The sequence below is a fragment of the Meriones unguiculatus genome, chromosome 1 (assembly GCF_030254825.1).
Source record: "Meriones unguiculatus strain TT.TT164.6M chromosome 1, Bangor_MerUng_6.1, whole genome shotgun sequence".
Classification (NCBI taxonomy): Eukaryota; Metazoa; Chordata; class Mammalia; order Rodentia; family Muridae; genus Meriones; species Meriones unguiculatus.
The window spans coordinates 160,243,634-160,502,520 of NC_083349.1; the positions used below are offsets into that span (position 1 = coordinate 160,243,634).

Sequence of the window (258,887 nt, forward strand, 5' to 3'; positions counted from 1 at the left end):
AGAGCACGTTCTCACACAAACCTATCCTTGTTGTGTAAACTGGCCTAAGTCATTTTATCTGCTTGGTTGATTAAACAGCCTATGCCTGGGCAGGGCTGAAGGGGGTAGGCATGGCTAAGGTTCCCACGCTTGGAGAGAGGACAGGAGAATCACAGGAGACAGATGGAAGGGAAGAGAGGAGGAATGCCACAATTAGTGTGGAGAAAAAACCACATGGGTCAAAAGGAAGGACTCCAGTAATGGCATGAAAAGGCCCAGGTGGAAAATACAAGCAGGAACCATGGGATTATGGAAGGAAGGTAGAGCAAATGAGGCATTGGATGGGGGCTGGGAGATGGGTGGTGAGGTGATTGAGACAGAGCAGGTGAAATATCTGCCCGGCTCAAGGTAATAAGGCATTATAAAACCCAGCAGGTGGCTGTGTCCTATGATTGGTGATAGCTGGTGAAATAATACCACCACAATAATCTTAGGGCAAATAATAAACATTACATAGCTCAACATAACTTCTTTATTTACTACAACACCCACCTCACAAACATTTGTAAAAATTTAATCTTCTTACATTTGTTTATTTATTCATTTATTGTTGTTTGGTGGAGTGTGATGGAGCACATTGGTTGTAAAAACAGAATTCCTTCTTTCGTGGGGGGTGGGGTGGGGTGTCGGGGGGGGAGGTGGCACACGCCTTTAATCCCAGCACTCGAAGAGCTCTGAGGCCAAGGCCTGCCTGATCTATAGAGCTAGTTCCAGGACAGCCAGGGCTACACAGAGAAACCCTGTCTTGAGAAACCAAAACAACAAGACAGAATTCCTATGAAGTTGCAGCTGGCCTTGCTCAACCGCTTTCAGTCAGCCCAGAGAGGACTGTCTGCTGAGACCTCCTGTCTCCCAAGACCGTCGGTCTTACCTTGAGCAAACTGAGGAATGAGAGACAGCAGGCCCACACATAGCTGCGTTAACCTCCTCAGTTCTCCCCCCCCACCTGCCCCTGCCTCGATACAACCAGCTTTGCAGGCCTGCAGGACCTCCATCCTGCGGGAGAGGGCCTACCCTTCTGTCCTTCCATGTTTGAAATGAACGGTCTGATCTGTTGAGGTCGGATCTGGCCTCTCCTCTCTGTGACCCCCACCTCCATTTAACAAAGTGAAAAGTAGCCAAGCGGGAGATGTGTTCATTTTGCATACGGGTGTTGGACTGAATGTTTGTCTGTGCGCTGTGTGTGCCTGGTGCCCTCGGAGGTCAGAGACGGCAGCAGATCCCTTGGGACGGGAGTTCCCGAAGGTTGTGAGTTACCAAGTGGACGCTGGGAATCAAACCCAGGTCCTCTGCAAGAGCAGCCAGTGTTCCTAACCGCTGAGCCATCTCCCCAGCCCCCTGTGTTGTGGATTTTAAAGAAGTTTTTAAAGGCTAACAATTGAGATCCTGCCCCAAAAGAACAAAAACCAAAGGCAGAGAGAAAAAGAAAGGGCCAGCAAGATGGCTCAGTGGGTACTTAAGTCTGACCCCCAGGCCCCATATGATGTAAAGAGAGAAGTGACGCCTGAAAGTTGTCCCCTGACCGTTAGAGGCACCCCATGGCGCAGGAGCGCACACACATACACACGTCTACATAAATACAAATACATGAAACCTTTACAAAGAACAGTACACACTTAGTGATTGTAAGGCTTTGTGTCCGCTCTCAGCTACACAGGAATAAATCAACAGGATGAGAGAGAGCAAGAGAATGAAGCCATTTGTCAGAGATTATAGAAATGAACATAGAGCAGGACTCACACAAAGACCGGGAAAAGAGGAGAAGATGGCGTGACTCACCCCCTAGGGAAGGGGCCATCCAGCCAGTGAGAAGTGCCTGGAGCCTGTGGCAGGCCAGTGGCCAGCATGGGGAGGGGCATAAGGAGTGAGTGAAGGGCTGAGGGTTAGAGAGGCCATGAGTCCATTCACGTGGGCACGGCTGGGACCCTGACATTTATCGCCATGGATTTGTAATTATTTGTTATTAGGGCAGGAGCCATGGAAGGTTCTGGGCAGAGGGGGGCTGTGCCCCTGCCCAGGTGTTTATAGGTGCTCCCAGCTGCTGTGGGGAGGACAGAGCCCAGGTGTGTACAGGTGCTTCCAGCTGCTGTAGGGAGGACAGAGCCCAGGTGTGTACAGGTGCTCTCAGCAGCTGTGGGGAGGACAGAGCTCAGGTGTGTACAGGTGCTCCCAGCTGCCATGGGGAGGACAGAGCTCAGGTGTGTACAGGTGCTTCCAGCTGCTGTGGGGAAGACAGAGCCCAGGTGTGTACAGGTGCTCTCAGCAGCTGTGGGGAGGACAGAGCTCAGGTGTGTACAGGTGCTCCCAGCTGCCATGGGGAGGACAGAGCTCAGGTGTGTATAGGTGCTCCCAGCTGCTGTGGGAAGACAGGTTTTTGTTTTGTTTTGTTTACATTAGTTATTTGTATGTGTGAACGTATCTATATGGTCATGCATGTGGAGATCAGAGTCTTAGAAATAAGTGTGGGGTCACAAAAAAAGAGACCACCATTCCAACTGACGTGTCCGGACAGGAAAAATTTTACTCTTTGGGGTTTTGTTGTTATTTTGTTTTTATGGGGATGAGGTCTCTCTCTCTGGCTGTCCTAGAACTCGCTCTGTAAGACGAGGCTGGCCTTGAGCTCACAGAGACGCTCCCATCTCTGCTTCCTGAGTGCTGGGGGTAAGCGTGTGCTCCATTAGGCCAGGCACAGACTTTCCTCTTTGGATCAGAGGATGTTGCCAGCAGAGAGAACACACAGAAAACAGACGTGCCTTGTTTTTCATTCTAACTCAGAAGGTAACTGTCTTTTCCCATAGGCTGAGGTCCTACCTCACAAGTTTGCTTGTTTTGTTTTTTCGAGACAGGGTTTCTTTGTGTAGCCTTGGCTGTCCTGGACTCGATTTGTAGACCAGGCTATCCTACAGGTGTGCACCACCTCTCCTGGCTCATAGTTGATATTTCTTACAAATTCCCCTTAAACATTCTTTTCTTCAAACTTACTGAGATGTTGGCCTTTTTTTTTTTTTTTTTTTTTTTGTCCTATCTTGGAGTAAGAAACTGCAATCTGCAATATCAAGGGAGTTCCTGTCTAGTAATCATCATCTCAATGAGCTGTTAGGTTTCCCTGGTACAAACATTAATTATTCCATTTTTTTTTGGGGGGGGGGGAGTTGTTTGTTTTTCAAGACAGGGTTTCTCTGTGTAGCCTTGGTTGTCCTGGACTCACTTTGTAGACCTCGAACTCACAGAGATCTGCCTGCCTCTGCCTCCCTGAGGGCTGGGATGACAGGCACGCACCCCCAAGCTGGCTCCTATTTCATCTATTTCATTAGCATGGTTGAAGGTTAGCCCAGCTCCTTGGCTAGGAGCTGACCTGGCCCCTTTGGAATAAGGTCTGCGCCCAGGCCAGAGACGCTACTTACTCTCTTGACAAGGTTTTTCTCTTCACAAAATCGCCGCTTTAACTTCTGCCTCCCTACGGAGGATCATTTAGGAAACAGAGCAGAGCTCAGAGCTCCCAAAGCACGCTTGGCATCTTTGGCCTCTGCCGAGGCTGAAGCCGCTGTTGTGTGGGGCCCACCACAACAGAGAATGCTTGGAGATGGGTTCAGGCCAATAGACAGTCTTTATTAGCCAGCCAGCGACTACACTGGGTGTTCTGGATCCCCGTGCAGCCCTGAGCCTCTTTCAGGGTGAGCTTTCAAGCAAAAAAGCGTGTTCTGGGCTGACATACTTCAGTTAGCAGGAACAGCCAGAAGCAGAACTACAGAAGCCAAAATGCAAGGTTAGTACATTGAGAGACATCCCCAGAACTTTGGATTTTGACGGATTAGGTCTTTGTTTTCATCTTGGCTGGTGGTGCTGCCTAAGTGCTGAGTTTTATGGCCTGAGTGGTACTTCCATCTGGAGTCAGTTATATTGCCAAGTATCCAAAGGACATTTCTGGCTTTTACTCGAGAAAGAAACTGGCCAACTTTTCTCTGGGGATTTTTAAAAAAGGTTTTCTTTATTTTCACTTTATGTGCATTGGTGTTTTGCCTGCAGGTATGTCTGTGTGTGGGTGTCAGATCCCCAGGAACTGGAGTTACAGACAGTTGTGAGCTGACATGTGGGTGCTGAGAATCGAACCCAGGTGCTCTGGAAGAGCAGCCAGTGATCTTAACCGCTGAGCCATCTCACCAGTCCCTTTGGGGATCTTTTTACCCTAAACTTCCTAGCCAGTTTCTGCCTCCTGTTCGTATCATCCCTCCCTCCTCTGAAGAGAGAAACTGATCTACCTTGCTCAGACAATTAGAGCTGTATGTTTTGTGCTCCTCCACCCATGCCCTCCCCCCTCCCAGAGTCTGGCTCTCACCGTGGCTGTCCTGGAACTCTATCTGTAGACCAGCCTGGCCTTGAATTCACAGAAATCTGTCTGCTTCTGCCTCTCACGTGCTGGGATTGAAGGTGTGAGCCACCATCTGCTCCCATGAGAATCTCCTGATTGGCTCACAAGAGCCCCTGTCTGCGGGGCTCCTTGTTTTAACTTGGCCTCCAGGGTTGGTCTCCATGATGAAGAACTAAATTTGCTTCCACATCCTTTGACAGCTGATGTATCAGCTAGAAGTCACCGTGACTCCCTTCTCACAAGGTAGCTAACCTCAGGTTAATTTTTAGATTATAAACAGAGCAGGCTCGTCTCCCTTGGCTCCAGGCAGGTGCTCCAGTGAGCCAACGCCTGAAGCCTTACATGCGGGCAACACCTTTTTATCAAGAAGAAGATGTTAGGGAGATACAGTGGTCTAAATTACACCTCCCGTAGACTTAAGTCTGGTGTCTGGGAGTGTGTTCCCGTGGATCGTTAACAGTTCTCTTAGTCATTGCTGTATGTCTCTGGTGTAAATCACTTGGGCTCTGTGCTCTGAAACCAGCTTCAGTAGCTCCTGAAGGGCTGCCCTGGCCAAGGAACCGCCAATTCAGCCTCTTGGAGACCACAGCCGGAGTAATAAGTTCTAGCTGGGAACTTCCATACATTGTCTGTCTGTTGTCTGTGGCTGTGTCAAACAGGGCCAGGTTGCTGAGCTTGTCTTGAACTTTACCTTGGGGCTGCTTCTTCTTTTTGGCCTTGCCACAAGACTTACTGGGTCTTTGTCTATTTTGGCTGACTTTCTGGCATCCTTCTTCTTCTTGTTGTCCTTGGGTGGCATCGTGAAGCTCAGAGAGTGGAGACGGCCAGGGCAGCCTCACTAAGATGTCCTTGTGTAGTGTTTTAACAGACATTTCTAAATAAACTTTGATTAGACATACATTTTAGACAGATACATTTAGATCTTTGACCTTAGGAATGAACTTTCTCTATCTCTCTCTCTCTCTCTCTCTCTCTCTTTCTCTCTCTCTCCCTCTCTCTCTGTTCTTTTGTTCTTTATTTATTTTGAGACAAGCTCTCTCTATGTAGCCCTGGCTGTCCTAGAATTCACAGAGATTCTCCAGCTCATTAGAATCTTTAATACCATATACATTATATTTTAAAAAAAGATTTATTTATTTACTATGTATACAGTGTCCTGCCTGCATGTGTGCCTGCACACCAGAAGAGGGCACCAGATCTCATTACAGATGGTTATGAGCCACCATGTGGTTGCTGGGAATTGAACTCAAGTCTGGTGGGAAAGCCAAAAAGAAGAAGCAGCCCAAAAGTAAAGTTCCGGACACTCTCCACAATCTAGTCCTATTTGACAAAGCCGCATGGAAGAGCAGCCAGTGCTCTTAACCTCTGAGCCATCTCTCCAGCCCCCATATACACCATCATTAATCTCACCCTTTACATGCTTTAACTAACTCAGAACATCATAGTGTGCATAATCTTTCTAGTTTTCCATTCTGAAAAAATCTGTCTTAATATTTTTTTACATAAATCCTTCTTTACTAAAACAAGTTCCATGTTTACATCCTTCAAAAAAAATTTTTTTAGGCCAAGTGTGGTGGTACATACCTTTAATCCCAAGTACTCAGGAGGCAGAGGCAGGTGAATCTCTATGAGTTTGAGGCCAGACTAATCTACAAAGCGTTAAGGACAGCCAGGGCTACAGAGAGAAACCCTGTCTCAAAAAGCAAACAAATATATGTGTGTGTGTGTGTGTTTGCGCGCGCACATATATGCATACACATATATATACACACATGCACAGATAAAATTTTCTTTAAAATCCCAGTTTCCTGCCGAGTGGGGTGGCACACGCCTGTGATCCCCGCAGAGCCCTCACCGGCTTACTCATGGAAGGAAAGGCATTACTGGGGAATAGGTATCTACTTTAACTCCTCTGTGACTGGGATACAGAAGCAAAGGGGTCTGTGCCTTCCTGAACTGAGGAATAGCTCATTGCCTATAATTCCCTCTCCTAAACTGCTCACCCTCCCCCAAAAGAGACGCCTATTGGACCGTGGGGACCAACAGAGCGGTCACAACATTTGTCTAACACATGGTTCCCTGAGGGTTCACCAACCACTGATGGAAAGCGACAGCCTGTGACCAGGGAACGGAGTGGCCAATGCTGAGGAAGGAACCACAGAACCAGCACTGTTAGCTGGGAGACAAGCAGCTAGGAAAGCAAAAGGAAAGTCTCCATCTTCTCCAACTCATACTGCCTGTGCAATGGCATAGCTATATCGGCATCAAGATGTAAACCCACTAACTGGCAGATAAACGGCAAAGACAACCGGCCACAGGAGGCATGAATGGAAAGACCTAGGAAACCTTACCAAAGTCATCAAGTTTTGTGTAGCTCATACAGGCAAGACAGAAAAAAATGTCTGAAAATAACAAAGAATATTAAATTTGCTAGGGAACAAACTTAGAATAAGTCAGCAAGAATGATAGATTACACACCCAAAGAAAAAAAAACTTGAAAATTCACCCCAATACTTAAATGTAAGGGGAAATGGAGAACGAAATTAAGCCAGGACAACTCTGTGAGAAAAACCGTTCTAAGGAATCCATAGCCAGGCAGTGGCTCATACCTTTAATCGCAGCACTTAGGAGGCAGAGGCAGACACATAAGGGTTACAGTGATTCACATTTAAAAGTCACTTGCAAAAGGCAGGCTGAAGCTGGCACAGTGGCGAATGCCTGTAATCCCAGCACTTGAGGAGGCAGAGGCAGGCAGAGCTCTGTGAGTTCAAGGCCAGCCTGGTCTCTAAACCAAGTTCAGGACAACCAAGGCTACACACACAAAAAAAACCCTGTCTTAAAAAAAGAAAGAAAGAAAGAAAGAAAGAAAAGAAGGGCAAGCTGAAATTCAAAGTGAATATCTTTTGTGATCTAACAATAAATAAATTCAGTTAAACTTTGAATTTATATATAAAGAGAAATGGGAATATAGGTATATATATCCACACACACTAAAATATCTTTGGTTTCAAAATTTCAATAGCATTTTAAAAATTTCAATTGGAAGATAATTCTTTTTCTGTTTCCAATATATAGATAGATATATATTTGCCCTAGGAAAGATATAACCTGACAAAAAAGGAACCCCCTAGAGTTAGGGTTGGGGCGGGGTTTTGTGTTTATTTTTCCAGGCGAATAAAAGCATCCAACTATGGAATCCAGAGACCACAGAACAAGTGAAACATCTGAAGAAAAAGGACAGATCATCAAGGGGAAAATGTCCCAAGAAAAAGTAAATTAGCAAAGTAAATCGCCAACCTCCAGCTGACTGGGCTGAAATCCCAGCTCAGAGCCCTGAACTGGTGCTAGCACCCATGCCACCATCGTGCCCCAGCGGTGGCCCCTTCTCGCCACAGCCCAGGCAAGCGCTCCCTTCTTCCCAACAAGAGGCTGGCCAGCCGGGCAGATTCCCAAATGCTTGTCTCTGCTGCCCTCTACCGACATAAGTGGCAAGCGGTCTTTCTGTGGTCCCAATTCAATTAAAAATTAAAGCTGGCTTTGGGGTTGGTGCGTGGCTCGCTCCTTCTCTAAACCCATGCATCCAAAATTTTTGCCTCATATCAGAAGAGCCACCTGGTATAGGACAGAGGAAAACAAAAATAAGGGATTCTTCTGTTGCCACTAATTTCATAGTCTTTTTGTTTTCATTTGATTCTCTTAAACTTTTTTAAGGTATAGATATTATCTAAAAGTCTCTAAGATTACTAAGTATATATAAACTTTCTGTCATGATACTAGTAGTCACGAAGAGTACTAACTAAACCTAGAGGAAAGCTTCTTCTAGCTTCCTGTAGTGTTCTCAGGTGTGAGTCTGAAGCAAGTAGCTAGGACCAAAGTTTGTGTACCTCGGACATACTTACTAGATTGTGGTCCTCAAACCTTTCAGGGATCTGCTGAATATGGCATTTAAAAATGTTTAAGTTCTCTGCAAGAAGCCATTCCTAATGGTAACTTCTGAGGTCTCCAGGAAGGTGATGGACCCTGAAATGACAAATCTGCCTGGACCAAACTGCCCCATGCCTCTTCTGCCGCCCAAAGCTCTGCACAGACAGTAGACACCTTTGGGTAGACAGCTGCATTTTACCTAGCCAGAACTGCCACCAATCTGACAAACACCACCTAAAAATCAGCCTCGGACTAGGAACTGCTCTGCTCAGGACACTGGAATTGCTGTCATAGGACACAGACATGAACATGTTACAGAACTTTGAACTCAGAAATACTTAATCCAAAAATGCTTAATCCTAAAACAGTCAAATACAACCAAGCTGAGCATCGTGGGAAGCTTAGCAGGAGTCGCTTCGTTATTGTAAATAGCTAGGCTGTGTTAGAGCTAAAAGTTCCCTTTTTGTTTAGACAGAGGGGGAAATGTTGCAGGATATTTGATCACACTTGGAACCCTGAGATTGTGTCGTCTCCCGGAAAAACCTGTTTCTGGCTGTGGTGTGGCTCAGCCCTAGCACACATCTTTTATCCAAGAGCTTTCTGCTTGAATGTTTTAAACAGAATTAAATAAGTCAATCATAGGTCACGAGGTAGAGCAAGAAACCAGTTGTCAGGAAGTGAACATAGGATTATTAAGAAAAAAATATTATAGAGAGGAAAGGAAGTCAGGAAGACGATAGAGAGACTCACAGGAAGGAGAAGGGAGAAAGATTCGGTCTGAGTGGTTTTTGAGACAGTGTAGGGGAGGGAGGGGTTGCTTCTGGGAGGTCAGCCGAGAAGGAAGGTCAGCTGAGTGCTTTCTCTGCCTCTCTGAGCTAGCCAGCTTTCACCCCGCACCTGGCTCCTGAGTATTCATTGCTAACATTTAGCAATTGATATTTTGGTAAAATTTTGAAGGGTGACCCTTCAAAAAGAGGGTTCTGTCTGGTATCTGACTCAGGTTTCTCTCTCTTGTTAATCCTCGTTCCCAGTACACAGCTCAACAGGTAGATTAAGACTTATCTGGTCCAATTCATGTCGGTTATAAGACAAACAGGCGCTTCGGTTCAGCGCTGTCCCTGGACTCCACAGCGCGTCTCTTGTCCATTGCGAGCCAATGAGTTCAGTTTGAATAAAGGAACATACTTTTGTGTAGTATAATTTGTCTTGTGATGTAAAGATTTCTGTAGTAAAATGGCTAGTGGGATGTTCATCCATGTCATCCATGGAGAGGACAGGGAGGACCTCTGTAAAAGGTCTCCCAACAGTAACTTTTTTTTGGGGGGGGGGTCGAGGGAGGAGGTTCAAGACAGGGTTCCTCTGTGTAGCCCCGGCTGTCCTGTAACTCACCTGGAGAACAGGCCGGCCTTATATTTAGAGATCCGCCCGCCTCTGCCTCTTGAGTGCTGGGGTCACTGGTGTGTGTCACCACTGCTTGGCTCCGACAGTAACAGGGATTTTTTTTTAGCTGAGTTTTGATGGATGCTGTGAGCGAGCGTCAGTTTGATGGTGCTTTGCTATGTGTCTGTTGCATCTTTGTGTCTGCTACCTGCACATTCAAAACCAAAAGCATAGTTTGCTAGGGCTCCATGCACTGTATGAAGACTGTCCTGTGTTTTCTATAAGATTTACCTAGGAACTTTCAAAGCCTCGTGGTTTAGCAGTGTATACACAGGTAATATTTAGTATATTATCTTTTATCTTTCTTCCTTCTTTTTGTTTGTTTGTCTTGTTTTTCAAGACAGTATTTCTCTGTGTAGCCCTGGCCGTCCTAGAACACACACTCTGTAGACCAGGCTGGCCTGGAACTCAGAGACCCACCTGCCTCTGCCTCTCCAGTGCTGGAGAGGTGTGCGCTGATAGTACTGCCCTGATAGTACATTGTCTTATGCATGTAGTTTCTGCCCAGCTATCTTTTTTTTTTTTTTTAAGATTTATTTATTATCTATACAATATTCTGTCTGCATATATAGCTACATGCCAGAAGAGGGCACCAGATCTCATTATAGATGGTTGTGAGCCACCATGTGGGTGCTGGGAATTGAACTCGGGACCTCTGGAAGAGCAGCCAGTACTCCTAACCTTTGAGCCATCTCTCCAGCCCTGCCCAGCTATCTTTTATTAACGTTGTGTTGTGCCAGCTATGGTGGTGCACACCTTTAATTTCAGCACTTGGTATGTAGAGGCAGCTGGCTCTCTGTGAGTTTGAGGCCAGCCTGGTCTATGCTGGGCTTCGGGTGGAAGCTGAGAAAACTCACTTCAGGTACAGAAGCTTAAAATGAAGCTCAGGGAGGTGGTGAGTTTGGGATCTGAACCACGTCCTTGAGATGAGGCTGTATGGCACATTTAAAGGGTGAAAAGCACAGTTAGCTCACCTGGGGGTGGAGGTGTAGGGGCACAGCGGAACAGGGTAGTCATCTCTGACTCAAGTTATTTTTGATCTCTGGACAAGCAGGTCTAGCTGACCTTGATCCCAAGTAAAGTTTATGTTCAGGGACAGCTTCCTTTACGGTTGGGAAACTTCTGGGAACAAGGCCACAGAGTACGCTGAACATAAACATAGTTTTTGGTCAACCTGACCTTGTACCGAGATTCTTTTTTCTATATCAGCAACAAGCTGAGACGATATGGCTGTTAGGCCCGAAACAGAAATGGCTAGTTATGCCACCCAAAAGGAGCAGGCCTCATCAGTCTGTATACACCGTGAGTTCCAGGACAGCCAGGACCACATAGAGAAACCCTGTCTTAAAACGACAACAACAACAATAATAGTAACAATAACAATAATAATAATAATAGTTAAGTAGTATACCACTATCCCAAACAACTGCTATCTCCCTAAGGTCAGTTATGCTGCTTACAAAAGATGACCACTGCCATGTTCATTGACTGTTGATGTTCCTTCAAAGAAGGAGGAGGTGCAGAGGGTCTTGGACCCTCGTTCTGAGTATCCAGCCTCACTCCCAGCCAGCTTACCCAACTCTTGCCCTAAGCACATGGGGCCTCGTGATTTGGGGAAGAGGTTGAGTATTTAGACCAGGATAATCTAGGGAGAGGCGAGGCTCCACTGTGTGGCACAAACTGGGGGAGAACTCTACAGCGTGGCGCTTCAGGTACCCACGTTCCTGTAAGGACCCCTCATTCATGCTCAGTAAGACAAATAATCTCATTGATCTCTCAGGATGAACACTGAGGAAATGGATCTTTGGTTTGTCATTGGGACCCTACAAGCCCAGGAAGAACATTCTCACAACAGATGAACATTAATTTGTTGACATTATTATGTCTCATAGTATAATGAAAGGGAACTGGTAAAAAAATTTTTTTTGGGGGGACAGGGTTTCTCTGTGTAGCCTTGGCTGTCCTGGACTCACTTTGTAGACCAGGCTGGCCTCAAACTCACAGAGATCTGCCTGCGTCTGCCTCCTGAGTGCTAGGATTAAAAGCTAGCACCACCATGCCCAGCTCCAATTAAAACTTTTTATAAACTGACATCTCTTGCTTTGGGGATATTTGTTGTTAATCTTTCCCAAAAAAAGTACTGCAATCTCTTTGCCAGTGTTCATTTTCTGCCCATAATAAGGCAATTTCAGCATTAGTAAAGAGTACCACAATTTCTGCTGACTCTATTCTTGTTAATTGATGAAGTCCCATTTTTCAGAGACTTTCAGAATCAATTCAGAAACCTTTTCTACATAGGTCTTTAATTTTTTACTCTGTTTGTGTACTAAAAATACCCATTCTAAGATATTATCTTCTCTCTGCCTAAGACTTCCCTGTGGGAGAATGAGTAGAATGCAAAATAACTATAATAAAATCCAGCTTTGGCTCCAAAGCTTGGGCAGTCCCCATGCACATCCTGTAATCGCTTTTCTAACAGAGCCAATTCTCTCAGCCTCAGCAGACAATTTTCTCGGACTATTTAAGTTCTTATCACCTTGTAGGGTTTGAAATAAATTACTTAGCTCTTGGGTAATTAATCCCATGGTGGGCCAGAGCCAATTAATATCTCCCAGCAATTTTTGAAAATCATTAAGAGTTTGTAGTTGAGCTCTCCTGATTTATACTTTCTTTGGTCGAATTTTCTGTAAGGCTGTTATGTCCTATATAATTGATAGAATCTCCTCTTTGTAGTTTTTTTTTTTTTTTTTTTTTTTTTTTTTTTTTTTTTTTTCAGGAACAATCGGTAATCCCCAGCAAGGCAAAATACTCTTTACTTCATCAAACATTTTTTTAAGGTATCTGTACAGAATCATCCAGTAAGAAACATTGACACAGTGTTGGACTATTTATCAGTCCTTTTGGAAGAAATTTCATTGATACTTTTAACAGGTTGAGCAGTGTTGTAAGTAGGCACTAGGAAGGAAAATTTTTCTTTATCCTGCTCTTGTAAAGGTATGGTTAAAAAAAAAAAAAGCAGTCTTTTAAATCAATCTCTATATACACCAGCCCTTAGGTAATAAAGAAGGTAAGGGAATTCTAGGCTGTAAGGAGCCAATTGCGTAATCACCTTATTCTCTCAAATCTGTTAACATTCTCCATTTTCCACATTTCTTTTTAATGACAAATATAGGAGAATTCCAAGAACTGGTTGATTCTTCAGTATATTGAACAGTTAGTTGCTCCTGTCCCAGCTGTCTTTAGTCTGTAATTTTTCTGTTGTCAAAGGCCATTGTTCCACCCAGACAGGTTTGTCATTTTAAAGATAGGGCAGTTGGTACCTTTGAAAAGCCAACAGCTGGGGTGTCCTGCTTGTGTACAAGCTGTATGGTCTGTGGCTGAATGGTCTGTGGCTGTATGGTCTGTGGCTGAATGGTCTGTGGCTGAATGGTCTGTGGCTGAATGGTCTGTGATTCTTGATAACACCCTTTAATAGTTTCCTCAGAAGCATCCTTTATCTCATGGCTCGTTTCTGAGATTGGATGAAAGTTAAGCTGTGTTTTCCATTGCTACAACAAATTGTGTCCCCATGAAATCATGGCTGTGTTAGCCACATGTGGCCTTAATTCTCCTATTTGTTCTACTGGACCTACACATGTGACCCATCCTGCACTTGGTTTTACCTGAAATAAAGTTCCAGTCCCTAGAAGCTGAGTGTTTGCCTCCTGAAGAGCCCAATCTGGATGCAAAGATTTTGGTGAAATTATTGTTACATCTGCTTCTGTGTCTACTAAATCTTCAATTCCAATGCCATTTATTTGTATTTTTAGCTTTGGTCTCTTGGTTATTTATAGTAGTTTGCCAAAATACTTGTTTTCTGGTCTCGCCTGAATTTTTTGTCTTATCTACTGAAGCTGTTCTGCCCTTGATTACACCCAGAGCAGCATTGCTTTTTAATTACTCTATGGATGGGTTTCTCCAATGCCGACAGGGAACGACTGAATCGAATTTGATATTGGGGCCTGAGGGGGCCCCTAGGGTATTTCCCTGACGGCAAGGGCTCCCTTGCCTGTCCCTTGTTGATCTGCACTGGTTAATCCAAAGCCGACCCTTGCCACACTTTCTGTGTACTCCAGAACACTGAGGCCTTCCTTTTGGATTATCTCCAGGAAAAAAAAGCCAAACATTATTTCTAGGAATGTCTTGCCTATAATCCCTTTTCAAATGACCTTGCTTAACACAACTGAAATGTCTGACATTTTGATTTTTCTTAAAACTTTTAGAGTAGCATTATAAATGTGAACTCCAATATGAGCCATATTGCGAATCCATTTCTCTACTGATGTCTCTCTGCCTTAAAGCCTAATCACCCCTTTGCATTCTGAATTTGCTTTTTTTTAGAAAAGGTTTCTCTGTGTAGTTTTGGCTGTCCTGCACTCGCTTTGTAGACCAGGCTGGCCTCAACTTCAGAGGTCTGCCTGCCTCTGCCTCCCGAGTGCAGGGATTACATGCTCAACTTTGTGCTACAGTGCTCAACCCTGAATTAGCATTTTCAAAACCCAAAGATCAGATTAATATTTGACTGACTTCTGAATCTGATATTGTTGTAACCTGCTTAAACTTTTTACCTAACTCTACTCCTGTTGAGACCTACTTTAGCTCTTAGCATTACTGTAGCTCCTCTGTTAACACCTGCTTTCGCCTTTAGCATATAAGAAGCCATTTTGCCTGCAAGTCTCCATTTTGATCATAAGGTGAAATTAAGTTCAAGTTCTCAGGCCCGTTCCAGAATACAATTCAGTAGTTCAATATTTGCTGCTTAGACTAAAGCAATCGATGATAAATGCATGTTCTGCTTGAGGTAAAGATAAGTGTGTGTTTAGTTAGAGTCAAAGATCGTAACATCCTGCTATGTTCCTTTCTCCCAGAAAGCTGGAAAGCCCTAAGAGCTCTCCTATCCTAAATTCCAGTCAGTCAGCTTAAAAAGCTTTGTCTGGCTACTAGATACAACATACTTGGAACAAAGTCAGTCCCTCTCAGGTTTTGCTCATCCAAACGATGTAATGCTGCCCTCCCCTTGCTTCCCACCTGGTTGCCTGGCTGCTACCTGGTTACGGTTTTTCTTATAAAAGACCTACCTTAGAAACAGTCCGGCATCACAGTCTGGTTCCCAAATCCAGGCTGTGTCCCTGACCGGTCAGTTTTTGTTCGGCGTTCAGTGAACACCGGATAACCTGAGTCTGGTGTTGGAGTGGTCGGTGTGCAGCTGTACCAGAACCCACAACAACAGTATCCTAGTTACAGCTGAAGTCAATCTTTGTGGAAAAGAATCAGTAAAGGCTTCTTTTGGCCCTTGTATAATTTTAGAAAATGACTCAGACCTTTCCTGAGTTTTCAACCTTATTCCAAGCGTTTAAAGCTGTTAGACGATACAGTATCAAAAGGTGATCATCAGATTCAAGCTGCCTTTGTAATCCAGCATATTGACCTTCCCCTAAGAAACTAATCTGGAGAAACATTAATACCCCTAGTCCTATTTCACCATTCTATGGCCCTCACTTCCTCTGGCCACCATATTCACAACTGTAACTGAGGACTAGCTTCCAATATTGCTGTTGCCAAATCCTTCCGGTCTTTGGGTATAATTCTGTTCTGAATGCACACCACATGAAATGAGCACTTCCTTAAATCACCTCAAATCTGTTATCTCTAATGGAGCCCACTTAACTTCTCCGTGTCCTTGTGGGTGCCTATCGTCTGCTGAAAGTTCTTGTATGGTAGCTGGATAAACTAAAGTTGGTTTGTGCTTCACCACGCCTGGCTTAAGGCTGGTTTTCTAACAACCTTGGGTTGTTCCCCCTTCAATTTCATCATGCTGTGTTGTGGTAGGTTTTTGTCTAAATTCTTCTGTGTCTGAGTATTTTTATTATTTTCACTTATAAGTCTTTCTAAGGCTTGTATCTTATCAATCCACTTTTCATCTTTGGCACCAAAAAAAAAAACAAAAAAAACCCCACTATGGACATTTAGGACAAAATATGAATTACCAGACGGATAGCAATTATAATCAGTATTATGTTAATCTCAATCATTACCTTTCATTTTCTGCTTCTGTTTTCAAGCCATCTAAATTAGTACTGCTACACAGGGTCCTAATGCCCTGTATTATGTTTTCTATCCTTAATGTGGAAAAGATTTTTCCTTTTAATATTACTTAACTCTCTCCTTGAGGACTTCACAGGTGTTTTACCAAATCTGATGGCTTCTCAGTTTGTCCTCAGCTGGCATTTCTCAGTCTGTGTGGACTGTTGGAGCACCAAATGCTCCTTTTTACCCATACAGACTCAGGAGCCAGATGCTGGGGTAAAAGCTTGCTACTCAGAGAGGCAAAGAAAGCACCCAGCTGACCTTCCTCCTCATCTGATCTCCCAGAAGCAATCCGTCCTTCCCCTACACTGTCTCAAAAACCCCTCAACCTGAATCTTTCTCCCTTATACTTCCTCTGTATTTCTCTATCCATCCTCCTCTGTTTTTTTTTTCTTTAATAATCCTATGTTTACTTCCTGTCAACTGGTTGCTTGCTCTACTTCTTGACCTATGATTGATTTAATTCTGTTTACAGCATTCAAGCAGAAAGCTCTTGGATTGAAGGTGTGTGCTAGGGCTGAGTCACACCACATCTAGAAATGGTTTTTTCCAGTAAACAACACAATCTCGGGGTTCACAGTGTGATCAAATGTCCTGCAACAAGCTCAAGGAGGATCAAACCAATGTAATCATCTGCCTCCATGAATATCAATAAACTTGGGGTGACCAATTCCCATGGTCAGTTTGGCTATAACTGCAAACGGAGGCAAACAACCTGAAAAGCTAAGTGTCTACCCTCCTATGAAGTGATCAAGTTGTAGAACAACCTGAGTCTGTTATTTTTCTGTAAAAGCCATCTTTCATCCTCAAGTTCACATTTAAGCCAGGACTGTGTACAGAAAAACATCAGACATTTCCTTTCTTTTCTTTTCTTTTTGTTTGTTTTGTTTTGTTTTTTTGAGACAGGGTCTATGTTGCCTTGGCTGTGCTAGAACTCGCTGTGTATGCCAGGCTGGCCTTGAACTCACAGAGATCCAGTTGCCTACGCCTTTTGAGTGCTGGAATTAAAGGCCTGTGCCACCAGCTGGCCTCCTTGTTCTTTTGTTTTTGATATCTTATTTACGTGTATGAATGTTCCACCTGTATATATATGTGTATGCACTATGGATGCGCCTGATGCCTGTGGAGAGCAGAAGAGGGCGGCAGATCCCCAGAACTGGAGTTATGGATGGTTGTAGTCACCGCATAGGTGCTAAAAAATGAACTTGGGTCCTCTGCAAGAGCAACAAATGCTCTTAGTTGCTGCACCATCTCTCCAGCTGTGTTTGCTTTTACAGAGGACGTGGGTTCAAGTCCCAGTACCCATGTCATCTCACAACCATCCATAACTCCAGTTCCAGGGCTTCCGAATGCCCTCTTCTGACCTCTGTGGGCACTAGGCTTGCACATCATACATGGAAGCAGAACAATCATAAGCATAAACTAAAACATCTTTCAGAAAGGGTTTTATACATTTATGTTTGGGGTGTGATGGGCAAATGTAACCACAACACGTATGTGGAGGTCGGAGGTGTCCTGGGTAGTGTTATGTTAACTTGACACAAACCAGAATCATCTGAGAGGGAACGGCAACTGAGAAGAGGCCTCCAGAAGATCCAGTTCAAATGCATTTTCTTAATTAGTGAATGATGAGGTGGGCCCAGCGCACTGTGGGTGGAGCCATCCTGGGCTGGTGGTTCCGGGTTTTATAAGAAAGCAGGATGAGCAAGCCGTGGGGAGCAAGCTCTTGCATCAGCCCTGACTCCAGGTTCCTGCCCTGTTTGAGCTCCTGCCTTGACTTCCTTCAAAGATGGAGGTGTAAGCCAAATAAACCCTCTCCTCCCCACTTGCTTTTTGGTCACGGTGTTCCATGGCAACAATAGAAATCCTTAGACACGAGGACATCTTGTAAGAATATGACTTCCACTGTGTGGATCCCAGGAATCAAATTTGGGTCACCAGACTTGGAGGCAAATACCACTGAGCTATATCTAAAGCTGTATCAAAGCAAAACTTTCTAGACCCAGTGGTCGGGGCCTGGCTAGAATCAGCCACAGACCTGGTGAGGGCGCTTCGCACCACAGCCAACCATCAGCTCTACAGAGAACTTTTGCAAAATATACACAGACAAAACAGCTGCCTTTATTGCCACATTGGAAAAAGTACACTTTTTTTTTTTTTTTCTGGACTGGGCATCAACTCTGGAGGACAGGGACAGCCAGACCAGAGTTGATTGGTGTTGTTTCAGAATTGCCACAGGAGAGCCAGGAGCAGAATCACCCCTTGGAAATAGCCCAGTTGGCAGAGTGCTTGCTTTGCATGCAGGAAGTCCTGGGCTCCATCCCAGCTCTGCATCAAACAGGGTATGGTGGTGTGGCCTAGCATCCCACCATGAAGCAGGAAGGAAAGTCAGCTGGGCACAGTGGCGCACGCCTCTAATCCCAGCACTGGGGAGGCAGAGGCAGGTGGATCTCTGTGAGTTCCAGGCCAGCCTGGGCTATGACATGAGACCCACAAACATGAAGAACAAGAAGAACCAAGACCCAAACCTAAAAGTCCCAGACCATTAGACCACTGCAGTCATGGCCTTTGCTCCCTGGGAGGACATGGGGGATAAGGGATAAGATGCCAGAGGCTGGGCACCCCTGGGCATTCTCCTGCAGCACAGAAGTAAGTCTCCCCAGGTCTTCAGCAGAGTTTCTATCTATAAACTCGATAGGCTCCCCTCCCCCTTGGCCATCTGTACAGAAGGCAGCCTCTGTTTGCCAGTGACCCCATCACCCATCCTTAGAATAATAATTAAAAAAAAAAAAAACTCCTGGAAGAAGTTATCACCCTTAATTGGAGGAAGAAATGGCGCATTGTTCAATTAAAAAAAAAGTTCTTGTTTTCTTACGTTGACTGTGTGCACCCATGCTCACCAGGACACGTGCGGAGGTCGGAGGGTGACTCAAAGGGATCGGTTCTCTTCTACCACCTCCTGAATCCCAGGATCTAACTCGGGTCACCAGGCTCGGTGGCGAGTGACTCAGGTGAGCCATCCCGCCAGCCAAATGCCCACTTGTAAGAAAACCGCAAGGTAGTTTCCTCTGTTGCTACAGGGGAGCCTCTTATGTCAACAGGAAGCGGAGCCCAAGTCCAAGAGCCAGTGAGAGGTGATTTTGTGGACGGGAAATGACAGGAATGGCCTTGGCTAAGGACTGGCTGCTCACCACTATGCAGGAAACTAGCTCAGGAACAATGGACTGTTCAAGACAATCTTTGACAGGCTTTTCATGTATGAGACAGTCTCATAGGTCCAGGCTGGCCTCGAAGCACCTGGATAGTCATCAGAGGTGACCCCAAACTTCCTGATCCTCCTGCTTCTGCTAGGATGACATCCCTGAGCCGCACGCATAGTTTCTGTGAAATCCCTGTTTCTGGGATTTCAACCCAGGACCCTCTGCAACACACCAGGGCAACACCAGCAACAGAGCTAGCTCCAGACACTGCCGGATTCTTTGTTGGTGTTTTGAGACAGGGTTTCTGTGTGGAGACCAGCTGTCCTGGAAGGCTGTAAACCAGACTGGCCTCTAACTCAAGAGACCCTGCCCAGCGCTGGGGTCAAAAGTGTGTGCCACCATACCCAGGAGGTTGTTGAATCTTAATTTCAGCTGTTTGGACAATTTAATGATAAAGCAACATTTAAAAAAAAAAAAAAACCAAAACTGACTCTCCTCCAAGTGCTCAGACTCCCTCACTTTGCTAGCATGATTTACCCACTCCCCTTCACCCACTTTGTACAAACACAGCTTCATCCTGACGCCCAAGGACAGCCGCTGGCAGGTGAGAAATGCATTTGAACCTGACCCAGACACTGTGGTTCACCTCTGGGTGGATGCTGATCATCTGGTGTCATCGGAATCATGAGATGTCAGAGTTTGGTTGCTGAGGAGGAAGGACCTCCTAGCTGGAGAGAATCCTAGGAGCTAAGTCCCAAGCTTTGCAGAGACATCAGTCACAACCTGCAGTCCATCCCAATTCACAGGAGGGCCAGTCGCTCCCACGAGGTACAAGCAAAAGCACTGGGTTGCCCACTGGCGCCTCCTCCCCGTCTTCTCCCTGAACCCCGGCGTCCCGGGGCCCACTGATGAGGGGATGATACAGACACCAGGTCTACACAAGAGTCCTCAGATGGAGAAACCCAAATCCTGCTGTCAGAAACTGAGCAGCAAGGACACACCCGCTGCGAGTTGGTTTCTCCACTTCCTTCTCCACACAGGATGTGAGATTTGTAAAGCTCTTGCTTAAAACACCACCAGGCAGACAGACGGGGGCCTGGGCGGGTAGCTCGGTCCCCTGGCTGTGAGATGAACTGACAGAAAGCTCCATTGCTAAGGGTGGGGCAACTCCTATCCTGGGGTAGGGCCTGGAATGTTCTACATTTAATTCTGGGAGTGGATTGACCCACGCTGGGTGATGCGGATTCGGGGGAAGCTTGGAAGGCACTTCGGAGAGACTCCAGTGCCAGGGTGCTCTGACTCTGGCCCTTGTATAGCCAGGAATCAGGCTTTCTGGTAGATGCCTGGGAACCAGAGAGCGGAAACGGCAGACCTGCCACCTTGGCTGGCCGTCAGTTCGCAGGCAAGTTTTAAGGCCAAGCGGGTGGACCTGAGCTATAGAGGTTGCTGGGTCTGAGCTGGATAGCCACCCACACCGGTGACATTCTTCAGTGGACCACACACATGAGAAATGGTTCTGAGGCGGAAGGCACGGAGTGGCCCCTCCCTCACCCCCGAAAGGCACCTGCATGGGTGTCCCAGGCCCTCAGACAGTGCTGAGCAGAGCCCTGCCGTTTGTGGGCTCTGACCAGGACTGTCTGAGCATATGAGCCTGGAGAGAAGTGGAGGTGAAGCTGTACCAGAGGAGGCGGAAGGGGACCAGATGGAAGTGCCCTGAGCTTGGAGATGGCCCCCAAAGCTCCCACCTTGGCTGCAGGCCTTGAAGAGGCAGGAGGGGCCGGGTGTGGGGAGGTCAAGGGCCACACTTAACAGCCGCAGCTGCTGGGCTGGGGGGGTGGGGTATCCCCAGGGGTCGGGCCTTTTCCGTTGCTGCCTGGGCTGGCGCTGGGTTCCAGGGACTCATTCATCTTCTCACAGATGATGTCCACCAGGCGCTCGAACACCTGCTTCACGTTGATACTCTCCTTGGCGCTGGCCTCAAAGAACTCAAAGCCTGGGTGGGCAGAAGGTGCGGAGAGTTGCTACAGTCGTGTGAGTCCCAAGGGGCTGGACCTCGAGGGTACAATGGTTCATACCTGTATTCTCACTCCTGCCTGACCTGCTGTGTGTGTGGGGGGGTGCATGTGTGTGGCTGTGTTGTCCCACAGCTGCCATCGCCTTTTTTTTTTTTGTCTGACACACGATCTCTCAGTGACTTAAGTCATCAGGCTAGCCCATGAGCCCCTTGGGATGACAAGTGGCCACTGCCATGTCTGATGGTTCGAATGGAGATTCTAGGGTCCTTTACAGCCTTCTGCGACCTTTCTGAAGTCCCGAGGCAAAGCCTCACTGAGTAGCAATGTTGAAATGATTCATGCAGCCTCCAACTCAGCAAGCCTCCTGCCTCAGCTATCAGAGCGCAGTGATTACAGGCTATGCCACTGTGCCTAGCCAAGTGTCTTCAGGAGACAGAGAGACGGCTCGGTGGTAAAGGTGCTTGTTGCCAGGTTTGATGGTTTAAATCTACAAGACCCAAGGATAGACCTCCACAGATGTGTGCATGTGCATGAGCGTGTGTCACACACAGACACTAAATAGCAGGACTAGAGAGATGGCTCAGTGCTTAAGAGCACTGGCTGTTCTTCCAGAGGAACTGGGTTCGATTCCCAGCACCCACATGGCAGCTCACAACTGCCTATAACTCCAGCTTCAGGGGATCTGACTCCCCTCTGGCCTCCACAGCACACAAGGTGCAGACACGTGCAAAGCGATGCATGCCTTTAATCCTAGCCCTCGGGAGGCTGAGGCAGGCAGATCTCTGTGAGTTCAAACCCAGCCTAGTCTACAGAGTTCAAGGACAGCCAGGGCTACACAGAGAAACCCTGTCTCTAAACCTGGCCCCCAATCCCTAAAAAATAAAAATAAAAATACAGTGTAATTTAAAACAGTGTAATGGGGGCTACGGAGATGATAGCCAGATGGAAAAGTGCTTGCCCTGTAAGAATGAGGACCTGGGTTCAGATTCCAGTCCCCTCCCCCACTCTCCTTCACACGCTTGCAATCCCAGGCCTGCGGAAGTGGAGGCTGATGGATCTTGCTGGCCAGCCAGCCTAGGCCCCTTGTGGAGCTCCAGACCAGTGTGCCAACCTGTCTCAGAGAAAGGGTGACACCCAACGTCCTCCTGTCTGCACCTGTATGCGCATGCACACACGAACCTAATAAAATTAGGGCACGGTCGCGCACCTGTAATCCCTGCACGGGGGAGGCCAAGCAGGAAGGCTGCTGATTTCAGAGTCAGCCTAAGCTACAAACTTAGACCCTCTATCAAATAAAAAATTCAAGTGCAACAGGAGACATGCATAAGGCCCTGGGTTTGATTCCCAGCACCGAGTCCAAGCAAGGGAGGGAGTCAGTGAGCGCTCAGCCTGCAAAAGCACATGCTGTTCAGGCCTGACTGACCTGAGATCAAGCCCTGGGACACACAGTGGAGGGCAAACACCTACTCCTGAGGTTCCCTCTGACCTCCACATGTGCACTGAGGCACACACTTGGTAATGAATAATTTTAAAGGGACATAAAAGTCAAATACATAAATAAAAATCTTTTTTGGTTTCTTTTTTAAACTTAAAAAAAAAAAGATGTATTTATATAGTATTCTGCCTGCATGTACACATGCAGGCCAGAAGACACGCATGTGTGCATCACCATGCATCAGATCTCACCATAGATGGTTACGTGGTTGCTGGGAACTGAACTCGGGACCTTTGGAAGGCATCTGGTGCTCTTAACCTCTGAGCCATCTCTCCAGCCCTTTGTTTGTTTGTTTGAGACAAGGTTTCCTGGAACTCACTTTGTAGACCAGGCTGGTCTCAAACTCACAGAAATCTGACTACCTCTGCCTCCTGAGTGTTGGGATTAAAGGCATGCACCACCACAACTGATGCCAGAAAGTATTCTCAACTGCTGAGCCATCTCTCTAGCCCTTGTCTATTTAAGAGTGTCTGTTCCCTAGGGGAGGCCAACCTCCAGCTCATGGAAATTCTGCTGCAAGTTCCTGCACCATTTAGGCATGCTTTAGGATTTAGGTGTGAGCGCTGCTGGGCTTGAATCTTTACAGGTCAATGTGGGTTGCAGAGTCTTCCCCACAGAATGAAAACTCAGTCCCTACAACAAATCAATACCCTGAATGAAAAGGAGAGCCTGCGGTTCCAGCAACTTGGGAAGTTAAGACAGAAGGATCTTGGGTTCGAAGTTCAGCCTCGGTGACACAGTGAGACTGTCCCCAAAACTAAAAAACTAAAGCCTACGGTGGTAGTGTTGCTCAGTAGTAGACTGCCTGCTTCATGTGCAGACAGCCCACGGTGCTGGAGTTCCAGGCATGAAGGGGTGTGTGTGTGCTATGTATACAGGTGTGGTCATGTCTGGCCTTTTATGCGGGTGCAGGGGACTCGAACTCAGAGCCTAATGCCTGCACAACAAGAGCATCTCACTCACTCACCCAAAAGCATCTCTCTAGCCCTAACACATGGGTGTTTTTCTTTCTCCCCGCACCAGACCCTCTTTTAACCACTGTGGGAATGGGGTTTAAGGGTGAGGATGAGGGTTTGGAGCTGGGAGACACGACCTGTGGCCGTGGTTGGGCACTAACCGAGATCATCAGCGAGCCTCTGGCCATCCTCAGCAGGCACCACCCGCTCGTCCTCCAAGTCGGACTTGTTCCCCACAAGGATGACCTGGGCGTTGTCCCAGGAATAGGTTTTTATCTGTGTAGCCCTGTGGAGTTGTAGACATGGCGAGGGAGGTTAGAGATGGGGAAGGGGCAGAACAGAGGCCCACGGCATGTCAGTCGCCAGTCAGTACTCACCAGTCCTGCACGGCGGTGAAGGACTCCTGGTTGGCGATGTCATACATGAGCAGGAAGCCCATGGCTCCTCGGTAGTAGGCCGTGGTGATGGTCCGGTAGCGCTCCTGGCCTGCTGTGTCCTGGGCAAACAGCAGTGAGTCAGCCAGGGGCCGCCTGCTCCCCACCTGACTCTGCAGGACCCTGAGAGGGACACAGGTCTACTCTTGTGAGCCCAGTCTGATGGGAGAAGAGTGGTGTTACCTTTGCAGGCCCCGTGTAATGGGGAGCCATGGTCCTGCCCTCAATCCCAGCCTAATGGGAGACACTATAGGCACGCACCAGTTCCCAAGCTGAGAACTCCGTTCACTGACTGAGCTCTGCCCTGGACGGGCACCGGTGAGCAGGGCTGCCTCCCATTTCTGAGCCTCCCTAACCTCGTTTCCAAGAACCAATGTTCTAGTGGCCTCAGGCCACCATCTCCATCTGCCACCCTAGCCCCCTTGTCACCACGATGATATCAACAGCTGGGCTGGGAGCAGGACGTGGCTCTGAGCCAGGCAGCCTCCGTGGGAATCCGAGATGGTCCCCAGCGTCTCCCTCACAGTTATCACTGCTTCCAACAGGCATCTTCTGTCCACCATGTCCCTCCACAGGCCACCCAGGGCAGGGATGCTCCCTTACCCTGCTGGCTTTAGCTCAGAGCTGAAAGACACCTTCCTGCCCCAAGCTGCCCTATCTCTGCTGGGAACTCTTCCTTCCCCACTGCCCTCCCGGTTCCCGGCACGGCTCCTCAGCCCACCCAGATCTGCAGCTTGATCCTCTTGTCGTGTCGATAGACTGTCTTGACCTTGAAGTCGATGCCCACTGTGCTCACGAAGGCAGGGGTGAAGGAGTCGTCGGCGTAGCGGAACAGGAAGGACGTCTTGCCCACACTGCTGTTCCCGATCAAGAGCAGTTTGAACATGTAGTCAAAGTTCTGGTCGGCAGCATCCCTCGGGCTGGCAGGGGGCTCGCTAGCGGATGCCATCTTGGTGGGATCTGCTCGGAGGAGAAACGTCCCGATGTGAAAGAGGGGAAGCATGAAAGGGGTAGTGCCAACAACTGAGCCTGTGGGCCCATTTGGGCTCAGGAATTGGTTCTTCCAGCATGTGGCTCTGGGATTACACTCAGGTCCTCAGGCTGGGCCGCAGCTGCCTTTTCCTGCAAAACCATCCCTAGTCCTAGTTTTACGTGTTTGTTTCTCTATCTATTTATTTATTTTAAGAGGCAAGGTCTCACTGTGGAGCCTAGTCTGGTCTCCCACTCCTGCCTCTACAGCCAAGTGTAAGGGGTTGACAGGTATGTAGCTGCACCTTGGGGCTGCGGTTATAGGTGGCCTGCCTGACCCGGGCTCTAAGAATCTAAGCCAGGTCCTCTGAAAAAGCTGCTCTTAACAGCTAAGCCATCACCCCACAACTCCTCTTCTTTTTCATTCTTTTAGAGAAGGTCTCATGCCGCTCAGGCTAGCCTCAAGCGCTCCATGTGGTGGAGGAGGACCCAACACTTCTGGTCCCTGCCTCTGGAGCTGGGCTTACAGGTGTGCATCGCTAGGCTCTTCTTAGCGATTGCTGTTATGTTCTGCTGAGCCCTTCTCCACACCGGCGCTGGCCTCTGAAGAGACACAGCTGTGCCCAACACAAACACTCACATTTTCAGGGGAGCCGCTGTGGAAGGGCTGTGGCTGCTGCTTAATCTTTACACCAAGGTGAAGCTGAGGGCTGGGATGACTTAGGAGGGCCTGCTCACCTTGAAGTTCCAGCCCCAGCACTCAGTAAACCTGGTGTGGTGTGCACACCTGCAACTCCAGCGCCAGGGAGCAGAGACAGAAGCATCAGGAGTTCAGGCTCATCCTGTGCTACACTGGAGGTTTGGTATCAAACTGGGCTACCTTAAGAACCTGCCTCAAAAAAAAAAAAAAAAAAAAAAAAAAAGGCAAAAGTGAGCCTTTATAGTGAAAGGTTCTCATCTCCTGCCTTGAGGCGCAGAAGCCAGGTAACAGGTGAAAATTCAGGGCCAGTTGCGGGTGTGTGTGTGTGTGTGTGTGTGTGTGTGTGTGTGGAAGTCGCATGGGCTGCAGGCTGGACTTTGCCCAGCGCAAGCAGCTGGTATGGCCAGGTGTGAGCTGGAGGGGGGGTGACTGCCAGCTAGACAGAGCCCCCTCCATCAGGGCCTGGGTGTTGACTTTAGCTGGTGCCTGCCCCTGGGGTGCCTGTCCTCTCCCCTCCAAGTCCACTTAACCCTTTCCCCGTCCCCCAGGGTAAGGGGAATTTCTATAAACACAGCATGGTTTAAAAGGTCCAGATAGGTTCCCAAGTGGGTACCTGCCGTTTTATTTGTCAAAGGGGCCGGGCCTGGCTCCCTCTTGGCCAAAGCTGACTCACCCAAGCCATGGCCCACACAGACAGGAATGGACGTCATCAAATCCAAGGGAACTATCCTAGCCACTAAATGATCACAAATCCCACCACCCTATGGCCTGCTGTTCCTATCTGCCCACACACCAGCATGCTTCTTCATCCTAATCTAGGCTGCCTTTCCAAGCTCCCCTGGGTTCAGCTTCTCCAGCTGTCTAGAGTCGCTCTCTGAAGCCCAAGCAAAACTATTTCTCAACGGCTTTCGGTGTTTTCTGTTTCTCTGCCCCGTGCATTTCCAAGGAGAACGCAGCCAACCCCACCCTGTGTTCCGGGAGAACGGGTTTGAGGAGGGACCGCAACGCGTCCTTCGGGCAGGGCCTCCAGGCTGGCCCCCGCCCCACCACCGCCCCTCTTCAGGGCCGTCTAGGGGTCCCCAGCCCTCAAGGCTGGCATCCGAGCTGTCACTGCATCGCCTGCACCAGCAGGTGCCTCCCCCATCACCATATGGCACCCTCGCTCGCCCGCGGCTGGGCTCCTCGCCCACCCCGCCACCGCTCGCGGAACCAGCCGGGGGCGGGGAACCCAGAGGAGCCAGGAGTGCCGATTGGGGTGCGGGACCCAGTCTCGCGCGGACCCCAGCTCAACCCTGTCATAGCGCACGCGCGAACCGGCGGGCTGGCCGGCGCGCTCGCTCCTGGGCTCACCTCGGGTCCCGCCTCGCACACAAGGATCCGCCCACGAAGTCGCTGCGGTCCCCACTCGGCCGCGACCCCCCGCCCCGCAGCTGCGGCCGCCAGCACCGACACCCGGATCCAGCGCCGGCTCCGCCCAGGCGGAGGGCGAGGCCGCAGCGAGAGTAGCAGCGAGGCGTGGGTGGGGCTAGGAGGGGCGGGGCCGTCCTGAGAGTCGGCGTCGGAGGTGGGCGTGGTCCTGCGGGCGGCGCACCGCCAGGGGGCCAGGAGTGGGCGTGGCCTGTCGGGCCCGGACGCCGCGGAGTCCCAGCGGAGTGGGCGGGGCCTTGCAGGTGGGGTGGGGCGGGACTACCCCAAGGGGTGAGGGGGTGGGCGGGGAATCGTGGGGGTGGGGCCTGGTGGTGGAGGGTCCCGGGCGGGAGGGGAGATGGGAGTCGAGCGAGGGGCCAGGCTGAGCAGTGGGCGGGGCATATATGTGGAAGGGCTGTCCCCGAAGGTGGAGCCTCGCCGTAGAGGGAGAGATCCAGAGCCAGTCGGTGGAGCACGCGGTGGGCGGGCATAAGAGACGGGGTGGGGAGGGTGTCTGGGGGTGGGCTTGACAGGAGAAGGAGCTGGAGCCCAGAGGAGCGGAAAGCGGCATTAAATCCCACTATAGCCTCTGTGGTCATCAGGAGCACTTCGGCAGCTGAGCCCTAGTCCCACCTCCCCTTTCTAGGACTGCGACATATTTAACCTCTCTGCCGCGTGGTTCTTAACAAGATTTGTGTAACCATGTTTTGTTTTTATTTATTATTTGGGGTTGGGGGACCGACAGTGGTAGAAGGACCAATTTCCACAAGTTGTCTTCTGTACCTCCACATACACACACACACACTAAATAAATAAATGTAAAAGAAACCAAACAGGGGCTGGAGAGATGGCTTAGAGATTAAGAGCACTGGCTATTCTTCCAAAGGTCCTGAATTCAATTCCCGGCAACTGCACGGTGGCTCATAACCATCCATAATGAGATCTGCTGCCCTCTTCTGGCCTTCTGGCTCACACTCAGGAAGAATACTGTATAAATAATAAATAAATTTTTTAAATGATTTATTTATTTATTATGTATATAGTGTTCTGCCTGCAGGCCAGAAGGAGGAACCAGATCTCATTATAGATGGTTGTGAGCCACCATGTAGGTGCTGGGAATTGAACTCAGGTCCTCTGAAAGAGCAGTCAGTGCTCTTAACCTCCGAGCCATCTCTCCAGCCCCATAAATAAAAAAAAAAAAAAAAAAGAAAAACCAAACATATCTTTTGTCACGGTGGCTTACACGTGTAACCCTAGTCTTTGGGAGATAGAGGAAGGCAGAGGATCAGGAGTTCAAGGTCATTCTCAGGTAAGTAGGAAATTCAAGACCAGCCTGGGCTATATTAGACCTCAAAAGGGGCATGTGTGTGCGCGTGCGTGTGCGTGTGTGCTTGCATGTGTGTGTGCACCCCCACGCGCACACAAACACATGCACAGGTGAGATGGTGTGCACCTATACTTGGGAAGCTGAGGCAGGAGGACTGCCATGAATCTGAGGCTGGCCTGGGTCACATAGCAGGTTTCAAGTCAGACTGGCTAAGTATTAAGGACCTGTCACAAAACAAAAATATACAGAGATTGCTGTGGTGGCTCCCATCTGTAATCTTAGCACGTGAAAGGCAGAGGCAGGAGATTGTCATGAGTTTCAGGTCAACTTGGGCCACAGAATTCCAGGTCAGCCTGAGCTAGAGACCTTGCCTCAAAACAAACACACACACACACACACACACACACACACAGCAACCAAAACTTCTCTACTCTCCCAGATACCCCAAGGGAACAGCTGCCTCCAAAGCGCCAGCATACATGAATTGTGCAGGAGTGCATTAGTTAGGAATAGCCCAGTCATCCTCAGAAACAAGCAGCCGCATAGTCCAGATCATTCACCTAGGCGCCTGTGTCGGGAAGGATGCTACAAACTAAGGAGAGATGAAGCCAGCTCTGTCCGGTAAACACTTCCGGTAAAGACATGCCGCTTCTGCTCACATCTCATCAGCCAAAGCTGATGCCCCTTCCCGCTGTGTCAGTAGGATAAGAAACAGGACTGTGCCTGAGGCGGGACTCTGCTGTTGCCATAGCGACACATAGTAAGGGCAGTGGTTAGAACCAAGCCAGGCATTGGGCAGGAACTCAGTAAATGGTCATCGCTGCAATAGCTCACACTCCCATCTGTCATGCCCCAGGAACGGGGAACCTTGCGGCTGAGTGCCATAGTAGCACGCACATCCGTCCATACATGTGCATGTACACACACATACATCTGGCCTTTCCTGGGGTGGAAAAAATGACCACAACCATCTCTAAAGAAGCATTTATTGCCACATAGGGCCTGTGTTAGAGGCTCTTGAGTCCCAGGGCAAGGCTAGCAAGGCAGAACCCATTGCTCAGCAGGCAGCCCAGGTTGCAGAGGGAAGACAGGCCGTGGTAGTGGAAGAATTTCTGGCGGAGAGCGCTGTACTTGGGGTCCTTCTCCCGAAGCTGGCGGTAGGGATCGGGGCCCTGGTGTCTGCCGGGCACCTCTGACCCTAGGCCTCGCTCTTTCTCCACGGTCTGCAGGGCCCACATGACGGCAGTGGTGCGCGGCTCCAGCCAGCGGGCATTGATGGTGGCCAGCGTGAGGCTCAGGAGCAGTAGGGCAAGCTGAGGATAGTGACAGGAAGGCAAGGTGAGGGGCCTGAAGGGCTGGTGGGAGGGACCCAGGAGAGCAGGTGCCTGCCTCCTCACAGCCTAGAGAACTCCCTGCAAACAGCCGTCCTTGGGAAAGTACCCACCCACAGTTTTCTCTTCAGCTCCCTGGGCCCCAGGCACCCTCTACTCTCCTACAACTCCCCAAACACCAAAACCTCTTCTTTTTGTAGTAATGAGAATTGATCGTTGGGTCTCAGTCGCAACATAAGTATCCTACCATGGAGCTATATACCCAGCCCTCTTTTCACTTTTGTGCATATGTGGTATTAGTACTTGTTCATATATGTGCACATGTGCTTGCATGTGTATGTGTGTTTTTGTGGAGACCAGAAGCCGCTTTTCTTTGGGCTTTCAACCTCCTCCTCCTCAATTTATTGAATTGACTTATTTGTGTGTGTGTGTAGCATGCCGTATAGTGTGTATGTGCAGACTGGAGTATAACTCGAGGGAATCATGTCTCATCTACCATGGGAGACCCTCAGGGATCCAACTCAGACTGTCATCAGGCTTGGCAAGAGCCTCTGCTTGCTAAACCATCCACCTGAGGTTTTGAGAGCGGCTCTCCCTGATCCCGGAACTCCCTCACTCAGCCAGGCTGGCTGGCTGACGCCCACCCCTCCCCGTGTAGGGTAACACCTCTGTGTCTGATGCTTGAGTGGCTCCTGGAGATTCCAGCTCAGGTCCTGGTGTCTGCACAGCAGGTGTTCTGCCCAAGTCATCCCCGGCCTCTGCTCTTTTCACTTGGAGCCAAGGTCTCACTACGTTGCCTGCGCTGGAGTAGAACGCACTATACAGCCAAGACTGGCCTTACGCTGGCAATCCTCCAGCTCAGGCTTCCCAAACAGCTAGAATGACAGGCTTGCCCATCTTCTCTCCCCGAAATCAAGACAGAGAGCATTAGCTGTTCCTTCATTCTCCCTGCCCAAAAGCACACAGCCTAACACAGGGCCCATCTCTTCTGGGGTCCTACCTCAGACCCAAGGAGCTGATACTAGGCCAACAGGAAATTAATTAGACACCCGGGGAATACCGGTTACCCGTGCAACCCTCTCTGATCTCTAAGATTATTCTTTTGGAGGAAGCATGTTAGACAGGATCTCTGTAGCTCGGGCTGGTGTCAAATTCCCTATGTAACTAACCTTGGCCATGAACTCCTGACCCTCCCAAGCAGAGGTAGAGGTATCACCACTATATCAACCTTAGTTTTTTAATTTAAATTTTTACTTTTAATTAATTGGTTTTTAAAAAAATTTTGTTTTGTCTTGAGACAGGGTCTCTGTAGCCCTGGCTGTTCTCTATGTAGAACAGGCAGGCCATGAACTCACAAATTCTTCTTTCTTTGCCTCAAGAATGCTGGGACTAAAGGTCCTAACCACTATACCTGGCTTGTTTTTATTTGATACAGTCTTACTATGTGGCCCAGGCTAGCCCAGAACTTGTGCAATCTCCTTGGCTCGTCCTCCCACATCCTGGGGTGACGGGTGTGTGTGTGTGTGTGTGTACACGCACACACACGCACCACCACACTGGGCTGAGAGGTTCCTCTTGAAACACCTGCGAGGTCTCACCTGCCCACTTCTGAAAACTTGAAGAGCAGAGGGAGGGAAGGGAGGGGAAATCTGAGCCGAAAGGATTGCTCTCTACCTGCGGCTGAGGGGATTTGTAGGTAGGAGAGGGAAAACCTAAATTCCCAGTTTGTCTGGTTTTTAAGCGGTTAACTGAGGTCGGCGCCTCCACTCAGCTGAGTCACTGCAGTTTGGCAGGGGCCCAGCTATTGGGCAGAGAGGAAATAGGAGCCAACAGGGAAGATAAGGCTGGAGGGAGGGGGCTGCCGGGGGCACCTGAGCAACGTTCAAGGATACCCAGTGACCAGCTGCGTCTCCACTGGGAATAAGAGGTGTGTCTTTGTCCCTCGAGCTGGCTAGGGGGACACAGAGCAGTAGGACATCCTGAGGTGGAAGCAGGAGAATCACAAGTTTGGGCTAGCCTGAGCTATACCTTGGGGGATGTAGAGATGGCTCAGCAGTTAAGGCAGCATACTGCTCTTGCAGAGGAGTGAGTTCAGTTCCTAGCACCCACTTTGGGCAGCTCACAGCTGCCTGTAACTACAGTTCTAGGGGGGTTGTTACCTCTGGCCTCTGAGGGCACCCACACATATATGCACACGCCTACACACACAGACTTGAATAAAGATGATAAAAGCCAAGCAATGGCGGCGCACGCCTTTGATCCCAGCACTGGGGAGGCAGAGGCAGGCCGATCTCTGAGTGACAGCCAAGGATACAGAAAGAAACCCCGTTTCAAAGAAAATAACAAAAATAAATCTTATAAAAAATGTTTCACTGGAGGGTAGCTGAGTTGGTAGGGTACCTGTCGGGCATATGCAGAGCCTTGGGCTTGATTTCCAACACTTCATAAAACTAGGTGTGGTAGAACATGCCTGTGACTTCAGGAGGCAGGAGGATCGAAAGTTCAAACTCATCTTCCACAAAGACCCTGTCTCAAAACAATGACAGGACAGGACTATCCATGTAGGCCAGGAAGACATGCCTGTGGAGCACACGCCATGCGTGTGCAAGGCCCTAGGTCTCTCCCCCTGCACTATGAAAAACAGCATCAAATAAGGGAAGATGTAGTCAGTAAAGGGTTTGCTATGCAAGCACGAGGACCGGAGATCAATCCCTCGACACCCATGTCTAAAAGCTGGCATGGTGGCTCAGGCTCACTGAGTGGGTAATCTCACTGCTGGGGAGACAAAGAGAAAAGGATCCCGGGAGATTGGCAGTCAGCTTGTCTGACCAAATCCGTGAGCTTCAGGTCCAATGAGAGACCTGTCACCAAAAGAATAAATAAGCCAGGGGAGGTGGTGCATGCCTTTAATCCCAGCAGTTGGCAGGCAGAGAGGCAGGTGGACCTCTGTGAGTCTGAGGCCAGCCTGGTCTATACAGTTCAGAACAGCCAGGGCTGTATAGAGAGACCCTGTCTCAAAAGAACAAAAATAAATAAATAAGCCCCCAATATATGGGGGCTGGAGAGAGGGCTCAGTGGTTAAGAGCACTGGCTGCTCTCCCAAAAGACTGGGGGGTTAAATTCCCAGCACCCACAGGGCAGCTAACAACTGTAACTCCAGTTCCAGGGAGTCTGACATGCTCACACACACACGCACACACAAGCAGGCAGAACGCCAATGTACATGAACACAACATATGTGCATATGTATGTTTGTGTGTGTTCGAGGAGGATGCCTGACATCAACCCCTGGTCTCTACACCTGACTGTGCACATGTGCACGTTTGTACACATCCAAACACACACACACACACACACCTAAAACGAAGTCTCCGTAAGTGCTCACTGGAGTCTTGGGGACAAATCAGAAGTGTGACCCTCAAGTCTCATACCTGACTGATTTCCCAAAGCGTGAGATGGATCCAGGCTCGCTGTGGAGCCAAGATGCAGAGGTTGACGAAGGCACACCCCAAGGAGACATGAAAGTAGATCGGGAAGAGGGTGCTCTGCACGAGCCCAAAGGTGTGCCGAGGCAGGCTCCGGAAAAGCAGGAAGCCTGGGAGACGGAGGGCCACAAACACCAGTTAGGACACTTTCAGATGCCCCCCCCCCATTCAGGGCTCACCCTAACAACAGGCAGGAGGGTCCCTACCTGAGGCAAAGGTCACCCACATCTGCATGCCCCAGGCACCAGACAAGACCAGCAAGTGGACCACTTTAATCAGGCTTCCTGGATCCCCACCTTTCTCCATCCTGTGTCCCTGGAGAGGAGGCAGCAGTGATTCAGCTTAACCTTCAACCTTTGCCCCCTAGCTGGAGGCCCTGGTGGAGAGTGCTTTGGGCCAGCCTCACACTAGTGCAAAGATGAGAGAAAACAGTCTGGAAACAGCAGTTGGAAGACTAAAGCAGCCTCTGGACAGGCTCAGCCTCGGGGCTGGAATTGTGGCTTTGAGGTCGGGGACTTGGTTGGTGTGGGCCTCACATCCCGTAAACATACTTGCAAAACAACAGTTAAGAGCAATATCATAAATAAATAATCTCAGCCCAGTGTGGAGGCTCCTTCCTGTAAATCCCCAGCACTTGGAAGACTGAGACAGGGGGATTGCCACTTTCCTAGCTCAAGGCTAGAAACAGACTCCTCCATTCCAAAAAGCACTTAAAAACATAGAGACTGGCCCGGTGTAATCCCAACGTACAGAAGATGCAGGAAAATCACTGAGTTAGAGGACAGCCTGAGCGCCAGCGAGACTATCTCAAAATAAACAAATAAACCTCTTCTCAGGCTCCAGCCGGGGTAGTGGCTCAGCAGGCATAGCACCTGCCTCACGTGCAGGAGGCCCTGAGTTCCACGGCTAGCTCTGCAAAGACAGCCCTCATTCCAGCACTGAAGTACAGACAGGAGGGTCAGGATTTGCAGGACAACCTGAGATATACGAGGCCTTGGTCTCAAAAGCAAACAAACTAATCTCTAGAGCAAAAAGATCTCAGGCCCCCTCTAGACCCCAATATCCATTGCACCTTATAGAACCCCAAAAGCCTGTGTCCCAATAGGGCAAGTTCGGATCCCTAGGTCTTCAGGGATTACCCTGGCTCTGCAGACTGCCAAGAGCCCTCATCCGTAAACCAGAGATATACCAGGGACATTCCTAAGCACCCCCGCGCCCCCCCTCTGACCCCACCGTTGGAGCACCGGAGGTCAGGCGTCCGGACCACGAACCCGAAGCCGGGCACCTCCTGCGCGGCTCCCGCTCGCCTGAGACCTCCCAGGTTTTCTTCCGCCCCGCAGGCCTCGCCCCACCTCCCAGACAGCCGAAGCCAATAGGATCACAGATCTAGCTCCTCTGGCCTCGCCCCCTTAGGGATTGCCCAGTTGGCTTGCAGAACTCATCTTGCCGCCCCGCCTCTCCGAACTTCATCCAGTCACACCGAAGATGCCCAGGAGCCAATGAGCTCCGTTCCTGCAGGGGAGTGAGCGGGCGTGGCTTAGGGGAAGACCACGCCCTTCTCTGTGACTCCACCTTCGGCCTCTCCTGTGTTTTCCAGTGATGGTGTCCTCAGGGCATCAGAACTTCGCGTCACAGCTGGGGTCTGGCTTCGAGGTCCTTGATGGGAGAGCATGAACAGGTGGTATGTGGTAGGTAGGGTTGGAAAAGGGGGTCGGGAGACTGGCGGAGATTGACAGATCGAGGGGCGGGGCTAATAGCGATGGTCACGCCCCCTCGGTAGGGGCAATCTCCCGAGAAGGGGACGTCAGAAGATTGAATCGAGGTCGTGGGAGGGCAGGCACGGTTGGTGATCTCCCTGCAGTGGAGCTCTGAAATGACTGTCTCCTTTCTCCCTGTAATCTTCCAGGGCATCTGTGGTCCTCAGGTAACATCCTAGAACAAATTCTCGTTTACCGAGTAGTGGACTAAGTCTGTGTAATCAGGAGGGCCTAATAAAGTGGATATGATTTTTTTTCCCCCCAGATTCTTACTGTGTAGCCCTGGTTGGTCTGGAACTAGCTGTGTAGACCAGGCTGGCCTGAAATTCAGGGATCCCTGAGTGCTTGGGATTAAAAGGGGTGAACCCCCCACCCTGCCCTTTATGTGGTTTTGTTGTTGTTGTTTCAGATTTTAGAATTTTGTTTTATGCATATTCATGTTTTGCCTGTATGTATGACTGTGCGCTGCTTTCATGCCCTGTGCCCGCAGAGGTCAGAAGAGGGCATCAGACCCTGTGGGACTGGAGTTACAGAAGGCTGTGAGCCGCCACATAGGTGCTGGGTACTATGGAAGATCAGCAGCTAAACCAAGTCTGAAGCAGCCTGGCCTCCAGCTCCTGGGGACCTGGCTGCGGCTGCCTCCGGAGCGCTGGGATTAAAGGCGTGGGGCTGCTTCACGAGTTCCCTTGTTAAGATAAAACTTTCTTTGTTCTTGTGTGTGCATGAGGTATTTCTTAGTGTGCACGTGTCGTGGCGCACATGCGTGGAGTTGGTTCTCTCCGCCCACTTTTAAGTTGGTTCCTGGGGACCCAATTCATGTCGTCGGGCTCGGCAGCAAGCACTTCACTCAGGGAGCCCTCTGTCCGGCCCTTCAAGTCCTTAATGCCTGGTTCTCATAACCCAGCCCCACCTCTGTGTTTGGATTGATCTCTCATCTGGCTCCCGCTTCCGCCAGCACTGAGAAGACTCCTGGGCGACACCATCTCTGAGGGGTCTCTTTGGGGATACTTGCAGAGGGTTAGGAGGCTGGGGCTGGTTCTCAGCTGGTGGAGCACGTTCCTAGCTTGCAGCTGGTTTCCATCCCCCTGTATAAACCGGATGTGGTGACACACACCTGTCATCCTAGTCCTAGGGAGGTAGAAGCTGGAGGATCAGGAGTTCGAGGTCATCCTTGGCTACGTCATCTGGTCTACATGAGACACTGTCTCAAAATAATTAACAACTGAAAATGAAGGGTTTGGGACTTAGGGACTGGTCTCAGAGCCCTTCCCATCCCCCTGTCTGCAGTGACCCTCTTTTGGCCGGCCTACCCCGAGACCCTGACTACTGTGTATCTCACTTCTGCCTACATCCCTCACTGTCTGTCACATGTTGGCCTGACAACGAGCAGGAGCAGGGCAAGTACTGGTGTTCTTGGAGGGCTCGGTAGACAGGCGGAGGGCTGGGAGGGGCTGGCCGCTGCAAGCCTGCTGTCACTTGTCCCTGAAGGAAAGCTTCTTGCCCCTAGGGTCCTCCTCAGAGAAGGCTTTGGACTGTATGACCCACTTCTCCAGGAGCTTGGAATCTGAGGGTGTGAGCACTGCTTCGGAACAGGCAGCAAGGAGGAGTGTGGGCTGGTCGGCGGAGTGGGACTCAGAACCTCAGCCTCATGAGGGCCCAGCCTGCCCCAACTCAGACCAGCACAAGGAGCATTGTCATGACCAAGACCTTGTGAGGAGGAGTCACAACCCAGCCAAGGTTGCCTCCCTTAGGGCACCCTCACTGAGCTAGGAATGCACTTGCTGTGTGTATCCCTGTGGAGTTCAGGGAAGGGTCCCCTGCACTCCGTGTGTGTGTGTGTGTGTGTGTGTGTGTGTGTGTGTGTGTGTGTGTGTACACGCACCTCCTCATATATAGACATGTGTGTACATATGGGTATGCACATTAGTGCACGATGTCTATGGAGGACAGAAGAGGGCATCAGATCCCCGGAGCTGGAGTTTTAAGTGGTTGTGGGCCACCCAGCCTGGATGCTGGGAGCCAGACTTCTCTGCAAGGGCAGTGCAGCGATCCCTCTCTTCACACCTGAGATGTCTGACTTTGCGAGCTGTTTGCTTGGTGCTCGTTGTTTCCGTGTCTCTGTGGTGTCTGATTGGGAGTGTGAGATCATACTTGCGTCTAAAATTGTGTGTCTATTGACAGCAGCATGTGGCTGGGCGGTACTGGCGGTCACCTTTAATCCCAGCACTCAGGAGGCAGGGGCAGCTAGATCTCTGTGAGTTCAAAGCTAGCCTGGTCTACAGAACAAGTCTGGGGACAGCCAGGACTACACAAAGAAACCCTGCCTTGAAACAAAACAGCACCAGCAAGCACAGGTCCTGGTGGGGTGTCCGCCATAGACAGCACGTCATTGGTGTCCTGTGCTCCCAAGGAGAAAGGTCAAATGAGGGACAGCCTGGCAGCTGCTTCCTCTCAGGGCCAATCCAGAGGCCCACAGACGTGAGATGAGGCACCTAAGTGTACTTCTCAGCATGTGCAGATGAGCACCAGGAGGGTAGGGGCAGGACACAGCTTTGTATGATTTGGGATAGCCAGAACTCAGGAGAACCACCTCCGCCCTACCCTCTGAGCTGTGGTAAGGCAAACAATCCAGGAATAAATTATCACTCTCCTCTCCTCTCGCCCAGAAGTGTCTGGAGCCCTGCTCTTCTAAAGTAAAAGGTGAGCGCCTTCTTCCCAGGGACACTGGGAAGGGAAGACGTTTGGGTGTCTGTCATTTATTTATTTATTCATTCATTCACTTCCCGTGCCAGTGTGTGTACGTGCTGAGCACACATTTGAAGGTCAGAGGACAACTAGCCAGAGTTGGTTCTCTCCTACCCTGCAGGTCCCTGGGATTAGACTCAGGTCTTTAGACTTGACGGCAAATGCCATTAGCAACAGAGACGCCTCGCAGGCCCACTTTCCACAGTCTTCTCCAGTATCCAGGCCCGTGCTCATGAAATGCCTCAAGGGGGTCCCCTGCTCTATACCTGCTTCCCCTTCCCTGACCCCCCCATCTCTGCCCTGACCCTACCGCAGCTGTGGCCCACTCTGCCTCTGCCCACAGTTAAGAACAACATGCTTATCCCTGACTCTCAGAAGCTCTTGCGGTGTGAACTGGACTCTCTCAGGTCCCAGCTGCAGGCTCAGACTAAGGTGAGCACCCCCCGTGCCACCTTCTGCACCCCTGTTGGCACCATCCTCCCCACTCCAGGGCCTCACCTCCTGCCCCTCCAGGCTTTCGAGTTCCTGAACCACTCTGTGACCATGCTGGAGAAGGAGAGCTGCCTACAACAGATCAAGATCCAGCAGCTTGAAGGTAAGGACTGGATGGAGGCCTAGCTCTGAGTAAGATTTCGGGGGAGTGAAAGTGAGGTCAAAGGTCAAAACAGGGTCAGGGAAGGCTGCAGTCCAAACTAGCCTCAGGCCCACATCCATTTCCCACCTTTTGGGGCTGGGCTTCCATTGGTAGAGCACTTGCCTAGCATGAATGAAGTCCTGGGTTCCAGCTTCAGCCTGGAATATAACTGGACCAGGTGATGCATGCCTGTGATCTCAGTGCTAGGGAGATAGAAGCAAGAGGAGTGTTCAAAGTTATCATCTAATTAGGGAGTTGAAAGTCAGCCTAGGCTAGAGATTCTGTCTGGAAGATAAAAGATAAAAACAAGGCCCTGGGGCTGAAGGATGGCCTGTCAGTTTAGAGCACCTGCTGCCTGTGCAAAGGACCCAGGTTCTGTTCCCAGCACCCACATGGTGGTTCACAACCATGAATCCTCATGCTTCCAGGGGATAGGACACCCTCTTCTGGCCTCCATGGGCACCAGGCAAAACAAAAACAAAAACAAAACAAAACAAAAAACATAAAACAAAACAAAAGCCACGGCCAGGCTGGTGTCTTACACCTTTAATCCTAGCAGAGGCAGGGGTTCTCTGTGAGTTCAGCCTGGTCTACAAAGGGAGTCCAGGACAGCCAAGGCTACCCAGAGAAACCTCGAAATATAATAATAATAATAAAGGTTAAAATGTTCCAGGGCTGGGGACATAGCTCTTTTATTAAAATGCTTGCCATTCATCTACAGAACTCAGATTTAAACAAACAAACAAACAAACAAACAAAAACCCCAAACTGGATTCAGTGGGGCACCTTTAATCCCAGCTCTGTCGGGGTGGGGATAGGAATCCTGGGCTCTCTGGCCAGCCCGGCTACCCTAACCTGCGAGCTTCGGGGTCAGGGAGAGACCCTGTCTCAAAAGATAAGGTGGATAAGAACTGAGGATGAGATGCAGTGTTGACCTTGGGCCTCCCTGCCCCTCCACACATCCATGTGCCTGTATACCTGTGCACACACCGATGCAAACGCGTGAACTTGTACATACACCCAAGACCCCCGCCCCACACAGAAATAAAACCAAGCGTGTCCTGCTCACTCTGCAGAAGCGCTGAGGCCCCTGAGCCGCCAGGGAGAGAAGGGGAGCTGTAAGTGGAGCAAGGAACAATGTCGGCAGCAGGATCTGTACGGGGTCCTGGCCCAGGGGCTGCAGGGGCTGCAGAAGACAATGAAGGAAGGTGAGGAGCTGCAACAGGCCCGGACCACTCGCTGCCTGCAGCTGTTGGCCCAGGAGATCCGGGACAGGTGGGTGTGGGCAGGAGGGCAGTGTGGAGGTTGCAAGCAAGCGGGCCACCACTGAAGGAATTTAACGGAGCTGGGAGTGGAAGATTTGGGGGACACAACATTAGGAGCAGGACGCTCAGAGGGGACGAGTGGCTAGAAGCTTTAGGGAAACTGCAAGCTGAAGGTGGGCTGGGAAGGAGGCAGGGGCTCAGAAGACTGAGCGGGGCGGAGAGGCTGGAGAGTGAAAATCACGAGGAGTTGACACGGCTAGGAAGATCCTGGTAGGAAGAAAGTAGACTGGAAGGTGAGAGGATGGAGTCGGGGGCTGTGGGCGGAGTCTGGGACTGGGTGGAGCCTCGGGCTGAGGACTGATTCCTAGGCTGTAGGCGGAGGGTCAGGTAGTGGGGGTGGGGACAGGGGAAGGCCATAGAGGCCTAGGGAATGGGCTAGGAATGTGGGTCTAGGCTCCTCTCTTCCCTTAGCAAGAAGTTCCTGTGGGAGGAACTGGAGCTGGTGCGGGAGGAGGTGACTTTCATCTATCAGAAGCTCCGTGAGTGCCTGGAGGCCCGCAGCCGGGAAGGGGTGGGGCTCCGCTGAGCCCCAGGTTCGCTGAGCACTCTCCCCCAACAGAAGCCCAGGAGGATGAGATCTCAGAGAACCTCTTGCATATCCAGAAGATGCAGAAAACACAGGTGAAGTGCCGCAAGGTGAGTGGAGAAAACGAGAACACAAATCCCAGCTCTGCCACTTAATGCCGTGTTATCAAGGGCCTATCACTTTGCCCCTCTGGACCTCGATTTGCCTCTCCCTCCGTATTATGGGTGTAATACCTCCCTGATCAGAGAGGTGGTTCACTGAGGGCTCCATGCTGTCAGGACATCCTGCAAGAGAAGTTCCACATCACGATTACTTTTTTCCATGGTTATTACTGTGTATCTAATCGCTTGCTCCCCCAACACCCCTCCTGAACCTCAGGTGCTGACCAAGATGAAGCAGCAGGTGTATGAGCCGTCTCCGTGGCCAGAGAGTGAGGAGGTGCTGGCAGAAGGCAGTGGCTGCTGGAGGGAGGAGCTACAGAAGGAGCTGAGAGACATATGGTGAGGCCAGCTTTCAGGGTGACCTCTGACCCTTCACCTCCTCTAAGCCGCCTCTCCACCCACTGTGTCTGGAAGCCACTTGGTTCTTAACCTTCCTATTTCTCCTAGGAATCACCCTCTCCGCAGCCTCCCTTGCACTAGCTTGAATTCCGGGGTACCCCGGAGACCTCAGCATCTCTTGGGGCCCCTGTCTCTGTCTCCCCACAGGTCTGCTGTCCACAGCCTGCAGAACTCTATTGACAGTCTTGCCTTGTCCATGGGTACCAGCCCCAGAGCCTCCAGCGTCAGGGGTGAGTGTACTGGGGGAGCCTACCTTCAGAGGTACTTCCGAGGCTCAGATAGGCTGGCGTCTTGTTCCAGGGCTGGGTAGCTGAGAGAGACTGGCTGAGATTTTGAAGGCCTGTAATTGCAGAAATTAGGGGGTAGATGAGAGAGGCCCTCAAGGGCAAGACCAGCCTGGGTGTTTCATGCGTGAGCCACTTGAAATCACATTTAGGATCTGTGAGGTATTTTTGAGATATAATCTCACATAGCTCAGATTAACTTAAACTCACTATTTAGTCAATAATGGTCCTCCTGCCTCCGCTTCTGGGATTACAGATGTGTACTACCGTTTCTGAGCCTATGAGTTTTTTGTTTGTTTTGGTTTTTAAGATTTATCTTATGTTTGTGGGTGTTTTGCATATATCTGTGCACGACCTGCATCGTGCTGCCTCAGAGGCCAGAAAAAGGCATCAGGTCCTCTGAAACTGGAGTTAACAGAGTATTGGGAGCCACCGGCTGTGTGCTAGGAATTGAACCTGGGTCCTGGGAGAGCTGCCAGCAGTACTTCTAACCCCTGAGCCCCCTCTCCAGGCCCCTGAGGGGATCATTTAAAGGGTCATTGATATAATTTGGTATTACTTTGGGTCATAAATCTCAAGGGATGCAGAGTCCAAACTCTGAGGTTGCTGGAGGGCCATGTTCAGGATCTGAAGGGCCAGGATGGCATGTCTCTCTCATAGGCCGCAAGGGACAACAGTGCATGAGTTCTCAGTGGCCCTCCTGGGACTCTGATTCTGACTGGGAGAGACCTTTCAGCAAGATTGGATCCTATGCTCCCGGTACACACCCTCCTCAGCCCCTCTCCATCCCTTACCTGGCCCGGCCTGCTTGAGATTCCCACTAGGCCTCGAGGCTGACCCTCTGCCTGGGTATCTGGTCCCTGGCTGGTAACCCTGAGTTCTCCTGGTTCAAACCAGACCGTGACTACCTTCTCTCCCCACAGCTTGAGCAGCTGGGACTGCTTGCCCTGAAGACCCCTCCAGAGAGAAAATAAACTAGCAGAGACCTTCCTCCACTCTGGACTTTTGCATCTGCTGGTTCAGGAGTCTGTGGTCCTCCCCACGCCTCCCCCAGATAACTCCTGGGTGTCTCAGAGGGCTCAGAGACTCAGCACTTTTGAGGATATGTGGGTCTAGATAGGACAGTGAGACAAGACTTAGGGTGTGTTAGTTGGGCATACGATCCCAGCGCTTGGGAGGCAGGTGGGAGCAGGCATGCCAGTTCACAGTTAACAAAGCAAGTATGAGACCAGCCCGGCGGACCAACTAAATGGCTCAGTGGGTAACAGCATTTGCCACCAAGTCTAAAGACCTGAGTCTGATGTCAGGAACCCTCATGGTGGTAAAGAACCAATTCATGTTGGTTGTCTTCCAACCTATAAATGCATATAAAACATTTCACACACCCCAATAAATGTAATTTTAAAGAATTTTTTTTGGGGGGGGCTGGAGAGATGGCTCAGCGGATGAGAGCACTGTCTGTTCCTCCAGAGGTCCTGAGTTCAATTCCCAGCAACCACAGGGTGGCTCACAACCATACTGGGATCTGATGCCTTCTTCTGGCCTGCAGGCATACATGCAGATAGAACACTCATACATACATAAATAAATTTTTAAAATAAAATAAAAAAAGTATTTTTCAAGACAGGGTTTCTCTAGCCCTGGCTGTCATGGAACTCTATCTGTAGACCAGGCTGGCACTGGATATACAGAGATCTGCCTCTGCCTCTGCCTCCCAAGCACTGGGATTAAAGGCATGTGCCACTGCTGCCCAGCAAATAAGTGTAATTTTAAAAACACAAAATCAGGACAGTGTTTGCCTAGCATGCAGGAAGCCTTGGGTTCCAAGCCCAGGATCTTACAAACCTGATGTGGTGGAACAGGCCTGAAAATGCAGCCCTCAAGGAGATGGAAGCAAGAGGATCCAGAGCTCAAGGCCAGCCTTGACTACAAAGAGGACTGAAGACCAGCTTGGGCTGCATGAGACCCTGTGTCAAACACAAAAATAGAACTGGTTGTCCAGTTAGAATCTTCCTTTCTGGATCACGATGCCCAAAGGGGGGAGAGGTGTAACGCGGGGTGTCCTTCGAAGAGGCTGAGCTCCCCTCTTCCCTCAGCCTATCCTACCCAGCCCTTCCTCTATCTCCATTCTTTTCCCTTCCAGTCTCTTCCAGTCCTGCCCGGTCTCCTTGAGTTATGCAAATGACCGTTCTATAGCTCCGGCGTGACACGCTGACAACTCCCCGCCCCACCGTGTTATGCAAATGAAGACCCCAAGTGGCCCCGCCTGCCTGGCTCTGTAGACCCGCCCTTCTCTGGTTATGCAAATGATGCCCTGTGCCCCCCGCCCCTCTGGGTTATGCAAATAAGGAGCTCTGTGGCTCCACCCCTGCCTTGGCCACGGAGTCTGCGCGCAGCGACAAGCCCGGCGGTCCAGACTTCATCTCGTTGTCCGCCTGCCTGACCAGCCGTCTGTCTGACTGTTCTGCGGCACCGCGATCATCTAGACGGAGCGAGGGTTCAGGCGGCGGCGGCCTAGACAGGGTGAGGGAGGAGCGTGGGCGCCCATCTTCCCAGCCCGGGGGCTGCTCGATCCGGATACGCAGGTCCAGACCGGGGACATGGGTCCTTCCCATCCGTTCCCTGCGGGTCCATTGCAGGGGGTGGGGGGAAGGGGATAGCCAGGGGGAGGGGAGGCGGCGATCTCGGGCTTTAGATGGGGATGGGGGAGGGGACAACCCCCCACCCGGGGCCTCAAGAGCCTGGCCACATGCGAGGGTGGCTGTGGGTGAATGGCGGTGTGGCTGCCCCGGGTTAGTGTGTGATTGATTGTGTAACTGGTTGTGTGGCTGTCTGGCTGTGATGGGTTCGGTGGGCTCGGGTGTGTCCGCAGATGTGTGTGTGTGTGTGTGTGTGTGTGTGTGTGTGTGTGTGTGGCAGAGAGAGAGGAGAGAGAAGAACACCAGCAAGCTCACTAGCTTCTTTGGAGTGTGACTGCTTGCGCTGTGTGTGTCTGTCTGTCTGTCGACTGTCTAGGTATCTGGTTGTGTGATCTGATCTGTCATTTTGTGGTTATTGGCGGTGCATGGCTGTTTTGCCGCCCGGCAGGTGTGTGATCTTCCGTGCCTTCTGTATGCGTGTGGTCACAAGTCCGTGTCACGTATATCCCTGCCTGACCATGTGGCTGAAATTGTGGGTGGCACACTGTCTCTCCTATGACTGTGGAGAGGGTGTTCATGTGTGTGACTGTCGCTGAGTGCCTTGTAGCTGGGGGTGTGACTCTGTGACCCGTTCTGTGACTCTCATTGTGTGGCGTGACTCTGCTGTGACTCTGAGTGTGTTGGCAACCTTGAGTCTGTGGCGGTGACTGTACCAGGGTAAGGGTTTGTGGGGGGCTGGGTTGTCTCTCTGACTGGTGTTTGAGGGGGTATGTTCCATCCGTGTGGGTGTTTATGACAGGCCGTATGCAAACTGTGTGTGTGTGTGTGTGTGTGTGTGTGTGTGTGTGTTTAGTACTGGGGATTTGTGTGAATGATCAAATCTGGCTTGTTTGGCATGAAGCAGGCACCCCACACAGTGTGCCTGGATTTTGCTGTGGAATGGATGGATGTCATGCTCTGAGGTGTCCCTGCATGTGGGGTTTGGGATGGAAGCCATGGCTGGGTTTTGTCTTGTGGGAGAACCCGTGCAGGTACTTCTGCACAGCTGGACACTGGTGCCCTCACTCCAACACGCCACTCTGTGGAGCAGGTCTCAATGGAGCCCTGGATGCACAGTGCCTACCCTCATCTGCCTGGGCCTCAGTTTCCACATCCATGCAATGGAGATGAGTGTTCTTGCCCTGCTGGCCTCCGGGAGCAGCTGTGAGTTGGTGCCGGGCGAGGTGGATGCCAGTAGGAAGCCCTAGGGTGCTCTCACAGGTGAGACCAGGTGTGGTTGTGGGCAAAGCTGGCTTGGCTGTATTGGCTACCAATGCCTGGGGGGTTGAAGTTAGATTTAGGGAGGAGCCTGGGGGGGTGGGGGGCAGCTGGCCTGGGAGATGGGGTGGAGGCAAGGCCCGCTGGGGGAGGGGCAGCATCTGACTGTTAGCCTACACCAGATCCAGAAGCCAGGAGGTGGAGGTCATAATGGAAGAGACTGGAGGAGTGAGAGGGCAAGAAACATGGGATCTCCTGGGAAAAGAAGATGAAATTCCCTAAAATATGACAGAACTCGGTACCAAGAAGAGAGGTACTCTTCTCTAAAGACTAGTTGCAGGACCCCATAAACGGCATGGGACCCACAGAATTTCTTTAATAGAAGGTAGAGAGAAGAGACCACTACAGAATCTTTTGAGAGAACCAACTCCCGCAGGTTGCCCTCTGACCTCCACACGAACTATGTGGCACACATGTACAAACACACACATACACACGTGCACACACAAATGGTAAATGTGAGTGAAAGAAAGAAGCCTGAGGTCTCTGGTAGAAGCCGGAGCCCCGGTGTAAGAAGAGGCAGGGATGTTCAGTGAGCAGGGCCAGCAGCGTGGGAAGTAGATTGCAGAGCGTGGCCAGATCAGCGAGCAGACTCAGAGTCCCAGGATGCTCCTCTACTCAGTGGCGTGCCCTGGAGAGCCCACTCCCTGTCCCTCCACAGGCCCGGCCTTCACCATGGCTGGAGGGAGGCCTCACCTGAAGCGGAGCCTCTCCATCATCCCCTGCTTTGTCTTTGTGGAGGTGAGGACCTCTAGCTGCTCTGAGAAAGTACTCCTGGTTTCCATTTCCTCCCTCTGTTCTGCCCACCCTGTCTTCCTGCTCCTGGCCCAGTCCTCTCCTACCATTTCTCTCTGACCTCCTGCACCCCATTTCCTCACAACCTCTGCTCCTGCTCTGTTTCTCTTGAGATGTGGTGACACGATTGGGCTCCGAAGCATTCCTCACTGGATTCCGGCCCCGTTCTTCCCTGATCCATCACACTTTGGGACTTTGCATGCCTGAGCCTCAGTTTCATCTCTAAAGAGGCATGGTGACACGTATGTGTAGCCTCAGGATTTGAGAGCCTGAAGGAAGAAGGATTTCAGGGAAGTCAAGCGCTACATGAGACTGGGTCTCAAAAAGAGATAAAGACAGAAAGAGACAAAAACAAAACAAAACAAAACAAAAAAAACCACCTGTAATCCTAACATCTAGGAGACAGAGGCAGAGGCAGGAGACTGTCTGCGAACGCAAGGTCGGTCCATATGCTTGGTCAGGCCACCTAAGACTACAGAGGGAGATCCTGTCTCCAAACAAACAAGCCAGGTGTGGTCGCACACACCTTTAATCACAGCACTTGGGAGGCAAAAAGCATGTGTATTCTAGTGACTTCGATGCCGGCCTGGTCTACATAGTGAGCTCCAGGCCAGCAAGGGAAACCTTGTCTCAAAACAAGGAAGTACTGTCATGATTTCCACGACAGCCTGAGATACATAATGAGACCATCTAAAAAAATAATAGATAAATATAAAACAAACCAGGGGTGAGGGTGTGAGACTTGCCTAGCTTGAACAAACCCTGGGTTCTGTCCCCAGCACTGAATAATTGACCCACAACTGTCACCTCAGTACTGGGAGATGGAGTCTGGGAGATCAGGAGTCACCCCAATAATGAGTTCTAAGCTATCCTGGCGTACATGAGGCCTTGTCTCAAGAAATGCCAAAACAAAAGCCCACCAGAAACTAGAAAACAGCACCAGCTACAGTTGCTGGAAAGGTTGCACTGTCGTAACTCCTTCCTTCCCTCCTCTCCTTTTGTCTCAGTCTTCCTCCATCTTCCAGTTTCTCTCTCCCTTATCTCTGTCTCTGTCGGACCTCACGGCCTCTGACCTCCTCCTGTTTCTTTCTGCTTCTCTCTGGCCCTGACCGGCTGCAGTCTGTATTGCTGGGCATCGTGGTCCTGCTTGCCTACCGCCTGGAGTTCACGGACACCTTCCCTGTGCACACCCAGGGCTTCTTCTGCTATGACAGCGCATATGCCAAGCCGTACCCCGGGCCTGAGGCTGCTAGCCGGGCGCCCCCTGCCCTCATCTATGCCCTGGTCACTGCTGGGCCCACCTTTACGGTGAGACAGTGTGGGTCACCCAGGTTGGATACCAGGGAGTCGAATCTCCCAGAAGACAAGAAGGCCAGGTTGGGGCTGGTGGAGCCCTGGCCTTGAAGGCCAGGAAGACCCCATCTTGGTCTTGTCCACAGATCCTGCTGGGGGAGCTGGCACGTGCCTTCTTCCCTGCCCCACCGTCCAGCCGTCCTGTCAGCGGGGAGAGCACCATTGTGTCAGGGGCCTGCTGCCGCTTCAGCCCCCCACTGCGGAGGCTGGTCCGTTTCCTGGGTGAGAGATGAGGCCGGGGTCAGGGCAGTGGTCTTGGGGAGGGAGGTGAGTTCAGGCACAAAGGAACATGGACCAGTTCCGCCTTAAAAAGAATCTCAGGCCAGGGAATCGGAAAGGCTCAGCGGGTACAGGTGCTTGCCACCAAGCGTCACCTGAGTGTGAATATCCAGATCCACGTGGTCAAAGCAGAGGAACAATTCTAGAGCTGTTCTCTGACTACACTCAAGGTGTCACACACACACACACACACACACACACACACGAGTACTACACGCATGCGCACACAGACACAGAGACACAGGCATGCACACACATGCATGCACATAGATGCATTCACATAAACATATACATAGCTCCATGCATGTACCTACACATAGAAACAAGCATGCACACAATCATACACAAACACAATACAACACAGACACAGGCGTGCACACGCACACACATGAATGAAAGAAAATCTCTTTTAGAAGCCAGAGATGCCACACATCTGTTGTTCCAGAGACGGTAAGAGGGGAAGTGGAGACAGGTGGACTCACAGAGGCTGTGGGCCACCCAGTCCGGCCTACTTTGCAAAACTTCAGGCCTGTGAGAAGCTCAGTCTTAAAATGTGAAGGTGTCAGAAGAACAACAGCTGCAGTTGTCCCCTGACCTCCATCACAAGCATATACGCTTGCACACACGAAGAATTCGAGCCTGAGTGCTGGGGCACATCTGTAATCCCAGGCCTTGGAAGGCTGTTGTAGGAAGATCTGAAGTTTGGAAGCCAGCCTGAGCTACCAATAGCGTTAAAAAAGACAAAAGAAAGAAAGAAAAAGAAAAAAAAAGCAAGCTGTGTGGGTTGGCACATTCCCTTACTCTAAATACTCAAAGGTTAGGTCGGGGGCTGAAAGGATGGCTCAGTGGTTGGGTGTGCTTTTTGCTCTGGGTTTAGATCCTAGCATTCACATCTGACATCTCCCAGCCCCCTGGGCCTCAACTGCCAGGGGATTGAGACCCTCCGTCCTCCAGGGGCTCCTGTGCCATGTGATGTGCCTAATTTCACAGGGGCACACATGCACATATTTTTTTTTTTTTTTTTTTTTTTAAAGTTCAGGGTAGGCTGAACGTTCTAGGCCAGTCTGGTCTATATATCCATTGTAAGGCCAGTCAGGGCTACATAGCTAGACTCTGCCTGTGGGGTAGGGGTCTGGGAAAAGGGACATGCCAGTCACAGGATTCAGTTGGTAAAGGCACTGTGTCTGCTACCAAGCCTGACGATTTGAAAGTTCAATCCCTAGGACCCTTATGCTAGAAGGACAGACGTGACCTCTGTCACAAGCTGTCCTCTGACCTCCAACACACGTAAGCATACACAAATACATGTAATTCTTAAAAGATCTGTAAGAGGAAGAGAAGGGGAAGGAGAGGAGGAACTCCAGAAATTCCAGGAAGGTCTTTCTAGTTGGTCCCAAGTTCCTGACGCAATGGTGTGGAGGGGTCCCTGTGGTGTGATGGAGTCAGGGAGGGCCTGCCCTCACATGGTACACTTAGAGACAGATTGTAAATACACACTGTAATGAGGGTCCTGCGGTGGCACTGAGTGTACGGCTACTTCACCCAGTTATCACAGGCCCCAGGTCGGCTTTCGTGGCGACCCTAGAAAGAGCGAGACGACTGAGACCAGGGACTGGTCTAAAGGAATTTATGGCCAAGCCTGACAACCTCAGTTCAGCTTCCAGAACCTGTGTGGAAGGAGAAAAGAACTAGATCCCTTAGGCTGTCCTCTGACCTCCACACAAAGCTCAATAGTGCCCACACAGATAGATACACCCCAAATAAATATTTTTAAAATCACCCTTTTTTTGAGAGGGTTTCTCTGGGTTGCCCTGACTGTTCTAAGAACTCTCTCTGTAGACTTGGCCAGTCTAGAACTCAGGTCCTCCTGCCTCCCGAGTGCCACCAACATGCTACTTTTAAAATATATATATATATTTGAAAGAGACAGACAGGGGCCTTAATGGAACCGTGCGGGGCGCTTGGGAGGGGTCCAGTGAAAGCGACTTGATCTCTCTCCTCACCACCGCCAGGCGTGTACTCTTTTGGCCTCTTCACCACGACCATCTTTGCAAATGCGGGACAGGTGGTGACCGGTAACCCCACACCTCACTTCCTGTCGGTGTGTCGCCCCAACTACACGGCCCTGGGCTGCCCACCACCGTCCCCCGACCGACCAGGGCCTGACCGCTTCGTCACGGACCAGAGCGCCTGTGCAGGCAGCCCCAGCTTGGTGGCCGCCGCCCGTCGCGCCTTCCCCTGCAAGGACGCGGCCCTGTGCGCCTACGCGGTCACCTACACTGCGGTGAGGCCCCCGGGGGAGCTGCCAGGGGTCTGGAGTGTGTGTGTGTGTGGTGGTGGGGTCTGCTAACCCGAGGGAGGTCTGGGAAGGAGGCTGTCCCCGCTGAGCTGCATCCTTAGGTTCACCCCACGTCCCTGAAGCCACACCCTCGTGCATCCCAGCCCTAGCGCCCTGACTTCTCCCCTATTGTCCTGTCTTTTGGGATCCCGCCCCTTGGAGCTGCTGGCTAGCTGGCTAGCAGGCTAGGCTTGTGGGCTCTGGCTCCGCCTCCTGCAGCTCTCGCCCCGCCCCTTGGTTGGGCCCCGCCCCTCCGGTGCGTTGCCTTTATTCCTGCGCTCTGTTTGATGTCTTTCCTTTTACTGGCCTCTGGAGTGACTGGCTGATATGCCCCCCCCCCCGCCACCTCCTACCACTCCTGTGGCCCCATGAGGTTCCCGAGCCACCTCTGGAGCTCCCGGACCTGCCCCCTTGACCCTGACTCGGCTCCCTAGGGAGGTCTGTGGTCACGTTTCAATGCGGCGAGCATCCTCGTCCGGTGGAACCCGGTTCCATGAGTCTTCACCCGTCCTTTTTGGCGCTCTGGCCACATCTTCACCTCTGCGGGGACCCGCCGAGGGTCCCCTGCCCCATTCCTGGAGCCCCCTGGCCGTCCCCTCACCCGTTTGGGTTCCGCAGATGTACGTGACCCTCGTGTTCCGCGTGAAGGGCTCCCGCCTGGTGAAACCTTCCCTTTGCCTGGCCCTGCTGTGCCCCGCCTTCCTGGTGGGCGTGGTCCGCGTGGCCGAGTACCGCAACCACTGGTCAGACGTGCTGGCTGGCTTTCTCACGGGAGCGGCCATCGCCACCTTTCTGGTGAGTCCCCTCCCACCCGCCTCCGTGTGTAAGACCTCTCAGCAGGCCCCTGAACCAGGAGCGAGGCCGAAGGGTGTAGATGCTGGGTGACCCGAGGAGAGCCGGTGTCCTCTCCTCTGGCCCTGACTGCTTGCCTGTCGTCATCTGTGAAATGGGTTCGACAGGGTCTTACCACGGAGGGATGCCACAGCACACTGCGGTTGAGATAAATATAAATACTGTTTATTTTAAGTGGAGGATGAGGGCCCGGTGGTTGGTAAAGCGCTTGCATTTCAAGCGTGAGGATCTGAGTTCAGAACTCCACCGGAAGTGGCGTACCCATCACCGCAGCCCGGGGTAGGCAGAAGCAGGACGGTTCCTGGGGGTCACCAGCCAGCCAGTCTAGATTAATCTGGGAGCTCCAGGCCAGTGAGTGGCTGTGTCTCAAAAAGCAAGGTGGAACACTCCTGAGGAATGATGCCACAGGCTGACCTTCCACACGCGCCGACCTGTGCCCTCCACAAACACAGACACACCAGCCTGCGCACTGCACGCCCACAAACACGCATCGCCCTCCCACACATTTAAAGGTATACGTATATTTTTAAAGGTGTGTTTAGTTTTAATTTTGTGTGTTTTGCCTGCATTAAGTGTGTGTGTGTGTGTGTGTGTGTGTGTTGTGCCTGAACAGGCAAGTGTGCTGAGATGGAGTTACAGATGGCCGATCCACCACGTGGGTGCTGGAAACAGAACCCCGGGCCTCTGCAAGAGTAGCCAGTGCTCTTGACCACTGAGCCACCTTCCCAGACCTCTAAATATGTTTTTTAAGGTATGTTTTGGCCAGTCATGGTGGCACTGCCCTCACTGTGCAGCCCTGACTGTCTTGGAATGCGATGTGTAAACCAGTTAGCCTTGAATTCACAGAGATCTGTCTACTGCTGCCTCCCAAGTGCCGGGACTAAAGCTGTGCACTGCCACTCCCGGCAAGACTGGTTTTTTTGTTTGTTTTTTAAGACTCTTTTTGAGACAGGCTCTCTTGTAGTTCCTGGGACTGGCTGTCCAGCAAAGCACAACTTTGTTCCTCTGATCCTCCTGCCTCACCTCCCTAGTGCTGGGATCACAGACCTGCCTCACCAAGGCCCTGTACTGGTGGGAATGGGGATGGGGATGGAGCTCAGGGCTTCGGGAATGCTGGGCAAGCGTTCTAGGCAGCGAGCCGTAACTCAGCCCCTCCTAAGACATCCGGGGAAAGGTTGGCGAGAAAGCTCAGCTGGTAAAAGCAATCTCCAGGGACTGGAGAGGTGGCTCAGAGGTTAAGAGCACTGGCTGCTCTTCCAGAGGTCCTGAGTTCAATCCCCAGCACCCACACAGTGGCTCACAACCATCTATAGTGAGATCTGGTGCCCTCTGGTGTGTGTGGGCATACATGCAGACAGAACACTGTATAAATAATAAAAAAAAAATCTCTTTTTAGAATTACATCGGAGGCTGGAGAGACAGCTCAGCATTGAAGAGCACTGGTCCTCTTGCAGAGGACTTAGATTCAGTTCCCAGCACCTACGTGGTGGCTCACAGCCATAACTCCAGTTCCAGGGGATCTAATTTCCTCTTCTGGGCCTCCTTGCCTAAGCATACATGCAAAACACTCACAGAAAATAAAAATCAGCTGGGTGCGGTGGCACATACCTGTAATCCTGGCACTCAGGGAGGCAGGGGCAGGGCTTGTCCCTGTGAGCTTGAGGCCAGCCTGGTCCACAAACTGAGTCCAGGACAGCCAAAGCTGCACAGAGAAACCCTGTCTCGAAAAACAAAAAAAAAAAAAAGTCAATATTCAAAAGGTCAAACAAACGCAGTCAGTGGTGGGGCACGCCTCGCCTCTAATCCCAGCACCTGGGGGTGGGGGTGGAGTGCAGATTTGCATTCAGGGTCAGCTGGAAACAAAAAGAGTTCCAGAGCAGCCATAGAGAGACCTTGTCTCAAAATATCACTCGATACGTAAAAAGTAAAATTGCAAAGAAAGGTTATCTGCGTCCGTAAATTCGAGCTTCAGTTTCTCTCTGGAAACCGGGCGGATGTTTTCAGAATTCTCGCGCTGGTGATCTCGAGCCTCAATCTGCCCCCGTCCCCCCGTCCTAGGTCACCTGTGTTGTGCACAACTTTCAGAGCCGACCCCCCTCTGGCCGAAGGCTCTCCCCCTGGGAGGACCTGAGCCAGGCCCCCACCATGGACAGCCCCCTCGAAAAGTTAAGTGTGGCCCAGGTAAGGGGGCCCAGGAGCTACTCCGGGCTGGAGAGGGTGGCGGGTGGAGGGGGGCCGTGGAGGTAGGAGATGAGGGGAGAGGGGGTAGCCACCCAGCCCAGGGGATGAAGTCCTGGGAAGAAAACAGCCTCAGTGAACGGAAGGCGACACTGCCCTCTCCCTCCGGAGACCCCTGTTGCGTTTTTCCATGGGGCCATCTGTCGACCGTGAGTTGTGGGGTCCCGGGATCCTCTAGCCCCTCCCCTCTTACTGTTTGTCTCAGGAACCCGAGACCTGCAGGCCGCATTCGACACCGGCGCGGCTCACCCCATCCAGTAAGCGCTGGGTAAAGTGGGGGGCCGGGGAGGTGGGCGGAGGACCCACCTGGGCTCCTCTGCCACCCTCCCGGCTTTACTAACTTCTCCATCCCTGACTGTCTTCCCCAGAGCCGCAGAACTGTGCCCGCCGTGGCCACCTGATCCCCAGCTGCGTGTCCTCCCGGGCCCCAGCGATGTGCTCCTCGCCCCGTGTGCCCCGCCCTCGACTGAGGTCTGAGCCAACACCCCTGCCTCTGCCGCTGCCCCTGCCCGCACCGACTCCCAGCCAGGGTCCCTCGCCCTCCTCCCCCGGCCCCGGGGGCCCGGGCGGGGGAGGTGGGCGCGGCCGGAAGCTGCTGCTGCCCACGCCCCTGCTGCGGGACCTGTACACCCTCAGTGGACTCCACCCCTCCCCCTTCCACCGCGACAACTTCAGCCCCTACCTGTTTGCCAGCCGCGACCACCTGCTGTGAGATCCACCACCTCCGACCTACCCAGTGTCCCCCTCCCACCCCCCAGCCACGCGTGCGTGTGCCACGTGAGTGCTAACGGCCCCTGCCCTCCAAACCAGCCAGGCCAGCTGTCAAAAGATGGCTGGAAGGACACCTCGAGGGGGGGAATCTCTTGGCTGCTCTTTGGCCTTCTGGGACGTCCGGGTCGGCAGACAACCAGGTGGTCCCATGTCCCTAGGATTACCCTTTACAGTGGCTGATGCTTGGCCCAACCGGCCGTGGCCTAGCCAACGAGAGCTCCGAGTTCTCAGAATTCAACCCAAAAGTTTACAAAAATGTATGGGAGCCTCTTACTTCTTAGCCTCCTCAAGCAAGATGAGGCAGCTCTGGCCAGTGTTCAGCCAATAGGAGCCCTTGGCTTTTGGAAATGCGGATGGAGGGTGGGAATGATTCCAGTCAATGGCGGACCGCCCGTGACAAGCCAAGGAGGGCTAGCATCCAGACTCTCCCCAGGATCCCGGAGTCCAGCTGGAGGGTGGGGGGCAGGCTCCCCCATAGCAGCGTCCTGCAGCACCCCCTCCCCTCTCCCCAGATGCACCACCTCACACCCTCCGACTCCCTACTTAAGGAGGGCTGGCCCCAGTTCACAGGTTTTGGAGCTCCGGGTGCTGTCCCCCTTGGCTGTGCCCAGGGCACCCCCAAACCTTCTATTATTTATTAGGGCTGTGGAAAAAAAAAAGACTTTATTTTTTTGGGCCCTGTCCTCCTCCTTCACACTGCCCCCTATGCCTCAGCCTCACTGCAGTTGTGCCATTTTGGGGGGCGCGGGTAGAGCAGAAGGGGGTTACCCTACCCTGAGCAGCCAAAGGCAGTGGGCAGACGAGACACTGTCCCCCTTCCCTGCCCTCCTCCTCATCTTTAATAAAGACCTGTTTGTAACAGAAGTTTGGCCGCCTGCCCGCCTCCCCCGAGTGCTGGGAGATGGGGGGACGGGCTCTAGATGGCTGAGAATATGGGTGTGGGTGGGCTGTCACAGTGTATCTAAGGACAGACGTGGGGGGCAGCGTGGCCACGCGGCCAGGGGCATGGGTCAACATCCGGGGTCAGGCTCGGGGTGTGAGGCAGTTGACAGGGCGCTTGCCTGGCTAGCAGACACCCCCAGCACCCCACAGACCGGGTGCAGCGCACACACCTGTGGTCCAGGCACTGGGGCGAGCGGGAGGCAGAGGGACCTGGAGTTCAACATTGTCTTTGGCCACGAAAGTTAGTTTGGTTTACCTGAGACCCTCAACTCTGAAGCTCTGTGAACCTGAAAACTCTAGGCTCCATGACTTAGGTAAGCTCTTAAGATGTCTATCTGCTGTACAGACTGGGGCTCACTATGTGGCCCGCGGCCGCCAGCCCTCAGCTCCCTGCATCCGGGGACTACAGAGGGACTCTCAGTACCTGGCTTTACAGCTCTCGTGTGTTAGCTCTCGGTATTTGAGCGGTAGAAGACAGCTCAGGGAAGATGAGCCAAGGACTGTGGGGTGGGAGCCGGTGAGACGGCTCAGCAGGTGAAAGCTGCCGGCAGCCTGAGGCCCATTCCTAGAACCCAGGGCAGGAGGACGGGCCAAACTGTGGAGACCTTCACGTGACATGGCACATCCTCCCTGTCTGCTTGTCTTTCCAAAATGATGATGATGGTGGTGGTGGTGATGATGATGTTGATGGTGGTGGTGATGATGATGTTGATGGTGGTGGTGGTGGTGGTGGTGGTGGTGGTGATGGTGGTGGTGGTGGTGATGGTGGTGATGGTGGTGGTGGTGGTGGTAGTGATGGTGGTGGTGGTGGTGATGGTGGTGGTGATGGTGGTGATGATGGTGGTGGTGATGGTGGTGGTGATGGTGGTGATGGTGGTGGTGATGATGATGGTGGTGATGGTGGTGATGATGATGGTGGAGGCCTTTTGTTTAAAGAGGGCCTGGAAACATGGCTGAGTGAAGCTCTGTTCCCAGGGCTCCTGTAGGATGGCTCACACTGGCTTGTGAGTGCAGCTCAAAGGGATCTGGTGCTGATCTGGTGCTCTCTTCTGCGCTCCAGGGTACCTATACTCACATGGAATGTATACACAAGAGAAAAACGTGTTTTTAAGGTTAAGAAAATTGGGGGCTGAAAAGATGGCTCTGGGTAAAGGTGCTTGCCGCTTGACCTGTGTTTGTTGCCCCGGCACCACAGGGTAGGAAGAGAGAACCAGCTCATGCAAGTTGTCCTCTGACCACAGCATGGCGTCTCTTCCTGTTCACTAAGAAAATAGAGGCAATGAAACAGCCAGGCGTGGTGCCACCCGCATGTGATCCCAGCACTCGGGAGGCAGAGGCAGACAGTTTTCTGTGAGTTCGAGGCCAGCCTGGTCTACAAGGCAAGTCCAGAACAGCCAAAGCTACACAGAGAAACCTTGTCTTGAAAAAATATATATAGAAGTAAATAAATAAATGTAAAAATGAGACATTTTTAGAGTGGGTGAGTGGGGCGCATGTATGTGCTCTCAGTACTGGAAGGTGGGTGAGCAAGAAGATGAGGAACCCACAGTTGTCCTTGGCCACACACTGAGTTGGAAGCCAGCCTGGGCTACATCAGCAGGAAAGGAGTAAGACAGACAGACAGACAGATAGATAATTTTTCCTTGAGTTTTCTGGAGTCCGCTGAGAAGAAAAAAGCACAAGCACGGGTGAGATGTGGGGAAGGGGGTCACGTGACTATCCGGAAAGCGTGTGTAGGTGTGTGGCAGTAAGATGCCCAGGTAAACAAGGAGCCAGGGCAAAGGTTCTGAGGTGAGGCCCCTGCCTGATGGCTCCGGGAAAGAACAGGGATGTCTGCGTGGCTCGTTGAATGAAGGGCAGATGGAGGAGGTGGAGGAGGAGGAAGAGGCAGTCCGGGAGGTGGAGGAGCGGTCCGGGAGGTGGAGGGATCAGCCATGCAGCCCTGAGAAGGCTCTCCTGAGGTCGTAGGTGTCTTGACCGACCAGGGCGGGCTGCTTGGAAAGCTCCTGCTCCTCCGTTGTGGGGCTGCCAGGGAGGGGGCCCAGTCTCAGGGCCGAGGACAGCCCGGCTGCCCCGTCCTTGGTGCTGAGTCGGCGGGATGGCGGGACAGAGGACTGGGCTGCTGCGGAGGGTTTCGGCTCGTCCCTGTTCAGACACCCATCAGGAAGGGATGGCCGCAGGTGGAAGGCGCAGCTTGTTCTTCTCCGGCCCTCCAGTGCTGGGAGCTCGGCTCGGGGCAGGCCGTGTGCCTGGTGTGCAAGAGGCTGAATCCCATCCCAGGATATGATGTTTGTGCCTGGGCACGCGAGGCACGCTTGTAACCCACGCTCCCGGGAGAGGAGGGCGGCAGGATCAAAACTCAAGGCTATCCTCAGTGATGCAGCGAGTTGGAGGCCAGCCTGGGCTGCCTGAGACAAAGCTGGGCAGCTACGGGCTGCAAAGACGGGAGTTTGGTCTCCCGAACACAGGTCAAGTGGAAGGAAGAGAACGAGATAGACAAGGTTCTCCTCTGGCCTCCACATGCTTGCCATGTGGCTCCCCAATCACACACACACACACACACACACACACACACACACACAAGCACACACACAAACTTAATGAACCAGTGGGGGCAGACGAGAGCTCAGCAGATCAAACGGCCTGCCACCAAGCCTGCATGACAGCCTGAGTTCAAATCTCAGGGCCCACATGGTAGAAGGAGGGCTCTGACTCCCGCAGACCCTCCTCTGTCTCTTGTGCGCCATTACAGTGCCCACAGGCACCCGCAGGAACCCATAAAAACGAATAGGAAAGATTCTAGAGAGATGGCTGCTTTAGAGGACCCAGGTCCAATCCAAGCACCCACGGAACAGCTCACAACTGGAACTGCAGTTCCTGGGGACCCGACTCTGCTGGTGTCTTGTCTGCAGGTAGCAGGCACACGTATGAACAGGCATGCAGGTAAGACAGCCGTAAGCAGAACATACAGATAAGCAATGAGTGTCGGGGCCTGGAGAGAGGGCCCTCAGAAGGGACTAGCACTGGCTGCTCTTCCAGGGGACCTGGGTTTGATTCCCAGCACCCACACAGTGGCTCACAACCATCTGTAACTCCAGTTCCAGGGGCTCTGATGCTCTCTTCTGGCCTCCATGCACATTTGTGCTGCACAAACCTACAGGTGGACAAAATACTCATACACATAAAAAATTTTCACACACACACACACACACACATGAAAAACAAATGGCGGCCAGGCCTAGTGCTGCAGCCTGTAACCCCAGCGGCTTATGAGATTGAGACAGATGGGTCATGAGTTCGAGGCTTGCCTAGGTCAAGTTCAAGGCCAGCCTAGGCACCTTAAGGAAGGAGATGAACGTCTCAGTTTAAAAAGTCAAAATGTTGCAGGCGGCCGCAGCGGCAGTGGCAGTGGTTGGTGTGCATCTTTGTTCCCATCATTCACTTGGGAAGCAGAAGTGGGCAAAATCTCTCTGAGTTTGAGGCCAGCCTGGCCTACAGAGAGTTTCAGGAGAGCCAGGGCTACACAGAGGAACCTTGTCTTGGAAAATGAAATAAAATAAAAATTTAAAAAGTAAAATAAGCACTTTTAAGTGGGAGGGAGTTTGGAGAAGCAGATCAGGCGTTAAGAGTGCGCACTGCTTTCGTGGAGGACCTGGACGCAGTCCCCAGCCACCAGTCACACAATGGATGTCCCAGTTCCGACTTCTGAGGGCACCGGGCTTATGTGGTGCACACACCACACGCAGGCGAACACGTACAGCCATAAAATAAAAATAAGCAGATAAAACATTGAAGTGGGGAAAGGCAAAGAGGGCCAGGGTGTATGCAGCCCGGTGTTAGGATGCTTGGCTTCCTGAGCATGCGTGGGGCCTTGTGCTTAGTCCTCGGTGCTGAGGAGAAGGGAGGAAGGAAGAGCCCAAATCCGCAAACAGCCAGACAGACAGAGCAGAGCCAGACGGAGCCCTCAGAGCCAAGTCTTCTGGGCAAGGAGGAAGAAGTGCAAAGGCCTTGTGCTCAGCGTGCTCCTGTGAGCGGGGGTGGGGGGGTGGGGGGGTGGGGGGGTGGGGGGGTGGGTTGTGTGCTTTCAGCTGTGCAGCGTCGGGCTGTGTGTCTGGGTCGGGGGCTGAAGCAGCCTGCTTCCCAGACCAGTGTAAGCGTACTGAAGACGGTTGGACACTTGTGTGGAAAGGGTCAGTCACAGCAATCATCTCAAGATGTGCCCGTGCGTGTGCGTGTGTGTGTGTGTGTGTGTGTGTGTGTGTGTGTGCACGCGCACGTGTGTGCAAGGAACGCTGTGGACTGTGAATGTGGGGCTACTGTAGGGAAGGCTTTGTGTCAGGGCTGGGCTGTGTGTGTTAACAGAAATCTGAAAAAGGAATATATGCAGAGTGCCATCGTGTGTGTGTGCAGGGTGTAGGGGTGCCCAGCTGTGTGTGTGGGTGTCCTGGGGGACGTCGTGGAGCTGTTTTCTGTCCCCAGAGGGAGAGAGTAAGCCCAGGAAATCACAGTTCCGCCCTGTCCCTGGGTCTCCAGGCAACAGCTACCACTTTGAAGTTACTAGGAGACAAGGTTTCCAGGGAAACGCAAGCTTAAGTGACAGCTCCAGAGCCAAGTCTGGGTGAAGAGACTGGCTGAGCAAGTGGGGTCGCTCCTCTCGGTGCCCATCGCTCTTCCCTCCTCCATTCAAAGATTTAACAAGAGCCGCAGTTCCCCAGTGTGGTCTGCAGACTCTCAAGGATGAAGCAACCAAGGCCCTCATTCTCTCTCTCTCTCTCTACACACACACACACACACACACACACACACACACAATGTTCTCTCTCACCTCAGCACAGGCAAGCATTAAGAAGGCCCCAGAGAAAGTCAGATGACAGCCCTCTTCTAGAGTCCTCATGCAGGGGAGAGGGCTCAGTATGTGAAGTGCTGGATGTACAGGAATGAGCGAGCACCCAAGCAGAGGCCAGACAGGAACAGGACTGGGGAGAAAATGGGTGCTCCCGGCTGCCGGCAGCTGCTCGAGCAGATCAAAAGAAAGTCAATGGCTATCCTCCGAGAGTTCCAGGAAATGCGAAAGGTCTAGGACCCTATTTCAAAACAAAAAAGCCTGTGAGTCCCATAGCCCGTATAGAAGACCATCTGTGAACCTGTAGCCCATAAAAACACAACCCCATATTCAAGCACGCAAAGAAAAGCAAAGAGCTATCCCTGCCCATCTGTAACTGTCCTTCTGTGCCATTAGCAAATATCCACATCAACACATGGCAGTGACCACAGCAATCAGAACACACGTTTTGCAGCTGGGCAAGCTGAGGCTAGAAGTCTGGTTTTTATTTTCTTTTAACACAGGTGCTCACGTAGCCCAGGCTCACATAACTAGGGTTGACCTACATCTTTTTTTTTTTTCTTTCTAAAGATTTATTTAGGGGCTGGAGAGATGGCTCATAGGTTAAGAGCACTGGCTTTTCTTCCAGAGGTCCTGAGTTCAATTCCCAGGAACCACGTGGTGGCTCACAACCATCTAGAATGAGATCTGGTGTCCTCTTCTGATGTCTAGGCACATATACAGGCAGAATACTGTATAAATAATAATAAGTCTTTTTTTTTTAATGTCCTCACGTACACCTACATGCCAGGAGAGGGCATCAGATCCCGGTGTAGATGGCTGTGAGCCACCATGTGGTTGCTAGGAATTGAACACAGGACCTCTAGAAGAGCGGAGCAACTGCTGAGCCATCTCTCCAGCCTTTTTTTTTTTTTTTAAGATTAATTTTTACGTGTGTGTGCGCGAGCGCGCCATGTATATAAGTGTGCCATTGCCCGTGGGGGCCAGAAGAGGGCGTCGAATTCCCTGAAACTGGAGTAATGGATGAGTCACTTAGTGGGTGGCGGGAACTGAACTCGGGTCTTCTGGAAAAGCGGCCCGTGCTCTTATCCGCTGGGCCACTCTCTCTAGCTCCGCCCTCGAGGCTGGGCGTCCCTGCGGAGCGCGTCTGGACCCTCGGCCTTCCTTTCAATCTGCTCGCGCGGCCTCCGGCAGCAGATTCTCTCCAGCACCCATCCTCTCCCCACTCCGTGTTTTGAGCATTTGCCCACACCTCCAGCGACCGCCGGCGTCGCTACGAACGATAGCCAATCAGGCCTCGGCGTAGGCGGGCCCAAGATGACCTCGCACCCCTGATTGGCCAGCGGCGCTCGGCAAATGGCGGAGGCGCTGCGGCGGGTGCTGAACGCCGGGCGCGGGGAGGACGGCGGCGCGGGGCCGCCACTGCTGCTGCTGGGCGCCCCGCGCTCCGCGCAGACGTCGCTGCTGTTCGCGGCCGCTCTCGAGGCGGCAGGGGAAGGCCGCGGGCCCGTGCTCTTCCTGACACGGCGGCCGCTCCAGAGCCTGCCGCTCAGCACACCCGCGGCGCGGGACCACTGGCGGCTCCAGGTACCCGGAGGGCTGGACTTGGCGGTGTGTCAAGCAATGGCGGAAGAGTCTGTGCGTGAGTGACAGGTCGGCTGGCCAATGGCGGCGCGGACCGTAGATTTACGCGGAGATCGTTGTACAGCCTCTGTGGAAGAGGCGGAGTAGCCACGCGGGTTAGCCGCCCGTGCGGTTTAGTTAAGATTGAATGAGAGACCGTCTGTGGTCGGGCTTGTTAGCGAGCACGGGCGCCAACAAAACACACCACCACCACCACAAACAACAACAACAACAACACAAAAGACGGGCTGGGGCTCAATAGAGCGCGCACCCAACCTGTGCGAAGCCCTGGGTTCCATTCCTTTAACCGGGCTTCATAGTAACGCCCGGGATGCGAGTCTCAGGAGGTCAGTGGATCATCCTGGGCAACAAAACGAGTTTGCAGTCATCCTGGTTTATATGAGACCCTGTATCAAAGAAGAAAAATAATAATTTTTCCTTAAATAATTTTGATGAGTGCTGGAAAGGGGCAGGGGACAAGGGTGAAGGATATTTGAGCCGCTGTTTCATTCTGGAACTTTACGTACGGATGGAGCATGAGAGCCTCAGCCTGGAAAATACGGAAAAAGCGAGGCAGCCGTAATAGGGAGTCTTGGCCTCCTGTATTAAATCTGGCCTCTTTCTGTCTTCTAGAAGGTTCGATTCCAGTACCCGTCCTCACTTCAAGAGCTGCTCCAGCTGCTAGCCTCTGCCCACGAGGCCCCAGGGCACTCTCCGTCCCTTGTGCTGCTGGATGGCCTGGAAGAGTACCTAACAGAGGGTCCGGGTGTCCAGGAAGTCGCCTACCTGGCTGCATTGCTTCTAGACACTGCCGCGTACTTCAGCCACCGTCTTGGAGGGTGTGGCGGCTGCGGGCTGGTGGTAGCTCTTGAGACCCAAAGAGAAGCAGATGGTGACGCCCCTCATCTCACCTTACTTCAGCGGTATTTTCCTGCACAGTGCTGGCTGCAGCCTGATGCCCTAGGCTCCGGACAGCACCGCTGCCTTCGGGCCAGCCTGGATTTGGACAAGCTGAGCCCCAGGATAGAGTGGTCAGTGACCTTCTTACCCGGCGGAGAGATGAAGATCGCCCCATTGCCAGCGCAGGCGTCTAAGCCCAGCTCGGATGTGAAGGGTCCGACCACTGATGGGTGACAGTCCCTTGGATGGAATACGTCCTTCAGAGACAGGTGCAGACTCAGAGACCTGAAAGATGCAGGTTTTCCGGTTGTCAGCTAGCATCGGCAGTGGCTGAGGGGCATTGGCGACAAGCATAATGACGTCACCTTGATTCCTGGGACCAACGTGGTAGAAAGTTGGAACTGATTGCTTCAAGTTGCCTTCTGACTTCCACATTTGGGTAGAAGCATATGCCCTCCACACTAATAAGTAAATAACAAAACTTTAAACATAAATAAATTAAATCCTCTCAGGCTTTCTTTGCCTACTCACCATTGTGAATGAGATCTAGCCATGTTTCCTACTTCATTTCCTTCTACCTGCTGCATTTTTTTCCCCAAATAGGATCTCTTGTAGCACAGGCTAGCCTCGAGGTAGAAACTTAGCTGAGGATGTTCTTGAACTCCTCATCCTCCAGGCTCATCTCTTGAGGGCAGGGCCTGTGGAGTGTGCTCCCATTCTTGGCTCCTCTTGCATATCCCATGGGTGTCTGTGTCCCAGTTACATCAGTGTGTTGACTTACATCCTGTTGGGGGGGCTCTAAGTCACGTGACCTTGCACCTGTGCGTACAGCCGGGAGTGGAATCACTCCATACAGAGTGTGCATATGTTTAGCTGTCTTAGGACATCCATTTTTTAAAGTCATTAAACTGAAGCTGAGTGTGCTGATGTGCAAAATGGTAAGGCCAGTTTGGGGAGGTAGAGGTCGGAGGTCACAAGTGCAAGGTTGTCCTTGGCTACATCAGGTTTTAGAAGTCACTGTGGCTTACAGTAGACCCTGTCTCAAAAAACCAAGATGGGCCAGGTGTGGTGGCACAGGACTTTAATCCTAGACAGAGGCAGGTGGATCTGTGTGGATATGTTTAAGGCCAGCCTGATCTACATGGCAAGTTCCAGGGCTACTTAGTGAGACCCTGTCTTGACAAACAAAAAACTAGGGAGCTGGAGAGAAGGCTCAGCGGATAAGAGAGATCACAGGACCTGGGTTCCCAGCACCCACCTCAGACACAAGCATTGTAGCTACAGCTCCTGGGGATCTGGCTACCCACTTTTGGCTTCCTAGAGCCACCAGACATGAAGTGGTGGACATGCATACATATAAACAGAACACACATACACATGAAATATAAGTACATATATCTGAAAAAACAAAACAGACCAAAGATGGTGTGAAGGGAGATAGACACCTCATCCTGCAATGAAAGCTCCTTAAGCTCAGGGTGTAAACAACTCAAAGACTTCAGGAAGTCCCTGAAACTCATAAGTGAGCTGAGCTGCTTGGAACGGAAGCTCTAACCTGCTGAGCTGCTCAGGCTGTGCTCTGAGCTCGGGGTTCCCAGCTTTGTGAACTGTCAGCCATGCTGAGGTGGGCTTTGGTTATGTAGCTATTTGGGTCACTTCTACTCCCATATTCCCGTACAGAACCCTAGTAAAACTCATTGATTCACCAAACTGGATTTTCGTGGTATGCACCCCAGGGTGTGTTACAGGTTTTTTGTCTGGCAGGTTGATGTTTGTTCATGTCACAGATGGGGAATGAGGCACTAAGTTTCGGAGCAGCCAGTGAAATGTACCCTGACCATTGTAGTCTTCACATGGCCAGATCCAAAATTTCAGTCTTAGCTCAAAGACTTTAGCTGTTTGTTTCCATAGTCTGGATCCAGGGAGAGGTTAAGTCTGAGGCTATGGCAGAAGACGTGCTGTAGCTGAGTAGGCAGAATGCCTGCCTAACGTGTAAAAAGTTTACTGCCCGGTACCCGCTAAGCTGGGTGTGGTAGAGTGTGCCCGAAGTCCCGGCCCTTGGGGGAGTAGAGGCAGGAGCATCAGGAGGTCAAGGTCACCTTCGGCTTCCTGTCTCAAACAACTACTGTAGGTGCTAGCCAGAGACCTGTGAGGGAGAAAGCATTTCCCATGCAAACCTAAGGACATGGTTACTCATGAGAAAAAAAAAAAAAAAAAGCAAACGAGAAAACTGGTTTTGGTGTAGTCTGCAGCTTTTGCAGCAGGCCAAAGGCAAGGAGAGGCAGACAGGAAAGACAAGCAGAAGCGCACAGACAGCTAGCCCGGAAGAGGGGAGAGAATCAACTTCTGTACATGAATTGAGGCGTACACGCACCCACACTCACACCATACACACGCACACAAAGAAGACAAAGTCACAGTAGAAAAATCGATACATATATTTCTATATACAGTCATTGCAAGTCCTGTCGCTCCCTGGGCAAAGGGAGCCATGACTTTAAGTATGGCCTCACCAATCCCCTTCAAGAAGTGAGCTTGGAGTCCTAGGAGCAGGCCACGTAACTGCAGCGCAGAGGCTCTGGGTCTGAGACAAGGCTGTTCTCATAGGGGTGGGAGTAGGGGCCGCCAGATGAGTCCCCATGGACTCCCTGGGAATCCCCGGAACTGTAGTCTGTCGAGATACCCGAATCAGACACAAGGTACAGGTACTTCAGGTGAGGTGGAGTGGGAGGTGGCTCAGGAGGCAGCGCCTGTGGGCACAGGAGCTGAGAGCTGGGGTCTAGGATGGTGTACTCGAAGCTGGAAGGCGAGGTGCCCTCTGGCCTGGGCTTTGAGGCCAAGTCGGAGGGGCAGGAGGACGTTTCTGAGCCTTCATCCAGAGTCGCTGGGTCCACACTGTCCCCAGACCCTGAGAGGTTCTCACCACCTGGGCTCCGCGGCAGCAACCACTCATCCAGAACCAGGTAGGTGTCCTGGGCGTGCTCAGTGCCCCCTGGCTCCAGGAAGGGTCCTTCGTCACCTGGCCCAGGGTCCCCAGCTGGTGTCGCTCCCCATGGGCGCTCTGAGAGGACTTCCAGGTGGGCAGGCGGGTCCTCGGGGAAGGCGCTGCTCGGGCTCCACCACAGACAGCCATCGTGCTGCAGCAGCCACAGCTGGAAGAGAGGCTCGCCAGCTCAGAGGCCCGCTCTGTGGCAGCAGGCACCGCCGGGAGAGGACCCACAGGCCACCTACCTGGAAGTTACCCTTGTGGGTGGTGAAGAGGCCCTCGAACTCGCTCTCTGGGCTCGGGATGCCAGGCCAGATCTTCTGCTGCAGAGTCCTGTTGCCATGGGTAGAAACAAGTCCGTGGATGCGTGACACCCACCCGTGCCCTCTCAGAGCCCCACCACAGAGATGCTGGCATTCCTGCAGGAATGGGAAGCAGCCTGTGGGGAGGCATCAGTGAGGCCTAAGAGTAGCTGGGATAGTTTTGAAGGATGCACAGGAGTTCAGTGTGTGCTGCGTCACAACCCTTATCAGACTCCTTTTGAGTAGGGGGAGGGATCCCCAGGACCACCAAAATTGTGTGTGTAAAGAAACAGGGCCATAAAAGGAAAATAGGTTGTGCGCTTATGGAAGAGCAGCAAGGCCAAAACTTTGAGCCCACTGGGAATATAAGTATCTCAAGTGTGACTGGGCAGATCGTTAAAGCCAATGGCTTAAATCTGTTCCATTAAACTTTCTGGTTGATTTGGCAAAGCTGACGGCATTGGGAAATGGAACCCACAAAGGAATGCAGGAAGAAGCCATCACCAAGGTCAAGGGAAGTCCAGCAGGTTCCCAAGAGCGAAGTCCAAGAGTCTGGCTGTGTGGTCGACTTGCATTCTTAGCAGTCACCACACACTGTGTGACGCCGGGCAAGCGCTGCTCGCCTCTCTCTGAGCCTCGTCCCGCCCCCCACCCCCAGGCAAATCCCAGGGGACCACCTAAGTTAGAGCTCAGGTTGGGGGCTCACCGGCGGTGGGACAGCAGGGCGAGCACTGCCAGCAACAGCGAGATGAGGACGAGGATGAGAGACAGCGTCAGGATGAGAGGGTCCAGGTCTGGGAGGGCAGGAAGGAGGTCAGGGGGGGTTGCCGGGTCTCCGCCCGGCTCCTCCTTCACCCGAGGAACTGGGGCCTCACCGCTCGCGGTCAGCAGCGACGCGGGCTCAGACCAGGCGCTCCAGAATCCGCTGAAGCTGGGCTCGGCCATGCGCGCTCGAACAGCGAAGGTGTAGCGCGTCCCGCCCCGCAGGTTGCTCAGGACACACTCGGTGCGTCCTTCCAGAACCTCCACCTGGGGGCCGGTGGAGCCAGGAGACAGCTAACCAGCTAGCACCGACCGAGAACGGGGTCTGGGAGCTTGCAGGGAGGCATCTAGTCAGCACCGTCCTCGCGGGAAGGGTGTCTGGGGGCGCTCGGTAGCAAAGCCAACCAGAGCGAGGACGCCCAGAGGCAGGAGCTGGCCCTGGGCCATATAAAAGGCAGAGGCAGACACCTCACAGAGACCATGTACCAGGTTGTGAAAGGGCCCAAGCTCGGATGGGTTGCCCAGAGGCATTCGGGGGACAGTGAGCTATCGTGAGCCCCAAAGATATGGGCCAACGATGTGGTTCAGTGGACCCAAGTCCTGAAAGGAGAAGGCCCACGAAGGTCGTCCTTTAACCTCTACAAGTAAGTGCTCAGTGGCAAGCATGCCACACACATAAATAAAATTTAATGTCTACGCGTCAGGAAAGAGAGCATTTAAAAATAGCAATGGGGGAGGGGATGGAGAGATGGCTCAGAGGTTAAGAGCACTGTCTGCTCTTCCAGAGATCCTGAGTTCAGTTCCCAGCAACCACAGGGAGGCTCACAACCATCTATAGTGAGATCTGGTGCCCTCTGCTGGCGTTCAGGTGTACATGCAGGCAGAACACTGTATACATAATAAATAAATAAATCTAAAATAATAATAATAGCGATGGGATGTTGGAGGTTGGGCGGGGCTGCCCTCCCAGGCTCTCACCCTTTGCGTGCCCCCTGCCCGGTTGCCTGCCGACACGTCCACCTCGTAGCGGATGTGGGTGGTCATGGGTGCCCCGGGGGGTGGCAGCCAGCGCAGCACCACGTGGCTGCCCTCCTCCGCCCGGCGCGCCAGCAGCCCGGCGGGGGCGTCCAGGAGCACTGCAGAAGGAAATGGGTCCGGTAGGCGGGGGCCCCATCCCGGCCCCACCCGGACCGAGGGTGCTCCCCTGCCCTCTCACCTACCTACTTCATTGATATGGATGGTGCGCTGGTAGCGAGGAGACCCCGAGGCCGCCGTCACGCGCAGCTCCAGCGGCACGAAGCTCGACGTGTCTGCGGTGGGCAGCGAGCACCAGAAGCGCACGGAGCCGCGGACGGTGGGCGCCTGGTGCAGGCGACAGGACTTTCGTGACTCACCCCTGCGCAGCCGGGGCAACCGGGGAGGAAAGGTTGAACAAGAAGGGAGGGCAAGAGGTGACTGGAGAGTTCCAGATTCCCTTTACCCAGATCCCCACGACCAGCGCGTCCTAACTCCAACCTGACACGCGAGTCTATTGATGGAGAGACATTATCCTAGCCCCGACCACGAGGGGGCGCCCTCCACACCGCTTCTTTCCCTCCCCCTCCCTCTCACCCCAAGCTGTCCGACCTTAACTTTGACTGCAGGCCCGGGGAGCCCTTCCAGGCAATGACATCCAGGAAACTCGGCTGCACCCACCCCTGCCTAAGGCCGCCTCGTCCTGGGGGGGACTCACTCAAGCTGGTAAGAGAAAGTGTAGTTGAAGCCCGTCCCGGAGCTCGCCGCTTCCTCCCAGAAACACACCAAGTCTTCCAAGCGCTGGGTGAAGCACAGCAGTTCTTCGGAGTCCCGGGATGCCAGCAGGGCCGCTGCGGAAAGGGGTGGCCGCGGCGGGGGAAGGGGAGGGTCAGGAAAGTCCAGGCCTGCCTTCCACAGTCCCCTCGCCCTCCCTCCGGTCGCCTGTGCAGACCCGATAATCGCGGTGCCCCGCCCTCTTCTCCAAGACGGCCCTGGAGGGGTCTTGCAGAGTGGCGCCTCCTAAACTCCCAAGAGTAGCGACCCCGCCTGCCTCGTTCCACCCCCAAGCGCACACCCACCCACCCTGCGAGTTGAGCGGTGCCGGCCCCGCCCTAGCGGGTGTGTGTGCAGGGAATCGACTATCGGTCCCCGCAGGCACCCGGCTGCCCCTCGATAGCGCCAACCGTGTCCCCCGCCCCCTTCCTCCTCCTCGCAAGCCCTGGGCACCATCCGCGCGCCGAACTGTGTTTACGGCCGCGCGTTCTCCCGGATCCTGTGAGCTTGATCGCCTCCCCCAGGAGCTCCGACCTAGAACTTCCTAGCCGCTGCGATTTTTACCGTGTCCCAGACTCCCTCAGAACACAAAACAGAGCTCAGGTGCTGGCTCTTGCCTGTCATCCCAGCAGCTGGGAGGTGGGGAGGCAGGAGATCGGTAGTTCAAGCCCAACTTCAGCTACATAGTGGCTTTTAATGGCAGCCTTGGCTATATGGATCCTGCCTCAGAAACAAAAACAGCACAGGCATAGTGACATATGCCTTTAATCCTAGCAGTTCAAGGCCAGCCTGGTAAGCCTAGTGAGATCCTGTTTCAAACAAACAATCTTCTAAGCCTTCTGCTTTGGGTGTCACTCCAGGGCCTAGACACTGACAGTCCTCATCAAGTTCAGACACCCTGTTTGGCCCCTAGGATTCCATCTGGAGGGTCCTCTGGGACCCAGGCTGGGGATTCAGGCCCTAGCACTCCCCTCCCCTTCTGAGACTTAATGAGGAAGTGCCAATGCACAGCTCTTACCTTTGCTCTCAAACTTGGAGTCCGGGAGGCTGGGTGAGGGCGCCCAGGCTGCCCCAGCGAGAAGGAGACAGAGGGGGCCAACTCGAGGCCAGAGGGGCACCCTGAGATGGTCCATGCTGTAGCCCCAGCCCCTCCGTGCCCCCCAACCCCACCTCCCTTTCCCTTTCCCCTTTCCCCTTTCCCCCAGTCCACAGCTGGGTCAGCAGCAGCTGCCGGACACAGCTGACCAGGAGCTTCCAAGTAGCGGCTCCCTCCAGGGGGCGGGGCCGGCAAGCAGTCTGGGGACAGATAAGCTATAGGCCTCCAAGGGAACGGGCCCTTTTGGGGCACAACCGATGCCTAAACCAGTGTAGGGGGTGGGGCAGAGAGCAGGGTATTGTTTTGGGTGGTTTGCTAACGTGGTCATGGACAGGTGACTGTACCATATATGCATAGGTACATACATACATATATACATCTATGTATGTATGTACCTACATCTGTCTACCTATCTGCCTATCTGTCTGCCCATGTGTATACCAGTAATTCAGGTATGAACATATCCACACATGTATCTTTGTCTGTGTGTATGTATCCATATATTTATCCATGTACGTGTGTGTCCATGCATGTATCTACCCATGTATGTATGTGTGTGTGTATGTATACCTCCACCTATCTATTTTGGTAGTGCTGGGGATAAACTCAGGGCTTTCCACCTGCTAGGCAAGTGCTGCACCGAATTCAACTTTTTTTTTTTTTTTTAAATACAGGAAGCTGGGGGCTGGAGAGATGGCTCAGAAGTTAAGCACATTCGATGCTCTTCCAGAGGTCCTGAGTTCAATTCCCAGCAACCACAGGGTGGCTCGTGACCATCCACAGTGAGATCTGGTGCCCTCTTCTGGCCTGCAGGCACACATGCAGGCAAAACACTTGTGCATATAATATATATATTTTTTTTAATTCTTTAAAAAATTTTTAATTCTTTAAAAAAAAAAATAGAGTACAGGAAGCACAGGTCTGCAGTCCCATCACTCAGGAGCTGAGACAGGAGGATTGCCACAGTTCCAAGAGAATCTGGGCTTTTTACTGACACCCTGTGTCAAAAAAAGCAAAACAATCCTGGGCTGTAGCTCAGTTGGTGGAGCACTTGCCCGGCATGTTTGAGGCCCTGGGTTCCAGTCCCAGCACACTTACTGGGCGAGGTGGGTGCACACCTGTCAGCCCAACAGGCAAGAAGTAGGAGGACCAGAAGTCCTCACTTATACAGTGAACTTTTCTGCCAACCCGGAAGACCTAGGCTCAAATACTGGGAGAGTACGGTGGGAGGGCTGACTCCCAAAGTCGTCCTCTGACCTCCGCACGTGCGCTCGACATATGTGCCCGCGCATGTGACTCACACACAATTTTTATTTTAAAAGACAATACATACATTCTTGTTACATACATACATTCTTACATACATACATACATGTAAGAATGTGGACATGCCGGCATACACCTGTAATCCCAGTGCTTCGGGAGCTGAGGCAGAAGGATTGCCACAAACTCGGCGACAGCCTGGGCCACACCTCAGGATCCTGTTGCAAAGTCAGTCAAATTAAAAGGCAGATGTCTGAGGCTGGAGAGATGGCTCTGTGGTTAAGAACACTGGCTGCTCTGGCAGAGGACCCAGGCTGGATTCCCAGCACACACATGATGCCTCACAACTGTCTGTAACTCCAGATCTGGGGAGAAACAACACTCTCTTCCAGCCCCCGAGGGCACCGCACATATGGACATACAGGTGAAAACGTGCAAGCACATAAAACAAGAACATCAAAAGATGGTTATCAGTGCAACCCTCTTCCTCAGAAAAAGGGCTTTTGGGGGGTTCGTATAGACCCTCAACATTCTTTTTGGAGACATTATGGTTATGTATCAAAGGCTCAAGCTCACAGGGATCTCCCTGCTTCTCTTCCTCTTCCCTTGCCCACAAGCTGTGACGACAGGCACGTGCCGCCATGGAAATGGGTGTCGGGGAGCACTCTCAGGAGCTAGCGCAAATGAGATGATGCCACACATCCAAAAGGGGTCAAGGAGCCAATGTTCGTGAAAGAAAGAAGCCTGGGCTGGAGGGATGGCTCAGGAGTTCAGAGCACCCACTGCTCTTGGGGAGGACCCTGGTTTGATGGCCAGCACCCGTTTGGTGGCTCACAACTTGTCTGTAGCCCCAGTTCTGCCCTCACATATAAAATAGATACAAATAAATAATTTAAAACACGGCTGGGCGTGGTGGCTTACGACTTTCATCCCAGCACTCGGGAGGCAGAGGCAGGTGGATCTCTGTGAGTTCAAGAACAGCCTGGTGTATAGAGTGAGTTCCAGAACAGCCAAGGCTACACGGGGAAGGAGGAGCAAGTCAACTCTTGAGAGTTGTCCTCTGACTTCCATATGTGGCCTATGTGGCACGTACCCCCCCAACAAAATATAAAATTTAAAATGTTCAAAAGCATGGCACATACTGTACCTGGTCTATTAGACCTTCTACGATGCTTCTCTTTCCCTCCGAGTGGCCTGCCATACATGCCACTGAGGCAATGTTCACAACAGTAGAAATGGCTTTCATCCTCCTTCACCAGAATTCTCTGTCTTCCTCCTAACAGCTCTCAAATTTACCTGGAATCCACATCCCCTCCCAAACTCTGCCCTAGGATCTGAAGTTCCTACGCCAGTTCCAGAGTTGGGCGTAGAATCTGGTCCTGGCCAGTCAGCAGGGACTGACTGGTCCAGGCATGTTCCATGCTCGCCCAGTGGAGCCCATTCTGGGACTTCAGCTGGGTCAAACCGGAGCAAGCCCGGGGTGTGAGATGGAAGGGGTCGTTGCTGCCTGTGAGGCATGAAACTTTGCAGCCTGGGGAAGTGGCACATGCTTGTGACCCCAGCACTTGAGAGGTAGATCAGGAGGGCGCACTTGGCTACATAGCAAGCTTGGGGCCACCGTGCCCTAAGTGAGATTTTTGATTGAAAACAACAACAAAACCAAACTAACAGGAAACAGTGGCTGAGGAGAAGGCTCAGTGGGTGAAGTGTTTGCTGTGCAAGCCTGGGGAGCCCAGTTCGGATCCTAGCGCCCACGTGAAAGGCAGGATGACGGGTTCCTGCATGAGATCCCACTGCCAGACAGTCTAGCTGAGTGGGTGAGTACCAAGTTCAGGGAAGGGCCCTGTCTCAAAAAATAAGGTGGAGAGGAATCAACGAAGTCATCGAAGACTCCTCTGCCCTGTGCAAGTGCCTGCCTGCATACACATGTACATAACACACACACACAATCATAATAATGTTCTTTTTGTTGTTTGCTTTTGTTTGGTTTGTTTGTTTTTTCAAGACAGGGTTTCTCTGTGTAGCCCTGGCACTCCTTGCACCCACTCTGTAGATCAGTCTGTCCTCAGACTCAGAGATCTGTCTGCCTCTGCCTCCTGAGTGCTGGGATGCACATGCCACCACTTCCAGGAATAAGAATGTCCCTTTGGTTACTATAAAAACAACAGAAGGAAGAGATAGCAATTTATTTCTGACATAACTCTCCAGGTCTCAGCAGTCTCCATGGCAGCTGTTTGTCTCCAGGGTCCCAGGCGCCTTCCCACTTGTTGCTCAGCTATGAGTATGTGACCACCCAACCATACTGGTTAGCTCATGCCTTCATTCTAACCAGCAGAAACCAGGAAAAGTGGAAAGGGAGGACTCGCCCCTTCCCTTTAAGAGTAGTCCTAGAGCCTCAGGTGGCGATACATGCTTTCATCCCAGCACTTGGGAGGAGAGGCAGATGGATCTCTGTGAGTTCAAGGCCAGCCTGGTCTACAGAGTGAATTCCAAGACAACCAGGGCTACACAGAGAAACTGTCTTTTAAAAAAAAAAAGTAGCCAACTTGGAATTGGTCAGCTTGACTAAGAATTAATCATGTGGCCATACTCGCTACTACAGGAGAGTTACAGTTATGCAAAGCAGCTTTTATCTTTTTATTGTAGCTCAGTGGTAGAGCACTTGCCTATCATGCACAAAGCCCTGGGTTTGACCCCAACACAGGACGTGTGTTCATGGTTTGATACAGGGTCTCATGTCACTCAGCTTAAACCACCTCAGCTTGAGCCTCCTGAGCGCTGGCGTGACAAGCCCACCTGTGGCTTTTCCTTTGAGTGGCTCTATTCGCAGAGGAGGTGAGTGAATCTGAGCGAAAACAGTCTTATTATCAGAGCAACAAAACCCTGAAGCCTCTGTTGGCGCTCCGGATCCAGCTGTACCTCAGGCCAGACCTGCTGATCTTTTCAGGTGAGATCAAGCATACGGCTGTAGACCTTATTGGACTTTTCTCTTTTTTTAAAAAAAAATAATTTTAAAAAAATATTTATTTTTGTTCTTTTGTGTGTCTATGCACCACACGTGTGCCTAGCGGTGAGCCTCCGTGTGGGAGTGGAAGTAGAACTCAGCTCCTTTACAAGAAAAGGCTCTGTCAACCAAGAGCCAACTCTCTAGCCCCCTACTGAATGGCTTGTACAGGAGACGGCATCTCTTTTTGGCATGGGTCTACTTCTACAGGATGTGTGTTCGTACTTTCTGTGCACGAGGAGGCCAGAGGGTGACGTCAGGTGTCCCTCACTGTCACTTATTACTATTATGTGTGCCTATAAGCATGTCTGGAGTACATGTCTGGTGCACATATGTAGGTCAAAACTGGGAAGTCAGTTTTCTCCTTCCGCCTTTCCACGGACCCTGGGGAGTTGAACTCAGCTAGCCACGCACTGAGCTCCTCAGGAATGTTATTTGAGATGGAGTCTTGCGCCGAACTGACCGGATGGTGGACCCTGGGACCTGTCTCCACCTCCCCGAGCTGGGATTGTAGATGTACTCCCATCACGCCTGGCTTTTTATGTGGGTGCTGAGGGACAGGAATTGAGGTCCTCATTCTTGCTGAGCAAACACTTTGCCCTCAGAGCCACAGTGTAGGCCCCTGGAAACAGAGAACTCGGTGAGCTGCAGAGACCCCATCAAGGGCCAGTTCAAAACTGAGGCTCAGAAGCCAGCTGCCTCTGCACTCGCTCAGTCTATGCTGTCTCCCTTTGTTTATTCTCCCTCCCTGACCCCCCACACCACAGGGAATGATGTAGCCCTGGCCTGGAACTCACTACAGCTGAAATGACCATGAACTCAAGATCCCTCTGCCTCCACCTCCCCAGGGCTGAGGTGACAGGCACGCCAGCTTCCCACTGCCTGTATTGGCCGGAGAGAGCTAGCTCCTCCTTCTTCCCATTTCTTCACTCCTGACAGAAAAGCAGGGCAGCACCTCCTAAATGGAGGCGGAGGCGACACACACCCTGAGCCTGCTTATGACCTTTCCAACCTTTCCTTAGGTTCTGATTGTTTTTGAATGGGATCTCATGAAGTAGCTCAGGTTTGCCTTGAACTCACAATGTAGCCAAGGATGAGGAAGCCTTGATCCTTCTGATTCAGCCTCCCAAGCACTTGGGATTATGGGTGCGTGCCACCCAGCTGCTTGTCCTCAGTGCTGGGTCCTGAAGCCTTGCCTGCCATGGGTTAGGATCTGACTGAACTGCACCTTATAGTCCAAAACCCCTTAGGAGCTTTATTCTGGGGAGTGCAGAGAAGCCATCCAGGGTCTAGGGCATGCTGGGAAAGAGCTCCTAGCAAAGCTCCCAGCTCTTTAGGGCTCTTGGTTTTTCCTAGTTTTATACTCTTCTCATACACTCATGTTTCTGGAATAATGGTCAAGTGCCCAGGGAATCAGAGAGGTGGGTCCAATGGCTTCATGTTGGGGGGTCCCCAGGATAGAGAGCAAAATGTCTTCATTGGGAGATGGAGGCTCTCCAGGAAATAGGCCCCTACTTTGATGGTGGTAGCAGCCAGGTTCCAAACTGTGTACGGCATCTGTGCCCCAGAATGAGGAGGGCAGTGCTTCAGGTTGGGGAGGCAGAGGGTGTGTGCCGTGCCCCCTCTTTCCGACCTTTGCGACGCAGCAAGAAGTCACCAGGGGCAGCTGGGCTCATCGCATAGAAGACATTGGCACTGTCCGGAATTAGGAGCTCTGCACGGAAATAGGGACAAGGGGTGACCTGCAAATTCTGGGAGCTTCTCTGGCCACCTTCTATCATTCGGATGGCTTTTCCCACACCCCAGCCTCTCCCACACCACTTTCCAGGCAAGCTCAGGGTGCTGTGACAATAATTGAGATGACTTCAACTTCCAGCCTGATAAGCTACAGGCTTTCACAGCCAACATGTGGGGAGGGGAGGGGGATTGAGTGGGGATGTCTCCACAGCTTTGGGCATTTGAATGTTTGGTCCCCCATTGGTGGCATGTCTGGGGAGGCTTAGGGGGTATGGCTCTGTTGGAAGAACTGCATCCCTGGGGTGGGCTTTGAGAGCTTAGAGACATGCACCATTTCAAGTTCAGACTCTCTGCTCTGGGCTTGGCATTCAAGATGAGAGATGTCAGTATCAGCGTTCAACATCAGTCATGGGTCCTTGCCCGCTGGAAACACAAGCCCAGATAAACTTCCTTCTATAGGCTGCCTTGGTCATGGTGTTTATCAGAGCAACAGAAAAGTAACTAACATATGTGTGTATGTATATACAAATGGATATTTACATGCATAATACACACACACACACACACACACGCATGCGTGTGGACACCTAACCTAACTTACACATAGTAGGTGAGTACCCTACCACTGAGCTACGGCCCCAGCCCTTTCTCTGAGATACTGACCTTTAATGTGTAAGGTAAAGCCTATCACAGAGCTACATACCCAGGCCTCTTCTTTTGCTTTGTTTTGTTGTTTTTGTTTTTTGAGACAGGGTCTCTCTGTGCAGCTTTGGCTGTCCTGGAACTCACTCTGTAGACCAGGCTGGCCTTGAACTGAGATCTGCCTGCCCCTGCCTCTCTAGCTCTTCGCTCAAAGGTGTGCACCACCACCACCTGGCTTCTTTTTTTTTCCTTGTGACTTTTGTTGTTATCACTTTTTGTGATGGAGTCTTCCGTAGCATAGGCTGGCTTCCTACTCTCTGTGGAGGTGAGGATGACCTTGAACTCCCGTTTCTGGTGCTTCTAACTCCTGAGTGCTGGGGTTGTAGGTGTCACCAGCAGACCTGGCTTGTGTGCTGGGAGGAAGTCAGGATTCCCTGGATGTCAGCAGAGCTCTCCAGCAGCCGCATCACTCCCGGCCTCCTTGTCGTCTTTTGAAACAGGGTCTCACTGAGTTGTCCATGCTGACCTAGAACTCTCTCTGAAGTGCAGGATGGCCTGTGGCTCCTGGCACCCCTTCGGCCTCACTCTCCCAAAGGCTGGGAGTGTGAGTCACCCCAGCTGCTCTAGGTGGGCTTTGAACTGAGCTCCTCTTGCCCAGCCTCTTGAGTGGTTAGGATCACAGTCCGTGTCACCGCTCCCAACTGCCCACAGCTGGCTTGTTTTTTTTTTTCTCTCTCTCTTGTTAAGACTAGGTCTCACTAAACTGTTCAGACTAGCCTTGAGTTCACTCTGTAGTGTTCAGCCAGTGTTCAGGCTGGCCTCCTAGATGGTGGGATTACAGACCCTGCCCCTCCATGCTCAACCTCTCATCCACTCTTCTGTATATGGCTGTGCCTGTGAGTGTTCAGGCAACTTTGAGGTTGTAATGCTTCTGAGAAAAACCTTAAGCGCTGCTCCTCAGGACCCCAGGACTGTTTCCAGTTGTTTTTTTTTTTTTTAGACATGGCCCCTGAATGGCCTGGAACCAGTCAGGTAGATTGGCTAGCCAGTGAGCATCAACGATCCTCCCATCTGCACACCCAGCTGCATTCCACAGGTTCTTGGAAATCCAACCCAGGCCCTGCCGAATCCAAGGGCTTTTGGCCCTGTCCCAACCCAAGCTCAGGTAACTCCAGAGCCTTCATGATGAGCCAAACACACGCCTTCCCTCTTGCAGGCCCTTCAGTCTCCTGCTCTGTCAGGCTGAGCCTGAACAACCACAAACACTACAAGCTCTCTGCATCTCCTCTTCCCATCTGAGCCTGGACAGTGTCCCTGCCTTACTCCCGTGAAGACCTCCTGACCTCATACGGTGAGGAGACAGACCTTTTATGCACTTCGTGGTACCTCAGCACTCTGCCTGAATTGACTTGTGGCCCTGCTGGTCCAGGTCAAGCTGGGCTCAGTGATGGGTGATGTTGGTTGGAACGTGATAAGCACTGGAAGGACCCCGGAGACAAGCTCGGGCCAATTACCTGGACTAGGTTACCTGAGCCATAGGACCCGCCCAAAATATGGTGGCATTACCCACTGGGCTGAGGTCCTGCACGGCTTGCTGAAGAACACAGGGAGGACCTGTGAGATGGCTCAGTTCGTAAAAGAGCCTGCTGCCATGCCTGATGACCTGAATTTGATGTCTGGAGCCCACGTGGCAGAAGGAGAGAATAAGCCCCCTCAAGCTGTTGTCTGAGCCTGGCTGTCCTGGAACTTGCTCTGTGGATCAGGTGGCCTCAAACTCAGAGACCACCTGCCCCTGCCTCTCCAGTGCTGGGATTAAAGGCATCCACTATTACCAACTGCCCCACTCAGGGTGTTAAAAAAAAAGTTTTTTATTTTTAAAGATAGAGCACTGTGCACAGCATCAGCAGCCCTCTCCCTTTGCCTCTGTACTCTCCCTGCCATAACAGACAGATGGCAGCCCTGGGACCATGAGCTAAGATAAACCCTTCTTCTCATCAGCTGCTTTTTGTCACAGCCCCACTGGCCTCAAGCCCAGCCAGGCTGCAAGCTGTCCCTGCTTACCTCTGTCCCCAGGTAGGACCTGGAAGAGCTGGTAGTCACGGGCCCAGGGCTGGGGCACATTATGCTTCTCCAGGGCTCTCTGCACCACGCTGGGGGCTTTGTCCTGGCAAGTGAGCTGGAAAAGGACAGGAAATGACCCGTGGGATGGCTCAGCAGGTAAAGGTTGCTCTAAGCCTGACAACCTGAGTTCAATCCCTAGCACGGGCCTGGAGAGAGGAGAGAACCAGCTCCTGCAGGCTGCCATTTGACCTACACTTTACACACTACATAAATGTAATTAGAAAAAAAGATAAGGGCTGGAGAGATGGCTCAGAGGTTAAGAGCACTGTCTGCTCTTCCAGAGGTCCTGAGTTCAGTTCCCAACAACCATATGGTGACTCACAGCCATCTAGAATGAGATCTGGTGCCCTCTGCTGATGTGAAGGCATACACGCGGGCATTGTATACATAATAAATAAATTAATTAAAAGAAAAAGAAAAAGTTAAAGAGGAACAGGTGTTAAAGGGACAGGGTCCCGTGTTGGAGGAACCCTGGTTGAGGCTGTGGTCCTCCTAGTCTGGATAGCCACGCTGAGCCGGTGTTAAAGTGGAGGCCTCCCTCTTTCCAGCAGGGCCTCTTGCTCTCCACCTGACTTCATCTGGAGAGTGTCTTTAGACACAGACGCCCCTAGCCACATTGGTATATGGCTCCTCTTTTGCCTGGTTGGTTGGGGTTTTTTTTTTGCTTTGTTTTTCAGACAGGGTTTCTCTATGTATCCCTGGCTGTCCTGCAACTCGCTCTGTAGACCAGGCTGGCCTGGAACTCAGAGATCCACCTGCCTCGGCCTCCCACGTGCGCCGCCACTGCCCAGTTTACATTGCTGGTTCTAAGAGCATAATGGGATTGCTCTAGCTCCCGCTGCCCAGTTCTGGGGGAGCCAGCTTCCTGCTAGCTCTCCCCTCACTGTGCCTATAGGATAATTAGGTATTGTGTTCCCGTTCATGTGATAGGTGCATGCTGTTTAATGCAAATCAAGCACCCTTGAAATGCCTAGTTCCATCCAATCAGGTACACCTATCCTTGGAGCCCCACCCATCCACTCCTCAAAAGGTATATAGCTTTTATTCTCTGGAATTAGAGTTGAACCGGCTCCCTGAAGTGGTTCCCGGGGCTGTGTGATCCCTGCACAGTTCTGCAATTCAGGCACACTTCCTGTCTCTTGCCCCTCCTGACTTGGTGGGCTGCAGGGAGACAGCCCCCAGACAGGAGGAGGACCAACGGTCCCAGATCTAAGGACAAGGCTGTCTCCTCCCAGCCCCTCACCAAGATGCTCCGATACAGGTTGCCATGGTTATTGTCGATGCTGACTCGGATGACACGGGCCTCTGAGGTCTGCTGCCCCAGGAGGGGAATTCGAGAGCTGCTCAGGGTCAAGGCCCCTGGTGGGTCCATGGTCAGAGGCAGCTGGAAGGCAGTATGGGGTGGTGGAGGCCACAGCCTTGCTCATCTGTGTGATGAGGACCACAAGGCCCCTCCCCCGCCGTACTCAGTCCGCATTCACCCAGAGTCCTCACACCCCTTTCCTCTCACGTGAGAGGCTGGGTAACCACATACTCAGGGTACACATGCAGACTATAGTCCTCTGTTACAGAAACGAAGGGACACGTGACCCATGCACATACAAAGCCAAGTTCACAATAGGATCCTGAGTGGACGGCACATAGAGCACACACAGGCGTGCTCACACACACACACACACACACACACACACAGGCGTGCTCACACACACACACACACACAGGCGTGCTCATACACACATAGGCGTGCTCACACACACACACACACACACAGGCGTGCTCACACACACACACGCACACACACAGGTGTGCTCACACACACAGGTGTGCTCTCACACACAGGCGTGCTCTCACACATAGGCATGTTCACAGTCGAAAGCCACAGCACCTCGTTAGGGAGCGATCTCGCACAGTCCTGCGGATGTGTGGACCGGCTCCCCTCATGGATGCAGGCAGACAAGTCTGCGGACAAGCATGTTTTTGAAGAAGTGGCCGTTGGGGTTGGTGGCACAGAACTGTCCTCCCAGCGACGGGAGAGGCTGAGGTTGGAGGACTGCAAAGTCAAAGCTAGCCGGGCCAACTTAGTACTGTCTCCAGACAGTGTGGGCCTGGGGCATGGCTCAGTGGCTAGACCCTAGGTTCAATCCAGCACACTTTTATTTATTTATTAATTTTTGGTTGGCTTTTGTCATTGTTGTTGAGGCATGACGTCATAGGGCCCAAGCCCCATATAGTTATATAGTTAAGGATGGCTTTGAACCTCTGATCCTCTTGCCTCCGTCTCCCAAGTCGTGGGAGCACAGGCACATACTACCACACCTGGCTGGAGTATTGATTATTAGAGGGGAAAAAAAGGAGTGGGGATTACACCTGGGGTGCCCTACAGATAGGTGGAAATCCAAGTCAGGTTGAGGAGAAGCCGGGAGTGATAGGTGACCGCTCCGATGGCCATGGAGACAGATGGTCTCCCAGATAAAGGGGCAGAGAGCACCTACCGGCAGTGCTGTATACACACACACACACACACACACACACACACACAAACACACACAACCCTGGGTGCCCATCCTCAGCACAATCATTATCTTGGTACCTTGGTGCTGGAGCCGTGCGGCCCTGGGGAGGCTGGAGGACTGCCAGGAGGAGGGTCTCGGCCTCTGGGACTGGATGGGGGGGACCCCGGGGACACACTGGCGAAAACACAGCAGTCAGGTGGGGCGGCGGGCCTGACTTTTGTCCCCTCGGCCCTGGCCACTCACCTGGAGGTGGGTGAGGACGGGTCCCCGGGACTCCCACCAGGGGATGAGCTCTTCTCCCGGGACAGCTTCCTAGGGTGAGGACAAGGGAGGGCTGAGCTGAGAAGGGGACCCGCCCAGCCTCCATCCACCCGGCCCTCTGCACACCCCCCCACACTCACGCACTAAGGCGCTTGGTGAGGCTGATCCGCCGCCGGATGCGCGGGGAGCTGGGGCAGGAGGCCGCTGGCGGCTCAATGACACGGGAGACCCGGTAGCTGGAGGGGTTCAGCGTGTGAGGGGTGTCGGGGCAGCAAGCAGAGGGGCGAAGACGGAAGAGTTAGAGTGAGTTTGAATCGAGTCTGGGGTGGGGCGGGAAGAAGGGTTAGGGCCCTGAGTGGAGGTCGGGATAGAAAGGGGAGTCAGTGGGGTCTCAGGGTGCATTACAGACGAGGACTGTTACCCACAGGAAGACTATTGACGGGTATGGTCACACACAGTGCTTGCTAGAACCCCCCCAGTCAGCGGCTGGCTCAGTGGCCCACAGCCCCTGACCGGGTGAGGTGCTAGCACTGCAAACGATAAACAAAACAGAAACTGCAGGCAGAGGCTAGGGAGCTGAACCGGCCACCTTTAAGGTCCAGGGCTGGGTAATTCAGGGCCTCAACAGTAAAGGCCAAGCACTGGATGGAATGGGAGGAAGCAACAGAGCCCATTGGCCGAACGGACATGAAAGCTAGCGCCAATTACTCAGACCAGTAGTTAGTGGCCAGGGCCACAGATTTGGATGACAGATTTGGCTCAGAGCGGGCAGGGCCTTCAAGTCGAATGGCTGACTGGACAGGAAGGGTTGAAACCGGAGTTTCGGGTGCGCTCAGATTTCAGGTGGGAGGTGGGTGGTGGCCTTCAGGCGGGAGAAAATAAAGGATGGGGGGGGGCTGTCCTCAGGATGGGGTCTGGGAAGCTTCTCGGGGGGGGGGGGAGACGGCGGGGGAGGGGGCCGAAGGCGTGACCGGCATTGGTAGAGCGGTCACCTCTGCTCCTCGCTGAGCTGGCGCTGGGCTCGAAGGGCAGCCAGGATGGGCGGGCGGGGGCTCAGGCTGTAGTGCCGGCAGCGCTGCTGCAGCTGCTGGATTCGGGCCAGGATCTCCCACTCCTGAGGGGGCGGCTACTGCTGAGACCCCGCCCCGCCCCGCCTCCACCCTGAGGCAGCCCACTCTCAACCCCCAAACCCACCCGCTTACCTTCCTCCTCTTTTCAAAGTTGATGAGATTTCCCTGAGGGGGCAAAGCTGGCCTGAGTTCAAAAGCTGGGACGGCAAGAGCCGCCATGGTGTGTTGGGGGTGGCGGTCGGGGAGGTATGAGTGCAAGGCAAAATCAGAGATGGATATCCGGAGGACTGCCGTGTTGGGGGTAATAGAGCAGGGGTCGGAAGCCAAGGGTAAGAAGCCAAACCTTCAACGTATCCGGTAAGGCTGTATCCAGCATAACCAAGTCCGTGAGAAAGGTGCCAAGGTAGGGGACAGGACCCGGGGGCAGTTTCTGAAACCCCCAAAGTTCAGTCACTCATGGGCACCACTGACCCCTTGCCACTCCCCAAGAGTCCCCCTTGCCACCCTGTCCCCATCTTGAACCCTATCACTTACTGATGGCTGACTCCCTGTTGGGCTGTCATCATCTTGTGGTCCCTCAGCGGCCTCCTCCTGAGAGGAAGGGAAAGGCTTTGACATTTTTCACGGAGGCTTTCACACCCACAACCCCGGTTGCCTTCAACAATCACAAGCCCGGGGCTCAGTGGGAAGTGGACCCACTGCCAGGGCTGACAGCCTGAGGGTCACCTCTGAGACCCACCCTGAGAGAGCCAATCTGACTTCCGAAGCACACAGTGGTGAGTGCCCTCCCATGCACACACACAAAGAAGCAAGTGTAATTTAGTGCTTGTTTTTTAAAATCACAAGCCAGGCCCTGTTACCCCAGCACGCCAGATAGAGGCAGGAAGAGCAGGCGCTCAAGGTCATCCTTATCTACATCTACAGGAGACCCGGCCTTAAAACAAAAGAACAGTACAAGTGAGTTGTTAACGCCAAACAGGTTGTGGGGTCACCCTGGGGTCAGTGAAACCCGGAAGTCAGGGAACGACCTTGAGCTGCCGCCAGAGTGGATGGGAAGATAATGTTTGTCCCAGCCTTCTTAGAACTGGCTGCCTGGGACTCTCTGCAAGGACCCTGAGCTCATATCTGAGCACTGTTCAGACAGCAAAACAGTCTGTTCTGTTCCCACCTGGGCTGTCCCTATGGGGTCAGGGATGGGTTCTCAGTGGGTCTGACACAATGCTAGGCACACACAGTAGGTTTGCTTTTAATCCCTCAAAGCCTCCTTATTTGAGATACACTTTCACTAGGACGGTTTTTTCGTTTTTGTTTTGGGTGGTGGTGGTATGCAGTACCTCAGAAGGCCAGAGGAGGGACATCAGCTCTCCAAGTGCTTAGACACAGATGGTTCTGGGCTGTGGAGCCCTGGAACCAAACTGGGGTCTTCCCAAAGACTGCAAGTGCTCTTGACCTCTGACCACCTCTCTGGTTCCCTTGGTTTTTGTTTTGAGACAAGGTCCCACTGTAGCCCAGGCTGGTTGGACACTTGTGATCCTCCTCTCTCTGTCCCTGAGTGCCATGCTGACAGATGAGAGCACCTACCTTGCCTAGCCATTAACAAGACAGGCTTTTCCCTTTTTCTCGTCTCTTTCTTTCGTCAATTTGTTTTGTTTTGGTTTTGAGTCAGGGTCTCATGTAGCCCAGGCTGACCTTAAAAACTCTTTGTAGCATAGAATGACTTTGAACTCTTTATCTAACTGCCTCTGCCTCCTAAGTGATAGGATGACAGGTACAGGCGACCTCACCCATTTTGTCGTTTTTTTCCAAAAAAGGGTTTCTCTGTGTAGCCCTGGCTGTCCTGGAACTCACTGGTAGACCAGGCTGGCCTCAAACTTAGAGATCCCCCTGCCTCTGCCTCCAGAGTGCTGGGATTAAAGGCGCGCACACCACGGCCCAGTCCAACCCCAACCACTGTATCCAGTGCTGGAGATGGAACTCAGGGCTTCTTCATCTTGTTATGCAAGTATCTGCCAACTGAACCCCAGCCCCAGCTCCACGGGGTGTTTATTGAATACCTACTGTGCTGTCATGCGCTGTTTTGGGTGCTAACTAGCCAGGGGTGACCACATGAGACAAGATGTCTGACCATTAGTGAAGGAAAGGTGAGATAGCCAAGATAACTCCTAGCAAGGAAAGGCAGAGACAAGGGCCATCGGGTAGGCAAGGGGACTGTGGAGACGCTGCTGGCTGCTGCTGAGGGCCTCTCGAAGGTGAAGACATTTGGAAGAGATCTGCAGGTGGTGACTGGCACAGCTCATGCCCATCTTGAGGGGTATAGAATGCTCCGAGCCCAGAAATCAGGCTTCCTGGGTGTCTACACAGAATTCACTCGGAGGACGAGCACCTGATTCTAACCAGCTCCTGACTCCTACGATGGTAAGTCAGACATTGTAGCCCACATTGGAAAATCCTGCCTCTCAAGGCAAGTCCCGGGACATGGTTTCTTCTCCCCCCACTTGGCTAAGATGGTAGCTGCGGTAACCCTTTCCTCTGAGCTTCCTGCATCTTGCTGAATGAATAAGTAAGGCCGATGGTGACTATGAGTAAGAGAGAGAACAAGCCGGAAGAAGAAGCACGGAGCCGGCTGTGAACGAGATCACCAAGATGCTTCCCCAACATTGCTTCCAAGTTCCCCTAGCCCTAGCTGGCCAGGAACCTGCAATGTGGACCAGGTTGGGTTTGAACTTACAGAGACTCACCTGCCTCAGCCTCCCAAAGTGCTGAGATTAAACTGTGTAACCTTGCCCTGGTTTTGTTTGTTTGTTTGCTTGTTTGCTTTGAGACAAAGTCTCTCATAGTTCAGGATAGACTTGAGCTCACTATCCTCTACCTCCCAAGAGCAGGGGTGAGAGGCTATACCACCATGCCTGCATGGTGCATGTGCTAAGCTGCGTTCCCAGCCCCTTTTTGAGAGAGAGAGAGAGAGAGTGTGTGTGTTAGGACCAAGGTCAACATCAAGCACCCTGAGGCTGGAGAGATGGCGCAGTGGCTAAGAGCCCTTGCTCTTGCAGGCGATCTGGGTTTGATTCCCAGCATCCACCTTCATGACCATTTATAACTCCAGGTCTAGGGCATCTGATGCTCTCTTTTGATCTCATGCCTGCATGTGCTACACACATATACATGGAGGCAAAGTCATACACATTCAATAAATAACAAATATCAAACATTTCCTACATTGATCTCTTGTGTATGCTTTGAGCTAGGATCCCTTGCTTAACCTGAAGCTTGATGCTTTTGGCTAGGTTTCCTGCCTATCGAAGCCTGGCCCACCTCTCTGCCTCCCTCAGTTCTGGGGTCACAGAGGGTTCCCATCCAGCTTTTACAGGGGTACTGGCTTCTGAGCACACTCTGCAGACGGAGCCACCTCCCTAGCTCCGTACTTTTTGGCTATTTCTGAGACAGGGTGTCACACAGTTCAGGCTGGTCTTGTGTAGCCCTGGCTAGTCTGCAACTTGCTGTGTGGGCCAGGCTGATCTCTACTCATAGTGATCCTCCTGCCTCAGCCTTCCAAGTGTTGGGGTTTACAAGCCTGAGCCACCGCCCCTGACTCCCTTGAATTTGGGGTACCCAATACCTGGGAAAGAATCACCCGGCTGCTGAGATGGTTGCTCTCATCAGAAAAAATCTGCGACAGTTTCCTGAAAGTAGACAGTGGCTCCCTGCGGGGGGAGGGAGGGGCAGGATCAGGGTCAGCAGAGGGGACCACCAGAGCCAGGACAGGGTGTACCACAGAGGCCACCGACTCACCGGCTCACCGCTCCCCAGCTGCGCTTCAGCCTGTAGATGGGGTTAGACTGCAGGGCGGACAGGATGGCTCGCAAGGAGGAGAAATTGCGGAGTTCCCTGCAGCGCTGGGGGTAAGGGGTGAGGCTCCGTCAGCCGCCACACTCCGGGGCTGTCTCCCAGGCACAGCTCCTTTGATACTGTGACTTTGTGTTCTTGTTTGGTTTTTAATGAGATGAGGTCTGGTTACAGAGACAGCCAAGGCTGCTCTCAAACTCTCATGTCCTCCACTTCCACTGGGATTACAGACATGTGCCACTAAACCAGGCCTGAGGTTGGACTCCAGGTCTCACCAGTCAAGTAACTAAGCGTGTAAACTGAGATGGCCCGGTGTTTGTTTCCAGGAGCCTCCTCTTTCCCCCTGTCCCTCTTTTCCCCTCTCCAGGCTGAACCTGGCTTCCTCCATCCATCCCTACTCTCCACTTGTCCCTAGCTCCTCATCTGGACCCAGGAGCTCTTCCGCCTTCCCTACCCTACACATACCTGACACTCTAGATCTGTTTCTCTTTCCTTTCTCCCCACTGCATTCCTAGTCATTCATCACACCCACTTCTGTTCTCCAATCCTCATTCTCCGGGGTTACTCTCCCAGTCTCACCCGGGCCCCATCCCTGACGCACACCTGGGCGATGCAGATCCACTTTTCGATGCGCTGTGCCCTCTGCGAGGCTGCCAGGCCGGGTGCCGCGAGCACCGAGCCCAGCACACAGCCGGTCACCGCGTTGAACTGGGCCACGGTGGCGCGCACTGTCGGAGAGATGCCTGCAGCTCCTGGCCGGTCGCGCTGGGACCACAGGGAACCCAGGCATTCGCAGGACCGCACGCGCAAGAAGAGCTCCTGGGTAGGAGCAGAGGAGGCTGGGATGGGTGCTCCTCATGCAGGCCTCCCCCCTCCCTTCCCACCCTGCCGGCGGCTGGGGTTCCCACCACGTCCATAAGGGTCAGCTGCTCCGCCACCTCATCCACACTGAAGTCCAGGAGCTCCGGGCCTTCTGAACAGGGGACTTCCTCTTCCGAGCAGTCCTCCGAGAGCTCTGCTCTGGGGGACTGGGCAACCCTAGGAGGGCCTGAGGAATAGATAAAAGTTTTTAAAACCCAGGTTTGAGCGCAATGGATGGCTCAGCAGTTACCAGCACTTGCTGCTCTTCCAAAGGTCCAGCACCCTCCTGGCAGCTAAGGACTCTGTACCTCCGTTCTCAGGAGATCCAGTGCCCTCTTCTGGCTTCCGTGGGTATTGTGCACCCATGTGATGCACTGACCTAGATGCCGGTAAAACACCCAAACACATACACACATAAAATAAAAGCAAATGAAGAAAAGAATGAAGAAGGAAGGAAGGGAGAAAGGAAGAAGGGATGGAGGGAGGGAGAGAGGGAGGGACGGAGGAAGGGAGGAGGGAAGGAGGGAGGAAGGGAGGGAGGGAGGGAGGGAAGCAGAAAAAGAAAAAAAACCCTCAAATTTGACCAGGCATGCTGAGGCCAGCCTTCCATCCCAGCACTTGGGAGGCAGAGGCAAGTGGTGTTCTTGTGAATTCTAGGCCAGCTAGGGCTACAGAGTGAGACATTGTCTCAAAACAAAACAATGACCCCCACACACACACATACACAAGAAACAAGTCTTAAATTTCTCCAGGGGCAAGTGGCTGTGTAGCCAGTGCTTCCCCTACATGCCCGACCCCTTCAGTCCCAAGGGAGTCTAGGTCAGCCTGTGTGACCCTAGGCAAGTGCCTCTGTGTCTCTGGGCCTCCCTTCCTTATCTGGGAACACGCTAGGTGGTTGTCGTTTCCTTTTGTCTTACATTTATTTATTAATTCTGTGTGTGCTATGGGTCTGCAAGCACCATGGTTTGTGTACGGTGGCCAGAGGGCGTGGGAGTTGGTTCTCTCCTTCCTTCCTGTGAGTTTCAAGAATCTCACTCAAGTGATCAGGTTTGACAGCAGGTGCTTTTACCTGACAAAGCCATCTCAACAGCCCTCTCTGGGTAGGTTTTGTTGTTAGTTTTGCTTTGCTTTGAAAAGGGCTTTGGGGGCTGGAGAGATGGTTCAGCAATGAAGAGCAGTGGCTGCTCTTCTGAAGGTCCTCAGTTCAATTCCCAGCAACCACATGGTGGCTCACAACCTTCTATAATGAGATCTGGCGCCCTCTTCTGGCATGCAGGTGTACATGCAGACAGAACATAGATACACACACACACACACACACACACACACACAGAGAGAGAGAGAGAGAGAGAGAGAGAGAGATTTAGAAAGAAAAAGGGCTTTCTACACCACCAAGTTGGCCTCTAGGCTGTCCGTCCTCAGCTGGGATAAGCACACACACCTGGCTGGGTTCTTACATTGTCTTTATTCTATAACAGCCCCCTTCCTTGCCTTTGATTGATGATGGCTTTGGTGGGGAGGACATTTGGCAGAAGGATTGCCATGAGTTTGAAGCCAGCCTCAGCTACAGAGCAAGTTTTAGGCTAGCCTGGACTAGAGTGAGACTCTGTCTTAGGGTGGGGTGGTTGTGGTGTGGTGATGGAGATGGCTCAGGGTTAAAGGACATTGCTGCCAGAGCTGAAGACCTGAATCCAATCTGTATAACAGAAAGGGGAGAAAAAAACTCCCAAATGTTGTCTTCTGACATACACAAACGCACACACACACACTGACATGAGGGTGCCCCATACATGAAAATAAAATAAAAACAGGCTGGGTCATGGTTGCACATGCCTTTGGTCCCAGCTCTTGGGAGGCAGAAGCAGGCGGACCTTAACTCTAGTGAAGGATCCAATACCCCACCCCTGGCCTTCACAGGTGCCTGAGCTCATGTACCCCACTCTCCACATACACATAATTAAAAATAAACCTTAAAAATTAAATTAAATTATAGCCTCTAATGCTCGCTAAGAGTTGTAGTGAAAACCTTTTACTCCAGGGGAGCAAACCTTGGACACCTGAGACCAGCAGAAAGTACATAGTAGATTCAGGCATGCATAGCTATGCCCTGTTTCAATAAGACAAAAGAAACCCGACAAAACCAACCCAAAATGCCATATCCTTGTCTGTCTGGGTATACGGCTCAAAGGCAGATCACAGACATGAGGCCCTAGGTTCAACCCCTAGCTTCACTGAAAGAGAAGTTCTCACCATCGATGGGAGAGACGGCTCACCTGGTAAGGACTCTCGGTCTGGCTACCTGAGTTCAGTCGCCATGACCCACCTGACGGAGGGAGAGGACTGACTCCCACCCCACGCTCACCCACCCGCCACACAACAAACAAAATAGATGACACAGAGGGTTTACAACTTGAATGTAGGAAAAGAAAAACTTCCTGGTTATCAACTAAGGATGAAAAAAACCCAAAAGCCTATGTCAGTAGGCATAGGCAAGTAGCTGGTGCTCTGCATGGCAGATTGTGGTCAGCTCAGTGTTTAAAGGATTAAAGGATGAAGACTTAGGGATGCAGCCAGATAGGGATAAGATCAAACATGGATGGAGGATGAGCATAAGCAGAGCGCAATTACTCAGTTAGCTAATCCAGGAGCTTTGTTCCTGCCTCTGCGGATAAAGCTAATAGGATCCTTTGCTCACACAGGATGTAGGGAAGGAGAAGCCAGGAATCAATCACGAACAATGTGCAGAAAAATAAGGCAGCCTCAAAGGCACAGGCTGGGAGAGGTACTCCGAAGAGAAGCGGTGTTTCTGTTTATTTCCTTCAAGTACAGGGCTTTTAATCCCAGCACTCAGGTAGCTGAGGCAGGCAGAGTTCAAGACCGGCTTGGGCTACCAATCAAGTTCCAGGCCAGCCAGAGCCACACAGTGAGACACTGTGTTGTGGATATAAACATGTTTTTGTTTTGGTCCCAGGTGTGGGGTGTGGGGCTGATTCAGATGGTCCACAGCAGCAGACTATTTGCCTCATGAGGACTCTGAGAGGAGCTCTTTGCCAGCTGCAGAATAAATGCCAGAGCCCAGAAAGGAGATGGGAGAAAGAACAAGGCTGCTCCTGCTTCTCCCTTGCTGCTCCTGGTTGCTGTTGTGAAATGAGAAGCTGGAGAGCTCCTGAAACGAGAATTGAGTGGCTCCAAGGAACCCGACGACCCTGACCAGTGGGAAGTGACTTAGAAAGAACTGTGCCCCTTCTCCCACTAACCTTTTCTCTCTCCTGCCCTGGCATTGGGGTATTGGAAGGGATTGGGGTGGAGTAGGGAGAAAAAGATATAAAAAGGTAAATAACAGAGGTTCGTTTTTTAGTATGCCAACAACACTGTTCCAAAACAAAACCAAAAACCCAAACCTAAACTCTCACATAGGGGTACTGAGATGGCTTACTGGCACAGGGGACTGTAGCATGCCATCAGCAATGAATAAAATGTAAATAAATTAATGAGTACACAAATAAACAAAACTACACTCACTTACTGTGTGTGCAGTTCTCGGAGTCTGTTCTCTCCTCCTCTGTGTGGGCCACAGAGATCAAACCGGACTCTCAGGATTGTCCGCAAACCCTTCTACCTGCTGGGCCCTCTCGCCAGCCCCAGAGTGACATTTCAGCACGACCTGAGCAAGGTTTGTAAATATTTCTCTCTACCCTCAACTTGGTTTGTTTTCAGACAGCATCTCATACCATGCAGCCTGGGTGGTCTGGAGCTCATTGTGCAGAACAGACTAGCCCCCCTGCTCACCATCAAAATTTTCCGTAGTGCCTGCCGGTACCCCAGGACCCGAAATAAGGTGTCAATATGGTGTTTGGCATACACTCCGCTGCAGCTGGTAGATACCTAAAACATTAGATTCCGGGGACATTCCCTGGATTGTACCTGGCTGGGCTCCATGACAGAGAGAGAGAGAGAGAGAGAGAGAGAGAGAGAGAGAGAGAGAGAAGATACTTAAAAAAAAAACAACACAGGAAACAACCCATCAGGAGGTGGCGTAAACCTTTAACCCCGCATTCAAGAGGCAGAGCCAGGCGGATCTGTGAGTTCAAGGCCAGCCTGGTCTACAGAGCAAGTTCCGGGACAGCCAGGGCTGTCAGAGAACCAGAGAAACCCTGTCTCAAAAAACAAAACAAGATAAAAAAAACCTGGAAACAAACAAAATACTGGCCTCGTGGTGCACATATGCAGTTCCAACACCCGGAGGAGGAACTGGGATGTAGCTCAGTGGGTAGGTCACTTGCCTAGCATGAAGGAGGCCCTGAGCTCAGGCCCTGGCAAGAACCAGCATCTGTTCAAGGTCATCCTCTGCTACTTAGAGATGTGGTCAGCGTGGGGAACACAGCAAGGCCCTGTCTCAAAAACTGAATCAAAGCGATGGCTTCGTGTGTCCCTCCAGTTCCAGGGGATCAGATGTCTTCTTCCGGCCTTTGCTGGCTGGCACTGCATGCTGGCCAGGAAAATGCAAACCCATACAGAATAAAGGAACGAATGAAACACGAAACAAAGCTAAAAGACTACAATAGTAGCAAAAAGGACACCAAGGATAGTAGCCCGTACTTGTAATCCCAGCACTGGGACATGGAGGCAGGAAATCAGAAGCTTAAGGTTATCTCTGGCTACATATCGAGGCCAGCCTGGGCTACATGAAAGCCTGTCTTGAAAAGTAAAAACAACACATAAACAGTGCACCCATTTAATCCCAGCACTCAGGGAGGCAGAGGCAGGCCGATCTCTGAGTTTGAGGCCAGCCTGGTCTACAGAGTGAGTCCTGGCTAGCCAAGGCTACACAGAGAAATCCTGTCTTGAAAACACCAAATAACAAAACAAACAAAACAAAACCCCAACAACAACAAAACAAAACAAAAAAAATAAATAAAACAAACAAAAATCCCGCCATAGAACCCACAGAAAGGTAGAAGGAGGGAACAGACTCCAAAGGAGGCATGAACTCCACGGCATACACGAATCCACATACATGTGTGCACACACACAATGACAATAAATACAAATTAAACAAAATACACTTGGCCAGCCCTTACTGCTGACTGATTTTCTGTTTGTTAAGTGTCCTTCCCAGGAGGGTGGGAACCCTAGCCCACCCGTATGAGGCCAGAGCTAGTTCAATACTTGTTAGATAGAAAACTCGACGAGGCAGACAATGTCATCAGCCCCATATCGAACCTAAGAGAACTGGTCTCAGGGAGGTGTAGAGACCTAACCAAGATCACACCATCAGCAGATGACAAGGCTGGGATTTGAACCCAGGTTGCTGTTCTCGACGGGGCAAGGACTCTGCCCCTAAGTGCCCTCCCAAGCCAGAAAACAGAGGCTCTCTGTGCACAGGAGGACACCTGCACTTGCTAATACTTCTGCTAAAAACTTGTGATCCGGCGGAGAAGACAAGCCTCCTCTATTTAAAAAGCCTTGTCCATGAGGGTAGAGAAACGGCTCAGTGGGCAAAATGTTTGCCCATGCAAGCGCGAGGACCTGAATTCAGGTCCCCAGCACCCACGACCAACCGGGCACAGCAGCAGCACGTGCGTGCAAGTCAGACACTGGAGGGACAGAGACAGGAGGACCCTTGGGTTCAATGGCCAGTGAGCCTAGCCAGGTTCACTGAGAGCTTGTCTCCCAAAATTAGACAGCAGCAGAGGAAGACACCTGGCACAGCCCCCTGTGCACATGAGTGCACGAGCACCCGCGCGCGTGAACACCATACACTCAGAAGGGAAGAAAGGGAATGTCCAAGGGCTGGGGGTGTGGCTCAGCGTTCGCCCAGCATGCACAAAGGTCTGAGTCCATCCCCAAGCACTGAAACAAATAAAGAAAATGTGTTCAGCGCCTGTCATCTGGAGAGGAGCAGGGAGCACTATCCCTTACCTGCCCAGGTCAGTCGGTGCTCCTCCTCCGTCTGCTCGCCCTTCGCCTCCTCCAAGAAACCTTCTAGAAGCTTCTCTGCCTCCCTGGCCTCTGCCCCTCCTGGGGCTGCCCAGCCCAGAAAGATTCGAACGTTGCCCAGGTTCTGATGGGCAGGGGGATCCCGGAAGTCCTGAGGATGATCTCGCAGCCAAGAGCCAAGTACTGAAACCACAGCCCTGGAGAGAGAGAGGGGTGTGTGTGAGGCAGAACTCCGTCCCAGGATCGAGACCTTCCCAACCTTGCAGCCGGCTGACCTGACCTTGAGGTCCCCTCCCCCACTCTCCCTCGGGTCGAGAGCGGGGGGGGGGGGTGGGTGGGAGGAGGAAGGCGAGTGGAAACCAACCTCAGGTTCTTGCTGAAGTTCTGATCCTGTCCCTCTGTCCTCTTGCTGTCTACCCTGGGAAGGAAGCCTCTATCAGATGGGAACGGAGCCACCGGGCTTTAGGACCTGGGCTCTGGGGTTCCAAATCTGAGGAGGGATGGGGAGGGGGCGGGGCAGATAGGGTCCTGGGGATGGGGACCTGTGTTCTACTGACCCGGGAGGCGGTGGCGGCGGCGGCGGCGGCGGCGGCGGCGGCAGCAAAAAGCCCAGAAGGCGGGCTGTGGGCACAAAGGCCCGGTGGGTGGCCAGGAAGGCGGGCACGAAGCCAGGGTCCTGCTCGCGGTCTCCGGACACCAGCTCGTGCACCAGCCACTCCAGCCGGGCGGCCCTCAGCGCGCGAACCTTGCTGGTGCGGTACTGCAGGAAGGTGTCGGCGGCCTGGGTGGGCGCCTGCGGGGGGGCGGGGCCGTGGGTGAAATAACGGGAGGCATTCCGGTCACACCCGTCTCTGGCACTTTTTCTTTTTTGCTTTTGGTGGTGTCCATTTCTGAAAATCTGAAAAGCTGACTCTCCCTATATGTACATCCGGTGGTCAGCCGCCCACGCCAACCCTGCAGGACACCCAGCTCCACTAAGCACTTCCCTCGGTGCCCTGCTCACCCGGCCACTCCGGCTTCGGTCAGCCTTGCCGCCTCGCTTCACCGGCCGAGCCTCGGCCCCACCCACCACCACCCGGCCGCTCCCCCTCCCAGCTTCCCTGCTCCAAGCCGGTCAGCTTCGCCCCCGGGGAAAGCGCTCTCCCCCGGCCCCACCTCGTTTCCTGGGTTCACATCCAGCCTGCTAGCAGCCCCCGGGCCCTTTCAACTCACCTGGCCGCCCGTAGGCTCCGCCCTTCTTCCTGGCGCCGTGGTTCGGGGCGGGTTCCCCCTCGGCTCTCCCTCCCCAGCGCCGGTCCCCGAGCCCGGTCCTCCCTCCCCGCCCTCCCCTCCCCAGCGCCGGGTCCCCGAGCCCGGCCCTCCTTCCCCGCCCTCCCCTCCCCAGCGCCGGGTCCCCGCTCCCCGGCCCCCTCCCCAGCGCCGGTCCCCGAGCCCGGTCCTCCCTCCCCGCCCTCCCCTCCCTACCGCGGCGTCCCCGAGCCCGCCCGCCCTCGCCTCACCTGGCGCTCTCCCGCCCGCTCCGGGGTCGCGCGCTGGCTGCGCTGCCGCCGCAGGGACACGCTGTACACCACGCCGTCCTCCGTCTCCTCGCCCCAGTCCTGGAGCGGCGCCTGCACGTGGAGGCGAGCTCAGGGAAGTCCCCCGGCCGCAGCCCCCTGCCTTTGCGTTCGGCCCGCTCTCCCGGAACAGCGTGCGTGAGGCCGGCACGGGTCTCGAGTGGATGGAGTTTCATTTGGGGACACCCCGGAGTCCAGAGTCACAAGAATCTCTCCGTCCCCTCCTCCCGAGATGCGCCCGGACCCCGGCCCCATCCCCCAGACCAGCCACTCCGAGGGGTCAGGAACTCAGTGCCCAAACGGGGACTCCGGGACACTGCATTTAGCAGAGGTTAGAAACCGGGGGCTGGAGTTTCCGAATCCGGTGTGCGCTAGGGACGCGGGGTCCACGGCTCCCCAGCTTTCTCTTACCAGGGCGAGCTCTTTGCCCGCCGTCCTCTCCATGGCCCCGGTGCCCGTCCTGCTCCCTGGCGCCGCCGAGTGAAGCGGAAGGGCTAGCGGGGCGGGGCGGCCGAGCGTCCACTCGCGGGGCGGGGCCGGGCGAGGCGGTTCCCCGACTCCCGAGGTCCCCAGACGGACCCCCGCACCCAGGGCAACCTACAGAAGCCCCGTTACTGCCCAGAGGTGTGTGTTCATCTGTCACCCAGACACGAGTCTTCCCGGACCCCAGAGATGGGGGCGGGAGGGGGGACACTGGCCCACAGGTCCGCGCCCCCGGGCGGGCGGGAAGTTCCCTGTGCGCGGTTGGGGTCGATCAGGCCCTGGTGGAGGGGGTGTCTCCGATGTCCGGAGGGGAAAGAGAGCGCCCTGAGTCTGTACCACAGGTGATGGGAGCCCTATCGTGTCAGGCTGGAAGCCGCGAAGGGTCTGCGGCCCTGCATTGTGTGTGTGTTGGGCGGGGGGGGGGGGGGCAGCCGTTCGGGGTTGGCGCAGGGTCAAAAAGAGGTGAATACCCAGGGGGGTTGGTCAATGACCTTTATTGCGCGATTGTGAGGCGAGCGCTAAAACGCCTCGAGAGATTTACTGTGGGAACTTCTGGCTGGCTCGGCCTTTCCTCTCCTCCGAGCGCTGCTGGCCTGCGGAGCTCCCTGCGTGAGCCTCCTCCAGCCCTTGAGGGAGCCTCCGGGGCTCCCCCCAGTACACACCCGTAGGTGGACCCAGAGGGTCCGGGGGGCTCCCTGGAGTCCCGGAGGCATCCAATGGGACTTGACTGAGTCTAGGACCTGCGCGACCTACTGCGCTTCTTGCTGCGGGCTTCAATTAACTTCTGGGAACGGATCTTGAAGGCAGCGCGGGTCACCACGTCACGGTCCTCCTCCTCACTCTCCTCTTCGTCTACGGAGGCATGGGGGCGGGGGAGGTAACAGGTCGTTTCTTTTTCCCTTCCAGGCCTTGACCTAAGGTCACCAGGCCCCTCCCCCCTGGCCTTGACCTAAGGCCACCAGGCCCCTCCCCCCTGGCCTTGACCTAAGGCCACCTCGTGCCCCTTCCACTCATCCCCCTCGCCCCCGCCCCCACACTGACCAAAGAACTTGTCCTTGACACTGGCAACAGGCAGAAGGATTCGGGTGTTGTAAGCTGGCAGTTTTCCTTCCAAGGTGGCCAGGAACTACAGGGAAGGCAGAAGAGCGGTGTGGGGGCTGCAGTGAAGGTCTGCCCGCCTCCTCCCCCGCAGCGCCAGGGTTCTGGGTGGCGATCACTGCCGGCTCTTCCCTGGGAGCCCTACCTTTCCCAGCAGCCCTACCTAGTCGCTCAAGCCCGCTCCTGGTTTCTGAGGCCCTGACGGTAGGCCGTCCCTGACTCTGGAACCGCTCAGTCCACGCTACTCTTCTTTGGAGACTAGGCTCACCCCTCACCCCGGTTGCCCTCTGTCTTCCACCCTTCCCCTAGCTCTGACCCCCGTAGGCCGGTGATTTCTGCGCACCTCTCGTTCTGTTATGTGTCGTACCATCTCGGGCACTTCATAGCTCTCCAGTTGCCCCTGCAGTTTGAGCAGCTTTTCCTGGACAACCAGCAGCAGATTGGACACGTATTCCTCTGTATCAGGGTCTAACTTCTTCCCTGCCAAAACGCTACTATCCTGCAGCAGAGATGGGCCAAGTTAGCGGAGAAGGGCCGTGTCCACCTCTGCTGGCAAGGCCTCTAAGTTAAAGCCCTCGCCTTGAAGGCAGAGCTTTTGGTCTTAGGTCCAAAGGACAGGAAGGTCTTTGAGATTAACGTGAGCTAGACCACTGGGAGGGCGGCTTTCTGAAGAGCTCTTGCAGACAAGGTGGGACTCTCTTCCACCGGCGGCACCACTGGAGTTGGGCTGCTTACGCTCTGGGTTGGACGGATGGTTGGTCTTGCCCAAGGAGTCAGAGTTTGAACAAAAGAGCACTTCCCCTAGGAACGTGGGACCCGGACAGTGGGGCGTGGTGTGGGGCTTTCCTCTGTAAATGGGGCCTCGCATCTGGGCAGGACACAGGGCTGGGATCCTATGGCTGGAGTGAACCTTAACTCCAGCTGCGCTACGGCGGGCGTGGTCAGGGCTGCCAGGGTCAGGCTTCCCAGGGACAGTGGCCATTAGGGGCGGAGCTCCCTGGGGTGGGGCCTCCCCTGGGCGGGGCCTACCAGTTCCACGTGGGTCAGTTTGTCGGCCAGGTGCTCCAGGCACTCTTTGGCCAACAGGAGGGCTCGCAAGGTGCGTTCCAGTCGCTCCTGGACGTCGCTGTGCCGCTGCTCCTCCTTAGTGAGCGTCTCCCGAATCTTATCTTGGAGCTTCCTCTGGCTGCCGAGAGCCGGGAGGTTCAGCGGCTCCCTGCGGCTAGCGCCCCCGCGGCCTCCCTCAGCCACCGAGGCCTCACCTCACCAGCGTGGCATCCCCTGAGTACTTGAGGTTCTCTAGCTCCGTCTGGAGCCGCTTCTTCTCTTCCTTCAACTTCAACAACATCTCCTCGTTGTCCTTCTTGAGATTCTCCAACTGCGTGAATGTCTCGTCCTGGGCCAGAAACCTTCGAACCACCGCCTGCGGGCCACCCATCTCTGGTCAGAGCCTGGGTCAGGGCGCTCAGGCTCTGCCTGTGTCACACAGCTATGTATGAGGACTGTGGGTCACTTTCCCAGCTGCTTCAAGGCTGTACTTTCCCCCATGCCCTTTCCTGCCTATATTTGAGTCAGCTAAAATCAGCATGCGGGAGGAAGCAGGGCAGTGTTCAAAAATCACTATGCCAGCAAGGTCTGACGGGGTGTCTCACCAAACAACGCAAAGACGCTGAGCCTCTGGGGTGTGTGTGATCGGCCCTCTCAGCAGTTTGTGTCAGCATGTGCCTCTGCGCACATGTAGATTTCGGAAGGAAAGTTGGGAGGGGTCAGCCAGCTCTCACCTTCCACCTCATGAGGCCCAGGCATGGAGCTCAGGTTGTCAGGCTTGGGGCAATCATCTTTCCCCACTAAGCCGTCTCAACAGTTCTGGACCCACTTCTGAAGAGGGCCCTTGGACTGGCAAATGGGTCCCCAGCTGACCTCGAAGGTCAGAGTGTGGATCTCCTGGATTAGCCCCTTTCGAGAAGTAGCAGAGAACCTAAACTGGAGAAAACTGACTGGGGGTGGGAGACAGAGTTCTCAAGCAGGATTAGGTACCAGAGGGAGACACACGGGTCGTAGAAGACAGCATGGCTCTTATCAAGAGTGGGGCACAGAACAGGGCCCTGGTTCCATGGTTAGGGGCGATAGTGGGCAGTCTGCTGGCTAGACCGTTCCACACAGTGATGGCCTGAGAACAGAACCTGGCAAATAAAGCTACCAGAACTGACATACCAAAGAAGTCGGCTGGGAAGTGAGGGACAGTGTGGAAGGCTCTGCTGGAGTTGGAGTGGGCAGGAGAGGACGCCTTTAAGGAAAGAGGAGCCTTTCTTGCTCAGATGCAGGCTGAGGCACTCACATGCGACTCAGCCACTCCAGTGGCATCCTTGACCTTGCCGAACATCACTTCCATCTGGTACATGCTCCAGCGCTGCCTCAGCTCCTCCTCCTTGTGGCGCTGGTGGTCCTGGATTGTATCTTCTGACTGCAGCAGTACGTGCTCTCGGTGGGTCTACTTGAGGGTTGGGGACAGTCAAGGCCACTGCCAAAGTCAACTCCAGATAAGGGTTTGGTGCAGAGGCCAGGAGAGGGTCCCGCTTAACTTGGGTTGTGGGGAACAAGAAAATGCTTGGGACTAGGGACTGGTATCCCAGCAGGAGTCAGAGAGGTGGTCTGGGAACCAGGGTAAGGGGGAGGGCATATAAGGGAGTGGCCTCCGGAAGCGGGTAGGCCAGGCCCCCAGTCAGATTTAGAACAAAGAGGCCTAAGTTAAATGGGGAAGGATGAGTCAGAGACTCAGAGCAGGACTGGACACCATGGCCTCTCCTAGGAAAGGAGGCTGAAGTGAGATTGTGCGAGGACCACTGCATCAATGGGGGCGGAGTCAGGGAGGGGCGGGGTTAGGAGGGCTCTAGGTCAGGATGTGGGTGCCGAGCAGGGCTGGGACTGGTTTGGGCTGGTGAAGCCCTACACCCTTAGATGTGCGCACCTTGCGCTCCATGCGCTCGGTCTGAAGTCTCTTCTCTTCGGTTTTCTTCTTACAGTCGGTAATGTAGTGCTCGCGCTTCTTGCGGTCTCGGATCGCAGTCTCCTCCAGATACTGCAGCTGGTTCTGGAGGGCAGAAGGGTATCTGGTATCCAGGCCAGAGGTGAAGCAGCGGGCCCCAGGCGACACAGCAGCAGTGCGGTTGCCGGGAATGGCTTAAAGACGACTGAATTCTGACCGGGATTCCCTGAGCCCTTGGGATCCCAGAGCTATCTTCTCTGAATTGAAATACTCCCTCCTAGAGGGAGAGGGAGGCTCAAAACTCAGCAAGTCCATGACACAAGGCTCAAGAAGCAAGATTCACCAGGCCCCTCCCCAGGTTACAATGGATGGGTGAGGAGGCTCCGGGAGGTGCAACTTTAGAGATGCTGCCTTGTGTCAGTGACTCTTCACCCATGCTCTGTAAGGAAGCCCCATAAACTCATTGCTCTCTAAATTGGGCTTTGGTGGAGTAGATTATGGATGTTTTGTTTTGTTTTTTAACTTTGTAGACCAGGCTGGCCTGGAACTCACAGAGATCCTGCCTCTGACACGGAACACTGGGATTAAAGGTGTGCATTAACCCACTTGGCTGTGGTTAGTGTTTTATGTGGGGTGGGGGGGTAGGAGGGGAGGTGAACTATACCATCTCCCAAGAAGAGTCACAGCTCTCAGGTAGCCGAGAAGGACGCCCCGCCCCGCCCCGCCCCGGGCAGGTAGGAGAGTACCTTGGCGATGTCCCGGGCATTTAGAGCTTCCTGATTCACCACTTTCAGCTCTTCGACCTCGTGCTTGGTCTTCACCACCTCAGCCTCCATGGAGTCCAGCCGGTTCTCCAAGCTGAGACTCTCCTCCTGGCGCACGGAGAAGGGGAAGGCCTGTGACCGCTGCCCCTGGCCGGATTCGCCCTCCTCACCTGACTCTGTCTGCAAAGTCTTACCTGCAGGTAAGACTTGAGCTGCAGGTACACACTGGTGATGTGCTCTGCCTCCTCGGCCTTCATCCGGGCCTTCTCCAGCCGGTTCTCCAGGTTGCGCATGGTCTAGGGGGATGGCAGAGCTGGGCCGAGTTCTTTCTGCCACGCCACCCTGCGTGCCTCCCCCGGCCCCCTGCCGGCCTCAGCGGGGGGGGGGGGGCCCACCTTGGCAGCCTCTGTGTTGTTGTCTTGCGCCTCTGCCATCTCCAGCTGGCGCAGGCTGTGCTGCAGCCTCAGCTCCTCCAGCCGCTTCTGCCGCAGCGCTACCTGGTGTCTGAGGGCATTCAGTTGGTTCACCTTCTCCCTGAACTGGTGCTCCAGGTATTCCAGGGCCTGCTGCAGGGGAAGGCAGAGAGCACAGCCTCAGCTTGCCCTCGAGAGTTTTTGTTCTCCTGGAAGCCCTTGTCTCTCTGGTCTCCTAGCTGGCTTCCAGGACCCTTGGCATCCATTTTTTTTCTTTTTTAATCTGTGCCAGCAAGCGTGCGAGGATGCGTGCTTGCTCGTCTGTTTGTGTGTGCATGTGTGTGCATAGGAAAATTCCAGCCCTTGCAAAGCTCGATGGAGGCTACACCTGTGAGCTATTCCCCGCTCCCTTTTCCATTTTTTTTTTTAACACATGGTCTTATGTAGTCTAGGTTGGCTTCAAACTCTGCACACAGCCAGAGATAAACTTGAAGTTGTGATCTTTCCGTATCCACCTCCTGGGTGTTTGGATCATGTTAGTATACCGTTGAACTCCCATTTTATGAAGCTCAGGGGATCAACTGGGCTTTGTGTGTGCTAGGGAAGCACTTCATGGTCTAAGCTACACCTTCAGTTCTCTCTCTCTCTCTCTCTCTCTCTCCTCTTCCTCTCTCTTTCTCTTGAGAGTTGGTCTGATGCTTATATATTGATGCTGATGACTGGCCCTCAGGATCTGGCTACTCCTGGATACACCTATCCTTGTTGTGTAAACCTGCCTGGTTGGCTGAATAAATAGCCTATACCTGGGCAGGGCAGAATGGGGTAGGCATGGCTAAGGTTCCCGGGCTTTGAAGGACAGGAGAATCATGGGAAAGAGATGGATGGGAAAGGGACAGATGGGAAGAGAGAAGGAAGGAGGATGCCACGATGGGTTAGCATGGAGAAGAAACCATGCAGGCTGGGGAAAGGACTCCAATAATGGCATGGAAAGGCCCAGATGACGAATACAGGCAAGTATTTATAAGATAGGGATGGTTAAGGCAGATGATATTAGATGGGGCTGGGAAATGAATGGTGAAGTTATTGAGACAGTGTAGGTAGAATATTTGCCCAGCCCAATGTAAATAAGGCAATTATAAAATCTAACAAGTGTCTGTGTCTTGTTATTCATGATAGTGGGTTAAATACCTCCATGATAATCATAGGGCAAACGGCAAATAATAAATAATTATAGCCTAATAATAAACATTTGTTAGGCTCTACCTTTTAAATTCACTCTGTGTGAGTGTGTGCGTGCATGCGTGCGTGCGTACAGGGACACGTGCGCTTGCATACAGGGAAGTTAGAGGTCAATGTCGTGTATCTTTCTCAACTGCTTTCCAACTTTCTAATTTGAGACAGGTCTCTCGCTGAATCTGAGGCCAGCTGGCTCACCAGGTGGCTGTTGGGAGTGCTGGGGTCCTCTGTCTTCAGTTCCCCAGCGCTGGGGTGGCAGGTGCATGCATCCGCGCCTGGAGCCCACTTCTGAGTGTTTTTCTATGTGGGTGCCATTGTGGAGGTCGAAGGACAGCCTGTGCGGGGAACTGGTTCTCTTCTTCCACTGTTTATTTGGGTCTCAGGGAGCAAACTCAGGTTCCCAGACTCAGCAATAAGCACCTTTGCTTGTTGCTCTCTCTCCAGCCTACACTCAGACTTGTTTGTTTTGTTTTTCAAGACAGGATTTTTCTGTGTAGCCCTGGCTGTCCTGAAACTTATTCTGTAGACAGGCTGGCTTCAAACTCATAGAGATCTGTCTCTGCCTCCCGAGTGCTGAGATAAAGGTGTTTGTCACCACGCCTGGCTCTAAATTCTATTTATTTATTTATTCATTTATTTTTTTATTTATTTATCAATGTATGAGCGCTCTGTCTGCATATATGCCTGTAGGCCGGAAGGGGGCATCAAATCCCACTAAAGATGGTTGTGAGCCACCATGTGGTTGCTGAAAATCGAACTCAGGACCTCTGGAAGAGCAGCTGGTGTTCTTAGCCACTGGGCCATCTCTCCCGCTCCTACACCCAAGTTTTTATATGTGTTCTGGAAATAATACTCGGGTCCTCACGCTTGCACACCAAGCACACCACTGACTGAGTCATCCCCGGGGTTCCTAGCCCTTTGCCCACTACAATTTTTACATTTAACATTTTTGTTTCATTTTTAATTTTATGTGTAGTGGTGTTTTGTCTGCGTGTTTGCCTCTGCACCATTTGTTTGTTTCTGGTGCTCCCGGATGTCAGAAGAGGGCACTGGATCCCCTGCACTTGGAGCTAAAGACAGTTGTGAACTGCCATTTGGGTGCTGAGAATCAAACCCAGGTCCTCTGTGCTTCAAACCACTGAGCCATAGATCCAGCCCCCAGTGCCTAGATTTATTTTTAAAGGATCTTTTTTCTTTTTTGTTTTTTTTCCTTCCCTTCCTCACCCCCATCATAAAGCTTAGCTACTACAATACTGGAACACTATTCCAATGCCAGGCCCTCATCTGGCCACACCAACTGTGGTGGCCTCAACACAAATAAACTTGGCTGCTGTGCCAGTGTCCCAGAAGACAACACTGGTCTGGAGCTGCTGTTTGGCCACCTGGAGAGGGGAGCAGCTGCAGGAAGGCTGCCCATCAGGAAGGCTGCCCATCAGGAAGACTGTCCAGGGGGGACCTCTGGTCTGCTCAGGAGGGAGGCAGACACAGGCCTGATCAGAACCCTGATACAAGAGCTGATCAGAACTGGACACACAAGCAAAGTGTCTTGGTGGCTTACATCTTTTCAGTCTCCCAGTTTTAGCCCTTGGTCTCAAACTCAGCTTTTCTACCTTGCTTTCTTTGTTTTAATGATATATTTCAGGTTTATGTATATGAATGTGGGTACATGCAAATGTGCTCAGAGGCATTAGGTTAGGAGCTAGAGTTATATCCAGGCATAAGCAGCCTCAAGTGGATGCTTGAAATCCAACTTGGGGTCCTCTGCAAGAACAATATGGCCTATTAACTCCTGAGCCATCTCTCCAGACTGATACCTACCCAACAACCCTGGGTTTCAGGTCTCACTATGCAGTCCAGGCTGGCCTTTAACTCCTGCTCCTCTTGTCTCAGCCTCCCTATGCTGAAGAGGCAGGCCCCCCTACACCCAACACCTGTCAGTCTTCCATCTCCGGCATACCTTCTTGGGAAGGCTCCCTCTGCTTTATCACCACAAGGTCATCGACATTAACACCGGGTCAAGCACAAAGTCTATATCTAATAAAGATTCAATGGATGGACGGAGAAGATGGCTCAGTGAGTAAAAGCAGTCTTGCCGCTAAGCCTGCTGATCTGAATTCACACGCCAAAACTCACATGAGAACCATCTCCCAAAAGTCGTGTCTGTCCCCCACACATGTGCTGAGGCACCTGAGACTGCACACACGACACTCAATGTTAGGCGTGTGTGTGCGTATGCGTGTGCGTGTGTGTGTGTGTTTCCCATTGGGTGACTAAATGATCAGCAGCTGGCGTGGAGAAAGCCTGGGGAGGAAGCTCCTGGAAGCAGGAAGTCTGGTGAGGAGGAAGTGAAGGGGGATGGGGATGGTGGGACTAACCTCACAGGTCCTGTTCTTCAGGTACGGCTTCTCTGACTTCCACTCCTGAATGAGTTCGTGGACCATTTTCGTATCTCCCTGCCAAGGAGAGGAGCCCAGTCACTTCCTCAGGCCTGGGGTTTGCCTCCCCAAGCCTGCCACTCACCTGTGCGCCCTCACCTGCAGCAGGTCTTTCAGCTGCATGTGCAGAGCCTTGATCTCTTCCTGAAGCTGGTTGATGGTGTCTTGGTTCTTCTTCATGTTCCATTGGGAGCTCTCAAAAAAGGCCTTCCGGTCACCCTCTGGGGCAGACAAAAGTCTCTGTCATTGGGTAGGTGGGTGGCATTTCCCAGAGAAAAGACCTATTTGGTAGTGATGGTAGGTTGTTTTTTTTTTTTTTTTTTTAATTTGTTTGTTTTAGTTTTGTTTTTAGATAGGGTTCCACTTAGCCAAGGCTGGCTACACACTCATAGCTAAGGCTGGCCTTGAGCGGTTACTCCTCATCCCTCCACCTCCCAAAACTGGGATTACAGATGTGACTGTCAGGTCACACCCAGGCTATGCCATGCTGGGTTTAGAATATGCCAGACAAGTATTCTACCAGGCTACAGCCCCAGAGCTCTTTTACAAAAGAAGAAGAAGAAAAGAGGAGGAAGAGGAGGACGAGGAGGGGGAGGAGGAGGGGGAGGAGGAGGAGGAGGAGGGAGAGGAGGAGGGGGAGGAGGAAGAGGAGGAGGATGGGGAGGAGGAGGAGGAGGGGAGGAGGAGGAGGGGGAGGAGGAGGAGGAGGAGGGGGAGGAGGGGTGTATGCTTCCCTGAGTGCACCCTAATGTGTGTGGGGAGAGGCCCTTGTGCCTATTCACTTGGAGGCCAGAAAGACATTGGGTGTTCTCCCCCACTCTTTTCTCTTTTTAAAAGATTTTATTTTGGAGGTTGGAGAGAGATGCTTATCAGGTTAAGATCCAGTTCTCTTCTTACAGAGGACCCAACTTTAGTTCCTAGCACCCAAGTTGAATGGCTTACAACTACCTATATGCCAGGTCCAGAGGATCAAACTTCCTCTTCTGGTCCCCTTGGGCACATGTACTTTCATGCACAAACCCACACACAGACAAACACATATTAAAAACACATTATTAAAAATAAAATCTTTTTGTTGTTTTGTTTCGATACAGAGTTTCACTGTGTAGTCTTGGCTGTCCTGGACTTGCTTTGTAGGCCAGGCTGGCCTCAAACTCACAGTGATCCATCGCCTCTGCCTCCCAGAGTGCTGGGATTACAGGTGTTCCGCACCACCACTCCCAGCTTTTTTTTTTTTTTTTTTTAAAGATTTATTTATTACTTATACAACATTCTGCCTGCACACCAGATCTTACTATAGATGGTTATGAGCCATCATGTGGTTGCTGGGAATTGAACTCAGGACCTTTGGAAGAACAGCGAGTGTTCTTAACCTCTGAGCCATCACCCCAGCCCCACTCCCAGCTTTTTTTTTTTTTTTTTAAGATTTATTTATGGGGGCTGGAGAGATGGCTCAGAGGTTGAGAACACTCACTGTTCTTCCAAAGGTCTTGACTTCAATTCCCAGCAACCACATGGTGGCTCATAACCATCTATATTAAGATCTGGTGTGCAGGCAGAATGTTGTATAAATAATAAATAAATCTTTAAAAAAAAAAAGGTTTATTTATGTATTTTGTATACAATGTTGTGTCTGCATGTACACATGGATGCCAGCAGAGGGCACCAGATCTCATTACAGATGATTGTGAGACCCCATGTGGTTGCTGGGAATTGAGCTCAGGACCTTTGGAAGAGCAGCCAGTGCTTTTAACCTCTGAGCCATCTCTCCAGCCCCTAAAAATAAAAATCTTAAAAATATTTCAAGTGCAACTAAGGAGCAGGCATGATCTGGACCTACGCCCCTGCACACATGCAGCCGAAGGGCAGCTTGGTCTTCATATAGGTTGCCTGGAGAGTGGAGGGGGGCTTGTTTCCAACATGGACTCTATTGCCTGCTTTTGGATCACTCCCCCCTGGCAGGGCTGCCTTGCCTGGCCTCAGGGGATGAGGATATGTGCAGTCCTGGGGAAGGTTAATTCGGGGAAGGGGGCTCCCCTTTTCTGGAGCCAGGGAGAGAGAGGGAAAGGGGGAAGGAGGGGAAATGGAGCGACTGGGAGGAGGGGGAGGGAGGGAGCACCCTCAGTATGTAAAGTAAATAAACTAATATAAAATTTTAAAAATGTTTTAAGTATGTGCATGTGTAAATATGTGTGTGTGTGCTTGGGCCTGCATGTGCACACGTGAGTTCAGTGTCTGCAGAGGCCACATGATGGCACTGAGTCCTCCCGAGCTGCAGTTGGAGGTGGTAATGAGCTGCTGGACATAGGTGTTGGGAATTGAACTTGGGTCCTCTCAAAGAATAGTATGCAATTTGAAGCCATCACCCTCGTCTTCCACCCATTCCTTCTGGAGGTAGAGTCTCTCTGTGACTCTGGAGCTAGAGTCTCTGCTAGGCTGAAAGCCAACAAGCCCCAGGGAGGCTCCGTTCTCTACCCAACTAGGAGTTGAAGTTAGAGCATTTACAGGAGCTCCCAGCTTTTGATGTGGGTGCTGGCATTGAAACTCTGCTCTTCACGATTTTGAAGCAAGCAGTCTCACTTCTTAGTCATTTCCCTACCACCATCGGTGCCTTTGGTCTTGCTTTTCCCAGAGAAAATCTCTTACAGCCTACGCTGGTATGAAGCTCACTTACACAGCCAAAGCAAGCCTTGAACTCCTGATCTTCCTGTCTCCAAGCCTCAAGTGTTGAGACCATAGGTGTGTCCCACCTTTCCTGGCACTCGAGACTTTGCAAACCATCTTTTGTTTGGTCTCTTCAAATAGGGTCTCAGTATGTAGCACAAGCTAGCCTGTATCCTCCTGCCTCAGGCTCCTGGAATAAACCACCAAGCCCAATTAACCGTGTAATGGTGCCTGACGGTGGAGAAAGGACATTTTCCTGGGTGCATGGGATAAATTCTGCTGCCCTAAGGCGCAGTAAAGTAGTAACTGTAGAAGATGCCTCGTGTGTTTTAAAATAGTTATGCAAAGGGTTATACGGCCCACACAATAGCATCAGCAATATGATGATGGAAATGCCAATTACCACAATCTAGTTATGACACAATCTACCAAAATAAAACACCATGTCCCGTAACATCCATACCTATTCCATGTCAGTTAGTATGAGCTAAATAGGTGTAGCGGTGCACTTGGCAGCAAAGGCAGGCAGATCTCTGTGAGTCGGAGGCTAGCCAGGGCTATACAGTATGACCCTGTCCCAAAAACCAAAACAGAAACGAACAAAAAGCAAAAATCAGGGGGACTGGAGAGATGGCTCAGTGGTTAATAGGACAGCTAGTTCCACAAGAGACTTCATTCCCACCACCCACAAGGCAACTCACAAAAGCCTGCAATTCCAGTTCCAGGGGATCTGACACCCTCTTCCGACTTCCAAAGGTACCAGGTACACACATGGTACACAGACATACATTTAGGCAAAAGAATAATATGCATAAAATTAAAAAAAAATAATTAAAAAAGCAGCTGGGTGATGATGGTGCACACCTTTAACCCCCACACTTGGGAGGCGGAGGCAGGTGGATGTCTGTGAGTTCCAGGACAGCCAAAGCTACACACAGAGAAACCTTGCCTTGAAAAACATAAACTAAAACAGCAACAACAAGAACAAGAGCAAACCCTGAAGGCTGTGGCTGCTGCTCATGCCTAGCCTGCATGAGGCCGGGGGTCTGATCAAGAGCACCACAAAATGACTAAGCTACTGTGGGGGCGTGCACTTTCAGTCCCAATACTCAGAAGACCTCAGCAGGCAGATTTCTCAACTCAAGGCCACCCAAGCCTACAGAGCAAGTTCCAGGGCAGCTGAGGCTACATTGAAAGATCTTGTCTTCAAACAAACAACAATAAAATTTTCTCTCCAGCCCCTAAATTTTCTTTGTTATGGGATGAAAATACCAATCCCTAACACCCTACAAAACAGCCAGTGTGCTTGCCATACCTTTATTCTCTTAGCATGAAGGTACACGAAAGAGAATTTAAGGTCCCGGGAAACAAGCTCAGGTCCTCAGGCTCGGCAGCAAGCATTTTTATCTGTTGAGACATCTCGCTGACCTACATTTCCTTGATCTGTCTGCCCTTCTTTCTTCTTTTCTAGACAGGGTCTTGTTCTGTAACCCAGGTTAGCTTTTAACTTACTAGATACCCAATATTATCCTCAGTCCTATAGCAGCCTCCCAAGTGCTTCAATTACAGGCATGCACCGCCATGTCCAATGTACAGTATATTTGTTTGCTTGTTTGTTTATTTATTTATTTTCACCCTGTGTAGCCCCGGCTGACCCGGAACTCACTCTGTAGACCAGGCTGGCTTCGAACTCAGAGATCTGCCTGCCTCTGCCTTCTGAGTGCCAAGCGCTGGGCCTAAAGGTGTGTGTACGCCACCACAGAGTGCTACAATATTTTTAAACTAAGAGCATATTAATCTAAGTGAGGCTCAGCTCAGTGTTAGAGTGCTTACCTAGCACATGCAGAACTGCGGTAGAGTCCCGGCCCAGTCAAGGTACATACCTGAAGGATGAGTTTGCATTCCTAATCCTCCTGCCAAGTTCTGGAACTACACACACACACACACACACACACACACCTGTGCACATGCCCGTGCTTGTGCTTGATGGCCTGGAACTCCATAGGTAGACCAGAGTGACCTCAAGTTCAGAGATCTGCCTGCCTCTGCTTTGAGATTAAAGGCATGCACCACCACACAACCACACCCAGCCTGCAAGATGACACCCCTCTCTCTCTCTCTCTCTCTCTCTCTCACTTTTTTCCAGGATAGGTTTCTCTGTGTAGCCCTGGCTATCTTGGAACTCACTCTGTAGAGCAGGCTCACCTCAAACTCAGAGATTTGCCTGCCTCTACCTCTCAAGTGCTGGGATTAAAATGTGTACCACCACTGATTGGTTTAAGACTACCTCTTAATAATAAGAGCAAAAGTACGCTAAGGGCTTTCCAAATGTCCGCGCAATCAATATTTGGTCATGACAACTCCTTGCTGTGGGGACTGTATTAGGCCTTATAACGTGCAAAGCCTTCTCCTGTCCTTCGCTTAATAAACTGAAGTAGTACCCTCCAGCACTCAACAACATGACAACCAGAAAAGCCCGCAGCATTGCTAAGTGGTCTCTGGGAAAGGAAGCCTTAGCTCCTCCGTGGAAGCCACTAGTTTTCACTTTCTGCTACTCAGCAACGGGCACTATTTTGAACATTGTATGACTGTCAAGCACTACAGTGTAGAGGTACTATGTCCATTTTATAGAGGGAAAAACTGAGTACACTCAGATTACTCTTTGTTCCCCAAGATCAAACAGGAATTATGCAGAACTAGGATTCAGACTCCAGAGAAACAAACTCCCTTGGGGCTGGAGACACAGCCCAGTAAAATGCTGAGTAGCATGCAGAGAAGGCCCTGGGTGCCAGCCCCAGCAACTCACAATGCAGGCATGGTGGCACATGCCTATAAGCCATGATTTGGAGCTAGAGCTCCTTAGACTTCGAGCCAGCCTGGGCTACGTGAGACCAAGTCTCAGAAATAATTTAATAAATAAATAAAAATTGGGTTGTGAGATGGCTCAGGGGTTAAAAGCATTTGCTGCAGAGGGCCTAAGGTTAGTCTCAAGCACCCATATTGGTTGGTTCCTAGCCACCTGTAACGTCAGTGCCAAGGGATCCAGTGCCTTCTCCTGGCATCTGAGAGTTCTGCGCTCTGCCCAGGGAAGCTCACAACCAAACAATAAATAAATATTGGGCTGGAGAGATGGCTCAGAGGTTAAGAGCCCTGGCTGTTCTACCAAAGGTCCTGAGTTTAATTCCCAGCAACCACATGGTGGCTCATAACCATCTATAATGGCATGTAGGTGTACATGCAGGCAGAATAATGTATAAATAATAAATAAATAAATCTTAAAAAAAAAGACACACAAACTCTAAAATCTATGCTTTTCACCCACCCATATGCACATTAGCAGGGGGTAAAATTATAATGTGATGTGAAAGGCAAGGTAAGGAGAAAGGTACGAACAAATTTGAGTGACAAAGTTGGTCACACGCGCTGGTGAGGCTCCTGTCTCACAGTGCCTGGTCAGAACACCGGGTGGACACTGTTGATCCCCGATTCTTCTGAGCCCTCTCCAAGCCATCTTACCTAACAGTTGGATTTTCCTTTGTAACTCAAGCACCTGTGTCTGTACAGAAGTTTTCAACAAATGGTAGGAAGTTCCCGACTTGATACGGTGTGCAGGCCAGGCCTGTGCCCGGCCCAAAATCTTGCCTCGCGGGTGGCCCTGAGCCTTACTGCCCTTGACTTTGGAAGAGGGCGATGAAACTTGCTCCTGACTAGTCACCGTGCTAGTCGCGGCTGCCCAGCACAGGGGGGATGTCATGGCGATTGGATTGAGGTCAGGAAGCCTTCAAGTGGTAGGAGAATAACTACAATTTGGCCTCTAAAGTCCAAGATCCTCAGCGATGGTTCCCTGGGCTCTGGGAATGCACTTTTCTTAACTGCTTGGCTGGGGCCCCTTAGCATCTCCCGGTTGCTAAGTAACTTCCTCCCCCCCGCGTTCCCAAGGAAACCACCCGCGTTACACTCCACAGCTCTCAATAGCTGACGCAATTCGGAGGGGCGGTCCCACAAGGTGGCGCCGCAAAAGAGCCGCGCGGTCGTTTGGCAAAGGGGCGGGGTCGCTTCAGAGGTCACGTGCCCCCTGAGTGTTCGTGGTCGAGGACCCGAAACCCGCCACTCCCAATATGGAGGCGCATTGCGCCGCCATTAAGCGCTAGACGTCCGATCTGGTCTCTCTAAGGCTAAGTCTCCACGTTCCTACTCAAGATGGCCGCGTCAGCCGGGGCACACGCACTCTTGCCACTCCCAACATGGCGTCCCAGCCCGGCCGTTCCCCGGGCTCGGGGCGCAAAACGGAAGTGACGTACGCTGGAGCATTCCGTTTTCTTTCTGCTGCAGGAACCGTGGCTGCTGAGCCTAGCTGGTGTGGTGGCTTTTGAGCACTGATTCAGCGTCGTGTAGGTGATTAAGGAGCGATGGGAGGAAGGCACCGTGATTTCTTATAGGTTGCAACAGGGCGGGTGGTGTGGAGGGATTGTAAATCCTTTGATCCCGTTGGCGGGAGTTGCCCACTTCGCCCCGTCACAGAGCCCTAAGGTGAGTCCCCTGAGACTCTTACACTGGCTCGGGGTGGAGGGACATCCCGGCCCTGCACTTCCAGCTCCAGTTGAAGCTTCTTTTCCGGGAAGCATTGGTAAGGCCAGTCTTGGATAAGCAGCCCTCTCCCAGTGACTGGATGCTTCCTTCTTTCCGACAGTGAAAGGACATCTCCTGTCTTCCTCCAGCCTGCGTCCTGCTGCAGAACACACTTCCGGTGTCGGCCGGCGGGGGACGGGATGCTGCTGCTGCTTCTGCTGCTACCCCTCTGTTGGGCGGTAGAGGTTAAGAGACCCCGGGGAGTTTCCCTCAGCAGTGAGTCCTCTTTGTGCATAGCGATGTGGTCGGGAGAGCCATTTTCTCCTCAGTTCCCCGTAGCGTTTGTCCTGGTGAGTGGGTAGGACAGAGGTGGTATTTGTTAAAGAAACTCTGGACGGAGTGTCTTGTGTTCTTTCGCCAGACCATCACTTCTATGAGGAATCGAAGCCTTTCACGTGTTTGGACGGCACAGCCACCATCCCGTTCGACCAGGTGAACGATGATTACTGCGACTGCAAGGATGGCTCAGATGAGCCCGGTGAGCCCTTCTGCCTTTGCGCACTGCTTTACTTTTTTAATTTCTTGAGATCCAGTCCCCTGTAGCCCAGGCTGGCATTGAACACACGGTGTAGCTGAGAATTACCCGAACTGCTGATCGTCCTCCTGCCCTCACCTCCCAAGTGCCGGGATCACAGGCACGCGCCACCACACCCATTTACACCAGTTCTTTTCTGGGTGCTTCCCATGAGTAGAGGAGCCGCGTGGCTTGGGGCACACTCTTCAAAGTTCGTTCTTGTGCAGGCACAGCCGCTTGTCCCAATGGCAGCTTCCACTGCACCAACACTGGCTACAAGCCCTTGTACATCCCCTCCAGCCGGGTTAATGATGGCATATGTGGTAAGCGTGGGTCCGCCCAGGACCTGGGGAGGGAGGCCAGCCCAAGGAAGCCCTGCCCTGTTTGATCTTGGCCCTTACCTCTGCTTCAGATTGCTGTGACGGGACAGATGAGTACAACAGTGGCACCGGCTGTGAGAACACCTGCAGGTGGGTGGGGAGCAGCAAGGTACTCAGGGTACCCTGGACCTTGCCAGGCTCTGCTTGGCAGTCAGGCTGGGTCCTTGTCTTTTTTTTTAACCTTGTTTTCTAGGATTAATTTTCACTTGCAGATATGGTGGCACATATCTTCAGTCCTAGCACTTAGGAGGCAGGTTTATTTGTGTGTGTGTGTGTTTGAGAGAAAGCCAGTGAGAGAGAATATGCTACCCACATGCATGTCCACAGAGGCTGGAAGAGGGTGTCTGCCTCTCTGGAGCTTGAGGAAGAGCCAGATTCAGGTCCTAGAAGACCAGCAAGTGGAGGCTTTCCAGCACCTTCTTTGCTGCTGTTGTTTCTGGTTTTTTGAGACAGGGTTTCTCTGTGTAGCCTTGGCCATCTTGGACTCACTTTGTAGAGTAGGCTGGCCTCGAACTCACAGAGATCTGCCTGCCTCTGCCACTCGGAGCGCTGGGATTACAGGCGTGCGCCCAGCCGTCGTGCTTTGTTTCTTAGAGACAGGCTCTCTGTGTGCCAGTGAGCATCTCCTTCCTTAACCTCCTGAGTGCCAGGATTGCAGGCTCACACCACCGAGGCTCCTTTTGTTCTTCCGTGAAGCCGATGGCCATGCCTCTTGGGAACCCCACACTGCCAGCATTCCCTGAGAAGTGGTTAAGATTGTTTTACCTGTTCAGAAACGGGAGCCGGGGGCAAAGGCTTGTTGCGGTCACTGCACTTGGGATGGGGGAGGAGGATTAGAAGTTCACGCTCATCTGTGGCTACACAGTGAGTCTGAAGCCTGGCATACCAGAGAGCCCGTCTCAGAGAAAAGCAGCCAGCCAAAGAAAAAAACCTGGAAGAAAATAGAGAAGCAAAGTGCAGGAAGAGAGTTGGTTTGTGTTTGGAGGCAGAGTGAACTTGAGCTCTGGCTAGGTCACCACTCTTGATAGCCAGTTCATCTGTAGTTTCCTGTCCTGTGCTCTGAGTGCAAGTGTAGTGTAGGCACACAAGTGCACGCAGGAGCAAGGAGGCCGTGTTGGGGCTTTTTCTGTCTTGACTCTGCTCTGTTCCTTGAGATAGAGTTTTTCCCAGAACCTTGAGCTAGGCTGGTCGCCAGTAAGCCCTTGCAGTCCCCCTGTCTCCAACGCACATAGTGTTCCAAGGGTGTGTGGCCATAGCTGGATGTTTTTTGGCGCTCAAGCCTTTGTGCTTTCACTCATTCCTCTCTACTGAGCCATTTTCCAAGCCTTTCATTTGCCTTTTGCAACAGGTTCCAAAGCTTACCTTGGGTGGCCTTGAGCTTAGAGATAATCCTTCTGCCTCTGTCTTCCAGATGCAGGGATCAGATCTGTGTGCTGCTGTGTTGGGCTTTGTTTTGCTTTTTGAGACTCATGGAGCCCAGACTGGCCTCAAAGTTGGCTGGCTATCCAGTCATAACCCTGAATTGCTATTTTTCTTGCCTATATATCCCGAGTGCTGGAACTACAGGTGCTTGCCACCACACTGTACTTACCTGTGGTTCTTGGTTTTGCTTTTGATTTCTTTGTTTTGTTATGAGACAGGATCTTACTATGTGGCCTTGGCTGCCTTGTTACTCACCACATAGACCAGGCTGGTCTCAAACTCACAGAGATCTACCTCCCAAGGGCTGGGATTAAAGGTGTGTGTCACCACGACAGCCTGAGCCTGGGGGTCCTATTCTGCCTCCTCTTTCTCACTTTGGGGGCTAGCTTCCAGCCCTGTTCTTCATCACTTCCCAGATGGTCCTGAAGCCCTAAGGATAGGCAAGCTGTGCATATGGTTCATCTCGCGGACAGAGCTGAGGCCTCTGGTCAAAAGAAGCTGAGGGGTGGGCTGAAGAGGGTTTTCTGTGTCTTGCCTTTCTCAGCATTGGCTCATGGGGGATGTGGCTGGAGCTGGCAGGTGACCCGTGTCCTTCTGGAAAAGGCAAAGCTGCTGGGTCCCAGGGGTTTTCAATAGTACTTTTGTGTGTTTCTCCCAGAGAGAAGGGTCGTAAGGAAAAAGAGTCCTTGCAGCAGCTTGCCGAGGTCACCCGAGAAGGGTTCCGCCTCAAGAAGATGCTCATTGAAGAGTGGAAGACGGCTCGGGAAGAGAAGCAGGTGAGGGAGCAAAGAGAGCCGTGGGTAGGATTGGGCCAGGGGCCTTGGACAGGTGGATGGGCAGATGCAGGTGGAAAGTACCTGTGACACTGGGCTGTGGTGAGCCTGTGGTTGGCTGAGCGTTTTCCAGGTAAGATGCTGTCCTCTTATGAGCTGGAAGTGTTAACTCCTGGGAACAGGAAGAACACCTCTCTCAATCCCCAGCCTGACTGTCTGCAACCTGGGCTAGTGGCTGTTGACACCCTAGCTGTGGGGAAAGCTCTGAGCTTAATGGCAGTAGAAACGGCTGCGTTGAATCGCTGTGGTAAGCACTTGACGATTCTTAGGCCCAGTGCCTCCCTCACCCTCCACTGGCGTGCCTCATCCTTGGTTCAGTAGCAACAGCAATGCCTGGGGCATCCCTGTGCACTGAGATAGGACTCCAGCTCTGTTTCCGTCCGAGAGAGACTCCGGTCCCTTCTCTTTCACCCCCCTGGCTGGAGAAGGCTCCTGCTAGGTCAGTGGGCAGTGATTGCCCTTTCAAATTTAGGGAATCTGAGGAAGCCAAGTGGTGAGGTCAGTTCCATGTTACCTTCCGGGGAAGGTAAAGGTCCTGGTGAGAGGCACTGCTGAGGGGTCCTGACCCTGGCGGAAAGTATTACACAAGGGCCGACTTGGCCAAGACCTCACGCCTTGTGGGGGCTCATCTCCATATCCCTAGAGCAAAGCTTGCCTGGGATACTTTTTTCTCACTGGCCCCCACTGATTTTAAATCTGTTTGTTGAGATAGAGTCTCACTATGCAGCTCTGGCTGGCTTGGAATTTCCAACGTAGATAAGGCTGACCCTACACCCACAGAATCTCACCTGCCTCTGCCTCTCCCATACTCTGGGATTAAACGCTCGTGCTACTATGCCCACGTCTCTTTCATTTTTGTGTAAAAGATGGAACCCAGGGCCTCGTACAAGCTAGGCAGGCACTCTAGTACTTAGCAACAACCCCAGATGTCAAAGAGAGTTGTACCACTGCTGAGCCACACCCCAGCCCCTCACCGGGGGATTCTAGACTCCGGGCTTTCACTGAGCTACGCCCCAGCCTCTCACTGGGGGAGTCTAGGTAGGTGTTCCACCCCTGTTCAGTACTCGCAGTCCTGGGTATCAGAACATACTAGATGCCCAGGGTATTCTGGGTGTTACGTAGGCTAGAACCAGACCTGCAGCCACCTTGGGAAGATATTTAGAGAGTTACGTCCTTGCCGGGAGGGAAGTGCAGGGACCTTAGGGCATCAAGGGCTCTCTTGCATGGCTACCCTCCCCCATCTTGGGGGCAGGAAATGAAGGAGGAGGGGCTATCATCACTGAAATCTGTAGGGTAATTCAAGTCAGCCATGGAAAGTGTTCCAGGCCAAAAGAATTGCACACGTGAAGAGCTGGAAGCAGAAGGGTGGAAGAGTGATCCTGAGGCTGTTCTTGAGTTTTAGGTTCTGGGTAGGCAGTGGGACGCTAGTGAGGTGGCTCATGGGTAAAAGCACTTGCCACCAGGCCTGATGACCCGAATTTGATTCCCAGGATAGGAGAGAACTGACTCGTACGAGGTGTCTTTGACTGCCTCATGATCCCTCCCCATGGGGGTTTGAAAAAGTGAAGTTTAAAGAAAAAAAGAAAGAAAGGAAAGTTTAGTGATGGGGATGGACCCAGTGGGACAGAGGCCTGATCCCACAGGGCACCACGGGCTGTATCAAGCCTCTGGGCTCTCCAGAGAGCCACGGGGAGTCCTGTGATGTGGGCTTTTGGAAAGGTCCTGGGGCTGGAAGAGAGGACCAAGCTGAAGTCGAGCTGTCCTCTCGCCTTTGCTTCTCCACCAGAGTAAGCTGCTTGAGCTTCAGGCTGGAAAGAAGTCTCTGGAAGACCAGGTGGAGGCGCTGCGGACAGTGAAGGAAGAAGCGGAGAAGCCAGAGAAGGAGGCCAAAGAGCAGCACCGGAAGCTGTGGGAAGGTATGAGGTGGGACAGCGCTTCAGCTCTGGCCGGAAAGAAGCTGGGAACTAGGAGTCCATTGTCGGGGGCGTCTTCCCCAGCAAGGTCCATATGCATGCTAGCCAAGTGCTCTCATCCCATCCTCCTTTTTGAGGCAGAGTCTTGTGTAGCCCAGACTGGCCTTGAATTTACTATCTAGATGAGGAAGACCCTGAACTCTGATCCTCCCGTTTCCATATACTGGATGTTTTTGTTTTTTTAATTCTTATCATAATGGCTCATTTCTTTTCTTTTTTTTTTTTTTTTGTTTGTTTGTTTTGTTTTGTTTTGTTTTTTTGAGACAGGGTTTTTCTGTGTTGCCTGGGCTAGAAATCCTGGACTCGATTTGTAGACCAGGGTGGCCTCGAACTGACAGAACTGACAGTGGTCCACCTGCCTCTGCCTCCCAGTGCTGGGAGTAAAGGCGTGCGCCACCATGCCTGGCCGGCTCATTTCTCTGTGTGCCTAGTTGTCTTTGTGTTAGTCTTCTATGTGGAAACTGTAGGAGGGATTAGTTGGAAGCCTTGAGTGCAAGAACCTCTTCTAGGGCTCATTTTCCTTTCGTCTGGTGACTAGAACCTTCCCCCAGGGACTCTAAGCCCAAGGTGAAGGTTTGAGATCTTTGACCTCTGGAGCGCCATGCACCTCACTCCCCGGCAGTTGGAGTGAACCCAGCGCCTTACTCACGCTTAGCCAGCCCTTGCCTTCCTGCTGGGGTCACCCCAGCCCCTCACTGAGGGGTTCCCGGCTGGGCCTCTACCACTGTGCTAGTAAGCCTTCAGCCTATGCAGTACGAACTTAGATAAGGATGCGTTTCTTCCGGCCTCACCTATGTCTGAGGAGGTGCCCTGCTCCTGGGCTGATTAGAGGCTGTCCTGTTAGTCCCCACCTTAACTTTGATTTTTTTTTTTTTTTTAAATTTTTTTTTTTTTTTTTTTTTTAACTTTGATTTTGTTTCCCTTGTCCCACCCGGCACACATCCCAGCAGAATTAGAAATGCCAGACCAACTTAGCCGACATAGTGAGACCCAGTCTCTAATAAATAATATGTAAAGAAAGAGCCAGGCCTTGGGCACTACTGCCCTTAGGTGATGGATATAGTGGCACACGTTTTTAATCTCAGCACTTACCTCTGTGAGTTCAAGGCCAGCCTGGTCTACAAAGTGAGTTCCAGGACAGCCAGAGCTACATAGTGAGACCCTGTCTTGAAAAAAAAATCAAAAAAGGAAAAAAAAAAAAAAGGTCAGTCTCCACTATCCAGGGAGCTGGCCAGCCTGAGGTACATTAGACCCCAGTAAAGTAAGAGGAGACCAGGTACCTAGGTGCTGAGAAGGGGCGTTGAGGGCGGGCTCCCGCTGGGACAGGTCGCTCAGGCCCTGCAGGCTCTGGGGGGCTCTGAGCAGCGAGCCTTGTGCTGGTTCAGATGTCCCGGTACCCTCTGGCCGCCGTGAGGGAAGCAGCTGTGTAGAGCTTGGTGAGCATGTAGATGTCAGAACAACCTGCAGGAGTGAGTGCTCGGGGACGGAACTCGGGCTGCCAGGCTCGGCGGCCAGCTTCTGTACCTGCTGAACCATCTTGGTGGCCCCTCACCTACTCGTCTTGTTCCTAAATCCGTCCTCCCTCCCCGTGGGCACAGCCCTTTGTTAAATCCAGGCCTGTGTCCCTAGCGCTCAGTGCAAGGCTGGCCTCGCAGTGGGGCTGCGCGTTTGGTGAGGGCAGGTTTTGGAGGTGATGGGCTTTGGCCCGTTGCGGCGCAGGGTAACAGTGCTCCCTCCACAGAGCAGCAAGCTGCTGCCAAGGCCCGGCGGGAACAGGAGCTGGCGGCCAGCGCCTTCCAGGAACTGGATGACAACAGGGATGGGGTGTAAGTGTGGCTGTACTGCCTACTGGGGGTCCCTCGTTCCAATCGAGATGGTCCAGTCTAAGCAGCCTGGCCTTGAACTCATCATGTGAGCAGGCCGGTCTGGAGTTTACATCCCTCCTGCCTGGCCTCCAGAGCCTTGGGATTGCAGGTGAGAGCTGTCACTGCCAGTCGGCACTGGGCAGAAGCACGTGGGCCAAGAGCAAGGGGGGTGGGAATATAGAGTCTATATGTCTTCCGTCAACTCTCCCCCGGGCCCCTTTGGACTTAGGTGTCTTACAGGGAGGAGGGAAGTGGCTGAGTGCGCCCCCGCCCAGCCTCCTCTCACCTGCAGAGGCCGCAGAGAGCCTCACCCTTCTTCGTCTGTACTCCTTAGCGTCTCCCTGGCCGAGTTGCAGACTCACCCAGAGTTGGACACGGATGCAGACGGAGCGCTGTCTGAGGAGGAGGCCCAGGTACTCCGCCTGTCCTTGTCCCGGGACTTGGAGAGACCACTGGCCTAGAGTGAATTCAGGGTGAGAGGGGCCAGGCCAGGCCAGCTGTGATGAAGTGCTCCCTCCTGGCCAGAGGTGAGGCCGTTCATTCGGTGGGAGACCACGTGGTGGGACCCTGGGCCAGGACCAGGGCAGTATGGAGCCTGTCCCCATGCCTGTCCACCCCACTTGGCTCTTGCTTGGTGCTCCCAAGTGAGAGTGCCGTGCCCGCTGCCCCGGGCCCCCAGCTCTCTCCTCTCTGCCCGCCACCCCTGGTCTTGCCTCTGTCCATCTCTGCTATAAACTGTGTCTTTCCTTGCCCCTTCTGGACCTTGGCTTAGGGTGTGATGTGCTCTGGCACTGTGCCTCTGTATGCCTGTGTCTTGTCCTGATGTCCCCGTACTTCTCAAGCCTTAGTACTGCCTTCCTTCAGGCCTGTGCTGTCCCTCCTGGTCATAGTACCTAGCCCTTCTCTGTGGCCTGCTTCCTAGTTGTGAGTGCCTGAGGTAGTGTGTATGGGCTTGTGGAGGCCCTAACTCCGCCCTTGCCCCAACAATGCAGGCCCTTCTCAGTGGAGACACACAGACTGACAGTGCCTCCTTCTATGACCGTGTCTGGGCCGCCATCAGGGACAAGTACCGCTCTGAGGTGTGTGGGGAGAGGAGGAGGGGAAATGGTCCGGAGCCACTCTGCCACAAAAATGCTACCTCCTGTGCTGGCACATAGACTCTTTAGAGGCCAGCTCTCCCTCATGTGTGAACCAGTGTCCCCCAGCCCTGACTAGGGGCTCCCCAAGCAACGCTGGCCTCCACACTCCTGGGTCTGCCAGGTGCCGCCCACTGACGAGCCTGCCCCCTCCACTCCGGATGTGATTGAGCCCAAAGAGGAGCAGCCACCAGATTTGCCGCCCACAGAGGAGGAGGAGGAAGAGGAGCCAGAGGAGGAGGAGGAGGAAGAGGAGGAGGAAGAGGTGCAGGGGGAGCAACCCAAGGTGTGTGTTGGGAGAATGGTGGGCAGGTGGGTAGATGGGGCTGCCCACTGACCGGGCCCTCCCCTCCCAGGAGGCCCCAACCCCTCTGCAGCCCCCACAGCCTGCCAGCCCCACCGAGGAGGAGAAGATGCCACCGTATGATGAGGAGACACAGGCTGTCATCGACGGTAAGTGGCGACCTGGCGGGAAGGGATCCAGCTTCTCCATTCGGCAGTCAGGCCCCCACCTAACATGAGCGGGTCTGCCTCCTCTGTCCCCTGCAATGCCCAGGTTGCCTGGGGGTGCTGTGTCCATGCCCAAGAGTCCTCTTTTCTCATGGGCTTCACTTGTTTGTAGCACAGTGGCAGGCTAGGAGTCAGCTGGGCCCGAGTAGCCCTGGCCCTGTACTCCAGAGGGCCTCACTCTGCAGCTGGCCAGGCCTAGAGGGCTATCCTTGTGGGGGAGGCAGCTGTCACGTTCTCCGTGAACTGGGGTCCTCACTGACCTCCCCTCCCTCAGCTGCACAGGAGGCCCGGAGCAAGTTTGAGGAAGCCGAACGGTCCTTGAAAGAGATGGAGGAATCCATCAGGTATGGGCACCAAGGCTGCCTCCTGCCCAATCACAGACTACCACCAATTCCTTAAGGAGGTGCCAGCCTGGCTCTTGCAGGGCCCCAAGCACAACCTGTGTCTGCTCACCATGCAGCTGGGCCCTTCTGTGTGGGGCTCCTGTCCTCACTTCCCTTCCCCTGGGCCCTTCTGTGTGGGGCTCCTGGCCTCACTCCCCTTCCCCTGGGCCCTTCTGTGTGGGGCTCCTGTCCTCACTTCCCTTCCCCTGGGCCCTTCTGTGTGGTGCTCCTGTCCTCACTTCCCTTCCCCTGAGACCTTCTGAGCGGGGCTCCTGGCCTCACTCCCCTTCCTCGCTGGCCCTGTTTTTCCAGGAGTTTGGAACAAGAGATCTCCTTTGACTTCGGTCCCTCCGGGGAGTTTGCATACCTCTACAGCCAGTGCTACGAGCTCGCCACCAATGAGTATATCCTGGCACTGGGAGGGCTTGGGGTCAGGGAGGAGGACGCAGGGGAGACCACTGGGAAACAGGAAGTTATGGCTTATATCTGGGATAGCATCACTGGAGGGCTGAGGCAGGAAGGCCTCAACTTGAGTCTGGGCTCCTTCCCCAGTGCCTCATTAAACTGGGCATAGTAGGCATACTTGAGGTGGATGCAAGGAGGGTCGTAAGTTCAAGGCCAGTCTCAGCTACTTCAGCATATTTGAGGTTAGCCTAGGCTATGTGTAACTCTGTAAAAGGGGACACAGGCAAAGTCTAGGGGTCAGTGTGCCTTAACGTGCCTGTGCACCTGGATCTCAAGGAGGCAGAGAAGGGATGAGAGGTGGTGCCTAGGGTCCCTGTGTCCTGTCACTCAACAGCCCTGCTCCCTGCCCTTAGGTACATCTACCGGCTTTGCCCCTTCAAACTGGTCTCCCAGAAGCCCAAGCATGGGGGCTCCCCAACCAGCCTGGGGTGAGTGCCCTGAAGTTTTCTGTCCTTCCCCTGCCCCCAACCACCCACTGGCTGGGCACTCAGCTCACCTACTCTCTCCCACAGCACATGGGGCTCCTGGGCTGGCCCTGATCATGACAAGTTCAGCGCCATGAAGTACGAGCAGGGCACTGGCTGTTGGCAGGGCCCCAACCGCTCCACCACAGTGAGTGACTGACCCCGGGGTCTGTGGGCACCCAGGCCTGGGCCAGACCAGACCAGCCTCCCTCCTGCTCTGTTCCAATCCCTAGGTGCGCCTGCTCTGTGGCAAAGAGACAGTGGTGACCAGTACCACAGAGCCCAGTCGCTGCGAGTACCTCATGGAGCTGATGACACCAGCAGCCTGCCCAGAGCCACCGCCAGAAGTGCCCACTGATGGAGACCATGATGAGCTCTAGCCTGGTAAGGAGGCAAGGCCTCTGCCTGCTCCAGGGTGCGGATGCTGCTGTTCTCCTAACCTGTGCCCTTGACTTTGTCTTATTTATTTTTTAGACAGAGTGTCACTGTGTGTAACCTTGGCTATCCTTGAACTTGCTTTGTAGACCAGGCTAGCCTTGAACTCAGAGCTCCTGAGTGCTGGGATTAAAGGAGTATGATATACCATTACCTGGCTCGCACCTACTTTGTTGTTCATTCATTCATTCATTTGAAGTATGTTCGTGCTCTATCTGCATGTACACTTGGAGGCCAGAAGAGGACATCAGGTCCCAGTATAGGTGGTTGTGAGCCACCATGTGGTTGCCTGGAATTGAGTCAGCACCTCTGGAAGAGCAGACAGTTCCCTTAACCTCTGAGCCATCTCTCTCCAGTCCCTGGCCCGTTTTCTCAAGACAGTTTGTTGATTTGTTGTGACTGGGGTCTCTACATAGCCCGGGCTGGGCTGGAACTCATTCTCTAGACCAGGATGGCTTCAGCTTCACAGAGGCCTGCCTGCCTGCCTCTGCCTCCCAGTGCTTTTTTTGGTTGGTTGGTTCTGGTTTTGTTTTTCCCAAGACAGGGTTTCTGTGTGTAGTCTTGGCTGTCCTGCACTCTCTCTCTCTCTCTGCAGACCAGGCTGGTCTGGAACTCAGAGATCCGCCTGCCTCTGCCTCCCAGAGTGCTGGGATCACAGGTGTGTGCCATCTCGAAGGGCTCCAAGTGCGTCTTGAGACAGTGCTGGCCTTGAGCGCTGCTCAGCGCGTGTGTGTGCCCGGCTGCTGACTGAATCCAGGCAGCCTGTCAGCTGTCGGTTCCCGTTGCTGGGGTGGGGTCTGGGGCTTCCTGCATGCTTGCTCTTGCACTCTGCCCATCCCAGCCCCTCCATCCTAGAACCTCGAGGCCTGAAGCCCGTCTACTCGCCATGTAGCCTACGATGACCAAGGCCCGCTCGCCTGCCCTGGGGTTCCTGGCTGTTCTCCAGGTAGCCGGAACCACTCCTGGCCCAGGCTAGCCAAGCCATGCTCCTGAGGCCCCAGCGACCTCCAGAGATAGACAATGAGCCCACCTTTCGTGGATTCTTGGGGGGGGGGTAATCCCTGCGCCCTGCCTCCCCAGCTGCTGGGAGATGAATGGATGACTTGACATGTGACCTCAAAACAATAAATGTGACTCCCCACATTGTGTGCCTTTTTTTCCACCCTGTTGGTCTCTGTGTAGTCTAAGCTAGCCTCAGACTGCTTCAGTCTCCCAAGGCATGAGCCTGTCTGCCTAAGTCTGCCTTCATTTTGGGGTGAAGAACAGGGTAAGTGAGCTTACAGCAAACATGGAGTGGTGATTACTGCTGTCAGTTTGACCGGATCTAGAGTTGCCTCCGAGACAAGCCTGGCTGGAGTTCCAGGGATGGAACTGAGGTCAGGCTTGACGGCTTGAAAGGGTTAGGATAACTTTGTAACCTATATGTCTTCTAAAGCCTATAGTTTTGAGTTTTAGGTCCAGGTTAAGCTAAAGCCTCTTAGTACCTTTCCAGAGAGTGAAGAAATGTGACCCTATCCGTGAGGACAGATATAAAAAAAGGGCAAGCAAGCAATGACCTTCACTCAGCAAAAGAAGGACCAGACCCTTGTCCTTGAGATAGCGTTTTTTAGCAACAAACCTAGACTTCTTCTGATTAGCTTTTGACCTCCAGCCAAGAGCCTGCACCCCTAATTTTCAAGGATGAGCTAACCACCCCCACCTTCAATTGCAGCTGCATCCACACTTGGCAGGACTGGCCAAGCTTGAGCATCTAAGCCTAACCAATTATCTTACTTTATAGCTTCCTTATCCAATCCTAAATTGCCAAAACTTAAAACTTCAAATTTCCCGCAATTTTTCTTTTAAAAACCTAAAGGCCTTTGTCTCCCGGTGCCACTCTTTGCTGACCAGCGGGGGTGACCCCATTGTACAATGGTAAATAAACCTCTTGCTTTTGCAACGAGTGTTGGTCTGGGGGAGTTTCTGGGAAGGGCGCGATTGAACTCCTGAGCTGTGAGACCCCAGGTCTTACAGGCTAGCACCTTCAGGCTCCTGCTGCAGGCCTTGCTGCCATAATGGACCGTACTTTTGAACTGTGTCCGGTGTGCTCTGTCCACATCTACAGAATCATCAGGGGAAGCAGCTGTGGCCAGACCCTGGCACCGCATCCCGTGGGTAGATAGGCCATTGTCAATGCTGAGTGGAGGACATCATCAGTGGATACCCTGGAGGGATGCTATCCTTTCCCACCGTCCTTGCCCACAGTGGAGCACAAATCACCTGACACTTAAGATTCTGAACTTTTTATTTTCTGGCATGAAAAGTACAAATAATTAAACAATTCCATGTAAAAGTCAGTTACCGCGGCCAGGCCTGGAATCTTGGTAATAAATAGTCTAAATGCAACTTGAAGTGTTGTTGGGTTTGGGTTGAGGTTTTTCTTTGTTTTGTTTGTTATTTCTACAGTTCCTTATATCACCTCCAACATGGGCTCTGTCATGGTTTGAAACTTTCCCAATAAACAGGATAAAGGAAGGGTTGGAGGGGCTGAGCCCTCTTCCCACTGGCCCTGACCCTGACCCCCAGGGACTTTGGAAGACCCGAGGGCCCCTCTCCCTGGGAGCCCTTGGCCTGGCCCTCTTGGGGGACTGGCCTCCAGGGAGGGGGCCTGGCTGGGCTAAGCTTTGTGTCTTAGAAAAAAGTTCCCTCCTCCCAGTCTTGGGGGCAGCAGGGACCTAGGCCTTGGTAGGAGGGGGTGGGGGAGGAGCCCCCTTTTCAGAGCCCACCCTCCCCCTCAGGGTGGGGGACAGGCCCAGCCCTTATTGCTCGGATGCCTCCAGCATGTGCGGAGGGCAGGGGAGACCCCAGAAACAGCAGGGAAAGAAGGGGCTGGACCCTCCTGGAGGTGGGGAGTCCCTGTCCTGCTGGGAGGGAGGGGGGTAAGGAGACCAGAATAAATAGGTTCGGTGTATCGTGAGCAAGCTAAGAGTTCACCAGCTAAATAGACAGAAAAACTTCTCAAGACAATAGCAAAACAATCCCACTGAGAGCCCCTGGGCACCGCCAGCTGTGGGGACCCACCCCACCCCTCGGAGCCCACGGCACCCCCTGGGGGCACTCCGCTACCATTACTGTTATTAATAATTATTACTTTAATGACTCCACTTCCCCTTTGTATAAATAAATTAGGCATAACCACATCTCAGCAAAAAACTGAAAAAGAAAAGGAACATTTTCCTTCAACTTGCAAACCGATGAAAGAACAGAAATATACACAAAGGTCCTTACAGGCCAACAAGGATAATAAATAGTTAACATAGCAATAAGTTAAAACTACATGAAGCTAAATTCAGCAAAAAAGTACAAGAAAGTTAACTGGTGACAGTTTATCTTTTTTTTTTCCTTTTTTTTTGTTTTTAAATTGTCTTTGTGTGTGTTTTTTTTTCTTTTTCTTTCTTTTTTTTTTCTTTCCTGTTGCTATATTTCCTCTTCTGTTTGAGTTTTCTTTCTTTTTTTTTTCTTTTTGAATTTTTTGGTCTTTTTTTAATTTTTTTTTTCTTTTTGTTCCTTGCAGCAGAAACTCCACAGACGGTTAAGAACAACACCAGGAGGGGTGGGGAGAGAGAGTTGGACGCTCAGATGGGGCCGTGGCCAGACACCAAACGCAGAGGACACCGGAGGAAAGAACCAGAGTGTAGAGTGGGGGTGGGGCTTCACGATTCTTGGTTGTGACTGGGCCCACTGAGGGGTGGGTTGCAGGTTTGGGCTCCCGGGGGCTCCAGCCTGTGGCTTCGGTTGGAACTTGCATAAAAGAATGAAGGGTCAGGGCGTGGGGATACGGATGCCAAGTCCGGTCAGAAGCCAGGGCCAGGGCTCACAAAGGCTGCATCCATGCTTCCCCCACATCCAGAAGAGACGAAAAAACCCAACAATCAAAAGAGGGTGACAAGTGGAAGGGATGTGGGGGGACACCTTGGGCATGTCCACCCCTGGGTCTGGTGGGGCGTGCTGGGTGCTTGCTGTGGTGGGGAGCACACTGGCCCTGGCTGAGGGAGGAGACTGCAGACCTCCCCGTGGACCCAGGGAGGCTGAGCCCCAGGGACAGGGGGGTCCTTTGGCCTCAGGTTGTGGGGAGTGAGAGCCCCCTCCAGCCCATGGTGATGCCAAAGTAGAACGAGGTATCGTGTGTTTGGATGCATGGACCATGTATGTACGCCTGTGTGGTGGGCAGCAGGAGGCCCCTGGCGGGCTAAGGAGTCTGTGCAGAGAACGGGGGGCTGGGGGGGCTGGGGCTTGTCGGGGTCCCAGGGAGGAGTGGCTGGGCCAGCCTGGCTGGAGGAAGTGCCTGGGCCAGGGTCTTCAGGAGGAACGCCTTGTCTGGGCCTGTAGGGTGCTGTGGACGTGGCTGTGTCCCTGGGTGGAGTATGTTTCTAGGTGACCTATTTGGTTTTAGTTTTGTGTTTTGAGACAGGGTCTTATGTAGCCCAGGCTGACCTCAAACCCATTATGTAGCCAAGGCTAGCCTTGATCTGATCTGCCTCTACCTCTACTTGATCTGATCTGCTAGGATGAATGAGGTCTGCAACCACCATACCGGGTTTACTCATGGGGGGATGAAGCCCAGGCTCCGCACGAGCTCTCTTCGAGCACTCTGCCCACCGTGCCACACCTGAGCCAGGCCCAGAACCTTCCATCCACAGGCATCTGCCACATCACGTGATTTGGTGGACAGTCAGCCAGCGTCTGCACGTGTGTTTGTTCATCCCCGTGTCTGCAGCCTCTGGTGGATTCCATCAGCCTTCCTGACTGTATCCTGAAGTGTTTCTGTATGTGTTGTGTGTCTGTGGCCCAAGGTACAAGTGCGTGTCCTGCCTGCTGTCTTGTGGCTCTGTGTATGTGTGTGTGTGTGTGTGTGTGTGTGTGTATGCGTATGCGCACACGCTGCCAGCCCTACGGCCCTCTCAGCCCTCAGCCCTGCTACCTGCACCCCTGCCCCAGTTAGTTGGTAAACATAACTTGCCAAAATAGTTTCTTTTTTTTTTTTTTTGTCTTTTTTTGTGATTTTTTTTTCAAGTTCAAGAATCCCCAGTAAAAATTCTCCACGAGGTCTTTTTCCCTTTTTACAAAAATAGAGTTTTTCTTCCCCTCCCACCCCACCCCACCCCTTTTTTTTTTTTTCCTGCTTCCTGCCCTTCCCCAACCCTGCTCCCTGTATTCTGCCCAGAGACTGGGACAGGGGATGGGGAGGCCCACACCCCTCTTTCATGTTTTTTGCTGTTTTGGGGATTTTTAAACCTGTTCCCTCCCCTTTCTCTCGGTACAGGACAGGCCTGGGCAAGGGAGGCCTGGGCGGGGCACCATCGTGTCCCCTAAGCCATCCCGTGCAGGGTGGTGAGGGTGAGGTGGGATGGGGGGTCTCCTCTCTGCTTTCTTCTTTTTGTTTTTAGCCGAAAAAAAGAAAGAAAAAGCCATCACCATGAACCAAACCAAGACGAGAGAGTGAACAAGCCCCAGCCTGGGGTGGGGAAAGTGTGGGGGGGACAGACCCTCCCCATCCCGATGTTCACCCTGCGGTGGTCGTTTGCAGGTGTGTGGGTCTGCCTGCTCTGTGATCTCTCTCTCTCTCTCTCTCTCTCTTTCTCTCTCTCTCTCTCTCTCTCTGCTGCCCGGGGAGGGAGGGCGGTAAATGCTCAGGCCTTGTGCTGCTTGCTGGTCTTGAAGGACACCTGCAGCACGCGCTCACCCAGGCGGTAGCCATTCAGGCTGGCGATGGCCATGGCCGCCTCATCGTAGTTGGTCATGGTGACGAAGCCGAAGCCCTTGCACTTGTTGGTGGTGAAATCTCGGATGACCTTGACGTTGGTGACTGCTCCAAAGGGTCCGAAAAGCTGCCACAGCACGCTCTCATCGGCTTCTGGGGACAGGTTGTACACGAAGATGCACCAGCCAGTCCCCGCGGCGCCTCCAGACAAGCCCACACCTGCCAGGCCACTCATGCCATCGATGGCGATCGGGGAGAACCTGGCGATGAGCGACAGGGGACTACTTTGGGGGTCACGTGGGCTCTGCCCTGATCCCCAGCATGCCTCCGACCCCCCCACTGGGAGAACCCCAAACTGTGTGTGCTATGTATCTAAGACGCCTGTAGTGTCCTAACTGGTTGTGACCCATTACCTGTCTTTGATCCCACTGAGACACCAGCCCCTGACCTGCAAACTTGCTTGACCTCCAAGGCTCTCAAATATCAGCCATGACCCTAAATGCCATTTTTTATCCTGATCTTTGGCCCTAACCGGATCCTGAGACCTTGTCTGGGGGCACCTTTTCACTCAGCTTCTTTTTGTGTGTGGCCCAGTTAGCTTTGAACTCACCGCGTAGCCGTGGATGGCTTCTTGTTTGGGGTTTTCTTCCTCCCTGCCTGCTGATCTGGAACTTGCTTCTCCTGCCACTACCTCCCGGAAGCTGGCATTGCACACCTGGCTTATGCCGTGCTGGGATGAAACCCAAGGCATTGTGCATGCCAGGCAACCTTTTTCAATTGAGCTACATCCCCAGTGTCCACCCTTTCAAAACTGTGTGTGTACGAGTGAGATAGAGAGAGATAGAGAGAGAGACTAAGAGGACAAGACTGAATCTGTATGCCAGGCTGGCCTCAAACTCCTGCCTCAGACTCCAAAGTGTGGTGCTGGGGAAGGAGCCTAGCACACACTAAGTCCTGCCCTAACAGCTCCGATTCCATCTTGATCCTCCCATATGAGTGGACACTGGTCCTACGAGAGCAGAGCAGTGTCCTGTGTAAGCCCGGTCGACCCAGCACTTTTCTCTGGCCCTGGCCCTATAAAGTGGCCTCCTCATCTGCCTTTCTGGTCGTTTCTATCCAAATCATAAAGGGCAGCCCCTCTTGACTCAAAGATTTCCTTTCTCTGGTTTCAGTTACCTGTGGCTGCCTTTGATTTGAACACATTAAATGGAAATTTCCAGAAATAAATACTTCTCAGGTTGGTTTTGTTTGCTTGTTTGTTTTCAGCTTTTTAAAAAAAATTTTTTTTTTGCATCCTGAGTGAGGTATCCCAGAAGCAGAAAAACACACATGGTATATACTCATAAGTGGATATTAGACATATAATATAGGATAATTATACTAAACTCTGTACACCTAAGGAAGCTAAGCAAGAAAGAGGACCCTGGGTAAGATGCTCAATCCTCATTCAGAAAGGCAAAGGGGATAGACATCAGAAGAGGAAGAAAACAAGGAACAGGACAGGAGCCTACCACAGAGGGCCTCTGAAAGACTCCACCCTGCAGATGCTGAGACTTATAGCCAAACTTATTGCAGAGAATCTCATGAAAGAAGAGAAAGATCGAAAGATCTGCAGGGGACAGGAGCACCACAACAAGAGAGAGAGAGAGAGAGAAAGAAAAAAAAAAGTAGCCCAATGGCAGCTCAGTATCCAATTGGGCTCCCTAATAATGGGAAGAGGGTCTGTCTCTGACATGAACTCAGTGGCCGATCACCTCCCCCTAGGAGGAAGCAGCCTTACCAGGCCACAGAGGAAGATAAAGCAGCCAGTCCTGATGAGACCTGATAGGCTAGGATCAGAGGGAAGGAAAGGAAGAGCTCCCCTTTCAGTGGACTAGGGGAGGGGCATGGAAGGAGATGAGGGAGGGAGGAGAAAAGGGACAGAGGGAGGGTAAGATTGGGGACTAGGGACAGGGCTACAGCTTGGATACAAAGTGAATAAGCTAATTAATAAAACAATAAATTAAAAAAAAATTTTTGGATTTGTTTGTTTATTTTGATTTTTCCAGACAAGGCTCCTCTGTGCGGCCGTGGCTGTCCTGGAACTCACTATGTAGATCAGGCAGGTCTTGAAGTTAGAGATCCTCTCTACAACCGGGATTAAAGGCATATGGGACGCCCAATTTGGATTTATATTGTTTTCATGTGTGCTTGCCTACCTGCATGTATGTGAAACACACGCATATTTGGTGGCAACACACGCTGGAAGAGGGTGTCGGAACACTGATGGTTCTTAGCCACCATGTGGGTTTGGGGACTTGAACCCGGGTCCTCAGCAGGAGCTACAAGTGCTAACCTCTGAGCCATCTCTCCAGCCCACGTTTTTGCTTTATTTATGAAGCGAGGTCTCATGCATAGTCCAGGCACGATGAAGATCAGAAGGCCTAGCCATTGGGGATCTTCAGTATAATTTTACTGTATTGTTAGTGTGTGTACGGGGTGGGAAAGAAATGCACATACCGTGACGTGTGTGGAGGTCAGAGGACAAGTCTGTAGAGTTGGTTTTCTCCTTCCACCTTTATCCTGGATCCTGGGCATTAAACTCAGGTGGTTGGCCGAGCTTGTGTGGCCAGCCTCTTTACCCACTGAGCCATCCTGCCTGTCCACAGTTATAAGTTTGAAATTACATACAGAACGTGGCGATGTGGCTCAGGACTGTATTCCCAACTTTTGGAAGGCAAAAGCCTTGCCTCAAAACACTGCTGAGCCTTGGATCTGCCCCAGGCTTAACACTCTTCCATTCTCAGGGGCACCTTTCTTGTTCGGTCAATCTCTCTGCCTCAGTCTGTCTGTCTGTCTGTCTCCGCCCTCCAGCACTGGCTTTACAGACAGCTCTGCCACCCAGGCTTTCCATGGAGACTGAGCTCAGACCCTCGGACTTGTGGCACACTGAGCCCTCTCCCCAGCTCCAAACTGCCCCATCCCTGCCCCTACCTCACAAAAAGTCGAGCGTGATGGATGGCTCACGAGTGTCATTCCAGCACTTGGGAGGTTAACACAGGAGGGTAAGACACTTCATCATGGTCATCCCCACCTCAAGTTTAAAGCCAGCCTGAGATATATGAAATCCCATCTGAAACCTCAAAGCACCCCCCCCCAAAAAAAAAAAAAAAAACAGCCTTGAAAGCTAGCATGGCAGCACACGCCTTTCTTTCAGCATTTAAGAGGCAGAGATGGGGGCCAGGGAGGATTTCTATGACTTCAAGGCCAGTCATAGCTACACAGTAAGTCTGTCTAGAAGAGAAGGGGGTGGAGGTGAAGGAAAAGGAAAAAATAAGAAAATGATAATTAAGGAGAACAAAAGAAAAGGCTGTATACTGTTTTGAGGAGCACAATGAAATGTCACATTGCTTAGCCAGTGTATCCATGCAGTATATGCTACTTTCCCATCAGTCCTAAGCTATTTCCAGAGGCTAGGAGAAATTAGTAAGATGTTTCCTTTAAAGGAAAAGGTGAGAGCTCTTCACTTATGGAAAAGAGAAGATCATACGCTGAGGTCAGCCACTGATAACATAAGGACAGAACGAAAAGAGATCAGCCACTGGTAACATAAGGACAGAAGGAATCCATCTGTGAAATCATGACGGAACTGGTCTGCTGGTACTGGGTTGTCATTCCAAGAGGCTGAGACAGGAGAATAACAAGGCCAAATTAAAAGTGAAAAGATAAACTGAACGTACCTTCAACCCCACATTCACGAGGGAGAGGCAGAAAGAGCAGGAGTTCAAGGGCAGATCAGCTGAGCTGACCTGCCTGCACTACATGAGACCCTGTGTCAAGAAACGTTCAGAGAAGCCAGGCATGACGGCACACGCCTCTAATCACAGCACTTGGGAGGCAGAGGCAGACAGATCTTTGTGAGTTCAAGGCCAGCCTGGTCTACAAAGTGAGTTCCAGGACAGCCAAGGCTGCACAGAAAAACCCTGTCTCAAATAAACAAACAAACAAACAACTATAAAAAGGGCTGGGTGTGTAACTCTTAGTGCTTATTCACAAGGCCTTGAGTTTCCTCTCCAGTACAAAATAATAATGATAATAGAAATTTAAGTAAATAAGATATATACCGGTTTCCATGTCAATCTCTGTCAGGGGCCCACAGGGAGTCTTGGGGTGTGTCCCTGATGGGCAAGGAGGACATCTGTTCATGTCACCACCATATTCCTGACATTGTTCTCTGGGATGGCTCCCTTCTCAGGTAACACTTTGCATGTTGTGATTGACTAAAGGCTACATTCTCACTGACTCCCTCACCCTCAGGATTAAGTCACTCAACTTGAGGAGAAGACTCTGAAAGTCCGAACCCCAGAACCTTGACCGAGTGGGACTCAGCCCACTCTGCTGCCAGGTCACCCCCAGGACCCTGCACTGGGTCAGGCCTCTTCTGGGTCTCCCCATCCCCTCTTTTGCTGGCTCCACTCACCCACACCTCTCCCTCCCAGGGGGCTAAGACTAAAACATCAAGCACAGTATTCATGTGTGGCCCCCTTTCAGTATGTGCCAAGCGCTGCGCTCCGTCTCCAACTCAAGTCTGCCTGGACCGGGCTACACCCTTGGCCTCAGGCCCAGCTTTCGATAGTCAACATGTTCTCAACAGCTGGTGACAAAATCAACATGGACATTTTCACCAGAGCCGGGATGTGGATGGAACTAGGAAAATCTCAGGGTTCAGAGAAACTGCAGAGAGGAAGGTTCTCCTTCCGTGATCTTTGACAAAACCAGCAACGGCAGCTGATGGGTGGGGCTGGAGGAATGGACTCCCCGGTGAGGGGCTGGGGGCGTGGCTCAGTGCAGGCCAGGCATGTAGAAGTCCCAGGGTCCCATTCCTAGCACGCAAAATAACAGTTGGCAGTGGCTCTTACAGGATTAATGTGGGAGCCAGTGAGCACAACTGCATCCTATTTTTGTTGAGGGGCTGGAGAGATGGCTCAGTGGTTAAGAGCACAGTTATTCTCCCAACGGACCTGGGTTCAATTCCCACCACCTGTGGCAGCTCACAACTGTCTGTAACTCCAGTTCCAGGACTTCTGACACCTCACACAGACATACACGCAGGCAAAACACCACTCATATGAAATAAAAATAAACAAGTTTAAAACAACAACAACAACAAAGCAGCTGGGAATGGTGGTGTTCGCCTTTCATGAGACAGAGGGAGGCAGATTGCTGTGAATTCAAGGCCAGCCTGGTCTACAAAGCCAAGGACAGCCAAGGCTACACAGAGAAACCGTGTCTCGAAAACCAAACAAACAAGCCACAGGCAGCCTGCCGTGCTCCTCCTCTGTGCCACTCTCTCTAGACACTGGCTCTGCCCATTGTCTTGAGGGTTATCATCTGGACACAGGCAGGGATGGTTACCCAGCGGTCCCTGGGACAAGGTGCATGCAGGGGTTAGAGGAGGCTGGTCGAGGTAAGGGGGCCCTGGGGGCTGGAGACAGTGGGGCGGGGGCACTGTTACCTCTTGACTCCGTAGGCCATGTTGAGCAAATTGTCCAGCCTGTGGAGTTAGAAGCAGCTGTCAGAGTAGCCTGTGACCCTTTCCCTGTGATGTGACAGCCAGTCCTCCCCACCCCCACAGCCTTCAGCAGGGCCCTGCCCCCCGCTGCTCGCTCCCAGCCCGGCTGGACACCGCCTGGCACGGAACCTCACTCATTCGGGACTGCTTCTTACCAGCCCGGCTGCTGCTCAGCCTTCCCGGTGGCCTTCTCCTGCTCTCCAGGCTATCCCCTCGGGTCACGCCTGGAGGACCCAGGGGCTGAACTCTCTGGCTTAAGAGGAGGGCTTACCAAGGTGGCGGCACAGTCTTTCCTGAGCTCACCTCCAGGCCTACCAGGAGCCCCCACTGATCTCCCATTTGGGAGTGGCCAAGAGTGACCAGTCTTGACCTGGGTTCAAGTCTGCTTTTGGGCTTGTCCAGTCTCAGTCTGGAGTGAAGAAATCTCAGTAAGATGGCACGAGACGAGCTCTTCTACCCAGTTACCATGAAGAGAATACGATCATAGCCAGGACACAATAAATAAGAGGAAATGTTTGGTGGTGGTGTCATCCCTGAGGAAACTGAGGCACAGCTTGGACCCGTGAATGGTGGTGGGGAGGCAGAGATAGACACAGAAAAAGAGAGACAAAAGAAGAGAGAGAACCACAAAGGCAGAGAGAGACAGACATGGAGATAAAGAAACAGACACAGTAGGACTAAACGAGAGAAGCAGAACAGAAGGAGAGACAGACAGACACAGAGACGCTTAAAAAACGACAGACTGACACAGAGAAAGATAGGTGAGAAAGGACAGGACAGACAGAGAGAGAAAGAGAAAAATAGGAGAAACGGGCTGTCCAGGTGGTTTTCTTGTTCATTGTTGCTTTACTTTTTGTCACTTTGACACAACCTAGGGTCGTGTAGGAAGAGGAACCTCAATCAAGAAAATGCCTCCATCAGATCGGCCTGTGGACATTTTCTTGGTTGATGTGGGAGGTCTCAGCCCGCTGTGGATGGTGCTACCTCAGCCGGGCCACAGCTGTGTAAGCGGACAGGCTGAGCAAAGCATGGACAGACAGCAAGCCAGTAAGCAGTGTTCCTCCATGGTCTCTGCTTCAGTGCCTGCCTCCAGGTTTCTGCCTTGATCTCCCCCCAGGGCGGACTGTTCACTGTAAGACCCTTTTCTCCTCACATTGCTTTTAGATGAGGTACTTTATCACAGCAATAGAAACCATGACCAAGACACAGAGGGAGACAGAGACAGAGAGACAGAGTCACGGTTAGACCTCAATTAGCTGCCCGCTGTGGCGGCCATCATACACTGAGCTCTTGCTCTGTTCGCACATGCCCTTTCCCGTTCCTGTAGGTGGGGTGTCCCTGGGTCCCCACCCTCGGCAGGAAACAGGCTCAGGGCGAGCAGCTGCAGGCTGGGGCCACTGGCTCACCGGAAGCGCTGTGTCTGATGATGCAGCGGACCCGCGTAGCGCCTGGCGGAGGACTGGTATAGGTGGGTGAGCAGGGCCTGCCCCGTCTTCTGGCTCGGGTTGTTTGCGAACTTGACCGTGATGGGCTCGGCCGCACCCAGTGGTTTCTGCCCATTCAGTCCCTTGATGGCCTCCTCTGCCTCGATCCTCTTGTCAAAGCGGATGAATCCCACACCCCGAGAGACACCTGCCAGGGGAGTGAGAGCACTGGTCTCAGGCACTCCGTACCTTCTCGTGTGACTCCCCCTGCCCAGCGCACCCTCTCTTCCTGGCATGCTGACCTGTGGCCTGGTCCAGCAGGATTCTGGACGTGATGATCCGACCATACTGGGAGAAGAGTTGCTCCATCTCTTTCTGGCTCATGGTCTTGGGGAGGCCACTGACGTACAGGTTGGCATCCCGGATAGAGGCAGAACTGGGGCGTGCATAGGACACCTGGGGGATCAGAGGACAGTGAGGGTGCAGAGGAACTGACGAGGCTCAGAAATGCCCCTGCCTCACTCATTCCCAAGACCAGGCGGATGGAGCAGGAGGGGCAGAGGTTAAAAGTCACCCCCGACTACGCGTTAAGTTCAAGTCCGGCCTGGACCACGCGTTTCCTTTCCCAAAGAACAAAGCAGGAGCTTGGGGAGATGGCTCCGTGGGTAAACTGCCTGGCTTTGATACCCAGAACCAGTGGTGGGAGGAGAAAACTGGCTCCCAGAGGTCACCCTCGAACTCCACGCCCAAGCCGAGGCACGTGTGTGCCCACCCACATGTGCACATAATAATTAATAATAAATTTGTATCTAAAAAAATAAGCTCAATATTCCTGCGTGCACCTGTCACCCCAGCACCGAAAGAAAAGTTTGGGAGGAGCAAGGAGTAATGGCGCACCTCATTGATCCTGGAACCAGGCAGGCAGAGGCAAGCAGATCTCTGTGAGTTTGAGGCCAGCCTTGTCTACACGGTGAGTTCCAGGACAGCCAGGGGTGTAGCTGAGAACTTCTCTCTCTCTCTCTCTCTCTCTCTCTTTTGTTTTTTGAGAAAGGGTTTCTCTGTGTAGCCTTGGCTGTCCTAGACTCACTTTGTAGAACAGGCTGGCCTCGAACTCACAGTGATCCTACTGCCTCTGCCTCCCCAAGTGCTGGGGAAAGAGACCCGAGCCCACAAAGTTGCTTGTGAAGGCTGTAAATACAGGTTGTGCCTGCGGAGGGAGTCTCCCAGGAGAGCTTGGGTGACCCCACCCTTTGCTGCCACAAGAATGAGCTGCTGCCCTCCAGGGGCTGGCTCCCAGCCGGAGGTGTCCCGCTGCCTCGCAGTGATCCTCCCTAACCCCCGAGATTCCCGAAGGCCCTACTTGCTCTTCGGTATCTGCCCGCACCACCAGGAAACTGTCACTGATTTCTTTATCATCTTTGCGAACCGGAGCTGCTGAAACAAAAATGATCTGATTTGCATGAATATTTTACAACTCTACAGCTGTGTTAAAAATAATAACTACCATAAAAGCTCAGGGCCCACCAGAGGGCTCGGTGGCACACATACGCACACAAAATAAAATTTAAAATGTAACTAAAGCAAAAGAAAAAACGGGGGCCAGGTTAGTGGCCCACGCCTTTAATCCCAGCACTCTGGAAGCAGAGGCAGGGGGATCTCTGTGAGTTTGAAGTCAGCCTGGTCTATGAAACGAGTCTAGGACAGCCAGAGCTCCACAGAAAAACTTTGTCTGGAACACCCGCTTCCGATAAAAAGAAAGAGAAAGAGAGAGAGAGAAGAAAAACAGGGTGAATGGTAATTGAATATTTCAGGCAAAAAATAAAAATGGACAAACTGCTGACCTCTGACTTCTGTCTCCCATTCTATACTGTCTCCTACTTCTGACAGGCTGAGCACGGAGGCGGCCTCCGTGCTCAGCCTCCATTCTACACAGCAGCCAAAGGGCCAGTGAACACCAAAGCCAGTTTCTTCCCCACACAATTCTCCAAGGCTCCTACCTTTCTCTGCCTTAAAGCTAAAGTCCTTTTTTTTTTTTTTTTAAGGAAATAAAAAAAATAAAAATAAAAAGTATGTCACTGACTGTGGTGGCCCAGACATTCACTCCCAGCCGGAGAGCCAGAGCTGCCAGATCTCTGTGAGTTTGAGGGCTAGGACAACAGGACTACCGGAAGACCCTGTCCAATTTTTTCTTTTTTTAACTTTCTGTTTTGTTTTCTTTGTTTTTGAGATAGAATCTCACTGTGTAGCCTTGGGCGTCCTGGAACTCTCTCTACACCAGGCTAGCCTCAAACTCACAGAGATCCGCCTGCCTCTGCCTCCCTCGTGCTGGGGTTAAAGGCGTGTGCCACCACGCTTGGCTCCAAGATTTTAACTTTTCTAAAATGGGTTTGTTTTTGTTTTGCTTTATGTGTATGAGTGCTTTGCCTGCAGGTTATGGATGGGCACTGCATGCAGCACTCACCGAAGCCAGACAGGAGTGCTGTTTCCCTGGAACTCGAGTCACAGACAGCTCTGTGAGGGCCAGGGACTCAGCCCCAACCTCTAGATTCCGTGCCCACAAGACCTTGTGCACAATCAGGTCACCTCTCTGCTTGCAGCTCCCCTCCATCCATTACTTCCTTTCTTTTACCCTAAATGCATCAGGCTTGTCCAGCCTCAGGACCTTTGCACTTGCTGCTTTTGACGCTCGAAACCCTCTTTGGTGACCCATGTCTGTTGACACCAATGCTCTGGAGGATTAGATGGAGTGATTGCCTGGACCCCCAGGCTGGCACAGTCACAGGATGAGACTGAGGCTGTCTCAACCCCACCCCGTAGAAATGTCCTTTCTGCCAATCCACGGTTTGAAATGTCCTTCCTACCCTCTCTGATTCTCAGCTTTTTATTGGTTTTACATTCACTTATTGTGTGTGTGTGTGTGTATATATGCTATCCAAAGTCTGTGTGGCGAGGTCACGGGACGACCGGTGGGCACCACTGCTTTGCACCATGGGGATCCCTGTGGTCAAATGGCAGCAAGCTCCATTCAGCCCACTGGACCCTCTCCCTGGCCCTGCTATGACCCTCCCTCAAGGTGCTTCTCTTTGGTTGGTGAGCTCTACACATCGTGGTATGGTGATTCCGTTTGTGGCTTTACTAAAGACACAGCTCACCAACTCTGCAGCGGTTCAGGAGTCGGCTGACTCAGACATTCACAGAGCGAGAAACTGGGGAGTGTTGTGAGGTGGGGAAAAGAAAAGTCCGTTGAGAGTGTTAGGGAACCCTGGCCCATTGTGTCTTCCCCAATGTCCTGGACACTGGATGCACAGGCCCCGCCTACAAGTGTCAATGGGGTGACGGTCCCCGGGTGGGAGCCACCCTCCCCCTCCTTTCTGCTGAGGTCTGCTTTCTGTTGCTTCTATTCAAACCTCTAAACCTGGGGTAGAGAGGAACCATTGTTACAGGCCTGGCATTTGTTTAGGGAGGGGCGTTGTGGGATTGCATTGCTTCATCACAAACAGCTAAAGAGGGGGCTGCCGAGACGATGGTTCAGTGGGCAAAGGTGCTTGCCACCCAGCCTACCAGCCTGAATTTGATCTTGCAGACTCTCGGGTGGGAGGGGCCCCTCTGGCCTCCACACACAGAAACAAAGTGAGTAAGTGTAATGAGAAGATTTAAAAAAGTAGAACTAATTATGCCTGGGGCTGTCACTCAGCTAGCAAGAGGGAAGCCATCTCCATCTTCTCCCCTAGGTGAGCCGGGTGTGGTGGTGGTCACCCCAGCACCCTGCAGGCGGAGGCAGGCACATCTCCATGTGAGTTAGAGACTTGTCAGGTCTACACGGCATGCTCCAGGTTACCAGGGGCTACACAGTGAGAGCCTGTCTCAAAAAAAAAAAAAAAAAAACCCAAACAAACAACGACAACAAAAAAAACTTTTCACCAAAAATAAATAATAATAATAATAATAATAACATAAAAATTGCAGCTGAGTGTTTGGGGCTTTCTTTCTCTACCATGAGAAAGACTGTGAGAGCTTTGATTGTCATTTTCGAGGTCTGGAGCATGCTGTATAGACCACACTGGCCTCCAGCTCAAAGAGATCCATCCACCTGCTTCTCTCTCCAGAGTGCTGGGATCAGAGGTGTGCGCCATCACACCCGGCTTAGAATGGTGAGCTTTGGACTCACTAAGTAGTCCTGAAGAGCCTGGAAGTCACAGCAACTCTCCTGTGTCAGCCTTGATGGATAAAATTACAGGCATGTACCATCCAGACAGGCACCTTAGGTCTCAGGTCACCTAAGGCACAGGGTAGATCTCTCTGTCTGTGTGGCGATAGGTGGGCATGATCCTACGGCACGTGTGTGAGAGAGGACAGCCGCAAGTGTCCGCCTTCACTTCCCCAACCACGGTCTCTTGTCTGCTGCTCTGGACACCAGCACACCTGGCCTGTGAGTGTCCCGAGGTTCTCCTGTCTTCACACCCTCTCTCCCTGCAGGAAATTACAGATGCCACAACCCTAGCTGTCTTTACACATGTTCTGGGGATTGGAACTTAGGTCTTCAAGCTTTTGCAGCAAGCCTTTCCACAGGAAGGTAAATAACTCAAAATAGCTTCAGGAAGTCCCTGAAACTGAGCAGATTTACTAGGGTAAGCCACCAGAGTAAGCAGTAAAAACCCGAGAGTCCCTATGACACTAGCAGAACACGCAGCAGAGAAGACTCTCAGCCAAGCCAAGCTTCAGAGATGACTCTGAGGCCCGACCAGCTGCCTGCAAAAGGTTTAGGCCAACTGAGGCACCTGGAAAGGACACCGTCCAACCTGTTGAGCTGCCTGCAGGCTGTGCAGTGTGCTCCAGGTGCCCAGCTCTGTGAGCTGTCACCCATGCTGAGGTAGGCTCTGAGGATGCAGCTGCCTTTGAGTCCTGTAACCCCTCACCCACATTCCTGTAAGTATTCCCAATACAACTTATTGTCTGATTAGGTCTGAGCAGAGTAAGTGAGGCTCGGTGGGTTCCTGAGGCGCGGGGAAAGTAGGGGGGCTCTGGGGAAGAGCTCTAGGATATGGAAACACATCCCAGAGAGAATGACTGAGGTTACAGGAGCTGAGTGAGTTAGCGCCTCCCATCCATGCTCTGTGCCCACCCTTGATCTGCAGAGGAAGCCACTGACACAAACGGATGGAGCCTCGTGCTTCACCAGGCCTTGCTTATGTTTGACTTTAGTGTCGTCTAGTTGTGAGCCTCCGGAATCACCTGACACCTGCTGAGGACAGGAGGCGACTTGCAGAGTGCTTCCCCAAGGTTGTCTTGGTAACCCATTGTTTGTTATGGGATGGTGGCTCGGAGTATCAGCTTGTCCTCCTGCCCATTCTCTGGAAAAGGTTTCGTCATACAGATGACATGAAGTTAACCTCTGAATGTTTTGCAGATTTGGAAAACCATCATAGCCAGGTGGTGCAGGCCTTTTAATCTCAGCACTCGGGAGGCAGAGGCAGGGGAATCTCTCTAAGTTCGAGGCCAGCCTGGTCTTCAGCGTGAGTTCCAGGACAGCCAGGGCTACACAAAGAAACCAAAACAATCAGAGACAACCAGGAGCAATGGTACTTCCACTTAACTTTAGAACTCTGCCGGAGCTGGGTTAACTGAAATGAAAAGAAAAAAACAATCTGAAAGATACATGGGTGAAAAAGGATACTCCCAGAGGCCATAAGTTTATTGAATGAAAATCCAGGTGCCAGGGTTGGGCTACCTTCCTGTGAGTCGTTGGCCAGATAAGCCCCAGAGGCCCCACGAACAGAGAGAGCTATTTCTGCTGCTGTTGGTGGTGTGCCGGAACTAGCTGGTAACCTCCTCTTGCTGAAGACACAGATATGCGCGCTTTGCTTTGCTTTGCTTACAAGACACGGAGAACTTAAGCTGGTTCTGAACTGGGGAGTCCCACCCTGCTGGCTGGCTTCCACAGTGCCAGAAGGAGCCACATGTGGGCTGCTGGTGGAGAACTGCCACGACCATTCCTGCTTGGCCGCGGACCCGGTGTGCCAAAATACTGGCAGCACCTCCTTTGTGCCTGTGTGTGCCATGGTGACTCAGCTGTCCTGCGTAGACCAGCAGCCCTCCCACTGGATTTAAGGCCTGTCTGATAGATACTGTAAGCCAGGACAAAAACCTGTGGCTGAGGAGGTCGCAGGTCCCGATGGGAAAACTTTTGTGGGTTTCCTAGATTGGTGGTTCTCAACCTGTGGGTCGTGACCCCCTTGGGGGTCATGTATCAGATATCCTGCCTATCAGATATGTACATTATTATTCATAACAGCGGCAAAATTAGTTATGAGGTAGCAAGAAACTAATTTTATGATTGGGGGTCACCATGACATGAGGAAATTATTAAAGAGTCGCAGCGTTAGGAAAGTTGAGGACCAACGCTCTAGACGAAGGTGAATGCGCCTGTCAAACTGCCTTCTAAGCACGTCCACTGATCTCTCGGCTTCAGCCTCAACTCAGAACGTCTGGTGAAGTCCCCAAGAACGAGTGACTGTTCCTCTGGCACGGTGGCCACAGGTGGACATCTATGGTCACTTCCCCACCCCTAAGGCTCAGGGATCACTGCCAGAGAGGGGGTGGAAAGCCCTACGGAAGACGCTTGGTGGTGGCACACGCCTTTAGTCCCAGCACTCAGGAGGACAGGCAGGTGGATCTCTGGGTCCAAGGCTAGCCTGGTCCTCAGAGAGCGTTCCAGGACAGCCAGGGCTACTAAGAGAAACCCTGTCTGGAAAAACAAAACAAAACAAACAAACAGAACGCAGGAGCAGGAGGGAGGGTGATGTACTGTGAGATAGTTTCCTCCATAATTGAAACATTCAATCCTGTAGAGAAGCTCCTAAAGCGGGAAGGTAAATAACTCAAAATAGCTTCAGGAAGTCCCTGAAACTAACCGGATTCACTTGGCCTCTTTCTTCCAGAGAAAGCAGTAAAAGCTGAGAGTTCATCTCAGACTAGCAGAACTGAGCAGCAAAGAAGACTCCTAGACCAGCCAAGCTGCAAAGACAACCCTGAAGCCAGGCCAGACGCCTGGAAGAAGCAGAGATCAGGCTAGCTGCTCGGAAGAGGTTTAGACCAACTGAGGCACCTGGAAACGGCACTCTCCAGTTGGTTGAGCTGCCTTCAGGCTGTGCAGTGTGCTCGGGTTCCCAGCTCTGTGGGCTGTCACCCATGCGAGGGGGGGGGAGGGCTTTGGTGACGCAGCTGTCTTTGAGTCACTTCTGCTGCTGTAAGGAACCCCTCACCCACATTCCTGTGAGGAACCCCAACGGAACTCCGGACTCACACGCTGGGGCCCTGGAGGTGCCCGCACTTTGGACTGTCCTGGGATGTCTGTGGGGTTTGGGCAGACACGTGTGTTTTTTTCTCCCCAGGGAAAGTTTCATCGCACAACAGTTGAGCCATTCCTTGGCCTTCTCTGTTCTGGGGCATGGTGTCTAAGGGCAGGTTCAGGCTACACGCTTCATGTACCCCACTCCAGGAGGGGACCTGGGGCCTCCAATAGCTGAAAGCATTCTGGCCCAAATCGGCCAGGGCAAAATTCAGACCTCATCAACGTGGTTGCTGGACACAAGCCCATCCACTGCACAGCTTTGGTGACAAGACTAGCTAGAGGGTGTCCCAAAGTCACCGTCATGTTCAATACGGGGTCCTCCAGGGCTACCGTAAGAAAGTACTGTGCGCTAACCCCATAGCACACTGGGCCCCCAAACCCAGCACAGGTCACACATGCAACCACATCAAGCTACACGAATATCTTGTTGCAACAAACATGTGCCCTGGTGCATCCTGGAAGCCGCAACACAACGTGAATTCTAGTGTCCCGGTAACACCAGGTCCTGCACACTCACAGTCATTTTGCCTGTTGTTGCTGTTTGTTTTTTGAGACAGGGTCTCATATAGCCCAAGCTGGCCTCGAACTTGCTATGAAACCAAGGGTGATCCCGAACTTCTGATCCTCTTGCTGCCACAGGCAGAATGCTGGGATCCCAGGCTTGTGCCCCCAAGTCCAGGGTATGTATGAGGTGCTGGATAGCCAAGCCAGGGCTTTGGGCATGCTGGGTAAATGCTACTTGCAGAAACGGAGCCCCAGTCCTGAAAGCTTGTGCATGAGAATGTGCACCTGGGAGGGCCAGAGTTCACCGTTCAGAGTCATCAGTGGCTGTCCGCTATGAGACAGAGTGCCAGGGGTCTACCTGCTTCACTGTCAACACTGGGGTCACAGGCAAAGGCAAAGGCCATCGAATCTGCCCCTTCCCCCACAGGGTCTCAGTACACAGCTCTGGGTGACCCAGAACTTGTTATGTAGACCAGGCTGGCCCCAGTCCACAAAGATCTGCCTGCCTCTGCCTCCTAAATCCTGGGATTAAAGTTATGTGCCGCTATGCTTGGCTTTACACACCTGGCTTTGGGTGCTGGGAATCATACTCAGGTCTTCAAAGCAATCAGACAACTGAGCCATCTCCCCAGACCCCACTCCAATCATTCATTTATTTCCATGCTGGAGATGGAAGTCAGAGCCTCCACAGGCCAGGCAGGCACTGCACCACTGGGCCGGATGCCCAGCCCTCTATCTTAAACCTTAATTGTCCAGACCCATCTGACAACAGTCATTTGCACAGACGCTGTGTCCCACAACCACTTCATGATCGCTGACTTACACAAACCAGAAGATTCACTTACAGTCACTAGGGTCCACCCTCATACCCCTGGGGCTTCGGGATCAGGCTGACCACAGAAAGGCTCATCCACGGGTACCCCCTCACCCCCATATACACACACACAAACACACACACTGGGGAGAGAAAAAGATTCCTATGCTTCTGTTCCCATGATAAATTGGGGGCCAGATGGGCACCCTCAGCCTGGCCTCCCCAGGGGTCCTAGAGCAGATTTGAAGGGAGGAGCCCAAACACCCCCAGGCCAAGTTAGAGAGGGGGGTTTCCATGGTGATTCCTCCCAAGGGAACTTGGGCTCACATGGTCCCAGCTGCAGCTGTTGAGGAGGGAGGCCACGGGGGAGGGGTGATGCGCAAAGGTGGGGGAGGGGCCGTCCCATCCCACCCCCTCCCCAGTTCCTAATTAGATTCCAGATGGCAGATGGGCCCCACCCCCTCTGTTCCAGGACAAAGACATGGAGGGGGTCTGCCCATGGGTTCCTGGGCACTCTGTCCTGCCTCCCCGGCCTGCCAGATTCCCTGAGTCTTCCAAGGAACTTATGACTTACTGTTGATAGTATATTCTCCAGCAAGAAGGGAAGGAAGGCCCAGCGGGGAAAAGCACTCGGTGCCAAGGCACACCATCTGATTGTGATCCCTGGCACCCACGTGTGAAAGGAGAAAAACGGATTCCCGCAAGTTTGCTCTAATCTGCACACACAGTGGCACATGTGTGCCCATGCACACATGCACACAGAATAATAAAATACACAACGACCTCTCACGCTGATAGATGAGGAAACAAGAAAATAAAATAACATTTCAGAGAACTAAAGCCAGGAGACAACAGGGAGGAGAGAGAAGGGAAGCTTCCGGAGCAGAGGGGATGATGGCGGGGGGGGGCGGGGCCACAGGGACAGCAGATGGGGCGGATGTGGCAACACTCACCTTGATGGTCTTTGTCTGCAGTTTGAGGCCGTTGAGGGTGTTGATGGCTTTGTCTGCGTCATTGGGGTCAGAATAGTTCACAAACCCATAGCCCAGGCTCTGCCCTGTGGGAGGACCAGAAGAGTGACTTCCTCATCTGCCCAGTGTCCCCAACAAACCCTGCCACTGGACAGCTCCCCGCTCTCATTCCCCCTCCTCACCAGAGTGTGCTTCCAGAGAGCTACTTGGCTCCTTTCACTCTGAGGTACCCCACCAAGGTCACACTTCCTCCCCGCTTGCCCCCCCCCCCGGGGCCACACACACACAGAGCCACACCTGTAATCTTATCCCGAACCAACTTGCAGGACTCGATGTCCCCGATGCTGCCGAAGAGACTCTTGAACTCGTCCTGTGTCATGTTCTGGGGTAGGTAGTTGACGATGAGGTTGGTCTTGCTGTCATCAGTGGCTCCGTTTGTCCCAAGGAGTGGCCCGTTGGGCAGGGCCGGGCCGGCCGGCCCCCCCCCAACCTGAGACTCCATGGCCCCCAGTATCTGCTGGAGAGAACAGGTCGCACCCGCTCACCGCCCAGTCCCCACCAGTGGGCTAGCAGGAAAGGCGGGTTCGGGGTGGGTTAGACATGCCTCATCCGAACTTAGTCTAAGGAGGGGATAACGGTTTCCAGGGGGCTTTCTTTGTTTCTTGGTCTCTGATTTGGAGGTCTCCTGGCTCTGTAGACCAGGCTGGGCTTGAACTCACAGAGATCCACCTGCCCCTGCTTCCCGAGTTCTAGGATTATAGGCGAGCCACCATGCCTGGCTGTATCCGTCCTCTTCTGTTTAACTATTCTTGGGGCTGGAGAGACAGCTCAGTAGGTAAAGATGCTGTCATGCAAGCCTGAAGACCTGAGTCTCCAGAATCCAGGAAGGGGTGGAAGTAGAGGACTGACTATGGAAAGTTGTCCTGTGACCGTCACGAGTGGACCCTGATAGGAGCGCACGGCACAGGTACACAAAGCAAATTAAAATGTGATGCATTTTTAATTAAAAAAAGCAAATGCTTTAAAAAAAAAATAAAAAAATAAAAAAAAAAAAAAGCAAATGCTTTACATGGCTAATGTAAACACTTTATAAGTATCTCACATGCCTGTGAGATAGTCCAGGAGGCCTGGACTCAGTGAGACCTTAGGTTTTTTGTTTTGTTTTGTTTTGTTTTGTTTTTTGACATGGTTTCATGTAACCCAGGCTGGTCTCAAAACTTGCTGTGCAGCCAAGGTAGCTTTGAACTCCTGATTTTCCTGCCTCTGCCACCCAGGTGCTGGGATTATGAGTTTGCTACCACACACCAGACCCTGTCTTAAAAGCTAACCAAAACTCAGTGTATGGGCAGGGGCTACGCCACCGCGGTGGGTCGCTTGCCTCAGAGGACTGAAGACCCGTGTCCAGTGCCTGGCCCACAAACAGACGTGGTAAGCTGTAGTCTGGTCCTAGTGTGGCCAGGCTGAACAGTCCTAGAACCTTTAAGAAATGGGGCCTAGTGAGAAGTAATTAGGTCACTGGCAGGGAGCGCTTCCCTTGGAAGGGATCGGTGCTCTCCAGGGAGCCTGGCCGCTTCTCTCAGGAGTGGGTTGTTTGGGACTGGAGAGCGAAGCTCAACAGATAAGAGAGTTTGAGTTCTTGCAGGGGACCAGAGACTGTCGGGACCCTCTCCGCCATGGATAGCTCCAGCTTCAGCTGATCTGATGCCCTCTTCTGGCCTCTAGAGGCACTGCACTCATTTGTGTACACACATACCCCATTAATAAAATCTTAGAGACTGACCCTTGGTTCTTTTAGGGGAGAGTGGGCGCTGGGTGAAAGCTGGGTCTAGACGAGCAGGCGTCTCACTGAGCCACACCCAGGCCTCTGCAGATCTTTGTTCAAAAAGTCTGTCACACGCACCTGGACTTTTTTTTTTTAACACAGCAGTTTCTTCTTTGTTTTCCTACCCTTCAGAGTAGGGGGTCAGCACATGCTACCAGGGGTGGTGTGGCGGCCTCCTGGAGGGGCAGAAAATGTCTTTTTTAGCCCTCCATGGTAGCACATGCCTGGCATGCTAGTGCTGGGGAGGCTGAGACAGGACTGACTGTGGCAGCAGCTCTGAGGACATGCTGCACAGTGAGGCCCTAATAAAGACTAAACACCCCAAAGCTCATTAAAAAAAAAAATCGAGTCTTTAAATCTGTGTCTGTCTGTCTATCTATCGTGTACGTATTTCATGTGCCATGACACACATCTGGAGGTCAGGAGACAACTTGGCAACACCTGTTCCCTCTTTTCACCACATGGGAACCAGGGATCAAACTCAGCTTTGGCAGCAAGCCCCTTTAACTGCTGGATCAGCTCATCAGTCCCTCTTTCTCTCTCTCTCTCTCTCTCTCTCTCTCTCTCTCTCTCTCTCTTGTGCACTGGTGTTGTGCCTGCACGTATGCCTGTGTGAGGGTGTCAGATCCCCTGGAACTGGAGTTTCCAGTGGTGAGATGCCATGTGGATGCTGGGACTTGAACCCAGGTCCTCTGGAAGAGTAGCTGGTGGTCTTAACTGCTGAACCATCTCTCGGGCGCCCCCCCCTTTTCTTAATAAGCATTAAGCTTCAAGTATAAGAGAAAATAGGCAGTTACTTCATATAAACAAGCAGGCACCTAAAATCAACCTGGAATTTTCAGAATAAGAAAGGAACATTTCTCTTCACAAACAGAAACATAGTGACAGCTTATGTGGTGGAGCCCACTTTTAATCCCAGCACTTGGGGGGCTAACCTAGACTACATATCAGCTTCCAGAGCTGCACAAAGAGAGAGAGAACAAAACAAAACAAAAACCCCCAAAACAGCGAGACATGGTGGTACACGCCTTTAATCACAGCACTCAGGAAGCCGAGGCAGGTGGATCTCTGTGAGTTTCGAGGCCAGCCTGGTCTACAGAGTGAGTTCCAGGATAGCCAGGGCTTGTTAACATAGAGAAACCCTGTCTCAAAAAACCACACACACACACATCAAACAAAAACTAGAAATGTGACAAGTAACAAATTTGGTAGCTTTAAAGCTACAACCAATCCCTTTTCTAATGTAATTTATTTTTCTTTTCTCACCAGAGGTAATCCCAGTCTCAACTGTATTAACGTTTTTCCTTCCTGCATAATTTTCCTATTAGCTATTTGCTCCCACAATTTCTCCATGAGTTGTTTTGGTTTGAATTTCTTTTATTCTACTTCTTCTTTTTCTTTTTTGTAAGACAAAACATCTGCAAAGAATAACAGTTTTATTTTTCTAATTTCTAAACTATCCGTCACTTCTTTGTGGAGATGGGGAGCTCATTGGAAGGGTATTTATTCCTGGTCTTAAAGAAATACTTAAAACAAAAAAGCTATTTGGGGTGTGGAGGTGCACACATTTTTTGTTTGTTTGTTGTTTTGTTTTGTTTTGAGATAGGGTTTCCCTGTGTAGCCCTGTTTATCCTGGAACTCACTCTGTAGACCAGGCTAGCCTTGAACCACCTTCTGGCTTGGTGGCCTACACCTTTAATCCCAGCATTGGGAAGGCAGAGGCCAGTAGATCTCTGTGAGTTCAGTGCCATTCTGGATGCCAGGGGTACACAGTGAGACTCTGGCGAAGCTGGGCCTGATGGCATTTATATACGTGTAATTTCAACACCTCGGACACCGAGGCAGGAGGACCCATGAATTCAAGGCCAATTTGAGCTGCACAGTCAGACCTGTATCAAATAGCTACAAACAGAGAGCTGGCGTGATGGCTCAGTGCTTGAGAAGAGTGGCTGCTCCACGGATACCCAGGTTCAATTCCCAGTCCCCACTCACAGACAGCTGCAGGTCTATCAAACACCCTCTTTTGGCGTCTATGGGCTCCCGCACATTTGGGAATACATACATTTGCACAGGCACATACATACACATAAGTACAAAATAGATAAAAAATTTGGCTGGTGCGGTGGTATATGCCTGTGATCCCAGCACTTGGGTAGGCAGAGGCAGGCAGATCTCTGTAAGCTGAGGCCAGCCTGGTCTACAGAGTGAGTCCAAAATAGCCAGGACTACACAGAGATACAGGCTCAGAGGTTAAGGGCACCAGCTGTTCTTCCAAGGGTCCTGAGTTCAGTTCCCAGCAACCACATGGTGGCTCACAACCATCTATGATGAGATCTGATGCCCTCTTCTGGAGTGCAGGTGTACATGCAGGCAGAACACTGCATACATGATAAATAAATCTTAAAAAAAAAAAAGTTATTTAGTATGAAGTGGGGTGGTGGCACACATCTTTGAACCCAGCACTGGAGAGGCAGAGGCAGGCAGAGCTCTGTGAGTTCAAGGCCAGCCTGGTCTACAGAGTGAGTTCCAGCACAACCAGGGCTACACAGAGAAATCTCTCTAGAAAAAAAACAAACAACAAAAGATTATTTTGTATGGAAGTTGGAGGTGGGTGTGGTGGCAGCACACACAAGCCCAAAAGCACTTGAGGGGCAGAGGCTGAAGGTTCAATACAATTCTCCCCTAAAAGGCCAACTTGGGCTACATGAGCTCCCACAAAAAAAGAAAAAAGAAAGAAAGAAAAGAAAGTGGGTCAGCAGGTAAAGGCACTTGCCTCAAAACCCTGACAACCTGAGTGTGATCCACAGATCCCACACTGGAAGAAGAAAATCAAGTCCTAAAGTTGTCCCATGACCCAGAAAATTTTCTTTGGGGGCTGGAGCCGTAACTCAGGAGTGCAGTGTTTGTCCAGTGTGAGCAGGGCTTCCTGTTTGATCCCCAGCACTTAAAAAAAGCACTGCCTTCATTTGTCCTGTATCTGTCCTTCCAGCAGGGGTTGAACCGGAGTCTCACTCATGCCAGATGACTGTACCACACTGTGCTGTTTCTTTAGCCATTTCATTTTCTGTTCCAGTCTCATGTAGCTCAAAGTAGCCCAGGATGACCTCAAACTCCCGAACCTCTGAGTGCTGGGATTTGGGGCAGACACCACCGCGCACTAGGCGGGCACTCGACCAACTGAGCTGTGTCCCAGTCTTCCCCCAGCTTTTGTTGTGGGTCTTGCTAAGCTGTCCTCAAACTTGCAAACTCCAAAATTCCCAAGTAACTGGGATCATAACTATGAGAACATAGTTTGTAAAGAGCCAAGTTTTTAAAGAATGATTTTGAATTTTATTGAATTGTTTTCTGTATCAATTGAAGTAACTTTTGGGGGAAAGGTGGCTTTTTGAGACAGAGCTTTGCTCTGGAGCCCTAGATAGCATGGAACTAACACATTTATTTTTATTCTGTTTAGCCTTATTTTTATTCTTTTTATTTATGCGTGTGTGGGTGTGTGAGTGCAGATGCCAGCAGGGGTCACTGGCATCAGATCTCCTGGAACTGGCAGGTGTGAGACATGGGTGCCAGGAACCAAGCGCAGTGACTGCTTTTAACTTCTGAGCCACCTCTCAGGCACCTCACCTCTCTCTGTCTTTCTCTTTTCCAGACAGGGTCTCTCTGTGTATACCTGATCCGAGATCAGTTTGAAACTCTGTGTAGACCAGGCTGGTTTCCAACCTTCCACCTCCCAAACAGTAGGATTAAAGGTATGTGACAAGCTGGGTGGGCATGGAGAGCCTTTAACTCAGCATTTGGGTGGCAGAGGGGCAGATTCCTGATTTGTTACAGAGAGTCCCAGGACAGCCAGGGTTACACAGAGAAATCCTGTCTTGAAAAACCAAAACCAAAAACAAAACAAAAAGTTTGGCCCACCACACTTAGATTTTTTTTTTTTTTTCTGTTCTTTAAATAAGGGTTCAAGTACCCTAGACTGACCTGGAGCTCAGTGTGGAGCAGATGACCTTGAACTCTTGATGCTGCTGCCTCCATCTCCTGAGTATTGGGGTAACAACTGTGCTGGCCTAGAACTTGTGATCCTCCTGCTTCAGTCCCCCTTCTGCTGTGATTCTAAGCCCGGAACACCATGCTTAAGCATACTAAATGATTTTTATAGTTAATACATTAATGCTACTAATTGTCAACTCATGGAGTTCCAAGGCAGCCAGGGTTAATAATAAGAGCCTATCTCAAACATGCTTTTAACTACATTTATTTGTTTACTTATGCTTATTTGTAATAATGTTTGTGTGGGTGCGCCCACGCCCTAACCTGTACGATGGTCAGAAGACAACTTGTTAGAATTGGTTCTCTCCTTCCACCACGTGGGTCCCGGGGCTAGAACTCAGGTTGGCAGCCTTGGCAGCGAGCACCCGCTGAGCCATCTGTTCAGCCCGGCCGTGCATATTGTAACTGTATTTGTTTGGTGATTTTTTTTTTTTATGTTCATTGGGATCTGGGAATTGAACCCAGAGCTTTGCACTGCCAGGCAAGTGCTGTACCCCGAGCCCCACCCCCTCTACTCAGCGCTTTTTACACATATTCAGGAGGGAACACAGCTTACTTACACACTTAACAGGAGTGTCCAAGCTTTTGACAGGATGCTGCTGTCTAGAAAACTCACACGGTAGAAACACACAATCATTCACAGAATGTGCCTGCCCCCCCCCCATCTCATGTTTATTTGGAGGCAGGATCTCAAAACGTAAACCAAATTGCCCTTGAACTCACAAAGATCCAGCTGCCTCTACCTCCGATTAATGGTGTGCCAACATGGCAGGTAGAACCCCAGTTTTGAGTAGGGCTATGGTTTTATGCTGTGCCAGCTCCGTAGCTCCTGTGGCCATCCCACCGCCGGCAAGTTGATACGCTTAGACGGTAAGGAACTTGCTGAGTCACAGAGCATTGGCTGGCACTAGACCTCAAATGCAGGCCTCTCTCCACTGAAGAACAAGTTAGTATTCTCCATGAGAGATGACAGTCACTAAAGGCTTTGAGGCTTTGAATATATTCTTATTCTTTCTTTCTTTTTATTTATTTTTTCTTCTTCCCCAAGACAGGGTTTCTCTGTGGAATCTTGGCTATTCTGAACTCAATTTGTAGATTTGTAGACCAGGCTGGCCTCGATCGCAGAGCTCGGTCTGCCTCTGCCTCCCAGGTGCTGGGTTTAAAAGCGTGCGCCACCACGCCCGGCTGAACGTATTCTTGAGGCTTTTGAATTAACAGGCTCTGTTTTACCTTGCAGCAATATCAAAGCAGCTGGAGAGATGGCTCAGCAGTTAAGGGCACCGGCTGCCCTTCCATAGGACCTAGGTTTGATTCCTAGCACCCACAAGGTGTCTCACAACCATCCGTTAACTCCAGGATCTGACACCTTCAGGCCTCCAGGGACCACACTTATATGATGCAGAAACACCCACACACATAAAAAGAAAAGAGAAAACAAAACCAAAGCAGCTGGTAAGGACCCTGAAGGTTGGGCTGTGCTAAGGACCTTGAAAAGCCAGGTCTCAGTTTGGCTGGAAAAGTGCTGGGGTCTATTGCAGCGTCTGCCACTCTGTAAGTAACCAGCACAGCCTGCAGCTCTTCCACACTGTGGGGGAGAGAGAGAGAGGAGGCCGCTGGATGGTTCAGCAGGCCACCGTGCTGACTGCCAGGCCTGATGACCTGAGTTCAACTCCCAGGGCCCATACAACAGGAGAGAACCGGTTCCTGGAAGTTGTCCTTTGACTTCTGCACTCATACTCATACTAATGAACACCCATGCTAAATAAATGTAACAAATAAATGAAAGAGAGAACATAGTGAGCCTAGTTAAAAAAAAAAAAATGCCTTTTAGACATGTGAAAACAGATGAGTAAGGAACCCCACTACCCTCAAGATGGCACCTGATAGCCAGGACCCAGTGACATCACTCCCTCAAGATAACCAGACACAGTCCTAGAACCCCATGAGGACCACTGCATAGTGTATAACACAGAGACTCAGAGCAGTGCTCTGCTCACACATCTGGAGAGACACCGCCATGATCTGTCCTGTGGGTTAGAGAGTCTCCTCCAGGAGCCTGACCCTCCAATCAGAGACTTCCGGTAGAGACCAGACCTGACCCGAAGGTTTAAGATATGTCTTACCAGTCTTATGTAACATTGCACAGCTGAGCAGCCTCGGGGAGAAAGGCTTAGGACGCAGTTAGGGGTTTAGGGACTTTGTGTGATGACCCTCAGCATAATAAAATACAACTTTGGTATACTAACAATGCGTATCTACCTTGCTCTCAACAGAAAGAGTATAAGTTTAAAAATTACCAAAGTTGACTGGGGTTCCGTGTTTGCCCAGCGTATGAGGCAATGGTTTCAGTACCTAGGGCTGAAAAAGAGGAGGGGTACTTTTGTAATAATACCCTGGTGTGTTAGCTTACGCCTGCAATTTCTGTAGCCTTGTACCGGGGAAGCATAGGCAGGAAGATCCCACTACAGCTCAAGGGCAGTAAGCTGGGCATCAAAACCCAGACAGTGGAGGATGATGGGACATGCCTGATTCACAGCAGGAGGCTCAGAAGTTGAGGGTCATTTTCAGGAGCATATACCAGTTCAAGGCCAGTCTGGATTACAAGAGAGCCTGTCTCAAAAATAAATAAATAAATAAATAAATAAATAAACACACACACACACACACACACACACACACACACACACACACACACACAATGAGCTGGGCATGGTGGTGTACGCCTTTAATCCCAGCACTCAGGAGGCAGAGTTGGGCAGATCTCTCTGAGTTTGAGGCCAGCCTGGTCTACATAGTGAGTTCTAGGCAAAAAACAAACAAAAGAAAACCCGGGACCAACAAGGCACCTCAGATCAGCGATCCCCAAAGGCTCTTTGAAACTTGAAACGGCAGCAGAGCCCAGGCTGTTCCCAGATGGGTGTGCAAATCCGCAGTGATCCAGCCTCCTGGTGGCGTCCATCCGTGCTAGCCAGAGGCCCACACTCAGTGTAGTGAGGTTATACAGGAAACGGGGGAGTCTTTTTCATTTTGAGGTAAGGGCACCTCCCATGAGCCTGAAGATCTGAGTTCCATTCCTGGGACCCGCACAGAAGAAGAACCAACGGCTTCAAGCTGAACTCTGACCTCCACATGCGCACTGTGGCAGGCGCGTGGGTGTGCATGCAAAGACTCCCCAATTCCTCTCCCGGTAAATACACAAAAATAGAAATGAAGCCAGGCACAGTGGCACACGGCTTCAGCGCCAGGACCAGGCAGGCAGAAGCAGGGATTCCCTGCGAGCTCGAGGCCAGCCTGATCTACATGCCAGATTCCAGGCAACACTACAAAATGAAGCCTTCTCTCCAAAAACAAAGCCCATATCATCTCATATCATGCAGCATAAAATTGATGGCCGAGGGCTGGAGAGGCAGCTCAGCAGTTAATAGACAAGTTCGCAACTGTATCTCCAGTGTCAGTGGAGCCAACGCCTTCTTCTGGCCTTTTTCTACCACCCAGTACATATGTGTGCACAAACATGAACACAGCTAACACACACAGCAGATATATATATATATATATAAAATATATATATATCTAACAAATGTTTGGTGGGGTGGCAAGGTGGCTCAGTGGGTAAAGGCATTCATGTAGATCTTAGGAGCAGAGTTTAACCCAAGCGTTCATGGAAAGGTGAATGGAGAAAACAGACTCCGCTAAGTCGTCCTCTGACCTTCACACATATGTCATAGCCCGCAGGCCCATCACACACACTGATAAAATAATGTGTTTTAGGGGCTGGAGAGATGGCTCAGTGGATAAGAGGTCTGTCTTTTCCTCCAGAGGTCATGCGTTCAGTTCCCAGCAACCACATGGTGGCTCACAACCATCTATACTGGGGTCTGATGCCCTCTTCTTGCAGGCAGGGGTACATGCAGATAGAACACACATACATAAAAGATGGCTCAGAGGTTAAGACCGGTGGCTGCTCTTGTAAAGGTCCTGAGTTCAAGTCCCAGCAACCACATGGTGGCTCACAACCATCTATAGTGAGATCTGGTGCCTACACACAGGCAGAACACTGTATACGTGATACGTAAATAAATCTATTTTTAAAAATGTGCTGGGTGAGGATGCTGATCCTGCCCTGCGCAGCTGCGTTCTCAGAGATGCTGCCAAAGTTTCTGGGGCTCTTCGTCCACAGGGCAAAAACTCAGATCGCAGGTGCAGCAGCCTGAGGGAGACTCGAATACCCAGGTCAGGGCCTCCGGCAGGCATTGTGAGACCGGTTAGCAGTGTCCACCATGAGCTTAGCTGTGAGACGTGGGAGAAGGTTTCTAAGGTTCACAGCTCCCGCCTCAGCCCACCTCAGGGACCACCAACTCCACGTACAGCTTGCTAGAGCTGTCTCTGTCTTTTTCCTTGGGGGTCCGAGGTATTGAACTCAGCTCATCAGACTAGGTGGCAAGTGCCATGACTTGCTGAGCCTTCTCCTCGTCCCTGACCTTGAACTTCTGACCTTCTACCTGGCCTCCCAAGCTGGGATTTCCAGGCATGTACGAGCATGCCCAGTTTGAGTGGAGCTGGGAATCCATTCCAGGTTTTGTGGTATGCCAGGAAGCATTCTCCCAGTGGAGCCACAAACCCTGCCTTGGGGGTGGCTCCTGAACTCTGTCAACCTCGCAAGTAGCTGTGCACCATCAGGCCCAGCTGCCTTTCTGTCTTCTAGAAAGGTTGACACAGCCTGAGTGTAGGTCAGCGCACAGGGCTTACCTACCATGTGCAAGGCCCTGGGCTTCGAAGTATGAGAGGGTGGGGGAAAGGGCATCACGGAGGATCAACACTAAGCTCCCGGCAGCTGAGAGTGGCTGCCTGCAGTGTTGGGGTAACAGCGCTCTGAACACATCTACCCTGGAAAAGAACACGGGCTGCATTGCTTCAACCCTGGGTTTATTTGAAATGTCGGCCGGGGACACCGCTGTCAGACAGTGAACCCTGCAAGAGCTCCATTCAGGTTCCTTGATACTAATTCTCTGTCGATAGCATAGCCATGTTTTGGGAGCCTGATGCTATCTCGTTCTTGTTTGTCTGACCATTTTGTCTTTTTAGCAGTAGAAATTGAACTCGGGGCCTCATTCTTACTAGACAAACACTCTACCACTGAGCCCTATCCCCAGCTTTTTCATGAGAAACTTCCAGAAATCCCCTCAACACTGAGCATTATGAGGGGCTTTTCTCCACTGGACACACAGGGATTGCACTGGGTGAAATGGCGGAGCAGAAACTCGAACCCACGGCTCATCAGATAAAGATGCTTGGCTCCACACTTGAAGACTTGAGTTTGAGACCTGAAATCCACCTGGTGAAGGAGAGAGCCAAACCCTGCAGGTTGTCCTCTGACCTTCACACACATAAATAAACAAATTTAAAAGTGTAATGAAAATGCAAATCTAGGGGTCACAGAATTAAAAGGCCAATAACAGTACCAACAGCCACGATGGTATAATTTTACAGTAGAACACTTGCTTAGCATATACAAAGCCCTGGGTTCTAGCCCCAGCACCTACAAAAACATGAACAAACAAACAAAAATCACCACAAAACAAAATAAAAATAGCAACCCAAGACTGGCATGGTAGGCCACATCTGTAATCCCCAGGACTTCAAAACCTGACGTGGAATCAAAAACAAAACTGAATAAAAAGACAACCAACATCCAAGAGTGGATAGCAATGCTGAGTGTCTACTGTTTACCATGCTCCAAGCATTGCTTTCCAGGGGGAGGGGGAATAGGGATGGATCACAAGACACTGCACATGCTAGGCACTGTGTCTTCAGGCTCACATTCCAGTTTGGAGCCCTACTGTGTGTCAGGCGCTGAGCATGTGCAGTTTGGGTTTTTGTTTTGTTTGTTTTGAGATAGGGTCTCACTCTGTAGCCCTGGCTGTCCTAGAACTCACTAAGAAGACCAGGCTGGCGTAGACCTAACAGAGATCCACCTGCCTCTGCTGGGGGCTGTGCCACCACACACAGCTACTTGTTTTTAGACTGCCAAAACTATACAGCAAGTGGAGACCATTTGCTCCATTTCCCAGTAAGGGCCTTAGCGTTCGCTATGGAGCCTAAACAGGCCTGTTTGTGCACATGCGTGTGCTCCTGTGCACTCCTGCACCTGTGCTGGGGTCAAAGGACAACTTTTGGCTCTTGGTTCTTTCCTCTCACCATGTGTGTTCCAGGGATGAACTCCGGTTGGCCCAGTGGATGGCAAGCACCCACTGAGCCCTATTGCCAGCTTCAAGCCAACATTTGACCCCTGACTTAATGAGCCACCTTCCAGCATGCTTCCATTCTGCCCACCATCTTAAGGACGTTAGGGGGTACCAGGATGTTAGTTCCACGGGGTGTGCTGCCCTGCCTGCTCATCTCACCTCTCCCTCTCTCCCTGCTTGAGCTGAGCTGGGCACGGCCTGGCGTTTATTTCACAGCTGAGCCTACTGAGCCGACTAAGCCGATAATGGGGATCGGGTTGGCAGAAGCCACACCCGGCCAGCCCTGAGCAGTGGTAGCTGTGTGGCCTGGGTCAGCGGTACCACAGCATCCGAAAAACCTCGAGGACTGGCCCAGTCAGGAAAGGGGGAAGTCGGAAAGGAGAGCAAACAGGAGAGGCAGGGCTGGCTGAGCCGGACCCTCTCTCTTCCTCTCCTAGCTCCTCCTGTGGGTCTGTTTCTCACTCTTGGCTTCTCCTTCGCCCTCACTCTTTCTCTTTTCCACTGCCTCCCTCCCCTCCAACTCCCTCTTTGTAACTGGCACCCTCCCCAATCACGTACAGCTGAGGTAAGGATTGGTCAAAAACACAACTAAAGCCACTTGCTCCTCCACCCTGTTGGCCTCCAGCTGGGCCTCTGGGCTCCAGTCACAGTGACAGATGCCTGGGTACTGGTGACAATAGGGCATTGAGTGGCTAGCTAGCTATGCGCGGCAAGTCAGGGCCACCACGTGGTGCAGACTGAGCCTGCTATTTCTGAGCCCTCTCCTTCTACTTCTACCAGGGGCATCCCTGTCTCCATCCATCCCCTCACTTCCTCCCGGGCTAGCCTCACACTGTCTCTTCTTGAGGGTCCTCACTACCACCAATGGGAATTCCGGGCCTCTAGGCCCCGCTGGAACCTCTTACCACACCCTCTTCTCTTTTTCCCCTTCTTTTCAAGCAGAACAACAGATGAGGGGGAAACCAGGGGGTGTTACATTGTTGTAGAGGTTCTGAGAGTCCCCAGGCTGGGCCTGGGATGCTACCTCCCCGTCCTCGGACCTGGAGGAGCACCTCGAGGCCCAGAGATGGTAAGGATCCAACCTGAGGTCACACAGCAAGATGAGCCCTTGGGAAGGCATGGGGGAGGTGGTTCTTTCTTAGAGGCAGGTGGGCTGGTCCCGGGGCCCAGGAGAGAGGAGACCCAAGATGGACTACTGAGCTTCCCGACCCCCACTGTGCTAGCCGGGACTCGAAAAAGAGGCCGCTAACAACACTCTGTGTTCAGAGACACACGGGAAGAGATCTCGGAAGAGCAGAAAAGGTAGGCTGGGCGCGGGGAGCAGACAAAGGACGCGCGGCGGCGCGGGGAGCTAGTCGCTCAGGGAGGCGGGGGTGGAGCCAGGGTGCGGTGAGCACTGGCCAGCCCCGCCCCGGGACACGCCCGGGCTGCCGGGTGGAGGTCCGAGGGCTCGCTCGAGGCCAGGTCCTGGGGGCCTCTGGGCGGGGCCTGGATGGGCGTGGCACGGCAGGGCGTGGCACACCGGGCGGGGCCCTGAGTTGGGGAGCTGACCAGCTCCGAGGCTGCTGAAAGCGACTGTGCGCCGGCCGGGCGGTGCGAGTTGCAAGCGCGTTCAAGGTCACCCCGCGGCCCGGAGCCCTGGCCGGGGGAGGGCGCGTGCAGCAGGCCCTGTGGGGTACTGCTGCAGCCCCAGATCCCCTCACCCAGAGGCAGCGGCCGGGGGACGGGGCGCCCCCCTCCCACACCTCCCCCCGCAGCCCCAAGGCCCCGCGCGAGGCTACGGCCCCGGCGGAGAGACAAAGAGACCACGGCGGCGGCCGCGAAGGCCTTGGGGCGCCCCCTCCTCTTCCCCTCCCCGCTTGCCGCAAGGTCGACGGGGCTCGAGGACGAAAATGCCCGCCTCTCGGGTGCGGCCGGGGCCTCGGGCAGCGCGATCCGACGCCACTCCGCCTCTCCATCCCTTCCCCCACCCCCCACCCCCCCAAAAAAAAGCTCTCAGAGAATGCCGTGTGGCCCCTGCTCGGACCAACAGCAGGCGATCGCGGCCCGCGTCCTCCTGGGCGGTCTGCGGGTCTGGGCCTGGGATGCTAGAAGCATCCTCCGCCGCCGTGGCCCCTCCCCCACAGCCTTCCAGAGAGGGGCCACCCCGACCTCCAGGCGGCCGAGGGTCCCCGCATACAGCCCGGCTCTCCAAAGCCTCGCAGGCCAGGCCCCACTCCCCAGAACTCCGGATGAGGCTCTGCCCACTCTCAGGCCCGAGGCGCGGTCCTACCCCCCCACTCAGGCCTAGCTAGGCCTGGTCCTACCCCCCCCACCCCGCCGCGTCTCCGTGGAGCCAGCCCCGGCCCCTCCCTCCCGTGTTCGTCTCGCGGCGACAAGGGAGTACCTACAGTGACCATTCTTGTGTGCCCGGCGGGCGCGGTCCGTATCGAGGGCGGCTCCGGGGGTCGCGCACTCCTGGGGGGGCGCCTGGTGCTCACGCCGGGGTCCCGCCCGGGCGTCTGCGGATGCTGCAGAGGCGGAGATGGAGCCGGCGGCGCCCTCGAAGGCCGGGGACTGACCTGGGGATGCGCGCGCCGACGGCCGGGCCCCCGGCGGCAGGTGGATGGAGGGAGCGGGCGCGCGATGGAGGACGCCCGGTGCGCGGCCCCGCGGGGCCCGGAGAGATGGCCCTTCCCGACCGAGATCTCGGCAGCTCTGCCTTGTGCGGCGGGACGTGTGTCCGGCCTGTCCGGCCTGTCCGGTGCCGGGTGCCGGGTCCGCTCCTCACGCCCGCCCTCCCTCCCTCCCTCCGGCCCGCGCTGCGCGCTCCGCGCTCTGGGTCGCACCGCCGCCGCCCCCAGCCCTTTATAGCGGCAGCTGCCAGCGCCGGCGTCGCTCATTGGCTGGGACGCCGGGTCTCCGCCTCCTCCCGGCTCCCGACGGCGCGGCAGGTGGAAGCGAGTGCGCGCTGGCCTGGACTCGGCACGCCGAGAACAAACAGGCCGAGGCCTCAGATTGCGGCGCTCCTGTGCCTGTGGACCCTGGGTCCTGTACTGACACCGTATGGGGGTACCCCTTCAGCTTTGCAGACAAACTGGGCTCCCCTCTTCTGTCCAGCACCCGACTCCGACGGGGTAAAAACAAAAAGCATCCAGTGGCCCAAACACAACCAGCCCCGGGCTGCTGCATCCGAGGTGAACAGTGACTATCGTCACATGACCTCTGCTGATATTAGAAATATTATCAGGCGTGGTGAGCCGGGAGGATCGCTCGTACTGTGAGTCTAGCGGAGGCTACGCAGGACTCAACGCTGACCTGGGTTCCAGAGCAAGTTCTAGTCCGTTGTGTGCTACTTAGAAGACCCTGCGTCTTTTTAAGAAGTAAAAACAGAAAGCAAAAGAGAAAAAAGCAAAAGAAAGCAAGGTGGGCACAATGGCACATGTTTGTAAGGCCAGTTTTGAGAAGAGAATCAGGGGATCAGGTGTTCAAAGCCAGCCTGACTTACATGAGACCCTTCCTCAAAAATAAAACAAAACAAAAAGCTGTAGGAGGCTGCAGAGATACCCCAGTGGGAAAAGATTTTTGCCATGCAGGCCTGAAAATCTGAGGGTTTGTTGTTGTTTGTTTTGGGGACGGGGCTCCTCTGTATAGCCCTGGTTGTCCTCTCTTGACAGACCATGGCAGCCTCCAACTCAGAGATCATCTGCTTCTCCTAAGTGCTGGGATGAAAGACACGTGCCACCATGCCGGATGGCAACCTGAGTTTGATCCCTGGACCCTATGGAAAGGTGGAAGGTGAGAACCAGCTCTACAAAGCTGTCTTCTGACGTCCGCGTGCACACACACACACACACACACACACACACCACACGGGGGAGCAGTAGTGGTAATAGTAGTTCCAGTAATAAACTAACTCTGAAGTGGGCTGGGGACTGGTTTGGCTGCTAGTGCACATGAATCCCGGGTTCCATCCCCAGCACAGAAACTTGGCGGGAGGCTGCAAGCTTGTAATCCCAGCACTGGGGATGCTGAGGCAGGAGGGTTAGAAGTTCAAGGTCATTGTCAGATAGATACATAGTGAACTCCAGCCCAGCCTGAGCTACACAGACCTTGTTTCAAAACAAACAACAAAACCAAACAAGAACAGCAGAAAAAAAGAAATGTGGACGGGAGGAAGTGACTAAGTGGTGAGGATGGCTCTGCTTTATCACCTGTGGAAGAAACTAGCCCTGGTGGGTTTTGATTGCTCCAAGAAATCTAAGTTCAGAAAGGGGGCACGGGGGCCTTCCCTTGAGGGGGGACGCCACGCTGCTCTGAAGCGGGTGAAGAGGTCTGTGCTAACGGTTCTTTATGATCGATCCCCACTGGAGAGATCAGAGACCAGGTCTCCAAACCTGAGCAAGCAGGGCTGGGCAGTCCTACTTATCGGCTACCGTCTTGTTCTGGCCGTGCGATTGGTCGTCCTGTGGAAGCACTCCTCTGCGCAAGGAGACTGGAAACTGGCAATACCTCACAAGGATACCTCCTTTAAAGCTTCCGTTTCCCGGGGCAGGATGGGGGCTCGTGCAAGGCTTCAGCACCACAGACAGCGGTTTGACAAGGTGGGAAAGTGCTGCTGGTCTAACCCGAGTCACAGGAGCTAGCCTAATAGCATCCGTTCTGTTTTTAAAAATTTATCATTTATAGGACATGCTGCCTGCACACCAGATCTCACTATAGATGGTTGTGAGCCACCATGCGGTTGCTGGGAACTGAACTCAGAACAGCAAGTGTTCTTAACCTCTGAGCCATCTCTCCTGCCCTTTTTTATTTTTTTTTAACAGAGTGTGTTTACATGTGCGTGCCCCGTGGTGCATGTGCGTAGGTCAGAGGACAATTTTCAGAATACAGGCCTCTTCTTTCGCTGGGTGGGTCCCAGGAATGGAACTCCAGTGGCCAGTCTTGGGGGGCAATGCTTTTCCCCATGAGCTGTCTTGGCGGCCCTATTATTCTTGCTCGCCCCTTCAGGAGGTGGCTTGTCAGGAGTGCGAATCAGCCGGATTTACCCAATCAGAAATGGCTCTCGAGAGACCCAATTGCAAGAAGCCCTGGAGACTGAGCCAATGAGAGCACACACACTGAGGACACTGCCTCGCTGGAGAGGGCGGGCTCTCACAGGGACCCACGCACCAGGGGCGGCGGCCAGAGCGTCCCCGCGGCTCCTCTGGAGTTCATCGGGCCACCCAGCTGCCGAAGCAGTTCCTCCCCCAGACGACAGCTCAGCCCCGCCCTGAGCTGCCCCACAGTCCCCTGGGCTGGCAATCGGTGTCTGCAGCCAGGCTACTCCCGGGGCAAAGGCCCCACCGCCGTTGCCATGGAAACTGCCTGTCCCCACGGCGCGAGCAGGAGCAGCGGCTTTTGGAGCGCTTAGAGTCATTCTGCACCGGCCGGTGGAGCCCCGAGTCCCAAATGGGAGCCGAGTCTCGTTGCCACACCACCCACCGGGACCAATCTGCGCGTGGTGCGGCAGGGTTCCCCAGGGCACGTGCTAGAGCTCGCGGCTGTCGGCCCTGGGTCACGTGGCAGCAACTACCCCAGCCGAAAAACTGCTCGCGCACCACCTGGTGGCGGCACCTCCTTCCCGCGAGGCTCCCTGCACGCCGTGGGTGCACTCACTCGTTCTGCTCCCCCACCCCCCGCGGCGTCCTGCCCCAGGACCACACCGAGCTGTTCTCCCACACAAGGATGGATTCTCTTTGTCATTCTGGCTCAAGTGCAAAAGCCACCTCCTTAGAGAAGCCCCCTCCCTTCCTAACCCACCCCACCCCGCCATTCTCTGCCCAGTGCTTGTCTCCAGTGCAGATGGCTCGTTTTGGGGTTTCCAAGTGTTTGTTCAACAGCTCAGCAAACCCCGCAGGCCTCTGGGCCAGGAATGAATATTCTGTGCGACATGGGAGGTGTGAGCATCAGGACTGTGGATCCCTACCCCACCCTGTGGGAGAACCTCACAGGAAGAGTCCCTGTTGGCTAGCCAAGGGCGGCCACCCGCAACCCAGCCTCCGTGGGGAAGGGACGGGTGAACTGTCCACAGAGGGGTGCTCTGCCCCCAGAATTACCCAGGCCTAGGGAAGGGCATCTCCCTCTTCACTTTAATCCCGTTCCGCGCTCTCCACACAGTGCAGCCGAGCAGTCCCAGGGGCCAGCTCCATGGGAGGGAGGGGATGGGGAGGATGGGGACCTGCCCAGGGAGGAGTGGGGACCGCTCCTTCCGGCCAGCGGTCGGGGCAGCCCCCGTGGTCATCTCGGGCTCTGACAGGTCTGGACATAGCGTCCAAGAGTACAAATAAATAGAGGCTGAGGTCCGCGGAGGGGCGGCGGGCGGTCAGGCAGGCTTGTGGTCGGGGTGGCTTTTGAGGGTGTGGAACTTGACGCTGTCCAGCTTCTCGAAGCGCTTCCCGCAGCGCTCACAGGTGAAGTTGTACTGCACCTCGGCCGTGTGCTTCTTCATGTGCCAGTTGAGCGACGCGCGCTGCCGGCACTGGTACCCGCAAATCTCGCACCTGCGTGGCGGAGGAGGGGCCCGGGCGGGTCACCGCGGGTGGAGCCTCCCTGCGGCCGGCTCAGGCCCCCTCCGCCCCGAGCGCCCCATACTCACTGCAGGGGCGTCTCCCCGGTGTGTGTGCGCCGGTGCACCTCCAGGTGGTTCTTCCTCTTGAAAGACTTGCCGCAGGTCTCACAGGTGAACTCTCGGACACCTGCAGGGGGCAGCGCCTCAGCAGACCACCAGGAGCCAGCTCCCCCACCCCACAGCCCCGGGGGCTGGCGCCTGCTGGAGTGACAGCAACAAGAGGGCTGTGATTCCTGTCACAAGGTATCAACTGCCCAGCTAAGATGAGCTCGCATGTGACCAACGCTGGAGCCGGGACAACTGCACATGAAAACCAGTACCCGAATGGGTATGAATATGGGCTATTCTGGTACAGCCCAGGCCTCCAGAAGCCTGGGATTCACACATGTGCACTACACCTGGGTCCCGGCTGGCAGGGCCTGACCTGAATGGATGATCATGTGTCGTCGCAGGTGGTTGGACAAATAAAACTTCTTGCCACAGCCAGGGTGAGGGCACACTTTGGTCTTCCCTTTTCGGTGCACGAGGTTGACGTGGTTCTAGGGGTAAGAGGTGCAGCAGTGTGTACCACAGGCCCACCTGGGGGCTCTTAAAGCAGGGAGACATGCAGGGAGCCAGGACTCGAGCCACAGTCAGCCTAGACCGGACCGTGGAAGAGGCATCCTACTGCCCTCCCTGGACAGGAGCACTGGGGTCAAAGGGCAGCTTTTCCAATCCTGGCTCCGGGCTCCAGTTAACCGTGGCAGGTTCCTGCTGCTAGCCCAATACACAAGGAACCCGAGGCTCAGCCACAGTGTTGGCTGCCACCTCACAGGTGCTGCACTGCCCTTGGGGACTCGATTCATTTTGTTTCATGCTCTTTCATTCTTTAACCCACGAGAACAGCCTAGGTGCTTGAATGAATGCTCAGCAAATTCAAGGGTCTGCTGGTGCTGCCTTCTGTGTGCTGACATGAGGAAACCCCACTCTGCCCCTAGGGTATGCTATCCACACTACAGAAGGCAAAGGATGGGGAAAGAGTTCTAATCGCATAAAGATCTGGGGCTCCAAGCTTGGCTAGTCCCTGGGACTGGGGTAGTCCTCCTGTGGGAAACCAAGAGGGTGCTAGGAGATGCTGGTCAGACCAGGTGGCTAGGCCTGGTGTCTGCAGAGAGGGCTGAGGCAGCCGGAAGTCCTGCAAGGGCAGCTGGGATGAAATGAGCTCATGGAGGCAGGCCCTGCACCACCTACACCTAAAGAGCCCTCCGTGCAGCCACGTGGGCATGGCCAGCTGGACCAGCAACAGGCCTGCCTAGAGAGCGGCCTCACCTGGAAACTGCTGAGAGCCACATACACCTGGCTGCAGCCCTCATAGGGACAGTGGAACATCTCCAGCAGGCCATCAGCGTCCATCACCCGTGACCGCTTGCTGCGCCGTCTCCTGGAGAGAAGGGGCCTGTGGCATCAGGGTGCCAGTCCCCAGTCCCCAGTGCTATAAGCCTGCAGCTGCCCCTTGCCCTTGGTCCCACCCATACATTCTAGCACGCACTTCTCCGGCTCCTTAGGAATCTCGTAGATAATGGCCGACATGTCACTGCCATCCAGCTCCTCGCCATCCACCTCTGCCTCTGTGTTCTCGGGGATGGTGGCTGCCAGCTCGGCCAGCTCTGGGGCCCCTGAATCCTCTTTCTCCTCCTTGAGCATATACAGGTCCTCCTTCTCTACGGGGTGACACGGGGCGCTGTCTGTGGGGATAAAGCTGTCAAGAAGCTCACTTCGAGGGCTACTCCTTCCCCTCTGCCACCCCTCCCAACCCCTGCCAGAGGCCACAGTGGCACCCCCAGACCTCTCTTGGTTTCAATGCTGGCTATGGAGGTGGTGTCCACGGCGCTGTGCTGGGTGCCCTCGGGCTCCGTCTGCGTGTAGGCTGCCACACCCTCCATCATGGCACAGGATACCTCCTCACCCAGGCCGCTGCTGGGAGTACCACTGCCAGCAGCCACATTGAGGTGGATGCCCTCGGCTGTGAGGGTGTCATAGCCAGGACCAGCAATGATGATCACCTGGGAGCCAGGCACCATGCCTGACACTGGGCAGCTGGCCACCACCTCACCCAGTGCCTCTTGGGGCATGTTTTCAAAGAGGGTGCCAGGACCAGTGCCCACTTGCATGGGCACAGGCACACACACCACCGTCTCCAGGGCCTCGGGTCCGCTGCCTGCAGGGTTTTGGCACAGAGGGGTGCCCTGCTCAGCCAGGCTCTCCACATGGTGGACATCAAAGGGGATATGAACTCCTTCCTGAGTGATCAGCCCGCTGCTGCCTGTGGGGCTGGTGGGGGTGATGGCTGCAGTGGCAGCCGCCGAGGCTTTGGCTGGCTGGACCTCAGGAGGCTCCTCCGAGTCAGAGCTGGAGCTGGAGCTGGATGAGTCAGAGCTGCCAGCTGCCAAGCCATTGCCCACTGCAGAGAGAGAGAAGAAGACGGTTACTAGCCGGGAGGTGGCTCAGCCTAAAGGGCGTGTAAGCACATAAGGACGCGAGTTCCAGCCCCAGAAGCCACGTGAAATACCGTGCTGGGAGTCGGAAAGATGGCTCAGCAGTGAGGACTTGCTGCTCTTAGAGAGGACTGGGGTTCAGTTCCCAGCACCTAGACGGTGGCTCAATCCAGTCTGTAACTCCAGTTGAAGAGGACTTGACACCTCTTCCGGCCTCCGTGAGTACTGAACACGCGTATTTATATACAGGCAGACTAAACACTCATGTGCATAAAATAAAAACCTTTAAATTGCTACGTGTCGACTGGTGAGATGGCTTGGCGGTTAAAGGCATTTGCCACGCAAGTCTGGCTACCTGACCAGGTGGTTTCTGGAACCCACATGTGGTCTGAGTGGTAAATGTTTCCATAGGCTCAGGCATTGGAACACTTGTCCCAGTTGGTATCATTGTTTGGGGAAGTTTAACTTGTACAGCCTTGTTGAAGGAAGTGTATCGCTAGGGCCGAGATTTGAGGTGACACTGCCTCATTTGTTTTCCACTTGCTCTCTGCTTGTGTCTGCAGCTGAAGATAAAAGCTCTCAGCGTCATGTTCTGGCTGCCAAGCTTCCCACCAGAGGGACTCTTACCCCAGAACTGTCAGTCAGAATAAATTCTTTCTCCCAGCAGTCTCTCTTGGTCATGCTGTTTTATCTTAGCAACAGAAAAGTGACTAATAAGCCTGGCCGTGGTGGTGCACACCTTTCATCCCAGAACTTGGGGGGCAGAGGCAGGTGGATCTCTTGAGTCTGAGGCCAGCCTGGTCTGCACAGTGACTTCCAGAACGGCCAGGACTACACAGAGAAAGAGAAACCCTGTCTCAAAAAACCAACTAACCAAACAAACAAAACAAAACACACACACAAAGAAAAACTACTCTACTACATAATACATAATATACTGCGTAGGTGGAAGGAATCAACACAGTTGTCCCCTGGCCTCCGCACACTTGCCCTCGTAATCCTCCCCGCAATGAGCCACACACACGCTACATACACACTACACATTCATACTAATAACATCTAAAACAATTCTAAAATGTCAGGTCAGGCTTAGCGGCACACATGTGAGCCCCACCCCCAGCACTGGTGAGGCAGACAGGAGGGTCCCTGAGTTCACCGACCAGACAGCCTAATGGAGAGCCCTAGGCCAGTGTGGAAGCCTGTCTCAAAGGAGGCAGATGACACTGTCAAGGATGACACCCAAGGTTACCCATGGGCCTCGACCCCACTCACGTGAAAACATATACACGGGGGGGGGGGGGGAGGGAGCAGGGGAAGCTCCTGTTGGAATTTATGTGTCACCAAGAACAAGGTACTGTGACTCTCAGGGCCAAAGCCAGTGGTCCCTTCTAGGTGCCCGCACCACCTGACTTGGCCGGCTGCACTCAAATCACCACAGAGCCTCTCTGTTAGGCCCTCACATTGCTCCTCCCTGGCCTCTCTAGCTTGTTTTATTGCTGTTTTGAGACAGGGTCTCACTATGTTTCCCTTGTTCGCCTGAAATTCATGTGAGGACCAGGGTGGCCTTGAACTCACAGAAACCCACCTGCCTCTGGCTCCCAAGTGCTGGCTGGGATCAAAATCACGTGCCATCATACCCAGCACCAGTGCTGACTCTCCACACTAGTTAGATTCATGTCAGATGCTGTCATTTCAATTAATTCCACAGGATTCAGAAGCAATCTACCCGGAGCAGGCTTCTAGGGCTCTGCCACAAGACTCTCCACTTCTGATGCCCGTGGAAAGCCCTGGACCTCTGTCTGTCTGTCTGTCTAGGTATCAGCTGGGAATTCCCGTGATGCCGCTTTCGGTGGCCATGACTTGCTGGGATGACTCATGGATTCCTGGAAGCTCTCCCTTCAGCCTGCTTCTGCTCACAGCTTTATTATGAGGTATAACTCAGCAATGGTCAGAGGAGAGCAACACTGAAGTCAGACCCTAGCTCCTGATGACAGACTCCAATTCCTGCACCCCTCAGAGCGTACTTCCATCTCAGCACCATCATGCGCCCACCCTACCAACGCTGTCTGCTCACTCCTCCAGAGCCTGCTGTGCAGAGACCAGAGGTCTTCAGCCTCACCCCCTCATTATTTTATTCTCAGATTTCTTTATTTGAGGTAGGGACACCATGTTGTGCGTGTGTGGAGGTCAGAGGTCAACTTGGCTCTTTCCCTCCATCATGTAGGTCCTGAGGACAGAACCCAGGTCATCTGACTTGGCAACAAGCATCTGTACATACTGAGCTATCTCACTGGCTGGCACTCAGCTTTGCGTGGGTGCCGAGGACCCAAACTCATGTCTTCATGCTTGTACAGCAAGCACTTATTGACCAAGCCGCCTTCCCAGCCTCAGAAGAGCCTTCATGAGCAAACTTCTGGCTCCTCCCTGAGGGATGAGTGTTCGCTCTTTTAGATAAAGAGCCTCCGTCCAGCAGCTTTGTAGATGACTGACCCAGAATCAGCTAACTAGCATAGATTCAGGGGTGTTCCAAAGAGCTCCTTGTTAAAGTGGACCCATATGAACTACAAACCCACTGCTATCAGGGCTGCTGAGATGCCCCAGCTTAGGGTTAAAGTGCACGTGTGCTCACCCACAGGACCCAAGTTCCATTCCCAGGTTGCTCACAACAACCTCTGGTCTAGGATACACACACACACACACACACACACACACACACACAAATTGATAAAGTAAAAATATATCAAGAGGAAACTACTTATTGTATGACTAGTTTACAAAAAAAGAAAAACACTCCTACACTCGGGGAATTCTAAGGATTTTAGAAGTTTGTTCAGAGGAGATTGGTTCTAGAACTCCAAGCTGACATCAAAATTCTCAGAAGATGCAGTATCTGTGGGCTGGAGAGATGCCTCAGTGGCTAAGAGCACTGGCTGCTGTTGCAGAGGAGTAGAGCACAGCTCCCAGCATCCACATGGCAGCTCACAACTGCCTACACAACTCCAGCCCTGGGAATCTGAGACATTCTTCTGGTCTTCACAGGCACTGGACACCCGTGTGGTGCACATATGTATGCAGGCAAACACTCATCCTTCTTTCTCTTGGCCCATGTTTTTCCTAGGTAGCCCCAGCTGTTCTGCAGTCACTCTGTAGACCAGGTTGGCCTTGAACTTGCAGAGATACACCTGTATCTGCCTCCCAAGAGCAGGGACCAAAGGTGTGCAGGTGTGGGTCCCCATGCCTAACATTATTTTTTAATGTAGTGCCTGCAGGCTGCCGCTGGAGCTCAGCTGGCAGAGGACTTGCCTAGCACACACAGTCCTCCCCAGCACTGCATAAATGGTGGAATGCGGTGAGTCCAGCACTGGGGTGCTGGGGCTGGAGGATCAGAAGTTCAAGGTCATTCTTGGCTTTAAGGTGAGTTCAAGGCTAGCCTGGGATATATGAGAATCTGTCTCAAAAAAATAAGCAGGGGGGCTGGAGAGATGGCTCAGAGGTTAAGAGCACTGGCTGCTCTTCCAGAGGAGCTGGGTTCAATTCCCAGCAACCACATGGTGGTTCACAACCTTATATAATGAGATCTGGTGCCCTCTTCTGGAGCGCAGGTGTACATGCAGGCAGAACATGGTATGCATAATAAATAATTTTTTTTTTAAGTACAAAAAAAAAAAAAAAAGCAGGGAGGTTGGGTGTGGTGATGTACCCTTTTAATCCCAGCACTTGGAAGGCAGGAACAGGTAGATCTCTGAGTTCGAGACCAGTCTGGTCTACAAAGTGAGTCCAGGACAGCCAAGGCTACAGAAAAACCCTGTGTCAAAAAACAAACAAACCAACCATTTTGGTTACATGGGCTGGTCAATGAGCCCCAAGGTGTCTCCTGTCCTCATCTCCCCACTGCTGGGATTACAGGAGTGAGAAAGGGGACCTGGCTTTTTTGATTTATGTGCTGGGAACTGAGCTCATGTTTTCATGCTTGCAGAGCAAGCACTTTACCAACGTAGCCATCTCCCCAGCTCCTGAACAGTTTCTAGTTTTGTGACCCCCAAAGGCTATGCTAGTGTCCTGGTGACTATCCATTCATGAGGAGCTAGGCCTCCCTACTGAGGCCCAACTTCTTGGTACTAAACCCTGTCTGTTGCCCCCATCTCATAATCCACTCAGAGACACTGGGATCTTCTCACCTGGATTTTCTTGCAACAGAGCCTGTGCTATTCACAGGTGTCCCTGTCTCACAGGGGGACAGTTCTCTTTCCCGTGGCTCAAGCCAATGTCCTGGGGCTGTCCTTGACTCTCTCACATACCCACTTCCAATCTGTCAGCAAAACCTGTTGGGACTGCATCCAAAAATCCATCCACCCACAGCCCAACTGTCTCTCCTCAATCCCTACAGATGCTGGTCATGGCCTCAGCAACCCTGTGACAGAGGCAGCTTGGTCCCCAGCTCCTGAGAGCCTGCTCATCACTTTTTGTGAGCGAGAGGCTGGCTGTTCCCAAACCCAGCTCTTCCCGCTGTCCACACACACCCTGATGGTATGTATCTCCCATGCCTGCAGCAGGTAGATATGGCCCGGCACTGGCTCCAGCCAGCAGAGCAGTAGATATGGTTTCCCTTGGGCCACGCTTCCACCTCCCTGCCCCTACCTGCCAGCCAGACAGGCCCAGGAGCATAGAGCCACAGGACAAAAAGAGCCTGAGTCCCCTGGTACAAGGCAGCAAGAGGGTTAGGTTAGAAATCACTTAGAGTGCCACACAGTAATAAGGGCTGTGACGTGGCCAGTGGGATGACTTGAAGGGTATGTGCTTGTCACCAAACCTCTGACAACCTGAGTTCCATCCAGAACCACATGGTGTAATGACAGAGCTGACACTGCAAGCTGCCCTCTGACCTCAACATACATGCCGTTACATGCTCACCACATACCTACTCACATACACAAATAAAATTTTTCTTTTCTTTTCTTTTTTTTTTTGAGACAGGGTTTCTCTGTGTAGTCTTGGCAGTCCTGGACTCGCTTTGTAGACCAGGCTGGCCTCAAATATCCACCTGCCTCTGCCTCCCCAAGTGCTGGGATGACAGACATACGCCACTGCACCCGGCTACAAATAATTTTTTTAAAGTTAGAAAGCTGCCGGGTGTGGTGGTGCACGCTTTGATCCCAGCACTCAGGAGGCAGAGGCAGGCAAATCTCTCAGTTCCAGCCTAGCCTGGTCTACAGAGCTAGTTCTAGGAAAACCAGATCACACAGACAATCCCTTCTTGAAAAACCAAAAACAAAACAACATAAAAGTAAAAAAGTCCTAATAAGTGCCACTTCAGGGCCAGGTCTCCTTTCTGTAAGGGCTCTGAAGGCACTTGGTGCACCTCTGCAGCCCCCGCTGCATGTGCTGAATTACCTCCCTGCCTCTTGACTTCATTTCCTCTCTAGGTCTCTCACTCCAGAGACATTAGACAAGTTCTGGCCTCAGGGTCTTTGCACTTGGAATCCCAGCTGCCAGAACCTTTTCCAAAGGAACTGGTTGGGGCTGCAGGCAACTCACTGACTTTCCCAGAGAGGCACTGACCACCTGTCTCAAACAGCCTTTTTCCCTGAGTATTTGACGCTGCACTGATGACTTTGCTTACTGCCTGCTTCTATTCTAGAACAGAAATGCCTAAGAGGGGCCAGAGAAATGGCTCAGCAGTTAAGAACATGTACTGCTACTGCAGAGGCTCTGAGTTCAGTCCCAACACCCATGCCAAGAAGCTTAATACCTGTAACACTAGCTCCAGGGGATCAGATGCCTCTAGCCTCTAGCCTTCTTGGGCACCTGCACTCACATGTGTGCACTCACACACAAGGCCCCTGGGCAAAGCATCCCTCCCACTCGAAGGCCACCACCAGTAAGCCAAGGGGTCAACATGTCAATCAGGTATTTGCTATTAAACTCTACACTCTGAAGAGATGGGAGCCATGAGTGACTGGGACTTTGACTATGCCCATAACAACTGGGCATGCTGGCTGAGACTCTTGAGTTTTATGGCTCCAGAGCCTGGGTTGGCACCTATTGTAGCTGTGTGCATGGCCTGCCTTCACAGCACCACTATGGGCCACAGAATCAGTGCTGCCAGCCTAACTGGCACTGGGGCTATTTACTAGGAAACAGACCTAAAGGGTAGATGAGATTCTGGGTTTTGTTTGTTTATCTTTTGGCTTCTCAGTAGCCCTTGGGACATGGCTATGGCTTAGCTAAGTGTTCACCAAAGGCTCCTGTTTTAAAGACATGGTCCCCCAAATGGCGGCATTAGCAGGTGGTGGAGCTTTTAACAGGCAGGCTGAGCCTGAGGACTTGGGTCCCAGGTTGCCCTGAAGGAAGCTATGGGACCTCAGCCCACTCTGGCTTGCTCTGATGAAGGCTGTGGCAGGCACTCCCACTGTCACTATCCCTAACATCAGGCTCCAATAGCGCCAGAACCTCTCAAACCTAGATAAGCCTGTTCTCTTTCTAAGCGGACTGTTTTGGACATTTATTACAGTGACAGAAAGCTGACTCACAAAGGCATGGAGACACTGCCCTGATTCAGGGGCTGCAGAGTGGTTGGGAAAATAGGCCTTCCTGTCACCCGTAACTTCTCAGCCCCCACTGACTTCCTGAAAGAGATGTAATCACACCAGGCCTGGGGGCGCCAGTCTGTGACCACAGATATTCATGAGACTGAGGCAGAAAGATCAGTAGTTCAAGGCCTATTGGCACTATAAAGTGAATTCAAGGCCAGCATGGGCAACCTGGTGCCCCATCCCCAGCTCCCAAAGGGCTCAAGGGTAGAATGCGGCCTAGCACATGTAAGGGTCTGGGTTCTAGCCTACGCCTACCAAGAAAAGAAGTGTCTGTGTGCTTCTGGACTTCATTCACAGTTCCAGCAGAAGGTTCTCAGGCTGACTCCAGAGAGGTGGCATGGCCACCCCACGCATGGACCAAGTAGGGAGAGGTGCTTGGGGAAGAGGCCAGGATAGGAGCAAACCCACTTCCTTACTGCTGCCTGGGCAGATATGGCTAATGGATCACAGGACTCATTCCCAAAAGCCCAATTTTTATGGAGGTCAGTGTTGGCCTGGGGTGACACAATCAGTCTAAGAAGATACCAGATCAACTAGTCCGAATCCTGCTGCGTTTCCTTAAGAGCTGTATGGCAGGACAAATGACAGAGTTATGGGAAGATTCAGATGGCCCAGGACAGGGCCTCCAGTGGGGCACATTGAGGGAGGAGTGGCAGGTGAAGGAGGGCAGGGTGCTAACCAAAAAGCACAGGACACCTGCCCTCTGGAGACTGGCCAAGGCCCAGCGGGGTGGCCGTGGGTGTGGGCCCACCAGGAGTACTTCTCAGCCCAGCTTCCCCTCAGCCAGCTGGGATGCCACCTGCTTGGTGACGCCTGCCAGCACAGACTTAGCCCTGATGACTAGCTCCACCCTCGGGCCTGCAACAGTACTTGGCAACTGGCCCTCTAGGCCTGTCAGTGATGCCAAGTCCTGAGGTGGCACGCAGCATCCTCACTGCCCACACCAGGATGTAGTTGGGCCTTCCTAAGAGTCCCTCTCAGCTTCAGTGGGCACCAAGCCCAGTGTGATTCGTGTGGGACAGGAGAGAGGGGGAGGAGATAAAAAATGTGGCAGACTCAGGGAGCAGCGGGTGGTGGTGGTGGAGACAGGGACAACAGCGGGAAATAGATAAGCAAGGACAGGAAAGAAGCTTGCGTATGGCCCAGGCCTGTAATCCTAGCTGCTTGGGAGGCTGAGGCAGTAGGATTTCAAATTCAAATTCAAGGTTCACTTGAGCTACAGAGTCCAAGGCCAGCTGCTTAGGTGACTTAGTAAGAGTGTACCTCAAAATTAAAAGTACAAAGAATGCTGAAAGGGGCTGGGAGGTGGCTCAGAGGTTAAGAGTACTGTCTGCTCTTCTAGAGGACCGAGGTTTAGTTCCCAGCACCCACATGGGCTCACAAGCATCTAGAACTCCAGTCCAGGGAATCCAATCCTTCTTCTAACCTCAAAGGCACTGTGGTGCACAGACATGTGCCAACAAAATACACACAAAATTTAACAACACACCTAAAACTTAAAAAATGGAAAAAAAAAAAAAAAGTAAGGGTTGACAAAGGGAAGTATGGATGGGGATGTGTGGCTCAATGGAAGAGTACCTACCTAGAATCCTCCAGGGAGGCGCTAAGGGCATGGCCACGTGGTAGAGCCCGGCCTAGAATATGCTACGAGGGCCAGGCTTTCCATGAACATCTACAATCCCAGTATTGGTGGGATGAGGCAGAGGCTGTCCAGAACTCAGGACCAGATGGGCCATATCAAGACCCTGACTCACGGAAAGAGAACAGGGCTGTGTGTGCTGGTGCACACCTTAATCTCAGCACTCAGGGGGCAAAGGAATGCCAGAATGGTCTAAAATTGCAAGCTCCAAAATAACCAGAGCTACACAGTGAGACCCTGTCCCAAAACCAAAACCAAACCAAACCAAACCAAACAAAAAAACCGCATAAAATCTTTAACACAAAAAGAAAACCAGTAACCCCGCTTATGGGGCCTCCTGAAAAAGCTGAAGGAAATGAAAACGTTGTTAGTCTGCAGGAGGACAGGATTCTGCTCAGGTTGGCTGGGACTCAAAGGCTTCAAGTCTGCAAGGGGCTTGGCCAGGCCATGGTCTTAAAGCCACCCGTGCCATAGTCCTGGCTCACTGAGGCTGGGGGCAGCCCAGGCTGACCCACCTGGGAAGCGGACAGAGGCTCCCAAGCCTGCAGACCCACCTTTGTCACTGTCGGGCTCTGAGTCGCTGAGGGGCTTGAGCGGGGAGTGAAGGTCCTGGAAGTAGCGGTGCCCGGCTTCACACTGCCACACTGCCGTTGTGTAGAGGCCGAAGGTAGGGTCAAGTTCAGCCAGGTGTGGCTCATACGGGCAGCGGTGTTTGTGGTCCTCATACCAGATCACCACATTCTTCAGGCAGTTCACGTTGCGCCGCCGCCCTGAGGACACAGGGCCTCAGGTGGATGTGAGAACAGGTGCTCCACTTCCCCTGGGGCCAACAAATCTCACTCCGACTATGCAGAAGAGGAAACTGCGGCTTGGAGAGGTGACACAACCTAGAGCTAACTAGGACCTGGAGCTAGCAGAGACTGTCCTTGGCTCAGTGAAGTCAGACAGGTAATGGAGACCAGCACAGGCTGGAGCCACAACAACTGGTGGCTGTTTCTTTTCTTTTTTTTAATTCTGCAATTCAAGATAGCTTTGAATTCACACAGACCTGCCTGCCTCTATCTCTCCAGTGCTGGCATTAAAGGTGTGCACCAACTTTTAGCTGTTCCTTTTGGGATTAAAGACGTGTGCCACTACGCCCAGCTGTTTCTTACTAAAAATCCTCCTGCCGGAGGGCACTAGTGGTACAACCTTAGGTGGTAGAGGCAGGTGGATCTCTATGAGTTCCAGGCAGGTCTGGTCTACCAGAGCTAGTTCCAGATCAGCCAGGGCTACACAGAAAAACCCTGTCTTGAAAAACAAAAAACCAACAAGAAAACAACTCAAAACCAAACCAAAGTCTTCATCCCACAGTCCTGGGAAGTCTCCCTTGGGCCTTCACAAGCCATCTACAGCCATGAGGGGGCGCCAGGAGAGCAGGACATGTCCTCTCTCAGCTCAAAGAGGATGGAGAGAAGCAAGTGCCAGGATGGCCAGCAAGGCCATACAGCACTGCCAGGTCCCGCGTCCTCCCCTCCATCTCCCTCTTCTCTTCACTCCCTCTAGCCACATGGCCCCCTTGCTGTCCTTCAAATGAGCTAGGCATGCCTCAGGCTTTGCACAGGCTACGCCCTGCTTCTCTAGGAAACAGCCTTGCTCAGTGCCTTCGTTCAGATGCATGTACCCTCAGAAGCCACCTTTCCAGAGTCATTCTAGCCCCCTTTGGCTTCTTTGTAACAGCACAAAGAAGCTGCTTGTGGCCATCTATTCAGATGCCTCTTGCCTGTCTTCCCCACAATGGCAGAGACATCAGCAAGTTTTGCTTCCTTGGGGCTGGCTCGGGCAAGAGCTCCCAAACAAGGTGAGGGTGCTTGAGGGTAGGTACGGCAGAGCCAGACTGCCTGCATTCAGATCTTGGCTTTGCCACTATCTGGCTGGGCAGCTCTAAGTGAGTGGCCAGTGGAGAACCAGGATTCCACCTTTGGGGACTGCCAGGGAGGTAAGAGGGAGCAAATAAGACTCAAGGGCACTGAGGAAGGCCGGGGCCTAAACAGCATGATGGGGGTGGGGCTGGAAGGAAGCGAGGCTGCAGAAGTGTGCCCATGGTCTCTGTCCTGGTGAGAGCCATGTCAGTGACATGACTTCCATGCTGCTCCATTTCCAGTCTGGCACTCCCTAGCCCTTTGGGGCTGCACAGTAAAGATTATAGCTCACTCATGTGCCAAAGCTGGGAATGAGAATGGCTAATCCTTAAGCAGCTGAGTCTGAGTCCAGCCTGGAGTACAAGGCAAAACCAGGCAGAGAAAACAGTGGGCTGTCAAGATGGTTCGGTGAGTTGGGGTACATGCTGCCTGACCTCCCCAGGCTCGATACTCAGAACGTATGTATAGAAGGCAAAAGCCAGCCCCTACAAGTTGTTCTGATTCCCAACCTGTGAAGTGCACACACATGTGCACATACATACAAAAAAGGGTAAATACGTGTAAAAACAAGTTTTCAGGTGGGGAGCCGGGGATACGGCTTGGTCATCAGGCACTCACTTGTATGCACAAAGCCCTGGGCTCCATCACTAGCCCCACATGAACTGTACTGGCGACACACACCTGTCAGCCTAGCAATGTGGGATACAGGCCACCTCTGCTATGGAATGAGTCTGAGGCTAACCTGAGCTACATGAGCCCTTTACATCAAAAAAAGAGGCAGGGAGGGCAGGGCTCACTGCCACCAGGTGGCTCTCTCTCGGACCACCTTGCTAGGCATGATGGGGATCCAAAACCTAAGAACTTGGTAAGGCACTGAGGCCATGTTAAGCGGGGCCTGTTTAATGCAACCCACCTGGTACATGACACATTCTGCCTCTAGCAGAGCAGGGCCTGGCCCTTCTCCCTTCCAACTGTGTAGCAAAGGGCCAGGGATGGTGCCTGGCCACTTGTAGGCTATGCTCTGCCTGTGCTCCCACCCCTCTCCAGGCTGCTGTTCCACTCACTTACTTTTTTTCCGCTTTGGCTTTTTGGGGACCTGCTCCCAAGGCTTCCTGCAACACAGAGAGAGGTGGTGAAGGTGAAAAAGGGGCCATGCTGGGCCCAAGTCCTGGCCTGGCAGAAAAACGACAGCAGTTCATCTACTCTGTGATGGCATCTGAATGTCTATTGTCCTGTTGCCTCTCCAGCAGTCTGGGCTTGGGTAACTGTCATTGTCAGCAACCCCGAATGGAGGTTTCTTAGCATTACTTAGCTCAGAAGGTCCCAGATAGATGGGATGTGGGAGAGTGGGAAGAAGGCTAAGAGGGCACTATGACCCCTACCCTGTGGGACACATGTGCACAGTCAGCCTCTGTATCCACAGATTACACCAACCATCATTGACAACGTTAGTGAGGAGTGGTGGTGCATGGCTGTCTTCCCAGCACTCAGAAGGCAGAGGTGGGAGGATCATGAATCGAGGCCAGTCTAGACTGTATCAAGAAGTCAAGGCCAGCTTAGGTTAAAGAAAAAATAATATGAAGAAAATACTGGTGCGCAGGCCTAGGATGCTCAAAGCCTGCAGTTCCTTTTCATGAACCACATAAACCCTCCGTGGCAGCTCATGCCTGTAATCTCAGCACTCACGAGGTAGAGGCAGAAGGATTATTCCAAGTCCCTCCTTCCTGGCTTGCCAGTGCCTACTCTTACTCCTCATGCTTCAGGAAAAGAGTTTGATTCTTAAGAAGAATCTGTGTTATACTTATTTATTTACAGGGATAAGGAATATACCACAGTGCTTGTGCATGGAAGGCAGAGGATAATTTGCAGGAGTCAGTTTTCTCCTCGGACCACATGTATCCTGGGGATCAACTAAGGTCATCAGGCTCAGGAGAAATGCCTTCCTCTGAAGTGCCAGGATTACAAATGTGCAATGAATCTAGAGCTTCAGGCACGATAGGCAACCTACTAATGGTGCCATATGCCCACCTAGTGTTTGAGTGTGTATGTGTGAGTGTGTGTGTATGAGTGTGTGTATGTGTGAGAATGGGGGGGAGGCAGAGCTTTTCTCGGGTTAGGCACGCCACCACTGAGCTATACCCCTTGCTCCTGGCTGGTTACTGCCCCTCAGAATCAAAGTGGGTTTTTGTTTGTTTTCTTTTGAGACAGAGTCTTTCTATGTAGCTCTGGCTATCCTGGAACTGAATACATAGACAAGACTGGCCTCAAACTCACACAGCTCTATCTGCATCTGCCTCCAAAGTGCTAGAATTAAAGGCCTGTGCCACTATGCCTGGATAACTTTTGAAAAATGAGTTTACTATTTCATGTGCATAACTTTTTGCTTGCATTTATGTCTCTGTACCAGCCTTGTGCCCGGTGCCCATCGAGGTCAAAAGAGGGCATTGGATCCCTTAAAACTGGAGCTACAGATGGTTGTGAACCACAATTCGGGAGATTTGAACCAAACCCAGGTCCTATAAAAGAGCAACAAGTGCTCTCAACCACTGAGCTACCCTCTTCGGCCCCTGAATCAACTCTGAATGAAGAGTCATTCAGATGCTGAGTGCAAATAAGATTACAAGAAACACTGAATCCTCACCGTGGGCCAAATTGTTTCTAAGTTCTGTGTTCTTAATTTGTGTTTTAATTGAGACAGATTATCCTTCCATAGCCCCGGTAACTGTCTGTGCAGACCAGACAGAGGTAACATCAAATAGGGTGTTTACAACATACAGCAGCTGACTGGGGAAGCCGAGGCTTCAGCTAGAGTTCTAGGTTGAGGCGGCTCTCATGCCTGAACTTCCAGCTCTCTTTCCCACTGCAGGTACCTTTGCATTTCGGGGCAACAGCAGTAACCTCTGTTGGAAATGTTCCACTGTCTCGCTGTTCTTAAGGGTACAGCAGTCTTTCTCATGGGTGGTTCTGCTGTTCTGTTCTCTCCTGTCACAGTTACAGTACCCAACCCTACCCAAGACACTGGAGGACACTGAGACAAAATGCTTGGGTCTCAAAGAAAGAGGGGGCATCCATACTTCCAGGGCCAGAACAGGCAAGAAGTGCGTGACAATTTACCAATATGTGGACAACTATGGTGTGCTGAGCCATTTATAATCTGATGATCTGAGTTTGATCCCTAGAACACACACGGCAGAGAGGACCAGCTCTGCAATGCTGTCCTCCCACCTCTTCCTGTGGGCCTACATACATCACACACATATGCAGACAAACACACAACAATAAAATCTTAAAAGAGCCCTGATGCCAAGCCTGGCGCATGCCTTTAGTCCCAGCACTCAGGATGCAGAGACGGCAGATTCCTGAGTTTGAGGCCATCCTGAACTACAGAGTGGGTTCCAGGAAAGCTAGGGCTCTGCAGAAAAACCTTGTCTCAAAAAACAAACAAACAAATAAACATTGCTCTTATGTCTAGACACCCAGGCCATGCAGCATACGGCACCCCTAACCCCCCTTGGCTTCCGGGGAGCAATTCAGCCAAGGGAAAGTCAGATTAAAAAAAAAAAAAAAAAAGTCACTGGCCTAACTGAGGACCAGAGTCCTTCCTACAGTCTTTGTAAATAGCCCTAACAAGGGAGTTGAAACTGAGAGGTGGCTGGACCGTTTTCTAAACTCGCAGTGGGTCCAGGTTTGGTTTGCAGCACCCACGTGGTGGTTCACAACCATGTGTAAATACAGTTCCAGGGTAGCCGACACCTTCTTCCGACCTTTGCAGGCAGCAGGCATGCACATGGTACACATACATACACACAGGCAAGGCACTCATACACAGAAAACCAGGGTGCCCAGCACCTGTCACAAGCCCCAAGCGAGACCAGCCAGACCCAAGACGGGTCAGTCAGAACGCCTGAAGGCGGGCAGAGGGGCGGGGCAAAGCTCGCATTGGGCAGTCAGCGGGCCGGAGGCGGAGCTGCGAGGCGGCGTGTGGAGGGGTCTGGGCTGCTTAAGCGGGAGACCTAGGCCGGCTTGGAGGCTGGGGGCGGGGCCCCGAGGCCGGGGGCGGGCCGTGAGCGAGGGGCCAGCGGAGGGCGGGGCCCGAGCTCTCCTTCCCCTCCCTCCTCCCTCTCCCGGCCTGCGCCCCCTCACCCGTGGCGGCCGCTCCGCTGGCCACGCTCCAGCGAAATGAGGTAGGCGGCGAGTTTGGCGTCGCTCCAGCCGCTGCGGCGTCTCAGGTCCACCCAGGGGCCGTGCGCCTCGCCCAGGTACACGCGCCGCACGTCGTACTTCTTCCGGGACTCGAGCCGCCTCCGGGCCCGGTCGGACTCCGTGAGCCGCGGCCGGCCCCGGGCCTTCCTGCCCGCCGCGCCCTCCTCCGCCGCCGCCTCCCCGCTTGTGCCCGCCTCTGCCTCCGCCCCGGGCTCTGCAGCCCGCTCCGCCATCCCCCCCACCCTGGTTACCGGCCTCCCCCGTTGTTAAGAGCCCCGACCGGAAGTGGCGTGTCTAGTCTGCGCCGCCGGGAGATTTCTCACAGTCTTCACTGCCCGCGGCGCCAAACGGAGACAGTTAGCCGAAGCTGCGCATGCGCCTGGTCTGGCTCAGGCCACGGAGATGCACCCCAGTTACAGTTATTTGGGAAATAGAGGCAACAGGATCCGGGAACTCCGGTTATCCTTGGCTGTCTCTTGATTTCTGGAGCAGTGTGATTAACGATTTTGTTCTCAACGGGGCTGGAGAGATGGCTCAGTGGTTAAGGGCACTGGCTGCTCCTTCAAAGGACCCAAGTTCAAATCCCAGCTCACAAGTGTGAGCTATGACACTCACATAGACATACATGCAGGTAAAACACCAATGCACATAAAAGGAAGGTAAATAAATTTTAGAGGGGATTAAATACGAGACTCAGGGTCGAAAGCCAAAACTGACTCCAAGTTGACTTCTGACCTCCACACCAGAAATACATAAATGGAGTTAAAGACAAATAATAAAAGAAGGGCCCCCAAGATGATAAAGCTAGAAGAGGCAGTGTCTAACATCTGAAGGGAAGCCACGTGGCCAGGAAAGAGGTTTTGATTTTTTTTTTTTAATTTTATCCTTATCATTTCATACCAGTCCAGCTCAGACTCAACTCTGACCCTGCTGCTGCTGTGCCTGAAGGGTCTCATCTTCCTCCTGGCCCTTGGGAGGAACGTGGGGAGGTGACTGTCCTTCCATCCTTGAGGTTGTCACGAGCTCTCCTGTGGACCTGGCCAGGCGGAATACCACTGGGATCTGTGCCAAGATTGGGTTGGTCTCCTGCAAGGCCTGGATCCACTTGACCAACGTTGCCTGGTCATGGGCACCAGCCATGCATATGGCGAAGATGGGGCCTTCAGTCACTGTTAGGAGAGACAAGTTTGTGCACCTCCACACAGTCACTCAGCAGCTCCCTCTGCGACAACAAAGCTCCACAGTTCACTTGGGCCATGCCACCTGCTGCTTCAGATTGCTACCAGGAAGCTGACCTTGACCCCAAACCTTGGGTGATGTGCCTCCTCTCAGCTCCCCAACACATAACTTGACTGTTCCCTACTGACTGAGGCTTGCATTTTTCCTGGGCACGTCACTGCTCAGTATAGGATGTTCCATTAAAATACTATAAGGAGGGGGAGTGAGGGGAGCAGGCTCCCTCGGGGCACACGACCCCTGACTGTGGAGACTGAGGTATAGGCAGCGTCTCAGCCTGGGGCCCCGGGGCTCCCACACAGGACGTGCTGTGCCGAGGCCTCTTCTTACCTTCGTCCACATCAAATTCATAGTCATCCCAGCCAGCCCTCGAGTAGTCCAGGTCCAGCTTCATTGGGTAGTACAGATTCCACTCTTCTGGGGTCTCCTCGACTTTCTACCTCAGAGAGAGAGCAGGAGGGGTCAGAGGCCAAGCGCAGAACCTCAGCCGGCCACCTGCGCCTCAGGACAGTGTCAGCCCCACCTGAGACAGAATCTGTAGTTATGGCTAATCTGGAACTCACTGTGCAGACCAGGCTGGCCTTGAACTCTGAGACCTGCCTGCCTCTCTGTCTCCCGAGTGCCACTATGTACGTCTTTCTCTCTTTTTAAAATTAGATTTATTTAATGCATACCCCTGTGTAGCTCAAAGGACAACTTGCAGGAATCAGTTTCCTCCTTCCACCATGTGGGTCCTGGGGATCAAACTTTGGCGGTTTGGCTTGGCAAGTGCCTTGACCTGTAACTCACCTCTTCCTCAGGGGGTGGCAGGTCAGCTCTTAGGATGTGATAATAGACACACTTATTGCGCAACCAGAGAGGGAAGGGACCCTCGACAAAAACAGGCCTGGATGGGTTGTGGCGAGCCAGGGCAGCTTGCTGATCTGGACTCTGGATTCCTGGTGTAGAGATAAGAACCTATTGGTGCCCTAGCAGCAAAAGTCCCAGGAGTTCATTTAGCAGGACCAGACGGATCCAGCAGAAAGTAGGACAGGCTGGGGCCTTACCTACAATGTGGGGCTGGGGGGGATCTTCTAGGCCTGTGGAGTCACTGGGCTGGGACATCTGCAAGGAAGAGCACAAGTTGTGACTGGCCAGCCTCTGCAGGAAGCCTGAGATAGCAAAGGGAACGGAGATGCTGGCAAACCCTGAACCACTGTGCCAGGTCACTAAAAGTGGCCCTTTCCTCTTTCCTTGTAGCCAGTTTGGCCATAGCTGCCAACATTGGGCTGGCTCCAAGGGTCCTTGGAGCCATCCAACCTCTGTTCAACCTGCACTGATCTCATCCAGGTCACTAACTATGCAGCTCAGGTTATCCATGTACAAAATGGCAGTGACAGAAAGTAACACTTCTTCAGATGGCACTAGGAACTGGCTCAGCTGCTGAGCGCTTGCCCAGCGGACTTCATAAAGACAAGTTTCTTTGTCACAAGGAATCCAAGTGTCCTACCACTGAGCAACAGCCCCAGCCCTCACTGGAGGATGAAGCAAAGGCTCTTCTGGGTAGCCCTGGCTGACATAAACTCACTATGGAGTCCAGGCTGGCCTTGAACTCTGAGGTATGCACCACTACACCTAGCTGCTCTCCCCTTTAGAAAGTACCCTGCCGCCAGAATCTGTTACAGCAACAAGGGGACTAATACAACCAACACAGGGTATTTTGTTACAATGGCTAAACAGACTAAGACAAGTCTAACTGTGGTAATAAGAAAGGGCCATGATCATTGCCAGGATAGCAGGTGAGTGAAGGAGAGCCCAGGGGACCAATAAAGTAGCCCATCCACAGAGGATAGCTTAGGGTGCAGACAGGAATGTGTACCTGGTAGACAGTGATCTTGGCACTGAGGTCAGGCTCCATGTGTCGCAGGCCTAGCTTGGCCAGGTCCAAAGGGTCCTGGGGCAGATCTTGGGGCACTGGGTAGGGGTTGATATTCTTGAATCGGGTGAACCACAGCTTCATCCGCAGGAACTTGAGCATGGGGTGACTTTGGCGTCCAAAAATCTGAATGAGCAGGAACTCTGTCTCTGTGTTGGGCATGATTCCTGTGCTGGGCAGACCCAGGCAGAGCCTCAGAGAGGCAGGCCATGGGTAGACATAAGTTTGCAGTCAGGAAGCACAGCAGTAGGGAATTTATTTTTCATGTTTTTTCATTATTCTTATTTTGAGGCAGGGTCTTGCTAGCTGTGTGGCCTTGACTGGTCTGGAACTACCGTATGTAGAACAGAGCTCATAAGACACCTGCCTTTTGAGAGCTGGTGTGCACTACCACACCTGGCCCATCCATGTTTTTTTGTTTTGTTTGAAGCATGGGCTGCGGCTGAGGCATGGCTGAATAGGGAGGGCTGGTCCAGCACACACAGCTGAAGGCTTGACTCCCATCAGCATATAAAAGGAGCAAAGGGGCACATGCCTGTAATCCCAGCACTCGGAACAGGAGGCAAATATCAGGAGTTCAAGGCCAGGCTTGGCTATCCAGCAAAGCAAATTCAAGATCTGCCCAGGCTACATGACTCTATGTAAAGTCTATGCGTTGAGGCAAGAGGACTGGACAAAGAAATGGCTCAGTGGTTAGGAACATGTACTGCGCCACTTTTAACTCCAGTTCCAGGGGGTTCAACACCCAGTTCTGGCCACCAGCACTCACATACCCATTGACACATAGCGTATGTATGATTAAAAATAAATCTTAAAAAACAAAAAGAAACAAAATCCACCCAACTCATATAGTGAAGCATGAATGTGTGTGTCCACCTCCCATGGCCCAAGAGCTGGGATGACAGGTGTGCAGCTGAGGTTATTGAATATGGGGACCAGCCTTGGGGCCTACCAGGTAAGTACTCCAACTTGGCCTCAGCCCTAACTCCAGTAATTCTAAGAGGAAGAGCCTGAGAGAATGAGATAGGACTCAAGCAACAGAGGAAGGGGGAATGGGGCTGGGTGTGGAGGCTGGGCCCATTTCCCTCACCGTATCGCTCCATCTGTTCCAGGACGGCAACCCCACACTCCTGCTGCCGTGGGTAGTGGATAAAGATGCGCTGGAAGATGTTGCGGGGCTGGAAGACCTCCTTGGGGAAGATATCCAGCAGCAGGTTGTACACAGACAGGTCCCGCTCCACGCCGAACTCTGGCATCTTGCGCAGTGCTAAGTAGATGAAGTCCACATGGCCACGCTTGTGCACGCTGTGCTCCCCAAAGCTCTGCACTGCACGGAGGAAGCTTGCCTTGTCCTGCTCCCTGTTTCCCGATGGCCTGAACAGGCCTTCATGCATAGCTGGGACCTTGACGGGCTTTCTCTGGGGGTCCGGGGCTCGAGGAACCAGCCACGCCTCATCCTTGTGTGCAACTGCACTGCAGTGGAGGCCTCGGGGGGCCTGGAGGGACAGCTGGGGAGAGAGGACGGCTGTTGCTTAGGTGTTCTGGCAGAGGAGCCTGGACAGTATGGAGGACATCACTGAGGCGCGCTGATAGTATGGTCACTAAACCGAGCTTAGGTATAATGACCAAGTGTACTAGGCACACTGCCATGTGATGGTACACACCTGAAATCCCAACCCCCAGGAAGTGAAGCCAGGAGAATGGAGAACTCAAGGCTAGCTTGAACCACACATCATGTTTTAAGGCCATTTGGGGTTACATATGGTGCATGTACGGGTAGACACACACATACACACACACACAAAGAAAACATGAAGAAGCATTGCCAGGACCAGCAAGATGGCTCAGCGGGTAAAGCGCCCAACCACACAAACCTGACGCGACGTAAGCATCCACACATGGGCATACCCCACTTTCCTAGACACCCTGTTGTGGTTTGAATGAGAAATACCCCCACAGGCCTATCAAACTCTGCTTCCAGCACTCACTGGCTTGTCTAGACCAAAATTCCAGAGTCTTCCACCTTCCCAAAACAGCATGCCTACATGGCTTACAGCAACTCCCTGCCACTCAGCACCGACTTGTGCTTTAGTTACTGTTGCTGTGATGACGTACCATGAGCTGGCAGCCAGACTTGGCGGTGTCACACAGCACTAGCTTTGAAGAACAGTGACAGGGTTGTGGCTTCTTTTCCAGTCTAGTTTCAGGGAGCCACAGAGGTCAGGTGGCATATGGCAGGGGATTCCCTATGTGACAAGTCCTGAGAGGGCAGGAGGCCTTGAGAGGCCGCTGCATGAAGCTGTGAAAGTGAAGCCTGTGACGCTGTGCAGACCCCAAGAAGTTGGAGATGTCAGAGCCATGAGCTGTCTGCAGAGGAGAGCCGCACCCACTGAGTGGAGCTGATCCGGGGTGAGGGGGGGTATCTGAGCCCTTTGAAACTAGTGCCTCACACATCCAAGTTTCAGGGGCTCGACGCTGCCCTCCTGGGTTTTCAGTCTTGCTCTGGTTCAGCGTTTCTTCACTATGCCTTCATCCTCCCTTTGGAGTGGCAATATATATTCTGTGCTGTTGCCTGATAGAAGTGTGTGATTCACTTCCACTTTTTAGGATGTCACACTTAGGAGATTGCCCTGAATCTCACAATAGACTTTGGACTTTTAAATGATACTGACACTGAGAAAGACCATGGGGACTTTTGAAATTGGATGAAATCATTTTGTATCATGATACTGTCAGGAGCCCAAGGGGCCTGGGAGATTGGTCTGAACTGAGAGATGTGTTTGAACACAGCCCCAGCTGGTATCACTATAAGGTGGGGTTATGGAATCTTTAGGACTTGGGGCCTTGCTGGAGGTGAGCTAGAGGTTTTATAGACTCTTCTCATTCACAGTTTGTTCTTGGCTTCCTGTAGGCTTGAGATGTGATCTCAGGTTCCTACTTTGGTCACATGGGGCCATTAGGGACTGTAAACAAGACACACTCTTTCTAGTGTAAACTGCTTTTGGTCCCTGTACTTTAGTACAGCAATGGCAAAATAACTAACACAGGGACCGTCACCAGGCTAGGCAGGCCAGGGAGACCCTTCAGCTTCTGTGGCCCGATCTTGAGAGGGTAAGGTTAAGGCCCCGGCCTTCCCCCCTCCCCCCATGAACACCCAGCCTGTGATTACCTGAGCAAAGGGACCTCCTGAGAGGGCCGTCCTGCAGATGCTTCCCCAGCCCCTGGAGAGGCCTCGGGCCAGCAGGCTGGCGTGCACCCAGCTCATGCCTCTGCAGATTCAGCCACCACCTAGCTGAGAGAGATGGTGACGGTGTTAGCCTGGCAACACACCTTCCATAAGACAGCGTCACTATGATAAAGAGCACAGTCCAGACCGAAGAGTGTCATATTGCCGGGTAGCCAAGGATGGCCTTAACTCTTCATCCCCACCTCTACTTCCCAAGTGCGGAGATGACAGGTGTGAGCCACCATGCCTGGTAATTTTTCAAATGATATGTATTGACTTAATTTTTTTTTTTTTCTGTGTGCACGCGTCTGGAGGTGTAAGGATAACCTGGAGAATTGGTTCTCTCTTCCACCATGTGGGTCTCAGCATTGAACTCAGTTTTCAGGCTTGGCAGCAAGTACGTTTATACAATGAGTTGCCTCAGTGGCTCATACCTGACAGTTTTTCTTATTATTATTGGATTTTTTAAAGATTTGGCTGTTTATTTTGTATCTGCATACACAGGGTCACAGGCCATAATACTTTCATGGATGCCAGAGAACAGCTTTTCAGTGGTCTTCTAGCTCACTGCAGGAATCCCTCTGCAACTGGATTTTTGAAAAATGTTTTTAATTACCTTTATTTTTATGTGTATTGGTGTGTTTGTCTATATGTATGTCTGTATACTGCATGCATGGCTGGTGCCCATGGAGGCCAGAAGGTGTTGGATGCAGAGATGGTTGTGAGCCACCACGTGAATGCTGGGAATCACACGCTGGTCTTCTAGGAGTGCTCTTAATGGCTGAGCCATCGCTCCCCTCTCCAGGCTCCCTGACCGTGTTTCTGAGACACAGTCCTACTACGTAGCCCTGGCTGGCCTAGAAGTTGCTATGCAGACTAGGCTGGCCTCGGACCCTACAGAGACCCCCAGCCTCCACCTCCCGAGTTTGGGGCTTAACAGCATTCACCAGAGTACTTTTTGAGGCAGGGTTTCACTGAACTGGAGCTCACTAATTCAGCTATGGTAGCTGACTGGTGAGCCACAAGGATCCCCCTTTCTCTGCCTCCTCCAGCTTTAAAAAGAAAGGAAGAAAGGTGAGAGCACAAGAATTAAGACAAGGGGCTCAAAAGACAGCAGGGACCACCTGACAACAGGCGCGGCTTGCACTGGTGTTTAGCCGGCATTTGTCTGTGAGGGTGTCAGCTCCTGGAGTTACAGGCAGTTGTGAGCTGACATGTGGGTACCAGGATCTTTCCGGCCTCAAGACAAAATATTTTTTAGAGGAAACTTTCTGTGTGCATTCCTGAGCGTGTGTATACAAATGTGCCAGGCACCAGCACAGAGGACAACTTGCAGAATTCAGTTCTCTCCTTCAACCATGCGGTCCTGGGGATTGAACTCAGATCCTCAGGCTTAATAGCAAACACCTTTACTCACTGAGCCATCTCCATGCCCTCCCCCCCTTTTTGGTTTTTCAAGACAGGGTTTCTCTAAGTAGCTCTGGCTGTCCTGGAACTCACTCTGTAAACCAGGCTGGTCTCCAATTTACAGAGATCTGCCTGATTCTGCCTCCTGAGTGCTGGGATTAAAGGCACAAGAGTGCCTGGAGATGTCAGAGAGGCTTTGGATCCTATGGAACTGAGTTACAGATGGTTGTGAGCCACCATGCAGTGCTGGGAAGTGAACTCAGGGCCTTAGGCTTGGCAGCAATCACTTTTACCCAACGAGCATGGCCCCAGTCCCATCTCTTCTTTACCCTGGGTACTGGAGAACTCAGGTGGCCAGGCTCATGCAGGAAGTACTTAACCAATTGAGCTGTCTCCATGGCGCCTCTGTTTCTTTCTCTCACCTGAGCGCAACTACTGGAAACTCTGGCACAACACTGAGAAGTGGTCAGAGTACACAGCTCTGTCTGGTTCCTAAACTCTGGCAAAAGAATCCAATTCCTCACTGGGCGTGGTGGTGCATATCTGTAATCACAGCACTCAGGAGGCAGAGGCAGGCAGATCTCTGTGAGTTCCAGGCCGTATAGAGAGCACAGCTTACACATAGCACTAAAGGAAGAAACTGACAGCTGTTTTCCACCCAGAAGGCTGGGAATGGATGTGTTACCATCTGGTAAACTTTGCCCTTCTGTAAAGCCAGCCCCATGGAATCTCCTAGACTCCTGAGCACTGTCTCAGTCAGAAGAACCCACCCCCATGAAAGAGGTCCAACATGCTTTGCCAAAGAGTTTGCTATTATGCTTATTCTTCCGCAGGCCCAGACTCCTGAGCACTGTTTCTCGCTCAATAGAACCCATCCTTACCTTATCACAAACCCTTCCTCCCTGGATCCTTGTCCTGAACACTGGTCTGAGTCAACAGAATATTCTTGTGGGAAAGGTACTTAGCTAGACACGTACTGTTTGCAAGGTCCTTTCCATGTATCCATGCCTAAAGCTTTGTTGTGATAACTGTCACATGGAAACTTTTTCCCAAAGTTACATTGTGTTTCAATGTGTAAGAAATAAGTCACTTGGTATTAGACTCCAGGAGTTTGGAACCAGACCAGCTAAGTTGTGCTGACCCAAGTTTCATTCTTAACCTCATGCGGGCTGTGTCACCGTAGGCTATGACACTTGCAGGGTCCACCACAGCCAGCTTGCCTTGTTTCAAATAAAAAGAGTAAGGATTGGACTTTTTTTTCTAATACTTTTCTGCATTGCCTGAAATAGCCATGTAATTTTAGGGTTTTGTTCTATTAATATTTTACATAAATGTTCAGATGTTAAACTGACCTTTCACTCTGGAGATGAAATACCTTAGGCATGAAGTGGAATCCTTTGTGTATGTTTACAAACCCATCATGAGAGAATATTACAGTCATATTCATGAGGCACTGGTTTGCAGTTTTCTTAGCGTACTTGTTTGGTTTTGGTATAAGGGTATCTAGGCCTCAGAGAACACATTAGGAAGAGTTTGGATCATTCTTGGCACCACTGAAACTCTCAGGACGAGGGAGTGATGGCATAAAGCTGTAATCCCAGCACTTAAGTGGATCCAAGAACAGCGTGTCAAGCCAGCCTGGGCTACGTGAGAACACAGCTCAAAAAACAGGAAGAGAAAACCAAGAAACCCAGAAAACAGACAAACAAAACATCTTGGGGCTGACAAGATGGCTTTGCAGGTAAAGGCAGTTGCTGGCAGGTCTTGACAACCGGAATTCCATCCCTGGAGTCCAGGGTAGCAGGAAAGTACCGACTCCCACAAGCTGTCCTCTTCCACTAGCATGTGCACACACACACATGCACACGAGAGATATAGATAGGTAGATAGATAGGTAGGTAGATAGTTAGAGTGATTGGTTCTCCCACCAGCTTCCTGCTTTTTATCATCAGAGCTAAACCTAAGCCATACTTACACACTGGATCCATCCTCACCAACTTGATGAATAGGCAGGACCTGGTCATGTCAGTAACAGCAGTCCAATAAATTGCTGTGTCTGACACCTTGAAGAAGCCAGTGACTTCAAGGTGTCAACTTGCTCAATTTCTTCTAAGTATCAGATAGAGCACTGTTCCCCCACAGCCCTTGTTATCAGCCTTGGTTTTCTTCCTGGCATTCAGGCCTGTTTCTCAGCCAATCAACCAGATGCCTCTGCAGAAAAAGGCCCTGGAAGCACAAACCATGCAGCTCCAGACTTAGAGGAAACTTGCCTGCACTCCTGACAAACTTCTGGGGGATGGTGGCAGCTGCTAGTCTGAGGAGACACACCTGGACTTGTGATGCAGGAGTGCAGACCTGGCCTAGACTCCTCCAGTCAACTATTGGGCGTGTGGACCAGTGAGGTACTGGGCCTATATGGAATGGCTCACGGTAGGATACTTGCTTGGCGTACAGTTAGGTGAGAAGAAACCAAACCTTTGCAAATCGTGTTCCAGGACCTGTAAAATGCTGGCTCTTAGACCTACTGTATGAGAATCTACATCGTAACAGCCATAGGTGGCGCCTATGTTTATCAGTCAGAGTTGTATTTATACTTTGCTACAAACCAGCCATCCCAACTCTTATGTGTGGAACCCCAACTGACAATACCTTTACTCACTCTGCTTCTCTGGAGGTTAGCCAGGGTCACCACCCTTCCTGTTATTCAAGCCACAAAGTGGGGGTCTTTCAGAGTCCATTATGTCCCTATTCAATCAATCAAATGGTCCTGGAGACTACTTCCAAATCTATGCCCCTTGCAGGTCACTGCAGCAGTCCACTCTCTGCTTTTCTGCATTCATATCCACTCTCTCTTCTGCCCTGCCAGGTACCACCCTCCACTGCAAAGGAAAAGTTTTAACAACATAAAGGAGGTAGGCTGGGGAGATGGCTGTGTTGATAAGATGCCTGCTCTGAACCTCTGACAATCTGAGCTGGATCCCCAGTACCCACATACAAAGCCTACTGAGGCGACGTGCATTTGCTGCCTCAGCACTGGGGAAGCAGAAACGGGCAGGTCCCTGAGGGCCCTGCCAGCCAGCCCAATGAGGGAAAGCCCAATGTCCCAGGGAAAGAGCTGTCTCACAGCACAGCTCTTAAGGGACAACACCCAAGGCTGACATTTGTCCCCTGCACACACGTGCATGCATGTGTACACACGCTAACATACATCCACGAGCCCACATATGGACACAACAACGCCAGGTGGGAGGGCAAATACCTGTCATTCCAGCACTAGGGAGACACAGGCAGGCAGATCTCTGACTTTCAGATGAGACTGACCTACACAGACACAGCAAATCCTAGACCAGCCAGGGCTACATAGTGGGACCCTGTTTTTAAAAAACAAAACAAACAAACAAAACAGACTTGAGACAGGTGTTGTGTCTGTAAGCCAGCACTGGGGGGTCTGAGGCAGGAGGAGTGCCTCCAGAAATCGGCCCAGCTGGTGATAATCAGTGAGTTCCAAGGTAGTCGGAGCTACAGTAAGGTCCTGTCTAAACTACAAATCAGTTAAGAGCCAGGAGAGAGGATTCAGCTGGGACAGGTTCTTGCTGCTGGAACAATGCACACCTAACAACCTGAGTTCAAACCCCGGAGCCAACATAAGGTGTGTGGATAAAACTCCATAAACCTGTCACCTGACCTCCACCATGCACCACGGCTTGTGTGCCCCCACCTCCCCGCACCATAACTAAAATAAAAGCTTCAAAATAAATACATATTGGATGGACTCTACCCGCTGTATTCCCCCATCCCTCCAGCCACACCGTTTCTGAAACAAGACAAATTTATTGGTTTCACGGACTTTGAACATGTTCTACCCTCTGCCTACTACCGTCTTGGTGCATGCTTGGTAATCCAGGAGGCTAAAGCAGGAGGACCATGAGTTCGAGGCCAGCTTGGGATACATAGACTCTTGTCTCAGGGGAAAAAAATAACTGCTTGCAACAATCACCGTTTGAAACCACGAAACTACCCGTTCCATTCGTGATGCGCTCAATAATTGGCCCTCTTACATAATAACTCTAAAAATCTGTTTTTCTCATTGCTGTGTCTCCACCAGCACGCACAGTGCCTGGTACACGTTAAGTGCCCAGCACCGTTCAACTGAGTAGACGTAACAAACAGTCGGTTTCTACACAACACAGATAAATCTGAACCGCGAGGTAGCGTGGCCGTATGTGTGTGGGCTGGCAGGGTTCCGGGTCCCTCGGGGACTGGAAGGTTCCAGGGCCTGCCTCGCCGGCGAAGTGTGTGGCCCGAATCGGCTGTCCCATCTGCGAAACCGGACATCTGAAGCCAGGGGCGCCCGAAAGCTTTCCTCACACCTCCCCACGCCTGCACCCCAAAAGGTCACGGCGCCCTGTTCTGAGGCCGACGTGAAGGTCATCCTCCCCGGCTCCGCCAGGCCTGAGAGTGGACGCCCCGACTCGCAGACAGTCCCACAGCCCGCCCACGCGCGACCCACCTACTCACGCAGCGGGCCGGGGACCCGAGCCGGCCCGGGGGGACCGCAGGACGCCCTCATGTTGAGCCGCAGGGCTTCCGGTTACGGGCCGAAGGTGACAGCAAATCGGAAAAGCCCGTGACGCTAGGTCCCGCCCTCGAGGAGAGACTCACCAATAGGGAGGAGGGAGGACCCTGGTCCCGCCTCGGGAGGAGCAGGCCCTTTCCCCTCGCCGAACTCCGGGAGCCTGGGCTCCTCCGGGGCCTGCGGCCGGGACCCTGGGCTGGGGACTCTCGGTCCATCCGGTCCGGTTTTCTCACCCGTGGTGTTAAATCATTGTTCCGGACCGGAAGCACCACGTCCGGGTCGGAACCCAGCTTCTCCTGCGAGCTAAGCAAGCAGTCGACCGCTGTCAGCTAAGCCGCGGACCCAAGTCCCAGGATTTGTTATTTTTACTCCACAGTGTTTTTAGTTCGGTTGGTTGCGTTTGAGCCAAGATCTTGCCGTCTGGTGCTCAGCTGGACTCGATGATCCTATGGGTTCAGCCTCCTGAGAAGCTGGGACTCCGGGTGCGCAACACTGCCAGCAGCTTTCTTAGGATTTCAAGTTTATTTGGTGTGTGTGTGTGAATTTATGTGAGCACATTCGTGTGGAGGTCAGAGGGCCACTTAGGAGGAGTGGTCCTTTCGCCATGTGGGTTCTGGGGATGAAACCTGGGTCACCGGGCGTAGCTGTAAGCACCTTGAACCCCCTTTAATAAGAATTTTTGAGGTCTGAATCCATCTATGTAAAATGGCCATATAAGTACAACGAGGGCTACTGTGAGAAAGGACACGCATTCCTGGCAACCCCCTCTCCCTCCCCAACAGGGAGTCTAGGCTGACTCCCCAGACCACCCACACGGAGGCCTGAGAGGCCCGTGGAGTGTATGTGTAGGTGATCGGATCGTGCCTTGGGACTGTTGTATGTGTGTATAAATAATAGTGATTACATGTAATGACTGAGTGTAGGGTTACGTTGCTTTTTGTTTGTTTGTTTTTGGTGTTTTTCAAGACAGGGTTTGTAGCCCTGGCTGTCCTGGATTCATTTTGGTCCCAAGCTGGCCTGGAACTCATAGTAATCTGCCGCCCTGAGTGCTAGGGTTAAAGGGATGCGCCACCATGGCCTGCTGGGTTTCATGTTTTAAATGCAGTTTTTGCAGTTTTTGTTTGGGAGGTGGTGCTGCATGTGATGATAAGATAACTTGGTAGAATCCGTCTAATTCGTGGGGACCAGGGATTGAACTCAGACCACTGGATTTGCGGCACTTTACCCCCTGAGCCGTCTTGCCAGCCCCAGAAGTAACCATTTTTAATGTTAAGGTTTTGTGTAGCCCAGACTAGCTTTGAACTTGTATGTAGCTGAGTTTGACTTTGAACTGGTCTTCTTGCCTCCTTTGCAGTGGGGTGATGGGCCTGTGCCGCCATGCATTGTTTATGTAGTGTTGGGGGTAGGATCCAGAGCCTCTTACATTGTAGGCAGGTACAGCCCCAGTCCTTTTGTTTAAACAGGGTCTGTATTGCTTGCCCTGGCTGGCCTGGAACTCTTGATGTAGACTGGGCTGGCCTTTGTTTACAGCTCTAGTTTGTGGTGTGAACCTGGGAGAGCCGGGCCTCCAAATGAGGCAGGCTTATGTCTCATGCAGTAGCCAATCTGATTCAGAGCATCAGTCAGTTTATACTTTGAGGGTTAAGATGCATCACATGAGTTAGGTGTTCAATCACATGGACAAGCCACATGTGACAAAAACATGCTTTTCCATAGAGGCACATGGATACCCACACTGAGGTAAACTCAGGCCCATCCACTACACCTGAGAAACTGAGGTCACAAGACTCATGTCTTGTTTTCCTAGAGTTTTCTCACAAGCATTCAGAATTCTCACAGGACTCCATTCTTGGACCGTATTCCAACAGGCTTTGAACTCACAGAGATCTGCCTACCTCTGCTTCCCAAGTGCTAGGATTAAAGGCATATGCCACTGTGCTTGGCCACTAGATTAACTTTGTGTTTGTTTGTTTGTTTTGTGGGGTGTTTGTTTTTTGTTTTTCAAGACATGGTTTCTCTGTGTAGCCTTGGCTGTCCTGGACTTGCTTTGTAGACCAGGCTGGCTGTGAACTCAAAGAGATTCACCTGCCTCTCTGCCTCCCTGAGTGCTAGGATTGCAGGCGTGCGCCACTGCTAGGTTAACTACTTTTAAAACAAGGTCTTATGTAGCTCAGATTAGCCTCAAACTGGATCTGTAGCTAAGAAAAGGGAGAGAAGGAAGGAAAAAGAAGTGAACAAGCCCAGTACATGGTTCTTATCCTAAAACTCAAGAAGTGAAGGCGGGAGAATCAGCAGTTCAGAGTCATCCTTGAAATGGCAGAGCCTGGGCTAGAAGACTCCATAAAAAGGACAGAATTTAACCCAGGTGTGTAGTTTCGAGGTGATGTCCTTGAGTGGTGATTGGGACTGCATAAAGTCATTAGAATGGGGTCCAGTTACTGCGTACTGGTGGCTTCATACGAAGAAGACCAGCCAGGTCCCCCTAGCCATTTCCTGTCCAGCTAGAGCTACATAATGAGAAACCCTCTCTCAAAAAGTGTGTGTGTGTTGGGAGGACCCAAAGGACATGCTCACATTCCCCATCTTTTGCCTTGTGATGCTTTGCACTTAATTGGGCTCTCTGCCAGCAAGAAGGCATCACCCAATGTTGAGCCCTTGAACCCCCAGAACGTACACGAAATGGAATGAGCCCTTCTTTTTTTATATTTTTTATTTTTATAAAGCTACCCAGTCTTGGGCATTTCACCATAGTAACATAAAACAGATTAATACATCCAGCCACAGCACAGGCAGATCTAAGGCCTTGGTTTCTCTGTGCCAGCCCCTTAATGCCTAGTTAAGGCTGTCCAGGGAGAGATGGTGGGCCTTTGTTTTTACGACCCTGTGGACTATAGCTTCTGCCCTAGTTACTTGCTGTGCATGGAGGGGCTCTAGCTGAGCGGAGCCAGGGGTCAGCTTCAGTTACACCCCTACTGCTTTGTCTTTGCCTTTGATAGTTAGTTTTTGGTTTTTTGTTGTTGTTTGTTTTGTTTTGTTTTGTTTTTAAGATTTATTATTATTATTGACTATGAATCACTGATCATTCTGGAACTTACTATATAGACCAGGGTGGCCTTGAACTTACTGAGGTCCACCTACTTCTGCCTTTGGAGTACTCAGATTAAAGGCCTGGGTTACCATGCCCAGCTGGTTTAATTCTTTTTATTTATGTATTTGGGTGTGTGTGTGTGAGTGAGTGAGTGAGTGTGTGCTCTGCCTGCAAAGGCCAGAGAGGGCATCGGATCCGAAACTGGAGTTAAAGGTGGTTGTGAGCTGCCTGCCTCATGGGTGCTGGCAACTAAACTTGCTCTTGCTGGCATTAAAGGCACATACTACACCTAAGTGCAGGTAAAACACTCATATATATACAATTTAAAAATGATTGGAGGCTTTAAGGTGAAAAGGTGCCATGGGGCTCAGTGCGTAGTTCAGTGGTAGAGTGCTTGCTCAGCATTCACAAGTCCCCGTTTGGTTCTCTTTACCACCATTAAAAAGAAAATAAATTCCAAGATCAGTGTTGTGCTAGGTGTGGCTCATGTAAAGGCATTTTCAGCCAGGCCCTGAGACCTGATTTATTCCCAGATCTCACTCCCTGAGGCGAGAACAGACTCCTACATGTTTTCCTTTGGTCTTCACATGTATGTCCTGGCATGTGCTTGGATACACACACACACACACACACACACAAGTAAATAAATGTAATAAAGAAAATTAAAAACAAACTGAGGCTGAGGAATGTGGCCCTGAGTCGTTGATTTAAACTAGTGCTTTCACTGGGCACTCGTGGCCCCTGTGTCAGTTGTTTATGGTAAAGAAAACAATAGTCTATTTGAGGCTCTGAGGGACCCTTTTTATTGTGCAGGCCTTAAAATAGCCCTGGGGAAATAGTGGAGCGTGCTGGCAGTCATCCTGGCCCACGCCGCCAGCCCTGAGTCATAGTGACATCACATGCCCCAGGTGTGACGCACGCAGAAGACACGCTGTCACCATTCTGGTATCCTTCGCAAAAATGCTTCAGTTGAACCGGGGCCCAATTATGAGACCATCCAGAGGCAAATCGCTGCTGAGGAGTCAGCACGGGGACGGGCTGAAGGAGGACAGCCATGCAGTAACACTGAACACAGGGAAGGAGCAGGGCTTCATCTCCCGGGCTAGAGAAAGGACACAAGTGGGAGAGAAGGAACAGAAAAGCAAACAAACCACGAGCCCCGAGGCAGTCCTCATGTGGCTTGGCAGATAGAGAAGTTTTTCTGAGCTGACATGGGGTGCACTCTTAGTCCTCAGAGCCAGGATGCTGGGGCAGGACACTTGTGAGTGTGAGGCCAGCCTGGGCTACATGAGAGATCCTGTCTCGACCAACTAGCTGGACAAACAAACCAAGAAGTTGGTTTATTTTTATAACGGCTAACGCTGGGGGCTGGAAAGATAGCTCAGCAGCTAAGAACACTCGCTGCTGTCACAGACCCCGAGTTCAGTTCCCAGCACCCATGTGGCAAGCTCCCAAGCACGTGTAACTCCTGCTCCAGGCATCCAACACCTCTGGACCCCTGCGTGCATATAATTCACTCGCGTGCACATGAACACGTGGAAACACACGTGCACGCGCAACTTTAGAAAAGGTTAAGGAGCTGGGAATAAGTGCATGTGAGAGCTCTGTAGCTAGTGTTACAACTCTTCTCCAAAAATTATCCGTTTCGTATGTGTGTATGGCGTGTGTGTGTGTGTGTGTGTGTGTGTGTGTGTGTGTGTATCAAGGTGCCTGTGCCCTGTATGTGCATGGCGGAGGCCAGAGGAGGACAGGACATTGGTGTCTCTATCTTTGTCTTATTCCCTTAACGTGGAGGTGTCTCACTGAACCTGGCTACTGTTGCGGGTGAACTGGCTTAATCAGCCAGCTTCCAGGATCCTTGTGTCTCTGCCCCTGCTTCTGTCCCACGCTGGGGTTGCAGACACAGGCAGCCATGCCTGGCTTTTTATTCCTTTGTTTTGTTGTTTTGAGACAGGGTCTCTCAATTAAGTAGCCCTCACTGTCCTGGATGGAACTCAGTGTATGGAGCAGGCTGGCCTTGAACTCACAGAGATCCACCTGTCTCTGCCTCCCAAATGCTGGGATTAAATGACCACATCACCACGCCTGGCTGCCATACCTAGTTTTCATGTGGGTTATGGGGATTCAATTCAGCTCTTCATTCTTAGTGGGTATAAATTCTTGCATCCACTAAGCAGCCTGGAAGGGCCAGGGAGGTGAGTTAGAAGGTAAAGGCATGAGCCCTGATGACCCAAGGTCCATTCCTGGGACTACCATGATGGAAGGAGAGAAACATTTCTAAAAGTCGACTTATGAGTTACACACATACTACCACACAGATAGATGGATAAAAAACATTTAAGGGCTGGAGAGATGGCTCAGAGGTTAAGAGCAATGACTGCTCTTCCAGAGGTCCTGAGTTCAATTCCCAGCAACCACATGGTGGCTCATAACCATCTATAATGATATCTGGTGCCCTCTTGAAGATAGAACATTGTATGCATAATAAATAAATCTTTAAAAAAATTTTAAAACAAACCAACCTGAGGAAACCATTCCTCTACCCATTACGGAAGGAAACTGAGCTGTGGAAAGGTGGTGACAGCTGTCCAGAGCAGGGGCGTGGTGCTGGATCTGGAAGGACCTCACTCAGAAAACTGAGGCAAAGGATCAAAGCTTAAGTTCATCCTTAGCTATCTGTTGTGTTCCTAAAAAATAAAAAATCAAAACCCAGCTTGAATTTGTTTAATCGTTTGGGTGGGTCACGTGTGCCTTGGTGGCATGTGGAGGGCAGAGGACACTGCATGAGTTGGTCTCCTCCTGTGGGCTCTAAGGATAAGACTCAGGTCCCCAGGCTTGATGTGCAGACCCTTTTACCACTGAGTCATCTCAATGGCCCCATATTGAGTTCTTGATCAGCTTGGGCCACCTGACACCTGTATTTTTAAAAAGAAAAGCCAAACCGGAATAAAGTCAACCTGTCAAAGGCCATGCAGCCAGGAAACATCTGTGCACACTGCTGCCTTAGCCGCTGTTCTACTGCTGTGAAGAGACACCATGACCAAAGCTTTTCTCCGCTGGGGGCTTGCTTACAGTTTCAGAGGATGGCTCCGTGACCAGCATGGCGGAAGCATGGTGGCCGACAGACAGACATGGTCCTGGAGCAGTAGCTAAGAGCTCACATCCACAGCTGGGGGTCAGAGGGACAGTCTTGGCCTGACGTGGACTTCTGCAGCCTCAAAGCCCGCATCGAGTGATGCACCTCCTCCAACAAGGCCACGCCTTCTAGTCCTTCCCAAACAGTCCGCCAGCTGGGGACCATTGAGCCTATGGGAACCATTCTCATTCAAATTAGCGCACCCCCAAAGAGCCCAGCACCCCCAAAGAGCAAAAAGCCTAGTTTTGCATTCCTGCTGCAGATGGCGTCTGCATCCGTTGGTCCCAGGTTTGTCTCCCATATCCCCTGCTGATGGATTTACAGGGTGCCATGGCCACGCACACTTGCCAGTCTTCACACCTACGCTTGCTCTTCTTGAAACTGCTAAGAAAGAAGGTAGCCTGGGCGGAAGCTGAGGACTCCCGTCACATGACCTCTCTGACTATTGCTCGCGCCCATCGGCAGCAGCAGGTAGTCTCCTCCATGTTGCTGGTTGTCACAGGTTCTCACTTTCCTTCGTCTGATAGTCTCCTGTCTTGCAAAAAAGAGGAAAATAATCTGGATGTGGTGATTTGACTACACAGGGAGTTCAAAACCAGCCTGGGACACATGAGATCTTAAACAAACAAACAAAACAAAAAACATTAAATGCCAGCAAGCCTGCTGGCCTGAGTTTGATCCCCTAGACCACCTAATGGGAGAGAATTGACTTCCATAAGTTGTTCCCTGACTTACACACGTGCACATACACAGAGAGTTTGTGTGACATATAAAATAAATATAATTTAAAAATAAAAATACAGGCAGAGGTGTGATCCCAGCACTCAGAAGATAGAGGCAGAAGGATCAGAAGTTGAAGGTTATAGAAAGTCGAAGACCAGCCCTGGCTACAGGGGACTATCTCAGAAATTAAAAACAACAACAACAACGAAAACCTAAATACAAATAAAATCTCCCTGCTCTTTCAGACAGGGTCTCACTGTGTAGCTCTACTTGGCCTGTAACTCGCTATGGAAACCATTGTGGTCTTAAACTCACAGAGATCCAACTGCCTCTGCCTTCTGAGTGCTGGGACTGAAGGCACACACCGCTGTACCCAGTAATCAGGTATTTTCTTTCTCCCAGTAATTTCCTGGAGAGCCCTGCTGCCCATGACACTAACAGACATAGGATGGTCTATTAAAATGCCAGCCTGGGTCATGACCCACACCCTTTGCGTGCTCCTTCAGGGGAGAAATGGGTGTGTAATGGAAGTTCTGGGTTCTTTAAAAACTCAGTTGTGTTATGTACATATGTCTTTGTTTTAACCTCAAGTGTGGGATTTTAGTTTGGGCTTTCGTTTGTCCACAGCTGATGATTGCCTCCTGTGGGTCCTGCTCTTTGCCAGCTGGTAACGGCCTGCCTTGTGCAGCACGGAGAGGGGCGTGGCCTAAGGACTCTGAGGGATGTAAATATGAGAGCCCAGCAAGAGGTGATGGAGGTTTGGAGAGGGGGGAGAGAGAGATAGAGAGAGAGAGAAAGAGAGAGAGAGAGAGGCACTTCCTGGTGCAGTGTTTTGGAGGGAAAAGACAAAGGGGCCTGCTTGCTGCGTTTGCTGTTGCTGGAGACTGGCATAGCTCCCAAAATAACACAATGACCCTAAGCAGCCTGGAGAAGTAAAGGGTCTGCACCCTCTCTCCCCACTAACCTTTTCCTTTCCTAGGGTTAAAGGGTTGGCGAAGGGAGGCCTTAACACCCCAGATAAGATAGAGTTTAAAAACGAGAGCAACACGGGAGCATATAAAGTACTCTCCTTTGAAGTTTGACATATTCCTTAGCCCTCTGGTTCTGTCTCGGTCTCTGTCTGTCTTACTCTGCCTTGGTCCCAAAGATGCTGGGGAGCTCTACCCTCACTGGGTGTACAGTAAAGAGTCCCCGGGCCAAAAGGGGTGCGTGTGAGACCCAGACCTTCCACCTCTCTTGCCCTTAGGGATGAAACCTATGCTAGACAAGTATTCTCCCACTGAGCCTCAGCCCTAGTCTTCCTTATTTTTATTTATGGGGGTTTTTGTTTGTTTGTTTGTTTGTTTTTGAGACAGAGTTTGATGTAGTTCATGATCCCTTGGAACTGACTATTGCCTAGGCTGGCCTTGAACTACTTATGATCATACTGCCTCCTTGTCCCTAGAGCTGGGATCATAGGCCTTTGACACCGCCCCTGGCTTGTTCGGTGCCGGGGATGGGACCCAATGCTCTCGGTGGCCTAGCAAGCCCTCTGTGCACAAAACCAAACAAAAATCTTAATTTGGTGGTGGGCCGGGACAAGACCTCAGACATGCTAGCATGCTAGGCCCACACTACCTCTAAGCCTCTACCTCAGCCAAGGCCACCTGTTTCCTGGAGACACAGCCCGGAGGAGAGGAGTCTGGAAGGGAGGGGCTGCCAAGAGAAACTGGTGTAGCCGTGTTTACATACTCGGCCCAACGCCAACGCACGGAATGTGGTGGAATGCGTGGGCAGTGTTTCAGGGAGTCCCCTGAAGCTAAGGGAAGACACTGGTTTTTCCTTTCCTTCTTTCCTGTTTATTTACTTTTCGAACAGGATTTCTTAGTGCAGCCCTGGGTGTCCTGGAAGTCTGTGCACCACCGCAGCCTGGCTTATATAATTTTTTGTAAAATTAAATTAAAAAAAAATTTTTTTTGAGACAGTTTCTCGTGTATCCCAGGCTAGCCTGGAACTCCCTCTGTAGCCCAGGCTGACCTGAACCCCTGATGCTCCTGCTTCCACTCCTCAGTGCTGGCATCACAACTGTACATCAGCAAACTTGAAAGATCCCAAGCTTCCTCTAGGAGTGGGAAACTGAGGCCCAGGAGCTGCGGTGGGCCCGTAGTTGGGTGGTCGGGGACCCCGATGGGACCAGCGATGAGCTCCAGATCAAGACGCCAAGGCAGGCGGGCCCACTGAGCACCGCCCCTGGAGTACCGGCTTCCCCGCCCTCCGCCGCCCGGCCGCCCGCCGTGCCTGTGCTCTGACTTCAGAGCTCGCGGGGATTCTATAAATGGCCAAGCCGCGGCGGACCCGGGAGCCCCGCGACTGAGTCAGCGCTGACGTCACCCCCCCCCCCCCCGCCAGGGCCCTGGCCGCCAGGGGGCACCAGACCTTGCGGGCGCTGTCGTGATCGCAGCCTGCTTGGTGGAGGCAGCTTCTGGCTCTGCAAGAATTCAAAATTCCATCCCACCGCCTTCAGGCTGTGACCCTGACCGCAGACCCCACTTCTCTGTTCCTCCCGCAGGACCCCTTTTAGAAGGCTGTTGGGAGGCGTGGGTTGCCATCTTGGTGAAGTTTGATGTATTCCTTAGCCCTCGGGTTCTGTCTCGGTCTCTGTCTGTCTTACTCTGCCTTTCTCCCCTCCTCTCCCTCTCTCTCTCCCTCCTTCTCTCCCTCTCTCCCCTTCTTCCTCTCTTCCCCTCTTCCTCCTATCCAGGGTCTCACTGTGTAGCCTTGGCTGGTCCGGGTCACACTGTGTAGACCAGGCTGGCCTCAAACTTCAGAGATCCACCGGACGCTGCCTCCTGAGTGCTGAGGTCATTGAGACAGGTCTTTATGCACGACAGGCAAACCCTCCACCAACTGAACCACATCCTCAGCACCTCATTTTATTTTCATTTTTCTGAGACACGCTCTCATGCCACGTAGTCCAGGCTGTCTCAGACTCACTCATAGTTGAGGAGGACCTCGAACTCTTGATCTCCCTGCTTGCATCTCCCAAATGCTGGGATGGCAGGAGCAGATCACCAGATTGTCAAGTGGCAACAACCTGGGTATCTGTCCCCTCCGTTCTCAAGGCCCATTTGACTACATCTACACAATTCCCTTTTGTCAAGTTGTGCTAGGGCTGTTGGCGCACACCTGTCACCCTAGCATTCGGGGGGCCAGCCTGGGCTACATTGTGAAAGCCTGTCTCAAAAATACAGGGAGCAGGTGCTACTAGCGTCTCATAAAGGCTTGAGATGCTGAAAGTCACAATGCCTGGGGCAGAACTCCTGGTAAAGAATTACCCAGCACCGACCATCAGTGTAAAGGCCGAGACACCCCTTTTGAAGCTCACAGCACTAGGGACAGGGGCTGAGTTCAAACTCTGCTGTGATGCCGACAAAACTGTGACAGTCACAGAGAAAGGGATTCCACACCCCATCTGTAGAGTGCTCATGGCAACAGCACCATCCGCTGTAGGGTGCTGGGAGTACTGAGTGAGCTATACGCTCCCAGTCAGAGGGCCTGACAGAAAAGCTGCTCTGGCAAGGGCAGGTTAGGTGGCGCATGCCTGCAGTTCCAGCTTCCTGGAGGTGGAGGGAGTCAGATTCCAGGTTCGGGTCCAGCTGGGAATGTAGTGAGACTTTGTCTCAAGCAAGGTCGTCTGTGTCTGTGTCTGTGTACGCGGTGCCATTAAAGTCCAGGGCAGGGCCTCAGATACCTTGGAGCTGGAGTTACGGGAGGTTGTGAACCACCTGAAGCTGGGAACTGCCATTAGAAGCCGGGTCCTCTGCGAAAACAGTATGTGTTCCTAGCCACCGAGCCGTCTCTCCAGCTCGAGGAGTTTTGTATGTTTGTTTGATGACATATAGGACATGAAAGCAGAAGAAAACCAAATATGAAGGAGCAGGAATAGAGAGGGCAGTGGTGAGAGAAAGTCTGATAATGTGCCTGGGCACGGTTATGCATGACTATGTGGAGCAGAGGAAGGAGGATCAGGAGTTCAAGGTCGTCTTGGCTACCTTGCAAGTTTGCTACCAGCCTGAGGCACATGAGATGTTCCCCTCCCCAAAATGTTATAGTAAACATTTGTATTTGTGTGTGTGTGTCGGGGGGGTTGTTCACACATACCCCAAGTTGCCTGCGAAGGTCAGAGAACAATTTTCAGATTTCTCCTTCCATCATGGAGGTCTCCTTCTATCACGGAAATCAAACTGAGATTGTCAGACCTGGTGGCAAATGCCTGTAACTGCCAGGCCACCTGTCAGCCCTCTGTTTGTTGTTCTGTACGGCGACTGGAACTGTTTTCAGTCTGTCCTTGTTTTCTTGTAACACTGGCAGCTATACCCAAAGTCTTCATGCTGGGTAAGGATTTGTCATGGAGCCTTACGGCTGATGTGTGTCCCCACCCATCTCAAAACAAACTTATTACTATCATTATTATTATTATTATTTGTTGTTGTTGCTTTGAGACAGGGTCTAACCATATAGCCTTGGCTAGCCTGGAACTCCCTGTGACCCACATGTCCCTGCCTCCTGAGTGCTGGGGTTGGGATTAAAGGTGTGGACCTCCATCCCGGCCAGATGTGCTGCTTTTTTTGTTTTGTTTTTTTTCAAGACAGTTTCTCTGTGTAGCTTTGGCTGTCCTGGACTCACTTTGTAGACCAGGCTGGCCTCGAACTCACAGAGATCCGCCAGCCTCTGCCTCCTAGAGTGCTGGGATCACAGGCATCCGCCCCCACCCCCGGCAAACTGAAGATTCTTAAAGTGTCATGACTGCACAGAAGACTGGAGTTATCTACGTGTCACCAGCCTGCCTTTGACATGATTTGGCTGGAGCATCCAACCCGTGGTCCAGATGGAATACCTACAGATGTACAACCAGACCCACCTGAGTTGGAGAGGGATAGGGGAGTGTTCATGGCTCAGGACCTGCTAGCACAGGCCTTGGATAGTTCCAGGATGGGTCCGGGATCTTTCTTTTCTTTCTTTTTAATTTTTCATTTCAAATAGCCCAGGCTGGTCTTGAACTCAGTATGTAGCCAAGGATGACCTTGTACTTCTGAACACTCTGCCTCTACCTCCTGGGTTCTGGGATTACACACACACACACACACACACACACACACACACACACACGCACACGTGCACGCGCACACACGCACTACCAGGCTTGAAGCCAGGGTTTTGCGCATGCCAGGCAAGCACTCTACCAACAGCTCACCCTTTGACATAGTTTTGCATGATATTCATGTGTGTGTGTCTGCACACAACAGAGGTCAGAGGATAACTCGCAGGAGTTCGCTCTTTCATTCCATTATGTGAGTCCTGGGATTCAAATTCTGGCCATCAAACTTGTTGGTAAACACCTTAACCCATACTAAGCCATATCACCAGCCTTCCCTACCATCTTTTAAACTAAACTAACTTTGTGTGTGTGTGAGAGAGAGACAGAGACAGACACTCTCTAGCCGAGGCTGTGCTGGAATTCACTATGTGGCCCAGTCTGGCCTCAAATTCTCAGGTGTCCTTTTGCCTCAGGTTCTCAAATGCTGGGATCGCAGGTGTGGGTCATCAGACTAGCTTAGATCTAGGTTCTTTGCTGCCTCAAGTCCTTATGAGGGACTGGAGAGGACAGACCTGGGTGCCAGATTCTTTGCAGAATAAAGCTTTGCTGAGGCTCTCCCTGTGCCAGTCAGTGTCCTCGGCCCCCTGGAGGTGACATATTGTTTTTCTGACCTTTACAACACTCTGATGAAGCAAGCCCTATCGTTAGCCCTTCTGGAGATGTGGCAATAGAGACCATAGAGAAGGTTACATGTAGAGGGTTAGTGTATGGAGATCAGTCACATCACCTCCATGCTATGTCCAGTGGGAGGGCAGGGGCAGTCCTGCCTGGGGATTGAAGAAGGACAGAGATCAATGACCTCTGAGATAAGGAGACTCAGAGATGGGACATAGACCGTTGGCATGGAGAGGAGGGTGGAAGAGGGGTGCCCTGTATGAGCAACCCCCCTCCCAGAATAAGGCAAGCAGCCCCCTAGGTGGAAACAATGACACAGTCAGCTCCAATACCAAGGCCCTGACATCACGAGGTGGGGGTGGCCAAAGCGTGTGTGGGGTGCCACGCCCCTTGGCAAGCCCCGGTGGCCAATGGGACAGGCTTGGAAGAGCCCGGGGCTGGCTTCTGGAGCTTCAAAAACGTGCGAGGAGGGAAGCAAGCGCAGACAGAGGCTCAGCTACCCAGTTGCACTCCTCCCTCTGCCAGAGCCCCTGGCCAGCATGTCTTCTGCACATTTTAACAGAGGTCCTGCCTATGGCCTGTCTGCTGAAGTTAAGAACAAGGTAAGGCCGGTGTGGGGGGACTGCCTAGCCTAGCCCCTGACTGACAGACACCCTGCCAGGACAGAGCCCTGCTCCCTGAACCCCCTCCCACCTGTGTCACATGTCTTAAGACCTAGAAGAGGGAAGGTTATGGTAGGGGCTGTTTTTTGTTTTTTGTCTCTGCAATATCCCAGAGCCCTCCGTTACTTGAGGGGTGAAGTGAGGGGACCCCACCATCCATAAGCAGAAGTAATCAGTGTGCTGCAAAGATTCCCCACCTGCTTGTTGTGACCAGAGTCTTGGGATGTAGGCAGAAGGGAAAGACCCCCGGCTTAGAAAGAAAATCAGTTCTGCATTTATGCAAAGCTATAAGACTCTTCCTGCCATGGTTGGGTAAACTGAGGCTTCGAAAGGAAAAGCAAAGAGCTAGGGTGTCAGGTAAGGGAGAGCCAAACCCTCTCCACAGCCGTTCGGGCAAACTTCTCTGGCCAGGAGACTGCACAGAGAGGGAGAGGCAGTCCCATTTGACAGAAAGGAACACTGAGGCACTTTCTTTCCAGGGTCTCACAGCAGGAGCTGTGGGGAGTGAGGAGGAGCAGGGGTGGGGACCTGAATCCGGCTGGGATATCCTAGGGGCTGGAGTTGGGGGAGAAAGGGGGGCGGGTGCTCTGCGGGAGACTGATGGCAGCGCCGCCCCCTCCCCCCAGCGCAGGCCCCGGAGCCGCAGAGAAGCCGCCGCGCCTTATAAGGCGGCCTTGGGCAGCCTGGGCCCGTGCTATATAAGGGCCGGTTTGCTTTATAAAGCCGGGCTGGTGAGGAGGGGGGCGGCAGGGCCGGGGCCAGGTAAGGGGCTGCATCCCTCCTCTCCCCACCCAGAAGTGAAGCATACCCCTGTCTCACCATCATCAGGGGCTGGAAGGCCAGCATGCACAAGGATTGCAGAAAGAACGTGAAGCGGCAGGAAGGAGACAGGAGAGCGAGCCAAGAGGAAGATAAGAGCTAAGAGGTTGAGAAGGGAGCCTACCGAATCCCACCCCCTACTCGGGAAGATGGGATCAAAAGGGGACCTTCAAAAGCCATGAGCCCCACAGCTGGCTAGTGAGGTCTTCAGGGATGGGGTCCCCGGGACCGAGTAAAGAATAATGTACAGAGATGGGGACAACGAGAGAGACAACGGGGGCTGGGGACAGGCTTAAAGAAACACAGACAGGCAAGGGTTCAAAGGCGGACAAGATGACCCCGCGTCTAACCAGATTCTATGTGATGACCTGGCCTACACTGAGACAGCTATGAGAGCAGCCAGCGGTCCCAGGAAACCAGCACCCAGGGGCTCCTTCTTAGGGTGCCTCCCCACCCCCAGTTTAAGGCATCTCCTCTCTCCACAGGAGAGTGGAGGGGGCGGGGCTGGGTCAAGGGAAGCTAAGCCCCAAGTTTGGCTTGGAGGGGAAACCGAGGAGCCAAGCGCCGCCCCCCAGCTTCAAGGATCTGGCTCTCCAGTCCCCTCTTGTCTATTCATTGGTGCCAAACCTCAGAATGCCCGGAATGGCCCCCTGGGCAGGTGCCACTTCAACCCTGGCCCTCAGCCTCCCCTCAGACCCGCCCCTCCCCAACTGTGGACACTAAGACAGGATTGCCTTAGTTGGGATGAGGTAGGAGATCCGGGCTGGCCTGGGCCCCTGAAAGCCAAAGGCACTCTCTGTTGCCTGCGTCCTCATCACCTGCTCTGCGTGGCCCATCTCCTCCTCAGCTGGCCCAGAAATACGACCATCAGCGTGAGCAGGAGCTGAGAGAGTGGATTGAGGGGGTGACGGGTCGCCGCATCGGGAATAACTTCATGGACGGCCTCAAAGATGGAATCATCCTTTGCGAGTGAGTGACATTCTCAGGGTGCAGGCCCTGCCCCTAGCCCAACACCCCACTCCACGTAGCCCCCAACATCCCTTGATGATCCCAACCCGAAGCTGGATAGATGTTTGATGTCACCTACATTCCTTGAAAGGCCCCAAAGACTCACGTGTGCCAGTTTCACAGGCAGAGATGACTGAGAGTCACTCAGGTTAAAAACACAGTACCCAAAGCCTCAGCTAGCACAGTCTACCGGTCAGGCCTGTCTGTGGATTCCAGCATCACAGCTAAACGGCAGCAGCCAATGGCAGCTGTTTACCACCAGTTTTAGTGACATCAGGGTGGTGCTACAGTAACTTAGTAGACCCTGGCTTCCTGATGCCCTCCTCACTGGGGAAGATGGAAATCCTCACCATGGCTCGGTCATACCTGTGATCCCAGCCCTGGCAGAGCTGCGGTAAAAGGGTTCAGAATGCTACATCAGCCTGGGCTGCATAAAAAGACCGTTTCTTCTAAAGCTAAGAAGGCTGGGGTGTAACTCGGCAGGTGGGGTGCTCTCTTAGCATGCGGGAGGCGCTGGGCACAATCTCTTGCACAGCATAAAGCCAAGTATGGTGGTGCAGACCTGTAGCACATTAGAAGTGGAGGCAGGAGAATCAGAAATTCGATGTCACTCCTGGCTCTGCATTGAGTTTGGGACCACAGGCCACAAGAAATCCCGCCCTGCAAAACAAAGCAACAGAAAACCAACAGTAGGGCTGGGGAGAAAGCTTGGTCTGTAACGGATGTGCTGTGTAACGGATGTGATGAGGCCTGGAGTTTGACCCCAGGAACCCAGGCTAACACAGAAGTCATGCTGGAAGAGGTGTCTTAGCAACTGACAGCATTTGGTCATGAAGAACAGAGTTGGCGCCCCGACATCCATATAACAAGTCAACGATCCCTGCAAATGCCAGTAACCCTGGCTCAGAGGCTTGGGAAGACAAGAGGAGCACTAGGCTTGATGGCCCGGTGAGAAAACATGAGCCCCAGGTTCAGGGAGAGACCCTGCCTCGAAAGAATGGGCGGAGGACGATAGAGGAGGACACCCGGTGCCATTTTCTGGCCTCCCCGCAGTGAACAGGTGTACACGCGCATCTTTATCCTCAGCATATTTACTTATATGTGTATGTGTGCCGCAGCATGAGTGTAGAGGTTGGCAGCCAGATCACAGTGTCAGTACCACGTGAGTCTCAGGCGATCAGACACAGGTGGCCAGGCTCCGCGGCAAGCTTCTCTCCTCACTGAGCCATCTCACCGGCCCGGTAAATAGATCTGGAAAAAAAAGAGCCAAGCAGATCCCAGGTGTTCATTGTCCGGCCAGGGTAGCCTAGTGGGTAAGCTCCAGGCCTGTAAACACAGGTAGGGGCTGGAGCGATGGCTCGCTGGGTAAGGCACTGCCTTGCAGGCCCGGCAGCCTGAGTTCCATTCCTGAGGACCCAGGGAAGGACTGACTTCCACATATGCAGGCACACACATGCCCCCACCCCATCACCGAGGTGACGGGCAGCTGGAGGATGACCTCTGGTCTCTGGCCTCCACACACATGAGCTGCACACAACGTGCGCACAAACAGCAACCGAGAAACAGTCTCTGGCACCAGGTACAAATTCCCTTTTGTACATGTATTTGGGAGTGTGAGACGGGGTACCCATATTCTAGGTGCACACGTGCAGGTCAGAGGGCAAATGGTGGGAGGCGGTTCTCTCCTCCTACCCAGGATTTGAGCTCAAGTCCTCGGGCTTGGCAGCAAGCGCCCTTACCCGCTAAGCCATCCTGCTGACCCCCTTCTTTAAAAAAAATCAAAACAACCCGACTTTATTTCTATGCATGGGTGTTCTGGCAGCATGTGTGTCTTCCTCTGGAAGGGCGGCCAGTGCTCTTCACCGTGGAGTCATCTTTCTAGCTCCCCCTGTCATTTTTTTTTTAAAGACAGGGTTTCGTGTAGCAGAGGCTGCACTTGACTACCTCATCCTCCTGCCTCTGTCTTCTGAGTGCTGGAGGATAGGCTAGCATATCCACACTCTTCCATCCCACCTCCACCTAACTGGGCAAAGTCCTAAGCCCAGCTGGGGCCTTGTCTGCTTCTCTGAGTCTGACATCACGAGTTACAGCTCGCCCTTGGGCAGCTTCTCAGGGATGTGGTACAGCTCACCTTCCCAAGTTCCAGATGCTTCGAGGTAGGGGTTTTGTCTTGCTTCCTTCTCATCTACCAGAAACAAGGATCTGGGACATGCTGGTGTCCTGGCCCACAGGGCGCTGGCTCATCCCGAGTACAGAGCCAGGGCGAAGGTACAGTTTAGTGTAGGACATTTGTGTAACAAGGCTGCCGAGTCCCAGCCCCAACACCTACACGGCTAACGGACCAGCCGGCCATTTCCTTACTGATTCATGGAGTAAGCGTTTGTAGAGGCCTTTGCTCTAGGCACGTGGACAGTGAACCAGACTCCACGAGGAGCCTGCAGAGGGAGCATTAGTACCAGTGGGAGAAATCACCGGTGCCATCCATACCCAGCAATATTACCAGCAGGAAAAGAGATAATCGCATTCATGCTGGGAGCAAGAAAGAACAATGGAGAAAACCCCTGGGGGCTGGTGATTGACTCATGGGTAAAGGCACCTGTCACCAAGACGGATGACCCGAGTTTAGTCCCCAGGACCCACGTGTTGGAGGAAGGAATGGATGCCTAAAAGCGTCCACTGATTTCCACACATACCATTACACATGCATGTATACATGCCATACACATACAAAAAAAACCCAAACAAACAAAAAAAACACAAACCAAAACAAAAACAAAAAAACAAAACCCACTGATCTTTGGTCAGAGAAAAGCCAGGACATTTAGCCGGAGACAGGATTTTCTGGCTGGCACCCCAGTCTAGCTGCGCAGTCACATCCACCGTAAGCATGAGCTAGGTACAAAAGTATCCCCTTCCAACTGTTGTCCAGATCCGGAAGCAGCCGGACTCACCTTCCCCGTTCCCCCTTCTCTTTGTTAGATTTATCAACAAGCTGCAGCCGGGTTCTGTGAAGAAGGTAAATGAGTCAACCCAAAACTGGCACCAGGTAAGTTTAGACACAAGTTGCTGGTTTGTTTCCTATTTTAATAATGAGGACTGAACCGGGAGCCTTGAGGGTGCTAGGCTGGGGCTCTATTGGCGAGACATGCTTCAGCCTCTTACTGGGGCATTCTGGGCAGGGTCTCTACCCCTGAGCCACACCTAACCATTCGTTTCTATTATTGGTTTTATCAAAGGCTCCCCTCACAGTCAGGGGACAACTCTGGTCTTGGTCCTCTCCCCCTACCTCGTATGGGACAAGGTCCTCCATCTCTTCGTTGTTTTGCATTGGGTACACTAGGCTAGCTGTCTCCTGAACTCCCGGCCCTGGCCCAGGCCTCTCCTAGGGGAGTCCTAGGATGACAGACATTCATGCCGTGTGTCTGGCTTTCACTTGGTTTCTGGAGATTCAGACTCTGAACCTGACACTTGCACAGAAATTTTTTTTTTGTTTTTGTTCTACTTTTTCTTTTGAGACAATAAATACTACTGCTTTTGTTTTTGTTTTCAGACAATGTCTCACTAAGTTGCCCGGGGAAGGCCTTGAATTTGCAATCCTGCTTTAGCTTCCTGAGTGGATGGAATGACAGACCTGTGTCTGTCCTTAAGCCTGCTTATTAACTTGATTTTTTTTTTTTAAGATTTACTTATTTTACATATTTGAATACCCTGTCTGCATGTACACCTGAAGGCCAGCAGAGGGCACCAGATCTCATTATAGATGGTTGTGAGCCACCATGAGGTTGCTGGCAATTGAACTCAGGACCTCTACGAAGGGCAGACAGTACTCTTAACCTCTGAGCCATCTCTCCAGAACCCTGATTTTTTTTTTTTTTAAGATTTCTTTTTACTTATTTATTAGTGTGTGTGTGTGTGTGTGTGTGTGTGTGTGTGTGTGTGTGTGCCTGTACACTTGTGTGGACAAGTGCCCACAGAGGCTAGAAAGAGGCCTTGAATCCCTAGGATCTGGAGTTATGGGAGTTTCATTCACTCCCTTACCCACCTGCCCCTCAGCCCTCCGCCCTCACATCCCTGACATGCCCTCCTTTCCTACAGCTGGAGAACATAGGCAATTTCATCAAAGCGATTACCAAGTATGGGGTGAAGCCCCACGACATCTTTGAGGCCAACGACCTATTTGAGAACACCAACCACACACAGGTTCAGTCCACTCTCCTGGCTCTGGCCAGCATGGTGAGTGTGGGGGCTGAGTGGGCACGGGGCAGGGGCTGGGGCTGGCCTGAGGTCAGATGTCCATAGGGACTGAGGCCGCTGAGCCTCACCAATGGGTACAGGCGGGCGTTGGTGGGTCACTGAGGGGATCTGAGGCCTGCTGGAGACTCATTCATCTGCTGTTGCCCCATGCAGGCCAAGACCAAGGGAAACAAGGTCAATGTGGGGGTCAAATATGCAGAGAAACAGGAGCGGAGGTTTGAACCCGAGAAGCTGAGAGAAGGTCGGAACATCATTGGCCTACAGGTAGGGCCTCCTCATCACACCAGCTGTTCTGGGCAACCCAGACCCTGCAGGCTCTGGGGGTCAGAATATTTGCATGAACTGGCTGGGAACACAGGTCAGCGTCGGTGTTTTCTATTTAGTAACTTGCTCCCTCTTCTCATAGTCCTAAGTAGTTCCTGTTTTTAATAGGCCCCTAAAATATTCTACTTATCTTCACATGTGTGAGGGCTTTGCCTGCTTATATGCCCATGAACCACATGCGTGCCTGTTACACATGAACACCAGAAGAGGACTCTGGATTCCCTGGAACTGGAGTTCTAGATGGTTGTGAGTGGCTGTGTTGGTGCTGGGAACCAAACTCAGGTCCTCTAAAAGAGCAGCCAGTGCCCTTAACCACTGAGCCGCCTCTCCAGCCTCTGATTTTCTTTTTCTTTCTTTCTTTTTTTTTTAAGATTTCAAGCTGGGGGCGGTGGCGTACCCCTGTAATCCCAGCACCTGCAGAGGCAGACGCAGGTGGATCTCTGTGAGTTTGAGGCCAGCCTGGTCTACAAAAACAAGTCCAGGCCAGCCAAGGCTACACGGAGAAAGCAAGATTAAAAAAAAAAAAAATTCTTATATTTGCCTGCATGCATGTATGTGTGTCAAGTGTATGTAGCACACACAAATAGAACAAGAGAATATTGGATCCCCTAGAGCTAAAGATTGCTGTGGGTGCTGGGAATGGATCCTCTGGTTCCAGCCAGTGTTCTTAACCACTGAGCATCTCTCCAGACCCTGTATAGAGATGGAGAAACTAGAGCTTGCAGAAGGTAGCATACCACTTTTTTTGTTTTCAGTGTTGGGAGTTGAGTGGAGGGCCTCACACAGGCTAGGCAAGTACCTTAGTTTCCTCTCCAGTCTTCCTTTATTTTTCGTTTGTGTGCATATATCTATGGATGTGGGTATGCACATGAAGGTCAGAGGTCAACCGTTCCTGTCATTCCTCAGGAGCCATCCGCCTTGCTTTGTTTGTCTGACAGGGTCTCTCTTTGTAGTCCTGGAGCTCACTCTGTAGACCAGGCTGACCTCAAGTGCACAGAGATCTGCCTGCCTCTGCTTTCCAAGTGCTGGGATTAAAGGCGTGTACCATCATGCCCAGTCATCTTGCTTTTTAAGACAAGGTCTCTCGTTGGGTTTCCTAGTTTGCATTCTGATGCTGTGATAGAGCAACAGTAGGAAGAAGGGGCTTATTTGGCTTGCATGTCCATATCACAGTACATCATGGACAGAAGTCATGGCAAGAATTCAAGGAGGACCCTGGAGGCAGGAACTGAAGCAGAGAACATGGAGAAATATTGCTTCTTGGCTTGCTCAATTTTCTTAGATAATTCAGGACCACCTGCCTAGGAGGACACCACCCAGTGGGCTGGGCCCTCCCATGTCAAATCAATAATCAAGAAACTGTTCCACAGTCATGCCCGCAGACCTGATGGAGGCAATTCCTCAAGTTCCCTCTTCCCACGTGACTCCAGTTTGTGTCAAGGGGACCAAACCTAACCAGCACAGCTGACCTCTCATTAACTTGACACAGACACATCACTGTTTCCTTTCTTGTTTATTACCAAAGCCCTCTTTTACCAGCATGGCACCCTGCGTGCACCTGATCTTTATTCTTAAGATTTCATGTCAATATCACAATATAAAACAGTGTGACTTTCAAATTCTCATGGTCTTTAAAAAAATCAAACACCTAAAAAATATCCAAGGTATCTGAAGGTGGGCTTCAGCAAAAGAATTTTTAAAGTACTTTAAAAATTTAAAAGGAAAAGAACAAAGACATGAAACAATTACGCTTAGACAAAATTGGACTTCATCAGCGTAGCACCAGACCTTGTAGCTCAAACGTCTGACATCCAGGACTCACGATCTTCTAGGCTCCAAAGGGCTTGGCAACTCCACTTCTCAGGCTCTGCCACCTACATGAGCTTGTCTCCCAGGCTCAGGGCGCCTTGCACCACACCTGTGCTGCCCGTGGTGGTTCCCAGTTCTAGCATCTCCAGTATGCTGGAGGTCACCATTGCCACCCAGGCTGCAACTCCACCACCGGCTTCTGATCCCCGTTCAGGGACTCTGACCCTGGCTCATGCTACAAATCCTCTGTGACTGCCACTGCAGCTGAGGCTGTACCTTCATCAGTGGCCTCTCCTGGACTCTCAGTTCTAAGCCTCAGTTGCTCCCCATAAAGCCTTCAATCTTGAAGTTAGTTTTTTTTTTTTTTCCAGAGCTGAGGACCAAACCCCCAGGACCTTGTGTTTGCTAGGCAAGTGCTCTACCACTGAGCTAAATCCCCAACCCCCCATCTTGAAGTTTTAATGATACCAAAAACAGTATCACCAAGGACACTCATACACATTACCGAGTTCATTTGCCAGCTTGAGATGCAGCCTTGGCCCTTCTGGACCACAGCTTTTCTGTGCCAGCCCTGAGGAAATACTCCTAGGTCTCACCTCAAGGATGCTGGTGGCTTCTTAATAACAGCTGATTTCTCAGCCCCAGCAAACCAGCATCAATTGTCCCAGTAAAGCAAAGGTTTCACTTCAGTGGTGCTGGATTCTTCCTCCTCCTCTTTGAATTATCTTGTGTTCATGAGTGTCTTATTAGCATGTACATGTGGCACTTGTGAGCCTGGGGGTAGGAGAGGACACTGGATGCCCTAGAACTGAGGTTGCAGATGTTTGTGGGCCACTGATGGGTGCGGGGCATGGCAACGCGTGCTCCGCAAGAACCACTGTGCCATCTCTCCAGCCCCCTGGTCTCCGGTAATCAGAGCTCATTCTCAAGCCCCAGCTGACCTGACACCACAGGTCCCTATTTATTTTGTGTGTTTTTGGGTGTTTTGCCTGCATGTTTGTGTGTGCACCATGTGTGTGTCTGGTACTAGTGAAGGCCAGAAGACAACTTAAGATTCCTCAAAAATGTAGCTACAGGTGCTTTTAATTCATCATGTGTGTGAGGATAGAACAGGTGCTTGTGCCTGGAAGGCAAGAGTCTGAGTCAGGGTCTCCTATAACCCAGGTTAGCCCTGAATTCACTATTCAGTCAAAGCTAGCCTTGGGTTTCCTCTCTGATCCCCCTGCCTCTGCCTCCTGAGTAAGTTTTCATCCAGATACAGGGTCTTGCTAACTTGCTCAGGCTGCTGGTTGGTTGGCAGGCCTTTACCTGACCATCTGCCTTCCTCAGCCTCCACATCGAGTAGCTAGGACCAGAGACCTGTGTTAGCAGCCCCCGCTTGCCCTACCTCCTTTTCTCTTTTCATGTGTCTTGTTGTTTGAGACCAGATTTTGCTATCTATCTCTGGCTGGCCTGGAGCTCACGTAGACCAGGCTGGCTTTAAACTCACAGAAATCCACCTGCCTCTGCCTTCTCGGGTTCTCCCCTTTTCCTGTGTGGTTGCAGGAGTCGGGCTCAGATCACCAGGTTTGGAAGCAAGAACCTTTGCCCACCAAGCCATCTGTCTCTCAGGGCCTGACCTTAACCTTCAGACCCTCGTGGCATTACGGCTGTGGGCCATCCCACATGGCTGTAGGTCCCTTCAGCCAGGCTTCCAGTTGACAGGAGGTGGGCTCCACCTTGAACCTCAGAGGCAGGTCGTGCAATATTTCCACTGTTTCTGGCTCCTGCTCTGCGGCTCAAGGGGACACCCTGTAATCCCTACTGATTAATCTCTTTCCTAGATGGGCACCAACAAGTTTGCCAGTCAGCAGGGCATGACGGCCTATGGAACCCGGCGTCACCTCTATGACCCCAAACTGGGTACAGACCAGCCCCTGGACCAGGCCACCATAAGCCTGCAGATGGGCACCAACAAGGGCGCGAGCCAGGTTTGTGTGGTCGGTGGGACACCTGGTGAGGTGGGGGAGGGGAGGGGGGCTGCTCCCGCTGTGACCTGACCACTGTTCCCTCCTCAGGCTGGCATGACTGCACCAGGCACCAAGCGGCAGATCTTTGAGCCGGGACTGGGCATGGAGCACTGTGACACACTCAACGTCAGCTTGCAGATGGGCAGCAACAAGGGGGCCTCACAGAGGGGCATGACGGTATACGGGCTGCCCCGCCAGGTGTACGACCCCAAGTACTGCCTGACTCCAGAGTACCCTGAGCTGGGCGAGCCCACCCACAATCACCACCCGCACAACTACTACAACTCTGCCTAGGGGCCCCCCAGGGGCTGGCTGCTGCTCTTGGCTGGACCCAGCTGGCCCAGCCAACCCCACCTCCTGCATGGCGTCCCCCAGCCCCCTGGCACCTGCCTATAGGGTTACAGTTTGGGGAGATCAGGCCGAGGAGAGCAGTGGGAAGAAGGGGGCCCCTCATCCCTGTAGCTCTGGCAGGGCCCAACACAGAAGTGGGTGTCCCCAATAGCACCCAAAGGATGCACTGAGTAAAGCTATTTCAGCTGCCCCCTTTACTCCCTCACAAGTGAGTACCTCCCAGAGCCAGAAACCCTCCAAGCGAAGCCCCCAGAACCCAGGCTTGGCCTGACCCCTGCCCCTTTCCCGCAACGGGAGCAGAATGCATGCCTGGAAATGCAATGGACACACACAGTTTGGTTTTGCAGTGACTGGCGTTCGTGGATGTGACAGCGGCGTTTGTAACTTGAGCACTTTCTTTTTCTATTTCACTGGAGCACAATAAATGGCTGTGATATCATCTGAGTCTCAGGGCCAGCTGTTGAGGAGCGTGGCTTAACCTCCATCACTGTCCCACGCATATGGGGGCCCCAGGATACCAGGGCCAGTGAGATGGCTCAGAGCTAGTAAAGGCACTTGACACCAAGCCTGATGACCTGAGTTTAATCCTTGTGACTCACACGGTGGAAGGGAATTGGTTTCGGCCACGTCCTCTGACCTCCACACACAAGTCATGTGCCGGTCCTTCAATAAGTATTTAATTTAAAAATTTGATAGATCCGCCCACTGACCTTACACCACTCTACACAGCAGCCATATTGCAAAGCCACATCTAAACAAAATGATGTGGAGTGTCCTGGAAGGAGGTCCCAGATTGTGTGCTAGTGCAGTGGACTGGTATTAATGGTCTGGGTGATGGTTCCTAGTTGAGTAATTAACTTTGGGACATGGCTTTCTGTATGCCTGCCTTAAGTTCATAGTCTCTCTCTCTCTCTTTTGTTAAATATTTATTATGTATACACTGTTTTGCCTGCATGTATGCCTGCATGTCAGAAGAGGGCACCAGATCTCATTACAGATGGTCATGAGGCACCATGTGGTTGCTGGGAATTGAACTCAGGACCTCTGGACAAGCAACCAGTTCTCTTAACCTCTAAACCATCTCTCCAGCCCCTCTCCTTTCTTTTTAAAACTGAATCCCATTGGGGTGGTAAGATGTCTCAACTGGTAAGGGTGTTTGCTGTTAAGTCTGACAACTTCTGGGTTTGAACCCCAGGTCCTACATGGTGGAAAGAGCCAGCTCTCGTTAAACTGTCTTCTACCTCTTGCCACAGCATGCATGCACCTACCCACACAAATAATTTTTTTTTTTTTTTTCTGAGACAGGGTTTTTCTGTGTAACCCTAGCTGTCCTAGAACTTGCTCTGTAGCAGCTGGCCTTGAACTCACAGAGATCTGCCTGCCTCTGCCTTTTGCTAGGATCACCACAATCCAGCAATAAATGTCTTTTAAAAACAAAACAACAAAAACCAAAAACCCAAAACTGAGTCCCAAGGCTGGCCTAGGATCCTGAAAGTCTAAACAGGACTCTGATATCACCTTGCTTTAGCAAAGACCCTGTTCTCTTGAAGAAGGCCCAAAAGCCACCAGTTAGCTAGTCAGGACTCACAAAATGGGAAGGGGCCCCCAAGCAGCTTTTTCGCACACCATCACTCCCAGGACAGAGGCTAAGGCTGGTGTCCTTGGAAACAACAGGAATCCTGCATGTGCAGACACATAGAAACTGGCCTCCCTTGCTCTGGGGAGGTTGTGTTGAGCGCATGAGCCTAGCCCAGGCTCGGCCTGTCCGGTAGGGTAGCAGTGACACAGGGCTCTGGTGTCAGCACTGGGTACCCCTTCTACTGAGGATCCCAATCCAGGAACCTCTCCACCACCACCCAGGTGTAAATCAGGGGTTAAGAATGATCTGGCAGCCCAGCCTGGTAAGACACCACTCCTGGGTCAGCTTAATGCCTGCCTTGGCTGGTCACCCGCCCTGGGGTGGCCACAGAACCAATTGATGCCAGGTTGTTTCTTCTGTGTACACAAATGTGTGTGGGCATGTGCACGTGTGAGCATGAGGGCAGACACTGATGTCATGGCACCCTCGGTTACCCTTCACTTTATTTTTGCAGACAGGGTCCTCCCTGAACCCAGAGCTCACTGCCTTGGTGAGGCTGGCAGGCCCACGGACGCCAGAGATCTGTCCATCTCTTACCCTAGTGCTTGGGTTACACAGGGATGCTAGGGACTTCATCTCAGGTCAAGTACTCTACTGACAGCCATCTGCTGAGCTCTCTGCACCCTAAACCATAGGCTCGCAGGCTCATAAGGCCAGGCTGAGGTGCTGAGGTCACTTGGTTCAGGTCTCCTGTCATCCTTGAGACCCTCTTAGGGCACACAGAGCTCTCACATGCTTGCCATTAAGAATGTCCATCCTGTCACTGCCTCCAGCCTTACAGGAGTCCGCACCACCCTTAGGAAACATCCCTTCTGGGACCATTACACTCTCCCAGTGGCCCAAAGCAGCCTGGACCACTGAGACCTCAGCCTAGGACTTGGGCTGTGAAGCCAAGCTTCCTGGGTTCAAGGTCTTTCTGCGCATTTAAGGCTGCAGGAACTTGGGCATCAGCCTCGCCTCTAATCTAGGCACCTGTTTCACAGGGTGGTTGCCAGCAACAGCAAGATATCCACTGTGGGTACAACCTTTGAGCGTCACCTCCTTTGGGTCACCTGTCTGGACGTTTTGTGTCTTTGTGAACACACAGGGTGCTCAGGTGGTGTTTCTCAGTTGCCATCCACTTTCTCTATTTTTAGAAAATTTTGATTTGGGGCTGGAAAGATGGCTCAGGAGCTACAAGCACTCTCTGCTCTTACAGAGGACCCGAGTTCAGTTCCCAGCGCCTATGTCAAGCAGCTCGTGAATATAACTACAACTTCACGGGCTCCAACATCTTTGCTGATCTCCAGGGACACATTCATGTACACACACACATATACAAAACAAACAAACGAATAAAACGCAAGGGCTGGAGAAGTGGCTTAGCAGTTAAGAAGAGCTGGTTTGGTCCCAGCACTCACATGGCAGGTCCGGTTCTAGGGAATCCAGTACTCTCTTGAGGCCTCAACAACCCTGGCAAAACACTCATACACACAGAATCCTATTTAAAAATGTGTACAAAATTTAATATTCAGCCGGGCGTGGTGGCACATGCCTATAATCCCAGCACTCTGAGAGGCAGAGGCAGGCGGATCTCTGTGAGTTCAAGCCTATAGTTAGTCCAGGTAAGCCAAGGCTACACAGAGAAACCTTGTCTTGAACCTCCACCCCCCCCAAAGAAATTTTCATATTCCTTTAGTGTGTGGGTGCCACGGAGTGTCTAGCCCCTCCCAACACGGAAGGCATGAGGACAGAACTTACTGTCAAGCTTACACAGCAAACGCTTACACAGCAACAGCCAGCCGAGACATCTTGTTGGCCCAGTTTTTCTACTTTAAAACAATTTTGTTATTATTATAATTGTGAGTGATGCATATAGTGCAGGGGGTGTGCCCAGAACTGTCCAATTACCCAGTGCTTGAAGTGGCATTCTGCCTCCGGAATTCTGCCACTTACAAGACTGGGGCAGAAGGCTGGATCTGACAGTATCCTGGGCTACACAGTGAGATCTTCTCTCAAACAGCTTTCATCTCAGCACTTGGGCAGAAGCAAGCTCATCTCTGAGCATGACGCCAGCCTGGTCCATAGAGTAATCTTGTGTCAACAACCCCCCCCCCAAAAAAAAACAAAACAAAAAACAACCACCAACCAACCGAGAATATAACTCAGTTGGAAAGGTGTTTGTCTAACAGGCACAAAGCCCTGGATTTGATCTCCAATACCAAATGAACTAGGTGTGGTAGTGCACATATAATCCTCCCAGCACTTGGGAGACTGGAGGCAGGAGGATCAGGAATTGAAGATCACTCTCAGAATCATAGCAAGTTCAAGGCCAGCCTATGGTATGATACCTAATCCCGCCCTCACAAAGAAAATAGAAAAAGTTTGAAAGACCAACTAAACCATACATCACAGGGCCACCAAGATCTCTCCTGAATGTCTAAGTCCCAAATCCCACCTCGCTCTCTGACACTGAGGCTGCCTCATGACCCAAGAAAGCACACAGAGCCACGGTATGCACTGGCTGCTTTATTGACAGGCTTGTGAGTGACAGCTGTACCCCAACCAGCCCCTACCTTTTCTACAAAAGCAAACGAAGAGGCAAAGGGTGCTTCCTGGCAAAGCCCAGCCAAACACCAGGGAGGTCAGTTGCCTTGACTCCTAGGCCATAGGCACGACGAGGCTGGGAAGGACAAAGTCCAGTTCCCCAAGGGCAAGGTGCTGGTGAGGTGGCTGAGGAGGTCCCTCAGCTAGTCCCTGCCTGGGATGTCAGGAAACTGTCACCAGAGAAGACAGAAACCTAAAGTTTGGGGCAGGGGTGGGGCTAAGAAAGGGGCAACTTGGAGGCTTTCAGAGTCACGTGAGGCATGAGGTTCTGTGGTGCCACCGGCGCTGCGCTGTGGGACCCAGCGAGGCTCACCTCCACACTATCTGCAAGCAGTCAGGGCCACCCCTACCACCGTATCTGCAGCCACACACACGGCTACTCATTCGTATCCACTCCATACACACAGAGGGAGGGCCATCACAGCCCTGGACCTACACCCTGGAGCCCTGGAATGTCTCTGGATTGGTGCCCAGGTCAGGGGCTGCGGAGGGGCAGGTCCTTGACATCGCTACTGATTGGCTGCCTCGCAGGCGTCTATCCAGTCGCTATACACATCCACTGGTTCTGATAGATCTGAGACATAGGTCAAGGATGACTTTGGCAAGGAAGCCCTCTCCTGGGCACATTCCTGCTATACCCCTGCCCTCCTCGCACCCAGTGTTAACTCAGTAGACAATGTGCCTTCCCCCAGGTGGCAGTGGCCAGAGCAACAGGAGTGACTGGCAGTTCTTTGTGGCAGTTCTGAGTGACACCAGCCCTTTAGATGGTCAGGACATCCCCAACTCCCACCCACGTCTCTTATTCTCCAGGGATCAGGCAGCTTTCCAAGGATACATGTGATGGGTGTCTGGAATTCCTCTAGGCACACGGTACAGGAGATGACTCCAGTGTTGCGAGCACGGTCCCTGTGGTGGGACAAGATGGTGGGATGCATGAGAAGCGCGCCCTGAGCCTGTGGGGGTGATCCCATCAGCAGGGAGGCCCTGGCGAGCAAAGCGGGGAACCGAGGCCTGGAGGCCCACAGAAGGAGGTTGGCCTACCCTGACCTGGTACCGACTCACATTTTCACATCACAGGACTTCTCGTGGTTGCAGAAGGGGCAAGTGAACTGCGTCTCCAGGGTGCCCGTCATCTTCTTCTTGGGGGGTGGCTTCCGCTTGGACTTCCTTCGTCCCATGGCTGCAAGGGGATGAAACCTGTGGTGCGGAGGACAGGGGTCAGAGGCTGGCAGCAGCTGGCCACTCTCCACCTCCATCCTCTAAAGCGGGCCAGAGGCACCCAGAATAGCCTATGCAGAAGGGAAGATGGACGTACAATCTGGCGTCCAGGCTCCTCCCTGAGGAACCAGGCTCCTGGCCCTGGGTACAAGTCTCTGTGTACACTCTAGGCAGCAGGGCTGAGAACAGCCTTTAACCTTGGTTTCCTAACTTCCTGTGCACTCTAGGTAGGTCACTTAAGATCTCTGTGCTCAGGGTCTCAAGGGAAGGTAGGGGTGGCCAGCTGGCTCAAAAGAAACAGGGACAGAGAGTAGTGATGTGTGCTGTTAAGGGATGGAAGAGTTAAGTCCAAAGAGTGGCTAAGATGAAGTCAAGGGCAAGAAGATGGCTTAGTGGGCAAAAGGACCAACCATGCCAACCTAACAACCCTAGTTCAAATCCAGAGATGGATAAAAAGCCAGGTAGAGTGGCTCAAATCTGTAACCCCAGCATTCTGACAGGGAGATGCTGGAGGAGACAGAAAAATTGCTGGGAGCCTGCTGCTAATTAGTCTGGACTATAAAGGAAGGGACAGAAACAAGTTGAGGTGAGGAGTCTTCCTCAAAATTTGTTCTCTGACTTCCACATGTTGGATGTAGGATGTATGCCTCCCCTGACCCCAAATAGAAAGTCTCAAGCAGGATCATGGTTTTTTTTTTTGTTTGTTTGTTTTGTTTTGTTTTAGGGGGTGGGAGTAGGGTGGCAATAAGACAGGGAAAACAAATCAAGACAGTTTAAGGTGCTGCCCAAAGCTGTGATAGGGACAGAAAAGGTCGGGAGGAAAGGCCCATATAACTGATATCTTTATCAGTTATGGGGCTTTTTGCTCCCATCACTCAGGAGCAAAGGCAGGTGGGATCTTTATGAGTTCTAGGTCAGCCTGGTCTATTTAGCGAGTTCTAGACAGCCAAGGCTACATAGAGAGACCTAGTCTCAAAAAAAAAAAAAAGGAAGGAGAGTAAGAAGAAAAAATAAAGAGAAGAAAAGACAATGTCTCACATAGCCCAGGCCTGACCTCCATTTCCCAAAGAGCAGAGGATGTTTGAACTCTGGGTCCTCCCACTTCGACCTCCCAAGTGCTCAGACTATAGCATGAGTTACAGTGTCCCGTCCTGACAGTTAATGCTGATTGCCAGCATGACAGAACACTAGACTCACTTGGGAGACTCTGTACATGACAGTCATCTAGATTAGGTTAGTAAGGGCGCAAAGACCCAGCCTACAGAAGGGCAGCAGCAATTCTTGGGCTGGGCTTCAAGACAGCAAACAAAAGCGGCCTAGTGAGCACAGCATTCTCTGTTCTGTACTGCCCGACTTTGGACACACAAAAATCAGCCCCTCGAGCTCCTGCCACTGTGACACACCTGCTGTGGAGACCACATAAGCCTTTCTTGCCTGAAGTCAATTCTGTCAGCTCCTTTACCACAGTAACCCAAAAAATACCTCAGACAGAAGTTTAACACCTAAGCTTAACACCTAAGAAGAGGTGGCTGTGGAGAAATGACAGCCTCAGTGTGAGGGATACCAAGAAGGCAGGCAGCTTGCTGGCAGGTGGGCAGGGAGGCAGCAGCAGCTACCACTGACCTCCTGCCCTGCACTGCACTATCTGCCTTTGTAGTCACTGATCCCCATGGCACCCCCGTACCCACCATACCAGGACCAACCACCGTTTCTAGGCCACACCCCGGAAGACAGGAGGGGAGGCCAAGAGTCTACTGGGTTGCCCAGGAATGGAGAGGGCAGTTCCACTGACATTTGCCCACCACTCATTACGTGTCCCCTCACTCCTTTTGAGACAGTCTCACTGTAAGCAAGGCTGGTCTAGAACTCACTGTGTAGACCTGCCTCTGCCCCCCAAGTGTGGGGATTAAAGATGTGTTCCACCACGCCCAGCTACTTATGTATTTACTGAGACAGGGTCTCACTGTACAACTTTGCTTGATCTAGAATTCTCTACGAAGACCAGGCTAGGCTCAAACTCATAGAGATCTGCCTGCCTCTGCCTGGGATGAAAGGCGTGTGAGTGCCACCACACCTGGCTCTCATAGTTAAGAACGAATAGGAAGCTGGAAAGATGGCTCAGCGGTATAAGTAAATAAATCTTAAAAAGAAAACATAGAGAAAAAGAAGTTCTAGAACCCAGGAGACTCAGGCAGGAGTATGGAAAATTCCTAACAAGTTGGAGTCTAGTCCGAGCTATGCGCACAGTGAGACAGAGTCTAATTGTGGTAGGCCACCCCACACCGTAACCCCAGAGCTTCAGATCACTGACAGCGGAGGCCAGCCTCGGCAACAAAACCAGTTCAAAGCTACTATCGCAAACAAAACAAAACGAGGAGGCACACAGACATATATGCAGGTAAAGTATCCATATATATATATATACAAGTTAAATAAAAATTCCTGCTAATAAATAATTACAGCTTTAACATGAAAACTCGACAGGGTTTCTCTGTGTATCTCTGGCTGTCCTGAAACTCACTCTGTAGACCAGGAGATCAGGGTTCAGCATCCACCTGTCTCTGCCTCTCAAGTGCTATAATTAAAGGCATGTGCCACCACCACAGGACAACACGAACATTCTTAACTGGATGAATCCGGCTGGTAGTAGCCTTGCATGTATAAGGCCCTAGGACAGAGGTTCTCAACCTGTGGTTTTCAGGGTGGCATAACAGATATCCCAAATCCAGATAGCCCATTCATATAAGATACAAATAAATAAATCTTCAAAATATCTGTATTAATGTCACAGGCTCCTAACAAGAAAACTCATAACTGGATGAATCTTAAATATTGCTATGGGGTTATTAGAGTAAAATGCAAGTTTCTGAGACCGGGTTACTTTGGGTGAAAGGGCATTTGAAGGAACCTTTTCTTCTGGAGTCATTTGAGATGAAGTCTGGATGACAAAAGGCAGCTTTGATGCCAAGATAGCCAGGGAGAGAGATGTATCTGCAAGGAGTCTGAGGCAGATGAAGGGTTTTCTCATCGTTTTACTTCAGAAAGGACGGCTGAAGCTTTAGGAGCAACGGGGAGAAAGTATGAAATGTACAAGAGGAAAGTGCAGGGCAGATCCCAGGAGACCCGGAAGAGTTGGTCAAGTGTAGCCTGGTCCTGAGCCCAAGCTGTCAGTTGCCTAGGCGGCCGTGTTTGTTTCCCTCCCAAGCCTAGCTCTGGCAACCAGCTACAACGGAATCTCAGACCTTGCCTGGGCCAGCTTGGTCTAACCTCGATCAGTTGGTACAGGCACTTCGGCCAAGCCCGACAAGCTGAATTTGGTCCCCGGAACCCACGTAAAAACGGAAACAGACAAGTTGATCCGCAAGTTGTCCAACTAATTTCCGAACACACTATATAAACATATAGAAAGATTAACAAAAGATTTCTAAAAATTTCAAGACAGGACAAGCAAGATGGCTCAGCAGGAAAAGATGCTGGTTGCCAAGCCTGAGAGCCTGAGTTCAAGTTTCTGGATTCTCACGGTGAAAGGAGAGAACCAACTCGTGCGAGCTGTCTGTACACACGCATACGGCGCCCAAAACAATCTCATTCACGATCACCCTCAACTCCTTATAGGTCCTCCGGCGTCTGCAACCCTGTCCAGCAATCTCCGAGGAAAGCTCTCACTTGGCCACTGCTCCATCCCCAGCACCCACATGCCCGGTGTACCTTACGCACTTAATAACCACTTGCTGAACGAATCAGTGCGTTTCCCGAATCTGTCTGTGTGTCCCCAGGATCCCATCAGCAAACGGCAGCCTGAGAACCAGCCCCAGTGCCCCGAGGCGACCGGGGCGGGAAGGGACCGCGACCCAGGAGCAATGCCGTTCGTCTCACCCACCCAGGCTTCGGTGGCGCTGCCCGTTCGCCCGGCCGGAGGGATCCGGGGTCAGGCTCCCCACATGGCCATCCTCGGAGCCATGCCCCGGCCCAACGCTCGCTCACGAGACCGTACACCTACCTGGACCAGCTCTGCCTTGCAGCTAAGGCCGCTTCACCCGGGAGACGCTAACTTCCGGCCCCCGGCGGAAGCGGAAACAGCGCTTTGGTTTCCCGCCCACTCCTTAAGCTAGTGTGGACACCGCCTCCTTCAACTGTTGATCCCTGCGAACTTGTGACGTCTGCTATGGCGCATGCGCTCCCGTGGAGGCTCCCGTGGAGTCCCCCGTGAGTTCCCGGGAGTGCGGGTGTCCGGGCTGCTCTTCGCCGTGCGTCCAGCCGTAGTGTCCCTCGTTAAGTGTCCCTGTGGCCACCATCTTCCTGGACCCGTTTCATCTGTCTTCTCCCCAGTTACCGCTCCTCCCCCCGGAAGTGCACCCGGGTTTTTCTAACCTCCATGCCCACTCAGATATCTTGGACCTAGAAGAGGCTAGTTAGGAAAAGGAAATGGGGCTAGCGGGAGTGAAAGAAGGGGCATGAATATGGTCCAAGTACATTATATACATACGTAAAAAAAAAAAAAACCTTATGTATGATTAATATGTGCTAATGTAACACAGAAAATACTCCAGTCCTATCCCTTGGTGCTGGTAATGCCAGCACCTAGGAGGTGGAGATGGAGATAGGAGGGTTAGAAATCCAAGGGCATTCTTGGCTACTGGGATGGCTATTCTCGGTGGTATCTGGAATGTGCCACAATCCAGAGATTTTCTGTGAGAGATTGTTCCGATTGGTTTGAAGTGTGTGACTCCACATCTAGTCCTGACCTTTAAGGCAGAAAGATATGACCTTGAGTCAGGAAGACATCAGCCTTTAATCCAGGCCTTGAGGCAGGAAGATCCGAGCCTTTGGTTCTGATCTTGAGGCTGGATGACACAAGCCTTCAATTCGGATTTTGAGGCAGGAGGACACACGCTTTTAATCCAAACCTTGAGGTGGGAAGAGTTGAATAGGCACAGGTGGAAGAGAGAATCGATTTCCTGAGTGCTGCCTCTCAGAGAGGAAGGCTGAGGTGCCCTTTAATATGGACCACACCATCTGCTGGAAGTCTATATAAGGATATGGAAGGAGGAAGCTTTTGCTTATTGCCTGCTTGCCCTCACCTTGCTGCCACATCCATCCCTTCACTGGCTTTGGCGCCTACTTCAGGATTCCAGCATGTACAGAAGACCAGTGAGACACCCAGCCTCGTGGGGCTGAGCAACTACTCGATTTTTAAATTTTCTGTTCACAGCCAGCCATTGTTAGCCTGTAAGTCAATCCAGTAAATATCACACAGAGAGAGAGACAGAGAGGGAGAGAGAGACACACACACACACACAGACAGATTCATTCCATAAATCCTGTGACTCTAGAGAAACCTGACTAATATAGTTACAGCTTGGGCTTGAGGCCAGTCTGGGCCACAAAGACCCCGCCCCCGACCCAAACACACACCTTTAAAGCTGCCCTAGCTGCTGGAGAGTAGATGGGGTAGCAGAGCTGGAAGGATAATTTGAAAGCCGTTGCAGTAGTTGAATGGATTGTGGCCTCAGAACTTTATACATCTAGAAATTGAAGTATGATGCCAAACTTTGTTTCTGGATTGGAGGTGGGAGGCGCAAGTTCATATTCCCTGCAGTGCAGTGAAGAGTATGAACATGAAGTGAGCCTTTACAAGGCTCTGTGAAGCAGAGAGGGGCACGTGGGGCTCAGGGCATTTGATGGTGCCAGTCGCCAGGTGATCTGAGAAGAAGCTTGGGGTGCGCATGCCGCCGCCCCAGGAGGAGTTGAATAGGCAGAGGTGGCAGGGTGGAGGAGAGAGTAGATTTCCTGAGGGCTGCCTCCCAGAGGAGGAAGGCTGAGGAGACTCATAGGAAAGACATCAAGGACTGAGTTTGGGCTATGATAACCATGGGATGGAGGCTGAAGAGATGGCTCAGCAAGCAAAGCATTGCCAGGCAAGCTTGAAGCCCAGCACCTGCATAGATGATAGGTGGCTGTGGTTACCCGCCTGCAATCTGAGCCCGCGGGAGATGGAGACAGAGGGTCTCCAGGGCAAGCTGGCTACTACAGGGCTTAAAAGAGACCCTGCCTCGATATTTAAGATGAAGAGCAATGAAAGAAGCTGTTGTGCAGGCAATTCACCTGGCCTGTCCTTAGGGGCCTTTAGGGTCCTGACAATGTCCTATGACATCACCTAGGCCAGGTGCTTCAGATATAAATGGTCTGTGGTCGTCCATATGCAGAGTCTCACAAACGTAGGTCCTGTTTGTGAGGACACTTCCCTTCCCCCTCCACTTAATTAAAGGCTCCTGGCCAGCAAAATGGCTCCACATGTAAAGGCACTTCCTACCAAGCCTGCCAGCCTGAGTTTGATTCCTGGAAGTTAACACATTAGGAGAGAACTGATTTCGTGCAAGTTGCGCATGCACGTGTGCGCACACACACACACACACACACACACACACACTGTAGCATGTTGCCCGAGCTTTGAAGAGAATGAAGGAAGTGTGCTAACTGTTGAGTCTGGTAAGTGTTTGTCCCTGGGGACCTGAACAAGACTCATTTCTTTAGTGTGTTTCCTTAAACAGTTTGAGGTATTTAAGTAGAGTGGCCCGATCTCCAAGATGTCCTGCAGGGGGCAGTGTCATTCTTGGAACTGCCTTTCCTGAAGACCATTTCTCTGTGTTGGCAGCTTCAGCTGCATCGAGGGGTTCAAGCCTAAAATCCCAGCACTCAGAAGCAGAGGCAAGGTCTTTGCTAGTTCTAGGCCAGCCTGGGCTATATGATGAGTTCAAAGCTAACCTGGGCTACAGTGTGAGACCCTGGCGCTCTCTCTCTCTCTCTCTCTCTCTCTCTCTCTTTCTCTCTCTCTCACACACACACACACACACAAAATACAAACCCAAAAATGCAGAGGATAAAATCAGTTTGTACACATCATGTGTGTTACCCTGTGGCTTGCTCTCTTGTTTCCAGTAATGGTGAAGGCACAGCTGCAAAACTCTTGTTTTCAGTAGTTGTCCTGGCTACTTTTTGTCAGCTTGGTGCAAGCTAGAGCCAGGCTCTAGGTGGGATTTGTAATCAACGGGAAAACAAGCCTCTGGGACGTGTGTGAAGGACTGTCTGGATTAGGTTAATGGAGGTGGGAGGGCAGACCCTGAATGCCGGCCGGCACCATCATAGAGGTTCTGGTGTCTTTAAAAACTCAGTTGTGTTATGTAAGCACGGTTTTGTTTCAGTCCCAGGTGTAGGATATGGCATTGGTACAGACTGTCTGCAGTAGCAGACTATTTGCCTCATGCGGGTTCTGAGAGGGGCTCTTTGCCAGCTGCAAATAGTTTATTCTGAGGACTCTGGAGAGAGAACAGTGCCAGAGCCAGGAGAGAGATTGGTGGGGGGGTAGGGGGCTCTGAGGAAGGAGGCTGCTGCTTTCCCCTGCTGCTCCTGTTGATGCAGTTTGGTGAGAAGAGGTTGGAGATACGTTGAAACAAAGATTGGACTTGTCCCAAGGGACCCAAAGACCCTAATCAGCCAGAGTAGCTAACGACCCTTCTCCCTACTAACCTTCTTTCTCTCCTACCTGTCTGTGTTGGGGTGTTGGAAGGGATTGGGATGAAGAGGGAAGGTAGAGGCATAAAAAACCCAATAAAACAGTTAAATTAGACACACGCACACACCATTCCCTACCCTTCCTCTCTTGAGTTGCTTTTAGCACATCACTAAAAAGAGAAATGAATATACCACGAGACGTGATGGCTGGTCTTCTAACCTTGTGGTTAGAAGGAGTCAAAAGCCAGGCATGATTGAACACACCTGTCATCCCATCTCAGGAGGCTGAAACAGGAGGATTACCTTGAGTCAGAGGCCAGAATGGGCTATAGAGATGCTATCAAAGTAAATTAAATCATAGAATTAAAATAGGACAGTGTCTTAGCCTGGCTTAGTGTTATGGCCAGTCATCCCAGCTGCTGTGCAGGCAGAAGCAAGAGGCTCACAGGTTCAAGGTCAACCTGGGCAATTTAGATCCTGTCCCCAAATAAAAAAAAAAAAAAAAAAAATCAAAGCTAGGCATGGTGACTCGCTCCTTTACTCTAACACTCAGGATCTAGAAGCAAGAAGATCTCCACAAGCCAGAGGCCAGCCTAACTGCACAGTGGGCTCCAGAAAAGCCTGAGCTATCCAGTGATAACAAAAAGCCAACCACGAGGTGGAGGGATGCCTCACACGTAAACATGATTTCCCTGCAAGCCTGGTTGACGAGTGCAATCCTCAGACACCATGGTGGAAGAAGAGAACCAATTCTTGCAAGTGGTTATCTGACTTCCACATGTGTGGCACGGTATATGTGGACACACACACACAGCAGTAAGAAATGGCGCTGGGCATGGTGGCTTAAGCCTTTGATTCCAGCACCCAGGAAGCAGAGGCAGGCAGAGCTCTGTGAGTTTGAGGCCAGCTGGGTCTATGTGGTTGAGTGCTTGCCTACCATGCACAGGGCCCTGGGCTTCTTTCCCAGTGCAGCAAACAAACACCAGTGTATTTCAGTCAACGAGGTGCTAGCTGTTGTCGCCTTAGCGGGACAGAAGTCCTGTTTGCAGTGGCACTGCACGGCCTCCCATGTCCTCCATAGCTTTGAGAAATCTTTATAACATTTGGTGTTTAGTGGAGTAGGGAACTTGGTTTGCAGTCCCTTGGCCCAGTCACTCATTCTCCCATGTGACCTTCAATGTCACTTCTCCTTTCTAGACCCTGAGAACAAGGACACAGGGTGAAGGTGGCCACAGATTCAGAGCTCTGACAGCCAGGAGCCTGTGAGTCAGTGGGAAGAGGCCCGGTGGCTGTGAGTTTCCACGATGGTTGGGGTTAACCCTGAGGGCTGAGCTGCTATCACAGCTAGCTGGCAACGTGACTATGCTGGGTAGTTTTTTTTTTTTTTTTTTTTTGTCAGCTTGGCACAAGCTAGGGTCATCTGGGGAGAGGAAACCTCAATTGAGAAAATGCCTCCATCAGACTGGCCTATAGGCAAGAAAGCCACGCAGAGCAAGCTGGTATACAGCACTGCTTAACGCCTTCCATCTGGGCTTCCGTAACGTCCTACAAGAAACACGGACAAGTCTGGCCTCTGCCTCATAAGTAAGGGTCGGAAGTGATTTCTCCCTTTAAAAACAGGAGCTTACGTAATGGAGGTTGGTTATAGACATGTCTCCCTCTGCCCACTGCATTTTTTTTTACATTAACTTATTGTGGATGTGTGTGTGTGGTTTCAGGCTTGGCAGCACACGCCCTTACTGGCTAAGCCATCTCACTGCCCAACCCCCCCAAGACCAGGTGAGGGAGGACAGCGCAGTGGTGCTCTGCCTTCCAGCGAGACAAGCTGGAGTCAGCTCAGGTGTGGCGTGTGGTCGGATCCCTTCCTTGTTTTGTTTTGAGATGGGGTCTGTGGCGGTGTATTTTCTGAAAATACCTCTTTCCTCAGAAGGGCTGACATTTTTGCAGACCTCTCGGCTAAGTGAGAAATATGCCTTGAGATCGTTCAAAACGTCAAAATGCTGTGCTACCGTGTACCCGGTTCCACTGTGTTAAGACGGTTAAGACGAGTTAACCCGACTTAAGACAGTGTGAACTCTCCTGTGTTTCTCATTGCCCATGTAATGAGCCTTTACAACCTGAGTGCATAGCTTTTCATCTTAATCCATGTCTTCGTCCCTGCCTCCCATTGGAGTAGCGTGGTGCCTGTGTGTGGGGTATGTACGTGTGTTGTGTGGAGGTGTGTGGGTGTGTGCTGTACATGGTATGTGTGTGAGTATGTGTGTGTGAGTATATGTATGTGGTGTGTGCATGTGGCATGTTTGTGTATGGTGTGTGGTGTGTGTGTGGCATATGTGTGTTTGTGTGTGGATTTGTGTGATGTGTGTGTGTGATATGTGGTATAGTATGTGTAGTGTAAGTGTGGGGGGTAGTGTCTGTATTATGTGTATGTACAGTGTGTGTACTGTTTAGTGTGTGTGGTATTTGAGTGTGGTGTGTACATGTGTGGTGTGTGTGGTGTGTGTGGTGTGTGTGTGTGTGGTGTGTGTGTGTGTGTGGTGTGTGTGGTGTGGTAATCATTTACTGAAATAGCCAGTGAGTTGAAAGCAACCTTAAACAAAAGAAATATCCATATATGTTGGGAGCAATATGAGGACAGAGACTGATAACATCAGTGTGTTTTGTGCTCTTCTGGGTTATTTGGCATTAGCAAAGTAACTTCTTTTTTTGCAAGCTCTGTAAGCCATCCCTGTAAAGAATTCCTTCTTCCTCTTCCATGCCATGTTTTCTGTGTTGTTCAATAAATGCAGAACAAAGGCCTTTGTTTGGGATAGGCACAGCAGCAGACACAGGCACAGACAATAGGGACAGATCAGAAACACACCACAGGCAGGCCAGTAACCGCAGACTGCAGACAGATGGAAGATACAGCAAGAAAAATGGAGAATTCAAATGTGGGCTTATCTTGGTCAGACTAATCAAGATTAGTTTCTTTCTACATTCCTTGATGTGACATTGATGCAAAGGTCTCACTCTAGCCCAGGCCAACCTGGAGTTCCCTTATCTTCCTGCCTTAGCTTCCTGGGTGTTAGAATTACAGGCATAAGCTTCCACAGGAAAAAAGCTGCTATCTCAGGCAGTGGTGTTGCACGACTTTGGTCCCACCACAAGGGAGGCAAAGGCAGGTGGAGGCTCTGAGTTTGAGGCCAGTCTTGTTTACAGAACTAGTTCTGGGAAAGCCAGGGCTACACAGAGAAACCCTGTCTTGAAAAATAAATAAACAAACACCCTCAAAACAACAACAACAAAATCTATCTATCTATCTATCATCTATCTCAGCTCAAGGAACATTTCATCAGAGTCTGAGAGCTGTAAGAAAGCTCCTCTCAGCAGCTGCCAGGAGGAGGGAGATGGATGAAAGTAAGACAGAGAGACATGCTTTTTGTCTTAGGGTCCAAGAAGGTAGGTAGATTCAGCAAAGGAGGTCTGCACACAGATGTCGGATGTCTTCAGGAAAACAGAAAAAGAACCAGTTAGGCTGACCCTTGGAGATGAGCAACTGCAAAAACGGTTTTCTTTAGACAAACAAAACAAACCCCTAAATATTTATTTTATTGGTAGGGATAGGAGTTGTGTGCAAGTGAGGGTCAGAATACAATTTGTGAGAGTTAGTTCCCTCTTTCCACCGTGTGTGGTCATGCCTTTCTGCCAGCATCTTTACCCCTGAGCCATCATGCCGGCCCCAAGATGTCTTTCTTCTTCACCATTACAGTAACTGTGCCTGTCTCAAGTTCAACAGGATCAACATAAAGCAGCATGGTGGCGGCTCTTGTGCCATGTTCCTCTCTGTGGAGGAAACATCAGTGAAATGCTCCAAGTTGCTCCTTGACTCAGCCAGGCAAGAGAGGACCCAGCGTCATTGTCCTGTCACTCCTGGGGTGACAGTTGAAACTGCCAAGGGAGTGGTTCGTGTGACTTGCCTCACATCAGTGGCTTAGGCAAATTTGTCTGCAGGCAAATGTTACTCAAGTCCCTATAGGAGGGAACTGGGTTTTCTGCAGGTGGCTGAGCAGCTAGCTTTCTGTGTTTATTCTCTTTCCTTTCTAACTCTGTCTCTGCTTTCCCCCCAACCTCACCATTTTTTTAATTTCTTCTTCTTAAGACATAGTCTCACTATATCCCTAAAAAATCACTGTGTAAACCAGGCTGGCCTTGAACTCACAGAGAGCCACCTGCCTCTGTCTCTTGAATGCTGGATTAAGATATGTACCACCAGGCCAGGCTCTGTTTCCGTTCTAGGTGGAGCGGGGAGGGTACTTTAGGAGCAGAGACTTGCTTGCCTGGGCAGGGCTCTGCAGTTTATTCGCAGCGCCATCAAAAAGAAGTTAAAACGACAGTGGTGCGCCCAGGAGCAAATCCAGTTTGTCCAGAAGCAAGTCTGGACACAGAGGATGCGAACTCTCAGGGGCGGTCACTGCGGTACTGTTTGCAGATTGCAAAATGAGGTGCAGGCCTCCCGGGAGAGCCTCCATGGATGGAGGGTTAGAAGTCAGGGTCAGGCTCCGGGCTCTGCCCTGGAAGATCTCCAGAGCTGTCCCACCAGCTGCGGGGGCAGACCTCCAGATAGAAAAGGGGCAAACACTAAATTTTGGACCTTTTTGGCTGATGGAAACGCTGGGCTCTTTTATGTGAGTTTGGTACTGGGGATGGAATCCAGGAACTCACAGATGCTAGGCAGGGGCTCTACCACGGAACCACACCCCAGCCCTTTCTGGAGGATTCTAGGCAGAGGTTCTAGTGCTGATCTATGCCTCCTTCGATGTTGCCTGTGGTGGGTTTGTCACTTTACCAAAACCAAAGGGATCGGTGAAGATCATTTGGTCAAATTTGCACAAAGTTCTGGATTTGATCTCATCCCAGTACCTCATAAATTAGCTGTGGTTGGCACAGGTCTATGATGTGAGCTCTTGGAAAGCAGCAAAAACTTGGAAGGTGACAGGCTACACAGATATATCAGAAACCATCATGCAAATAAAGCTATTTTAAAATAAATAAATAAATAGATAGCTCAGCTCAGCTGGCTAAGGCTGTGGCTCAGGATACAATAGGTACTTAGTGTTCTCAAGGTCCTGGCTCATTAGCCAACATTCATGAACCCGCCCCAGCACGTGTGTGCGTGCACACACACACACCCCTAGTAAAACTGTACATTTAACAAGTTTGAATTAAGTGTGTAAATTACACTTTAAAAGATTGGTTTTGAAGAAAGAAAAGGAAGTTAAAAAAAAAAAAAGGAAGGTATGGTTCAGTGGGTAAGAAAGAAGCATTCCGCTCTGCTTTGGTTTTCATAAGAAAATGTATGAAAGGAACTGAGCACCATGACACACACTTGTAGTCAAAGCTTGAGGGGCTGGGCCTGCACAGCTCACAGTGAGACCTCTTTTCTGTGGAGGGCAGGAAGGCGGAGAAAGGAAACAGAGAAAGAGGGAGGGAGGGAAAGAGGGAGAGAATGAATATGAGGTGAGCAGGAAGGGCATCAGTTTCCTGTCGGGGGAGAGGACTTGGAGAAGGCGACACCGTACACCTTTAGATTTTCAAGTTTGTTCTAATACTTACTTTGCCTTGAAAATGTATTATCCTTATTTATTTGTGTGGAGGGGGCAGGCACGTTTCACTGTGAGTGTGGAGGCCAGAGGACAATTTGCTTTGCGGGAGGCGGTTCTCTGCTTCTACCCTGTGGGCCTTGGGGATTTGGCACTGGGATAAGCCGTTTTTACACACCTTCGTTTATCATATGCACACGGTGGTCTGTCTGTCTGTATTTCTGTGTACCTCGTATATGCCGTGCCTGTGGAGGCCAGAAGAGTGTTGATCCCCCCAGACTAGAGTAACAAGCATCTGTGAGCTACCTTGTGGGTGCTGGGAATTGAACCTGGGTCCTCCAGAAGAGCAGCTAGTGAGTACTCTTAACAACTGAGCCATCTCTCCAGCGCAGTAGCAGGCACTTCCACCTAGTTGGATCGTTGTTGGTTTGGTTTTTCCCGAGGATGACAGATGTGCCTCCCCCGCCCCCAGCTGGTTCTATGTAGCTCTGTGGATGAAACCCAGGGCTTCATGCACACTAAACAAATGTTCTATATCCCAAGCCATGTGTTTTTGCCTTTTTTTTTTTTTTTTTCTTGAGAAAGGGGCTCTTTATGTAGTCCTGGCTGTCCTGGAATTGCTATACTAGATTAGACCAGGCTGGCCCCAAACTCACAGAGATCTATCTGCTTGTGCCCCCTGAGTGCTGGGATTAAAGGCCTATGTTACCACTGCTGCTCTCATGTATATTCTAAGACAGGGTCTCAAATAGCCCAGGCTGACCGCTGACCTAAAACTTACTATAGGTCAGAGGATAGTCTTGAAGTTCTTGATCCTTGAGCCTCAACTTTCTTTATGCTGGGATTATAAGTGTGTGCCATGAAACCCTGCTGCACTTTCCCATAAACTTGAGATTTTTTTAAAAAGATGTATTCATTTTTATTTTATATATTGGTGTTTTGTCTGCATGTATAACTGTGCAAAGGTAACAGATCCCCTGGAACTGGAGTTACGGACAGTTGTGGGCTATCGTGGGGGTGCTGGGAATCGAACCCGGCTCCTCTAGAAGAGCAGCCAGAGCTCTTAACCCTGGAGGGCATCCCTCCAGTCCCTAAACTTCAGATTTTTGAATGTGTGTATATCCCCAGCTCCATACTGAAATGGCCAAGAGTTAATGTTGTAAGATAAAGTGATGAAGAACTGTGGTGGAGTTAAAGGGCCTTGAACAGGGCTGTGTTCGCCTGCTGTTCCATGGCTGTGAAGGACACCTCACACCTCGAGGACAGAGAGCACAGGAAGAGGCAGGGGAGAACAGAGCGGTCTGGGCCCTCATTGATCGGGTTCCAAAGCCTGATCCCATCCTCAGCGCCAAGGGGAAGACGGAACCTGGTGCTCTGTGGTAAATCTCAAGCTTAAAGTACTCAAAGCCTTCAGTTTAAGTCTCCAAAGCCCCTAAAACTTGGAGCCTGTATGGTGGCACACCCTGTTATTTTGGCCCTTGGGAGATGGAAGTAGGACAGTCAGGAATTCAGCTCATCCTCGGCTCCTTAGTGAGCTGAGAGTCAGCCTGGACTTTAATTGGATACTGGGGCCAGGGCTGGAGAGAGATGGCTCAGTGTTTAAAAGCGCGTGCTGCTCTTGCAAAGGACCTGGGTTCCGTTCCTCACATCTACTTGTAATTCCAGTCCCAGGGGACCCAACACCCTCTTCTGGCCTCTGTAGGTACCTGCAAGTATGCAAGCACACACACATACATATAAATAAAAATAAAATTTAACAATAGTAAAAACTGATAAATTGGACAAGAGATGGCGCTCTAGAGATGTGGAGTGTTTGCCTAGCGTTCATGATGCCCTGGGCTTTGTCCCCAGCACCACATAAACCCGTGTGGTGTCGAAAGCCTCTAACTACAGCCCTTGGAAATTGGAAGTAGGAAGATCCAGAATTTAAGGTTATTTCTGCTTTATAGCAAGTCTAAGCACACGAACCATATGAGACCTTGTCTCAAACAAACAAACCAGAAAAGTGAGGATGGCTGGGGGAGTGTTTGGTTTGAAGGAGGGAGGCCTACAGACAGGAACCTGGAGGACTTGCCACGTCCTTCTTTCTGATAGAATAACTGACTGATTGATTGACTCATTCTTCATTCATTTTTTGAGGGAAGGTCTCACCATGCAGCGCAGGCTGGCCTGGAACCCGATGTGTAGACCATGGTCCTGTGCTCAGAGACAAGCCTATCTCTGTCTTCAGCCTGCTGGAACTGAAGGCGAGGAGCACCAAGCCAGCTGTTCATCTTCAGCAGGACTTTGCTGTGCTGCCAGACTGGCCCGGAAGTTCTAGACCCAAGTGGTCCTCCTGCTTCACTCCTGTGTGTCTGGGACCACAAGTTCAGCCTTCATATCGTGATGTTTACTTAAAATCACATCGAAGCCCGGGCGTGATGGCAGCTGCCTATAATCCCAGCAGGTGTGTGGTGGGGGAGGGGACAGAAACAGGAGGTCCTAGAGTGCAAGGCCAGCCTGTGCCACATGAGCTGATGGCTCAGTGGTTAAGAGCACTGGCTGCTCTTCTAGAGGTCATTAGTTCAATATTCAGCAACCGCATGGTGGCTCACAACCATCTATCATGGAATTTGATTCTCTCTTTGGTGTACATGAAAGAAGGGTACTTGTATACATAAAGTTAATAAATAAAAATCTTCAAAGAAGTGTAGCTCAGTGGCTGGGCGGTGGTGGTGCATTTCTTTTATCCCAGCACTCAGGAGGCAGAAGCAGGTGGATCTTTGTGAGTTTGAGGCCAGCCTGGAGAGAGATGGAAGGGGGGGCTGGAGAGACGGCTCAGTAGGTGAAGGCATTTGCCATTATGTGTGGGGACCTGTGTGTGACCCTTGGAAGGAGACAGCGGACTCCCACAAGCTGTCCGTCAACCTCCACATGCCCACCAAGGCTGCATTCACCGACACGTGCACACACATGGCTGTAACCACGCTGACATACCCACTTGGGAGACAAGCACAGCCTCGACAACGATTCTTTTATTGAGCAGCAGTGACAGTAAGATGCTTGATTTAGAAGAAAGCCCTACTCCAAAAAAGTTCTAGCCCCAAACCTCAGGCAGGGGTGAGCCCGGCTTGGGAGGGGGCGAGTCGGGGTGCACACACTTCTTTCATGTTTGTCAGCCTCTGAGGTTCCCCTTCACACTCTGCCGGAGCACCAGGGGCCAGAGAAAAAGCTGCCTGCGGGCGGGGACCTCCCGGGGCCCACCCACTGTGCTCTCGGAAGTTCCCTGCCTTAGACCCATCGGAGGACAAGCAGAAGTTCAGAGTTCAGAGTCTGGGTCGCCTGGGGAGGCTGGTCTTGAAGAGTGATTTTCCAGAAGCCTCCACATAGGTGATACTCATCTCTTTGGCGCTTATCTCCACGAATGTGAAGCCGCCCAGGGAGTCCTCGGAGCCATAGTGAAAGCGCAGGTAGCCGTTGGGGACCTTGCGTTGGTGTCGCACGGAGGGGTCCATGAAGTTGCCGGCTCCGCTCAGCACATAGCCCACACCATTCTCATCCTGAAGATACTGGGGACAGAACACGCAAGCTTGGTCATCCCAGCTAGGGGATGCCCCGGGGCTTCGCCTACATCTGCCTCAAGTGTGAAGTGTGGGAGGAGGCCTGCCCCTCACCACGGAGCGACCTTGAGCAAGGGGTGGCTAGCCTCTCTTTGCCTCAGTTTGCCCATCTGCAGGAGTGTACGATGCTATGTCACAGGCACAACTGGGAGTTACTTTGGCATTTAGGGAAGCCCCCCCCTTTTTTTTTTTTTGGCAGTGCTGAGGATGGATGCATGGCTTCCTGCTTGGTAGGCAAATGCTCTACTTCTGAGCCCCAGCCTCAGGCCCTCACTGGGGGGCTCTACCTCTGAGCTGTGCCCCCAGCTCTTTACCGGAGGCCTTAAGTCCAGTACTCTGCTATTGAGCCATGCCCCTTGGCATCATAACTTGAGGGAGGGTATTGGTGCTTATGGAGCCATCAGAGGCCCTCTGAACAAGGGTTCAGCCATGTGGCATCTTGCGGGATAGAAAGCGCTCCTTGCCAGATTCCCCGGCCTACCCACAGAGCGCTCACCTGCAGGTTGTGGTCGTGTCCACACAGGTAGGCAGTGACCCTGTATGTGGCCAACAGCGGCCGCAGGTTCTTGACCAGGCAGCGGGTGGGCCCATGCTCTGCAATGGACCAGATCGGGTAGTGGCCGGCCACCAAAACGTAGTCCTCCTTGGCTGCCGCCAGCTGCTTTTTGAGCCAGGACAGCTGAGTGCGGGCCACTCCCAGGTCTCGGGGCATTTTGGGCTGCTGACTGCCAAAGTCATCAGAGTTGCCGCACAGCATCACTGTGTCCAGCATGAAGATGGCCACAGTTATGTTCGTCCGAGGAATTTTGAAATGCAAACGGTAGTAAGGGCTTGGGAAGTTCCTGTGGACAGAACAGAAGTTGCCGGTAAATTGTAGGCACACACACACACACTCAGGTTGGTTCTGGCCAGAGGATCACCTGTTTTCATTTGCTTTTTAATCTTGAAAATGTCTTCTTAGGTTTTATTTATTTTTTATATGCCTGAATGTGTGTCCGTGTACCATATGCAGGCGGTGCCTGGTGGAGGCTAGAAAAAGATTCCTCGGGACTGGAGTTATAGGTGCTGTGAGCTGCCACGTGGGCACCGGGATATAAATGCAGAGGCAAAGGACCTCTTTAAAAGCTTTTATCTGTGTGTGCTCACATAGATTCATGTTAGTGCACGTGCACAGAAGTTGGGGTCAATTTCAGACTTTGCTCCTCAAGGGCTGTTTCCCTTGAGCTTTTTGCTGTCTTTCTCTATGTGGTAGGAGCACACACCCCTGCAGTCACGGAAGCCACAGCAGGGGGCTGAGTGTTCCCCATCGCTCTCCACCTTGTCCCACTCTCCACCTTGTCCCGTGGAGGCAAGGTCTCTCCTTGACCCTGGGGCTCCCCCCACACCCCCTTTTTTTGTTTTGTTTTGTTTTGTTTTTTTCTGGCTAGCCTGGAAACCAGCAAGCCTCACTGATCCTCCCTTCTCCTTTACCACCCCACTTCCTTTTTTCTGGGTTTTGGTTGTTGTTGTTTGTCTGTTTCCATTGTTTCTTATTGGGAAGTGTGTGGGAGTCGGAGGACAACTTTTGGTAATTGGTTCTCTTTTCATGCAGCATCAAGGCAACTGCTTTTTACCCACTGAGCCATTTCACCACTTCCCCACAACCTTGCCTCTAGACGGGGTATCTCCCTGAGCTGTGGGACTCACAGATTCAGCTAGGCTGCCTGGCCACTGAGCCCCAGGATCTTCTTGCTCTGCCCCCCAGCACTGGGATTACAGAACTGCCACCATGCCCCACCAGACTCCCCACTCAGCACACTGAACTCAGATCTTTGTGTTAGCTTGGCAAGTGCTATCCTGGCTGAGCTCCAAAGCCTGGAAAGGCTTTTTTGACTGGCCACAGGGGCACACATCTGTCATCTCAATACTCTGGAGGCTGAGGCAAGGGAATCTTAATTTTGGGACCAGCCTAGACTACACAGCAAGATCCCATCTCACAAACCAAACAGCTGAGCGTGGTGGTGCGTTTTTTTTTTTTTTTTTTTTTTTTGAAATCCTGTCCCTTGGGAGTTTGGAAACAGCAGGATTAGGAGTTGAAGATTGTCGTTGGCTACAAAGCCAGTTTGAGGCCAGCATGGGCTACTCAATACCCTGTTTCCACAAAACAAAACACAGAGGTTCTGAGGGCAGTGTCATGGTTCCATGAGTAGAGTGTCTGCCGCCTGATGAACTAAACTCCGGCCCTAAAAGCCGCACGGTAGAAGGGGAGAGCTGATTTGCACAAGCTGTCCTCTCGCCCTACAACTACGTGCTGTGTCCCCCCCCCCCGCCGCCCCCACCAAAAAATAAATAAATAAATAAATAAATAAATAAAAAAATAAAAAACACTCTCCCGAAAGCCAAAGGGTCCCTTGGTCCCCCAGTGAGTCTCTTCAGGGAAGGAGGGAGGGCTCACCAGCGCTTGGAGATCTTGGAGTAGGCAATTTGTGCTGAGACGTTGCCAAGGTGGTCATGGTTCCCAGCCAGCACATACCAGGGAACGTTGCGGAGGGCACGGTCGGAGAACACATCCTCGAAGGTCTCCTGTGGCGGGCAGAGAGGGCACCCCTCCCCTGATGTCAACAGCCACCCTGCTGCTCCCACCAAATTAGGGCCAACGAGAAGAGAGCCATGGGGTGTCCAGGGCATCTGTGGGAGCCCGTCTGCTCTCTGCCTTCCCCGGGGTAGAGTGACTGTCCACTGTCACCTCTGACCCTGTCGAGGACATACCTGGAACCTCTTGTCGTTGGCATCGTGCACTCCAGTGAAGTAGAAGTTGTCCCCCAGGGACAGGATAAAGTCAGCACCCATAATCTGCACAGTTCTGGCCATCTCTTTAGCGTTGGCCATTTCCCGGGCTGTGTGGAACGGGGCGTTGGGGACCCCTCCCCAGTCACCCACAGCCACAAATCTCAGAGTGGAAGTGTGGGCTGCAGAGTGAGCTAGGAGTGGGAGTGACATGGTCTGCAGGACCAGCAGCACCGTCCATGTATCCATCTGCGAGGGAAGAGACAGAGTCTGGAGTCCCCTGGTGAGGTCAGAGGGCGAGTCCCTGAGAACCCGCATTCCCTGGCCTAAGCAAAGAGGAGCCAGCAGAGCCCAGTGTGATGGTACATGCCTACAAACTCAGGTACAGGGAAGTGGAGCAACAGGATCAGAAGTTCAAGGCTAGCCTCAGTTACATGGGAAGTTTGGGAAGAGGAAACAGTTTAAAGCCAGCTGGTCTTGATACACACATACACACACACACACACACACACACACACACACTTACACTCACACGCTAGCCTTCTATAGCTGTCAGTTCCACAGATGCACCATCAGCAACAGGCCCTGGCCAAGGAGCTGAGAAGCAAGGGCAGGGTGGCCACCCAGGCCTCTTCCACCACCTTCCTCCTCTGGGGCTTGGCACTCACCCTGGAGGAAGCACGGGCCGGAGTTCAGTGAAGCTGCAAGAGGCAATTAAACTCCTGGAACAGAACCGTGAACACCGAGTCTTTATTCCCTGGGGCGGAAGTGCATCATTAGGAAAGATGATGCATTTTCTCCGAGGACTGTCCATAAGCCCTCCCCTTGGGTCATGTGAGCCCTGGACTTCCCCAGAACTGGACATGGGGATGGGGTGAGGGGCCATCCAAGCTGGGCTGGGCCGTGGGGAGAAGTGTCTCGAAGCTACCACAGCCCCGGGCTGCACGCCAGTCTGATGGTATGCTGGGCATCTGTCCCTCCTGGCCCTTGACTGTACACTCCGCTGAGGCAGCTCTGGTGGGCCTCACCCTGAATGTCTGTTCTCTCACAAGCCTGTCCGCCTGTAACTGGCTGTCACTGTTTCTGTGTGCCGCTGAGCCAGGCTGAGAGCGAGCCTGGGCCCTTGCATGGGAGTTCTGGTCCAGAGCAATTTCAGTGGCTTGTCTGTGACATACACTCCAATTCTTTTTTTCTTTCTGTCTGTTTGTTTTGAGACACTGCCTCAAGAAGCCCAGGCTGACCCCAAACTTCCTATGTAGTCAAGGATGACCTTGAACCGGAGCCTCCGCCTCCAAGCTCTAGAATCTCAGGTCTGAATTCCTCTAACACACCCCTGTCTCTGTCTTTGTTTTGTGTGTGAGTCCTGCTGCATCGCTAATGTGAACTGTGTCTGCAGTCATCTGAGTGTGGGACCGTCTCCCTGTCCCCCTTGTCCCACGAACAATAGGGTGACTGCCTTTTCCAGGAAGTTCTGTCCACACTCTTCCCTGGCCTCCCAGCTCCCCCCCTTTCAGCCTAAGGAACTCCCAGAAGGGACACACCACGTGGCTGCAGCCTTTTGACCCCGGCTCCCTCCGCAGCTGTCTGCAGGCCCACGATTCGACGGAGGAGCCCGGCACTGTGGTAGGCGTGGCCAGCTTCTCAAGCCTTCACCTCCCTCCTGGGCTTCACACAGCACCCACTCTCCCCGAACTCGCTCCTTCAACACTCACCACCAATCCCTCCGGTCCCTGCAAGCGCAGATGCCGGAATCCCTCTCCGCGCTTCCCATAAAGGCTCAGAGAGGGTCAGCGGCTCGGCGCAGGCCACCCAGCGCGAGGCTCGCCGTGCACTCCCCCTCGCTCGCACCTCACAGCCGGGGCCAACAGGAAGGAAGCGGGTGACCTGAACAGACAGAGACCCCTCCCCCGTGAGAGGCAGAGCTAAGGGCCTGGCCCGGCGGGTCTCACCTTGGCCGTGGGTCCAGGGTCCACCCCAAGCCGTGCCTACCCAACTGAGATGGGGATCCGCGCGCGGGGCGCTCGGGGCTGCCCTGGTGGTGGAGAGGCGGCGCAGGCCAGCCTTTGCCTGCAGCTCCCAGCCGGCCTTAGAAAGTCCGAGGTTGCGGAGGGCGGGTGCCTCGGTTTCCCCGCCCCAGTCCTCCCTCAGCCACTACCTGGCGTCTCGCCTCCGGGGTTCAGAGTCCCGGGAGATGAGGCTGTCCCGGGACCTGGCTGCGATTCTTGGGTGCCCACAGCCTCTGGTGGCCGCCCCGGGGAGGTTGAGCCCTGGCTGAGCCGGGCTCCCTAGTCTGGTGTGATGTCTCTAGTCCGTCTTTCAAATGGGTGAGAAGGGCAAGGGTGCGGGGTTCGAGGCGGAGGTCTTGCTTAGCACCAGAGCGGCCCCGGTTCCAGCCCCCCAGCAGTGGGTTGGGGGCTCGGATTTGACGCCTACATGTGCCGGATAACGGCCACCTGTAAAACAGGCCTGGACGCCACGGAGGGGAGGAATCTAGGCTAGGCAGAGGGGGACCCAGAAGGGCGGGGCAGAGCCATCCTCTTCCGCACACTGCAGGTCTTTCCTGTTCTTTCAAACGAGAAGGTCTGCGGGTTTGAGGATGTGGCTCAGCTGAGGCAGTGCTTGCCAACGCGTAGGAAGCCCTGGAGCCCAAACCTAGGTCAGCATAAACCACGTGCACACCTGTAATCCTAGGCCGCGGAGGACGGAGGGTCAGGAGTTCATGATGGATCTCAGCTCCGCAGCAAGTTCAAGACCTGAGTCTCTGTTTCACTCACAAATAATGAGGTGCCAGGGGAGAGGGGTCAGATTGTCCTCAGGATTCCAAAGAACAAAGCTGGGCCTGAAGGGTGGCTCCGTTCTTTAATCCCAGCGCTTGAGAGGCAGAAGCAGGTGTGCCTCCGTGAGTTCAAGCTCCACCTGATCTATATAGTATGTTCCAGGATACCCAAGGCTACACAGACAAACCCTGTCTCTAGGAAACAAAAACCAAACCAAAACAACAAAATGACTCCAGAGAATAAAGCCTGGCAATATGTCTTCAAGACAGCTCAGAAGGTAACTGCGCTTTCTGGCAAGCCTTGAGAACCTGAGTGCCTTCCTGAGACCCACAGGGTGGAAGAAAAGAACCAACTCCTATCGGCTGCCCTCTGACCCACACATCTGGGTTGTTGCCCTCCCAGTCAGAAATAGGTAAATAAATGTAATAAATCCAGGTAGAGCATGCCTGTAAACCAAGCGCTGCTGGGGCAGGAGTGAGTTTGGGACTGCTCTGCTAAATAAGGGAGTCCTAGGTCAGCCTGGGCTAAAGTGTGAGGTCCTATTAAAAAAATACCCCTCCCCAAAAATGAACTTCCACGAAAAAGAACAGAATTCCAGGGGCCAGACAGATACCCCAGTGGTTATGATTGTATGCAAAGGACCAGGTCTGGTTCCCAGGACTCACAGGAGCAGCTCATAACTGCCTGTAACTCTGGCTCCAGGTCAGCTGATGCCCTCTGCTGGCCCCTGGAGGCACCTGCACTTACATGCATATAAACTCTAACAGACACACACACACAAGCACACTCACACAAAGACATGGAAGCTGAAGAGAGGCTAGGAAAGGCACTTGCAGTAGAGCCACATCTAAGTGGAAGGAGAGGACCAACCGCACAAAGTCGTCCTCTGGGCTCCACGGTTCTGTTTTGGTTCTGTTGTTGTTTGGTTTTTGTTTTTTTGAGACAGCGCCTCACTGTGCACCTCTAGATTTTCCAGAACTGAACTAGTTATGTAGACCTTGCTGACCTGAACCCACAGAGCTCCACCTGCCTCTGCTGCCAGTGCACTGGGGTCAGAGGTGCGAGCCACTACTCCTCCTGGCCGACCGCCACAGTCTTTCCGTAGCATGTGTTTGAGCCCACACATATATCATGCACACGTGATAATATTAAAATTAAAATATTTTGAAGTAGAAGGGGTAAACACACACACACACACAAGCACAAAAGGAGAAATGTCTGTTGGAATGAGGCAGGGGTAAGAGGGAAGAGACAAGAGAGGATGACAGGGCTGACTTCGATCAAAATACAGTATGTACATGTAAGAAATGTCAGAATAGAACCCATTATTTTGTATAATTAATGTATAAATAAGATATTAGAGCACATTATATTTATATATTCTGTAAAGATAATAGTATAAAGATATAAATAACATATTTAATAATAACTATTAATAAATTAATTCAAAAACTTAAAGACCATGAGCATAAGAAGCCCCTCCCACACAGTGGAAGCCCTCTCCAGCCTCCCTTCATTTCTGAATGTGGTCTGGGCTCAGTGACCTGAAGAAAAAGCATAGAATGTATGAAGAAAACAGTCATTTCCAAGTGGGGAGTTATCTGGCAGTTCACTTCAGGAGCTGATTGAGGGAATTATCTTTCTGATGTCCTAATGGTGTCGTGTGGCTTTGAGTTGACATCTAAGCACTCCCCTGCAGCCCACCCTCCCTGCTGCCCCCCCCCCTGCAGCCAACCACTCTGTGTGCTTCTCCTCGAATGCCACTGCTGCCACAGATGGGAAAAATACCAGGTAAGGCTGGTGAGAGTGTTCAGTGTGGAAAAGCACTTGTTAGCAAAAATGGTGGAAGGTTAGAACTGGCCTCCTAATTGTGTGTACACACCCTGTACATGTACTGATGAAGTTAAATTAAGCAAAAGGTCATAGGTCAAGCTGGGCGGGGTGGCCACACCTGGGATTCCAGCACTGGGAAGGCAGAAGCCAGAGGACCATGAGCTCCGGGCCAAAAAACGTTCAGAGCTTGAGGAGACCAAAAAGCGGTGTGGACTGAGTGCAGTGGATTCCAGCCACTAAAAAGAGGTGCCTGGAAAGCTGGTAAAAGCCACAGGCATCCTGGAGGTTTGTGGATAGTGACAGAAAACCGAGGTTTTATTTGTTTATTGCGAGTTTGCTGGAGATCAGATTGGCCTCAGACTCCCTGGGTTGAGGATGACCTTGAACTCCTGGTCCTCAGGAGCACTGGGATTACAGGATTACAGGAGGTGTCACCACACCTTGCTTCCCCCAACCCCCAGCATCACAGAAACTCAATATGTAGACCAGGCTAGCTTCAAATTGACAGAGCTCTGCCTGCCTTCCAAGTGCTGGGATTAAAGGCATGTGCTCCCATGCCCTGCTCGGCTTACTAGATTTGATACACTTTTTATTTGTACTTTTGAGATTAGGATTTGTTATGTTGCTAGTCAAGGCTGCCCGGAACACCTGGCCTGGCCTTCAAGCCATGCTCCTGCCTCAGCCAGGTAGCTGAGACAACAGGTGTGCACCATTCCCTGGCTCACTACCCATTCATTTTTCTGTGCCTTAATTTGCCTTCAGAGAAAAACAGGGTACCATTTCATGACTGTCTTTTGTTTTTAACTTTAAGGACCTGAGTTGGATTTAAACTCACTAGATAGCTGAGGCTGGCCCTGAACTCTCGATCTTCCTGTCTCCACCTCTCTAGTGCCAGGATCGCAGGAAGAACAACCATGCTGGCTCCCCACCTAACTTTCCCCTAGAACCTCAGCCCCACAGGCCAGCCTCCTGCTGGAGTTCCTCTCCAGTCCTGTATCTGCTCCCTCCCCTCCTCCTGCCCTTTCTTTTTCCACTGTCCTCCCATCCTGGCCTCTCTGACTCCTCACCTTTTCTAGAGAGTCTAGAGCTCCTCTGACCTCAGAGCCACAGTGTTCCACTTCCTTGAAGGTTCTTCCTTCTTCCCGTGGGACTCGTGGATTCCTGGATTCTCACTCCCTTGCTTGCCTCCCCAGTGCTGGCTGTGGAACCCAGGGTCTCGTGATCTACCCCAAAGCCACACCCGAGTCCCCAGACTTATCATCTTGCTGTAGCTTCTCTCAGGCACATTATCAGTGCCTGACCAGGAACTGTGTATATTTATCCCCTTTTTCCCATCTCCCCACCTGTGGGTCTCTGTCTCAGAATAACTTGTTCTGCCTTGTGGGTTTGGTTTTTTTTTTTTTTTGTTTGCTTGTTGGCATTTGGGACAGGGTTTCACATAGCCCAGGCTAGCCTGGGACTTCATACAGCTGAGGGTGATCATCTTCTGGTCCTCCTGGCTCTGCCTTCTGAGTGCGGGGGGTACAGGGACGCACCACAGCACCCCACACTTTCTCTGTACTAGCTCTGGCTGTGACTACAGCATCTATCAGGAGCCCACGTGAAGAGAGAAGCCTTTTGAATACTCGGTTCTCCCCATCTTCCATCAAGCCTAAATGTGCACCCTACTTTGCCCCCCTAACCTCTTCCTCTTGAGTCAGGCAGGATTCTTAGAGGAGCAAAACTGAAGTCGGTGTGGGTGTTTAAGGATAGTTCATGGCTAGAGAGATGGCTTAGTAGTTAAGAGCATTGGCTGTTCTTCCAGAAGGCCAGAGTTCATGGTGGCTCACAACTGCCTAAAACTCCACTCCCAGGGACCTGACACCCTCTCCTGACCATCACAGACATCAGGCATTCACACGGTACACATTCATACACGCAGACAAACACCCGTAAACAAAAATATAAATCTTATAAAGAGAAAAAAACAGCCCCCCCACCCCAAACCAGAGTAGAGTGGCTTACATGGTGGGGGCCTGGCATTGAAACAGTGGCTGTCTCACACCGGGGAGCCTGAGAACCCAGGAGCTGCTCAGTGCACGAGGCTGGATGCCTCAGCAGTTCCAGTCTTGTGGTGAATGCCTGGGGAGCCACTGGCCTGTGCGGGATGGGGGAAGCTGGGTTCCAGTGTCAGCAAGTGTCAGCGAAGGACAGCCGACATGGCAGTGACAGAGCAGCCACAGAGGCATCAAAACCCAGGAGAGGCGGGCAGGCGGGCAGGCAGGTGCAGTTGCTTTTTAGTCCTAGGCCTCCTGCAAGTCAGGCACCACCCAGTCAGTTTCAAGAAGGCCCTCCTCCCCTCTCCCCCCCACCCCTTAACCCTCCCTGAAAACACAGGTTCATACAGAAGGGTCACATCTTGGCCTATCAAGTTGGCTGTCAATGACCTTGACTGCCAAGGAGAGCCTTCACACCTCAGCTGGAGTTTACCACTTCCTGACAGCCTGACTGTATTCCAAGGAGAGTTTTGCTTTTTTTTTTTTTTTTTTCTTCAGGTAGGGTCACATGTTCCCCAGGCTGACCTCAAACTTAACTATGTAGCCTGGCCTTAAAGGCCTGACCTTCCTGCTTTCGCCGCCCAAGTGCTGGGATGACGGGCATTTGTCAACTCTTATTCAGTCTGTCACTCCCACCAACTCCACAGAAGTGAATAGGTTCAGACGTTAACCTGATGGCCGTTTTGGGAAGTAAGGGCCTGCCCAGCTTGGCATAGAAACAACAGGGTAGTTTTCATTCTAACCAAAGGCTTGAAGAAAACTGTCACTAAAGGTGCATTTTATTTATTCAGTTACCCTCATTTTATGAGGACAAAGTCTGGCTTGCAGGCCAGGGCTCTCCTGGAACTCAGACTCCCCCAGCCTCTGCCCCACTGCTGGACTGTTCAGGTTTTTTGTTGTTGTCATTGTCTTTTTTTTAATTTTTTTTATTTTTCAGTACTGGAGATGGAACTCAGGGCCTCGAACATGCTAAGCAGCCAACTCTGCCACTGAGCTGACCTCTTCCTCCCCCTCTTTCCTTACCTCCTTTCCTCCTTCCTTCTCAAAGGGAAATTAGGGATGCTGAGCAGGGACCAGCGGCTGGAGTTCCTCTAACTGACGCTTTGGTCTGTACACTGCTGCCCCACGTGGCCAACGTCGGAACTGCAACCACATCTGATCATCCAGATTTGTTCTCATGAACGAATAAACGCTGGGTGCTAGGCAGAGCTTCCTAGAGCAGAACCAGGCAAGCTTGGCGTGGTGGGGTAAGTTGCCATCCTACCAATGAGTACGTAGAGGCAGGGGAGGCAGGAGATCAAGGTTATCCTCTCCTCATTCAAGAGCAGCCTGAGCTACTAGACATACTGTTTCAAAAACAAAACAAAACAAAACAGGCCAGGCTTGGTGGTGCATGCCTTTGATCCTTTGATTCCAGTGCTTGGGAGGCAGAGGCAGGAGGATCCCTGAGTTTGAGGCCAGTTTGGTTTACATAGTGGCAGGCCAGCCAGGAAGGAAGGAAGAGAGGGAGAAAGGGAGGGAGGGAGGCAAGCCAGCAAAATAGCTCAGTGGATAAAAGTGCTTCCTGCCGAATCTGAGACCTCAGTTCCAGGTCTTGTGGTAGAATAAACCCCTCCATACACACACAGACAAATAAATAAATAGATAAACAAACAAATAAAGAAATGTAAATTCAAAAGCAAAAGCCCCAGAAAAGTACAGACATTGAACATAGATTACCTTTGCCCACACCTCCACAGGAGAGCACACCCACGCCTGGTATTGCTTTGAGCTCCTTCTGCTGTCCCCACCTGTCTGCCTGTCCCAGTGAACGCTCCTCCAGCCTTCACTCCCTGGACCCTCACCCAGTCCCACCTCTTTCCCATCTCTCGCCCCCCCCCCCATCTCTCGCCTGCTCACATACTTTCCTAGGCCCCTCAGTGCTCTGGGCCCAAATTCTTCAGCCTGAACCTGAGGCTGCGAAAGGTCTGTCTCCTTCTAACTTACGGCTACAAACAACTTCAGTCACAGGGGTTGGACCTGCCCTTCCTGAGGGCCCACACGGGGCCAAGACAAATGCCAGGTGGTGGAGAGACAGCTTTGTGGTAACTCATTTATTTTGAGGCAGGATCTTCTGTAGTCCAGGCTGGCCTTGAGTTCCCTGTGTAGCCAAGAATGACCTTCCTCCTTCAGCTCCACCACAGGTGCTGGGGTGACAGGCATGTGTGTGTGTGAGTGTGTGTGCACAATCTGGTTGATATCACTCTGGGGATAGAACCCAGTGCTACATGCGTGCTAGCTGACTTTGTCAGGATTTCTGTCGGTGGGATGAACCACCATGACCTAAAGCGGCTTGGGGGAGGGGAGGGTCCATTTCGTGTTACACTCCAGGCAACCGTCTATGACGAGGGTTGAAGGTGTGCACCGTCGCGTCCACACGTTCTTCCACCCAGTTTTCTGACTTCATTTCTCTCAGCTGCTGCCCAGTAAGCCCCTGGGACCCCTGCTGCCTCTACCTCCCCAGAGAGGCACTTCAGTAGTGCGACCCCACCCTGTCAGGTTTTTATTACCGTTATTTTAATCTTTTATTTGAAATCATGCATCTAGGTGTGCGCGTGTGTCTGCGCACAGCTGAGTCCATAAGAAGTCACCCGATCCTCTGCGGCTGGGGTTACAGCAATGTGAGCCACCCAGCATGGTGGGTCCTCTGTAAGAGCCTCTTAACTCCAGGAGGCAGAGGCAGAGGCAGGTGAATCTTTGTGAGTTTGAAGCCAGGCTGGTCTACCAACTGAGTTCAAGACAGCCAAGGCTACACAGAGAAACCCTGTCTCCAAAAACAAAACAAAACAAAACAAAAGTGTGATTATTATTCTTCTGAGGATCCAAGTTTGGTTCCTCAACATCCACATGGCAGCTCACAGCTGTCTGTAGCTCCAGCTCTGGGGTCCAACCTGCTTCTGATCCTCATGGGTGCTGTGTGTATACAGAGCACATCAAACTCACAGAAGCAAGTGCACACACACACTCAAAAACAAACCTTTAAATACTATTTTTAAATGTTTATTTATTTGTGTACTCACACATCACGTGTGTGTGGAGCTTGGAGGACAATTTTTGGGAGCCAGTGTAGGTCCTAGGGTTGGAACTCTGGTTGCCAAAAATTGGTGGCAAAAACCTTGCCTTTATGGGCTGAAGCATCTCACTGTTCCCTCCTGAGCTCTGGATCCAACTCAAGTCTGTGCATAGTAAGCCTTTGCTGACTGAGGCATCTCCCATCTCTTCCAGAAAAACGTATTGTGCCTCCTTCCATGGAATCAGTTGTTACCTGTAATCTGTTATTATATGACATTGGTTATAGGCAAAACATGTCTTGTTGGTGAGAAAGTTCCGGGCATCTGTAGGAGGCTCTTCCTTTCCCTCCCTCGATTCCTGTAATTTTTAATGTCTCTTCATATGCATGTGAATTTGATGTACTTTTCTAGAAAAAACACTTTTGGGGCATGTGTGTACATGTTCTCATGTAACTCAGGCTGGCCTCCAACTCCCTGTGTAATCAAGGATGAACTGAATGTTTAGCCTGCCTCTCTCCACATCCCTTATCCTGGGATTACAGGTTTGTGTGACCAGACTTGGTAAGAAGTTATTCACTGAAAATAAAAACTGGGGGCTGGAGAGATGGCACAGTGGTTAAGAGCATTGGTTCACTTTCAGAGAACCCAGGTTCAATTTCAGCATCTACTTGGCAGCTCACAACCATCTGTCACTCCAGTTTGAGGGGATCGGACACCCTTCTCTGACCTCCCTGGACATTAGGCAGGTATGTGGCCCATAGACATGCATGTACACAAAACACACATCCATATACATAAAAAAAAATAAAAAATGAAAGGTAAATCATAAGGTAAAAACAATTAGAAAACCCAGGCAAACTTCAGTTACATGAGGGAAAGCAGCTGAACTCTGTCAACTTTAGGTGTAGCCACTGTTATTGCGTATGTATCAGTGTTATCAAGGCCGCAGGAGGCTCACACCTGTCACCTCAGCTCCGGGGAAGCTGAAACAGAAAGACCACGGTAGGTTCAAAACCGATCTGGGCTAAAGGGCAAGACGGTTCAAACAACAGAGACAACCAAAGAAAAGTCTTCTAGAAGTCGGCTTTGAGCCCTTTGCCTGGAGGAGGAAGGGAGCTAGCGCCCCCTTGTGTGCAGCGCCGTTTCCAGCCCAGTGGGTTCGGACTGTACGGAAAAGGTAGCAAACACAGCTCCGCACTGGATGATGGCTAGTGCAGAGTCTGGGTGTCCTAAACCAGTGACGGGGTGACCCACGGGGATGCGGTCCTACCCAGGACGTCACAGTCCATTCTGGAGGACAATTTCACAGTAATAATTTATTTAACTTGTGGCAGGGGTTAGGGGGTTGGGGAGCTAGAGAGATGCCTCAGCCATTAACAGCACTTGCTGCGTTTGCAGAGGACCTGAGTTCGGTTTCCAAGACCCAAATGGTGGCTCACAACTGCCTGTAACGACAGTTCCAGGGGATCCGACCTCTGGGTGCTCCTGCACGCATATATAATGAACATATACTCAGGAACACACATATAAAATAAGATAAATACATATATCTTTAAAAATATTGAAAATGTCCTTGATTTGTAAAAGCTTAGTGTTTTTCCCGAGTGATGGTGTAACATAATGCAATACTAAACCCCTGTCAGAGTTAGCGTTAGTTGTCGATGCTCCTGGGAAGAGGAATTGCCTCCATCAGATTGCCCCGTGCTTGCATTTGTGGATAATTTTCGTGATTGCTAGCTGATCTAGGAGGGCTCAGTCCACCGTGGGTGGAACCATCCCTAGGCAGTAGGTTTGGACTATACAAAAAAGGTAACTGAGCAAAACAGAGGAAGCAAGCCAGTAAGCAGCATTCCTCCCTGGCCTCTGCTTCAGTCCTTGCCTCTGGGTTCCTGTCTTGAGCTTCTGCTCTGGCTTCTCTTGATAAGGGGCTGTAACTTGTAACCACATAAACCCTCTCCTCCCCCAAGCTGGTCTCATTCAGTGCTTATCATGGTGACAGAGAAGCAAACTGGCCCAGTCCCTCCAGGGAGGCTCATACCAAGTGTCCTGTCAGTGACATCATTATCCATTGGTCACAGATACACCACATGGAAAGGGATTTAAGTGTTAAATCATAGATGGATATAAAAAGCATTGAAAATTAACAAGGCAGCCCAACAGGAGGAAAAGAGTCTCAAGAGCAGAAAAAAAAAAGAGTCAGAGAAGCGCCTGCTCTCACTGTCAGGAGTCCCCAAACCCACTAAGCTAACAGCTAGCACATTCACGGAGGACCCGTGCAGATCCAAGCAGGTCCAGTGCTTACCAGTTCAGTCTCTATGAGCCCACATGAGACCAGTCCTGCTTAGCTGAGTGAGTCAGCCATGTTCTCCCGGTGTCCTCCATCTCCTCCATCTCCTCTCACTCCTGCAGTCTTTCCTCCCCCTCTTCTGCAGTGTTTTCCTCTCTCCGAGGGGAGGGGCCACTGGAATCCTCCCATGTAGACTCCATCTCATAATGTCTGCCTGTGGGTCTCTGCGCCTGCTCCCATCTGCTTGCAGGAGGAGGCCTCTCTGATGGCAACTGAACAAAGCACCGGCCTGTGAGTGTAGCAGAGTATCACTAGGAATCATTTCACTGATTTTTTTCTTTTGTAAGACCGGTCACGTTTGGTTCTGTCCTAGGTCTCTGGGCTGTCCAGCCTCGTGTTTTTTGGTCATCGGGCAGTGTCTGGGCTGAGCACCTTTTGTGGAGTGGGCCTCAAGTTCAATCACACATTGGTTGGGCACTCTACAAGTTCTGCGCCTTCATTTTTCCAGCACACCTTGCAGGCAGGGCAGATGGTAGGTGGAGGGTTGTGTGGCTGGGTTGGTGTCCAGGTTTCTCTTTGTGCAGCCTGCAGAGTGCCTTCTCGAGACACAGAGGTTAGAACCAGGGGTGAAGGCTCCAAGCCTGCACCAGTTCAACTGCTCTAGTTCTGGCTTGTTTTGTTTTGTTTTGTTTTTCAAGACAGGGTTTCTCTGTGTAGCCTTGGCTGTCTGGGACTCGCTTTGTAGACCAGGTTGGCCTTGAACTCACATTGATCTGCCTGCCTCTGCCTCCCTGAGCACTGGGATTAAAGATGTGTGCCACCACATCACCTCTCTCTGTTCAATGAGCTGAGTGAAGTTGTCCTTGGCAGTGGGGCCCCACAGTCAGTTTTCAGGGGGTGGCTTTCTATTCTAGCACAGCCTGGGTTGTTTAGGGATCTCCATGGGATCTTTTCAGCTAACAAGTCAACGAAGTTGAGCAAGTGTCCTTTTGGTAGGATGGAGCAACCATTCGGTATATGTCTAAGAGTGATAGAGCTGGGGTCATGATCTATATTGATTCCAATTTTTCTGAGGGACAGCTATATTGATTTCCGTAGTGACTATGTAAATTTGTATTCCCACCAGCTATGAAGGAGGGTTCCCCTTGCTCCACATCCTCGCCAGCAGGAGCTGTCACTTGTGTTTTTGATCTTAGCCATTCGGCCAGGTGTAAGATGAAATCTCAAAGTGGTTTTGATTTGCATTTCCCTAATGGCTAAGGACTTTGAACATTTAAGTGTTTCTCAGCCATTTGATATTCCTCTGTTGGGAATTCTCTGTTTAGATCCATATCCCATTTTAAAATTAGATTAATTTGTTTTTTTAAATAGTTTTTGAGTTCTTTATATGTTTTGGATATTAGACCTCTATTGGATGTAGAGTTGGTAAAAATCTTTTCCCATACTGTAGGTGTCTCTTTGTCTGACTGACAGTGTCCTTTGCCTTATAGAAGCTTTTCAGTTTCATGAGGTTACATTTATTAATTGTAGATCTTAGAGCCTGAGCTGTTGGTGTTCTGTTCAGGAAGTTGTCTCCTGTGCCAATGTGTTCAAGGCTCCTCTCCACTTTCTCTTCTATCAGATTCAGTGTATCTGGTATTATATTGAGGTCTTTGATTCACTTGGACTTGAGTTTTGTGCAGGGTGATAAGTATGGATCTATTTACATTCTTCTACATACAGACATCCAGTTAGACCAGCACCATTTATTGAAGATGCTTTCTTTTTTCCATTGTATAATTTTGGCTTCTTTATAAAAAATCAGGTGTCCACAGGTGTTTGAATTTATGTGTGGCTTTTAATTTCATTTACATAGTCAACGTGTCTGTTTTTATGCCAATACTATGTGATTTTTATTACTATAGCTCTGTAATATAACTTGAAATTAGGGATTGTGATACTGCTGAAGGTTCTATTAGTATTCTAGAATTATTTTAGCTATTCTGTTTTTTTTCCCCCCACAAGAAGTTGAGTATTGTCCTTTCAATGTCTGTAAAGAATTGTGTCGGGATTTTGACAGAAATTGCCTTGAATCTATAGATTTCTTTTTGTAAGATGGCCATTTTTTATTTTTATATAATTTTATACATTCACTTGTATCCCAGCTGTAGCCTCTCCCTCTTTCCCTCCCAAGAATAACCATTTTTACTATGTTAATCCTACTGATCCATGAGCATGGGAGATATTTCCATCTTCCGATATCCTCTCCAATTTATTTCTTAAAAAACTTGAAGTTATTGTAATATGAGTCTTTCACTTGATTGGTTAGAGGTACCCCAAGATATTTTATATTATTTGTGGCTTTTGTGAAGGACGTTTTTTCCCTGATTTCTTTCTTAGCCGTTTGTTTGTCTGTGTATATAGGAGGGTGGCTGATTATTTTGAGTTAACCTTGTATCCAGCCACTTTGCTGAAGGTGCTTATGAGCTGTAGGGGTCTCTGGTAGGATTTTGGGGGTTACTTATGTACACTATCATATAATCTTCAAATAACAATATGTTGACCTCTGCCTTTCCAGTTTGTGTCCCTGTGGTCTCCTTGTCTTATTGCTCTCGATAGAACTTCAAGTACTGTGTTGAATAGACATGGAGAGAGTGGACAGCCTTGTCTTCTTTCTGATTTTAGTGGAATTGCTTTGAGTTTCTCCTCATTTAATTTGATGTTGGCATTAGGCTTGCTGTAAATTGAGTTTATTATGTTTAAGTATGTCCCTGTATCCCTTATTACACAGGGCTTTTGTCAAAGACCTTTTCTTTATCTAATGAGATGATCATGTCTTTTTATTTCTTTCAGTTTGTTTATATGGTGGATTATATTGACTGATTTTTGTATGTTGAACCATCTCTACATTTTGGGAATGAAGCCTACATGATCGTGGTGGATGATTTTATAACGTGTTCTTGGATTTTGTGAATATTTTATTGAATCTTTTTTGCATCTACGTTCATGAGGGGAAATGGTCAGTAATTCTTTGTTGAATCTTTTTTTTTAATTTTTTTTTCGGATTTATTTATTTTACGAGTGCTCTACCTGCATATACACCTGCATGCCAGAAGAGGGCATCAGATCACATCATAGATGGTTGTGAGCCACCATGTGGCTGCTGGGAATTGAACTCAGGACCTCTGGAGGAGCAGCCAGTGCTCTTAACTGCTGAGCCATCTCTCCAGCCCCTCTTTATTGAATCTTTGTTTGGGTGACTGTGGCCTCACAAAACGAATTTGGCAATGTTATTTCTATTTCTGTTTTGTGAATTAATTTGAGAAATATTGGCTTTAGGTCTTCTTTGAAAGTCTCACAGGATTCTGCACTAGAACCATTTGGCCCTGAACTTTTTTTGGTTAAGACACTTTCAATTACTGCTTCTATTTCCTTTGGGGTTATAGGTCTGTTTAAATTATTATCTGATCTTGATTTAACTTTGGTAAGTGGTATCTATTGAGAAAAAGATCCATTTATTTTAGATTTTCCAATTTTGTGGGGTGTAGCTTTTTAAAGCATGTCCCAATAATTCTTTGGGTTTCCTCAGTGTTTGTTGTTATGTATTCCCCTCCCCCCTTTTCTGATTTTGTTAATTTGGACATTCTCTTTGTGTCCTTTAAGGGTTTGTCTATCTTGTTGACTTTCTCAAAGAATCAACTCTGGGTTTCACTGATTCTTTGTATTGTTCTGTTTCTATTTTATTGTTTTCAGCCCTCAGTTTGCTTAGTCATAGCCTCCTCTTGGGTGTGCTTTTTTCTTTTCATTCTAGAGCTTTCTAGAGCATTCCTGTTAATTTGCTGGTAGGAGGGCTCTCCAATTTCTTTATGTAGGCACTTAATGCTATGAATTTTCCTGTTACCATCACTTTCATTGAGTCTTGTAAGTTTGGGTATGTTGTACATTCATTTTTGTTGAATTTTAAGAAGTCTTTAATTTTTTTCTTTATTTCTGCCTTTACCCAGAAAAGACACTTTATTCAGTAGAGAGTTGTTCAGTTTCCATGAGTTTGTATGCTTTCTGTCATTTCTGTTGTTGAAATCCAGCTTTAATCTGCAGTGGTCTGATAGGAAGCAAGGAGTTAACTCAGTTTTCTTCTATCTGTTGAGACCTGCTTTGTGTCTGAGAATGTGGTCAATTTTGTAGAAAGTTCTGTGAGGTGCTGAGAAGCAGCTACATTCTTCTGTGTTTGGATGAAACATTCTGTAGACATCGGTTAGGTCCACTTAGTTTAAAACACCCATTTGCTCTAGTGTGTCTGTTTAGTTTTTGTCTGGATGACTGGCTCTTGGTGAGAGTGGGGTGTGGACGTCTCCCATTGTCGATGTGTGATTTAAGCTTTAGTCATGTTTCCTCTGCAAACATGGGTGCCCTGGCATTTGGAGCATAGATCTTAAGACCTGAAACATCATCCTGGTAGGTTTTTCCGTCGATGAGTATGAAGTGTCCTTTTCCATTTTCTTTGATTAATTTTGGTTTGAAATCTGTTTTGTTAGATATTAGAATGGCCACACCAGCTTGCTTCTTAGGTCCATTTGGAAAATATTTTTCCATCCCTTTACTCTGATGTAATGTCTGTCTTTGATGTTGATATATTTTCTTATCTGCAGCAGAAGGGTAAATCCTATTTTCTCATCCATTCTGTTAGTCTGTGTATTTGTATTGGGGAATTGAGGCCATTAGTATTGAGAAATATTAATGACCAATGATAGTTAATGCCTGTTATTTTGATGATATAGGTATTGGTGGCGTGTATGTGTTTCCTTTTTTTTTTTTGCTGATGTGAGATCATTTATTTCCTGTGTTTTCATCAGTGTGAAACCTCTTTGGGTTGGGGTTTTCCTTCTGGTACCTTTTGTAGGACTGGATTTGCAGATAAATATTGTTTAAATTTGGCTTTATCATAGACAGTCTTGCTTTCTCTGTCTATGGTGACTGAAAATTTTGCTGGGTATATTAGTCTGGAATGGCATTTATGGTCTCTTAGAGATTACAGCACATCTGGACAGGTTCTTCTGGCTTTTAGAGTGAGCAGTCAGATGTAATTCTAACAGGTCTGCCTTTATGTGTTACTTGTTCTATTTCCCCTGAAGCTTTTAATATTCTTTCTTTATTCTGTATTTTTAGTGTTTTGGTTATTATGTGTCATGGGGAATTTCTTTTGTGGTCTCATCTATTTGTTGTTCTGTCAGCTTCTTGTGCCTTTATAGATAGGCGTTTCCTTCGTTAGGTTAGGGAAATTTTCTTCTGTGATTTTGTTAAAAATATTTTCTAGGAGCTGCACGCAGTAGTTCATTCCTGTATTTCCAGCACTTGGGGAGGCAGAGGCAGGTGGATCTGTGTGAGTTTGAGGCCAGCCTTGTCTACAAAATGAGTCCAGAAGAGCCAAGGCTACACGAAGAAACTCTGTCTCGAAAAACCAAAAGAAAAAATAAAAAAGAAAAAATAAAAAAGAAAAGAAAAAAAAATTCTAGGCCTTTCAGCTGGAAGTCTTCTTCTTTTATTCCTGTTATTCTTAGGGTTGGTCTTTTCATAGTGCCCCAGATTTCCTGGATGTTTTGTGTCAGAAATTTTTTAGATTTAACATTTTCTTTGACCAATATATCCATTTCTTCTATCACATCTTCTGTGTCTGAGATTCTCTCTTCCATCTCTTGTATTCTGTTGGTGATGTTTGTATCTGTTCTTTCTTTTCACTTGCCTAGATTTTTAATTCCCAGGATTCCTTCAGTTTCCGTGTGCGTGTGTGTGTGTGTGTGTGTGTGTGTGTGTGTGTGTGCGCGCGCACGCGCGCGCTGGTTCTATTTCCATTTTCAAGTCTTGAACAGTTTTGTTTCCTTCAATTGTTTATTTTTCTTTGGCTTTCTTTTAGATATTTATTCATTTCTTCCATTTTTGTCTGTACCTCAATTTCTTTATAAGATTACTTCCTCTTTAAGGATCTCCATCATCTTAATAAAGTTAGTTTTCCAGTCTTTCCCCTGTGTTTCAGCTTTGTTGGAATGTCCAGGGGTTGCTGTCGTAGGCTAGCTGGGCTCTGGGGTGCCATATTGCCCTGGCTGTTGTGTTTTTACACTGATGTTTAGACATCTGAGTTTGGGGCGGTTATAGGTGTAGGTGCTGATTTCTGAGTTTATATTTGTTGGATGGGCCTTTTGTTCCTTAGTTACTGTTTCCCTTCTGGCTGGTGTGTCCTGTGGTTGAGCAGGGGGTCTCTGCCCAATTTGGGGGCTAGGACATGGCAATGAGGGGGTGGTAACAGGGTGGGGCAGGAGAGAGAGAATCAGGGAGGTAGGCAGCCTGGACTTCTGGTGGCGTGGCCTCCGGCTGAGCAAGCGTCTATGCCTGGAGGCGGGGGCTGGGACATGGTGATGATGATGATGAAGGGATTCTGAATAGGATGTGGGAGGGGCATGGAGAGAGTTGGGGAAGTCCTCTGTTGGGTAGCTACTAGACATCTGGAGGCTGGTGTGGCCTCTGATTGAGCAGGGAGTCTTTGTCCAACTTGGGGGTGAGGACACAGTGACAAGGAGGGGAGCAGGGATTTGGGGAAGTTGAGGGAGGCATTGAGAGAGTGGGGTGGTCTGTGGTGGGTGGCCTAAGGGGAGTTCTGGTGGCTGGAGTGAAGGGGTTTATTCATGTCCTGTGGTGGTGACATATTATCCTGCCTGTTACTGTGTTCTTACTCTAGCGCACAGGCACCTGGGTTTGGGCGGTTACAGGCGTAGGTGCCTATTTCTGGATTTGTCTTTGTTGGATGGGTCTTTTGTTCTTTGGTTTCTGCCTGGTTTCCTCTGGAGTTTCAGAGAGTGTGTTGGCCGAGTGGTGCCTGTTTTACTGGTCTTCTCAGCTGGGGTGATCATGGGGGATGCTTGCTGGTCCTGGAAGCTGGGGAAGCAGAGGCCAAGGGTAGACGGTCTGAGGGATCCACAGGAGGCTTGCACAGCAGGGAGGGGAGGCTGCCCCTGAGTTCTCTTGCAATGCTCAGGGTGACCCTGAGAATTGGGAGTGGAGAATGTTCAAGGGCAGCCGACCTGGTCTTTTGGGCAGGCA

The 258,887-nt window shown here is 51.7% G+C and overlaps 15 protein-coding genes and 3 long non-coding RNA genes across 51 annotated transcripts; 7 read left to right on the forward strand and 11 right to left on the reverse strand.

Annotated features, from left to right (window-relative positions):
- Positions 1-17,997: 17,997 nt before the first annotated feature.
- On the reverse strand, positions 17,998-27,177 carry Rab3d (RAB3D, member RAS oncogene family). Its single transcript, XM_060370746.1, has 5 exons — positions 27,018-27,177; positions 24,720-24,958; positions 23,942-24,060; positions 23,726-23,850; positions 17,998-21,091 (listed from the first exon to the last, which is right to left on the reverse strand). Exons 2-5 carry the CDS (start codon positions 24,945-24,947, stop codon positions 20,904-20,906), a joined length of 660 nt encoding a protein of 219 aa, XP_060226729.1. The 5' UTR covers positions 24,948-24,958; positions 27,018-27,177; the 3' UTR covers positions 17,998-20,903.
- A 2,196-nt stretch (positions 27,178-29,373) lies between these two features.
- On the reverse strand, positions 29,374-34,705 carry Tmem205 (transmembrane protein 205). 3 transcript variants are annotated; one of them, XM_021643842.2, is made up of 4 exons: positions 34,451-34,705; positions 33,424-33,532; positions 33,164-33,327; positions 29,374-29,714 (listed from the first exon to the last, which is right to left on the reverse strand). In XM_021643842.2, the coding sequence occupies exons 2-4, from the start codon at positions 33,521-33,523 to the stop codon at positions 29,409-29,411; spliced, it is 570 nt and encodes a 189-aa protein (XP_021499517.1). In that variant the 5' UTR covers positions 33,524-33,532; positions 34,451-34,705; the 3' UTR covers positions 29,374-29,408. The 3 variants fall into 3 exon arrangements, with proteins under 3 accessions (XP_021499517.1, XP_021499519.1, XP_060226810.1); XM_021643844.2 differs by having other exon boundaries at positions 34,462-34,585; XM_060370827.1 differs by having other exon boundaries at positions 34,357-34,513.
- Positions 34,706-34,765: 60 nt separating this feature from the next.
- Ccdc159 (coiled-coil domain containing 159) lies at positions 34,766-42,442 on the forward strand. Of its 6 annotated transcripts, none has more exons than XM_060370775.1 (14): positions 34,790-34,905; positions 35,124-35,141; positions 36,262-36,371; positions 36,482-36,711; positions 37,641-37,674; positions 38,063-38,151; positions 38,233-38,314; positions 39,430-39,628; positions 40,090-40,157; positions 40,238-40,314; positions 40,583-40,704; positions 40,912-40,994; positions 41,709-41,807; positions 41,972-42,442. In XM_060370775.1, the coding sequence occupies exons 1-14, from the start codon at positions 34,901-34,903 to the stop codon at positions 41,974-41,976; spliced, it is 1,221 nt and encodes a 406-aa protein (XP_060226758.1). In that variant the 5' UTR covers positions 34,790-34,900; the 3' UTR covers positions 41,977-42,442. The 6 variants fall into 6 exon arrangements, with proteins under 6 accessions (XP_021499526.1, XP_060226791.1, XP_021499525.1 ...); XM_021643849.2 differs by having other exon boundaries at positions 37,644-37,674; XM_021643851.2 differs by lacking the exon at positions 35,124-35,141 and having other exon boundaries at positions 34,766-34,905.
- LOC132648617 (uncharacterized) lies at positions 39,622-43,023 on the reverse strand. The gene is made up of 3 exons (XR_009587059.1): positions 42,894-43,023; positions 41,018-41,104; positions 39,622-40,488 (listed from the first exon to the last, which is right to left on the reverse strand). It is a non-coding gene; the product is annotated as an uncharacterized LOC132648617 (long non-coding RNA).
- A 396-nt stretch (positions 43,024-43,419) lies between these two features.
- Plppr2 (phospholipid phosphatase related 2) lies at positions 43,420-54,494 on the forward strand. 4 transcript variants are annotated; one of them, XM_021643819.2, is made up of 10 exons: positions 43,421-43,571; positions 44,778-44,947; positions 45,666-45,745; positions 46,919-47,107; positions 47,239-47,374; positions 49,444-49,715; positions 50,388-50,564; positions 52,680-52,802; positions 53,065-53,116; positions 53,228-54,494. In XM_021643819.2, exons 3-10 carry the CDS (start codon positions 45,680-45,682, stop codon positions 53,569-53,571), a joined length of 1,359 nt encoding a protein of 452 aa, XP_021499494.1. In that variant the 5' UTR covers positions 43,421-43,571; positions 44,778-44,947; positions 45,666-45,679; the 3' UTR covers positions 53,572-54,494. The 4 variants fall into 4 exon arrangements, with proteins under 4 accessions (XP_021499497.1, XP_021499494.1, XP_021499498.1 ...); XM_021643823.2 differs by having other exon boundaries at positions 52,680-52,786; XM_021643820.2 differs by having other exon boundaries at positions 43,490-43,633.
- A 6,253-nt stretch (positions 54,495-60,747) lies between these two features.
- Positions 60,748-62,469, forward strand: Swsap1 (SWIM-type zinc finger 7 associated protein 1). The gene is made up of 2 exons (XM_021643831.2): positions 60,748-61,002; positions 61,672-62,469. The coding sequence occupies exons 1-2, from the start codon at positions 60,772-60,774 to the stop codon at positions 62,170-62,172; spliced, it is 732 nt and encodes a 243-aa protein (XP_021499506.2). The 5' UTR covers positions 60,748-60,771; the 3' UTR covers positions 62,173-62,469.
- Positions 62,470-64,357: 1,888 nt separating this feature from the next.
- Epor (erythropoietin receptor) lies at positions 64,358-69,031 on the reverse strand. Of its 2 annotated transcripts, XM_021643832.2 has the most exons (8): positions 68,795-69,031; positions 67,721-67,853; positions 67,209-67,384; positions 66,967-67,124; positions 66,102-66,255; positions 65,933-66,020; positions 65,170-65,257; positions 64,358-65,090 (listed from the first exon to the last, which is right to left on the reverse strand). In XM_021643832.2, the coding sequence occupies exons 1-8, from the start codon at positions 68,907-68,909 to the stop codon at positions 64,482-64,484; spliced, it is 1,521 nt and encodes a 506-aa protein (XP_021499507.1). In that variant the 5' UTR covers positions 68,910-69,031; the 3' UTR covers positions 64,358-64,481. The 2 variants fall into 2 exon arrangements, with proteins under 2 accessions (XP_021499507.1, XP_060226830.1); XM_060370847.1 differs by lacking the exons at positions 67,721-67,853; positions 68,795-69,031 and having other exon boundaries at positions 67,213-67,351.
- Positions 69,032-72,306: 3,275 nt separating this feature from the next.
- On the reverse strand, positions 72,307-94,182 carry Rgl3 (ral guanine nucleotide dissociation stimulator like 3). Of its 4 annotated transcripts, XM_021643854.2 has the most exons (19): positions 94,095-94,181; positions 93,627-93,737; positions 92,685-92,920; positions 92,492-92,545; positions 92,110-92,324; positions 86,235-86,374; positions 85,930-86,145; positions 85,273-85,376; positions 85,100-85,184; positions 82,018-82,074; positions 81,827-81,913; positions 81,616-81,648; positions 81,406-81,527; positions 80,554-80,649; positions 80,396-80,464; positions 80,230-80,326; positions 78,883-79,023; positions 77,580-77,694; positions 72,307-74,853 (listed from the first exon to the last, which is right to left on the reverse strand). In XM_021643854.2, the coding sequence occupies exons 1-19, from the start codon at positions 94,125-94,127 to the stop codon at positions 74,726-74,728; spliced, it is 2,139 nt and encodes a 712-aa protein (XP_021499529.2). In that variant the 5' UTR covers positions 94,128-94,181; the 3' UTR covers positions 72,307-74,725. The 4 variants fall into 4 exon arrangements, with proteins under 4 accessions (XP_021499529.2, XP_060226838.1, XP_060226840.1 ...); XM_060370855.1 differs by lacking the exon at positions 78,883-79,023; XM_060370857.1 differs by lacking the exon at positions 78,883-79,023 and having other exon boundaries at positions 74,717-74,853; positions 80,558-80,649; positions 94,095-94,182.
- On the forward strand, positions 93,706-103,192 carry LOC132648640 (uncharacterized). 3 transcript variants are annotated; one of them, XR_009587075.1, is made up of 4 exons: positions 93,706-94,014; positions 98,781-98,840; positions 99,045-99,214; positions 103,060-103,192. It is a non-coding gene; the product is annotated as an uncharacterized LOC132648640 (long non-coding RNA). The 3 variants fall into 3 exon arrangements; XR_009587077.1 differs by lacking the exon at positions 93,706-94,014 and adding an exon at positions 98,340-98,691; XR_009587073.1 differs by lacking the exon at positions 93,706-94,014 and having other exon boundaries at positions 98,340-98,840.
- Positions 94,644-109,691, reverse strand: Odad3 (outer dynein arm docking complex subunit 3). Of its 2 annotated transcripts, none has more exons than XM_060370874.1 (13): positions 109,279-109,691; positions 103,198-103,319; positions 103,039-103,116; positions 99,410-99,580; positions 99,209-99,310; positions 98,997-99,122; positions 98,233-98,355; positions 97,603-97,755; positions 96,527-96,687; positions 96,294-96,450; positions 95,632-95,763; positions 95,208-95,292; positions 94,644-95,018 (listed from the first exon to the last, which is right to left on the reverse strand). In XM_060370874.1, exons 1-13 carry the CDS (start codon positions 109,514-109,516, stop codon positions 94,900-94,902), a joined length of 1,767 nt encoding a protein of 588 aa, XP_060226857.1. In that variant the 5' UTR covers positions 109,517-109,691; the 3' UTR covers positions 94,644-94,899. The 2 variants fall into 2 exon arrangements, with proteins under 2 accessions (XP_060226857.1, XP_021499502.1); XM_021643827.2 differs by having other exon boundaries at positions 95,608-95,763; positions 109,279-109,689.
- Positions 109,692-110,012: 321 nt separating this feature from the next.
- Positions 110,013-121,914, forward strand: Prkcsh (protein kinase C substrate 80K-H). Of its 9 annotated transcripts, XR_009587078.1 has the most exons (19): positions 110,013-110,157; positions 110,453-110,607; positions 110,753-110,869; positions 111,133-111,228; positions 111,318-111,375; positions 113,366-113,483; positions 115,327-115,456; positions 117,255-117,339; positions 117,713-117,791; positions 118,371-118,457; positions 118,639-118,800; positions 118,871-118,967; positions 119,299-119,368; positions 119,720-119,809; positions 120,226-120,300; positions 120,385-120,484; positions 120,570-120,720; positions 121,367-121,429; positions 121,627-121,914. XR_009587078.1 is itself a non-coding variant. In XM_021643812.2 (18 exons), the coding sequence occupies exons 2-17, from the start codon at positions 110,532-110,534 to the stop codon at positions 120,714-120,716; spliced, it is 1,587 nt and encodes a 528-aa protein (XP_021499487.1). In that variant the 5' UTR covers positions 110,013-110,157; positions 110,453-110,531; the 3' UTR covers positions 120,717-120,720; positions 121,627-121,914. The 9 variants fall into 9 exon arrangements, 8 of the variants coding, with proteins under 8 accessions (XP_021499487.1, XP_021499493.1, XP_021499490.1 ...); XM_021643812.2 differs by lacking the exon at positions 121,367-121,429; XM_021643818.2 differs by lacking the exon at positions 121,367-121,429 and having other exon boundaries at positions 118,639-118,779.
- A 2,336-nt stretch (positions 121,915-124,250) lies between these two features.
- Elavl3 (ELAV like RNA binding protein 3) lies at positions 124,251-158,294 on the reverse strand. Of its 3 annotated transcripts, none has more exons than XM_021643805.2 (7): positions 157,628-158,294; positions 143,424-143,643; positions 143,109-143,212; positions 133,789-133,942; positions 133,469-133,694; positions 132,006-132,044; positions 124,251-126,792 (listed from the first exon to the last, which is right to left on the reverse strand). In XM_021643805.2, the coding sequence occupies exons 1-7, from the start codon at positions 158,117-158,119 to the stop codon at positions 126,441-126,443; spliced, it is 1,587 nt and encodes a 528-aa protein (XP_021499480.2). In that variant the 5' UTR covers positions 158,120-158,294; the 3' UTR covers positions 124,251-126,440. The 3 variants fall into 3 exon arrangements, with proteins under 3 accessions (XP_021499480.2, XP_021499482.2, XP_021499483.2); XM_021643807.2 differs by having other exon boundaries at positions 143,424-143,640; positions 157,628-158,134; XM_021643808.2 differs by having other exon boundaries at positions 124,251-126,771; positions 157,628-158,134.
- A 3,027-nt stretch (positions 158,295-161,321) lies between these two features.
- Positions 161,322-179,341, reverse strand: Znf653 (zinc finger protein 653). The gene is made up of 9 exons (XM_021643846.2): positions 178,577-179,341; positions 175,502-175,545; positions 173,087-173,302; positions 163,652-164,266; positions 163,355-163,550; positions 163,135-163,246; positions 162,251-162,365; positions 161,854-161,953; positions 161,322-161,758 (listed from the first exon to the last, which is right to left on the reverse strand). Exons 1-9 carry the CDS (start codon positions 178,867-178,869, stop codon positions 161,581-161,583), a joined length of 1,869 nt encoding a protein of 622 aa, XP_021499521.1. The 5' UTR covers positions 178,870-179,341; the 3' UTR covers positions 161,322-161,580.
- A 146-nt stretch (positions 179,342-179,487) lies between these two features.
- Ecsit (ECSIT signaling integrator) lies at positions 179,488-191,075 on the reverse strand. 3 transcript variants are annotated; one of them, XM_021643837.2, is made up of 8 exons: positions 190,931-191,075; positions 184,957-185,079; positions 182,878-183,295; positions 181,731-181,954; positions 180,919-180,976; positions 180,662-180,810; positions 180,203-180,308; positions 179,488-179,805 (listed from the first exon to the last, which is right to left on the reverse strand). In XM_021643837.2, exons 2-8 carry the CDS (start codon positions 185,050-185,052, stop codon positions 179,552-179,554), a joined length of 1,305 nt encoding a protein of 434 aa, XP_021499512.1. In that variant the 5' UTR covers positions 185,053-185,079; positions 190,931-191,075; the 3' UTR covers positions 179,488-179,551. The 3 variants fall into 3 exon arrangements, with proteins under 3 accessions (XP_021499512.1, XP_021499513.1, XP_021499515.1); XM_021643838.2 differs by having other exon boundaries at positions 184,957-185,075; positions 190,931-191,028; XM_021643840.2 differs by having other exon boundaries at positions 184,957-185,075; positions 190,939-190,986.
- Positions 191,076-204,164: 13,089 nt separating this feature from the next.
- On the forward strand, positions 204,165-215,370 carry Cnn1 (calponin 1). 2 transcript variants are annotated; one of them, XM_060370911.1, is made up of 7 exons: positions 204,165-204,297; positions 206,024-206,145; positions 209,164-209,230; positions 210,280-210,417; positions 210,592-210,702; positions 214,395-214,541; positions 214,629-215,370. In XM_060370911.1, the coding sequence occupies exons 1-7, from the start codon at positions 204,235-204,237 to the stop codon at positions 214,872-214,874; spliced, it is 894 nt and encodes a 297-aa protein (XP_060226894.1). In that variant the 5' UTR covers positions 204,165-204,234; the 3' UTR covers positions 214,875-215,370. The 2 variants fall into 2 exon arrangements, with proteins under 2 accessions (XP_060226894.1, XP_060226897.1); XM_060370914.1 differs by lacking the exon at positions 204,165-204,297 and adding an exon at positions 205,176-205,282.
- Positions 215,371-219,058: 3,688 nt separating this feature from the next.
- Elof1 (elongation factor 1) lies at positions 219,059-224,515 on the reverse strand. 2 transcript variants are annotated; one of them, XM_021643824.2, is made up of 4 exons: positions 224,375-224,515; positions 220,219-220,353; positions 219,992-220,062; positions 219,059-219,730 (listed from the first exon to the last, which is right to left on the reverse strand). In XM_021643824.2, the coding sequence occupies exons 2-4, from the start codon at positions 220,332-220,334 to the stop codon at positions 219,666-219,668; spliced, it is 252 nt and encodes an 83-aa protein (XP_021499499.1). In that variant the 5' UTR covers positions 220,335-220,353; positions 224,375-224,515; the 3' UTR covers positions 219,059-219,665. The 2 variants fall into 2 exon arrangements, with proteins under 2 accessions (XP_021499499.1, XP_060226910.1); XM_060370927.1 differs by having other exon boundaries at positions 224,255-224,381.
- LOC132648716 (uncharacterized) lies at positions 224,454-236,160 on the forward strand. The gene is made up of 2 exons (XR_009587099.1): positions 224,454-224,568; positions 235,613-236,160. It is a non-coding gene; the product is annotated as an uncharacterized LOC132648716 (long non-coding RNA).
- A 304-nt stretch (positions 236,161-236,464) lies between these two features.
- On the reverse strand, positions 236,465-241,801 carry Acp5 (acid phosphatase 5, tartrate resistant). Of its 3 annotated transcripts, none has more exons than XM_021643762.2 (6): positions 241,783-241,801; positions 240,502-240,555; positions 239,816-240,082; positions 239,502-239,629; positions 237,564-237,909; positions 236,465-237,016 (listed from the first exon to the last, which is right to left on the reverse strand). In XM_021643762.2, the coding sequence occupies exons 3-6, from the start codon at positions 240,080-240,082 to the stop codon at positions 236,774-236,776; spliced, it is 984 nt and encodes a 327-aa protein (XP_021499437.1). In that variant the 5' UTR covers positions 240,502-240,555; positions 241,783-241,801; the 3' UTR covers positions 236,465-236,773. The 3 variants fall into 3 exon arrangements, with proteins under 3 accessions (XP_021499437.1, XP_021499436.1, XP_021499433.1); XM_021643761.2 differs by lacking the exon at positions 241,783-241,801 and adding an exon at positions 241,546-241,678; XM_021643758.2 differs by lacking the exon at positions 241,783-241,801 and adding an exon at positions 241,546-241,678 and having other exon boundaries at positions 240,502-240,590.
- Positions 241,802-258,887: the final 17,086 nt, after the last annotated feature.

Excerpts from the sequence above, each read along its gene's own strand:
- Rab3d (XM_060370746.1), bottom strand. The coding sequence starts at position 24,947 with ATGGCATCCGCTAGCGAGCCCCCTGCCAGCCCGAGGGATGCTGCCGAC. Across the intron at positions 23,851-23,941 it reads TTCACCGCCGTGCAGGACTG|GGCTACACAGATAAAAACCT; the intron begins GTGAGTACTGAC and ends ACAACTCCACAG. Across the intron at positions 21,092-23,725 it reads GAGGCTCGCTGATGATCTCG|GCTTTGAGTTCTTTGAGGCC; the intron begins GTTAGTGCCCAA and ends CTGCCCACCCAG.
- Tmem205 (XM_021643842.2), bottom strand. The coding sequence starts at position 33,523 with ATGGAGAAAGGTGGGGATCCAGGAAGCCTGATTAAAGTGGTCCACTTG. Across the intron at positions 33,328-33,423 it reads GTGGGTGACCTTTGCCTCAG|GCTTCCTGCTTTTCCGGAGC; the intron begins GTAGGGACCCTC and ends TCCGTCTCCCAG. Across the intron at positions 29,715-33,163 it reads CGCTTTGGGAAATCAGTCAG|CTTGCCCTACTGCTCCTGAG; the intron begins GTATGAGACTTG and ends CACTATCCTCAG.
- Ccdc159 (XM_060370775.1), top strand. Across the intron at positions 38,152-38,232 it reads AGCTGCAGGCTCAGACTAAG|GCTTTCGAGTTCCTGAACCA; the intron begins GTGAGCACCCCC and ends CTGCCCCTCCAG. Across the intron at positions 40,158-40,237 it reads TTTCATCTATCAGAAGCTCC|AAGCCCAGGAGGATGAGATC; the intron begins GTGAGTGCCTGG and ends CTCCCCCAACAG.
- Plppr2 (XM_021643819.2), top strand. The coding sequence starts at position 45,680 with ATGGCTGGAGGGAGGCCTCACCTGAAGCGGAGCCTCTCCATCATCCCC. Across the intron at positions 45,746-46,918 it reads CCTGCTTTGTCTTTGTGGAG|TCTGTATTGCTGGGCATCGT; the intron begins GTGAGGACCTCT and ends GACCGGCTGCAG. Across the intron at positions 52,803-53,064 it reads AAAAGTTAAGTGTGGCCCAG|GAACCCGAGACCTGCAGGCC; the intron begins GTAAGGGGGCCC and ends TGTTTGTCTCAG.
- Swsap1 (XM_021643831.2), top strand. The coding sequence starts at position 60,772 with ATGGCGGAGGCGCTGCGGCGGGTGCTGAACGCCGGGCGCGGGGAGGAC. Across the intron at positions 61,003-61,671 it reads GGGACCACTGGCGGCTCCAG|AAGGTTCGATTCCAGTACCC; the intron begins GTACCCGGAGGG and ends TCTGTCTTCTAG.
- Epor (XM_021643832.2), bottom strand. The coding sequence starts at position 68,909 with ATGGACCATCTCAGGGTGCCCCTCTGGCCTCGAGTTGGCCCCCTCTGT. Across the intron at positions 67,854-68,794 it reads CTCCAAGTTTGAGAGCAAAG|CGGCCCTGCTGGCATCCCGG; the intron begins GTAAGAGCTGTG and ends CCCTTTCCGCAG. Across the intron at positions 66,021-66,101 it reads GTCGCTGCTGACCGCGAGCG|ACCTGGACCCTCTCATCCTG; the intron begins GTGAGGCCCCAG and ends CTGCCCTCCCAG.
- Rgl3 (XM_021643854.2), bottom strand. The coding sequence starts at position 94,127 with ATGGAGAGGACGGCGGGCAAAGAGCTCGCCCTG. Across the intron at positions 92,546-92,684 it reads CCGCCGCCACCGCCTCCCGG|GGTAGACAGCAAGAGGACAG; the intron begins GTCAGTAGAACA and ends CTTCCTTCCCAG. Across the intron at positions 81,528-81,615 it reads ACTTTGAAAAGAGGAGGAAG|GAGTGGGAGATCCTGGCCCG; the intron begins GTAAGCGGGTGG and ends CCGCCCCCTCAG.
- Odad3 (XM_021643827.2), bottom strand. The coding sequence starts at position 109,516 with ATGACATCCCCCCTGTGCTGGGCAGCCGCGACTAGCACGGTGACTAGT. Across the intron at positions 99,123-99,208 it reads AGCTCAAGTCTTACCTGCAG|GAGGAGAGTCTCAGCTTGGA; the intron begins GTAAGACTTTGC and ends TCCGTGCGCCAG. Across the intron at positions 95,293-95,607 it reads GACACATAACAGAACGAGAG|TTCCTGGCCACCTTGGAAGG; the intron begins GTGCGCAGAAAT and ends CCTTCCCTGTAG.
- Prkcsh (XM_021643812.2), top strand. The coding sequence starts at position 110,532 with ATGCTGCTGCTGCTTCTGCTGCTACCCCTCTGTTGGGCGGTAGAGGTT. Across the intron at positions 117,792-118,370 it reads TGTCTGAGGAGGAGGCCCAG|GCCCTTCTCAGTGGAGACAC; the intron begins GTACTCCGCCTG and ends CCAACAATGCAG. Across the intron at positions 119,810-120,225 it reads TACGAGCTCGCCACCAATGA|GTACATCTACCGGCTTTGCC; the intron begins GTATATCCTGGC and ends CCCTGCCCTTAG.
- Elavl3 (XM_021643805.2), bottom strand. The coding sequence starts at position 158,119 with ATGAGCGACGCCGGCGCTGGCAGCTGCCGCTATAAAGGGCTGGGGGCG. Across the intron at positions 133,695-133,788 it reads CCTGCTGGACCAGGCCACAG|GTGTCTCTCGGGGTGTGGGA; the intron begins GTCAGCATGCCA and ends CTCCCCTGGCAG. Across the intron at positions 126,793-132,005 it reads ATGGCCTACGGAGTCAAGAG|TCCCCTGTCGCTCATCGCCA; the intron begins GTAACAGTGCCC and ends CCCCCAAAGTAG.
- Znf653 (XM_021643846.2), bottom strand. The coding sequence starts at position 178,869 with ATGGCGGAGCGGGCTGCAGAGCCCGGGGCGGAGGCAGAGGCGGGCACA. Across the intron at positions 163,551-163,651 it reads CAGCATTGAAACCAAGAGAG|ACAGCGCCCCGTGTCACCCC; the intron begins GTCTGGGGGTGC and ends TTATCCCCACAG. Across the intron at positions 161,759-161,853 it reads ACCGGGGAGACGCCCCTGCA|GTGCGAGATTTGCGGGTACC; the intron begins GTGAGTATGGGG and ends TCCGCCACGCAG.
- Ecsit (XM_021643837.2), bottom strand. The coding sequence starts at position 185,052 with ATGAGCTGGGTGCACGCCAGCCTGCTGGCCCGAGGCCTCTCCAGGGGC. Across the intron at positions 180,811-180,918 it reads CCCCCAGCCCCACATTGTAG|GAATCCAGAGTCCAGATCAG; the intron begins GTAAGGCCCCAG and ends TCTCTACACCAG. Across the intron at positions 179,806-180,202 it reads TGAATTTGATGTGGACGAAG|TGACTGAAGGCCCCATCTTC; the intron begins GTAAGAAGAGGC and ends CTCTCCTAACAG.
- Cnn1 (XM_060370911.1), top strand. The coding sequence starts at position 204,235 with ATGTCTTCTGCACATTTTAACAGAGGTCCTGCCTATGGCCTGTCTGCT. Across the intron at positions 209,231-210,279 it reads CAACCCAAAACTGGCACCAG|CTGGAGAACATAGGCAATTT; the intron begins GTAAGTTTAGAC and ends CCTTTCCTACAG. Across the intron at positions 210,703-214,394 it reads GGAACATCATTGGCCTACAG|ATGGGCACCAACAAGTTTGC; the intron begins GTAGGGCCTCCT and ends TCTCTTTCCTAG.
- Elof1 (XM_021643824.2), bottom strand. The coding sequence starts at position 220,334 with ATGGGACGAAGGAAGTCCAAGCGGAAGCCACCCCCCAAGAAGAAGATG. Across the intron at positions 220,063-220,218 it reads AAGTCCTGTGATGTGAAAAT|GGACCGTGCTCGCAACACTG; the intron begins GTGAGTCGGTAC and ends GTCCCACCACAG. Across the intron at positions 219,731-219,991 it reads ATTCCAGACACCCATCACAT|ATCTATCAGAACCAGTGGAT; the intron begins GTATCCTTGGAA and ends CCTATGTCTCAG.
- Acp5 (XM_021643762.2), bottom strand. The coding sequence starts at position 240,082 with ATGGATACATGGACGGTGCTGCTGGTCCTGCAGACCATGTCACTCCCA. Across the intron at positions 239,630-239,815 it reads CCAACGACAAGAGGTTCCAG|GAGACCTTCGAGGATGTGTT; the intron begins GTATGTCCTCGA and ends TGCCCGCCACAG. Across the intron at positions 237,910-239,501 it reads TCCAAGATCTCCAAGCGCTG|GAACTTCCCAAGCCCTTACT; the intron begins GTGAGCCCTCCC and ends TTCTGTCCACAG.